This window comes from Jaculus jaculus, chromosome 4, assembly GCF_020740685.1.
Source record: "Jaculus jaculus isolate mJacJac1 chromosome 4, mJacJac1.mat.Y.cur, whole genome shotgun sequence".
Taxonomy (NCBI): domain Eukaryota; kingdom Metazoa; phylum Chordata; class Mammalia; order Rodentia; family Dipodidae; genus Jaculus; species Jaculus jaculus.
In genome coordinates, this window is record NC_059105.1 from 14,722,671 (window position 1) to 15,005,695 (window position 283,025).

General features: G+C 47.7%; 8 protein-coding genes and 1 pseudogene across 16 annotated transcripts; 3 read left to right on the forward strand and 6 right to left on the reverse strand.

The window, feature by feature from the left end:
* Positions 1-6,829: 6,829 nt before the first annotated feature.
* Positions 6,830-12,952, reverse strand: Ctdsp1 (CTD small phosphatase 1). 3 transcript variants are annotated; one of them, XM_004662935.2, is made up of 7 exons: positions 12,813-12,952; positions 11,361-11,509; positions 10,853-10,954; positions 10,684-10,740; positions 10,072-10,164; positions 9,776-9,961; positions 6,830-8,405 (listed from the first exon to the last, which is right to left on the reverse strand). In XM_004662935.2, the coding sequence occupies exons 1-7, from the start codon at positions 12,877-12,879 to the stop codon at positions 8,277-8,279; spliced, it is 783 nt and encodes a 260-aa protein (XP_004662992.1). In that variant the 5' UTR covers positions 12,880-12,952; the 3' UTR covers positions 6,830-8,276. The 3 variants fall into 3 exon arrangements, with proteins under 3 accessions (XP_004662992.1, XP_004662991.1, XP_045003344.1); XM_004662934.2 differs by having other exon boundaries at positions 10,853-10,957; XM_045147409.1 differs by lacking the exon at positions 12,813-12,952 and adding an exon at positions 11,785-11,908 and having other exon boundaries at positions 10,853-10,957.
* A 7,774-nt stretch (positions 12,953-20,726) lies between these two features.
* Slc11a1 (solute carrier family 11 member 1) lies at positions 20,727-31,370 on the reverse strand. The gene is made up of 14 exons (XM_045147397.1): positions 31,364-31,370; positions 30,542-30,678; positions 29,717-29,839; positions 29,361-29,480; positions 27,191-27,297; positions 26,745-26,815; positions 26,208-26,275; positions 25,914-26,069; positions 25,151-25,309; positions 23,582-23,671; positions 22,884-23,033; positions 21,828-21,901; positions 21,363-21,516; positions 20,727-21,229 (listed from the first exon to the last, which is right to left on the reverse strand). Exons 1-14 carry the CDS (start codon positions 31,368-31,370, stop codon positions 21,116-21,118), a joined length of 1,530 nt encoding a protein of 509 aa, XP_045003332.1. The 3' UTR covers positions 20,727-21,115.
* A 929-nt stretch (positions 31,371-32,299) lies between these two features.
* On the forward strand, positions 32,300-39,305 carry LOC123460108 (annotated as a pseudogene).
* A 17,550-nt stretch (positions 39,306-56,855) lies between these two features.
* Positions 56,856-67,522, reverse strand: LOC101610731 (ciliogenesis associated TTC17 interacting protein). Its single transcript, XM_045148504.1, has 10 exons — positions 67,497-67,522; positions 67,176-67,283; positions 66,528-66,728; positions 65,587-65,642; positions 63,449-63,535; positions 63,105-63,272; positions 60,794-60,918; positions 58,255-58,331; positions 57,866-57,954; positions 56,856-57,668 (listed from the first exon to the last, which is right to left on the reverse strand). Exons 1-10 carry the CDS (start codon positions 67,519-67,521, stop codon positions 57,012-57,014), a joined length of 1,593 nt encoding a protein of 530 aa, XP_045004439.1. The 5' UTR covers position 67,522; the 3' UTR covers positions 56,856-57,011.
* A 9,548-nt stretch (positions 67,523-77,070) lies between these two features.
* On the reverse strand, positions 77,071-169,598 carry Pnkd (PNKD metallo-beta-lactamase domain containing). 5 transcript variants are annotated; one of them, XM_004662936.2, is made up of 10 exons: positions 169,508-169,598; positions 168,568-168,736; positions 83,130-83,245; positions 82,889-83,001; positions 82,055-82,113; positions 81,238-81,330; positions 80,745-80,908; positions 80,051-80,137; positions 79,174-79,289; positions 77,071-78,978 (listed from the first exon to the last, which is right to left on the reverse strand). In XM_004662936.2, exons 1-10 carry the CDS (start codon positions 169,572-169,574, stop codon positions 78,808-78,810), a joined length of 1,155 nt encoding a protein of 384 aa, XP_004662993.1. In that variant the 5' UTR covers positions 169,575-169,598; the 3' UTR covers positions 77,071-78,807. The 5 variants fall into 5 exon arrangements, with proteins under 5 accessions (XP_004662993.1, XP_045002773.1, XP_045002775.1 ...); XM_045146838.1 differs by lacking the exons at positions 168,568-168,736; positions 169,508-169,598 and adding an exon at positions 102,169-102,329; XM_045146840.1 differs by lacking the exons at positions 168,568-168,736; positions 169,508-169,598 and adding an exon at positions 99,822-99,869.
* Positions 146,199-166,281, forward strand: Tmbim1 (transmembrane BAX inhibitor motif containing 1). The gene is made up of 12 exons (XM_045146842.1): positions 146,199-146,261; positions 157,918-158,135; positions 160,629-160,729; positions 161,389-161,453; positions 161,604-161,657; positions 162,073-162,123; positions 162,639-162,678; positions 162,999-163,036; positions 163,138-163,225; positions 163,548-163,643; positions 164,497-164,550; positions 164,927-166,281. Exons 2-12 carry the CDS (start codon positions 157,958-157,960, stop codon positions 165,071-165,073), a joined length of 912 nt encoding a protein of 303 aa, XP_045002777.1. The 5' UTR covers positions 146,199-146,261; positions 157,918-157,957; the 3' UTR covers positions 165,074-166,281.
* A 332-nt stretch (positions 169,599-169,930) lies between the features above and the next one.
* LOC101615084 (angio associated migratory cell protein) lies at positions 169,931-176,661 on the forward strand. 2 transcript variants are annotated; one of them, XM_004662940.3, is made up of 11 exons: positions 169,931-170,148; positions 170,582-170,740; positions 172,863-172,982; positions 173,931-174,070; positions 174,314-174,458; positions 174,689-174,772; positions 174,867-174,982; positions 175,083-175,186; positions 175,319-175,409; positions 175,596-175,750; positions 176,195-176,661. In XM_004662940.3, the coding sequence occupies exons 1-11, from the start codon at positions 170,028-170,030 to the stop codon at positions 176,268-176,270; spliced, it is 1,311 nt and encodes a 436-aa protein (XP_004662997.1). In that variant the 5' UTR covers positions 169,931-170,027; the 3' UTR covers positions 176,271-176,661. The 2 variants fall into 2 exon arrangements, with proteins under 2 accessions (XP_004662997.1, XP_004662998.1); XM_004662941.3 differs by having other exon boundaries at positions 170,585-170,740.
* Positions 176,662-176,879: 218 nt separating this feature from the next.
* On the reverse strand, positions 176,880-180,026 carry Gpbar1 (G protein-coupled bile acid receptor 1). The gene is made up of 2 exons (XM_004662942.2): positions 179,854-180,026; positions 176,880-178,032 (listed from the first exon to the last, which is right to left on the reverse strand). The coding sequence occupies exon 2, from the start codon at positions 177,985-177,987 to the stop codon at positions 176,995-176,997; it is 993 nt and encodes a 330-aa protein (XP_004662999.2). The 5' UTR covers positions 177,988-178,032; positions 179,854-180,026; the 3' UTR covers positions 176,880-176,994.
* Positions 180,027-189,009: 8,983 nt separating this feature from the next.
* On the reverse strand, positions 189,010-236,494 carry Arpc2 (actin related protein 2/3 complex subunit 2). 2 transcript variants are annotated; one of them, XM_004662943.2, is made up of 11 exons: positions 236,462-236,494; positions 236,165-236,246; positions 225,685-225,719; positions 221,972-222,084; positions 214,621-214,666; positions 208,027-208,213; positions 206,236-206,329; positions 196,138-196,264; positions 193,489-193,589; positions 192,853-192,953; positions 189,010-189,446 (listed from the first exon to the last, which is right to left on the reverse strand). In XM_004662943.2, the coding sequence occupies exons 2-11, from the start codon at positions 236,236-236,238 to the stop codon at positions 189,422-189,424; spliced, it is 903 nt and encodes a 300-aa protein (XP_004663000.1). In that variant the 5' UTR covers positions 236,239-236,246; positions 236,462-236,494; the 3' UTR covers positions 189,010-189,421. The 2 variants fall into 2 exon arrangements, with proteins under 2 accessions (XP_004663000.1, XP_045003345.1); XM_045147410.1 differs by lacking the exons at positions 236,165-236,246; positions 236,462-236,494 and adding an exon at positions 225,815-225,871 and having other exon boundaries at positions 225,685-225,739.
* Positions 236,495-283,025: the final 46,531 nt, after the last annotated feature.

The window sequence follows — 283,025 nt, forward strand, 5'->3', positions numbered from 1 at the left end:
CTATTTCATTTTATTATTTGAGAGAGAGAGATAATGGGTGTGCCTGGGCCTCCAGCCACTGCAAACAAACTTCAGACATATGCACCACCTTGTGTATCTGGTTTATGTGGGTACTAGGGAATCAAACCTGGATCCTTAGATTTTGCAGGCAAGTGCCTTAACCACTAAACCATCTCTCCAGCCCAGTGTTAGAAGTTTTGTGAGCCAAAACAAATTCACATTTCAATTATGACAGACATGCCTAGGCCTTAATAGTGCCATTTCCATTTTGAGCATTCTCTAACAATATGGAGCCCAGCCAAGTGGCTGGTGCTGGCTGATTAACAGCCTGGACAAAGGTGTGCCAATACGTAAATAAATAGTGATCTGAACTTTTCTCTTCATAACCAGCGTCTGGAAGCTGAGATAATACTTTGGGGCTGCAACACATCATACTCAGAGATGATACTTCTGGGATTACGTCTCCAGACTGTCATTCAAGACACCACTCAGTGACTCCACTCCAGCATTCACTCCCCTGGCATTAACTATAGAAAGCTCTGCCCAGAGAAAAGTCCTTACTTCACTGCTGGTGACTTGATGGCCTTCAAACTATTAGTGTCATTTGGGGAAGCATGGGCTCTCCGCCCACTCGGATGATTTCTCTTGGGCATGATCTGTCTTCTTTCCTTCTCTTTCTCTTTCTCTCTCTCCTTTGAAATATATATATAATTTTATTTATTTGTTTGAGAGAGAATGGACTCACCAGGACCTCTAGCCACAGCAAACGAACTCCAGATGCATGTGCCATCTTGTGTATCATGGGTACTGGGGATTTGAACTTGGGTCCATTAGCTTTTCAAGCAAGCACCTTAACCACTAAGCCATCTCTCCAGCCCTTTACTATATATTTTGCAGAAAGAGATAGAATGAAGACAGACAGAGAATGGCCACACCAGGGCCTCCAGCCACTGCAAATGGAATCCAGATGCATGTGCCACTTTGTGTATCAGGGTTTTACATGGGTACTGGGGAATCAAACTCAGGTCACTGGGCTTTGTAGGTAAGCTCCTTAATAGCTGAGCCATCTCTCCAGCCCTCTTTCCTTCTCTTAAGTGCTATCTGAAATACTAATAAAATCTCTCTGAACCTTATTCTCTAGTCTGTGGATTTCATTCATTGAATTTATATGATAAGAATCCATGGGGTTGGGGATTTTGTTCAGCAAATGCAAGGCCCTGGGTTCAGTCCTCAGAACTGAAAAAAAAAAAAAAAAAAAAAGAAGAAGAAGCTGGAGGCACCCAAATTGGTGCATTGGTGTATCATACTGGTGCATTGGCAAGGAGCCCCAGTTCCCATCCCATATTCACGTGAGTGTGGGTGTGCATGTGCGACGGCTCATGTAGAGGTCAGAGCACAATTGGGGGTGTTGGTTCTCACCTCCCACCTTGCTTGATTGTTTGAAGTAGGGGCTTTCATTGTTCATCACCGCATTCACCAGGAGCTGGCCTGCTGGTGATATTCCTCTCTCACCTTCCTTCTTGAGCTAGGCAGGCAGGGTTACAGATGCCAGAGCTATTAGTATCTGGCTTTTTATATGACTGCTCACGATCAGAACTTAGATGATTAAAGTTGTGTGGCAACCACTTTATCCACAGAGCCATTGATCTCCCCAGCACTCTATTTACAAGTAATTTTCTTTTCTTTTCTTTTTTGGAGGTAGGGTCTTACTCAAACCCAGTCTGACCTGGAATTAATAGTCTCAGGGTGGCTTCAAACTCATGGTGATCCTCCTACCTCTGCCTCCCAAGTGCTGGGATTAAAGGCGTGTGCCAAAATGCCCAGCTATTCTTTTCCTTCCTTTCTTTCTCCCTTTCTCTCTCTCTCTCTTTTTCCTTTTAATATATTTTATTTGTTTATTTGAGAGGGAGAAAGAGGCAGAGAGAGAGAGAGAGAGACAGAGAGAAAGGCTAAGAGAAAGGGCATGCCAGAGCCTCCAGCTACTGCAAACAAACTCCAAATGCATGCATCCCCTTGTGCATCTGGCTTACATGGGTCACGGAAAATAGAACTGGGATCCTTTGGCTTTGCAGGCAAACGCCTTAACAACTAAGCCATTTCTCCAGCCCTTCTTTCCTTCCTCCATCCATCTGTCTGTCCCTCCCTCCCTCGTTTCTTTCCTTCTCCTCCTCCTCCTTCTTCTTTCTTGAGTCAGGCTCTCTCATTCCATCCACTCTGTAGTCCCAGGCTGGTCTCAAATTCATTGTAATCCTTTTGTCTCTATTTCCTGATTGATGGAATTAAAGGCATGTGCTACTATGCCTGGTTTAATTGATTTTCTTTTATGTATTTGTGCTTATATTTTCATATATTTTAAAAATATTTTTTAAAAATTTATGTTTATTTATTCATAAATGACCAATTCTCTGGAGGAATATATATTTATTAAAATGTCCTCACCAGGCTTAATGGTACACCTCTGTAATCTTTAAAAAAATATTTTATTGTTATTTATTTGACACAGAAGGAGGGAGAGAGAGAGAGAGATAGAGAGAGAGAGAAAGAGAATGGGCACACCAGGGCACCAGCCACTGCAAATGAACTCCAGATATGTACACCCCCTGGTGCTTTTGGCTAACATGGGTCCTGGGGAATCAAACCTCAGTCCTTTGGCTTTGCAGGCAAATGCCTTAACCGCTAAGCCATCTCTCCTGTCCCTAACTTAAAAATGTTTGTTCTTTCTGCATTTGTAAATGTAGCAAGAAGCCAATTAATTCTGAAATTATCTTTGTCCCCCACCACCACCCTCTTTTTCATCTTGAAATGTGTGGTGGCTTGAATTAGATGTCTCTCATAAACTTATGTGTTCTGAATGCTTGGTTCTTCAGAGGGTGGCAATTTGGGAGGTGGAGCCTTGCTGTGTGAGGTGCGCTGTTGGGGACAGGCTAGGGATGTTACCGTCCAGCTCCCCCTTGTCAGTTTGGCTCGCTCTCCTGCTGCTGTCCTCCACCTGCTGGGGCGGAGGTGATGTCCAGCCTTGGCTTGTGCCATGCCTTCCCTTGCCATCATGGAGCTTCCCCTCGAGACTGTAAGCCAAAATAAAAATCTTTCCCTCCCTTCAGCTGCTTTGGTCATGAGTTTTATCCCAGTAACTCGAAAGTAACTACAACAATACAACAACATGTCTGTCATTTGACTAGGAGCTTGCCCTTTTTAGAATAATTATGACCTTGAAGTTAAATTCCACCAAGCATTAAGGAACTGTATCGCCCTTGTTGGTCTAACAAAACAAATTGGCACAGTAAGCAGAGGGCCTTTTAACTTTTTCTTTGTTTGAAACAGCTTTATATATTCCCTGCTGGTCTTGAATTCCATATGTAGCTGAGGGTGACCTTGAATTGCAGGTCCTCAAATCTGTGCCTCCACATCTGGTTTATGCAGGGCTAGGGACTGAACCCACAGCCCACTGAGCTACATCGTCAGCCTCACTTATATTATTGGGTTGCCTTTTTTTTTTTTTTCTTTCTTTCTTTCTTTTTTTTTTTGGTTTTTCGAGGAAGGGTCTCACTCTAGCCCAGGCTGACCTGGAATTCACTCGGTATTCTCAGGGTGGCCTTGGACTCACAGCAACCCTCCTACCTCTGCCTCCTGAGTGCTGGAATTAAAGGCGTGCACTACCATGCCAGTGGGGGGGGGGGGGGGGAAGAGGAGAGAGGCAGATAGAAAGAATGGGCATATTTGTAGACAAGTTCCTTAATCTCTGAGCCATCTCTCCAGCTCCCTGCCTCCACTTTTTGAGAGATGGGATCAAAAGTGTGCCAACACACATGAAGCCACCCATCTTTTTAATTTTTTTTTTTTTTTTTTTTTGAGGTAGGGTTTCACTCTAGCCCAGGCTGGCCTGGAATTCATTATGTAGTCTCAGGGTGGCCTCAAACTCATGCTGATCCTCTTACTTCTGCCTCCCGAGTGCTGGGATTAAACATATGTGCCACCATGCCCAGCTTCTTAAATTTTTTTATTAAAAATATACTTTGTGGGCTGGAGAGAAATGGCTTAGCAGTTAGGCACATGCCTGCAAAGCCTAAGGACCTAGATTCAATTCTCCAGGTCCCATGTAAGCCAGATACACATGGTGGAGCATGCATCTGGAGTTAGTTTTCAGTGGCTAGAGGCCCTGGCATGCCCATTCTCACTCCCTCTCCTTCTCTGTCTCTAATAAATAAATAAAAATAAAATCTTTTTAAAAAAAGAAAGAAAAAAAAAAGAATGGGCATAGCAGGGCGTTTAGCCATTGCAGACAAACTCCAGACACATGCATCACCTTGTGTACCTGGCTTACATGAGTTCTAGGGAATCGAACCTGTGTCCTTAGGCTTTATAGGCAAGCGCCTTAACCACTAAGCAATCTCTACAACCTCTTTTTGTTTGTTTTTTGAGGCACAGTCTTGCCATGTAGCCCAAGCTGACTTCCAATTCAACATCCTTCTGCCTCAGTGTGGTAGTTTGAATAGACAGCCCCCAATATATTCAGTGCTTTATTACTTTGTAGTTTGCATCTGCAGCCACCTGGCTGGAGGCAGTGTCACTGGGTGGATCTTAAGGTGTGGTGGTGGGTTTGAGATTTCAATCTAAAGATATGCAAAGTGTACCTAGCTGGAGTTCCTGAAGTGTGCTGTGCTGTGTGGCTTTTGGCTTGTGCCTCCGCCCCCCCCCCACCTGTGAAGGCAGGCCAGCTTCTTCTGGCGTTATGGAATGTTCCCTGCATCTGTAAGCTTCACTAAATCTCTTCCTCCATAACTGTGCCTGGTCTGGAAGTTCATCTCAGCAAACCTGAAGCTGTCTGCTACACTCAGCCTCCTGAATGCTATGGTTACAAGTGTAATCCTGATTTTCTTACATTTTATTAGGACTAAACAGAGCTCTATGTTCAACTATGAGAAAGTCTGAATTGGGCTGGGGAGACGGCTCAGTTGGTAAGAGTGCTTGCTTGTCCAAGAATAAGGACTTGAGTTAGGATCCTCAGGGCCTGTTAAAAAAAAACACACACACAACAAACCAATTGGGTGTGGCTGTGCTCCTGCCTTTAATCCCAGCGCTGTAGAGGGCAGAGACAGGAGGGCAGCGGGGCCTGCAGACCAGTCAGTCTAGTCCAAAAATGGCCAAGCTCCAAGTCAGTGAGAGAGACCGGGTCTCAAGGGAATGTCAAAGGGTAACACCTGACGTCCTCTTCTGGCCTCTGCACATGCATATGCACATACAGATGTGCACACTCAGACTCACCTCACACATATGTGCACACACCCCCTCCACACACATACGGAAGGTAGGAAAGAAGGAAAGAAAAGAAAGAGAAATAAAGCCTCTTCCAGCACTCGGAGAGCAGAAGCAGGAAGAGTTGAAGGCCAAACTGGACTATGTAGTTAGACCTTGTCCCCAAACAATGAAAACTAAAAGTCTCCAAGTTCCCCTCATATATCGGATATTGCCGAAGCAACCCGCAGCTCTTCCAGGATTTACGAAGCCTTGGCACTTATTCTCAGTAGGTACTGAAGTTTCAATACTCAGCACTGGGCTCACTCGTCTGCATAAAGCGTGTTTTCTCACTGCGGGGCTGGGGTTGATAAACATACACATTTGATCTCTGCATCCCTCTACATGTAATGGGCTACGTGCGCCGTGGGCCGAGTTCCTTGAGAGCAGAAGCACCCAGCCAGCTCCTGAGACCGTGCCTGGCACAGGAAGCACCCACACGCCGGCCTGGGTGGAACTCCGCGTGGGGGGCCGGGGCGTAAGGCGGACGGAGGGAGGGAGGCCGACTGGCGTCGCTGAGAGCTGGATGCTCCCGGTGTGCAGCTCCGGGATGCAAATCTGCGGACGACCACTGTTTGCATAAGAGCAGGAAACAAAGCAGGCCTCTGCTGAGGGCGGGCCGAGGCCCAGGGGTTGGGTCTGTGTCTTGCTAAAGGTTCTCCTGGTCCAGCCGCGGACCCCGAGCTCCCTTGGCAGGTGCGTGCTTCCTGGCTCTGCCCGTACCAGGTAAAAGGAGCCGGAGAGCGGGGAAGGCTAGGCTGGGGCCAGCGCGGGTGCTCCCGGGCAGGAGCGCAGGAGGCTCGGGGCGAGACTCTCCGGGGTGGTGCTGCGGAGTGGGGGGGCAGGACTGGACAAGCTGACCACATCTGGAACGAGTACGTCCTCCCCCCCGCACGATGCTGCGGAAGCTCCCCGGCCCCCCCCCCCCCCACTTTTGGAGGCAGTATGGGAAGGGTGAACGAGTTAAGACCCCATTTTCCCACCCCCCCATCCCCGGGGATCCGCAGCTGCAGGGCAAAGCCAGAGCCCCGCGGCCCGGGCCCCCCTCTAGCGGTGGGCGCGGGCATGACATGCCGGGCCCGGGCGGAAGTGGGGCGGGGCGCCCCGGCCCCACCCAGTGTCCCCCCCCCCTCACCCCGTCCCCGGAACTTTGGCTCGAGTCACAGCCTGGAAGGCCACCAGCCTCGCAGGCCGGCCCCACGTCAGCCGGCTCCGCCCCGCCCGCATTCCGGGACGGCGGAGATGGGGGGGGGGGCGCCTCGGAGTTTTGTTTTATTGCTGATCGTCTTGAGTCGTCAGCGTCCAGGCATTTAATCAAGTCTGCGGGGAGGGACTGTCTCCATTTTGCAGACGAAAGTCACTGAGGCTGATAGAGCAATAGTTCAATAGGCCGTCTGGGTGCACTGTCCCATCCAAAGCTGCCTCATTCCCACTGGACGTCCAGCCAGTCCCTCCCTGCCCCTCCACCCCCACTCACCACCCCAACCTCCCACCCCCCCCCCCCGTCGAAAACAAAGACGCAGAATGGGAGGGGGGCTCCAGCTTTCTCTTTAGTTATCACACTGTGAGGCTCTGGCACAGAGAAGGCACTTAAATGGGAAGATCAGGCCAACCAAATCCCGCCCCCCCCCCCAAACTCCCTTGGCACTGGTTTGTGGATCCACTTAGCCGGAACACCCTGGGAACAGCCCGAGGACTTGACCTCTAGACGCAGCATGTGTGGGGAAGGGCTTCAGAAACAAGTCAGAGTTGAAAGGTGGTGTCCCGGGAACCGTGCCCCCAGCCAGCAGGGGGCCAGGGAGGAGACTGCGGGGGTGGATTGGCACGGGGTGGGGGTGGGGGACAGCTTGGCCAGGCTTCCTGGAGACCCCTCAAACCCCACAAGAAGTTTCCACCTCCTGTAGACACTCTAAGGCACCAGTGAAGTCTGGGGTGGAGGGGGGTAAGGCACCAGTTACCGTGTGAAGACCCCTCCCCACAGCTGGGCACAAAAGGTGCTCAATAAATGCTTTTTGAATGAACAGAGCAAAAGGGTTAGGAGTGACTCCCAACTAGCTCCATTCAGAAAATAGTAGTTTAAAAAATGTAAAAATCCTTTCCCTCCTTCCCTCCCTCCCCCTCTAGTTTCTGGGCCCAGGGAAGGAGTGAGGGAGAAGTGTCTGTACTCTCCCCCTTCCCTCAAAAATCTATATACACATATACATATTTATACGGCACCACAGGGGGTCCTGCCTACTCCCCCGTACTCACAGCCCCAGGACCCAAGCCCCAGGGCCTTGGGGTGGTTAAGGCAGAAGTCAGGGGTCAGGGCTTAAGTGATGTGGGGAGCGGCCATCAGCCTTGGACAAGCTGGACTGTGGTGTCCCAAAGGAAGGTCGCCTGCTCCCTCCAGAACTGGTAACAGACTTTCTCTTCCCTCCAACCTTCCCAAGTAGAAACTGGTTGAGACCCAGTCAGTCCCGGGAGAAAGGTGGGGGAAAGAAAAGACTGTTTCCTCCCAGGCCAGCCTGGACCTGGGAAAGCTGACCAGGGAAGCGTTGAGTGTATGTAAGGCACTTTGTGTCCACTGTTCCCATGCTAGGGGTGGGGGCGGAGAGGGGTCCAAGGCATGGGGTGAAGAGAGAGGCCATGCCCCTGACTTGGGCGGCAGCGGAGCCAGGGCTCAGGGACCCGATGTGGCAGCAGAGGAACACGGTGGCAGAGAGAGGAGGAGACAGGAAGGGAGAGCAGCCGGCAAGGCCCCTCGGGTCCCCTGAGAAAGGGAGAGGAGGTTTGAAGGCACTGACACCAGGGGCCCAGGGGCTCGCTGTTCTTGGAGCAGCCAGGCGGGGCTGGTAGAGGAGACACCTGCTTCTGCAGGGCTGTGGATGCAGGGCAGCCCCGGGCTTCGCTAACAGAGTGCAGGGAGCCACCTACAGTCTTCAGCGAGGAGGCGTGGGCCTCAGTTGGGGGGGGGGGGCATGTCCTGGCCCCGGGACGGCTCACTAGCTCCCCGGCCTCGGCTGCCTGAGCACCGAGTACACGTCATCCACACGGCTGAGTTGCTCAAAGAAGGGGAGAAGGTCGTGGAGTTCCGTGTCACTCATGTTGTCAAACCACGAGGCCACGGGCACCTGGGGAGAGGTGACAGAGGTGAAGAAGGGCAGTGGCCCAGTTGCTCAGTGTCCAGGCCAGTCCTAAGCACCCACTACTTGGGTCAGCCAGCTCCTAGAAACTCCCACCCAGACTGCATACTTTCTTCTTTGTTCTTATTGGTTTTTCAACGTAGGGTCTCACTCTAACCCAGGCTGACCTGGAATTCACTATGTATAGTCTTGGGGTGGCCTCGAACGCATGGTGGTCCACCTATCTCTGCCTCCTGAGTGCTGGGATTAAAGGTGTGTGCCAGCATGCCTGGCTTACTTCTTCTTTAAATCTTTGTGTGTACGTGTGTGTGTGTGTGTGTGTGTGTGTGTCAGAGGACAACCTCGGGTGTTACTCCACCTTGTTGGAGAATTTCCTCTTGTCCACCATGCACACTACTGCACCCGGCCTCATGAGGGTGGCCCTCACACTTGAAAAGCAAGCATGTTATCCACTGTGTCATTTCTCTGGCCTTGGACACTTTTTTTTTTCAAGGTAGGGTCTTACTCTAGTCCATGGTAGCCTTGAACTTATGGTGACCCTCCTACCTCTGCCTCCAGGGAGCTGAGATTATAAGCATGCACCACCACATCTGGCACATTTTTTTTGACAGCTGCTGACAGCATAGTGCATTTATAGATACAACAAAACCGAACATTCACACTTAATACTTACTGTGTACAAAGAACTCTGTTATTTGCTAGTGTTACATGTAATGAGAATCTAAATGGGTTGGGCGTGGTGGCGCACACCTTTAATCCTAGCACTCAGGAGGCAGAGGTAGGAGGATCGCCATGAGTTCAAGGCCACCTTGAGACTACATAGTGAATCCTAGGTCAGCCTGGGTTAGAGTGAGACCCTAACTCCAAAAAACAGGACTAGAGAGATGGCTTAGCTGTTAAGCGCTTGCCTGTGAAGCCTAAGGACCCCGGTTCGAGGCTCAATTCCCCAGGACCCCAGTTAGCCAGATGCACAAGGGGGCGCACACGTCTGGAATTCGTTTGCAGTGGCTGGAGGCCCTGGTATGTCCATTCTCTTTCTTTCTCTGACTCTTTCTCTCTCTGTCTGTGGCTCTCAAATAAATAAATAAAAATAAACAAAAAAAAAAATAAAAAAAAAAAGAAGGAAAGAAAGAAAGAAATCCTAAACAGGATTCACTTAATTTACACTGTTTCATTAATAGGTCATGAGTGGCTGCTTTAAAACTTCCAGGTGGGACCTCGCCCAGGTGGGATGGGAGAAGTATGAGCAGGCACAGGTAAGGAAGAACGCCGCCTCACGTGGCACTGGGCAGGCCATGGCGGCGGGAAGGGCTCTGACCCCCGCCCCAGCCCCTCTGGTTCGGCGGGCGCGTACTCACGGCGTTGTCTGGGTGGAAGACGTAGGAGGCTGGCGAGTTGTCCAGGATGAGAACCCGCCGGAGGTCCCGGCCCAGCCGGCTCAGGTCCTTCACATAGTTCCCCCGGTGGAAGACGCAGGACTCTCGAAACAGCCTGGCTCGGAAGGCGCCCCATTTATCCAGCAGGTCAGCTACGGGATCTGCGTACTGGGGTGGGGGGGGGTGGGAGATGGGTCACCTCAAAGCTGGTAATGGACCAGGGCTGCATGTTGGAAGTGGATGGGAAGTGGAGGTTACCCGCCCCCGTGGCAGCGCACCTTGGCAAGGCTGGCGGTGAACAGCACACACTCGAACAGCTCGCCCATTCGCTGCAGGAACTCATCCACGTGGGGCCGCTTCAGCACATAGACCTGGGGGATGAGTCAGTGAGCAGGGCTGGCGTGGGGAGCAAGGGCTGGACAGGAATGACAGAGGAGGCACGGGAACCCTAGAAGGCTGGTCTCCAAAGCCAGCGGCCCCAACCAACCATCCTTCCCAAAGAGGATCAAAATGAGCCCGCACCCCCACCCCCACCCCGCGCGGCTTTTCTGAGGCCCTTTAGCATCTTGGCCTCAGCCAAATGCAGGAGCCCAGGTCAGCCCCCTCGCCCCAAGGCTGCAGGGCACCGGCCCCCAAGCCAAGTAATGGAGAACAGGCTAGATGGCACACAACCTATCCTGAATTACTTGAACTGGGTCCCGGGCAGTGGGGGCAAGGGGGGTAGGCGAGACAGGATCCAGAGGACCCCACTCTGCAGACCTGGAGTCTGGCCCCCTCCCTAGGGTTCTAGGTGTCTTCGCTCCCCATCTATTAAAGTCCCATCTGGGCTTCCCCCCACTGTGTGCAGCACAGATGCCAAGCCCCCCCCCCACTTCCTCCCCTGCCTTTACCTGGTGGACCACCCCATCAATCTCCACGGGAATGATGAAGTCCGCATTGTTCACTGGCTGTGGGGAAAAGGGGCTGCTAGGGCTGGGTTCCAGCAGAGACCTCCCCTGGCCAGGGCAGGCCCCCCTCACAGGGTCAGAGCAGGACGGGAGGCCGTTGGGCAGGGCCCACCTTGAAGGAACTGTGCACCAGGGTCTCATCCAAGTCAATGACCACACAGATCTTGTCCGAGTCCTGAGCCTTGGCCTCCGGAAGCAGGTACTGGACTGAGGTCTGCTGTGGGGAGAGGCGGGGTGGGGTTGGGTAGGGGGTCCCTCCTTCACAGGAATTCCCTCCCCTAGCCCTCTACCTAACTATCCTAGGGGACAGGGGGACATTCTGTCCTCTTCCCAACGAATTCTGGGCCAGGGGCAGGCCACCTGGCTCTCTTCTCCATGGAGCGGGTTGGGGAGTGTGTGTGTGTGGTGGGGGGGGGGGTTTCTCCCAATGTATAAGGTGACATCCAGAGGTCTCGCCAGGGCATAACTGCTGTGGACAGTCAGGTGGGGGTCCGGTGTGGAGCTGAGGGCCCTGCCTTCTCTGATCATCCCAAGGTCTGCAGGTTGAAGCTCTGCCTGGAGTCCCGTTCCCCACATCCCCTCGCAGCTGAACCTAGGTGCCCCTCCAACCCTCCACAAACCTTGGGGATGGTGCCATTCTCCTCCACTAGCAGGGGAGCCCCACTGTGAGCAGGCAGGGCCTCCCCTTCATCTCGGCAGACACAGCAGAAGAGGGAGTGGAGGATGCCCCGGCTCCGGGGCTTCTGGGAAGCAGATGTTTTCTGGTCACCTGAAGCAAGGGGGCCCGGGGTTAAGGATAGGGGCTCGCTGGTCCGCAAAGGTGTGCAGGTCCCAAACCCTGAACAGGGGGAGCCTGGCCACTCCTCCTTCTTCGGGAGAGACGTGCCAGGTTGGCTGTGGCCCTCTGCCAGCGCCGCCCCGCCATGCCTGCCTGGCTGTGCTTGCCCGCAAAGAAGGTTGGGGGAGAAAGAAGGCACCTTGGGAGCAGGTGGCCTCGGTGAGGAGGCAGGTGTGTTTGGGTCCTTTCTCTTTTTATCAGCTTACCTGGGTAGCCCCTGCTCAGGAGGCCCAGGGCGCGAGGCCCCACCGTCCACTCCCACTCTCCCTCCATCCCGTCCACCCCGAGGGGTGGGTTCAAAGTCCTCCTTGGCTAGGCCCAGAGGCCGGTGTCTCCGGGCCCTCTGTCTGCTCCGCCCCCCTCTGCCCCACCCCGACCTCAAACCTGCATGGGGAGGGTGGAGGAAGAGGCCGTCTGATTGACAGAGGGAACCGACACCGGCCCCTCACTTCTGCTCCGAGACCCCACAGAGCTAGCCAGGGCGAAAGGTGGGCCAATCCAGGAGGGCTGGCAAAGGGAAGTCAGGGTCGCACAAGTAAGACCGCTGACTTACAAGGGCTTTCAAGAGCTGAAGTCCACGAGCGGGAGGTGGGGGGAGGTGGGACACCCCAGGTCGGTACGTGTGTGTGCACAGACCTGCTGCCCACGGGCCTGCAGCGAGGTCACCGCCTGCCCAGCTGGACACCAAGTTCTCCCCATGGGCGTGCACACGTCTCTTGCAAGCGCTGGCCTCTCTGTGTACCTCGGAGGGTGTGGGCACCCCCACGCGTGACGTGCAAGTTTGAGGGAACGTGGCTGTGTGTTGGCGGGAGATCCCTCTAAGCCACCCCAACCCGCTGTCACCTCGGCGCCCCTTCCCCAGCCGCAACCGGACCACAGCCTAGAGGGGGCGGAGTCTTGGCGGGTGGCCTGTGAAGGCGGCCTTCTACCCCCCCCCCACAACTTCCAGCCCCATTGGCGCCAATCCGGGGGGGAGGGGGCGACGCCCAGGCACTGCCAGCCCCAAAGCCCCTCTTTTTGCTCTTGCCTCAGTTTCCCCACTAAAAGCAGACGGAAGCGCCCCATTGGCGCCAGGCCCCGCCCAGCGTCCCTAAGACTCCAGTAGTTCAAACTCCTGGCTCCCCGGGGTTGAGAGCTCTGGCCTGTCCCGGGCGGGTGCCCCGGGCGTTGGCAGCCGCTGCTCCGCAGCCCGAGATCCCGGCCGGGCCTCCCGCTCCTCCCGCGGCCCCGGTACCTTTGCCCCGCAGCGGGCCCCGCGCCTCCTCCTTGCTGATCTGAGTAATGACGGCCGAGCTGTCCATGGGGCCGGGCGCGCTCCGCTCCGGCCGGACTCTGGCCCGGACGCCCGGCCTCCCCCCCGGCTCGGGCCGGAATCGGGGCGCGGGGGGGAGGGGAGGGGTGGGAGGGAGGGATCCCCGCGAGCTTCGGAGGGGAGGGGAGCCAGGTTCTGAAGGGGAGGGGGAGGGAGGGGGCGCGGAGGAAACTTTGTTACAACATGGAGTTTCCTCCCCGCGAGGCGGATGCAAACATGGAACCCGGGCGCCGTTTCAAGGCTCCCCCTTAAAAGGGCAACGGCTTCGGCGTGACCTGGACTCGGCCACGGCTTTCATCACTTCTGGGGACCGCGCGCGCGGGGAGGCGGGCCGGGCCGGGTTCCTGCCGCGATCCAGGGGGCGTCGCCTCCCTTCCTGAGGCGCGCCGGCGGGACGGAGCCTCTGCGGCTGCGTGGACAGGTCCCAAGCGGACACAAGGTTCCAGGCCGCGGGGCTCGGTGCCCATAAGGGCGGCGCGGTGGCGCTGAGCATCCCGTGGGTTCCGCGCCAGCCGCCTCTCAGTTTGTGCATCTGGGCAATGGGACAGCGCTGGTTTTCTGGAAAGATGGATCTTGTGTCTAATGTTGCAGGCAGGGGACGTCGTGAGCGAGCGAGCGAAGTTGTGCCAATCCAAGTGGTGTACGTGACCTGTCGGTAACCGCCGCCGTTTGGGGACGGTCGTGCGAATTCCCGCGGTCCCGGCCTCACCTGTCACCGCGCAGTCTGACTGCCGCCCTCGGGGTCACGCCCCCTAGCGTTCCCGCCTGGGAAGCACAGCCCTCGGGCTCCGGGCTCCCAACGTGTGGTTCCCTCCGCTTGGAATGTGCTTCCCGGTTCTTGGCAGAGCTAAATCCCACCGACCTTGCCCGAGGCCTTTTCCGCCCCCGTGGGCGCTTGTTGGGGACTCCGAGTCCGACCCGGGCGCCTCAGACCGCTACTATTGAGTGTTTAAAATAATTTTTAAAATATTCTATTTATTTTACAAATAGAGAGAGGGGGGAGAATGGGCGCGCCAGGGCTTCCAAACGCTGCAAACGGACTCCAGATGCATGCACCACCGTGTGCATCTGGCTTTTCGTGGCTACTGGAGAATCAATCCTGTGTGGTCAGGTTTTGCAGGCCAGCGCCTCACCCACTGAGCCATCCCTCCACCCCCTATTGAGTGTGGGCTTTTTGTTTGTTTTTCGAGGTAGGGTCTAGCTGTAGCCCAGGCTGACCTGGAAGTCACTATGTAGTCTCAGGCTGGCCTCGAACTCACAGCAATCCTCCTGGCCCTGCCTCCCCAGCGTTGGGATTAAAGGCGTGCGCCACTACGCCCGGCTTAGTGTTTTTTAAAAATGTCTTATTTATTTACTTATTTATTTGCAAGGAGGTAGAGAGAGAGAGACAGACAGAGAATGGTGCACCCAGGGCCTCCAGCCACTGCCATCAAACTCCAGATGCATGTGCCACCTCGTGCATCGGACTATATGTGGGTTCTGGGAAATCGAACCCGGGTCATTAGGCTTTGGCAGGCAAGCGCCTTAACCGCTGAGCAACCTTTCCAGCAGCCCCTATTGAGTGTTTTACAACATCCGTGTCACCGGTCTGTGGAACACAACTCGCCCACGCCGCGTCTGCTCAAAGGTTCTCCCCGCAGGCTGCTGGGCCACCGGCGTTGCTCCGCCCCAACTTTCCCCATCACCACCATTTATGAAGTTCCTTCTATTCCTCGTTAGTACTTTGTGTTTACAATTTTGAAAGTAAATAACTGGGGGAGAGGCTGGAGAGATGGCTCAGCAGTTAAAGTGCTTGTTTGCAAAGCCTGACAGTCGGAGTTCAATTCCCTAGTACCCACTAAAACCGCATGCACAAAGTGGTGTATGTGTTTGGAGTTTGTTTGCAGTGGCAGGAGGCCCTGGTGAGCCCACTCTCATTCTTCTTCCCTCCCTCCCCACCCCCCTTCCAAATAAATAACAGGGGCCGGAGGTGGCTCAGGCCGGGTTCAATTTCCCAGGAAAGTCGGTGGGCATTTATTTGCAGTGGCAAGAGACCCTGGCTTACTTTCGCACTCAAATAAATAAATAGTAACTCCAAGCCTTGGTAAACACACCTCGGCATTTCCTCCCTCTGCAGCCACCCCCTTGCCAGGAAGAGCTGGCGGGGCCGGTCCCGTCCAGCACAGTCCACCCGGCTCCAACAGAGAGCGAGAGCTGAGCCAGTGCTCGGCGGTGCTGGGGCAGAGGCGGAGAGTGGAGCCGCTGTGCGACCCCGGCCCCTCCGCCTGCTGTTAGAGCTCCGTCTTTACACTTCACAGTCTCCACCGCCCCGACATTGACGTTGGTAGCGTGGGTGGGAGGGGGTCGCGCCCTGGCTGCACCCCCAAGCCTCACGGCGGAGCCCCTCTCCTGGGCCTGGCTGTGGGTACAGCTCAGCGCATTCTCTGGATGCCTGGCGCGCCCTGACCCCAAAACCCAAGTGTGTGGCTAGGGATGAGAATGAGCCCCTGACTCGGGTGGGACCTCCGCCTTCCTCTTCTCCTCCCTTCGATTTTACCTGTGCGGAGGGATCTGGGTGACAGACATAGGACTGTACAGGGCTGCTGTCCTCCTTCCACCCCACCCCCCCGCCATTCACAAATTAGCCACCCTAAATCCACCCCAGCACACAGCTCCATTGTCCCCACCAGGCCTCCCCAGGGGAGACCACCCAGACGGTGTATCTTCTGCCTGGAGCCACTTAACTTTCTTTTCACCGTAGTGGGGCACTCTGGGTTGCAAGGCCAGGAGAGTGGAGAGGTTCTTTGAGATTCCTAAAGGGGGCTGCGGATGGCTATCCACATCTTGCTGCTGTCTGCACACACACCCCCAACATTTGGGAGAAGGTCTCTTTATCCACGCACTTTATTATTACTTAATTATTATTATTAAATATTTTACTTATTTGAGAGACAGAGTAAAAAGCAGACAGAGAATGAGTAAAGGGGCACCAAGGAACTCAACTGCAGTAGTAGGATCATCATGAGTTCGGGGCCACCCAGAGACTACATAGTGAATTCCAGGTCAGCCTGGACCACAGTGAGACCCTATCTCGAAAAACTTTAAAAAAAAAAAAAAGAGGGGGGAAGGGGTATGATGGACAGTGGAGTTGCAAAGGGGAAAGTGGGGTCAGGGAGGACATTACCATGGGATATTGTCTCAATCATGGAAGTTATTAATAAAAAAAATCCTTTTTAAAAGTATTTCCACCAACCAACACCTCAGCGTCCCCCTTGAGGGCTGGGTACGTGCAGAAGGGAGGGAAGGATGCTCTCAGAAGGCTCGTGGGAATCTAGGTGCTGGGCCACTCTAGGAGCTAAGGAGTACCCAGGAAAATACATTTTTTAAAATATTTTATTTATGAGAGAGAGAATGGGCATGCCAGGGCCTCTAGCCACTGCAAACAAACTCCAGATGCATGTGCCATCTTGTGCATCTGACTTTATGTGGGTGCTGGGGAATTGAACCCACGTCCTTAGGCTTTGCAGGCAAGCGCCTTAACCACTGAGCAATCTCTCCAGCCCCCCCCCCCCCCGCCTTTTTGTTAAATATTTATTTGAGAGACAGAATGAGTCTAGGTACACTAGGGCCTCTTACCAGTGCATGTGAACTACAGATGCATGTGTCACTTTTTGCATCTGGCTTTATGTGGGTACTGGAGAATTGAACCCAGGCAGTCAGGCTTTGCAAGCAAGTGCCTTTAACTACCCAGGAAAATTTTAAAAATATATTTAAATATTTTGGTGTGTTTTTAAAGTAGGGTTTTGCTCTAACTCAGGCTGACCTGGAATTCACTATGTGGTCTCAGGGTGGTCTCAAACTCATAGCAGTCTTCCTATGTCTGCCTTCCAAGTGCTGGGATTAAAGGAGTAAACCACTACATCTAGCTAATTTTATTTTACTTATTTATTTTTATTTATTTATTTTTTTTTTGAGGTAGGGTCTCACTCTAGGCCAGGCTGACCTGGAATTCACTATGTAGTCTCAGGGTGGCCTCAAACTTATAGTGATCCTCCTACCTCAGGCCCCCAAGTGCTGGGATTAAAGGCGTGCACCACCATGCCCGGCTAATTTAATTTTTAATGTATTTTATTTTTATTTATTTGATAGAGAGAAAGAGAGAGAGAATGGGTGCACCAGGGCCTCTAGCTGTTGCAGACACACACCAGACACATACACCACCTTGTGCATCTGGCTTACATGGATCCTGGGGAATCAAACCTGGGTCCTTGGGCTTTGCAAGCAAGTGCCTTAACTGCTTAAGCCATCCCTCCAGCCCATTTTGTTTTACAAAATATTTTATTTATTTATGAGAAGGGGGAGAGGTACTGCAAACAGACTCCAGGTGCATGCACCACCTTGTGCATCTGGCTTACATAGGTCTTGAAGAATCGAACCTGGGTCCTTTGGCTTTGCAGGTAAGTGCCTTATCTCTCCAGCCCTATATTATATGTTTTTTTTTTTTAATCCTATATTATATGTTTTGAGAGAAAGAGAAAGTATGCATGGGTTCTCCAGGATCTCTTGTCACTGCAAATGATCTCCAGACACATGTGCTCCCTTGTGCATCTGACTTTACATTGGTACTGAGGAATTGAACCTGGATCATTAGGCTTTGCAGACAAGCACCTTAACTGCTGAGCCATCTCGCCAGCCCCCTTAATATATTTTTATTCATTTATTTGCCATGAGAAAGAATATGAATGAATGAGAATAGTTTTGCCAGGGTATCTTACCACTGCATCAAACGCCAGACATATGTGCCACTTTGTACATCTGGCTTTATGTGGGTACTGGGGAATTGAATGCAGACTGACAGGGTTTTGCAAGTAAGCCCCTTTGTTTAACCACTGAGCTATCTCTCCAGCTCCAGAAAAAACGTTTAAAGTAGACAGGCCTTCTCCCTTAAGGTGAATCTGAGAGCCTGGGGGCTAGGGCACAAAGCCATGTGGTCTCTTTGGGCCAGTTAAGACTAACCTTGCCCCTAGCCTTATTTAGGACCCTGGGCACAGGCTCAGGATAGCCCAAAGCTGACCCTTCTTGTCTTCTCTGAGCTCAAGTTATAATAACCCTTAGGCTGTTTACATGACCATCCTGTCCATCCTCCTGGGTCCCCCAGTCCTGCTCCACACGCCAGACCTCTACTCCCGGCACATTCCCTCTTGCTTTCAAACAAACTTCTGTTCGCAGTCCCATTCTGTGGCCTAAGCCTCGCTGGGTCAGTTCCCTTCACTTCATCCTTCTGGGTGACGTGTCCATGTCATTAATGACCCCTTCCCCAAGGTGCGTGAGCACCTTGTCAGACAATTTTGTCTCCCCTCCCACCTCGAGAACAAAACAGGTATCCAATTAATGTCAAGTTAATTGGCCCGAAGGGTCGGCAGAAGGGTGGAGGGAACTTATGAGGAAGTCGAAGAGGGATCTGAGAGATGCTGGTCTTCACTACCCGCTCCTCCCTGTCCTCCTTGGTCAGCTCTCACAGGCCCTCTTCTCCAGAAACAAGCAACAATTAGACCGAAGGGTTGCCCAGGCACCCTGTGACAGCTGCCCTATTTGCGCCAGACCTGTCCCATAGCTTCTCCTTGAGGGCCCCACTATTCTCGTTGCCCTTTTAAGAAAGAGGAAATTCTTCTCATAAACAAGCGCCCCAACCCGAGCGCCAGCCTAACCTGCTGGGTCCCCAGAAATGGGGGACTACTTCGAGGCTCCAAGCCTGCCCCAGGATCAACTCTGGCAAAAGGCTCTAGGTTCGCGCCAGGGATGTTTTTGGCCGCTTCTAGGATGGGGTGTGAGGAACCCGAGGAGTCTGGAGGAGGGACTGAGGGGAGCCTAGAAACTGCCTAGGGAGCGTCTGTAAAGTGCCACCTCGGCACCAGGCGAAAGGGTGCCCGGTCGCTCGCCGCCGTGGAGGGGGGGTTCTCCTCGCCCACGCAGCAGTCGCCAGCCTTCACCGGGAGTGACCGCGCCTCCAGGGCGCGAGCCTGGAATACCCGCCCGCTTCGGGGGGCTTCCGCTGGCCCCTGAAGGGTGACTGACGGCTGAGGCGGGAGCGCCGGCGCTCGGGGCCGTCCCTGCCCCTAGGGGGAGCCGCGAGTCGGCGGAGGGAACGTTCACCGCGTGGCGTGGGAGTCGGCCGGCCAGGTCCCCTGGGGAGATGGCAAACGCGTTGGGCCCCGCGGGCTCGGACTTTCGGGTTCCTGGTGACCTGGCTCCTTAAAAGAAGAGGATCGCCTCTCGGTTTTACGGGCTGGAAAATGAGTTTCTGGCGGCGGGAGAAAGACAGAGTAGGAGCGAATCAGACTTGTGTATGTGAGGGTGCGGGGTGTTCAAAGAGTTCACGTTCCCAGCTCTTAGAAGACAGGGAACTAACATTTACGTAGTAGCCACAGAGTATTTCTATTTTTATTTATTTATTTGTTTTTTTTCGAGGTAGGGTCTCACTAGCTCAGGCTGACCTGGAATTCACTATGTCGTCTCAAGGTGGCCTCGAACTCATGGCGATCCTCTCACCTCTGCCTCCCAAGTGCTAGGATTAAAGGCGTGCGCTAACACACCCGGCTAATATTTTAAGAATATTTTTACTTATACGCAGAGAAAGGGAGGGAGAGAGCGAGCGAGCGCAAGAATATGAGAATGGGGCTGGAGAGATGGCTTAGCGTTTAAGCGCTTGCCTGTGACGCCTAAGGATCCCGGTTCGAGGCTCGGTTCCCCAGGTCCCACGTTAGCCAGATGCACAAGGGGGCGCACGCTTCTGGAGTTCGTTTGCAGAGGCTGGAAGCCCTGGCGCGCCCATTCTCCTCTCCCTCTATCTGTCTTTCTCTCTGTGTCTGTCGCTCTCAAATAAATAAATAAATAATTAAAAAAAAAAAAGAATATGAGAATGGGTGCACCCGGGCCTCCAGCCAGTGCAAATGAACTCCAGATGCATGTGCCACCTTGTGCATCTGGCTTTCTGTGGGTTCTGGGGAATGGAACCCTGGCCATTAGGCTGTGTAGGCAAGCGCTTTAACCACAAAGCCATCTCTCCAGCCCAATAATTTTTTTTTTAATTTTTATTTTTTGGTGGTTTTTCAAGGTAGGGTCTTACTCTAGCCCAGGCTGACCTGGAATTCATTATGGAGTCTCAAGGTGGCCTCGAACTCACGGTGATCCTCCTATCTCTGCCTCTCGAGTGCTGGGATTAAAGGCGTGCTCCACCACGCCCGGCAACTATTTTTTTTCAACTATTTATTTATTTATTTGAGAGCAACAGACACAGAGAGAAAGACAGATAGAGGAAGAGAGAGAGAATGTGCGCGCCAGGGCTTCCAGCCTCTGCAAACGAACTCCAGACGCGTGTGCCCCATTGTGCATCTGGCTAACATGGGACCTGGGGAACCGAGCCTCGAACCGGGGTCCTTGGGCTTCACAGGCAAGCGCTTAACCGCTAAGCTATCTCTCCAGCCCTATTTTTTTTTTAATTTACTTACTTATTTGAGAGAGAGAGAGAGAGAATGGGTGTGCCAGGGCCTCCAGCCATTGCAAAGGAGCTCCAGACGTGTGTGCCCCCTTGTGCATCTGGCTAATGTGGGTCCCAGGGAATCAAACTAAGGTCCTTTGGCTTTGCAGGCAAATGACTTAACCGCTACGCCATTCCTCCAGCCCCCCAGTAACTATTTTTAAATCTTCCTCGTCCCCTGTTCAGGGTCACTCATAAAGTCTCAAATAGTCCAAGCTGCCTTCAAATTCCTGATTTGAGGGAGGATGACCCTGACTCCCAGATCCTCCTGCTTTCCACCTCCCCAGTGCAGGGATGGATCACAGCCTGTGCTACTACATCAGCTTCATGGATTTTATTATTATTAGTAGTAGTATTTTATGAGCATTTTGCTAAGTAGGCATACGCTAGTCTGGAACTCAAGTCTTCCTTCTGGGATTACAAACATGAACCAAATAAATATTTTGGGGATGACTTTTGGGTCCCAAGCTCCAGACACTGTGTTGAAAGTGTTTTAAGTCCATGGTAAGATGGGTGTGAGCTCACGGATCCGGTAACTGAAACTTAACGGCCGAAGCCTTTGTCTCAACTGGAGTCCCAAGTCCACGAAGAAAGGCCCTGGTGGCGGGTCTGTGGGCGCCCCGCAGCGTCTTGCTGTCTGCAAGTCCATTCTACCCCTGGGACCAGTAGGCCCCCTCGTTCCACCTCCCAGCAAGACGCTGGGTGCAGGTCACCCGGAGGCCTCCCCATGCTCCCGATCCTCTGCGGGGAGCCCATACAGGAAGTGCTGGTGGGAGCTGTGGGTCAGAAAGGTGACTCCGTGGGCGATGCAACAGGTCCAGATCTGGGGGACGGTGAGCGTGAGCGGAATTAGATCGGAGCTCTGGGAAAACCCCAGCGTGTCTCCCCAATATGCCCTGACCCCAAACCTTCACCCCCTCTCCCGCACCTCCCCTCGCCCCCTGGCTCCCCAGTACCAGATAGGCGGTGAGCCCCACATAGGGAGCAGCCAGCACAGCTACGAGACCGAAGTAGGCAGGATGGGGGAGGCTGGGCACGTAGCTGACCACGAAGTAAAGGTTGATGGCGCAGACCAGTGTCATGATGAATGAGGTGACAGCCTTGCTCAGCCTGAGGGACAGGAGGAAACCTGAGCTGTATCGGTCTCTGGCCAGTCCCTCTGGTGCCCCTAGCCAGCTCAGAACTGAGGACGGGGATATAGGAGACCCTCTTTCCTTGCCTATGGGGTGAGCCCAGGCTGGCTGTTACAAAGAGCCCAGATCGCGTTCTGGTTCCCCTGTGTGGCGGCTGTGGGATGCCGGGCAAGTTCCAGAAGCGGACCAGGCCTGGCTTGCTTCATGGGGTTGATGAGGATAATGGGCCTGGCTCTGGAGGATGGAATGCCATGCCAGTCTGTCCCCCTCGGGGATGGGAGTACTCACAGGCCATTGGCGAACTCCTGCATGACCGCTGGCATGCTGGTGAAGGTCAGGATGGGCAGTACAGCGAAGGGCAGCTGGGGGGGGGGGGCAGTGTGGGAGGCCGAGGCTCAGGGACCCTCCTCCGGGAGAGCAGGGGGGCAATGTGGGATGGGAGGAGTTCTGCTTCTCCCTTCTGGCTAGGAGTCTTGGAACCATCCCACCTTCAACGCTTTTTTAAAAAATTTTTTATATTTAATTTTTTTTCTTAAATATTTTATTATTTATTTATTACGGAGAGAGACAGCCAGAGTGAGAGGGTAAGAATGGGCACGCTAGGGCCTCTAGCCACTGCAAATGAAATCTAGATGCATGCGCCACCTTGTACATCTGGCTTATCTGGGCTCTGGAGGATTGAACTTGGGTCCTTAGGCTTCACGGGCAAGTGCCTTAACAGCTAAGCCATCTCTCCAGCCCTTATTTTTATTTTTTATTATTTTATTTATTTGCGAGAGAGAGGAGAGAGAAATAGGCAGATAGAGAATGGGTGCTCAGGGCCTCTAGCTACCGCAAATGAACTTCAGACGCACGCGCCCTATTGTGCATCTGGCTTATGTGGGTCCTGGGGAGTCGAACCTGGGTCCTTTGACTTTGCAGGCAAACCCCTTAAAGGCCAAGCCATCTCTCCAGCCCACTCACTACCTTCAACCCTTAACAGAGCAGCAAAAAAGTGTGGGAGCAAGGGGGCGCACGCGTCTGGAGTTCGTTTGCAGAGGCTGGAAGCCCTGGCGCGTCCATTCTCTCTCTCTCTCTCCCTTTATCTGTCTTTCTCTCTGTGTCTGTCGCTCTCAAATAAATAAATAGTTTTAAAAAAAAAGTGTGGGAGGCTCTGACCCCAGGCTGCCTGAGTTTCAATCCCAGCTGTGCCTTCAATTACCTGTCTGTGAATGGGGACAGTGGGGGGCTCTTCCTGTGAGCGGTTGGGGCAGAGTTTGGCAGACCCCCCCCCCCGACCCCCGTGGGCTCCCTGGGAGGGGGATGCTCTGTCTCCACCCCCACCCCCGGAGCTGTTGGTCTCACCAGCAGGCTCTGCAGCACGTTGAGCAGATCGTTGAGGCCCGACAGGTCCCTCAGGTCGCGGAAGACAGCCACCAGCACGGTGGGCAGGATGGCGCAGGAGCGGGTGAGGAGCACGCGGGCGAAGCGGGACCACCGCAGCCTCAGGAAGCCCTGGGTGGCAGAGGGTACCCTGCTGGGGCGGGGCTGGCCGCTGGGGCCCCGGGACCACCGCCGCCCGCCTTCTGTACCACTCTGAAGTGGGGAGGGATCTGACCCTGGTTGGTGGGGAGCGGGCGAGGAGAAGGGGGACTCCCGTAATTGATTGCTTTCACTGTTTTGTTATTTTCCAGGTAGGGTGTCACTCCAGCCCAGATTGACCAGGGCTTCTGTGTGTTGCCTCGCCCATCCGAAGCTCAAGCTTTCTCATGTGTAGAGCGGGGGGGGCTTCAGCAAGGCCCTGTCTCCAAGCCCCTAAGCCATGTGCCTGCTGTCCTTGGCTCAGGGGCCTCCCTGCCCACCTCCATCACGAACTGTCCCGCGTACGTGCCCGTCATGGTGGAGCTCTGCCCCGCCGCCAGGAGACCCACCGCCCAGATGTAGAGGGCAGCCGGGCCAAAGAGGCAACCCAGCATCACGCCCTGCAAACAGGGGGTGTGGTCAGGCCGAGGCCCCGCCCCGCGCGGATCCCGCCCCCCCCCGGGGGGTTGGGGGGCGCTTACTCCTTGGTAAATGTCCACCGACACGGTGTCGTTGTCCCGGGGGAAGATTTTGGCGTAGTCGCGGAGGCTGCTGTTGGCGCAGGTGTTGAACTGCGGGCGGAGCCAGAACGGAGACAGCAAATCAGTCCCGCAGGCCTTGACTGGTGTCGGCCAGCGAGCCAAATCTGACCTGGCACACTTGGGCTAACTGTTGTATTTTTTTTCCCCCTTAATGAGAATTTGATGCCGGCATATAAAATGTGAAATAGCCCTGGACTAGAGTAAGTCTTCGGTCATTCTGGTCTAGAGACCCTAGGTAGAGTGAGGCCCTAGCTAGAAAAAAACAACAAAACATACTGCCGCGTGTGGTGGTAGACATCTTTAATCCCAGCAGAAGTAGGAGGGTTGTTGTGAGTTCGAGGCCAGCCTGGGACTACAGAATGAGTCCTAGGGTCAGTCTGGGCTAGAGTGAGACTCTACCTTGAAAAAAAAAAAAATACATCCATGCACTTTCTCTCCCTCTCTCTGTCTCAAATAAATAAAAATAAAGAAAACAAACAAACAAACAAAAAGCTGGAGGGATTGCTTAGCAGTTAAGGCACTTGCCTGCGAAGCCTAAGGACCCAGGTTCAATTTGCCACATAAACCAGATGCACAAGGTGGTGTGAGCATCTGGATTTCATTTGCAATGGCTAGAGGTCCTGGCTCATCCATTCTCTTTCTCTCCCTCTGTCTCGAATAAGTAAAGAAAACTAATAATAATAATTTAAAAAAAGGGCTAGAGAGATGGTTCAGTGGTTAAGGTGCTTGCCTGTAAAGCCTAAGGACCAAGGTTTAATTTCCCAGAATTTATGTAAGCCAGATGCACAAGGGGGCACATGCATCTGGTGTTCCTTTGCAGTGGCTGGAGGTCCTGGCACACCCATTCTCCTTCTATCTGCCCCCCCTCAAATAATAATAATAATAGTAATAATAATAAGTAAATACATAAATGTAGAATAATTCAAGTGGGGACACAGCCTTCTGGATTAGTAAGAGCTGGCTTTGCCATAGGCCTGCCTTCCTAGCCTCTTCCTCACATCCCCGAGGCCTCTTGGTCTTCCACAGTCCCTGATGAGTCCTCTCCTGTCGGGCAGTCCCTCTCAGATCACTGAACAGCCCTGGCTGTGATGGCCTCACGGTGGTCACTGGTCCAGATCCCGGAGAGCCAGAAGGAGCTGGCTGGTGCTCACGATGTGTGCTCCAAGAAGTCTGTCCTGACCTCAGCCCCTCCCACCACCTGTAGCTGCTTCCCTGCCGCTCTCTGAGCTTCCCCCCCCCCCCACTCCTTGCTTGGTGGGCTTTCTTCCGGTCTCCTCACACCTCCCCGTGCACACCGGCCCTGCCCCAGTGCTCACTAGCTATTTGCTGAGTGACTGACTGAGTGAATGAATGGCAAGTCTGTCTCTTCTGACAGTGGAGATCAGGAGAGAGGAGCCTGGAGCCTGGAGCTGTGTGTCTGAGACTCGGGAGGGTGCGGCTGAACGAGCGCCCCGCAGAGCTGGAGGGCAAGGTTGTGGGGCCACAGCTAGGGCATGGGAAGTGCCTCACCGCGTCCTGGTTGGTTTCCTGGTAGAAGGCCTGCCCGAAGACCGCCATGACAAAGAGGTTGATGATGAAGGAGACAGACAGGGCGATGATGGCCTCGATCAGGAAGTACATGTTGGCTTCTCGGATGTCCACTCGGCGGACCCTGTCCACCTCTCGAGACTATGAAGATCAGAGGAGGAGGGAAGGGCCAGAGTCCCTCAAGGGCACCCAATGTCCCCTACCTTCACACTTTTACTTAGGTTCTCTCCAAATCCCAGGTCCTTTGAAGCCCTCTAAGAGTCAGTCTTGCCTTCCTGCATAGCCACCCTTTCCAGCGGTCTGGCCCACCACGCCCAGCTTCGTGAGCGAAGGGCTCTCATTTGAGGTCTTTCCCTAACTCAACCTGGGCATGTTCCATCCTCAAAAGCGCCTGGTTCATTTCTCCCTCCTTGCAATGACATCTCTCCAATCTTCACTCTGCACCATGCTTCTATTGTGTTTCCTACAGACTTCCAATCCACAATTCCATTGTCTCTGTGGGAGATGGCTTAGCAGTTAAGGTGCTAGCCTGCAAAGCCAAAGGACCCAGGTTCGATTCCCCAGGACCCACATAAGCCAGCTGCACAAGGGGGTGCATGCCTCTGGAGTTCATTTGCAACGGCTGAAAGCCCTGGCCCACCTGTTATAATCTCTCTCTCTCAATTTTTTTTTTTTTTTTTAATTCTGAAGGAAGAGTCCAAGGGGCAAGGCCATCTTGGACCCATGCCTCCTTCCCTCAGCTCACCTTAACCAAGGCCGAGTGCAGGTAGATGTTGTGGGGCATAATGATGGCGCCAACGATGCCCACGGCCTGCAGCAGCTCGGGCTGACCGCAGCCTGCGCACGAAGGCAGGAACAGGCCCCGGAGAAGGGCTCCCTGAGCTGGGCGTGCCACCACGTACTGTGGGAGGAAACCGATCAGACCTCTAAGCCCACAGGCACCACTTCTCACCCACCACGGCATCCTGACATCTAGGGGGCGTTCCTCAGGCCACCCCGGGGGACAGGCGAGTAATGGCATGCAGCTCTGACTTCCCACCTCATAGCCGAAGGTCAAGGCCATAATGGTAATAAGGAATCCAAAAAAGGCTTCCAGCTTCCGCAGACCTAGGGGCATGGGCAAAGGGATGGCAAAACCAAACCAAAACCCTTTTGTCACATAAACATGTGTGGTGGCGAGTATTTTATTTATTTATTTATTTATATTTTTTTGGTTTTTCGAGGTAGGGTTTCACTCTAGCCTAGGCTGACCTGGAATTCACTATGGAGTCTCAGGGTGGCCTCGAACTCACAGCGATCCATCTATCTCTGCCTCCCGAGTGCTGGGATTAAAGGCGTGCGCCACCACGCCTGGCTGATGGTGCTGGTATTTTGGACCAAGAGGTTAACATCTATTCCCCACCGCCCGTGATGTCTGGGCTGTTCGTTCCCGTGTTGGGGAGCCTGAGCAGCACTGGGACTGGGCGGGGGCTGTCAGGTCTGCAAGGGAGTCAGGACCCCCCCCCTCCTAGAGCAGTTTTCCATGAAGGCAACGAAGCCCCCCACACACACCCTAGGAAAGGGGGTGCTCCCTCACCATAGTTATCCAGAAAGAGGAAGACGAAGGTGTCCACGATGGTGATCAGGACGCCACCCCAGAGAGGGATTCTGAAACCACAGTGGCCTGGTCAGCCCAGCCTGGCCCAGGTCTGGAGCTCCCACCCAGCTCCAGAGGAGAGTCCGGAATTGGCTTCTTGTGAACAGACTGCTCTGGTCAGGGGAATGGGGGTGTACGGAACATGACTGGGGTCCTCTAGGAAGGGCGAAGCCAGGTAAGGGACAAGGTGTGTCAGGGAGCCCTGGCCTGTGCTTTGTTGATTCATGCCAGGGTGACTTTATGTATGTCACCTTACGTTCCGGGAAATACAAATATGTCAGAGGAGCTAGAAGGATGAAGTGGACCCCAGGAGGTCCACAGTCTGGGAAGAATCAGTGACTCTCCCTAGCCTTGGACTAAACAGAGGGTGCCCACTGGGGTGATACCGTCCAGCCGAGAGCAGATTGAAGGCAATAGCTGTGCCGATGACCTCCTGCATGTCTGAGCCCACGATGGCTAGCTCGATGGTCAGCCAGAGAAGGGTGCGGGGTAGCTATGAGGAAGAGACAAGGCTTCCTGAAAACATGTCCAGGCCGTTCTCTCTGTCTGCCTCTCTTCTCTCTGTCTCTCTCTGCTTTGATGGTTAGGGGCTGGAGAGATGGCTCAGCAGGTTAACACACTTGCCAACAAAGCCTAAGGACCAGGGTTCAATTCCCCAGTACCCACACAAAGTCAGATGCACAAGGTGGAGTTCATTTGAAGTGGCTGGAGAATGGTGGAAAGAGAAAGATGGGGGCTGGAGAAGATGGCTTAGTGGTTAAGGCGCCTGCCTGCAAAGCCAAAGGACAGGGTGGCACATGCATCTGGAGTTCATTTGCAGTGTCTGAAGGCCCTGGCATGCCCATTTTCTCTCTTTCTCTCTCTCTCTCTCAAATAAATAAAATAAAAATTATTTTTTAAAAAGAGTAAACAGGGCTGGAGGATAGCTCAGTGGGTCAGTGCTTGTTTCACAGGCATGAGGACCTGAGTTTGGAGCCCAGCAGCCATGGGGAGATAGCTTGGTGGTTAAAGGTGTTTGCTTGCAAAGCTCACTGGCCAAAGTTCAGCTCCCCAGCCACCCACATAAAGCCAGATGAACATTTGTTTGCAGAGGCAAGAGACCATGTACACACACGCAAGTTAACTGGATTTTAAAAATTGGTCACATATGTGCAGTGTTTGCACCTCCCCGATAAACCTGCACACACACACACACACACACACACACACACACACAAAATAAATAAATAAATAAAATACACACAAATAAATAAAAAAGTTAAAAAGAGCCTGTCTAATACCTATTTAGTCCCAGCATTCTGGAGGCTGAGTTAGGAAGACTGACATGAATTCAAGGTCAGTCTGGGCTACAGAGTGTGTTCCAAGTTGGCATAAGGCTTATATCATGAGACCCTAGATTCAACTCCAATTCCACAAACAAACAAACAAACAAAAAGACAATCAAACACATAAAGCTGAGTACAAAAATAAATAAATAAATAAAGAGCTGAAGCCGGGCGTGGTGGCACACGCCTTTAATCCCAGCACTTGGGAGGCAGAGGTAGGAGGATTGCTGTGAGTTCGAGGCCAGCCTGAGACGAAGTGAATTCCAGGTCAGCCTGGAAAGCTGAGCAGAAACTGGAACCTGGAACCTCTAGAACTATGAGCTAGTTTATTTTTAAAATTATTTTATTTTTATTTATTTATTTGAGAGAGAGAGAGACAGAGAGGGAGAGATACAGAAATAGGCAGGTAGAGAGAGAAAGAGAATGGGTGTGCCAGGGCCTCCAGCCACTGAAAATGAACTCCAGATGTTTGCACCCCCTTATGCATCTGGCTTATGTGGATCCTAGGGATTCGAACCTGGGTCTTTTGGCTTTGCAGGCAAGCACCTCAACCTCTAAACCAACTCTCTAGCCCCCATTTTTTTTCTTTTTGTTTTGTTTTGTTTTTGCTGTGCTGGGGATTGAAGCCAGCCTTGCACTTGCTATGACAAGATCTTTACCACTGAGCTGCACTTGGTCATTTGCTGTAGCCACAATGCTTCTAGAAGCTCAGCAGCAAATGACGGCCTGTGGGCGGGTGCGGGAGGAGGCAGCAGCTTTCTGAGTTTGATGCCATTTCTGCCCTTGCTCCTCCAGTGCCTCTGACACCGGAAGTGGCTACGTCTCTGCATCGCATCCCTTTGAAACGAGCTGGGGATGTAGTCCAGTGGTAGAGTCCACGCTTAGCATGCAGGCGGCCTTGGGGTTAATCCCTCCTACTGCAAATAAGTGAATGCATTTCTTTGCAAGATCTCATGATGTATTTTCAGTGTTTCTCAGGGTCCCACCCCTGAGTAAAAGCCTTCCTTATTTCCACCTTGGGCAAGTCACCTTCCACCCCGCCATGTAGACTGATGCCCTTGTGTCCATGTGTCCGATGTTCCTCTCGGTCTGCGTGCCTAAGTTTGAGTCTTTTCATCTGTCCACTGGACTTGTGATGTCTGGTGGCCTGATGTAGTTATCTGCTCAGGTCTGAGATCTGTAGGTGCTTCCTACCCACGCACCCGTCCCTCATCCCTCACCTCTGGCTCACCTTGGGGTAGTAGAGATGGCAGACCTCGCCCAAGTCCTTGCCTGTCACCACACCTAGTCGGGCAGCCAGTCGCTGGCAGAGTAAGCCCAGCACAGTGGCCCACAGCAGCACCCAGAGCAGCTGGGAGGAAGCAAAGGAGCCCTCAGAGGAGAGGATGGGTGGGTGGAGGGAAAGCCCACCCCTCTGCAGCCTCCATTTTGGTGCAGGGGCTGTCCTAGGGGCCTTTTCCTGCCCTGTTTGAACTTGATGGCTGTCCCCATGACAAGCTGGGGTCTCCACCCTTTTACATGGGTCACCTCCCTCCCCACAAAGCCATCACTCAACAGTCGCCCCACCAACCCCTCCCGACTCAGCACTTTGAATCCAGCTACAGCGCCAGCCTGAAGGTCCGACTCGATGTTCCCAGGGTCCAGAAAAGCGATGCTCATGAGGAAGCCAGGCCCTGTGAATGCCCACAGCTTCCGAAGGCTGAATGTGCCCTGGAAGAGGGTGAGCAAAATGCGGGTATCCTGGGTACTGGGGTGGTTGTTGCTAGCCTTAGCTAGCCCCATCCCCCCCCCCAAAGAAAAGCTGAGCCTCAGAAGGCTCATAGCCCAGGCTGACCAGCCCTGCTCCCCCATCACCCACCCAGAGCTGCTTCAACCTTTGGGGCTCCTGGAAGCGCACTGGGGGGAGGAGCGAGAGGGATGTGCTGAGTCACTCTGGCTCTGCTTTCTGCGTGGGTCAGTCACAGTCACGTTTGGCAGCCTCAGCAGCTGGCCTGCACTTGACCCCCGCCGGCTCACAGACTTCCCTGATCTAACTCCTCCCTCCCCCAAACCCTTCTGGGGACCACAGGGCCTCGTCTCTGGAAACCACTGAGGGCATAGTACCTCCACCCCATCCCGGTCTTGGTCTGGCCATGTGACAATCTGCTAGGATTGGGACAATGCAAAGTGACAGCCTCCAGGAGCCCTTCTGCCCTTCCCCAGAGCCCTCCCGTGGGTGGTCTTCCCTCCAAGGCTAATCTCAAGGCGCCAGTCTAAATTCCTTCCAGGATCAGTCTACAGAACACCCCAGTTAAATGCAGGGGTCAGCAGGAGCCAAGGAGGTAAAGGGCGGGGGATTTGCCAAGTCAGGAGGTGCCCCTCCCCGGCCTGTGGGACCCTCCAGGATCCCCTGCAAGTGCCCAGTATTCCCACCGGTTCCGCGCAGCCTGGGATGGGAATCTTCTCGCTCAGGTAGGTCTTCTGAGGAGACCCTTCCTGAGGCGCTGAGCCAGGTGGGCTGGAGATGGAGCCATAGCTGGATCTGCTCTGCCCCAGGGTGCTCTTGTCACCTGCGAAGGTCCCCAGGAGGCAGGGTGAGAGCTCTGCTTCTTTCTAGAGCCCAGGGTTCAAGCTCCCTGCCTCTTCTCCTACCTTTGCCTGTCCGGATAGAGAAGGAAAGTTCCTCGGTTCCCATCTCAAACCCATCCCCTCCACCCTTTCACCAGATGAGTGAGCAGCTCAGGCTTCAGAGCCTGTTTCTTCCCTCGTGAGCACAAAGCCTTCCAAATCCTGTCTCAGAAGATATATGAGATAGGGGGCTCTGAAAAGGGCAAGGACAGGGGCCACCAGATCTGTCCCTCAGCTACACGTCCTGCCTCCTCTATCAGCTCCAGTCTAGAGAAGAGCCCAAATCCCAGGGTGTCTAAACCAGGGACCCCTTGCCTCCTAAAATCTCCCCCAGGCTTGGGAAAATGGCTGAGTGGTTAAGGCATTTGCCTGTGAAGCCTAAGGGCCCTGGTTTGATTCCCCAGGACCCACGTAATCCAGAGGCACAAGGGGACCCATGTGTCTGGAGTTCGTTTGCAGTGGCTGGAGGCCCTGGCTCACCCATTCTCTCTCTCGAACTGCCTCTTTCTCTCTCTCTCAATAGATAAAATATTTTTTAAAAAAGAAATAAGTAAGATCTCCCCCAGGCCTAGTTTCCATCCTCCTACCCCCTCGAATCATGCTCTGTCCCTGGACACCATTACTCACGCATCATGGTGACCCAGGTGTCAGTTAGTTTCTGTGTGTGATGTCCAGGCCGGGGAGCTCCTCAGCCTGTACCCCTCTGTGAGTGCTGGTGAGAATGAGTCAGGGAGCCCACACCCTTCTCATCCATGCCAGGCTTCTGTCTCCACATCACCGTGTGAACACTTATACATTCACATATTTGGTTGCAAAACCCTCTCCAAAGGCAGAAGTGGGCAGCTCTGGCGGAAGGGGCTGGTCACTCACAGCTTAGACCTTTGTTCCCCTCCCAGCTATCCTATGCACCACAATGACTCTGGCCTTATATCAAGCACACCATGTTCTTTGCTTCTCAAATTAGCTCTGATTTCAGACATTTCCTGCCATTTGAGTATTCGTGTCCACATGACCCCCTCACCCATGGCCACATGTGCGCACACGGCATTGTGCCTTTCTCTTCACTCTGGAGTCCAAGACCTAAGGGAGGGAAGGTATGAGTCTTCCTGGCTATAAGCTTGTGAGGGACTCAAAAGAAATCTTCGAGGCCTGGCCACTGGTCAGATATTAGAGATTTGGGCCAAGAAAGGGGCCCTGGGTTCTGGAACTGCCTGTGATTCACCCGAGATTGCCACCAGATCAAGTCCCTCTAAGAAGCCAGGCATGGTGGTACACTCCTATATTTCCAGCACACAGAAGGCAGAGGTAGGAGAATCGCCATGAGTTCAAGGCCACCCTGAGACTACATAGTGAATTCTAGGTCAGCCTGGGCTAGAGTGAGACCCTACCTCGAATAAAAAAAAATTCCCATAAGAACTCATTCTCTTTAAATTTTTTTTTTTATTGACAACATCCATAAATAAAGACAATATACTGGGCTGGAGAGATTGTTCAGTGGTTAAGGAGCTTGTCTGCAAAGCCTAAGGACCCAAGTTCAATTCCCTAGGGCCTATGTTTAGCCACATGCGCAAGGTGGCCCATACATCTGGAGTTCATTTGCGGTGGCTAGAGGCCCTGGCATGCCCATTCTCTATCTATCTATATGCCTCTTTCTCTCTCTTTCTCTCAAATAAATAAATAAACAAAACATATTAAAAATATTTTTAGAGCTGGGCATGATGGGGCCTGCCTTTAACCCCAGCACCAGGGAGGCAGAGGTATGAGGATCACCATGAGTTCAAGGCCACCCTGAGACTACATAGTTAATTCCAGGTCAGTCTGGGCCAGAGTGAGACTGTACCTGGAAAAACTAATATATATCTATCTATATCTATACATATATAATTATATGTAATATATAAGATATTAATATATACGATTAATATATTATGTATTCATATATATAATTAATAATAATTATATATAAATAAAGGCAATATGCCATGAATATAATTCTTTCCCACCATTTCCCCTCCAAATCCCTTCTCCACTTAATCCCTCTTTATAACATCTAACTCATCTGTCCTAGGGTGTCATCTTCCCCCCTTCCTATTATGCAGGTCTTATTAGGGAGTGTCAGCCACTATGAGATATCAAGCCACTTTGTGTCTGGGTGACAGCATTGTAAGCACTCCTCCCTTTCCTTCCTCTCTTATTCCCCCACCACCTCTTCCACAATGGTCCCTGAGCCCTGACGGAGACGTCTCCGTGCTGAACACTCCACTGTCACTTCTTAGCACGTTGGTAAGTTTTGATTCACCTTGGTGGTCACCGCCATCTAAAAAGAGAAGCTTCTCTAACCAAAAGTGAGAGTATGGGCTGGAGAGATGGCTCAGCGGTTAAGCGCTTGCCTGTGAAGCCTAAGGACCCGGGTTCGAGGCTCGGTTCCCCAGGTCCCACGTTAGCCAGATGCACAAGGGGGCGCACGCGTCTGGAGTTCGTTTGCAGAGGCTGGAAGCCCTGGCGCGCCCATTCTCTCTCTCTCTCCCTCTATCTGTCTTTCTCTCTGTGTCTGCCACTCTCAAATAAATACAAAATAATTTTTTTAAAAAAAGTGAGAGTAGCATTAATATATGGGCGTGAGTGTTTAGAGGGCAGTTTGGTGGATATTATATCTCTATTCTATTTATTCTATTCTATTCTATTCAATTCTATTCTATTCTAGTCTTTTCTATTCTATTCTATTCTATTCTATTCTATTCTATTCTATTCTATTCTATTCTATTCTATTCTATTCTATTCTATTCTATTCTATTCTATTCTATTCAATTCAATTCATACATATCATATCCATTCAGCCAGACAACAGTAGTTTCCCCCTTAGGGCTTATGATCTCCTCAGCCATAGGCATTCATTAGGTTTTCAGTACCAGACAAGAATTCCATCCAGTGGAGTGGACCTCCAGTCCAATCAGAGAGCAGTTGTTTTCCCCCTAAACAGACATGCCACCATTGCACCAGTTAGTGTATTTGGCCTAGCTGCCAGCCGTAAGGCTTGCAGGACCCACTGCTGGTTCAGACCATTGGTGACTTCTCTCTCCCAGCAGGCTGCATGCGGCAGAGCTCTTTCCCGCGTCCTCCCGGCTAGTTATAGGGAGGAGGCTGCCGCCCGGCTCCTACTTGAGTCCTCAGTGCCCTGCAGCCCAAGCACGGGAAGAGCTCAGGACTGGGTCTTACTATTGACTTGTAGCAGGCAACCAAAAGCCTTGGCAAGAGCTTGTAATGTTTCGGGGGCATCAGAGGGCATGGTGGCACACTCCTTTAATCTCCTTTTTTCTACATATTTAATTTATTTGCAAGCAGAGACAGAGAGAGGGAGAGAATGAATGTACCAGGGCCTCCAGATGCTGCAAATGAACTTCAGATGCATGCACTACTTTGTGCATCTGGCTTTATGTGAGTACTGGGGAACTGAACTTGGGTGATAGGCTTTGCAGGCAAGTACTTTAACTGCTGAGCCATCCCATCCCATCAGCCCTGACTTTTTTTTTTTTTTTTTTGAGGTAGGGTCTCTCTCTGGCCCAGGCTGACCTAAAATTCAATATGTAGTCTCAGTCTGGCCTCAAATTCATAGTGATGTGCCCACCTTTAATTCTAACACTAGGGAGACGGAGGTAGGAGGATCACTGTGAGTTCAAGGCTAGCCTGGGACTAGAGTGAGTTCCAGGTCAGCCTGGGCTACAGTAAGACCCTACCTTGAAAAACAAAACAAAATAACAAAAAATAATAATAATGAAACACCTGAGGACCTGCTGCATGGTGAAAGCCGGACTTGGGGCCCGGTGAGGGATTTGAATGAACAAATGAATGAAATGGGCATGTTAAGAGGCTGCCGCAGACCCGGAAGAAGCCGGTTCAAAGCTGCACTGAGCAGGGTGGGGGTGGTGTGGGGGTGGTGGTGGCTATGTTTTTAGTCTCAGCACTCCCAGACCCCTCCAGGATTAGATGGGGTCAACCTAGAGCGTGCCCATCATGCCAGCATGCAGCCAAGCCTACCAGCAGTACAACTAAAAAGTCCTAAACAGGGGCTGGGGAGATGGCTTAGTGGTTAAGCGCTTGCCTGTGAATCCTAAGGACCCCGGTTCAAGGCTCAATTCCCCAGGACCCACGTTAGCCAGATGCACAAGGGGGCGCACACATCTGGAGTTTGTTTGCAGTGGCTGGAGGTCCTGGCATGCCCATTCTCTCTCTCTCTGCCTTTTTCTCTCTGTCTGTCGCTCCCAAATAAATAATAAACAAAAAAATTTAAATAAAAAAGAAAAAAAATCCTGAACAGGCTCAAGACTCAGATCCTCGCTCTGCTGCCCTTGGCATTGCACGGACGCCCATGAAAGCTAGTGGTGTGGAGCCTGTTCTGCCCCAGGGAGCACCTGTATTTTCTGGAACTGGATTTGCCTTTGGGTGCTCAGTTATCTCTTGGGGACCCACTGCTACGCTGGAGCCAGACTGAGCTCCCTTCCAAAGCAGCGTTTTCTGAGGAAGCGAAACAGTCCACAGAAAGCTCCGTGGCCAGCCAGAGCCCAGAGTCCTTGAGAGACCCTGGACGCCTCAGTGTTCGGGTTCTCAGTGCCATAGACGGAAGGCAGGCGGCAGGGCACTAGGGAGATCCCCTCCCCCGTCCTGCATGGTGACAACCCCCTGGGACCCTGACACTAAGACACTAACTGAAAGTGCCAGGGAACTAACGAAAGGAGCCATTCTTGGACCCGGACCACGTCTGAGAACTGGAGGAAGAACACGGGAGCAAGGCCGGGACCATGACAAGGAAAATGAGCATTTGCTTTGGTGGAGGGCTGGGCCCGGCCTGGGACACTCAGGGCCACTGCTGCCCGGTGTCCTCTCGCCGCTGCCTCTTCCAGGGACTCTGAGGCAAGGCTTGTATCTTCTTGGATTCCTTCTGGGCTTCAAACTCTGGTTTTTGAATATCACTGAACTTTTTTGTGTGTGCAATTGGCTTTATGAGGTTGCTGGGGAATCAAACCTAGGTCCTTCGGCTTTGCAGGCAAGTGCCTTAACTTCTAAGCCATCTCTCCAGCCCCCAAAGTCAAATCTTTACTGAACATGTTCATATCTTTTTCTTGTCACTGTTCCTTAATACAAACAAATAACGAATTAGTGTAACATTTATGCTGCACTCGGTATTGGAAGTCACCTAGAGAAGTCAAAGGCACGGGAGATGTGCACAAATTGTACGCCGCGTTACAGAAGTCACTTGAACATCAACGCGTTTTAGTCTCCTTGGGCAAGGAGTCCTGGAATCATGACCTTTTGGATGCAGAGAAATGACTCACCGTTCAGGGGATAAAATCCTATGAAAGAAATGGTTGTGTCCTCACCAGGTCCTGGGACAATCTCCTCTGGGAGGTTAGGAGAAGCTTCTCTTTTGAGGTGACATTATAGATGAGACCTAAATGTTTTTTTTTTTTAATTTTTATTAGCATTTTCCATGATTATAAAAAAAATCCCATGGCAATTCCCTCCCTCCCCCACCATACTTTCCCCTTTGAAATTCCATTCTCCATCATATTACCTCCCCATGTCAATCACTATACCCTTCCTTTCTCTTCCCTTTCACTGAACTTTCTTTGTCTGTGTGTTTCTTGTTTATTAAAGGAGATTGATTAAATACACACACACACAGACACCTGAGTTTATGGGGTAACATTTAAATTACCACAGTAACTAAAGCCACAAATGAGTCATGAGAAACTCCACCTCGTAGCCAAGCTGGACTCTTCTGAGTGCAGAACCCAGGAGCCCCCTACTAGGAGCATTTGGCATCTGAAGTGAGGGGTAGACTTGGGGGGCAGAGCCCTTAAACCGTGGGCTTGTACTAATTCCGGGTGGCTATGGTCAGAATTGACTTGAGCTGTAAGGCACCCCCGTGTCATCCACAGAGGAGCGCAGATTGCTTGTTGTGGAAAGCCACACAAACGGTGTCAGAAGCGAGGGAGTAGAGAAACAAGATTTTCCTCTGAGGGAGGACTCAGGCCCAGAGTTGATCTAGGATGTGATTCATTGTGATATTGAGTTGATCTCAAGGACACATGGGAACCCAGAGACGAGGGGAGGTAGCTGATGGGGATGGCTGGAGGAACTGGAGGAGAAAGAGGAGAGAGAGATGGCTCCAGAGAAGGGACAGCAGCAAAAGTTTGTCACTGGCTCAGCCTGTTGATGGAGGTACTAGCACCATACCTGATTTCAGGTCTGTACGCGTATTCCAATCACCCCCGTGAACTTGTGTGGGAATGGCTGGGGCTGGGATGTCTTCCCACATGCCTACAGGTAGGCACTGCCTTGAAAAACAACAACAGCAACAACAACAACCAAATCAAAAAAAGGTTGGGAAGCCAGGTGTGGCGGCACATGCCTTGAATCCTAGCACTTGGGAGGCAGAGGTAGGAGGATCGCCGTGAGTTTGAGGCCTCTCTGACAGTACATAGTGAATTCCAGGTCGGCCTGGGCTAAAGTCCTTACCTCAAAAAATTAAAAAAAAACAAAACTTTTGCTTGGGCTGGAGAAATGGCTTGGTGGTTAAAGGTACTTGTTTACAAAGCCTGATGGCCCAGGTTCAATTCCCCAGTTCCCATGTAAAGGCAGATGCAAAAAGGGGGTTTGGCTATTTTTATTATTTTATTTATTTTTTTTATAGTTTGTCCTTTTTATTTTTTTATTTTTATTTTTAAATTTTTATTAGCATTTTCCATGATTATAAAAAAAAATCCCATGTTAATTCCCCCCCCACAATTTCTCCATTCTCCATCATATTACCTCCCCATCTCAATCATTGTACTTACATATATACAATATCAACCTATTAAGTACTTTGTTTACTTATTAAGCTCACAGCAGTTCTCCTACCTCAGTCTCCCAAGTGCTGTGACTGAAGGCATGTGCCACCATGCCTGGCTTTATGTTTTTACTTTTTTTTAAGCTAAGTTTTTTTTTTTTTAATTTTTTATTTATTTATTTGAGAGCGACAGACACAGAGAGAAAGACAGGTAGAGGGAGAGAGAGAGAATGGGCGCGCCAGGGCTTCCAGCCTCTGCAAACAAACTCCAGACGCGTGCGCCCCCTTGTGCATCTGGCTAACGTGGGACCTGGGGAACCGAGCCTCGAATCGGGGTCCTTAGGCTTCACAGGCAAGCGCTTAACCGCTAAGCCATCTCTCCAGCCCTGTTTTTACTTTTTTAAGAACATATTTTATTTATTTGGAAGAGGCAGAGAGAGAGAGAGAGAAAGGTGTGTCAGGGCCTCTGGCCACTGCAAACGAACTCCAGACTCATGTGCCACCTTGTACATCTGGCTTTACATGGGTACTGGGGAATAGAACTTAACTCCTTAGGCTTCAAAGGCAAGTACCTTAACCACTGAGCAAACTCTCCAGCCCTGTGTTTCTATTTTTTAAATTTATTAGAAAAACTGAGAGAAAGTTATGAGCGGGCCAGAGCCTCCAGCCACCACTGCAAATACACTCCAGGTGAGGTACTTCTCTGCACGTGGCTCTACATGGCTCCTGGAGAATCGAACCCAGGTGGCCGGGCCTGGCAGGCAAGTGCCTTAACTACAGAGCCCGACAGGGTCTCTCTTGTAGTTTGGCACGGCAAATGCTAGACTCGCTGGCTCATAAACCTTGGGATCCGGGATTACACACCAGGTTTGCGCTTGGGTGGCAAGCACTCAACCACTTAGCCATCTCCATAACCATACAGTTTTTGTTTTGTTTTGTTTTTGTTTTACAAAGTCAAGTCTCATTCTAGCCCCAGGGGTTGACCTGGAATTCACTACATAGCCTCCAGCAACTGCAAAGGAACTCCAGACACGTGTGCCCCCTTGTGCATCTGGCTAACGTGGGTCCTGAGGAACTGAGCCTCGAACCAGGGTCCTTAGGCTTCACAGGCAAGCGCTTAACCACTAAGCCATCTCTCCAGCCCTCTTTTTTTTTTTTTTTTTTTTTAAGACAAGTTCTCATTGTGTAGCCTCAGCCTGACCTGGAATTTAGCATGTAGCCCAAGTTAGCTCTGAATTCACTGCCATCCTCACGTCAGCCTCCCAAGTGCTGGGGTTACAGCCCTGAGCCGCCCTACCTGGCTGCAAATTTCTTAAAACAAACAAACAAACCCTAAAAATCTCAGTCTGCGTCTGTAACTCAGGGGTAGAGCTTAGCACACTCAGTCCCTAGGTTCCATCTCCAGTAAGACACAGAGATAGATAGATAGATAAATTACCATATAACCCAACAATTTCATCCCTGGGCATTTTCCCAAGAGAAATTATGACATGTCGGTTTACATAAAAATATGTATACAAATTTTTATAACAGCTTTGTTCATAATACCCTAAACTGGATACTTCCCAAATACCCTTCAGCAGGTGGCTGGCATATCTATACCACAGACTGTGCTCCTGGGCATTCAGCCCAGAGAAATTAAATTTATGTCCACAAAGAAACCTGTGCATGAAGTTTTAGAGCAGCCTCACTTGTAATGGCCCCAAGCTGGAATTATCCCCGCTGTTCATCTACAGGTGAGTGGCTAAACCAACCGCAGTGGACTGTTGCTCAGCAGTCAGGGAACACAGCAATAATACATCCAATAGTTTTGATGAATCTGAAGAACATTATGCTGAATGAAAAGTTCAAGGCCCAGCCGGCGTGGTGGCGCACACCTTTAATCCCAGCACTCAGGAGGCAGAGGTAGGAGGATCGCCGTGAGTTCAAGGCCACCCTGAGACTACAGAGTGAATTGCAGGTCAGCCTGGGCTGGAGTGAGACCCCACCTCAAACTCCTCCTACCTCTTTCCTGCCAAAAAAAACATTCAAGTCCTCAGCAACCTAGTGCAACTCTGTCTGGAAATAGTAAAAACAGGTCTGGAGATAGAGCTCAGCGGTAGAATGCTTGCCTAATATATGCCCAAAATAAAAAAAAAAAAAAAAAAAGGCTGGAGAGATGGCTCAGCGTTTAAGGTGTTTGTCCTGCAAAGCCTAACAACCTGGGTTCGATTCCCCAGTACCCATGCAAATCCATATGCACAGGGTGGCACATGCATCTGGAGTTCATTTATAGTGGCTGGAGGTCCTGATGCATCCATTCTCTCTCTCTCTGCTTACAAATAAACAAATAAATAATTTTTTTAAAAAGTAGTCAGGTGTGGTGGTGCATACATTTAATCCCAGCACTCGAGAAGCAGAGGTAGGAGGATCGCCGTGAGTTCGAGGCCACCCTGAGACGACATAGTGAATTTCAGGTCAGCCTGGGCTAGAGCAAGACCCTACCTTGAAAAACCAATAAATAAATAAATAAATAAAGTTATATATTAGTTTGTGCTAAGGCAGGTGTTTGAGTTCCGGGCCAACCTTGTACATGTGAGACAAGATCTATGCCACTGATCTGCAGTCTCAGTCCTTGACTTTTCAAGACAGGGTCTTGCTTTGTACACAGGCTAGCCTCAAACTCACAGCTCTTCTCCTTTGCATCCCAAGTGCTGAGATTACAGGTGAGTACCATCATATCTGGCTTGTTACACCACTTAAATCCCTTTTCCGCAATGACAACCTTTTAGAGATGACAATCAAGTTGTGGTTGTGAAGGGCTACAGATGGGTCAGGTAGGGAAGGGATGTGCCTGTAAGAGTGACTGGAGTGATCCTTGTGGTAGATATAGAAACCACATGAGGAACTCGTGCAAGGGCTAGGGAGATGCCTTAGCGGGTAAGGCACTTGCTTGCAAAGCTTGCCAGCCCCGGGTTTGATTTCCCAGTACCCTCATAGAGCCAGACCACAAAATGGCACATACCTCTGAAGTTCCTTTGCAGTGGCAAGAGGTCCTGGAGTGTTCACCCATCCTCTCTCAGAATATATAATATAGGGCTAGGTGTGGTGGCACACACCTCTAATCCCATCACTTAGGAGGCAGAGGTAGGAGGATCACAGTGATTTTGAGGCCACTCTGAGACTACATAATGAATTCCAGGTCAGCCTGGACTAGAGCGAGACCCTACCTCAAAAAGAAATAAAACAAAACAAACTGTGTGTGTGTGTGTGTGTGTGTGTGTGTGTGTGTGTGTGTGTATGGCTAGAGAGATGGCTTACTGGTTAAGGCACTTGCCTACAAAGCCAAAGGACCCAGGTTCAATTCTCCAGGACCCATGTAAAGTAGATGAACAAGGTGGCACATTGCATCTGGAGTTCGTTTATAGTGGCTGGAGGCCCTGATACGCCCATTCTTTTTATCTGCCTCTTTCTTTCTCCCCCTCTCTCTCCAATAAATAAATAAATAAAAATTAAAAAAATATAAATACAATTAAAATATTTTTCAAAAAGTAAACTTAGCTGGGCGTGGTGGCGCATGTTACTCTCAGCACTCAGGAAGCAGAGGTAGGACGATCACTGAGTTCGAGGCCACCCTGGGACTACATAGTGAATTCCAGGTTAGTCTGAGCTAGAGTGAGACCATACTTCCAACCCCCCCCCAAAAAAAGTTTAAAACTTGCACAGAGCTTAATATATGTATGTGTTCATGCACAATTACACACTAATGAAGTTAACAAAGGATACATCTGAAAATGATCAATGACATTTTGTCAATGTCAATCCTTATTGTAATGAAAGGATTGCAGACATTTGAATACCAATGTTCGTAGCAACCTTATTCACAGTAGCCAAAAGGTGGAAATTACCCAAGTATCCATCAACAGGTGTAGTATCACAGTGTTAACGCACAATGGAATGTTATACAAACTTTTAAAGGTAATGAAATTCTGGTGCATTCTACAATATAGATGAGTCTTAAAAAACATTATGCTAGGCTAGGCACAGTTGTATATACCTGTAATTCCAGGACCTACGGGGCTGAGGCAGAAGCCTGAGTTACTGAGTGAGTTCAGGAGAGAATGGGCATGTCAGAGCCCTAGCTGCTACAAACTCTACATGCATGAGCCACTTTGTGAATCTGGATTTACATGAGTACTGGGGAATCAAACTCAGGTTGTTAGGCTTTGCAGGCAAGCACCTTAACTGCTGAGCCAGCTCTCCAGTCCTTAAATATAACTATAAGTATATATATTGTTTTTGTGGGGTTTTTTTTTTTTTTGTTTTGTTTTTGGCTTTTCAAGATAGGGTTTCACTCTAGTCTAGGCTGACCTGGGATTCACTATGTAGTCTCAGGGTGGCCTCGAACTCACAGCAATCCTCCTACCTCTGCCTCCCGAGTGCTGGGATTAAAGGCGTGCACCACCACGCCTGGCTTTATATATTGGTTTTTTTTTTTAATTTTTTATTTTTATTTATTTATTTGAGAGTGACAGACACAGAGAGAAAGACAGATAGAGGGAGAGAGAGAGAGACAGAGAGAGAATGGGTGCGCCAGGGCTTCCAGCCTCTGCAAACGAACTCCAGACGCGTGCGCCCCTTTGTGCATCTGGCTAACGTGGGACCTGGGGAACCGAGCCTCGAACCGGGGTCCTTAGGCTTCACAGGCAAGCGCTTAACCGCTAAGCCATCTCTCCAGCCCATATATTGGTTTTTTAAGGTATGGTTTCACTCTATCCTGGGCTGACCTGGAAGTCACTGCGTGTCTTAGGGTGGCCTCAAACTCATGGTGATCTTTGTACTTTCGCCTCCCAAGTGCTGGGATTAAAGGCATGTTCCACCATGCCCAGCCCTAAAAATATATTTATTTATTTGCAAGCAGAGGGAGATAGAGAGAAGAGAGACAAGGAGAATGGGTGGGCCAGGGCCTCTAGCCACCACAAACGAACTCCAGATACATGTGCCTCTTGTGCATCTGCTTACATGGGTCCTGGGGAATTGAACCTGGGTCCTTAGGCTTTGCAGGCAAGTGTCTTAACCACTAAGATATCTCTCCAGCCCCCAAAAAATATTTTTAAAAGAACCCAAAACATGGGGGCTGGAGAGATTGCTCAGTGGTTAAAAGTGCTTTCTGTGCAACCCTGATGACTGGAGTTTGCATCCCTCTTGCTTACTCTCTCGCTCTGGCTTAGCAGTTAAGGCACTTGCCTGTGAAGCCTAAGGAACAATGTTCACCCCTCCAGGTCCCACGTTAGCCAGATGCACAAGGTGACACAAGGTGACACAAGCACGCCGCACACACACACGAGGTGACACATGCGTCTGAAGTTTGGAGGCCTTGACACACCACTCCACTCTCTGCCTCTTGCATTCTCAATCTCTCTCTCTCTTGCTGTCTCATGAAAAAGCAAACAAACAAGGCTGGGGTGGTGGCGCACGCCTTTAATCCTCGCACTCGGGAGGCAGAGGTAAGAGGATCGCCAAGAGTTCGAGGCCACCCTGAGACTCCATAATGACTTGCAGGTCAGCCTGGGCTAGAGCGAGACCCTACTTTGAAAAACCAAAATAAATAAATAAATAAATATTTAAATCAAAAAATTAAACTATCTATTTATTTATTTGGGAGAGAAAGAGAGAGAATGGGCATGGTGCTCCTGGCTGCAAATGAACTATAGATGCGTGTGCCACTTTGAGTATCTGGATTTACATCTGCATTTGAGGAAATCAAACCCCAGGCCATCAGACTCTGCAAGCAAGCGCCTTTAACTGCTGAGAGCTGTCTCCAGCCCCTGTATTGTGTTTTTTTTTAAGTTTATTTATTTTATTTATTTGCACATGTGCAAGAGAGAATGGGCACACTAAGGCCTTCAGCCTCTGTAAACAAACTCCAGACACATGTGCCACCTTGTGCATCTGGCTTACGTGGGTCCTGGGGAATTGAACTTAGGTCCTTTGGCGTCAGAGGCAACTGCCTTAACCCTAAGCCATCTCTCCAGCCCCTGTATTTTTTTTTTTTTAAATACAGCAGAGAGGCACGGCATAGTGGTGCATGCCTTTAATCCCAACACTCGGGAGGCAGAGATAGGAGGATCTCCATGAATTCAAGGCCAGCCTGAGACTACATAGTGAATTCCAGGTCAGTCTGGGCTAGAGTGAGACCCTACCTCGAAAATAAAAACAAACAAAACAAAGAATACAGCAGAAGTTGGGGAGATATCTCAGTGGTTAAAGGCACTTGCTTGCAAAGCCTGATAACCCTGGTTCAATTTCCCAGTACCCATGTAAAGCCAAATGCTTGAAGAGGCACATGCATCTAGAGCTTGTTTACAGTGGCAAGAGTCCCTGCCCTGCTCATACCTTTCTCTGTGTCTAATAAATAAATTTAAAAAATAAAAATACCCAGGTGTGGTGGTTCACACCTTTAATCCCAGCACTTAGGAGGCAGATGTAGGAGGATCACTGTGAGTTAAAGGCTAGCCTGAGACTACATAGTGAATTCCAGGACAGCCTGGGCTATAGAGAGACCCTACTTTGAAACAACAAAATAGATAAATAAACAAATGAACTAAGGCAGAGGGGCTGGTGATAAAGGCACTTACTTGCAAAGGCTGTTGACCTGAGTTTAATTCTCCAGCACCCACATAAAGCTAGATGCAATGTGGCACATGTGCCTGACATTCATTTGCAGTGACAGGAGACCCTTGCATGCCAAGCCCTCCATGTAAATAACTAAATATTTTTTCTTTTTAAGAAAAAGGAGTCAGAAGTGGCTTGAGCCTATAAACCCACTTGGGAGGCTGAGGTTAGAGGATTGCTGTGTGTTTGAGGTCAGCCTGGGCTAGAGAGACACCCTCTGTCCAAAAAAGAGAAAAAGCCAGGCATGGTGGCCTGAGATTACATAGTGAATTCTTTTTTTTTTTTTTAATTTTTATTAACATTTTCCATGATTATAAAATATATCCCATGGTAATTCCCTCCCTCCCCACCCCCACACTTTCCCATTAGAAATTCCATTCTCCATCATATTACCTCCCCATTACATTCATTGTAATTACATATGTACAATATCAACCTATTAAGTATCCTCCTCCCTTCCTTTCTCTACCCTTTATGTCTCCTTTTTAACTTACTGGCCTCTGCTACTAAGTATTTTCATTCTCACGCAGAAGCCCAATCATCTGTAGCTAGGATCCACATATGAGAGAGAACATGTGGCGCTTGGCTTTCTGGGCCTGGGTTACCTCACTTAGTATAATACTTATACTGGAGTTCGTTTGCAGTGGCTGGAAGCCCTGGCTCACCCATTCTCTCTCTCTCCCTCTATCTGTCTTTCTCTCTGTCTGTCACTCTCAAATAAATAAATTAAAAAAAAAAAGGGCTATGGAGCTAAATAGAGAGTTCTCAAAGGAAGAAATACGAATGGCATATAAGCATCTAAAAAAATGTTCTACGTCACTAGTCATCAGGGAAATGCAGATTAAAACTACATTGAGATCTGGGCCTGGGTTACCTCACTTAGTATAATACCAGGTCCATCCATTTTTCTGAAAATTTCATAACTTCATTTTTCTTTACCGCTGAGTAGAACTCCATTGTATAAATGTGCCACATCTTCATTATCCACTCATCAGTTGAGGGACATCTAGGCTGGTTCCATTTCACAGCTATTATAAATTGAGCAGCAATAAACATGGTTGAGCACTTACTTCTAAGGAAATGAGATGATTCCTTTGAATATATGCCTAGGAGTGCTATAGCTGGGTCATATGGTAGATCAATCTCTAGCTGTTTTAGGAACCTCCACACTGTTTTCCACAATGGCTGGACCAGATTGCATTCCCACCAGCAGTGCAGAAGGGTTCCTTTTTTTCCACATCCCCGCCAACATTTATGATCATTTGTTTTCATGATGGTGGCCAATCTGACAGGAGTGAGATGGAATCTCAATGTAGTTTTAATCTGCATTTCCCTTATGACTAGTGACGTAGAACATTTTTTTAGATGCTTATATGCCATTCGTATTTCTTCCTTTGAGAACTCTCTATTTAGCTCCATAGCCCTTTTTTTTTTAAATTTATTTATTTGAGAGTGACAGACAGAGAGAAAGACAGATAGAGGGAGAGAGAGAGAATGAGTGAGCCAGGGCTTCCAGCCACTGCAAACGAACTCCAGACGCGTGCGCCCCCTTGTGCATCTGCATAGCCCATTTTTTGATTGGCTTGTTTGATTCCTTATTATTTAACTTTTTGAGTTCTTTGTATATCCTAGATATTAATCCTCTATCAGATATACAGCTGGTAAAGATTTTTTCCCATTCTGTAGGTTGCCTCTTTGCTTTTTTCACTGTGTCCTTTGCGGTGCAAAATCTTTGTAATTACATTAGGTCCCAGTGGTTAATCTGTGGTTTTATTGCCTGAGCAATTGGGGTTGTATTCAGAAAGTCTTTGCCAAGACCAATATGTTGAAGGGTTTCCCCTACTTTTTCCTCTAGCAGTTTCAGAGTTTCCGGTCTGATGTTAAGGTCTTTAATCCATTTGGACTTAATTCTTGTGCATGGCGAGAGAGAAGAATCTATTTTCATCCTTCTGCAGATATATATCCAGTTTTCAAAACACCATTTGCTGAAGAGGCTGTCTCTTCTCCAATGAGTATTTTTGGCATTTTTATCAAATATCAGGTGGCTATAGCTACTTGGGCTTACATCTGGGTCCTCTATTCTGTTCCACTGATCTACATGTCTGTTTTTGTGCCAGTACCATGCTGTTTTTGTTACTATGGCTCTGTAGTATAGGTTAAAATCAGGTATGGTGATACCACCAGCCTCTTTTTTGTTGCTCAGTATTATTTTAGATATTCGAGGTTTTTTGTGATTCCAAATGAATTTTTGGATTGTTTTTTCTATTTTCATGAAGAAAGCCTTTGGAATTTTGATAGGGATTGCATTAAATGTGTAGATTGCTTTAGGTAAGATTGCCATTTTCACAATATTGATCCTTCCAATCCAGGAACAAGGGATGTTTCTCCACTTTCTAGTGTCTTCTGCAATTTCTCGCTTGAGTGTTTTAAAGTTCTCATTGTATAGATTCTTTACTTCCTTGGTTAGGTTTATTCCAAGGTACTTTATTTTTTTTTTGATGCAATTGTGAATGGGAGTGATTCTCTGATTTCATCCTCTGTGTGTTTGTTGTTAGCATATATGAAGGCTACTGATTTCTGTGTATTTATTTTGTATCCTGCTACATTGCTGTAGGTTTTGATCAGCTCTAACAGCTTGCTAGTAGAGTCTTTAGGGTCCTTTATGTATAGAATCATGTCATCTGCAAATAATGATAACTTGATCTCTTCCTTTCCAATTTGTATCCCTTTTATGTGTGTCTCTTGCCTTATTGCTATGGCTAAGACTTCCAAAACTATATTAAATAAAAGTGGGGACAGTGGACACCCTTGTCTTGTTCCTGATTTTAGTGGAAAAGCTTCCAGTTTTTCCCCATTTAGTAATATGTTGGCTGTAGGCTTGTCATAAATAGCCTTTATTATATTGAGATATGTTCCTGCTATTCCCAGTCTCTGTAGGACTTTATCATGAAGGGATGTTGGATTTTGTCAAATGCTTTCTCTGCGTCTAATGAGATGATCATGTGATTTTTGTCCTTCAACCTGTTTATGTAATGTATTACATTTATAGATTTGCGTATGTTGAACCATCCCTGCATCTCTGGGATAAAGACTACTTGGTCAGGGTGAATGATCTTTTTGATATACTCTTGTATTCTGTTTGCCAATATTTTGTTGAGATTTTTGCATCTATGTTCATGAGGGAGATTGGTCTGTAATTTTCTTTTTTGTTCTATCTTTGCCTGGTTTTGGTATCAGGGTGATGCTGGCCTCATAGAAGGAGTTTGGTAGAATTCCTTCTTTTTCTATTTCCTGGAAAAGCTTAAGAAGCAATGGTGTTAGCTCTTCCTTAAAAGTCTGGTAAAATTCAGCAGTGAATCCATCTGGGCCTGGGCTTTTTTTAGTTGGGAGATTATTGATAACTGTTCGGATCTCCATGTTTGTTATAGGTCTATTTAAGTGATTAATCTCATTTTGATTTAATTTAGGTAGGTCATATAGATCAAGGAAATCATCCATTTCTTTCAGATTTTCATACTTTGTGGAGTATATGCTTTTATAGTATGTTCCTATGATTTTTTGAATTTCTCTGGAATCTGTTGTGATGTTACCTTGTTCATCTCTGATTTTATTAATTTGTGTCTCTTCTCTCTTTCTTTTGGTCAGATTTGCTAAGGGTTTATCAATCTTGTTTATCCTTTCAAAGGACCAACTCTTTGTTTCATTAATTCTTTGGATTGTTCTTTTTGTTTCTATTTTATTAATTTCTGCCCTAATCTTTATTATTTCTTCCCGTCTACTGATTTTTGGTTTGCCTTGTTCTTCTTTTTCCAAGGCTTTAAGGCGAAGCATTAGGTCGTTTACTTGCGACCTTTCTAATTTCTTAATATAGGCACTTAAGGCTATAAATTTACCTCTTAGAACTGCCTTCATTGTGTCCCAGAGATTTTGGTATGTTGTGTTCTCATTATCATTTGACTCTATAAATTTTTTGATTTCCTTTTTGATTTCTTCATTGACCCATTCATCATTTAGTAGTGTATTGTTTAGTTTCCATGATTTTGTGTATGCTCTATAGCCTTTCTGGCTACTGATTTGTAGTTTAATTCCATTGTGGTCAGATAGAATGCAAGGAATTATTTCAATTTTCCTGAATTTGTTAAGATTTGCTTTGTGTCCTAATATATGGTCTATTTTAGAGAATGTTCCATGTGCTGCTGAAAAGAATGTATATTCTGCAGCCTTTGGACGAAATGTCCTGTATATATCTGTTAAGTCCATTCCTTCTATGACCTCATTTAGTCCAGATGCCTCTCTGTTTATTTTTTCCCGGGATGACCTGTCAATTGATGAGAGTGTTTGGTGTTGTCTGTGACCTTAGTTCTAATAGTGTTTGTTTGATGAATTTGGGAGCCTCCATGTTAGGTGCATATATGTTTAGGATTGTAATGTCCTCCTGTTGGAGTGTGCCCTTAATCAATATAAAGTGACCTTCCTTATCTTTCTTGACTAACGTCGGACTAAAGTCTACCCTGTCTGATATTAGGATAGCCACCCCTGCTTGTTTTCTAGGCCCATTTGCTTGAAACACTGTCTTCCAAACTTTCACCCTAAGATAATGTCTATCCTTTGTAGAAAGGTGAGTTTCTTGGAGACAACAAATTGTAGGATCCTGCTTTTTAACCGTCTGCAAATCTATGTCTTTTTGTTGGGGCATTGAGGCTGTTGATATTAAGAGATATTATTGAAAGGTGTGTATTTATGTTTGCCATTTTTTTTTGTGTGTGTGTTACTGGTTCTACCTGTACTCTCTTCTGTTAACTAGTATTTGAGTATTGCTTGTTTTTTCTAGGTTCCTTATATGTGTGCTTTTCCTTTTCTTCAGCATGGAGGATTCTATCAAGTATTTTCTGTAGAGCTGGTTTTGCCTTCAAATACTCCTTTAACCTGCTTTTGTCATGGAATGTCTTTATTTCTCCATCTATTTGAATGGATAACTTTGCAGGATAAAGTAACCTTGGTTGACAGTTGTTATCTTTCAGAACTTGGAATATATCACTCCAAGCCCTTCTGGCTTTAAAAGTTTGTGTTGAATAATCTGCTATAATCCTGATGGGCTTGCTTTTGTAGGTAACTTGATTTTTCTCTCTAACTGCTTTCAATATTTTTTCTTTGGTGTGCGTGTTTGGAAGTTTGATTATAATATGGCGAGGAGAGGTTCTTTCTGGGTTTTGTCTGGCTGGGGTTCTAAAGGCTTCCTGTATCTGTATTGGCACCTCTTTCCCAATTTGGGGGAAATTTTTTTCTATGATTTTGTTGAAGACGCCTACTATGCCTTTGGATTGGATTTCTTCCTCTTCTACTATGCCCTGAATTCTTATATTGGATCTTTTCATAGTGTCCCGAATATCTTGAAATTCCCACTCATACTTTTCTATAAGTTTGTCTTTCTCTTTGTTGAACTGTATTAAGTCTGCCACCTGGTCTTCTAGCTTAGATATTCTGTCCTCTCCCTCATCCATCCTACTGGTGAGATTTTCTACAGAGTTTTTAATTTCATTAACTGTGTTCTTCATTGCTAGTAATTCTGACTGGTTTTTCTTTATTATTTCTATTTCCTTATTTATGTCTTGTATTGCCTTCTTTATTTCATTAAATTGGTGTCCTGCCTCTTCTTTGATTCCTTTGATTTCCTCTTTGATTTCTTCTTTGATTGTTTTCATGTGTTCTTTGACCTCTTTGAACATATTTATAATCATTCTTTTGAACTCTTTCTCAGGCATTTCCTCTAACTCTTTCTCACTGGAGGACATTTCTGATGCATTAATACTTTTAGGTGGATTTATATCATCTTGCTTTTTAGTGTTTCTTGTGTTATAATGTATATATTTTTGCATCTTGGGTTAACTTAATGCTTGGATTTTCTAGCTAGCTGTGTATTCTTACCTGTATCAATTGATTTGATGTAATATATTTTCAGGGCAGGAACTTAAGGTGTTAGGTGTGGCTCTTAAGACTCTCAGAGTATCTACAAAGATGTTCTTAAGGGTTGAGTTTCCCTGCTATAGGAGTATTCAAGCAGGCTAAGTGGAGTAAAATACAGGTAGATTCTAAAATTTAACTAAACACTGTACACATTCAATCAAAAACAGCCCCGAGTATGTATGCAAGAGTAGTTATTATAATGACCAGATCCTCTATCAACAAAAAGGTTAAGATTTCTGGTCTGTTGAGGGATCCAAGTCAGCTTGCAACCAAGTGAGACCCTTCCCTGGTGCAATCCCAGTTACCTTGGATGATTTTGGTCTCAGTCAAGTTGCTGCCTGGGTCGTCGGGCTGCTGTTCTGATTTCTGGAGCTGGGCACTTGCTTTTCCTGCGGGGCCAACCGAGCCTGGCAAGTGTGGCCGTGCAGATCAGCTCCCCTGCTGCTGGAACTGCTGCTGCTCAAGCTGTCCCTGCTGGGCTGTAGCCACTGCTGCTGAAGGTGTTGCTGCTGGACCCACAGCTGCTGCTGCCTCTGCTGCTGCTGTTGCTGCCACTGCTGGAGTCAACACTGCTGCTGAAGCTGCTGCTGTTGTGTCCACTGCCGCTGCTCCCCCTTGAAGCTGCTGCTGCCGAGTCTGCTGCTGCCGCTCCTGGGTCCGCTGCTGCTGGGGCCGCTGTTACCGGTGCTGGAGCCGCTGATGTTGCTGCCGACCTCTGCTCCTGCTTGGGTCCCGTTGTCAGCCCAAGTTGGCGTGACCGGGTCCCAGGACGCTGCTGTGTTCACTGGAGCTGGGTTCAGGTGGTGGGGGAGGGGAGGGAGCCGCAGCTGCTCTGGTTCTCTCGCTGCGCCAAGCGTTCTTCTACCTCGCGGTCTGCTCCTCCGCTGCTCGCTGCCGCTCTCCCCTCACGTTTCCCGAGTTGCGGAGAGCGCGGTGTGAGGGGAAAATCCTGCACCTGGCTTTTCCTGTGGCTTGCGTTGAGTCTGGCGGCTTTCTGGTGCACTGCGACCGCGGTGGTTGGCGGAGCTGCCGGAGCCGCTTTTCCCGCCTGTGCAGGCTCTGGATGCTCTGGAACTCTTCTACTTCTCCGCTGCCACATCAATTTCCTATACACCTCACTTTTTAGTAAAAGTGTGTATTTTGCTAAGTTTTTGTTTGGTCTTTTTTCCCCCCTAGGCTGCTTTGGCGCGGTACCTACGCCGCCATCTTAACCGGAAGTCCTACATAGTGAATTCTAGGTCGGCCTGGGCTAGAGTGAGACCCTACTTTGAAAAATTAGAGAAATACAAAGAGAAAGAGAAAGGAGAGGGACAATCAAAGAAAAAAGAAACCTGCAAGGCTCTAGTGATATTTCTGAAGCCCTCTGTTGAGGTTCTTGGGTGGTAGACACCAGCCCCTCTAAGAACCCCAGTCTTGTTGCTGTGGCTTTATTGTCCATTAGCTTCTTTAAAAAAATTATTTTTGGGGCTGGAGAGATGGCTTAGCGGTTAAGCGCTTGCCTGTGAAGCCTAAGGACCCCGGTTCGAGGCTCGATTCCCCAGGACCCATGTTAGCCAGATGCACAAGGGGGCGCACGCATCTGGAATTCGTTGCAGCAGCTGGAAGCCCTGGCGTGCCCATACTCTCTCTCTCTCTCTCTGCCTCTTTCTCTGTCTGTTGCTATCAAATAAATAAATAAAAATAAACCAAAAAAAAATTAAAAAAAAATATTTTTGTTTGCTTATTTGAGAGTGATACAGAGAGAAAGAGGCAGAGAGAGAGAGAAAGAAAGAAAAAAAAAAGGGCACACCAGGGCCTCCAGCCACTGCAAACAAACTCTAGACGTGGGTCCTGGGTAGTGGAGCCTCGAACTGGGGCCCTTAGGCTTCACAGGCAAGTGCTTAACCGCTAAGCCATTTCTTCAGCCCTCCCCTCCCCCCATTTATTTTTATTTATTTATTTGAGAGAGAAAGAGGCAGATAGTGATAGAGGGAGAGAGAGAGAGGAGAGACAATGGGCACGCCAAGGCCTCTAGTCACTGCAAATCTGGCTTAGATGAGTACTGAGAAATTGAACCTGTGTCCTTGGGCTTCACAGGCAAGTGCCTTAATAACTAAGCCATCTCGTCAGCCCCCCGCTAACTTCTCCAGAGCAGTGCCCAGCTCACCAACAATGGCCAGTGGTAACATTACCCACCAATGGTCAGAACTGGCTAAGCAAGGAGCCTGAAGGGGTGATGATGGTCTGCCTGTTCATTCTTTTTTCTTCTCTGGGCTGGCTGGGGCCCCTCCCAGTGGGGAGGGCATTGTCTCCCGTGGATCTGTATAGCGGAATACCTGCCACACAGACTCACCGAGTTAAGACAGAGGGGTTCCACATCCCACTCCACCACTCTCCTGCATTTTGGGGTGGGGGAGAGACTACGGTTGTGAAATTTATTGCGGTTCATCCTTGATACTGTAGCAACCCAAATTGTGAGCTTTCAGGTTCAAGCCCAGCTTCACCAAGTGCCAACAACTCACGCAGCTGGCCTGGAATTCCTTGATCCTCCTGCTCCTGCCTCCCACAGGTACTGAGATTTTAGGCATTTGCCACCACACTTGGCTATATTCAGTGTTCCTTTTTTTTTTTAATTTTTTTTTCATATAAAACTTTTATTTAATTTGCTGTACACATGTAAATGTTAGGAAGTCATTAGGTAGATCCAATTTCCTCTGTGGGTTTAGTTTGATCTTCAGTTACCATTTTCCGAGATCTTTCCACTAGCTTATTCCATATTGTATAATGTGCTCATAAGTGGGTGGGTAAAGACAACCCCTGAAATCGTCTTAGAAAATTAGGTTGCTCAGATTGAAGGCTGTGGACCGCTGAAATTTCATACTGGAAACAAATGTTTGTCCTTGGAATGAGAGGGCCTTCACTCACATCAATGAAGTCACCAATACTGTGTAGCCTGACTATTCTCTCAGGGTTCTGAGATGCCTTCTCTTTTAAGAAGTCTGTTTTATACTTGTTGTGTTGAAATATTTCTAATGCCACTTTTACTTCAACTTCTAGAGTTTCAAATGGCAGATCTTTATAGATTAAGGTATGAACATTTTGTGAAGGAACGTAGGTTATCTTTTGTTGGCATCCATTCATCCAGTTTCTATTTTTTTTTTAATTTTTATTAGCATTTTCCATGATTATAAAACAAATCCCATGGTAATTCCCTCCCTCCCCCGTCCCACTTTCCCCTTTGAAATTCCATTCTCCATCATATTTCCTCCCCATCACAATCATTGTACTTACATATATACAATATCAACTTATTAAGTACCCTCCTCCCTTCCTTTCTCTTCCCTTTATGTCTCCTTTTTAACTTACTGGCCTCTGTTACTAAGTATTTTCATTCTCACGCAGAAGCCCAATCATCTGTAGCTAGCATCCACATATGAGAGAGAACATGTGGCGCTTGGCTTTCTGGGCCTGAGTTACCTCAGTATACTCCTTCCCAGGTCCAACCATTTTTCTGCAAATTTCATAACTTCGTTTTTCTTTACCGCTGAGTAGAACTCCATTGTATAAATGTGCCACATCTTCATTATCCACTCATCAGTTGAGGGACATCTAGGCTGGTTCCTCTTAGAACTGCCTTCATTGTGTCCCAGAGATTTTGATATGTTGTGTTCTCATTATCATTTGACTCTATAAGTTTTTTGATTTCCTTCTTGATTTCTTCATTCACCCATTCATCATTTAGTTGTGTATTGTTTAGTTTCCATGATTTTGTGTATGCTCTATAGCCTTTCTGGCTACTGATTTGTAGTTTAATTCCATTGTGGTCAGATAGAATGCAAGGAATTATTTCAATTTTCCTGAATTTGTTAAGATTTGCTTTGTGTCCTAATATATGGTCTATTTTAGAGAATGTTCCATGTGCTGCTGAAAAGAATGTATATTCTGCAGCCTTTTGATGAAATGTCCTGCATATATCTGTTAGGTCCATTCCTTCTATGAACTCATTTAGTCCAGATGCCTCTCTGTTTATTTTTTCCCGGGATGACCTGTCAATTGATGAGAGTGGGGTGTTAAAGTCACCCACTACCACTGTGTTTGGTGTTATCTGTGACCTTAGTTCTAATAGTGTTTGTTTGATGAATTTGGGAGCTCCCATGTTAGGTGCATATATGTTTAGGATTGTAATGTCCTCCTGTTGGAGTGTGCCCTTAATCAATATAAGTGACCTTCCTTATCTTTCTTGACTAATGTTGGACTAAAGTCTACCTTGTCAGATATTAGGATAGCCACCCCTGCTTGTTTTCTAGGCCCATTTGCTTGAAACACTGTCTTCTAACCTTTCACCCTAAGATAATGTCTATCCTTTGTAGAAAGGTGAGTACCCATTCAATCAAAACCAGCCCCAAGTATGTATGCCAGCGTAGTTATTATAACAACCAGATCCTCTGTCAACATAGAGGTTAAGATTTCTGGTCTGTTGATCCAAGTCAGCTTGCGACCAAGTGAGACCCTTCCCTGGTGCAATCCCAGTTACCTTGGATGATTTTGGTCTCAGTCAAGTTGCTGCCTGGGTCGTCGGGCTGCTGTTCTGATTTCTGGAGCTGGGCACTTGCTTTTCCTGCGGGGCAAACCGAGCCTGGCAAGTGTGGCCCTGCAGATCAGCACCCCTGCTGCTGGAACTGCTGCTGCTCAAGCTGCCCCTGCTGGGACTGTAGCCACTGCTACTAAAGGTGTTGCTGCTGGGCCCACCGCTGCTGCTGCCTCTGCTGCTGCTGTAGCTGCCACTGCTGGAGCCACTGCTGCTGCTGAAGCTGCTGCTGCTGTGTCCACTGCTGCTGCTGCCACTGAAGCTGCTGCTGCCGGGTCTGCCGCTGCTGCCACTCCTGGGTCTGCTGCTGCTGGGGCCGCTGTTACTGGTGCCGGAGCCGCTGATGTTGCTGCCGAACTCTGCTCCTGCTTGGGTCCCGCTGTCAGCCCAAGTGGTCCCGGGCTGCTGTTCTGTTCGCCGGAGGGAGCTGGGCTCAGGCGGTGGGGGCGGGGAGGGAGCCACAGCTGCTCCGGTTCTCTTGCTGCTCCACGTGTTCTTCTACCTCTCGGTCTGCTCGCTGCCGCTCTCCCTTCACGTGTCCTGAGTTGCAGAGAGCGCGGTGTGAGGGGAAGCTCCCACACCTGGCTTTTCCTGCAGCTCGAGCCAAGCCTGGCGTTTTTCTGGTGCGCCCCCGCCGCCGCAGTTGGCTGAGCTGCCGGGGCCGCTTTTCCCGTCTGTGCAGGCTCTGGATGCTCTGGATCTCTCCTACTTCTCCGCTGCCACTTCAATTTCCTATACACCTCACTTTTTAGTAAAAGTGTATTTTGCTGAGTTTTTTTGGTCTCTTTTCCTCCCAGGCTGCTTTGGCGTGGTACCTACGCTGCCGTCTTAACCGGAAGTCCTCTTTTTTTTTTTTTAATTGTTATATTCTTTTGTTATTTCAAGGTAGGGTTTCACTCTAGACCAGACTGATCCATAATTTACTCAGTAGTCTCATAGTGACCTTGAACTCACGGCAGTCCTACCTGTGCCTCCCAAGTGCTGGGTTAAAGGTGTGTGTCACCATGCCCGATTTTATTTATATTATTAGTATTACTATTGTTTGGATTTTCAAGGTAGGGTCTCACTCTAGCCCAGGCAGACCTAGAATTCACTATGCAGTTTCAGGGTAGCCTCAAACTCATGGCAATCCTCCTACCTCTGCCTTCTAAGTGCTGGGATTAAAGGTGTGCACCATCATACCCAGCCTTTTATTTATTTTGAGACAGGGTCTTACTGAGGCAGTGTAGGGGTAACAGGGTCCCAAAGTGAACAGTTTTCTCTTGGCTAAACATGGGAATTGTCCTTGGGCCTGTCGGGGAAAATCTAAGTCATTACACTTTGCTACAGGTCAGAAACGTCAAGACGGCCTGGCTTTCCCTCATCTCTGCCCCTTTAGGGAGTCTTTCCACTCCCTTCCAAAAAGGCCCTTCCTAGAGAATTAATATTTCTGCAGATTGCTCTTTTCCAGAAATCCTGATATCAAAACTAACTGGCTATACTAGCTAGCTGCCCATCCACAGGGCTCAAAAAAAAAAACAAAAAAACAAACAAACAAAAAAAAACCAACCTAGCTATGAGTGGTGGCGCACGCCTTTAATCCCAGCCCTCGGGAGGCAGAGGTACAAGGATTGCCATGAGTTTGAGGCCACCCTGAGACTACAGAGTGAATTCCAGGTCAGCCTGGGCCTGAGTCTTGAGGTGGGCTTTGCAAACCCCTCTTGCCTTCCTGGGCAACAGCTAAGTTTCCCTTCCCTTGATGCTCTCCCTCCTAAAGCTCTGAGCTATAATAAAATCTTTTTGAACCTTATCCTCTGGTATGTAGATTTCATTTGTCCAATTCATAAGACAAGGATCCCGGAACACCCATGCCAAAATTATAAGTGCGCTGGCATACTGTACTGGTGCATTGATGAGGATCCCCAAAATTCCTGTATCATTACTTTGTAGCCATCTGGCTTTCAACAGGCAGCAATCTTCCTTCCTCACTCGGCCTCTTGCGTGCTGGGGTTACACATGTGAGCCATCACTTTCAGCTACAAGGACTCTTATTTTATTTTCTGAAATGTGGATAATGGTTAAAAAAAAAAAAAGGCATCCAGGAAAAAAAGGCTGAAACTCTCGGGGTGAACGACGACCTGTTTCCATTTTGTAACGCTAGGCGCTGGTCAGGGTTAGTCTCAGCTGCCACCACAGGGCCGTGGGACCGTCCCTGCTTCCGCCCTCCAAGCCACAGCAGGGATGAGAGGCAAGGACCAGTGCCTGCCAGACCCCTCCGGGTCCTATCCCAAGGCCTTGTTGTTCTCTTTGTTGTCATGGTGATCATCGTTGTCATGGTGGTCGTCCTTGTCACGGTGATCGTCCTTGTCATCCTGGTCGTCCTTGTCATCCTGGTCGTCCTTGTCATCCTGGTCGTCCTTGTCACGGTGCTCGTCCTTGTCATCCTGGTCATTATCATTATCGTCAGCGTCGTCATCATCATCGTCGTCGTCGTCGTCATCGTCGTCATCGTCATCGTCGTCGTCATCGTCATCATCGTCATCGTCGTCGTCGTCGTCATAGTCATTGTCATCGTCGTCATCGTCGTCGTCATAGTCATCGTCGTCGTCGGGAACGTCGTCAGCATAGCCTGCGGCTTCGCGGTCGTCTTCGCTGCCGGCCGGGGTTTCCTCGGCGGTGACCTCCAGGCTCTCCTCCTCCTCCTCCTCCTCCTCCTCCTCCTCCTCCTCCTGCAGCGCGCGGAAGGGGCTGGGCGGGTGGGAGCTGCGCACGTAGGGCGTGGGCCGGCGCCGGGGCGAGTAGGCGCCGAAGTGCTCGGCCGCGTAGGTGAGCACGTCGCTGGGCTGGCGGATCAGCAGGAAGAGCAGGAAGTCCGAGACGGCCGCCAGCACCTCGGGGTGCTGCCGCAGGTACCTGGCGTGGCTGAGCCGCAGCTGCTCCTGGTGGGGCACGGGGGGGGGGGGGGGGGAGCTCATGTCCAATCCGGGGCCGAGGGCCCAGCACCGCCCCGGCCCACAGCCCCTGCCCCATCCCAGGGAGGAAAAAGCCTCCAGGGGTGTGCATTTCCATCAGACAGTCATGGAGTCGTCCCCCCCACCCCACACACACACCCAGGCTGGCTGCAGCCTTTGCTCACCTTCCGGTCGAGGAATCTCAGGTAGAGTTGTAAGTCCTCCTTCCATTCCAGGGGCTTCTTCTCAAATTGTGGCCGAGACTCAATTTCATCTGGTTAGGGGGGGTGGGCGGAATTCACATTAAAAAAATTCACATAACCCCAGACCCAGACCTTCTTCCTGTACACAGGTGAATCCCAGGAGCATCCACGCGTGGGGGCAGAGTTGCTGGAATGGGATGCTAGCGGAGGTTCACACTCGCTGCCTTACACCAGGGACTGGAGGACAGTCCCCACTGATTCTCAGGTTCCTGTCCCACCCGTGATATGCTGGGGATGGGCCCAAGCCCAGGCCGCTCCTCTCACCTCCCCATTACTCTTCCACCAGCTGCCCCAGGCCGGGGCTGACTTACCCTCCTCCCTCAAGATGGGCATCTTGGAGATGATGCAGCATCCTGGGGAACCCACCTGGACTCTCTTAGCCAGGTGCCTGCAGTGCAACAGAAACGTGGAAGCAAGTCTTCCTGGACCACCCACTGGGGACTGAACAGACTTAGTACAATGTTTTGTAGCATAAATACCCACTAGGATGATATTTGGAGACGGGGCCTTTATATGGTTCAGTGAGGGCACAAAGGAAGGTTTCTGATCAGAACTGGCATCCTCTATTCACTGGCACACTGAAGAGAGGACACGGCCAGAAGGGCTCATCTACAAGCCAGGAAGAGAGGTCTCAACAGAAACCAACCCTGCTGACACCCTAACTTAAGACTTACAGCCTCGACAGATTCAAGGGACACATTTCTGTTGTTTAAGCCACCCAGCCTGTGAGGTGTCTTTTTGCTTGTTTTATAGCTTTTTTCTTCTTCTTCAAGGTAGGGTGTTGCTCTAGCCCAGGCTGACCTGGAATTCACTATGTAGTCTCAGGGTGGCCTCGAACTCACAGTGATCCTCCTACCTCTGCCTCCCAAGTGTGAGGATTAAAGGCACCACACCCAGCAGATTTTTAATTTTTTTTTATTTTAGAGAGAGAGAGAGAAAGAGAGAGAGAGAGAATTGGAGCACCAGGGCCTCAGCCACTGCAATCAAACTCCAGACACTTGTTCCTGCCTTACCTTTCTGCATCTGGCTTACATGGGACCTGGAGAGTCAAAAATGTGTCCTTAGGCTTTGCAGACAAGACACCTTAACCACTAAGCAAACTCTCCAGTCCTTAGACTTCACAGGCAAGTGTCTTAACTGCTAAGCCATCTCTTCAGCCCCATATTTTTAAGTAGGGACTGCCACTTGCAAAGAGGGAGAAGCAACAGGTCCCAGGGCTGCTCTGGAGGGGGCAGTATTGGTATCTCCATGACCAAATGCCACAGGCTGAACCAGGGATGGTGGCTTATTCCTATAATCCCGGTACTTAGGACGCTTGCCCTAAGTGTGAGACCCCTTCTCAAAAAGTCTTAAGAGGGCTGGAGGGATGGCTTGGTGGTTAAGGCACTTGCTCACAAAGCCAAAGGACCCAAGTTTGATTCTCCAGGACCCACATAAGCCATTTGCACAAGACACTGCATATGTCTGGAGTTTGCTACACTGGCTGGCGGCCCTGGCATGCCCATTCTCTCTCTCTCTTTGATGCTCTCAAATAAATAAAAATAATTTTTAAAAGTCATGAGCTGGAGAGATAGCTCCACATTTAAAGGGGCTTTCCTACAAATCCTGACAGCCTGAATTCAACTCTCCAGTGCCTATAGAAAGCCAGATGCACAAAGTAGCACATGCATTTGGAATTCCTTTGCAGGGGCAAGTGACCCTGGTGTGCCAATTCTCATTCTCTCTTTCTCATTTTCTCTCTCTTTGATGAAGTGGTGACTGGAGAAATGGCTCAGTGGTTAAGGTATTTGTTTACAATGCCTAATAGCCTGGATTCTATTACCCAGCTGCCACGTAAAGCCAGATCTGCAAAGTGGCACATGTGTCTGGAGTGTGTTTGCAGGGGCTAATCCCCCATCTCTCCTTGCAAATAAATAAAATAAAAAGGGGGTCTGGCCAGGTGTGGTGGCACATACCTTTAATTCCAGAACTTGGGAGGCAGAGGTAGGAGGATCACTGTGAGTTTGAGACCAGCCTGAGATCTACAGAGTGAGTTACAGGTCAGCCTGGACTAGAGTGAGTTCTACCTTGAAAAAATAAAAACAAAACTAGTGAGGGCTGAATAGATAGCTCAGCAGTTAAAGGCATTTGCTTGCAAAGCCTGATGACTTGTGTTTGATTCCAGTACCCACATAAAGCCAGATGCACAAATAGCACATGTGTCTGGTGTTTGTTTATAGCAGCAAGAAGCCCTGGTGTGTCCTTTTCTCTGTCTTCCCCCTCGCTCACACACTCTCTCTCTTTCTCAAGTAAGTATCTTTACAAAACAATGAAGTTGGTCTGGAGAGATTGCTTAGTGGTTATGGCACTTGCCTGCAAGGCCAAAGGACCCAGGTTCAATTCCCCAAGACCCACGTAAGCCAGATGCACAAGGGGGCACATGCACCTGGAGTTTGTTTGCAGTGGCTGGAGGCCCTTTTGTGCCCATTCTCTGTCCCTGTCACTCTCTCTATTTCTCCCCCCCCCTCAAATAAGTTAAAAAATATAACAAAACCAAACAACAACAAAAATCAATGAAGTGGATGGGCGTGGTGGTGCACGCCTTTAATCTCAGCACTCAGGAGGCACAGATAGGAGGATCGATGTGAATTCGAGGCCACCCTGAAAATTCCAGTTCAGCCTGGACTAGAGCGAAACCCTACCTAAAAGGAGGAGGAGGAGGAGGAGAAAAGGCAGGAAGGAGGATACTCAATTCTCAGTGGCAAATCCTCCTGGCAGAATAATAGTCTGCCATTTAGCCACTCCATGCCTCGACTTTTCCTCAGCTGAGCAATGGTCACATTCCCCTGGGTTCTCCCATCAGCGGCTCACCCATCAGAGAGCAAGTAGAATTGGCAGGAGAAGGGGATGTTCTCATCCGAGTGCACAGTTTGCTCCACAATGAACATCTCGGCCTCTTGGTGGCCCACCTGGATCGTCTGGTAGCCCAGGGCTTGCTGCAGGGGCCAAAGTGGAGGGAGGATGGTGAGGTGGATGCCCACCATGGTCTCCCTATCCCCCCTTCATCTTTCTCAACTGTCCATTCCTGTTCAACAGAGACAAGCAATTTTGGCTGTCCAGTCCCTCAGGTGCCACAAAGTTAGAGTTGCATTCCCATGTCAAGCTGGGGACTCCTCAGAGCCAGCTCTAGCTGGACCCCTGTAGCCCCGCCCCCCACCCCATTCCTTTTCAGTGGAGACTTGCTTTTATTTATATATTTATGGTTTTTTGAGGTAGGGTCTCACTCTAGCCCAGAACCTGTGATTCACTATGTAGTCTCAGGGTGGCCTTGAACTCACGGCAATCCTCCAACCTCTGCCTTCCAAGTGCTGGGATTAAAGGTGTGTGCTACCACACCTGGCTTCTTCTTTTCTTTCTTCTTTTTTCTTTTGTCTGAGGTAGGGTCTTTCTGTAGCTCAGGCTGACCTGGAATTCACTATGTGGTCTCAAAGTGGCCTTGAACTCATGGAGACCCTCCTACCTCTGCCTTCCAAATGCTGAGATTAAAGGTGTGCACCACCATGCCCAGCACTTCTTCTTTTCTTGAAACAGGGTCTCATATAGCCCAGGCTGGCCTCACACTTGCAAGGTAGCTGAGGATGTCTGTTTAAAAGCAATCTAAGGGGCTAGGAACATGGCATACACAAAGCTATTATTTGGATCCTTAGCATCCCCAAAACTGGGTGTAGTCATGCAGGTTTAAGGTTAGTTTAGCCATATGAGACCCTGTCTCAAAAAAAGGGGAGACAGCTGGACATGGTGCATACCTTTGATCCCAGCATTCAGGAGGCAGAGGTAGGAGGATCACCATGAGTTTGAGGCCACCCTGAGATTACAATAGAGAATTCCAGGTCAGCCTGGGCTAGAGTGGGACCCTACCTTGAAAAACTGAAAAAAAAGGGGGGGTCTGGGAGACAGCTTAGTGCTTAAGGTGCTTGCCTGCAAAGCCAAAGAATCCCAGTTTGATTCTCCAGGATTGATTCTCCAGGACCCACATTAGCCAGATGCACAAGGGGGCACATGTGTCTGGAGTTCATTTGCAGTGGCTGGATGCCCTGGTGCACCCATTCTCTCTCTCTCTCTTTTTTTCTCTCAAATAAATAAATAAAATATATTATAAAAAGGGGGAGGAGCCAGGCGTGGTGGCACATGCCTTTAATTCCAGCACTCGGGAAGCAGTAGGAGGATCACTATGATTTTGAGGCCATCCTGATTCTACATAGTTAATTCCAGGTAAGCCTGAGCCAGAGTGAGACCTTACCTTGGAAAACCACCAAAAAAGTGGGGGTTGGAAAGATGGCTTAGTGGTTAAAGGCACTTGCTTGAAAAACCTAAAGACCTGGACTCAATTGCCCGGTACCCACATGAAGCCAGATGCACAAAGTAGCACATGCATCTGAGTTCTTTTGCAGTGGCTGGAAGAACCTGTGTACCCATTCTCTCTTTCTCCCTCTTCTTGCAAATAAATAAATAAAATATTTAAAAATAAATAAATAAAAATATTTTTAAAGGGCTGGAGAGATGGCTTAGTGGTTAAGGCATTTGCCTACAAAACCAAAGAATACTGGTTCGACTCTCCAGGACCCACATAAGCCAGATGCACAAGGGGGTGCATGTTTTCATTTGCAGTGACTGGAGGCCCTGGTGTGCCTATTCTCTCTCTCTCTCTCTGCCTCTTTCTCTCTCTCTCAAATAAAAAAAAAAAAAAATATATATATATATATATATATGTATATTGCCTGACACTACCTACACAAGACTATCATAAGAGGAGGAAAAGATGATATCAAAATAAAAGAGACTGATTGAGAGGGGGAGGGGATATGATGGACAGTGGAGTTTCAAAGGGGAAAGTGGGGGGTGGGAGGGAGGTTATTACCATGGGATATTTTTTTATAATCATGGAAGTTGTTAATACAAATTTGAAAATAAAAACAAAAAAAACTAAAAAAAAATTTTAAGTGGGTGGGGAACAAAGCAGTCAACCTATTTCTCATGAATTGACTCCTGAATAAGCAGAGTTGCTTCTCTTACCTGCCGGATTCCCTCTCCCACCCCACAGCTCGTTTCAACTTCCATGGACTGCATAACCCCTTTAGTCTGCCCCCTAGGCTATGTCCCCAAGCCAGGGAAGAGTCCTCACGTAGGTGCAGTGACAAAGCTTTCCCTCATTGTCCAAGGTCAGGAAGTAGGCATTGTTGGGCACCACCTGCCGCCAGGCCATCACCCTCAGCAGCACCAGATTCGCGGCGTTGGAGATGAAGCCCGCGAGTGAGTCCCAGGGGAAAGATGTGACGTTGGTCTTCACGTTCTGTTTAGGACACATCTGAGTCATGGCTCTGGAGCCAGGACAGGTCAGAGGGGCATGTGAGCGGGCTGGGGGGGGGGGGGTGACTCTCGTCTCAGCCTAGGCCCTTGGCCTCACAAGTTATCCTGCTCTGACTCTGAGGACTCAGGGAACGCTGCCCACTTTGCTCCTGCCCTTACCTCACCCTCCTTGACAATTCTAGTCACCACCAGCCGGTCATCCTGTCTGGTCAGACTCGTCTTCCGTTCCATGGGGAGGATGGGAAACTAGGGCCAGAGCACAGGGGAGGATCAGGGCTCGCTCTCTAGACCAAGAGATCACCTGTCCACCCTCTCCCTCTCTGTCTCTGAGATAGGGTCTCACTCACACTGTATCCCACAGTAGTCAAAGTCCTTCTCTCTCAGCCTTCCAAGATTACAGGTTTGAGTCCCTCATGGCTTCTGTTCTTTGTAAGTGAAAAAGTGATTTGGATTAAAAATCAAAACAGTCTCCCAGCACTTGGGAGGCAGAGGCAGAAGGATCACTATGAGTTCAAGGCCACCCTGAGATTACATAGTAAATTCCAGGTCAGCCTGAGCTACAGTGAGACCCTACTTCGAAAAACAAAAACAAAACAAAACAAAAAAATCAAAACAGCCAAGCCAGGCGTGGTGGCACACACCTTTAATCCCAGCACTTGGGAGGCAGAGGTAGGAGGATCACCATGAGTTCAAGGCCACCCTAAGATTACATAGTGAATTCCAGGTCAGCCTAGACTAGAGTGAACCCCTACCTCAAAAAACAAAAAAGAAAACAAAACAAAAAAATTAAAACAGCCAGGCGCTTGGAAGGCAGAGGTAGGAGGATTGCTATGAATTCAAGGCCAACCTGAGACTATATAGTTCCAGGTCAGCCTAAGATAGAGTGAGACCCTACCTCGAAAAACAAACAAAACAACAACAAAAATCAGGGCTGGAGAGATGCCTTCGAAGCCTAACTACCCAGGGTTTGATTCCCCAGTACCCATGTAAAGTTAGATGCACAAAGTGGGGCATGTGCCTGGAGTTTGCAGAGGCTAGAGGCCCTAGCATACTCTCTCTCTGTGTCTGCTTGCAAATAATTTCAAATATTTAAAAATTAATTTAAAAAATCAAAACAAGGCCAGGCATGGTGGCACATGCCTTTAATCCCAGTTCTTGGTAGGCAGAGGTAGGAGGATCACTGTGAGTTCGAGATTACACAGTGAATTCCAGGTCAGATTGGGCTAGAGTGAGACCCTGCCTCAAAAAAAAAAAAAAAAGAAAAAAAAAAAAAGAAATAAGAAATCAAAACAGCCAGCTGGACATGACGACATACATTTATGATCCCAGCACTTGGGTTGAGCCAGGTGGTCTGTGAATTGGAGTCCAGCCATAGCTACACAGAGTCCCTGTCTCAATAAAACCAAGACAGAAACCAAACAGGCAAACCAAAAACCTTCCAGCCAGGTGTGGTGGCTCAAGCATATATAATCCCAGCACTTGATTGGTGAAGGCAAGAGATCGGGAGTTCAAAGTCATCCTCAGCTACACAGCAAGTTTGAGGCCAGTCTGGCCAGGAGATGGCTGAAAAAGAGTAGCAGTCTGGACCAGAGTGAGACCCTACCTTGAAATTCCCCCCCCCCGCAAAAAAAAAAAAAAAAAAAAGAAAGAAAGAAAAGGAAAGGAAAGGAAAAAAAAATGGTGCTGGGATAATGGCTCAGCACTTGAAGCTGCTTGCTTGCAAAGCTTGCAGGGCCAGGTTTGATTCCCCAGCCAGTCCCATAAAGTTGGACTGACTTTGATTTGCAAAGGAAGAGACCCTGGTGTGTCACACACACATGCAAATAAATAAATTGAAATTATTTTTTAAAAGAAAAACAAACAAAAAAAGAAACAAAGATCACTATGGTATAATAGTAAAACTAAAATGTTGTGTACTTTGAAACACAGGTTTAAAGAGTGGTGATGAAGTCTGCAGGCAGGTTCTCGGGCATGTCCTTTGCAATGGTTAGGTTACAGGCCCGCAGCAGGAGCTCCTGTGCAGGGGCTGGAGGCGAGGGGCCTAGAGTAGTGTTTGGAGGCCAAGGGGCAACAAGACCCAGAGGCCGGACCGCGTGGCCAGGGAGCGGCTGGGCTTTCAGGCTGGAGGAGGACCAGGGCATGGGGAACACCCTCAGCAGGATCTGGGATAGGTGACTTCTCATGTTGTGTGTGGCAGGGGCACGGGGTGATGGGGACAGTCGCGTGAAACTGCAGGATCTTTATTTCTCACTCTGGACGGGGGACCGGATGGAGGAGGGGAGGAGGTTAGGAGGCACCTTGATGTACTCAAGACTGTGCTGTTCCATGGGCTCCAGTTTCTTGTCGAGGTAGCCTAAAGTGCAGAAAGGCAATTGCTAATGTCACAGGACACTTCGGTCTGGGATGGGCAGAAGGGAAGGTGCTCACCCAAGCTGGAGGACTAGGTGTAGTAATGTGGCCAAAGGAAAATTACAGAGTGAGGCTGGGGAGATGGTTCAGTCGTTAAAGGCACGTGCTTATGTAAAACCTGACAGCCTGGGTTCTTTCCCCCAGTACCTATGAAAGCCAGATGCATAAAGTGGTGTCTGCGTTTAGAGGTCATCTGCAGTGGCAAGAGGCCGTGCTGTGCTTCATCTCTCCCCTCATCAATCAATAAATATTATTCTAAATATTTACTTATTTGCTTGGGAGAGAGAGAATGGGCATGCCAAGGCCTCCAGCTACTACAAACGAACTCCAGGATGCATCTGGCTTATGTGGGTCCTGGAGCATCAAACCAGGATCCTTTGGCTTTGCAGGCAAACACCTTAGCCACTAAGCCATCGCTTCACAAGGTGCTGCCTGAGCTAGAGTGAGACCCTACCGCAAAACCTAAAAAAAGAAAGAAGGAAGGAAGGAAGGAAGAAAAGAAAGAGAGAGAGAGAGAGAAAGAAAGGAAAGAAGGAAGGAAGGAAGGAAGGAAGAAAAAAGAAAGAAAGAAGGAAAGAAAGAAAGAAAGAAAGAAAGAAAGAAAGAAAGAAAGAAAGAAAAGAAAGAAAGAAAGAAAGAAGGAAAGAAAGTTTTACATAGTTAGCTTTGCTCTTGTCCTGGGCCTGGGGCTGGGGCTGTGGTTGGGAATGACCTCCTGGGCCCCTCCCCATGCCTCACTCTGGTCTCAGGTAAGTGAAGGAGCAGGTCTTGAATGAGGATGAGGAGGGAGCGTAGAAGGAAGATATGGGGAAGGGCAGGAAAAATGTACCCAGGAGAGTGTTGCCACAAAGCACTCCATCCAGGTAGCCTCGGCTATGGGCGTGCACCAGGAGGCAGCGGGACATGATGCCCGTACTGTCCTTGTATTTCCCTCTCTTCACCTCGATGGTCAGCTCTCCTTGAGGCTCCCCGGTGTCAGAGACAATGGCCAGAGTCTCGGAGAAGAGCAGCAACTTCAGTTCCTCCTTTTCTGCAGTGGGCCAGAGAAACCTCGGCTCCAGCCCAGGTCTTCAAGCCCCTCCCCACCGAGCCCGCAGGGAACGGGACTCCCCTCTGGGCCACCAGTAGGAATTAAGTGGGTGAAGCCCCCTCCCCCACAGCCCTGGACCTGTCCTTCCACAATCATCAAAAGGCATGGGCCTCAGAAGAGATGGCTTAGCAGTTAAGGCGCTTGCCTGTGAAGCCAAAGGACCTCGGTTTGATTCCCCAGGACCCAGATGCGCAAGGTGGTGCGCGCATTTGGAGTTCGTTTGCAGTGGCCGGAAGCCCTTGGCGCGCCCATTCTCTCTTTCCCTCTCAAATAAATAAAAAATAAAATATTTGTTTAAATATCTAAAAAACAAACAAACAAACTCCACAAGCCCTGTCTGGATCTCAGGAGAACGAGACTGCATCCTCTACCCCTCTCGAGACTCACTTAAGGAGTTCAGGAAGTCGACGGCTTCCGCGTTGGCCCCCGGGAGCGCTGGCTGCTGCTGGCCCGGGGGCTCGTGGTGGTCATAGTCAGAGTCCGTGGCTCTGGAGCCTAGAGGACCGAGGACCGAGAGGTTAAGAGGGCAGAGCTTGGGAGAAGAGCTGGGGTGGGCAAAGAGGTACCCCAGTCCTGAGCTCTGACAACAAAGGCTGAAAGCTCGATTCACTAAGACTACCCCTGGGTGTGTTGTGAGGGAGAAAAATACGCGCGTGCACACACACACACACACACACGCTCCCTCCAGCCCAGCAGCCCCTTTCCCACCTGTAGAGTAAACTTTGGAAGACATGATGGCCTAGGCCTCTAAGTCTGTATCTGTCTCCAAGACAACCAGAAGACCAGAAGCTAGCTACTGCCTCTTAAAGGGCAATCAACCCATTTCACCACACTGAGGCTTAGCCAGCAGGGAGAGGATTTGCCTTTTCTTTTTTTTCTTCCTGAGGTAGCATCTATTTTTTTTTATTTTTATTTTTTATTTTTATTTATTTATTTGAGAGTGACATTCAGAGAGAGAAAGAGGCAGAGAGAGAGAGACAATGGGCGTGCCACGGCTTCCAGCCACTGCAAACAAACTCCAGATGCATGCGGCCCCTTGTGCATCTGGCTAAAGTGGGTCCTGGGGAATTGAGCCTCGAACCGGGGTCCTTAGGCTTCACAGACAAGCGCTTAACTGCTAAGCCATCTCTCCAGCCCATGAGATAGCATCTTACTCTATCCTAGACTGAACCTGAAATTTACTGTGTAGTCTCAGGTGGCCTCAAACTCACTGCGATCCTCCTACTTTTGCCTCCTGAGTGCTGGCATTAAAGGCGTGCACTACCATGCTGGACCATTAGTGAATTTAAGAAGATTTAGCATTCTGTGTAAAATTAAGAGAATCAGGGGCTGGAGAGATGGCTTAGCAGTTAAGGTGCTTGCCTGCAAAGCCTAAGGACCTAGGTTTGATTCCCCAGTATTCACATAAGCCAGATACGCAAGGTGACACGCGAGTCTGGAGTTTGCAGTGGCTAGAAGTGCTGGTGTGCCCATTCTCTTTCTCTGCCTCTTTCTCATAAATAAATAAATAAGAATCAGGGCTGGAGAGATGGCTTAGTGGTTAAGGCACTTGCTTTCAAAGCCAAAAGACCCAGGTTTGATTCCCTAGAACCCATGTAAGCCAGATGCATAAGGTGGCCATTCTTTCTCCTCTCTGTAGCATTTTTGAATGTGTGTTCCATTGTGCATGTTCAGTATTTCAAGTTTTTTTGTTGTTGTTGTTTGTTTTTAGAGGTAGGGTCTCACCCTTGTCCAGGCTGTCCTGGAATTCAGTATGTAATCTCAAACTGGCCTTGAACTCACAGTGATCCTCCTACCTCTGCCTCCCAAGTGCTGGGATTAAAGGTATGCACCATCATGCCCAGCTCGTTTTTTTGTTGGGGGGGGGGGCAGAATCTCATGTAGCTCAGCCCAGGTTAGCCTTGAACTCATTATGTAGCTGAGGAGGGCCCTGAATTTCTAATCTACCTACTTCTGACTCCTGAGTGCGGAAATTACTTATTTTTTAATTTTACATATTTGAGAGAGAAAGAGGCAGATAAAAAGGGAGGGGCTGGAGAGATGGCTCAGCAGATAAGATACTTGCCCATAAAGCCTAACAACTTGAATTCGGTTCCTAAGTACCTATGTAAAAGACAGATGTACAAAGTGGCACTTGTGATTGGAGTTCACTTGCAGCAGTGGCTGGAAGCCATTGCGTACCCATTCTCTCTCTCTGCCAGGTGGGGCGGCACATGACTTTAATCCCAGCAGTTTGGAGGTTGAGGTAGGAGGATTGCTGTGAGTTCAAGGCCAATTTGAGAATACATAGTGAATTCCAAGTCAGCCTGGGCTAGAGTAAGACCCTACTTTGAAAAACCACACAAAAAATTTAAAAAAAAAAGAACCTGGGCTAGGCATGGTGACACATGCCTGGAATATCAGCCCTTGTGAGGCTGAGGCAGATGGATCAAGAGTTCACATCGGGCTGGAGAGATGGCTCAGCAGTTAAAGTGCTTGCCTGCAAAGCCTAGATTCCCAAGTACTCACGGAAAGCCAGCTGCACAAAGTGGAGCTCATTTGCAGTGGCAGGAAGCTCTGGTGCAGCCATTTTTTTCCTTCTCTGTCTCTTTTCCCTCTCTCTCTCTCTCTCTCTCTGCTTGCAAATAAATAAATAAATAATAAAATAAAATACAAAAGAAAAAGAGTTTAAATCATGGACCCGGTCGATGAATCGGTGTCTAAAGCATTTGTCTTTCCAGTGTGAGGCCTGGCGCTCAGACTGCCAGCACTCATCACATGCTGTGGGAGTGTGGCACCAGGAGGCGGAGACAGAGATTTTTCTGGGGCAAACTGACTTTCTAGACTTGCCCAGTCAGCAAGCTCTGGGTTCAAGTGAGAGACTCTGCCTCAGTAAACAAAGTGGGGAGCCGTGAAGGAAGGTACCTGCCATCAAACTCTGGCTGTGCATGCATGCATATGTGTACACGCACATACACATGCTAAATAATACAATAAACACTCAGGCTGAAGAGATGGCTCAGTGGTTACTTCCTGCGCACGCACGAGGGCCTGAGGGAGCCTGCGGGACTGTAGAACTCCATCCCCAGAACCCACATAAGAAGCTGGGTGTGGCCACATGGGTCTGTAAATCCCAGCCCCATAATAACAGAGGCCAGCAAACTGCCAGACTTGCAAAACAAACAAACAAACAAACAAACAAACAAACAACCCAGCAAGCTCTGGGGTCAGTAAGAGACTCCTCCAGCTCAAGGCTGAACAGTGATGAGCAGAACAACTAATGTCCCTTACAGCCACCTCAGGGGGCGCACGGCACAGTAAGTGGTGGAGGTGTAGAGGTGGCAAAACATGGGTGTTCAGACACGCAGAACACACACACACACACACACACACACACACACACACTGCACTACACGTGTGCAAAAAAAACTTGTTAAAAAATGAGATGGGGCGGGGAGCTGGAGAGATGGCTTAGCGGTTAAGACGTTTGCCTGCAAAGCCCAAGGACCCAGGTTCAATACCTCAGGACCCATATAAGCCAGATGCACAAAGTGGTGCATACATCTGGAGTTTGTTTGCAGTGGCTGGAGGCCCTGGTGCACCCATTCTCACTCTCTTTTCCTCTCTCAAATAAATAAATAAAAATAAAATATGACATCAAGATAAAAGAGAGACTGAGAGGGAGAGGGGATATGATGGAGAGTGGAGTTTCAAAGGGCAAAGTGGGGGGAGGGAGGGAATTACGGGAATTACATGGGATATTGCTTATAATTATGGAAATTGTCAATAAAAAAAAACTTTGTTAAAAAAATAAGCTGGGGCTGGAAGGATGGCTTAGCGGTTAAGGCATTTGCCTGCAAAGCCAAAGGACCCCCAGGTTCGATTCCCCAGAATCCATGTTAACCAGATGCACAAGAGGGCACACATGTCTGGAGTTTGTTTGCAGTGGCTGGAGACCCTGGCATGCCCATTCTCTCTCTCTCTCCCTTTCTCTATCTAATAAATAAATAAAAATAAAATATATATTTTTTTAAATCTATTTATTTATTTATTTGAGAGCAACAGACACAGAGAGAAAGACAGATAGAGGAAGAGAGAGAGAATGGGCGCGCCAGGGCTTCCAGCCTCTGCAAACGAACTCCAGACGCGTGCGCCCCCTTGTGCATCTGGCTAACGTGGGACCTGGGGAACCAAGCCTCGAACCGGGGTCCTTAGGCTTCACAGGCAAGCGCTTAACCGCTAAGCCATCTCTCCAGCCCAAAATATTTTTAAAATAAGATGGGATGTGGTGCCTCATGCCTTTAATCCCAACAGAGGCAGAGGTAGGAGGATTGCTGGAGTTCAAGGCCACCCGGACACTGCATAGTGAATTCCAGGTCAGCCTAGGATAGTGAAACCTAACCTCGAAAAACCAAAACCAAAACCAAAAACAAACAAAAAAATCCCCACTGAATTATATAACAGAGTGTTTTGTGAATTATATTTTAGTAACACTGTCCAAAAAATACAAAATTAAGAAAGTAGAAAGCTGTCGGGCATGGTGGCAGACATAGGATCATCATGAGTTTGAAGCCACCCTGAGACTACATAGTGAAATCCAGGCCAGCCTGAGCTAGAGTGAGACCCTACCTCGAAAAACCAACCAACCAACCAAACAACAGCAACAACAAAAAAGTAGAAAGCTGCCAGCATGGTTGCCCATGTTTTTAATCCCAGCACTGGGGAGGCAGAGGCAGAATGCTCACTGGCAATGAATTCCAGGTTAACCTGACATAGAGTGAGACTCTACCTCAAAAAACAAAACAAAAACAAACAAACAAACAAACAAAAAAACTAGAAAGCTTAAGAAAGAGGAAGAAAGCAAACCTTATTGTGTTCATAATGTCAATTTATGCAAAGTTTGACAAAATAGTTTTTTGGTCTCACAAATGCTAGACTTATAGGTGTTTTACTACCGGGACAAAATTACAAGAAAAGGTAGCAGTTGGGAGGAAGAATGTGGCTGAGTATTAGGGTGCTTGTCTAGTATGTACAAGACCCTGGATTGATTCCAGCATGCATAACCAACAAAATTATATATATATGTATAATCTGTGATTCTAGTACTTTAGGGAGGATTGCCGTGAGAATGAAGCCAGCCTGCGCTCCAGACCAGCCTGTGCTACACAGAATCAAACAGAAGAGGAGGAGGGACTGGACACGATGGGCTGTATCTATAATTCCTGCTCTTGGGAGGCTAACATAGGAAGCTTATCACCATTTGGGCTACATAGCAAGACTGTCTCAAAAGAGAAAAGAGGGCTGGAGAGATGGCTTAGCGGTTAAGCGCTTGCCTGTGAAGCCTAAGGACCCCAGTTCGAGGCTCGGTTCCCCAGGTCCCACGTTAGCCAGATGCACAAGGGGGCACACGCGTCTGGAGTTTGTTTGCAGTGGCTGGCACGCCCATTCTCTCTCTCTCCCTCTATCTGTCTTTCTCTCTGTGTCTGTCGCTCTCAAATAAATAAATAAAAATTAAAAAAAAAAAAAAAGAGAAAAGAAAGTCACTGACTACTAATAGCTTCTCTGGCAATGGTGGGTCCTTATGAGCCCATTGCCTACCACCCCATTTGCCATCTTTGATCCTCCTGGGAGAGAGCTGTTGAGGTGCACAGTGGTGCTTTTTGGACCAGTGTGAACAGAACAGGCTAGCCGGGGGCACATGTGGAATATCAATGCTCTGGTCACTGAGGCAGGCATCTACTGAGCCACAGCCACCAACCCACCCTGGATGGGAGAAGGAAGACGTGCTGAGTTCCACACACATGAACACACCCAGTGCTCACAAGTGTCTCAGCTTGATACAATTATCACCCGTACTTGGTGGATGAAAAGGTTAAATAACTAACTTGCCCAAGGTCATCTGTCCATAAATGGTGCCTCCGAGCCTTTTTCTTTTTTTTTTTTTTTAATATTTTTTGTTTGTTTTTATTTATTTGAGAGTGACAGAGAGAGAAAGAGGCAGAGAGAGAGAGAGAACGGGCGCGCCAGGGCCTCCAGCCACTGCAAATGAACTCCAGATGCGTGCGCCCCCTTGTGCATCTGGCTAACGTGGGTCCTGGGGAATCGAGCCTCAAACCGGGGTCCTTAGGCTTCATAGGTAAGGGCTTAACCGCTAAACCATGTCTCCAGCCCGAGCCTTATTCTTTTTAAATATCATTTATTTATTTAAGAGAGAAAGAGGCAAATAGAGAATGGATATGGTAGGACCTCCAGCCACTGTAAATGAACTCCAGAAGCATGCACATCTGGCTTACATGGGTCTTGGGGAGTTGAACCTGGGTCCTTTGGCTCTGCAGGCAAGTGCCTTAACCAGTAAATCATCTGTCTATCCCCATGCCTGATTTTGAGTTTTGTATGTGTGTATGCACATGTGTACACATGTGAGGAGGCCAGAGGTTGATCCCTGGTGTCTTCCTCAATTATGCTCCACTTTATTGAGACAAGGTTTCTCACTGAACTCTATATTTTATTTTTATTTATTTATTTGAGAGAGAAAGAAGGAGAGAGGGAGAGAGAGAATGGGCATGCCAGGGCTCCCAGCTGCTGCAAAAATAAACTCCAGATGCATGAGCCACCTTGTGCATCTTAGTTTACATGGGTCCTGAGGAATTGAACCTGGGTTCTTTGGCTTTGCAGGTGAGCACCTTAACTGCTAAGCCATCTCTCCAGCCCCTCACTGAACTCTAAATTTTCAAATCAGCTGCGCTAGCTAGCCAACAAGATCCTCCTGTCTTCTTCTCCAATACTGGGATTACAGAAATGCTCCTCGATAGCCAGTTTTTACAAGGGTGCTGGGGATTTGAACTTACATCTTCATGCTGTGTTGCAAACATTACCCACTGAGCCATCTCCCTGGCCCCAGAGTCCTCAAACACTTTGTTCTACTGCCCACAATAGACGGTGGAGGCCTGTGTTTATTGAACAGCCTTCAGAGGAAGGAGCCGCTGCTCTCTGAGCATCGCTGAGCATCCAGTGGGGAGTCAGCTGACCCGTGCTGCACAGGGCCAGTCAGAGGCAGAACCTGTCTTTGTACCAGGATTGGCCCAACTTCAAGTCCCTTCTCTTGCATTTGCCCAAGCCTGGGTCATTTGAACAGCAGGATCAGATTCCCACCTACTTTCAATGGATTTAATATGTGAAAGGGCCCCTAGCTGACCAAAATGACCCCAAAAGGCTTGTGCGCACACACACAATTTCCAAATTTATCTTTAAAAATATATTTATTTATTTGCAAATAGAGTGACAGAGAAAGACACAGAGAGAGAGGCAGAGAGAGAGAGAGAGAGAGAGAGAGAGAGAGAAGGAGGAGAATGGGTACTCCAGGATGTCTAGCAAACAGACTCCAGATGCATGCACCATCTTGTGCATCTGGCTTCATGTGGGTCCTGGGGAATTGAACCTGGGTCCTTTGGCTTTGTAGGCAAGTTTCTTAACCACTAAGCCATTTCTACAGCCCTCTCCACATTTATTTCTGCAACATCCTCTGCTGTTCTTTCCCTGGAATGCCCTTTCTTTTTTCTATCTCCCAAGCAGCCTATAATCCAGAGGGGAAAAAGAACTTTTTTTTTTTTTTAATTTTTTATTTATTTGAGAGCGACAGACACAGAGAGAAAGACAGATAGAGGGAGAAAGAGAGAATGGGCGCGCCAGGGCTTCCAGCCTCTGCAAACGAACTCCAGATGCGTGCGCCCCCTTGTGCATCTGGCTAACGTGGGACCTGGGGAACCGAGCCTCGAACCGGGGTCCTTAGGCTTCACAGGCAAGCGCTTAACCGCTAAGCCATCTCTCCAGCCCAAAAGAACTTTTTTTAAAACACTATGTATTAATCAAATATCTTTTAAAAATATTTCATTTAAGCTGGGCGTGGTGGCGCACGCCTTTAATCCCAGCACTCAGGAGGCAGAGGTAGGAGGATCGCAGTGAGTTCAAGGCCACCTGAGACTCCACAGTGAATTCCAGGTTGCCTGAGCTAGATTGAGACCCTACCTTGAAAAACCAAAGGGGGGGGGAATATATATATATATATATTAAAGAGAGACAGGGGGAGAGAGAGAAAGAGAGAGGGAGAATGGGCACACCAGGTCCTCTAACTGCTGTAAACAAACTCCAGACGCATGTGCCACCTTGTGCATCTGGCTTATATGGGTCCTGGGGAATTGAACCTGGGTCCTTTGGCTTTGTAGGCAAGTGCCTTAACTGCTAAGCAATCTCTCCAGCCCCTATTCAAACATCTTTGAGACCAAGTATTCACCCCTATTTCCTTTCCATAATCATAGTTTCAGAAATACAGTGCAGCACTTTTCAAAGGCTCCAATACACCTTTTCCCATCAGACTACCCTACGCAGTGGAACTGTTGTGAAGGTTTATGATTTGGCAGTTCTTCATCACTTCTTGGGTAGGTACCCATGTGGCTTAGTTGGCACTGATAGAATCTATCTAGTTTTAGTGGTATGATCCGTCCTGACTAATCAGAATAGCCTATTTCTGTAAGTCCTGTGATTGGTATAAGATTGGGCATATGACCCAAGGTAGACCATTGCAAGCCTGAAATATTGGCAGCTCTGCTAAATTTGATGAGCTATTGACCCAGTGAGGCTAGAACTTCTAGAGGCCAACTTTCCACTGCAGGTAGAAAGTAAGTAAAGGCTGGGCATGGTGGTGCACACCTTTAATCCCAGCACTCAGGAAGCAGAGGTAGGAGGATCGCTGTGAGTTCAAGGCCACCCTGAGACTACATAGTGAATTCCAGGTCAGCCTGAGCTAGAGTGAGACCCTACCTCAGAAGACCAATAAAAAAATAAATAAAACAAAAATATTATTATTATTATTATTATTATTATTATTAGTTTTTCAAACTAGCCCAGTCTGACCTTGAGTTCACTATGTAGTCTCAGGATAGCCTTGAATTCACAGCAATCTTACCTCTGCTTCCTGAGTGCTGGGATTAAAGGTGTGCACCACCATGCGATTGGGAACTGAGGGTTTTTGTTTTTGTTTTTGTTTTCTGAGGTAGAGTCTCGCTCTAGCTCAGGTCGACCTAAAATTCACTATGCAGTCTCAGGGTGGCCTCAAACTCATAGCAATCCTCCTACCTCTGCCTCCTGAATACTAGGATTAAAGGTGTGTGCTACCATGCTGGAAAAGAGGTTGAATTTTTTTTAAAAAAATACTTTATTTATTTATTATTTGACAGAGAGAGAGAGAATGGGTGCACCAGGGCTTCTAGCCACTGCAAACAAAGTTCAGACACATGTGCCACTTTGTGCATCTGGCTAATGTGGGTACTGGGTAAATCGAATCTGGGTCCTTATGCTTTGCAGGCAAGAGCCTTAGCCAGCTAAGCCATCTCTCTAGTCCTGGGAAATGAGTTTTGCTCAAGGTCACTTGGATGTTCAATGACAGAGCTGGGACTAAAACCCAGGCACCAACAATACTACAAACAAAAGCATGTCTGGTTGTGACTGGGCAGGGCCAGCTCCAAGAGATGGACATGCTTGTCCAGCATTCAGAACAGATGGCCTAGGTCCTGGGCTCATCCACTAGATTGGAGGTTACCCAGAGACATCACAGAGCCACTGCTCTTCAGAAAGGTGGAACCTCCTGGTCTTTGGCCATTCAAGTCCCCCCTCGGGAATTTTGCCATGGTTAAGTTTTCCTATTCAATTAATTATAATTAAGTTTTCCTATTTCAATTAATATCTTTAATCACTGTTATGAACCAAAAATCAGTCTCACTTGTTGGGAACAAATATTGACACCAAAGATAAATACAATGAAATCAAACTGATGTTAAAGTTTACCTGGAGAGAGGTGCTCAACTAAAGGTACAGACCCTGAGTCTGGCTCTCTTTTTACAGAGGCAGTAAAGCCAGCCTAGAGCCAAGGTTGCGTCCCTGAAAGGGCTTCACCACTGTTGCCTAGGAACATCACACCCTTCCCGTGCCCAGTGGTACCTTACACATCTCTGTAGACCAGGCTGCTCTGGCACCTTGCACATCTCTGTAGAACCTTGGAAAACACCGAGGCAAGCACATTGCAAACCCTGAATTGATGCACAAGGAATATGTTTAGGACATTGTTTTGGGATTGTTCTAGTAGTATTGGGGATTGAACCTGGGGCCTTGCGCTTGTTAGGCTGATTAATGCTCTTCCAGTAGAAATCACCCCACCAGTTACGGGACATGGAACGGAGTCAGGAAACAGCGATTGGGTTTTCTGCTACTGTCACACAGCAGTATAGACAAGACACTGAATACTCAGACCTTGGTTAAATCATTCATTCAACATTTATTGAGCGCCTACTGTGTGCCAGGCACCGTGCTAGGCGCAGAAAGACAGAGATGCATAAGATACAGTCCATGCCCTTAAAGGTTCACAGTCTAGAAGGGGAGACAAAAATGTAAACAAGTAAAATACGGTGTGATAGGTGTGGGGGTGGGGGGGGAGAAGAGAAGCATTTACAAGGTGCAGAGGAAGCCTGGAGGGGAGGGGCAAAGGATGCCTTCCTGGGGGGAGCCTGGGAGAGGAGAGCAGGCAGGAGGAGCGGGAAGGCATTCCAGCTGCAGGAACGGCATGAGCAAAGGCACAGAGGCGTGAAACTGCATGTCTTGGGGGTTGGGGGTGGGGGTGGCTAACTAGTCTGGTTGTATTGCTAAAGTGGGTTCCCGAGGCTGGGGCTAGAGAGGGCGGCTGAGACCCGATGAGGAGGAAACTGAGAGCATATGAGGCTGGCCGGGGGCATGACCCAGTCTGAAAGAAGGCCCCGGCAGGGAGACACGGCTTCTGGCTGAGCCGAGGTGTGCGTGCTGTGCTTACAGACCCTTCCTCACTCTCACCCCAAAGGGCCCTGGACTGGAGGCCAGAGGAGAAGCAGAGCCGGAGGAGGGCTGAGCAGAGGGAGAACCGGGGCCTGGGCTCCCACAGGCTGCTACTGGCATGAGCTCCTTGTTCCCAGAGTTCTGATTTCTGCACATTGCTGCCCAGAGCGCCCCGCTTCCTGGTCAGGATGGGGCCTGGCATCTAGTGGGAAGTCACATGGGAACGAATGTTCTTGGAAAACTGCAATGGGTTAGGTGAGTGTCAGGATTAAAGGAAAAAAAAATCATCCTTTAGTAACTCAAAGAGGATAAAGCAACAGGGATTAAGTGAGACTGAGGAAGGCAAGCAGGAATTCCTAAGAACAAAGGCTAACAGGAGAAAGGCATTGCTGAGGCAAACCGCTGCTCTCTCCCCTGAGCAGGAGGGTCCTTGCGGCCCAGGGCAGGGGCAGAGGGCAGCAGCAGGCCCAGGCTAGATGGACAGGGAAGGTGTGTGGCTCTGCATCCCAGCATCTGCAACCAGGACCCGCCCCCTCTAGGTTTCCAGGGAGCCACTGGGGCAGGGATTGGCCACAGCCCTCCTTCCAGCCCTTGGGGGTTCTTAGGGAGGCTCTGCCTGGAATGTCAGGCAGGGTGATGGGTGGAGCTTAAGTCTCCGTCACCCAGAGTCTGGCTGCCCCATTGCTGACCACTCATCGAAGGCACCACACCTGAGGCCACTTTGGGGGTTAGTTTCTCTGACAACCCTGGCTGGGGGAGGGCAGATGACAGACTCACTCTGCTCATGGCTCTGCTGCCCTGGGTTCCAGGGCTACAGTGGGAGTGAGGCCTCCAAAAGGGGAGCCAAGACAACCTCGTGTCCTGGCTCTCGGCCTGGATGTGGGGATGGGAGGGAGACCCTCCTAGGTAGCAAAGTCTGAAGATGTCTTGGGGTCTTGGGTCCTCTCTTCCTCTCATCTTGATCCGGCTGCCCTCTGGGGTCTCTAAGCCTTCAGCTGCACCCTCCTGACAGTCTCATGGCCCTGGCCCTCCCCTCCCTGACCAGTGTGGGGGAATGGTGCCTGCTGTGGGCACTGGTGGTGGTGGTGGTGTGTTAGTGATAAGAGGATGGTGAGGTGCAGGTGGTGGCTGGGCTCCCCTCCATGGGGATGGCCTGGATGGGGGTGGCCGGCCGGGGGCGTCATCATTTGCTCTTGTGTGTGTCCTTCAGCCGGCGCAGCTCCTCCAGGAGTTGGGCCCGGGAGCAGCCATCATCCCCGTCCCCTGGCCCTGGCCCCAGAGCCTCCTGCAGGGCCAGGCAGTGGGTCCTCAGGAACGGGTTATAGGAACGCTCCTCTCCCAGGGTGGATGGGCACTGCAAGGCAAAAAGCACAGGGATGAGTGGACAGAGGCTGGAGAAGGGACCCAACACAGGAGAGCCTGCCACAGCCTCACCCTCCTAGGGCCTGACTTATTCGGGTCAGAACTCTGGGAGGTGCCACAGGCCCAGGCTGGGCAGTGATGGGCGCTGGCTAAACGAGTGTCTGTGTACCCCAGCCCCAGTGCTCACTGTGCCCTTGCGTTCCATCCGCTGCCTCTGCACCCACTGCATCTTCCTCTCCCGGGCCAGGTTCTCCGGCTCCACCACGCCCGCGAAGCCCAGGTTCTCTTCCGCATACTCATGTCCTAGCCACAGCCGCGAGGGCCAGGGGCGGGGTGGGGCAGAGACGGCTGGTGAGGTCAGAAGTCCTCCCCACCCCAAGGCCCGGGCCCACACCTACCCGGGAGCCAGGGGAGAGGGCAGCTACCTCAACTGAGAGCACAGTTGCCAGGGAGAAGCGAGAAAGGCGGTTCATGGAGAAAATCACTAGCCTTGGGGCTGAGAGGCCATTATGTTCCCCGGCTTGACCTCACACACAGCACCTCTCTGAGCCACAGTTTTCTCATTTGCCAAGTGGAGAAAACTATAATGTAGCTGGGCACAGATGCCCAGCGTTCCCAGTGCCTAGAACAGAGCCTGGTATGTATTAGGTACTGGGCCCGGGGATAACATGCTATCACGTGAATGAACGCACGCTCTGAGAGCTCACCAAATATAGGGCAATGGATACATGTGGAATGGATTTACTGTCTTCTTAGATAAGCAAAGGCTACTTTCCATGTGGGGAGCTGGCTATGAATAGCTTCCCAGGGTATTCCGGGTCCTCGTGGCTCACAAGAGGCCCAGAGCTAATTCGAGGGGACAGTGGCATGAGGGGCAGGGGCTCCTCTTGGCCAGGACTGCGCTCCAGGAGGAAGGGCAGCCAGAGATACTCTCAGCCCAGCAGCAACCATGTCACCTTCGGGCCAGGAACTGAGCCAGGCCAGTCTCTGGGGACGTGGAGGGCTAGGAGATTGCCTGCGCCAGGCAAAGCATGGGGCTGGGAAGAAAGGGAAGGGAATCTCACCAGGCCACAGCAGCGTGTCATCGCCCAGGCCCAGCACAGTGTCCAGCGAGCTCAGCATGGTCTCCGCAGTGCCTTCAAAGGTCCGTCCTGGGTAAGATTGAGGTGTGCAAGGAAGACACAGTGTGATAAAGGTATATGGAGAGGGGGGAGGACCAGCCTTTCAAGGTAGCTCTGCCTGGCCACCCAGAGGGATCTACTTCCCCCTTCCAACTGGAAGCTGGCTCAAAAATTACTTCTTCTGACAGAGCCCAGGCGAGGTTACACGCACACCACGGCAAGGCTGAGCTCCTACAGCTGAGGCTCAGAGGGTGGAACTGCTCTTTCCACTGACTGCCTGTTGGACCAGGCTGCCCTTCGACACTGTGAAGCCTAGGACACTTGGGGTCCTTGCTCACCCACCTGGTCTCCCTCTCACTTAGACATGCTCAGCTTTCCTTGGCCTCATTCTGCCAGCTGCTGTCTTGGAGAACCAGGCCCTACCCAGTGGACACAAATGGCCCGTGAGGTCTTTGTTTAAAGATCGTCCAGTTTGGTCCGTCCCCTGTGAAAAGCTTGAGGACGTTATAGGGTGACAAAGATGGAAGTGACAGTCAAGGTGCCATCTTCTGTTGGAAGCAAGTGCTTCCATAAGTGACACAGGACTGTGGCTGCCCCTCCCTCGTCATCCCACTTCCCCCTCTTTGGGGACACTCACCACAGCCGGAGAGAAAGAGCAGGTCCCCTGAGAAGAGGCAGGAGGGACCCTTGTAGGGCTCCCCATCCAGCAGGTAGACCAGATGGCCCTGTGTGTGGCCAGGGGTGGCCAAGGCCCGGATTTGAAGTCGTCCCACGCTGACTACATCTTGATGACACAGGGGGCTGGGGGGAGGGGCAAAGCAACAGGGGAGGGGGGGCCAGCTTGCACCATGCCTCTGCTTTAGACCCAAGGGCTAGGTGACTTGCAGGAAGGTATACTTCCATACCAGGGAGAAGCCACCAGTAACCAGGGTCCCAAATCACAACCTCTCCCTTCCTCTTCTGACCATAGTTGGGTCAGCTGGGGGCAAGTGGGGACAGTTTTTTTCTCACAGGCTTGAACCAGTTCTCTAGAAGAAGTGTCAGCAATGATTCAGCTGCTGATAGCCCGGAAGCCTGACCTGCCGTTTGGAGGGAGGAAGGGTGTTCCCATCTGTGGGTTGGGGACTTACTGGGTGAGGTAGGGGATGCCATCCTGAGGGCTCCCGTACACGCGACAGTCCCGGTGCCGCCGGCTAAGGTCGCGGTTCCCTCCGCTGTGGTCCCTGCAGGAGGACAGAGATGGGCATGGTGGGGCGGGAGGGGGGGTGCCTTCCCTCTTTCCTGAAGCATCTCTCAGCCTTTGTTCAAGCTATTTCCCTGCTCATAATGTCACCACTTAACTTGCTGTGCGCCCCCTGGTCAATGCCGACTGATCTTTCTGGACTCTAAGCTCCAGCTGTCTCAAATTCCTCCAAGTGGACCTGACCACACGTGCTTGGTGTTGACAACCCTGGTGCCCCCCTAGATGAACGGTGAGATCCCTTGATTCAGACCTGTCATTTCCCTGATGGAAGAGATGTGCCCAGCGCATCAACTACATGCCCCAGAACGGAAGCTACGTGACATTTCTGAGGCACCTAAGCTGCTAAGTGTGGTGGTGGGAAATGCACCCCTTTCCTCCATCTGTGCCCCAGTGACTTCATGAGAAAAGTGAGTCCTGCCCATTTTGTGTGTGTGTGTGTTTTCAAGGTAGCGTTTCGCTGTAGCTTGAGCTGACCTAGAATTCACTATGTAGTCTCAGGGTGGCCTCAAACTCATGATGATCCTCCTACCTCTGCCTCCCAAGTGCTGGGATTAAAGGTGTGTGCCACCATGCCCAGCCCAGTCCTGCCCATTTTGATGCTCCCCAGGTGGTCCTCTCTGGGCCTATGCCTGACAAGCCCAGCTGCCCAAGGGTGGGTCAGGGAAGGCTATCTGCACCCAGAGACCCTTCCTCCAGCCCCTTACCAGTGCTTGTGGGTGCAAAGAATGGCGACCAAGGAAACTCCCTCCTTTTCAATGGAAGCCTGGGGAAAGAGGGGTCAATGAGGGCAGGAGCAGGATGCAGGAGGTACGTTACAAGTCAGGCTGAGGGGGCTGGAGGGATGGCTTAGCAGTTAAGGCGTTTGCCTACAAAGCCAAAGAACCCAGGTTCAATTCCCCAGGACCCACGTTAGCCAGATGCACAAGGGGGCGCACGTGTCTGGAGTTCATTTGGAGTGGCTAGAGGCCCTGGAGCGCCCCTTCTCACACTCTCTCTCCCTCTTTCTCTGTCAAACAAATAAATAAATAATAAAAGTCAGGCCGAGGCCGGGTGGAGAGGACATGGGGGAAGATGAAGAATGATGTGGGCTAGAGAAAGAGAAACTAGGAAAGGAGGGGGAAGGAGGAAGAGCAGAGAGGAAGCATGGGTGCAGCAGCCGGTGGGGAGGTCTGAGGGGGCTGCAGGGCGGGAGGCTGACGTATGAACGCGTACACTGAGCAACAAAGTGTAAGAAAGCTGGGGGCAGCTCAGGGGTGCAGGGCTCATGTGCATAGAATGCTGGAGGCCCTGGCTTCCTCTCCCAGCACCACACATACATGCACACAAGAGGCAGAGAGAGCCAGGTGCTGACAGAGGCCTGAGAAGCGGGCCAGCACCCCACACCCTGGTTCTGCTCCCCTTTCTCCTGGCCGTTCTAGGACATTCGCCCCCTCACGCATGCTTTGTTGGGGCATGCCGTGCGTGTGCACGCAGGGTGGGCAGCGGGACGGGGAGTGCAGGCGCCCCCCCCCCCCCGCCGTTCTCCCGTCTCCCCTCACCTGCACAGCACGCGGGTCCGAGGGGTCCACAGCCACGGCCAGCCGGGCCTGGGTGTCGATGATGAGGTAGCTGTAGTTGTCCGAGAGCACGGGGATGGGAAGCACCTTCACTCCTGGGGCAAAGGCAGACGCAGAGGCTGGGGGCGGGCGGGCGGGGCGCGAAGCCCAGGTGAGGAGGGAAGTGGGGGGAGGCCGGCCAGCATGGGGTGCTGGCCCCGGGTGGCAGCCAGCCCGCACTCACCATTGAAGAGGCGGGGCTGGGTTTTCGAGTGGCCTTTGGGGTAGCGATTCCGAGCCCGGCGCAGCTGCTGTCGGTAGAAGAGATACCCAAGCCAGGTGCGGGTGTACAGGCTGTACCTGGAGGAAAGGTGGTCTGAGGTCAGCTCAGGAGGCCCAGAGGCCCTACATGTGCACTCTCTTGGCTACTCCATGTCACTTCCACTACCGCTTAATGCGCCTACTGTGTGCCTGCTCAGAGCTGCGAAGGACAGAGGAAATGGAAGTCACGGGAGGCTTGGAAAGGGAGGTCTTTAAACGGAGCCGAGCCTGCGGGAGGGACATGGAGGGTGACGGCAGAGAGGAGCCAGGAGGGCCGATGTCAGGTACAGCAAACTGCAAGAGAATGGTAGTCGGGGTCTCACATGAATCACAATCTTCCTGGAACCTGCTAAGGAGCAATCACTGCGCTGTCCCTACTTGGCAGGTATGGGCTGCGGCCTGGGATGAACCAGCCCTCTCCTCTGCTTTCTTCCTCTCAGTTGTCCTCCTTCCTTTCCTTTTTTTTTTTTTTTTTTTGGTCAGGGTCTCATGTATTCCAGGCTAACCCTGAACTTGCTATGTAGCCAAGGATAGCCTTGAACTTCTGATCCTCTTGCGTCTACCTCCTAAAGGCTTGGGATTACAGACGTGTGCCACCATTCCTGCAGGATACCATGTAGGTTAGACAAGCTATAGCCCCCAGCTGGACCTTGCATTTTTTCAATATTTTAATTTAATTTATTTATTAGTGACAGAATGGGTGTGCCAGGGCCTCCAGCCACTGCAAATGAACTCCAGATGCATGCACCACCATGTACATCTGGCTCATGCGGGTTCTGGGAAATTGAACCTGGGTCTTTAGGCTTCACAGGCAAGAACCTTAACTGCTAAGCCATCTCTCCAGCCCTGGAACTTGCATTTCTAACTCCTTTGGGTGGTTCTATTGCTGCTGCTGGTCTAGGGACCAACTTTGAGAGCCACTAGGGTAGAGGCAAGGGGCATCAGACAGCACAGCTTGTTTAGGGGAAGTAGAAAGCTCTGTCGAGCTGATTGGTAGAAAAAGACAGTGAAAGATGAAGCTGGGTGTACTGACCATCCACCCTCACCCCACTGGGATCCCAGGCTATCTCAGGCCATGTGGTGAAAAGACAGCCCAGGAAAAAGAGGGAACAAAGAAATTACAGGTTCCTGCAAGTTCAGGGTTAGCCTGGAATACATGAGACCCTGACCAAAAAAAAAGGAAAGGAGGGAGGACAACTGAGAGGAAGAAAGCAAATGCAAAAAGGGAGGAAACTGATTTTTAAAAATAAATGAGGGCTGGAGAGATGGCTTAGCGGTTAAGCACTTGCCTGTGAAGCCTAAGGACCCCAGTTCGAGGCTCGGTTCCCCAGGTCCCATGTTAGCCAGATGCACAAGGGGGCGCACGCATCTGGAGTTCGTTTGCAGAGGCTGGAAGCCCTGGCGCGCCCATTCTCTCTCTCTCCCTCTATCTGTCTTTCTCTCTGTGTCTGTTGCTCTCAAATAAATAAATAAATTTAAAAAAATAAATGAAAATATAAACATATAAGCTTAAAGACATACTGAAGTTGCAAAAATGTACCCAAAGTGTCCATTTGATCTTCGCAATGTTCTTGGAGAGGGCAGAGGGCAGCAGATGGGGGAGGGGCGGGCATGTATCAGACGAGGTGCTCCCACATCTAAGCGCATGGCTGCTTTTCTCCTCACTCATTGCCTCGGCAAGTATTTACTCGGGCTTGCTGGCATGTCGCTGCTGGCGCGTGCTGACTAAACAGACTTCACTCGTGGCACCCATTCTGCTGCACAGGGGCAAGCGAGCAGGCTATGAGTCGTCGTAAAGAAAGCTCCTCATCCACCCTTCCTTTCCTGCCCTGGTTAAGGGCTGATTTCAGATCGACGGTGGCAGCTGCCTGATGTCAAGCTGACAGTTCTGAGTTTGAGATGGTGCACAAACTGGAAAGGTGGGCAACCTGGGGGTCTGGAGCAGCGGTGGTGGAAAAGCACTGTAGCCGGGCCATCCCTACCCACATGCCTTCTCTTGGGCATGGGATGCTCTGTTGATCTAGATTTTGTCCTGAGTCCAAGCTCTTCTCCAAGAAGCCTTTCCTGAGCATCTGGCTTATGTGGGTCCTGGAGAATCGAACTGGGATCCTTTGGCTTTGCAGGCAAACGCCTTAACTGCTAAACCATCCCTCTAGTCCTAATTTTTTTTTTTTTTTTTTTGAGGTAGGGTCTCACTCTAGCCCAGGCTGACCTGGGATTCACTATGGAGTTTTCAGGTGGCCTCAAACTCTGGGCAATCCTCCTACCTCTGCCTCCCGAGTGCTGGGATTAAAGGCATACGCCACCACGCCCAGCTTCTAAATATTTCTTAGTAAAATAAAAATAAACAAAAGATAATCTGGGGCTGGGGGGTGTAGTAATTCAATGGTTCCAGGTTCTAGGTTCCAGCCCCAGTGCATAACAAGGGGAAAAATCATTAATCTCCACAGTAATAATGTATATAAATATCACACATATATGACACACATATATGACACACACCAAAGAGGGTGCAGCTTCACTTCTATGGGCTTCATGCCCAAGACACATAAATGTAAGTTGTTTGTGTAAAAACCTCAGACAAACCCAGATGCAGGAACTGCTACAAAGCCCTGGCCAGTGTGCCTGTTTCATTGCCATAGCGGGCCTACTGAAGAGCTGTCCCAGCCTGCGGAATCCACACAGAACCCTGGATCTCATTCTACTCCAGAAAAAGGTCATTGGCACGACAGCTGGTGAAATCTGAGTAAGAACCAAGAGTTGTCAATAGCCTTGTACTGATGCTAATTTGGTGGTTTTGAGAACTGTACTGTGATTATGAAAGATGTTAACAGTCATGGGAGCTGAGCCAGGTGGACAGGAGAATTCTTTGTTCCATTTGAGTAAGTTTAAAATTATTTTAAAATGAAAGTTAAACAATATGGGCTGAGGAGATGGCCCAGTGGCTAAAGGCACATGACTGCAAACCTGCTGACCAAGTTTAATTCTTCCCAGCACCCGTGTAAAGCCGGACACAAAGGAGCACTCGTGTTTGGAATTCCAAAGTGCACTATGGCTATGGAAGGTGAAGGCGGGAAAATCCGGAGGCTTACAGATAAGCTATCCTGGTAAACAATGCAGCAAAAACAACCTGAGAGACCCTGTCTCAAAAAACTGGAGTAGCCAGGTGTGGTGGCGCACGCCTTTAATCCCAGCACTCGGGAGGCAGAGGTAGGAGGATTGCCATGAGTTCAAGGCCACCCTGAGACTCCATAGTGAATTCCAGGTCAGCCTGGGCTAGAGTGAGACTCTACCTCGAAAAACAAACAAACAACAACAATAAAAAAAAAAAAATAGATGGAGTAAAGCCACGCATGGTGGCATACACCTTCAATCCCATTATTTAGGGGGCAGAAGTAGGAGGATCGCTGTGAGTTTGAGGCCACCCTGAGATTACATGGTGAATTCCAGGTCAGCCTGGGCTACAGTGAGACCCTACCTCTAAAAACCAAAAAAAAAAGAAAGAAAGAAAAAGAGAGAGAGAGAGAAAGAGTGAGAGAGAGAGAGAGAGGTAGAGGGCAAGCACCTTGAAGTTGTCCTCTAACCTACACACATGCACTACTGTGTGGCACGTTTGCACCCTCCCACACATAAAGTTAAGCCATATGAAATACAATCACCCTTCCTCTGTCCCCGGTCCTATCTGTGCCCAAGATCTGCTCTGTCCTTGATTCTTCCTCACGGGAAGAGCAGCTGCTATGGCTCTCATTACAGCCTGCCCCGAGCAAGCCATGGACTGCACAGATGGGGTTCCTTGACGTAACGGTGGAGCCCTGACTTGGGACATAAAGCAAGATAACCCAGGTCAAGTGCCTGCCAGATCCACGTGGCTGACAACTGTAGGGTCCTTTCTGGGTTCAGCCGGGCAGCTGCACAGCTAGCTGCAAGGACATGGCTGCCTGCATCTGGGAGGAAGTACGAATGTCCCTGCCCTCCGTGCAGGATGCGGACATGTGTGTTTGGATTCTGTGCCCTAACAAAGGACAAGCACTGTCTGGGAGAGAAAGAGGCTGCGGTGACCAAGGCCTGTCTCTTGGGCACATTTTATTTTATTTTAATTTTTTTAAATTTTAATTTATTTGAGAACAACAGACACAGAGAGAAAGACAGATAGAGGGAGAGAGAGAATGGGTGCGCCAGGGCTTCCAGCCTCTGCAAACGAACTCCAGATGCGTGCGCCCCCTTGTGCATCTGGCTAACGTGGGACCTGGAGAACAGAGCCTCGAACCGGGGTCCTTAGGCTTCACAGGCAAGCGCTTAACCACTAAGCCATCTCTCCAGCCCTCTTGGGCACATTTTATTTGGCAAATATTTACTTTACTTGTTGGGACAGAGTGGGAGCAGCAGAGAATAGACTAAAGAGTCCCTGCCTAGGGGAACTTGTGTTGTAGCAAAATTGGGAGTGAGGGGAACCCATACAATCATACCAGAAAGCAGGTAAATGGTAATCTACCAACTCACTCAAAGCTGGGATGGGCAGAAGGGAAGGAGCCAGGGAAGTCCTCTTCTCTCAGAGCAGGAAACCAAGAGATGGAGTGTGCCCTGTTCTGGATGGTACAGAACCAAGACCTGAGCAGGAGGGGGTGTGGCACATTCTAGGTGCTGCCAGGAGGCCTGGGGGGTGGGGAGAACTCTCAAAGAGTGCCACAGCAGGGGCCAGAGCTAGGTTGTAGGGAGTGAGGGGAGGAAGATGGGGGGGTCCAAGCAGAGAAGCCCTTGTCTGAAAGTTCACTGGTTACTGTGAGGAGGATGCTGTGAAAGTTGGCATGAATGCCCCCCATCGCAGGTGACAAGTGATTCTGGGAAAGGCAGGGCCTGGGCTAAGGCAGGTGCTGGAGGAGAAGCTTGATGTGGGGAGGACAAGGGTAGCCCTTGCTGGCCTACAGTCTGGATCCTGCGGGGGTGCTGAAGCGGGGAGGCGGGGCGGCAGGGCCTCTCTGACGACGACTTCCACATGCTGGCTGAGCTCAGTTGCTTCATGTGGCTGCACCATCAGCCCCGGCCATATCCCAGGTCCACAGTCAACTCCCTGTCTCCTGAGAAAGGTCTCCCTGACCCGTGAGCCCTCCCTCTCCCTCTCAGTTCTTCTGCCTTCCTGCCCTCGGGTGTGCTCATGACGGAGGAGCTCACTCCTGGGCCTTATGAGCTGAGCGTCCCCTTCATCCAGCTCTGCTTCCCGTTAAAACTGCAGACCACTGGCAAAAACCCAAGCTCACAGAGCACCCACGTGACAGAGTCCTGCTCCTTGTCCAAACCTGTCGTGGCTCCTGGAGTTCATGACAGAGTCCAACTCCTTATCTGACCCTCTGTAAACTCACATTGAAGCCAGTCTCTGCCTTTTCCCCTCCCATTAAGCTCAATGAAAGTCCAGTGCACCCCCAGAACTAAAGTGTGGAAACCCCCTCAGTGCCTATCAACAACAAAGGATATAAATAAGCCACATTCTGCTCAGACTGGAGAAAGCTTCTCAACCAGCAAAACAAATGATCGAGAACAAGGTTCAACATGCATAAAGCCAAAACACATATCATTAAACTGAAAACCACACTGCTGAGAAAACAACCTGCCATTTGTTAAAATGCCAATGCCTGCGGAAACTCTTCCATCTCCCAGCTCCAGACACAAGTGTGATAAAAGAACAGGGTCTGCTGAGAACAGCCAGCAGCAGCTCAGAAGCGGGGTGGGGTGGGGATGCATGCATTCTGAATTATCTCTAATATCTTATTTCCTTTAAAAATATTGTTGCAGCTGGGCATGCTGGTGCATGCCTTTAATCCCAGCACTTGGGAGACAGAGGTAGGAGGATTGTCATGAGTTCAAGGCCACCCTGAGACTACACAGTGAGTTCCAGATCAGACTGGGCTGGAGTTAAACCCTACTTCAAAAAACCAAAAATAAATAAATAAAAATATTTTGGAGGCTGGAGAGATGGCTTAGCAATTAAGGCACTTGCCTGCAAAGCCAAAGGACCTAGGTTCAATTCCCCAGGGACCCACATAAGCCAGATGCACAAGGTGGTTCATGTGCTTGGAGTTCATTTGCAATGGTTGGAGGCCCTGGCGCTCCCATTTCCAACCTCTCTTTCTCAAATAAATAAATAAAAATATTTTTAAAAATATTTTTTCTTAAACTGGGCGTGGTGGTGCATGCCTTTAATCCCAGCACTCAGGAGGCAGAGGTAGGAGGATTGCCGTGAGTTCTAGGCCAGCCTGAGACTCAATAGTGAATTCCAGGTTAGCCTGGGCTAGAGTGAGACCCTACCTCGAAAAATCAAAAAAAAAATTTTTTTTTTCTTGCAGGGCACGGTAGCACAAGTCTTTAATCCCAGCAGTCGGGAGGCAGAGGTAGGAGGATCACATGGGTTCAAGGCCACCCTGAGACTACATAGTGAATTCCAGGTCAGCCTGAGCTAGAGTGAGACCTTACCCCAAAAAACCAAAACATAAAAAATTATGTGTGTGTGTGTGTGTGTGTGTGTGTGTGTATGTGTTTTCTCAGCACTCAAGAGGCAGAGGTTGAAGGATTACTGAGAGTTTGAGGTCAGCCTGAGACTACATAGTGAATTCCAGGTTAGCCTGGGCTACAGCAAGACCCTATCTCAAAAAAAAAAAAAAAAGAAAAAAGGAGGGAAATACCATGGGATTATTTTTTTATAATCATGGAAAATGCTAATAAAAATTTTAAAAATTAAAAAATAAAATAAAATAAAAAATAAATTTAAAAAAAGAAAAAAAAGCATCATGGACTGGATAGACAGCTGTTAAAGGCACTTGCTACTGGGTATAGTGGCTCACGCCTTTAATTCCACCAGACGTAGGAGGATCACCATGAGTTTGAGGCCACCCTGAGACTACATAGTAAATTCTAGGTCAGCCTGGACTAGAGTGAAACCTTACCTTGAAAAATCCCCCCGCCCTAAAAAAGGCACTTGCTTGCAAAGTCTACCAGCTTGGGTTCAATTCCCCAGAACTCAAGTCAAGCTAGATATACAAGTGGGACATGCCTCTGGAGTTATCTGCAGTAGCAAGAGGCCATGGTGCGTCCATACTCTCTCCTTGAAATAAATAATATATGTATTTAGGGTTGAAGAGATGGCTTAGCTGTTAAATCGCTTGCCTAAAAGTCTAACGAACTGAGGTCGATTCCCCAGGATCTACAAAGTCACATGCACAAGGTGGTGCATGTGTCTGAACTTTGTTTGCAATGGCTGAAAGCCCTGGAGCACCCATTCTCTCTCTGCCTCTTTCTCTCTCTCATAAGTAAATAAATAAAACAAAAATAAATTAACATTGTTTCTTGGCCTTTTGACTAAGATCAAATGTAAAAAGCAACAGAAGCCAGGCATGGTGGCTTACACCTTTAATCCCAGCACTCGGGAAACAGAGGTAGGAGGACTGCTGTGAGTTCAAGGCTACCCTGAGACTAAATAGTGAATTCCAGATCAGCCTGGGCTACAAGGAAACCCTACCTCAAAACACCAAAACCAACCAAAAAAAAAAAAAAAAAAAAGAAAGAAAGAAAGAAAACAAAGAAAGAAAGGCCAGTTAGTGAATGATTAGGAAAAGCCAGAGAGAAGCCAGGCATGCAGGTGGCACAGTGCCCAGTCAAAAAGGGTTCTGAGGCAAAGACAGGGCTGATGGACCCAGGAAGCCCAACAGGGGTGGCTCACCCAATTTCAATGCTCTCCACCCCATTCTCTCCGTCCCTCCTCACCCACCTGCTTCCCATGCCCCTCCCCTCTATTTGCCCTCACAGATCTGGGCAGGCAGGGTGCTCTGCCAAGCAGGTCACCCAGATCCAAGGGCAATGGGTGGAGCTGTGTCACTGGGCCATGAATTCTCAACAGCGCCTGACCTGTGATCTGCAATCAGGTCTGCCAGCCAGGAACAGGGAGGAGGAAGAGACAGGAGTGTGAGGAGGGAGAAGGGGCGAAGGCTGGAGTCCACAGCCAGCCCCCCCCCCTCCGGCTTTGCTCAGCCCCAGGGGGGAGCTCATTGTATCATCTGTAGCAATTTCTTGGGTCACAGAGCTCTGAATCATGTGCCTCTCTCATGGATTATCTCAGATCATCCTCAAAACAAGGACAATGATAGAGACACACAGACATCATGAGTCTCGAAAATGGAGCTGATGACCTGATCAGAGAGGCAAGACTGAGCTCCGTCCCCCATGAGATGTAAACCAGGGTTTTAGGATGTTAATCCACTGTCCTCTCAGAATGTCTGCTGGCTTTCTAAGTTAAATATAGTTTTAAGATCAAAAACAATCAAACAGAAAACCCAACAAGGGTCTGGAGAGATGGTTTAGCAGTTAAGGTATTTGCCTGCAAAGCCAAAGGACCCTTGTTTGATTCCCCAGGACCCACATAAGCCAGATGCACAAGGGGGCACATGTGTCTGGAGTTCGTTTGCAGTGGCTGAAGGCCCTGGCATGCGCATTCTCCCTCTCTCCCTCTTTGCCTTTCTTTCTCTCTATGTGTCTCTCAAATAAATAAAAATAATTTTTTTTAAAAACCAACAAAATAACAAAACAAGCCCAAGGCTGGCACCATGTTCCACTTACAGATGAGCAAATGGAGGCCAGAGCGTGAAGGGCCTTGCACACAGCATCAATAGGGCAGTGGAATGGGAAAGGTATTCATCCCCCACAGCCTAACCTGGAGCCCACACAACCACTAAAATCCTTCCTCAACCCCAAACTGGAGGTTAGGTAAGTGGGTTTGAGCTATTTGGGGGCTATCCCAATTCATCTTAGGGCATTTGCTGAGGAGAAAGAAAAATGATATGTAAAGGTGGCTACAGACTCCAGCATGCCAACCAGGATCTGGCCTCTGAGACCCTGGAGTCTGGAAACCACCCTGTATCCTCGCCCTGGAGTCATGCATCTTGCAGACTATTGCAGAAGGGCAGAGAGCGCTGGCCCAGTGACTCTTGAAAGCTCCTCTCAAATCTAGGCACTTTGTTTGTTTGTTTTGAGGCAGCATCTCACTCTAGCCCAGGCTGACCTGGAACTCACTCTGTAGACCAGGCTGGCTTTGGACTCAGGGTAATCCTCCTGGCTGCCTCCTGAGTGCTGGTTTAGGCTCAGTGACTTTTGCTGTGGAGTACTGGTGGGTCTCCCATCAGGAGCCTGAGGGAGAAGAGAATTTAGAAAAGGGAGGGACCTGGAGGGGGAAATGTGAAGGCGAAGGAGGCTGTGTCTGATGGCTAGCCCCACTCCACCTGGCTGGGGTGCCCCTGCCCCATGTAGCTCACTTTCTCTCTCTTTCTCTCTCTCTCTCTTTTCCAGGTAGGGTCTCACTCTAGCTCAAGCTGACCTGGAATTCACTCTGTAGTTTCAGGGTGGCCTCGAACTCACAGTGATTCTCCTACCTCTGCCTCCCAAGTGCTGGGATTAAAGGTGTGCGCCACCACGCCCGCTATTAAGCTACGCCCCAGCTCTTGGTCCCTGGTTGGTTTCTGCACTAGTATCAAATACACAGCCTACTTTCTTCTGTTGCTAGGTGCAAGAGGCAGGAACTTAGTCCCACCTGTTTTCCTTTCTGTTCAAGCATTCTACAAATTCATCTGAGGACTGGAGAGACAGCAACGGGTAAAGAAGCTTGCTTTCAAACCCTGAAGGCCTGGGTTGGATTCCCCCACACCCATATAAAGCCAGATACATGAAGTGCTCCATGTGTCTGGAATTCGTTTGCAGTAGCAAGAGGCCTTAGAAACCCATTCTCTCTTTCTCTCCTTTCAAATAAGTGAATAAAACTATTTTTAAGGGCAGTGGGCATGGTGGCACATACCTTTAATCTCAGCATTCGGGAGGCTGAGGTAGGAGGATCATTATGAGTTCAAGGCCACCCTGAGACTACATACTGAATTCCAGATCAACCTGAGCTAGAGTGAGGCCCTGCCTCAAACCTCCCTAAGAGCTGGAGAGCTCAGGGTTCGGGAATGCTAGCTTGCAAAGTCTGTTGGCCTGGATTCAAGCCAGATGCACAATGCAGCACATACATTTGGTGTTCATTTGCAGTGGCAGGAGGCCCTGGTTGTGCCCAAACCCACTTTCTTTCTGTCTGCCTTTTTTTGTCTCCATCTTTCTCAATAAATAAATATATATTTTTTAAAAGTTCATCTGGGTTGGAGAGATAGCTTACCTGTTAAGGCACTTGCTTGCAAAGCCAAAGGACCCAGGTTGGATTCCCCAGGACCCACGTAAAACAGATGTACAGTGTGGCACTTGCATCTAGAGTTCATTTGCAGGGCTAGAGGCTCTGGTGTGCCCATTCTCCCCCTACCCTCCCCCTACCCTCCCATCTTCTCCCTCTCTCTCTCTCAAATAAATAAATAAATAAATATTTTTTTTTAAAAAGTTGGGGGCTGGAGAGATGGCTTAGTGGTTAAGCACTTGCCTGTGAAGCCTAAGGACCCCGGTTCGAGGCTCAATTCCCCAGGACGCATGTTAGTCAGATGCACAAGGGGGCGCAAGCGTCTGGAGTTCCTTTGCAGTGGCTGGAGGCCCTGGCACACCCATTCTCTTTCTTTCTCTGACTCTCTCTGTCTGTAGCTCTCAAATAAATAAATAAAATAAACAAAAAAAAATTTTTTAAAGTTGGGCTGGAGGATTGGCTTAGCAGTTAAGGCATTTGCCTGCAAAGCCAAAGGACCCAAGCTCGATTCCCCAGGAACCACGTTAGCCAGATTTACAAGGGGCCACACACATCTGGAGTTTGTTTGGAGTGGCTTCTCTCTCAATCTCTCTCTCTTCCTCTTTCTCTGTCAAATAAATAAAAAATAAAATATTTGTAAAAAAAAAAAAAAAAAAAGTTCATCTGAGCCAGGTGTGGTGGCACACGCCTTTAATCCCAGCACTTGGGAGGCAGAGGTAGGAGGATCATGAGTTCAAGGCCACCCTGAGACTACATAGTGGATTCTAGGTCAGCCTGGGCTAGAGTGAGATCCTACCTCAAAAAAAAAAAAAAAGTTCATCTGACTAAAGCAGGGGTGGAGGACACACGACCTGAAAGCAGATCTACACACACACAAAAGTTCATCTGACATTGACAGCTAAGGACCAGGTGTGGCATAGTTTCTCTGGTATCTGAGGCCCAGCCTACAGGCCACATGAGACCCCATGGGGACAGCAGAGCCCACCACCCTCCCAGGCCCTCTTCTGTCTTAGTGGAAAAAAGACAAAGCAGCTCTTCTGCCCCTTCCCCAGTCCCTCAGGTGGCCCTGGAAGGAGCTGGAGGGCTATCTAGTGTGCCTCAGGTTGCTCTCTGCCATGGCCCTCCAGACATGGTCAGCCAGCAGGGATCTGGGACAGAGCTTCTCAAAGCACTACATCAGACGGATCCATCTGGTGACGTGTGCAGTAACAAGAAGATTCTGAGGTCCTCCTGTGGCGCAAGAGATGAACCCGGTGCTCAGTGCATGCGGGGCAAGTGCTCTGCCGCTAAGCTATACCTCCAGTCCAGGATTTGGACTCAGCGGTTCTGGGACACCGAAGGAATTTACCTGCCCTCACCTCACCAGAAAGAAAATAGTGTTTCGTAATTGGTCCCCTGGGACCCAGGTGGGAAACAGAAAAAAAAAAAAAAAAAATCACTTTGCAACTTGGGGCTGGTGGAAACAGTGGCCTGGGCTGGGCTGTAGCTGTCCTAAGACACTCCCTGTGGGTCAGGGCTGTGGTCAAGAGCACCAGGCCCCCAGAATGGGCTCACAGGACACCTCCCACTGAGCCAGGGCATAGCTTCTCTGCTATCTGAGGCCCATCCTCCAGTCCCTATGGGCAGCCAAGGGGACAGCTGACCCACTCTCCTCCCAGGCCTCTTTGGACACAGCATGAAACATACAATGCAATCCTTCTTCTCCTTCCCCTCCTCCCTTCCGCAGCCCTGAAGGAAGCTGGAGAGCTATCAAGTGTCTGCCTCAGCTGGGCCCAGGGTCCTCCCTCAGGCCAGCCTTGAGGCACAGATTCAAAAAGGGGATTCTGGGCTGGAGAGATGCCTTAGTGGTTAGGGCACTTGCCTGCAAAGCCAAAGGACCCAGGTTCAATTTCCCAGGACCCCTGTAAGCCAGATGCAGTTTGTTTGTAGTGGCTAAATGCCCTGGCGTGCCCATTCTCTTTCCCTCTCCCCCCTTTGCCTGCTTCTCCCCCCCTCAAATAAATAAAAATATTTTTATGCTGTTTTTTTTTTAATTTTTATTTTTATTAACATTTTCCATGATTATAAAATATATCCCATGGTAATTCCCTCCCTCCCCACCCCCACACTTTCCCATTAGAAATTCCATTCTCCATCATATTACCTCCCCATTACATTCATTGTAATTACATATGTACAATATCAACCTATTAAGTATCCTCCTCCCTTCCTTTCTCTATCCTTTATGTCTGCTTTTTAACTTACTGGCCTCTGCTACTAAGTATTTTCATTCTCACGCAGAAGCCCAATCATCTGTAGCTAGGATCCACATATGAGAGAGAACATGTGGCACTTGGCTTTCTGGGCCTGGGTTACCTCACTTAGTATAATACTTTCCAGGTCCATCCATTTTTCTGCAAATTTCATAACTTCATTTTTCTTTACTGCTGAGTAGAACTCCATTGTATAGATGTACCACATCCTCATTATCCACTCATCTGTTGAGGGACATCTAGGCTGGTTCCATTTCCCAGCTATTATAAATTGAGCAGCAATAAACATGGTTGAGCACGTACTTCTAAGGAAATGAGATGAGTCCTTTGGATATATGCCTAGGAGTGCTATAGCTGGGTCATATGGTAGATCAATCTCTAGCTGTTTTAGGAACCTCCACACTGTTTTCCACAATGGCTGGACCAGATTGCATTCCCACCAGCAGTGCAGAAGGGTTCCTTTTTTTCCACATCCCCGCCAACATTTATGATCATGTGTTTTCATGATGGTGGCCAATCTGACAGGAGTGAGATGGAATCTCAATGTAGTTTTAATCTGCATTTCCCTGATGACTAGTGACGTAGAACATTTTTTTAGATGCTTATATGCCATTCGTATTTCTTCCTTTGAGAACTCTCTATTTAGCTCCATAGCCCATTTTTTGATTGGCTTGTTTGATTCCTTATTATTTAACTTTTTGAGTTCTTTGTATATCCTAGATATTAATCCTCTATCAGATATATAGCTGGCGAAGATTTTTTCCCATTCTGTAGGTTGCCTCTTTGCTTTTTTCACTGTGTCCTTTGCGGTGCAAAATCTTTGTAATTTCATTAGGTCCCAGTGCTTAATCTGTGGTTTTATTGCCTGAGCAACTAGGGTTGTATTCAGAAAGTCCTTGCCAAGACCAATATGTTGAAGGGTTTCCCCTACTTTTTCCTCTAGCAGTTTCAGAGTTTCCGGTCTGATGTTAACGTCTTTAATCCATTTGGACTTAATTCTTGTGCATGGCGAGAGAGAAGAATCTATTTTCATCTACAGATATATATCCAGTTTTCAAAACACCATTTGCTAAAGAGGCTGTCTCTTCTCCAATGAGTATTTTTGGCATTTTTATCGAATATCAGGTGGCTATAGCTACTTGGGCTTACATCTGGGTCCTCTATTCTGTTCCACTGATCTACATGTCTGTTTTTGTGCCAGTACCATGCTGTTTTTGTTACTATGGCTCTGTAGTATAGGTTAAAATCAGGTATGGTGATACCACCAGCCTCTTTTTTGTTGCTCAGTATTATTTTAGATAATCGAGGTTTTTTTGTGATTCCAAATGAATTTTTGGATTGTTTTTTCTATTTCCATGAAGAAAGCCTTTGGAATTTTGATAAGGAGATTCTGCTTCCAGAGAGTATAGGGACAGATCCTACAACCAGGGTCACCCTCCTTAACCTTCTCTCCACCTCAGGCTCTCACTCTCCTGTCGGTGCGGTGTGGGGTGTGCATAAGCGCCCCTGGAGCCCAGAGGAGAACGCTAGGTGTCCTTTCTCTAGTGCTCATCTGTGCATTTCCTTAACAAATACAGTCTCTCACGGGGATCTGTGGCTGGTTTTTGTGAGCCCCAGTGATTCTCTGGTCTCTGCTCCCCACAAGACTGGGGTTACCGAGGTTCTTGGCCAAGTCCCAGCTATACATGTGTCCTGCTCTCAGCCCTTGTACACAAGGCATCAAGAGGGCAGCACTTTCCCGTGTGCACTCTTTGCTTCATCCCTATTTCCCTTTTGACCTTTGGCCTTCTCAGTGGTACCTGAGAGGGTTTGGCAGAACAGGGCCCCAGGTGAGCTCTGGAAGTGATGCCCAGGCACGTTAGCAGCTCTAGGAAGCCCTCACCCACTATGGCCTTTTCAGCTGTCTTTTTTGTTTTTTCTTTCGAGGTAGGGTCTCTCTCCAGCCCAGGCTGACCTGAAATTCACTATGTAGTCTCAGGCTGGCCTTGAACTCACAGTAAATCTTCTACCTCTACCTCCAGAGCGCTGGGATTAAAGGTGTGAGTCACCGTGCCAAGTTTTTTTTTTTTTTTTTTTAATTTTCCCTGTTCAGCTGCCCTATTGGCTTATTTCCTCAGTTTTAAGAAAATACATAAGGGCTGGAGAGATGGCTTAGTGGTTAAGGTGCTTGCCTGCAAAGACAAAGGACCCAGGTTTGAATCCCCAGGACCCACATAAGCCAGATGCACATGGTGGCACATGCATCTGGAGTTCATTTGTGCACCCATTCTTTCTGTCTCTCTCTCTCTCTGCCTCTTTCTCTCTCTCTCAAATAAATAAAATAAAAAAATAATAATAAAGGTGTGAGCCGGGCATGGTGGTGCATGCCTTTAATCCCAGCACTCGGGAGGCAGAGGTAGGAGGATCACCATGAGTTTGAGGCCACCCTGAGACTACATAGTGAAGTCTAGGTCAGTCTGGGCTAGAGTGAGACCCTACCTCAAACAACAACAATAATAATAAAAATAAAGGTGTGAGCCACCACGCCCTATTAAATAAAAGATGTGCACTGTCATGCCTTGCTCTGGCCATCTTAAAAAGTAAATAAATATATGTAAGTACAATGATTGAGATGGGGAGGTAATATGATGGAGAATGGAATTTCAAAGGGAAAAGTGTGGGGAGGGGAAGGGAGGGAATTACTATGGGATATTTTTTTATAATCATGGGAAATGCTAATAAAAATTTTAAAAAAATCATCTTAAAAGATTAACTGTGACAATTTTCCATATATCATTTTCTCAAACATCATTTATATTTTTAGTCATAAAAATAATTTGGCCAAAACTCAAATCTCAAAGTAAACTAACTTCTGCACAAATGGTGACATCTCAGATGTGAGAAAATATCTTTCATGTATATTGAAATATGAAATAAAATATCAAATTGCAATTTAAAATTTAAAAAAAGTAAATAAATATGGGCTGGAGAGATGGCTTAGGGGTTAAGCACTTGCCTGTGAAGCATAAGGACCCTGGTTCGAGGCTCGATTCCCCAGGACCCACGTTAGCCAGATGCACAAGGGGGTGCACGCGTCTGAGTTCGTTTGCAGTGGCTGGAGGCCCTGGCATGCCCATTCTCTCTTTCTCTCTGTCTGTCGCTCTCAAATAAATAAGTAAATAAATAAAAAATGAAGGAGAAGAAAGTACCTAACAAGCAGCAGCTCTCTGTTGCTAAAGGCCTCATGTACTCCCTGTTCCCACAGATCCCTGTGACTTGATAGTCCTCCACCCCCCAGCAGCCATTCCAGGTTTGGCGTCACTAGGAGTGCCCTGTCACTGGCCAGAAGCCTCCCCTGACCTCACCACGCTGGGCTTGCCTGCGGGGAGGCAGTGGAGTCTGCAGTCCTACTGGGCTCAGAGGAACTACACAGAGAGAGCGCCTGAGGTGGGCTGGGAGATGGCTCAGCAGGTAACTGCTCTGGCCACAAACAGGAGGGCCTGAGACTTGCTATAACCTACCCACAGTTTGGGCTCTGGTTTATCTAGTCATGTGCTCTTGTCCCTTACCTCTTAAGAACACTGACCAACTCCTACCCAGGGCAGCTAGCTGTTATGAATGAATGAGAAATGTGGCCTGCCCCAGGGGTGGGTCACACAGCCTCAGAAGTTATTGGTAGGTGTTGGAAACTCCAGAAGGAGGCTGGCCAGACCAACCCCTTACCCAAGCCAGGTACCGGACAAGCAACTGGCAATACTTCCTGTGCACTTACGCGCACTTTCATTTGATCCTCACAGGAGCCCCATGAGGCAGGCGCTAACAACACTACCCCCATTTTCCAGATGCAAACAACCAGGCACAGAAGGGTTACGGGGCCAGTGTCACATGGCAATGAGACAACAAAGCCAGGGTTCAAAAGCAGACTGTCTAGGGGCCCTACTTACTATGCACTTAGGTACCATGCACTGTCTCCCCACATCAGCCCACCCTGATCCACCTTCAGTTGAGCCCACTTGTTCCCATCCCCAAGGAAGAGTGGTTATGCTTGAAGAAAGCCTTTCTAAACTTGCCAAGGGCAAGTTTTATAACACCACATTACTAATGATAACATGAACGCGTCCCCTCTCCCAGCCACTGCTTTGGATTTCCACCATTTGCTTTCCGGCCCCCAACAATATCCTCTATTTACCGTCCTTCCAGCCACATCCTTCAGCTTGCGGGGATGTCCTCCGCCCCCTCCATCCTTCCCACAGATCTGGAGGCATCCCACAGCATCAGCACTTGCGCATTCCCACACATTTCCTGCTGGTGTGCCTCCTAGCTCTGAGGCCAACAGTGTCTCCCCCAAGGGACTGTACTGATTGTTTCCCAGACCATGCAGCAGCAAGGTCTGGAATTCTGAGTGTAGGCACACCCTTTTGCACTGCAAATTTGGGAAGTGCATTCCAAGGCAACCTGGAAACCCAGACAAAGAAAAGCCCATAGAAACAATGAATTCTAAATTGAGACATGTGGGGCATGCCTGGGCTACAGAGCAAATGCCAGGCCAATCATAGGACACGGAAGACTTTATTCCAACCCCATCCATTGCCTCCCACCAACAAAAAAGAGGAAGCTCTTTGAGAAACCCAAGTTAGGGGATTTGGAACCCCTAGATCCCAAATTCTAGAAATAGCCAAACCGAGTGACTGTGGGCATCCTGACCTGAGGAATACCGATTTTAGATCCTCATGGAAACTCCTATTTTCCACTTCCTCGGGCAATTTGCATGTCTTCAAACTTAGCAATTTTGAGTGTGAGAAGTAGACTTAAAACTCCCTCCCAAAGCTGGGCGTGGTGGCGCATGCCTTTAATCCCAGCACGTGGGAGGCACAGGTAGGAGGGTTGGAGACCAACCTGGGATTACCTAGTGAATTCCAGGTCAGCCTGGGCTAGAGTGAGACCCCACTTTGAAAAACAAAAACAGAAAGAAAAAAAAAAAACTCCCTCCCCATGCACTGGAGGTAGATAAGCCAGCGATAAATAAGACTCCCTTCACAATTAGAGCTACAGAAATTTTGTGAGAAACAAAGACACCAAAACCCCCAAATCTAGGGACTGGCGTTCGAGCAGATGCCTAGCATGCAGCAGGCCCTGGGTTGAAGTGAATTCCCAAAAGGCATCCACCACCAAACCAAATCCCAAACTCCCCTAAAAAAAATGAATCCAAAATCATCACATGACTTAAAGTCTTAGCTATGTATGGGAAAATGCATGCTTGGAGTGCCAGCATTCAGGAGGCTGAGGCAGGAGGATCACAAGACTGCATAGTGAGACAATCTCATCAAACCAATCAGCTTGCCCAACAAGCAAAAAACAAAAACCCACCACCTCATTATTATTAGTTTTTTCCAGGTAGGGTCTCATTCTAGCCTAGCCTGTCCTGGAAACTCTCTCTGTAGTCCCAGGCTGGCTTCAAACTTAGTGATGCTCCTACCACGGCCTCCCAAGGGCTGGGAAGGTGTGTGCCACCATGCTTGGCCTGCCTCATTATTCTAATGCTTTTTACAAAGCAACTGCGCTTTGATTGGAACATTGTGCAGAATTTGCTCTTCAGCCCACTAAGCCTTTATATCTCCATTTCAGAGACTGTGAGTGAAGTCTTTGGCCTAAAGCTTTGGGGAGTATGTGGGATAGTCTGAGGAGGGAGCAGGGATGAACTACTGCACAATGTGTTCTCTGAAGCTCAGTAAATTCCCAGGCTTAGGCCCTTCCAACGACCTGGCCAGTGGCCCTGGCTGTCACAATTCCCTCTACTCAACATCACTGCCCCTGAAAGAAAGGGACAGAGGCCCTCAGAAGCCTGGTTCTTTTCCTGCTCGGCTATGGCAGAACAGTGTTTACCACTCAAGAGGAGGGGAACGGGGAGGTTAGAGTGCTGGGAAAAGTGCTGGGAAAAGAGTCAGGTAGGCAGATCAAATTTCACAACATCGGGCTCTCTCCTGTGCCAGGCCAGTGGGGTGGACAGAACGACTGGGCCAGATCAGCCAACGGGGTTGGAATTCCTGCTTGGGACAGAAAAGTCTACCAATAGTGGGGAGCTGTGTGATGGGGGAGGGACAGGGACCCATAAGGGGAGGGAGACTTCCATGCCAAGTGATCGAAGGCACGCCTTCTCTCTTGCACCTGCTGACGGGGTGGGCGACCTCGGTCGAGTCCAGGCAGATCTTCCCAGCTGGGGATCCCGCGCTACCCCGCACCCCCTTTCTCCAGCTCCCTAGCCCTCCCCACCCCCCCCGGGCCTCTTAATCCCACGCTCACCTCCCCTGACCTTTCTTCCCGAGCTCATCCCCATCTGCAGCACTCAAACTCCTTCCCTTCTTCACTCAGCAACAACTCTGGCTGGTCCAGCCCATCTCGCGATCCCTCTTCTAGGACCCGACACTCCTTGAGCCCAAGTCGTCCCCTCCATCCTCAGGGCTCCCCTCCGCGCGTCCCCTCCCGGCTCGCCCTCTCTACCCCGTCCGCAACGGCCGGAGCCCGCCGGGGGCGCTCACCCGATTCGGAAGAGCAGCCGCTGGCTGCGCGTCATGAGCAGGCTGCCGAGGCCCCGCCGCGCTCGGCAGCCGCGGGGGATCGCGAGCAGCACGACGGCCAGCAGCAGCAGCCCGCACGCGGGGACCCACAGCCACGGCGCGGGCCAGCGCTGCCAAGCCATGCCGGGGGCGGGGCGCGGCGCGGCGCGGCGGGGCGGGGCGTTGCTAGGCGACGGCCCGGCCCCCCCCCGCGCGGGGGAACCCGGCACGGGCGCGCAGGGCGTTGGGGCTCCGCCCACGGCCTTGCATTCGGACCCGGTGCGCGCCTCGGATGCCCCCCCCCAAGCCACCCCCTGCAGGAGACCTGGCTCCGCCCCCGCCCGGAGGGTCAGGAGGCGGCGCCCGAACCCGCAGTCGACCTTGCGCTAATCTGGGTCCTCGCTGGCCCGAGTCCCGCGAGCTGACCGCAGCCTCTGCGCGCCCACGCCCGGGGACCCGGGGAGAGGCGCTGACGTGGTTCCTCCTGGTGAGAAACCTTTAGGCTCATACACTTTTTCACCTGGAAGGAGGAACGGGTCCACTGCCAACTCATTCTTTTACTCATTCACTAAATTAAAGGCACTGGGCCAGGCTCTGAGATGATGGGTCGAAGATAGTCTCTGGGCTGAGGCAGTAATGGCAGGGCACTTGCCTAGCACGCGCCAGACTCTGGGTTCTATCCCCAGTACCGCAAAAAAAAAAAAAAAAAAAAAAAAAAAAGACAAAAGTTAGCCGGACATGGGGGTGCATGCCTTTAATCCCAGCACTTTAATCCAGCAGAAGTAGGAGGAACACCGTGAGTTCGAGGCCAGCCTGAGACTACATAGTGAATTCCAGGTCAGCCTGGGCTGAAGACCCTACCTCGAAAAAAACAAAAACAAAAAAAGTTCAGAAATTTCTGATCCTGTACCTTGAGCCTACAATCTACATCCAGCGGCTAGTACGCTCACACATATGCATACATGTGTGCTGAAAACCTGCGATGCTATAAAGGAAGCAGGGGTCAAAGGAGTCACCCACCGACTGATAGTATGGGGTACAGAAAGTCTCCTTGAACAGGTGACATTTATCCCATGTCCTGAAGGATAAGAGGCCACAGGCTGCACTGGCTCAAGGGGGAGGGACTTTGCCAGTGGGTGGCAAAGTCAGGTTTAGGAGCCAGGCACCTTCACTCAAGCACCCTCACTGCCATGCCCAGCCCGATTCCCACACCGCTGTTCCCCCACTCCCTTACTGCTGCCTTTCTCGTTGGTTCTAGAAGTTATTCAGGTCAGTGTGAGGGCAAATGTGGTGACATCTACAAATTCAGGCACACAGGAGCCAGGGCTGGGCTCTTGTGGATCTGGCCTTGCCCTGGGCGTTCAGGAAGGGAAGGAAATGCTGCAGAGTCAAGCTCGCCATGGCTCCTGCTGGGAGCTGGGTAGAGGGAAGCAGGTGAGGCAATGTCCTTGTTTTCCTCCCTGCTTCCTGTGTTCTGGTCTGAGAGGCCCAGATAACCAGACTCCACCTCACATTTTCCATCACCCTCTGTGTACAAGGGCTAAACGTGTGCCACAGTGAGATCAGCATGTATATACATTGGAGGCCTCGCCCTCCTCTGATCCCCGCCCCTCCCGTCCCATCTCAAAAAGCCAAGGGATGGGTAAAATTGTCCCCAAACTGAATTGCAGTTCATCTAATTCTAGGTTTAATCCAGAAACCCTGGATAGTCAGTGTTTCTTTTCTGTGGATACACCTTGGGGGACAGAGCCTATGTTCTGCTGTCTCCCTGTCCCTTGCCTAATCCTCAGCTTCTGGGAGTCCGGCAGGGGAAGGGTTGAGAGGAAGACAAGAAGTTGGTCCAGCACAGGGGAGTTTGGTCTCTATTTGTGTGTGCACACGCAAATAAAACAATTGAGGATCATTGTAAACACACCCTGCTGCGGGGAGGGCTGTAACACAGTTCTTGCCTACAAAGTCAAAGGACCCAGGTTCGATTCCGCAGTACCCACGTAAGCCTAAACCAGATGCATTAGGTGGTGCATGTGTCTGGAGTTCCTTTGCAGTGGCTGGAAGCTCTGGTGAGCCCATTCTCTCTCTTTCTCTATGTGCCTCACCCCCTCTGAAATAAATAAAATACACAGCTCCTGTAATTGCAAACAGAAAGCACGGGCACTGGTGTGAACCTGCAGACAACTTGAATCCTGCAGACATTTGAATTCTAAATCTCAAGCCACACGCACAAGCTTATAGATGATAAACCCAAGATGTAGTTTACTAAATCCACAGACTCAGGGCAGGGCTTGGGTTTGGGAGCAAAATGGGGTTGTCTTGGAGTTCTCACGCAGGCTTAGAAGCCACCCTCCCTTACTCTGGACTATTCTGAAAAACCATGCATGTTTGCTCCAAGTCCGCTTTAGTTTCCCCTCCTGTCCCACATGGCTTTGCTGTGCAGTAAGCCAGATGTCTCAGTTTTCACCCATTCCTGTACCTTGCACCCTATAATGCCTGACTACTCATAGTTGCCCGAACTTGCCATGTTGCTTCACATCTCTCATGCTTTGCACATGCTGTGCTTTCTGGTGGAGAAAGTGCCACTCATTCTTTGTTCCCCAAAGACTCAGACCTCTTGTGCTCGCATCAAGAAAGCTTTTAGGTGCTGGGCAGATAGCTCAGTGGTTAAGGCACTTGCCTGCAAAGTCTAACAACGCAGGTTCAATTCCCTAGCACCCACATAAAGCCAGATGCACAAAGTGGAGTTTGTTTGCAGTGCCTGGAGGCCCTTGCATGCCCAATCTATCTACCTCTCTCTTTCAAATAAATAAATATTTTAAAAAATATTTTATTTTTTATTTTATTTTTTTTAAAGCATTTTTTAAGTATTTTTATTTATTTATTTATTTGAGAGCGACAGACACAGAGAGAAAGACAGATAGAGGGAGAGAGAGAGAGAATGGGCGCGCCAGGGCTTCCAGCCTCTGCAAACGAACTCCAGACGCGTGCGCCCCCTTGTGCATCTGGCTAACGTGGGACCTGGGGAACCGAGCCTCGAACCGGGGTCCTTAGGCTTCACAGGCAAGCGCTTAACCACTAAGCCATCTCTCCAGCCCAATATTTTATTTTTATTTATTTGACAGAGAAAGAGGGAGAAAGAGAGAGAGAATGGGCTCACGAGGGCCTCCAGTCAGTGCAAACGAACTCCAGACACATGTGCCCCCTTGTGCATCTGGCTAATGTGGGTCCTGGGGAATCGAACCTGGGTCCTTTGGCTTTGCAGGCAAATGCCTTAACCACTAAGCCATCCCTCCAGCCCTAAATAAGTATTTTTAAAAAAATACTTTATCTACGAGAGAGAGAGAATGGGTGTGCCAGGGCCTCTTAGCCATTCCAAATGAACTCCAGAGGCATGTGCCACCTTGTACATCTGGCTTTATATGGGTACTGGGGAATTGAACCTGAGTCTTTGGCTTTGCTGGCAAGTGTCTTAAGTATTAATCCATCTCTCCAGCCCCCAAAATATTTTTAAGTAAAAAGAAAAGAAAGCTTTTCTTGAGCATTCCCACTCCAAGATGGGCTTTATTCAGCATGACCCCTTGTACATACAGTAACTTTCCGTGTAAAACCAATGCCACGCGTTCTCACTTGTGTGGCTATCTTGGAGTGTATTCTCAAAGACTTTACCGTCTTTCTTCAGAGTGGAGACTAGAATGTTTCATCTCCAACTTTCCACTGTCTCGCATGATGTCACATACATATTAAATACTCAGCCATGTCCTTTGAAATGTCAAAGTCCTATCCATTACCCACAAGGCTCTTCCTTGACAAGACCAAGCCTGCCTTTTCAGCCTCCTCAGATACCATTCTTCCTCTTGTCACCTTGGGTCAGCCACGTGGTTCCTCGAAAGTTCGTTTCCACCTCAGGTCCTTGGTGCATGCTCCTACCACTTGGAACCCAGCTTCCCAATTCTGCGATCAGCTCAAATGCTGACAGAAGAGGAACAATCTTGAACTGATAGGTGGTTACATGACATATGCCGGGGTTCTCAACTACAGCTGGCCAGAGAGGATGCTGTATGGTATTCCCAGGATAGAAGCCAGAGATGTTGCTAAAATCCTACAATGCCAGAACAGGCCCCAACAACCAAGAATTACCTGGTCCACAGCATGCAAATGTCAAACTCATCGAGGTGGACACTGGAGATTTGAACACCTTACCATATGGAAAGTAATCATCAAACTAAAGCAAACCATATCTGCTGAGAGGACTCTGCTGTCCTCCAGCCCCGTGCTTCTCTTATATCACTTACGTGACTCTCCTGCTTCCTTCACATCAAGGCTCTACTGACAATTGGACCTTATTTTATGAATCTTGCCTGTCACCCCTACTGGGATGTGAGCCCCAGGAAGTCATGGTGTGTACGCTGCCTGGCCCAGAGCTGCTGTTCAGCTAAGTGTTTGCTGCACGGATGAGAGAAGCAAAGAATGGCCAAGTGACAGTTTCTTGCTGCTGAGCACTGGAACAGTCAGAAACTAGAATCCCCTTGTTATGACCAGTGGGATCTGTCCCTACAGGACAGCTGAGTGATGGTCAATCCCAAGCAGGGGGGCGGACCGCAAACAACCCACACCAGGAAAGGAGCAGGGGAGCCACCTCCGAGGCACCCACACACTTAAAGGTCTCTGGTTACCATGTTTTTCCCTGGAACGGCTTAGGGGCATTGCCAAGGCTAAAGTTTGCCTCTGGTGACTCTCCAGAGAGTCTTTTTTTTAAAAAAAATTTTGTTCATTTTTATTTATTTGTGAGCGACAGAGAGAGAAAGGCAGAGAGAGAGAGAGAGAGAGAGAGAGAGAGAGAGAGAGAGAGAGAGAGAATGGGTGTGCCAGGGCCTCCAGCACTGCAAACGAACTCCAGATGCATGCGCTCCCTTGTGCATCTGGCTGACATGGGTCCTGGGGAATCAAGCCTCGAACCGGGGTCCTTAGGCTTCACAGGCAAGCGCTTAACTGCTAAGCCATCTCTCCAGCCCAGAGAGTCTTATTAATAACCTAAGGCACAGCTGGGCGTGGTGGTACATGCCTGTACGCCTAGCACTGGGAAGGCTGAAGCAGGGGGACCATGATGTTGAGGCCAGCTTAGGCTACATAGTGAGACCTTGTCTCAAAACAAAAAACAAAAAGCAAAAATCAGAAACTGTGGCTTAGCTGTTAAGATGCTTGCCTGCCAAGCCTAAGGACCCAGGTTCAATTTTCCAGGTCTCATGTAAGCCTGATGAACAAGGTGGTGTTTGCAGTGGCTCGAGGCCCTGGTACACCCATTCTCTCCCTCTCTCCCTCTCTCTCTCTCTCTTCTGCTCCCTCTCTCTGTCTCAAAAAAAAAAAAAAAAAAGAACAAAAGGGCAGCTGGGCATGGTAGTGTACACCTGTAATCCAAACACTCAGTAAGCTGAGGCAGGATGATTGTGAGTTCAAGCACAGCCTTGGATACATAGTACCAGGCCAGTCAGGACTACACAGCAAGACCCTATCTCAAAAAATTAAATAAATAGCCAGTAAGCTAGAAAAGAGATATAAAGGGAAGAGAAGTGAAGGGAGGCAGTACTTAATAGGATGGTATTGTATATGTATAAGTAGAAGAATAAATTAATGGGGATGAAAAGGCCCAAGTGAACTCAGGGGAAGAGATTGAGTAAAGGGAAGGTGGAGGGAGGGCTAATCAAAATCTAAGAGGATATAAACAAATCATATAGAAATCTACTTTTTTGGACAATGGAACACTCAGGAGCCATAGATTGTTAGTAGAAAATTTTCAGTGTCAGGGATGGGATACCGTCCAGTGAGTTGTTGGCCAGGGTGGTCCGATTCCCTGAAAACATTACAGGCCATTGCAGAGGCCCTTGGTTTCCCACCAGGAGTAAGACCCTATTGCTGAAGAATCCACATACTTGGGCTGCAAGGTCACTGAGAAATTCTGCTGGAACTGAGCTGATAACCTCCTCCATGTAGACCAGCTGACAAAAAGCTGGAAGAAGCCATTCTGCATGCAGTTCAATGGGAGAGAGGGAAATCACCAATGAAGATACTCAACAGTGGACACTGCAAGCCTTATATTTTGCCAGCCAGACCAAATGAGCCAACGAGTGCATTAGTGGTGCTTCTGTCACGGTGGAAACCAACTGCCGTCTAATTGGACTGGAAGCCCGCTCCATGGGAGGGAATACATCCTGATACTGAAAACTTACAACAAGGGTAGTCATGAGCCCTAGGGATGTAATGTAACGTCTGCTGCTGTCTGACTAAATGTATATACCATGCTCACCAAACTGCCCAGTAAGCACTTCTCTTAATGTTCATTCCCTTATATTAATGCTACTCTCACTTTTGGTAGAGAACCTTCTCTTTTCAGATAGCAGTGACCTTGAGATGACTCAGAAGGCACCATAGTGTTGAGAAGAAGTGACAGAGGAGTGCTCAGCACTGAAACATCTCTATCACACCTTTGAAAGCTCAGCACTCAAATAGCTCTATCTCATCTTCCAAAGCTCGGGGCCCATTGCGGAAGAGGTGGCAGAAAGAATGTAAGAGCCAAAGGAAGGGTAGGACTCCTTACAACGTGCTCCGGCCAGACACAAAATGGCCTGGATATCCATGATCTCACAGTGCCTGACACTACCTGCACAAGACCATCATAATAGGAGGAAAAGATGATATCAAAATAAAAGAGACTGATTGAGAGGGGGAGGGGATATGATGGAGGATGGAGTTTCAAAGGGGAAAGTCGGGGAAGGGAGGATATTACCATGGGATATATTTTTATAATCACGGAAGTTGTTAATAAAAATTTGAAAAGAGGGCTGGAGAGATGACTTAGTGGTTAAGCGCTTGCCTGTGAAGCCTAAGGACCCCAGTTCAAGGCTCAGTTCCCCAGGTCCCACGTTAGCCAGATGCACAAGGGGGCGCATGCGTCTGGAGTTCGTTTGCAGAGGCTGGAAACCCTGGCACGCCCATTCTCTCTCTCTCCCTCTATCTGACTTTCTCTCTGTGTCTGTCGCTCTCAAATAAATAAATAAAAAATTTAAAAAAAAATTGAAAAGAAAAGAGAGACTGATTGAGAGGGGGAGGGGATATGATGGAGAATGGAGTTTCGAAGGGGAAAGTGAGGGGAGGGAGGGCATTACCATGGAATATTGTTTACAATCATGGAAGTTGTAAATAAAAAAAAATATATTTAAGCAATTTGTATCAGAAAATAATAAAACAGTCTAAAATATCAACAAAATAAATAAAACAATAGTGGCTGAGGAGATGGCTCCATGGAGAAAGTGCTCCCCACTCGGGACTGAGTACCCAAATTCAGCGCCCATATCCCATGTATAATGCTGGAAGCCACTGGCTTCTGCAGTCCCAGCCTTCTGACAGCCAGATGGGAGGCAGATATAGGGGAATTTCAACTCAAGAGGAGTACAGAAAAGAACAGTGAGATCCAGAGAGAGAAATGATGCCTCAAATAAGGTGGAAAGGCGAGGACTGACTCAAAAGTTGTCCTTTGAATGATGACATCAAAATAAAAAAGAGACTAATTGAGATGGGGAAGGGATATGATGGGGAATGGAATTTCAAAGGGGAAAGTGGGGGGGGGTAGGGAGGATATTACCATGGGATACTTTTTATAATCATGGAAAATGTTAATAAAAATTGAGAAAAAAAATTAATTAAAAAAAATAAAATAATTAGCCCCCCAAAAAAGAAAAAGTTGTCCTTTGAACTCCACACACGACATGGCATGCATGAGTACACACACACACACACACACACACAAACAAAAAAATGTTAGAAGATTTAAAAACCAAATCAAACAAACAATAAACAACACAAACAAAACAAAGGGGGCAACTTTCTTCCCAGCCCCTGGGGTGGGGTGGTTGCCCCTGCCGTCTGCTGCTTATTCGAACCTGCCAGCCCAGCCTGTGCCCTTGGGAGGACAGCCTGGTGTCATCTTTGCATCATGGTCTAGGCTGGTGCCCCGTGCTTGGCTGGCATGCAGGAAATCACTGCTGCTGCTGCTGATGATGGCAGTGATGATAATGATGGTGGAGACAACACAGTCCTGGAGTGGCTGTAATGGGCGGAGCTGTTTGAGTGGTACTGAGCAGAGACATCGTGTTGGACCAGGGTGGCAAGGTCGGCTGGGTTTAGAAAAGTTAACCCAGTGCAGGAGTGCAGGCTGGGACCCTCTGGCTTGCTACATTTCCTTGAGTGCACCCCATGTTTGTGGCCACTAGGAGCTCACCATCCCCACAGTGCTCTTCCCTCTGAGCCAATGTACTCCCTCCTCTAGAACCCTGGTTAGCTTGGAAGCGCCCCCCCCCCCACCTCTCCTTTCTCACCTACCTGTCTTGATGGACTCTGGCCCTTGCCTTCCACATTTCCTTCCTGCCCTCCCTCTGTCTCGCCGCCTGCAGGAGAGCCTTGAGGTGGCTGCCTTGTCACAGCTCTGGGTTGAGCAGATGCAGTGGTGCATGGCTGTGCGGCTGTAACCCTAGCCTGGGGAAGTAGCAGGAGGATGGGAAGCTCAGGGTCATCCTTAGCCACATAGAAGCTGTGGACTTGTCTGCGCTACATGAGATCATGAGAAGCTGTGTCACACACACACACACACACACACACACACCAAAAAAAAAAAACCAAACAGGGCTGGGGCTGGGCATGGTGGCACATGCCTTTAATCCCAGCACTCGGGAGGCAGAGGTAGGAGGATCGCCATGAGTTCGAGGCCACCCTGAGATTACATAGTGAACTCCAGGTCAACCTTGGCTAGAGTGAGACCCTATCTCGAAAAACCAAAAAAAAAAAAAAACCAGGGCTGGAGAGATGGCTTAGCAGTTAAGACACTTGCCTGTGAAGGTTCAATTCCCCAGTACCCACATAAGCCAGATGCACGTGGTGGTACATGTGTCTGGAGTTTGTTTGCAGTGGTGGCTGGAGGCCCTGGAGTGCCCATTCTCTCCCTCCCTCTCTCTCTCTCTCTCTCAAATCAATAAATAAATATTAAAAATCAACACAGCTGGGCGTGGTGGCGCACGCCTTTAATCCCAGCACTCAAGAGGCAGACGTAGGATGATTGCCATGAGTTCAAGGACACCCTGAGACTCCATAGTGAATTCCAGGTCAGCCTGGGCCAGAGTGAAACCCTACCTCAAAAAAACAAAACAAAACAAAACAAAAAACCCTACAACAACAACAAAAAACCACAAAAGCTTCTACACCAGCCTCCTCTATTCAGCTGACTCAAGGGGCTAAATATCAGGGTGCTTATGTGTTTTGAGACAGGATTTTACCACATAGCCTAGGCTGGACTAGACTCTCTTCTGTATTCCAGGTTGGCCTTAAATCCGTGATTCTCTGGCTGAGCTGCCACAGTGTTGAGGTCCCATTTGCTTTCATTTTCCTGCTTGATTGCTGCTGTCAGGTATCAACAAGCCTGGCTTGGCTCATTCAGCATCTTAGCTGAGCAGTTCTCAAGGTGGAGGGGGCCTGTGACTCACTCAGAAAGCTTGTCAAGGAGCTGGAGAGATGGCTTAGCAGTTAAGGCACTTGCCTACAAAGCCTAAGGACTCAGATTCGATTCCCTAGTCCTCACATAAGCCAGATGCACAAGGTAGAGCATGTGTAGCTAGAGGCCTTGGTTCACCCATTCTATCTGCTTTTCTCTCTCTCTCAAATAAATAATAAAATTTAAAAAAAAAAAAAAAAAAAAGCTTGTCAAATACAGGCTCCTGGGCTGGAGAGAGAGCTAAACAGTTAATGGCACTTGCTTGCAAAGCCTGATGGCCTGGACTCAATTCTCCAGTACTCATGTAAAGCCAGGCGCAGCAAGGGACACATACGTCTGGAGCTCATTTGCAATGGTTAAGGGTCCTGGAGTACCCATTCCCTGTCTGCCTTTCCTTTTTTGTAATTTTTATTTATTTATTTTTGGTTTTTGGGGGGGCAGGGTCATCCTCTACTTCAGGCTGACCTGGAATTCACTATGTAGTTTCTGGGTGGCATCGAACACTTGGTGATCCTCCTACCTCTGCCTCCCAAGTGCTGGGATTAAAGGCATGCACCACCATTCCCAGCCTGCCTTTCTTTAAAAAAAAAAATTACACACACACTCAAACACACTCACACGCACACACACATATTTGAGAGAGAGAGAGGCAGTGAGTGAGAGATAGAATGCACCTACCAGGACCTTTAGCCACTGCAAACAAACTCCAGATTCATGTGCTACCTTGTACATCTGGCTTACGTGGATACTGGGGAATCGAACCTGAGTCCTTAGGCTTTGCAGGTAAGTGCCTTAACCACTAAGCAATCTCTCCAGCCCTCTGTCTGCCTTTCTCTCTCTCTCTCTCTCTCTCAAATAAGTAAAATATATGTTGAAAATACAGGCTTCTCCTGCTCCTGCCCACTGAGATTCACACTCAGTGGGTCTACGGAGCCCAACAGTCTGCATTTTGCATAGAAGTTTTGGAACTCCAACTTGGCCTCAGTTCCTGACCTCAATTCCAAGGCCTCTGATGAGTTTCAGCAGTGTCTTGCTCACAGGTCACACCCTGCATTCACCTGAAATTCCTCTGCTCCTGTAAACTAAACTCTGATCTCCCTCCCCTCCCTTCATCCCTCCCGCCCCCAACAAACTGTCCTCCAGCTCAAGCTTCACAAACTATTCCCTTTCTTCTAGCCTAGCCCCTCAGTCCAGATTTATTCCTTCCCAAGCTGGTGTTGTTTATTTGTTTAGCTTGTTTTGTTTTACCTGCTAGGCAAGAGCTCTACCAATGAGCCACACCCACAGTTCCTCCCTCTCCATGTGGACTTAGGCTCAGTTCCCTTGAACCACTCACCAGTGGGCATCTTCTTCACCCCTTGTCCCTTCAGCATTAGGTTACCAGCCTCCTGACCTTCCTAATAATGGAAACCTAAAAAGCCTCTTATCTGCTCCCACCTGGTCGATATGGCTAAAACAAACTGTCAAATAAGGATCACTATGATTTAGGCCTCACTGGAACCCCAACACCAGTGCTTAGCAGTACATTATCTTGCTAAGGTCCAATCTCAGTAGCCACATTTGTCATTATGAATTTCAATTCCTGTGGTGGTTTGATTCAGGTGCCCCCCATAAACTTATGTATTCTGAATACTAAGTCCCCAGATGGTGGCAATTTGGGAATGGAAGCTTCCTGGAGGCAGCCTCTTGTTGGGGGTGGGGTTATGGGTGTTAGAGTCAATGTTCCCTTGCCAGAATTTAGGAGAATCGAACCTGAGTCCTCTCCTGCTGCTGTTGTCTACCTAATGTTGGTTGGCCTGAAGGTGATGTCCACCCTCTGCTCATGCCATTTCCCCTTACCATCATGGAGCTTCCCCTCAAGCCGGTAAGTCAAAATAAATCCTTTCCTCCCACAAGCTGCTCTTGCTCGGTTGTTTTCTGCCAGCAATGCAAAGTTGACTGCAACAGTTAAATTGGTACCAGGAGTGGGGTCATTGTTGCTAGAAACCTGACTCTGGCTTTGGTCACTTGGAACTGATTTGAGGGAGGAATGTGAATGAATTTAAAACCTCAGTTTAGGAGACACCATGCAGTGCTGCTAAGTACAACTTGATGGGCTATTCTGGTCAGAATTGGAAGACGTAAATGCAGTAAGAACTATGTGCTATGAGGTTTGGCTTAGGAGAATGAGAAAGAACTTTGTTGGAACTGGTTTAGAAGTAGTGTGTGAGAGGCTTGCTGTGTTCTGCCTGCCTGTGTCCCGGAAACTTGTGCAGGGTTGCGTTATGTAGAAACGAACTAGTATAAGCAGAGGGATATGACACAGAAAAAAATAAATGAAATCTTTGGGCTCAAACTGCTGCCTGTTAAGCTGCGATTGAGAGATTGCAGCCATTGAGATTGAGCCAGCTGATGAGCACTGGGACAACAGGAAGGATGCAGCTCCTTTGAAGGGGCCTGAATGCTGAAGGAGTGTCATGTTCTTCAAAGTCTGTTTCCCCCCTGGATTAACAAGCTGGTAGCCCACCTGGTACTATGGAGTATAACAAATGCAGGAAAGACAGGATCATTGAATTTGCAACACGGTTTTGTTTTTTGGAAATGGCCATGGGCAGTGTGGAAGCAGGCTTGCTTACCTGCATGGAACTCTGATGAAGCCATGAGGATGAACCATGTTGCAGTAGAAACCCAATGGAGATGTCAAAGCTATGGGATGGCTGCCAAGGAGAGCTGCCAGTACTGGATGAAGTTGTCCAGGACTGTGAGTAGCCTAGCTGGAGGGGCAGAATTGGAACTCCAGAGACTTATAACTGGTTAGCATTATCAGACTTGGAGATTTGTCACTGGCTAGAGTTGTCAGACTTGGAGTTAGAGAGTTTGATTTTGCCCTATTTATTTTAAATCTTGTATTGGTTGACTATTTCTTTGCTATGTCCAATGCCATCTTTTTTCAGGGTGAACATTTATTCTGTGCCATTGTGGCTTAGTTGAAAGAACTTGGACTGGGATGGAGAGATTGCTTAATGGTTAGGGCACTTGCTTGGTAAGTCAAAAGACCCAGGTTTGAATCCCCAGTACCCACACAAGCCAGATGTACAAGGTGGTGTATGCAGCTGGAGTTTGTTTGCAGTGGCTGAAGGCCCTGGTGTGCCCATTCTCTCTCAACAAGTAATATACAAATAAAAAGTTAAAAAAAAAAACAAAAACAAAAAAACATCTGGGGTAGTGTGAGACACTACCTTGAAAAACAAACAAAAAAAACAACCTTGGACTATGGGATGTTTGAACATCATTGGGATTGATAAAAAATATGGGGACTTTTAAAGTTGGACTGAATGCATTCCATTTTACATCATGTATAGTTATGAGTTTATGGGGGTCAAGAGTAGAAATGTGGTGGTTTGATTCAGGTGTCTCTCATAAACTTGAATTCTGAATGCTAGGTCCCCAGCTGGTGGCAATTTAGGAATTGGAGCAAGACCCTACTTTGAAAACAACAACAACAAAAAAATTGTTAAACCACCTGGAAGTAGTGGCACACATTTGTAATCCCAGCACTAGGGTAACTGAGGCAGGAGGATCGCTAGGAATTCAAAGCATGTTTGGGCTACATAGTGAGTTACCAGGCTAGCCAGGGATATGTGTGTGGTAAGACCTTATCTCCAAAAAGTAAAAGAGGGCTGGGCGTGGTGGCACACGCTTTAATCCCAGCACTCCGGAGACAGGGGTAGGAGGATCCCTGTGAGTTCAAGGCCGTCCTGAGACTACATAGTGAATTTCAGGTCAGACTGGACTAGAGTGAGACCCTACCTCAAAAAAAAAAAGAAAAGAAAAGAAAAGAAAAGAAAAAGAAAGAGGGCTGAAGAGATAGCATAGTGGTTATGGCATTTGCCTGTGAAGCCTAGGGACCCAGACTCGATTCTTCAGGACTCACATAAAGCCAGATGCACAAGGCGGTGTATGGGTCTGAAGTTCGTTTGCAGTGGCTGGAGGCCCTGGAATGCCCATTGTCTCCTTTCTCTCTCTCATAAAGTAAAAAATAAATAAAAAACCTACCTTTTTGGACAATATAACACTCAGAAGCCATAGATTGTTACTAGCAAATTTCAGTGCCAGTGACGGGATACTTTCCAGTGAGTTGTTGGCCAGGGAGGTCACTGATATCCCCCCAAAATTACAGGCCATGGCCAAAGCCCTTGGTTTCCCACCAGGAATAGATGGTAAGACTCTATTGCTAAAGACTCCACATACTTGAGCTGCAAGGCCACTGAGAAATGCTGCTGGAACTGAGCTAAACACCTCCTCCATGTAGATCAGCTGACAAAGCTGTTCTGCATGCAGTTCAATGGTAAAGAGAGAAATCACCAGTGGAGATACTCAACAATGGACACTTAAATTTGGCCAGCCAGGCCAAATGAGTCAATGGGTGCAATAGTGGCATGTCTGTTATAGTGGAAACTAGCTGCTCTCTAACTGGACTGGAGGCTGGCTCCATGGGAAGGAATACATCCCTGATACTAAAAACCTAAAACAGGGGTAGTCATAAGATCTAGGGGTGTAATGTCTGCTTGTGTCTGGCTAAATATATATACTATATTCACCAAACTGCTCAGTAAGCACTTCTCTTAAAGTTCATACCCATATGTTAATGCTACTCTCACTTTTGGTTAGAGAAGCTTCTCTTTTCAGATGGCAGTGATCTTGGGATGACTCAGAAGGCACCATCGTGCTAAGAAATGACAGAGGAATGCTCAGCAGTGAAATATCTTTGTCACATCTTCCAAGGCTCAGGGTCCATTGTGGAAGAGGTGGCGGACAGAATGTAAGAACCAAGGGACGGACAGGACTCCTTACAACATGCTCCTCCAAACACAAAATGGCCCAAGAGACTGATTGAGGGGGGAGGGGATATGATGTAGAGTGGAGTTTCAAAGAGGAATGTGGGGGGAGGGAGGAATTACCATGGGTTATTGTCTACAATTATAGAGGTTGTCAATGAAAAAAATAAATTAGGGCTGGAGAGATGGCTTAGCGGTTAAGCGCTTGCCTGTGAAGCCTAAGGACCCCGGTTCGAGGCTCGGTTCCCCAGGTCCCACGTTAGCCAGATGCACAAGGGGGCGCACGTGTCTGGAGTTCATTTGCAGAGGCTGGAAGCCCTGGCACGCCCATTCTCTCTCCCTCTATCTGTCTTTCTCCCTGTGTCTGTTGCTCTCAAATAAATAAATAAAAAATGAACAAAAAAAATATTTAAAAATAAATAAATAAATAAATAAATTAGAAGCTGGCCATGGTGGCGCACGCCTTTAATCCCAGCACTCGGGAGGCAGAGGAGGAGGATCTCTGTGAGTTCGAGGCTACCCTGAGACTACATAGTGAATTCCAGGTCATCCTGAGCTAAAGTAAGACCCTACCTCGAAAAACAAAACAAAAATAATAATAATAATAATAATAATAATAATAAATTCAAAGATGACAAAATAAATATTTTTTTTAAAGAAAGAAAAAGAATGGCTGGAGAGATGGCTCAGTGGCTGAGGTGCTTGCCTGAAAAGCCTAACTACCCAAGTTTGATTCCTTAGTACCCAGGTAAAGTCAGATGCACAGTGCACAGTGGGACATGCATCTGGAGTTTGTTTGCAGTGGCTGGAGGCCCTGTCACAACCATTTTCTCTATCTCTCCGTCTCTCCTCTATCTCTGTCTGCTTGCAGATAAATAAATATTTTTTTAAAGAAAAAAGTGAAAGAGCAAGGAGTGTTGGTGCATGCCTTTAATCCCAGCACTCAGGAGGTAGAAGTATGAGGATCAAGAATTTGAGGCCAGCCTCGGACTACAGAGTGAGTACCAGATCAGATAAGCTCGGGCTAGAGTGGAACCCAATCACCAAAAAAAAAAAAAAAAAAAGTGGGGAGTTAGAGAGATGGCTTACCAGTTAAGATGCTTGTCTGCAAATTCTAAGGACCCAGGTTTGATTCCCTAGTACCCACATAAGGCAGATGCACATGGTGGTAAATGCATCTGGAGTTCATTTGCAGTGGCTGGAGGCCCTGGCATGCTCACATTCTCTCTCCCTCGCTCTCTCTCTCTAATAAAATAAATAAAAATTAAGAATTAAATAAATTAAACAAAAAATGGAAAATAAGTCAAACAGCTAACTTACTTAACACATAAAGATCTAAACTAAACCGGATGTGGTGGCGCACGCCTTTAATCCCAGCACTCGGGAGGCAGAGGTAGGAGGATCCCTGTGAGTTCAAGGCCACCCTGAGAATACATAGTAAATTCCAGGTCAGCCTGGACTAGAGAGAGACCCTACCTCAAAAAACAAAACAAAAAAAAAAAAAAAAAAAAAAAAGATCTAAACTAAGTTAGAAAACACAAGGACTTTAATAAGGGGATTAAAATAACTAATAAATATGAAAAGATGTTATAACTAAAAAGAATTTTTTTAACATCAGGCTAGAGCTGGAGAGATGACTCAGTGGGTTAAAAGACATTTGCTTACAAAGCTTGTTTTTCTGGTTTGATTCCCCAGTACGTACAGAAAGTGAGATACACAAGCTGCACAAAGTGGCACATGCGTCTGCATTTGTAGCAGCTACAGGCTCTGGCTTGCCCATATATTTTTGAAGGAGAAATAAGAGAAAGCTAGCTTCTTTCAGGCCCAAATACTTCCCACCCCCTCGCCCAGGCAGGGTCTCGCCCCAGCCCAGGCTGACCTAGAATTCACTGGTAGTCTCAGGCTGACTTCCAACTGAAGGCAATCCTTCTACCTCTGCCTCCCAAGTGCTGGAAGTGTGTAGCGCCACCTAGCCCGGTCAGGTCCGTACACTTTTGAAGGAGAAACAAGAGAAAGCTAGCTTCTTTCAGGCAGTTAGTTAAGGACAGAAGCTCAAAGAGAAAACCAGAAGATGCCACCCTGCCTTGGCAGGAATGGAGCAAGTGTCTGATCCAGGTTCATCCACAATGGCTACAGCGCCCCCTTCTGTCTCCACAGTCTCGCACGGCTACCTAGGTGGACTGGCCTTTGGTGTTAGCCCTTAAAACAAAGGGAGGAGGGCAGCTGGAGAGATGGCTTAGCGGTTAAGCACTGTGAAGTCTAAGGACTCGGGTTCAAGGCTCAATTCCCCAGTACCCCACATACGCATCTGGAATTCGTTTGCAGTGGCTGGAAGTCTGGTCGCACTGGGGAATCAATCCTATAATATAATTAACAACTTCCATGACTGTAACCAATACCCAAACAGTAATGCCCTCCCTCCACCCACTTTCCCTATTGAAACTCCATTCTCCATCATATCCCCTCCTCCTCTCAGTCAGTCTTTTATTAATTTATTTTATTTTTATTTTAATTAATTAATTAATTTATTTTGGTTTTTTGAGGTAGGGTCTCACTCCAGCCCAGGCTGACCTGGAATTCACTATGGAGTCTCAGGGTGGCCTCGAACTCATGACAATCCTCCTACCTCTGCCTCCCAAATGCTGGGATTAAAGGCATGCGCCACCACACCCGGCTAGTCTGTTATTTTGATGTCATCATCTTTTCCTCCTGTTACGATGGTCTTGTGTAAGTATTGTCAGGCACTGTAAGGTCATGAATATCCAGGCCATTTTGTGTCTGGAGGAGAATGTGGTAAGGAGTCCTACCCTTCCTTTGGCTCTTACATTCTTTCTGCCACTTCTTCCTCAATGGACCCTGACTGAGCCTTGGAAGGTGTGAAAGGGATATTTCAGTGTTGAGCACTCCTCTGTCCCTTCTTCTCAGCACTGTGATGCCTTCTGAGTCACCTCCTCCCCCCACCTTTTCTTCTTTTCTTTCTTGGTTTTTCGAGGTAGGGTCTCACTCTAGTCCAGGCTGACCTGGAATTTACTATGTAGTCTCAGGGTGGCCTCCAACTCACAATGATCCTGCCAAGTGCTGGGATTAAAGGCATGTGTCACCAGGCCAACAAGAGCACTTTCTTAGCATGAGGCATGAGAAAGTTCTGAACTCAATCCCCAGCACAAGTGAGCAGGGAGAGGCTGGGAGATGAGAGGGAGCATGAGATGTTCTGATGGAAATGTGTGTGAAAGTTCAAGGCAGCAGGGGTTTAAGTTTACGGCCAGGGTTCCCCAGGGAGCCAAGACTCTCATCTGCTCCAAGGTCTGGAAGCAAAAGGCAGCCACTGGGAGGCCTCTGTAGAAAGCGGGAGCCCTGTGCAATGTGTGATCCGGGGTTAGACGATGAGCCACTGAAAGGACACTACCGGCTCACTTGTCAAATGGCAAAGCCTACAGATGGGTATAAGCGCCTGGGTTTCATGCTAATTCTAGAGTTAAGATATGGACATCTGGAAAAGCTGGGTGGCAGGAAAATCGCCTCAAAATAAAAAGTTAAAAAAATAAAATAAAACACAGCCGGATGTGGTGGTGCATGCATTTAGTCCCAGCACTTGGGAGTCATAAGTTTGAGGGCAGCCTGAGACTACACAGTGAATTCCAGGTTAACCTGGTCTAGATTGAGACCCTACCTTGAAAAAAAAATGCACAAATAGAGTTGTGTTCATGTGTTGAAAAAAGGTTTTTTGTCTTTTTAAAATTTTTTTTTAACCAACACGGAGGAGGCAGATTCTGTTGGCTGATTCTCTAATCCGCTCCCTCCACACACCTGCTTTTTCTTGTTAACTTCTGTTTTACCCACCCTCCTCTCAATAGCTGAAGCCTCTGAGTCCCTCCCCAGCCCTGGTGGATGGATCTTGATTGGTCCAAACCAGTTGGTACACTCATTACCCAACCAACTATTATTGGTTAGACTGGGGAAAGTGATGGAACTCCGGCCATCAGGTAATAATAGCAAATATTTATATAGCACACATCATGTGCCAGGCTCTACGTAGACAGCCCTCAGTCCTCACAGGACCCTACGGATCAAGGACTGAGAGATCCATTCAGCAGCTCCAGGTCACACAGCTGCTCAGAGGGTGACAGTGATGGAGATGGGCTGAAGGCTTTCTAGGGTCTTCCTTGTTCTTAAAAGGGGTCTAATCTTGCTGTGGTGCAGAGGCCTTGTGCAGAGTAAACAGGTGCTCTACCACGGAGCTGGACTTCCAGCCTACGTGCAGCTTTATTTATTATTTCTTCTATTTTGAGAAAAGGTCTCACATAGCCCAGACTGGCCTGGGATGATCTTGAACAACACACATCTCTACCTCCCAGGCATTACAGGAATGTGGCAGAAAATTGCTGAAGATGTGAACTCAGGAGGATCACGAGTTTGAGGTCAGTGTGGACTAGACATTTTAAGGGCCAGGCGTGGTAGCACCTGCCTTTAATCCCAGCATGGGGAGGACCTGGGTTTAATCCCCAGTACCACAGAAGAACCAGACAAAAACCTGTGTGCATTTTGTATGATTGATATGATGGTACTTCTGGTTTTTGTGGGGGGGGAGGGGGTGGTTCAACTTACTATGTAGTTTCAGGGTGGCCTTGAACTCACAGTGATCCTCCTACCTCGGCCTCCCAAGTGCTGGGATTAAAGGCGTCAGATATGGTGGTGCTTCTATCAACAAAAATACATGGAGGGCTGAACAGATGGCTTAGTGGTTAAGCGCTTGTCTGTGAAGCCTAAGGACCCTGGTTCGAGGCTTGATTCCGCAGGACCCACGTTAGCCAGATGCACAAGGGGGCTCACGCATCTGGAGTTCTTTTGCAATGGCTGGAGGCCCTGGCGTGCCCATTCTCTCTCCAACTGCCTCTTTCTCTCTCTGTCACTCTCAAATAAATAAATAAAAATAAACAAAACAAAATACATGGAGCTGGGTGTGGTGGTGCACTCCTTTAATCCCAGCATTCAGGAGGCTGAAGTAAGAGGATTGCTATGAAGCTAGAGTGAGACCCTGCCTCAAAAAAAAAAAAAAAAAAAAAAAAAAGAGGACTAAAGAGATGGCTCAATGGTTGAGGCACTTGTCTGCAAAGTCTAATGACCCATGTTTGATTTCCAGGACCCACATAAAGCCAGATGCACAAAGCAACACATGCATCTAGAGTTTATTTGCAGTGGCCAGAGGCCCTCCTATGCCACCATGCCTGGCCCTTATTTTCTTGTGTATGCTTTAAAAGATCTCACCACCTTTTACAGTATGAATATGTCACTGTAATTGTTTTCAAGGTAGGTTCTTGCTCTAGCCCAGGCTGACCTGGAATTCACTCTGTAGTCCCAGACTGATCTCGAACTCACGGTGATCCTCCTACCTCTGCTTCCCGAGTACTGGGATTAAAGATGTGCACCACCATGTCTGGCCTATATCACTATTTTATTTTATTTTTTTATTGTTTTGTTTTGTTTTTCCAGGTAGGGTTTCACTAGTTTAGGCTGACCTGGAATTCACTCTGTATTCTCAGGGTGGCCTCGAACTCACAGCGATCCTCCTACCTCTGCCTACCGAGTGCTGGGATTGAAGGCATGTGCCACCATGCCTGGCCTATATCACAGTTTTAAAAAGATACTCTGCGAAAGCAGAACTATTTCTCCTTTTCCCTTCCTATTCTCATGTCATCATTTGGGCATCTTTATCCACCTCTCCATCCTAATTAATTGTGTTCCCTTGGAGGTCAAACCCACTTGTCACTCACTGGTAATTCTTGTCCCTGAACAGTAAGTAGCAACCGTGACCGTGAAGCATGCTGCGTTTCCCTTTGTGTCCCAGCCTCTCACAGCCTCTTGTGGCTGTCCCTTCACGTGTGGCTGTGTTCAACCAGAGTCTGCTCCTTGGTTCCTTGAGCCTCTCCTCTTCCTTCTCTTCCTCCTCACTATGTAGCCCAGGCTGGCCAAGTACCTCAGGGTGGTGGTCTGATCCAGGTGTCCCCCATAAACTTAGGGGTTCTGAATGCTGGGTCCCCAGCTGGTGGCAATTTGGGAATTGGAGTCTCCTGGAGGGAGTGTATTGTTGGGGGTGGGCTTACAGATGTTAAAGCCAGCTTCCCCTTGCCAGTGTTGGGCACACTCTCCTGCTGCTGTTGGCCAGGGGGTGATGTCCACCCCCTTCTCATGCCTTCGTTTTCCCTTGCCATCACGGGGAGCTTCTCCGTGAGTCTATAAACCAAAATAAACTCTTTCTTTCCCCCGCAAGCTGCTCTTGTCTGGGAGCTTTGTGCCAGCAACTCGAAGCTGGCTGCAATGCTCAGCTTCCTGAGTCTGGTGACTTATGAGCATAAACTGCCCAGCCACCTCTTCTCTGTGTAGTCCTTGCTTGCCCAGACTTCAGCTACTGCCTGAATGCTTGCTGCTCCAGAGAGACCTGTGCATGACCTCCTCTGAGTGGCCACTGTCAAAGCTCGCTGCTGCAGTTACCTTCTCCTGGCTGCGGCCCAGCAGCACTGACCACAGGGAAGCAGCGTCCTTGTCCACTGCTGACCTACAACCGCTTCTCCCACCCCGTTCCTCAGCAAACCCCGAACTCGCCATGGATGAGCCCTGGCAACACGGGCCGTGCATAACTTCTCCAGGCCTCAGTTTCCTCGAGGAAACCAACGACGCAGAGCTATCGGAACAGTGCCTGACAGCATGCGGGAAGGATGTGAGGCCTGCGGCAACGGTTCTTCAGGGGACCATCTGCCTGTGCCCCCCGGCCCAAAGACAGACAGTGCCTGGCATACACAGTTCTAGACGCATGTTTGTCAAGTGGTAAATGAACCAACTGTTGGACCTGCACCTAAGGGAAGCCTCCTCTGCTGACTCTGGCCTAGGTGATGGTGTCCCGTTCATTACATGAATTCCTCTGTCACTGTCCTCAGCAGGCTAAGGACTGGTTCCAGGTGCCACTCAACAACACCTGGAGTTCCTTATGGGGAAGGCGGGTGCTGGGCTGATTGGCCGGACTACATTCTCACTCTGCCATTAGTGCTGCCTGGGAGGCAATGTTCTCAATCAACTTAAATCTCACTCTCTCCACTGAAGGAGCTGAAAACCTGCCTGAGCTGCTTTGAGGATTAACTGTGGTTATGCAAGTAAGGGAGGGCTGGAGAGAAGGCTCAGTCATTTAAGGTGCTTGCTTGAAAGCCCCACGGCCTGGGTTTGAGTCCCCAGTGCCCATGCAGGGCTAGCTGCACAAAGTGGCACGTGTGTCTGGAATTCATTTGGCAGTGGCAAGAGGCCCTGGTGTGCCCATTCTCTCCCCCCACCTGTCATAATTTTTTGTTTTGTTTTGTTTTTCTTTTCACGATTTTTATTAACATTTTCCATGATTATAAAAAGTATCCCATGGTAATACCCTCCCTCCTCCCCCACACTTTCCCCTTTGAAATTCCATTCTCCATCATATTACCTCCCCATCTCAATCATTGTACTTACATATATACAATACCAACCTATTAAGTACCCTCCTCCCTTCCTTTTTGTTTTTTAAATATTTTATTCTTTTCTATTGAGAGTGACAGAGAGAGAGAGAAAAAGAGGCCCATACAGAGAGCATGGGCACACCAGGGCCTCCAGCCACTGCAGATGAACTCCCAGACGCGTGCGCCCTCTTGTGCATCTGGCTAATGTGGGTTCTGGGGAGTCGAGCCTTGAACCGGGGTCCTTAGGCTTCACAGGCAAGTGCTTAACCGCTAAGCCATCTCTCCAGCCCCGTTTTGTTTTGTTTTCCAAGGTAAGGTCTCATTCTAGCCCTAGAATTTACTCTGTAATCCCAGGCTTCCCTCAAATTTACAGCAATCCTCACTCTGTAGCCTCAGGCTGGCCTGGAACTCACAGCGATCCTCCTACCTCTGCCTCCCAAGTGCTGGTATTAAAGGCATGTGCCACCTTGCCCGGCTAAATAAATATATCTTTTTAAAAATGCTTGCTAGTAGCCGGTCATGGTGGCGCACACCTTTAATCCTAGCACTCTGGAGGCAGACGTAGGCTCACCATGAGTTTGAGGCCATCCTGAAACAAAGTGAATTCTAGGGCCAGGTTCTTGTACACATTCATTGATGTTATTGCGTCTTATACCATTCTTGTAACATCAACCACTGGGTCCTCATGGGCGTTCAACCTATGAGGCACGAATATCAAGGATTCAAGGGTATGTCGTCCCTTCTCTTCCATTCTGCACTGCCATTATCCCAAGTCAGGTCCTGGGGTTCTCACATCAAGCCCAATGCAGACCAGCTCCCTCCAGACCCACCCGCCCAAAGTACCTCAGAGAGAACCTTTGGCAGCCCTGTTCGGAACCAGTGACCTCTGAAGCCAGGTGTCTACGCTGTCCAATGTGAACCACTCAGTTTAGCAACGGGGCCTCAACCCAGCTTCCTAGTTTTCCTCGCTCTCACCTGAAGTCCTCTTTGCAGCCTTACTGCCTGCTGTTCTGGGGTTTGCGCCCCACAGCCCCTGGAGAAATCTTTATTCATTTATTTATTTTTGAGACAGGATTTCATGTAGCTGAGGAAAATAACCTTGAACTCCTAATTCTCCTACCTCTGCCTCCCAAGGGGTGCTGAGAAGTCCTTGAGGGCAGATTTCTCTGGCTCAGTACACCCACAGGGACTAACTACATTCTTAGGACTAACTGTAACTCATTAGGGCCCCAGCTCACCATCTGGGGAATGCGCCAGCTCAGGGAGGGGGAGCCCCTCGGGGAAGCTAATATGCCTCTCCTTAAGTCCAGCTTCTTTACAGCTGCAAAATAAACTCACCTGGCTGGGGACACAGCTCCATAGCAGAATAGTGCCCTGCATAGAAAGATCCTGAGTCTGACCATTAACACTACAAAATAAGTAAATAAATAAATAACTGCAACATGCTTACAATTTTAGACAGGGTCTCATGGAGTTCAGGTTGATCTCAAACTCCCTGTGTAGCCAGGGATGAACGTGAATTTCTGATCCTCCAGCCTCCACCTCACAAGTGCTGGAGTTACAGGCGTGTGCCACTGCGCAGTGTTGGGGATTGAACCCGGGCCTTTGTGCGTGCTAGGCAAGCACTCTGCCAACTCACCTATATCCCCCTCTCTCTCAATTTCCTCTTTCAATACTTTTGTTTGTTTGTGTGGCGGTTTGATTCAGGTGTCCCCCATAAACTTAGGTGTTCTGAATGCTAGGTTCCCAGCTGATGGATATTTGTGAATTAACGCCTCCTGCGGGGAGTGTATTGTTGCGGGCGGGCTTATGGGCTTTATAGCCAGTTTCCCCATGCCAGTGTTTGGCACACCCTCCTGTTGCTGTGGTCCACCTTATGTTGGCCAGGGGGTGATGTCCACCCTCTGCTCATGCCATCGTTTTTCCCTGCCATTGTGGAGCTTCCCCTCGAGCCTCTAAGCCAAAATAAATCTCTTTTTCCCAGAAGCTGCTCTTGGTTGGGTGATTTCTAACAGCAATGCGAACCGGACTGCAACAGTTTGTTTTTTGGTTCTTTTGTTTCTCAAGACTCACCTGAAATTCACTATGCAGTCTCAGTGTGGTCTCAAACTCATGTTGATCCTCCTACTTCTGCCTCCAGCTCCTAAATATTTATTTTATTTTAATTTATTTGAGCGAGGGAGAGATACAGAAATAGGCAGGGAGAGAGAGAGAGAGAAAGAGAGAATGCGCATGCCAGGGCCTCCAGCCACTGCAAATGAACTCCAGATGCGTGCGCCCCCTTGTGCATCTGGCTTACGTGGGTCCTGGGGAGTCGAACCTGGGCCCTTTGACTTTGCAGGCAAGCGCCTTACCCGCTAAGCTATCTCTCCAGCCCCTAAATATTTATTTTAAAGTAATTGCTTTCTCACCTTGAGATATGGGGGAACAACTGTATCTCCTTACAAGCCTGCAACCTCCTTGTAGTCAGAAACTGTGCTTCCCGCGGCTTGCTCCTTGCCTGCCTCACGCATGTTCAGGCGTGGGAAAGGAAGGGCAAGCGTGCGGACTGTCCTGTCCGCTGAGCACAAGGCAGGTGCGGGGCACGTGTCATTGTCATCGTTCCTCAAACTCTGTAAGGAAGGGAGTGACCCGCCGTCTTTGGAGGTGAGCGAGCTGAAGTTTGGACAGGCTAAATGAGTGACCCCAGCACAGAGCTGCTGTGTGACGCAGTCCGGATGAAGTCTGGCTGAACTGCACCTGACGCCCATGCTGACCGTTGATGTCATGCTTCCAGCCTGGTGATGAAGCAGTCAGAGGGCGCGAAAGGACTAAGGGACTAAGGAAACCCCCTAATGCGATGTGTTCCTCACGCTCCTTCCTAGAGGAAGTGCGTCACCGGGGAGTGGACCTTGGGATTTTAGAGCCCAGCCCCACTTCCTGTTAGCTCCGCTTCCTGACTGTGGCTACAGTGCAATGAGCTGCCTTCCTGATCCTGGTGGTCCTGCCACCATGCCTGCTCCACCACACCCAACTGCTCTGTGGATTTTTTTTTTTTTTTTTTTTTTTTGGTTTTTCAAGGTAGGGTCTCACTGTAGCCCAGGCTGACCTGGAATTCATTATGGAGTCTCAGGGTGGCCTCGAACTCACGGCAATCCTCCTACCTCTGCCTCCCAAGTGCTGGGATGAAAGGCATGTGCCACCACGCCTGGCTGATTTTTTTTTCTTTTTTTTAAAGAATATAAAGCATCTAAAAACACGGAAGCAAAAGCTGATGGCACAGGTGTGTAATCCCAGTTATTGGGAATGTCGAGGGAGGAAGACTACAAATTCAAGGCCTACCTGGCTTGTGGAGTGAATTCAAGGCAAGTTTAGGCAACTGAGTGAGAATCTGTCTCAAAATAAAATAAAAAAATCAGGGCTGGAGAGATGTGTTAAAATGTTTGCTGGCAAAGTCAAAGGATTAGGTTTGATTCCCCAGAACCCACATAGCACATGTGTCTGGAGTTTGTTTGCAGTGGCTACAGGCCCTTTTGTACCCATTCTCTCTCTCTCTCTCGTTCTCTACCTGCCTCTTTCTCTCTCTCAAATAAATTTAAAAAAAAATAAAATATTAAAAAATGAAACAAAATAGCAAAAAAAAGTTCCAAACAAAGTCAAACCAGAGAGCAACCGGGCTAGCAAGCAACCCTGTCTGTCCTAGCCTCAGCGCTTCCTCCACAGATAAGAGGGATCAGAGATGGCTTAGCAGTTAAGGCATTTGCCTGCGAAGCCAAAGGACCCAGGTTTGATTCTTCAGGACCCACATAACCTAGATTTACAAGGGGCATATGCATCTTGAGTTTGTTTGCAGTGGCTAGAGCTCCTGGCATGCCCATTCTCTGTCTGTCTTCTCTCTATTTCTCTCTCTCTCTGCTTGCAAATAAATGAATCAAATTAAAAAAATTTTTTTAGCTGGGTGTGGTGGCACACGCCTTTAATCCCAGCACTTGGGAGGCAGAGGTAGGAGGATCACTGTGAGTTCGAGGCTACCCTGAGACTGCATAGTGAATTCCAGGTCAGCCTGAGCTAGAATGAAACCCTACCTCAAAAAAAAATTATTTTTTTTAAAAAGAGGGATCATAGTGATTTTCAGAACCTGCGGATATGGCTCAGTGGCTAAAGGTGTTTTCTTTTTTGTATTTTTAAAATTATTTATTTACTTGAGAGAGAGAGAGAAAGAGGCAGATAGACAGAAAGGGCATGCCAAGCTGGGCGTGGTGGTGCACACCTTTTATCCCAGCACTTGGCAGGCAGAGGTAGGAGGATCACTATGAGTTCGAGGCCACTCTGAGACGTCACAGTGAATTCCAGGTCAGCCTGGGCTAGAGTGAGACCCTACCTCAAAAAAACAAAAAAAAAAGGGGGGCATGCCAGGACCTTCAGCCACTGTCAATAAACTCCAGACACATGTACCACCTTGTGCATCTGGCTTACGTGGGTCCTGGGATAAAGGTGCTTTCTTGCAAAGCCTACTGGCCAAAGGTTCAGTTTCCCAGCCTGTCATGGAAAAAGCTCGACTAGGGTTTTCTTGCAATAATAACACACCCTGGCATGTCCATATACATACACACACATAAATAAATAAATAAACTTTATAAAAATTAATGATTTTTAAAACTTTTTGATTATGGATCCCAGCAAAGTACTTTTTAATTTTATTTTTTGGTTTTTCGAGATAGGGTCTCACTCTCATTCTAGGCCAGGTTGACCTGTGTGGTGGTTTGATTCAGGTGTCCCCCATAAATTTAGGTGTTGTGAATGCTAGCTCCCCAGCTGATGGTGATTTGGGAATTAATGCCTCCTGGAGGGAGTGTATTGTTGGGAGCGGGCTTAAGTGCTTTATAGCCAGTTTCCCTTGCCAGTGTTGGGCACACCCTTCTGTTGCTGTGTCCCACCTTATGTTGGCCAGGGGGTGATGTCCACCCTCTGCTCATGCCATCATTTTCCCCTGCCATCGTGGAGCTTCCCCTCGAGCCTGTAAGCCAAAATAAATCTCTTTTTCCCAGAAGCTACTCTTGATTGGGTGATTTCTACCAGCAATGCAAACCGGACTGCAACAACCTGGAACCCTGTAGCCTCAGGTTGGCCTTGAACTCACAGTGGTCCTCCTGCCTTAGGCTCCAGAGCGTGTATTAAAGGTGTGCCCCACCACCTTTGGCTGAAATACATAGTACATGGAAATTCATACACTAGATATACGCAATATAAATAAACTTTAAAAGGGACACTAGACAATACTCTCATCTACTCAGTTTATGGGGTTTGTTTTGAGGCAGAATCTCACACTGGCCCAGGCTAACCTGGAATTCACTCTGTAGCCCAGGCTAGCCTCAGCTTGCCCAGCGCTAGTGTAAGCCACTGTGATGGTTTGATTCAGGTGTCCCCATAAACTTAGGTGTTCTGAATGCTAGGACCCCAGCTGATGGCAATTTGGGAATTAGCGCCTCCTAGAGGCAGTGTATTGTTGGGAGTGGGTTTATGGGTGTTATAGCCAGTGTCCCCTTACCAGTCAGTGTCTGGCACACTCTCCTGTTTTGCTGTTGTCCACCTGATGTTGACCAGGGTGTGATATCCACCCCCTACACATGGCATCATTTTCCTCTGTCATCATGGAGCTTCCCTTGGAATCTATAAACCAAAATAAACCCTTTTTTTCTCACAAGCTGTTCTTGTTCGGATGTTTTCTGCCAGCAATGCGAACCTGACTGCAACAGCCACCATCCCTGCCTTTTCTCTTTTTTAATGCTGGCTATGATCCTCTAATTGATTTCAGCCATGGTTTGGAAAACGCTGAGGGAACTGCTCCTCCTCCAGAGGGCAAAGTCCTTCCGGCGCTCTCTTGCGGACCAGTGACAGCCAGCTCCTGCCCTCTAGTGGTCATGTATCGGAACTGACTGTGAATTTCTCACCCAGCTCTTCCTAGATGGATGTCAATTCGCTGAGCCCTTGAAGGAAGTAAACTGAACTCAGTTGAATGTCTAAGTGCAGATTTGGGTCATGGGTGTGCACACTTGTAATCCCAGAACTTGAGCGGTTAAAAGCAAGAAGCTCAGGGGTTCAAGGCCAGCCTAGGCTACGTGTAATCCTGTAACAAAAAGTACTAATGCAAACACCTGGGGATGAGGTCCAAAAAGAATTGCCACCTTCAGCCTCCACAGTGGCTGCCCAGCTGCTGTGTGCCACCAGCCACTTGTGGCCACTGAGAGCTGGAATGGCAGTGCGCTGGCTGTGGTGGTGCATGGCTCTAATCCAGCCATTGGGAGGCTGAGGTAAGGAGGGTTGTGATGAGTTTGAGGCCAGCCTGGGCTACAGAGTGAATCTAAGGTCAGCCTGGATTAGAGTGAGGCCCTGCTTTAAAAAAAAAAAAAAAAAAATGATGCCCGGCATGGTGGCACAAGCTTTTTTTTCTCAATTTTTATTAACATTTTCCAAGATTATAAAAAGTATCCCATGGTAATACCCTCCCCTCACTTTCCCCTTTGAAATTCCATTCTCCATCATATCCCTTCCCCATCTCCCTAAGTCTCTCTTTTATTTTGATGTCATGATCTTTCCCTCCTCTTATGATGGTCTTGTGTAGGTAGTGTCAGGCACTATGAGGTCATGGATATCCAGGCCATTTTGTGTCTGAAGGGAGCACGTTGTAAGGAGTCCTTCCCTTCCTTTGGCTCTAACATTCTTTTTTTTTTTTAAATATTTCTTTTGTTCATTTTTTATTTATTTATTTGAGAGCGACAGACACAGAGAGAAAGACAGATAGAGGGAGAGGGAGAGAATGGGCGCGCCAGGACTTAACAGCCACTGCAAACGAACTCCAGACACTTGCGCCCCCTTGTGCATCTGGCTAATGTGGGACCTGGGGAACTGAGCCTCAAACCGGGGTCCTTAGGCTTCACAGGCAAGCGCTTAACCGCTAAGCCATCTCTCCAGCCCTGGCTCTAATATTCTTTACGCCACCTCTTCCGCATTAGACCCTGAGCCTTGGAAGGGCACACCTTTAATCCCAGCACTTGGGAGATAAAGGTAGGAGGATCACTGTGAGTTCAAGGCCACCCTGAGACAAACTTTTTTTTTTATATTTGACCTAAATATAGATCTGTAAATGTAAAATAGACACCAGATTTCAAAGATATGGTATGATGACACACACCTGTAATCTCAGTGCTCAGGAGGTGAAGGCTGGGGTAGAAGGGTTACAATGAGTTTGAGGCCAGCCTGGACAAAGTGAGTCCCAGGCTAGCCTGCACTAGAGCAAGACCCTGCCTCAGTGAAACAAAATAAAGCCAGCTGTGGTGGCATACTCCTGTAACTCCGGAGCTGGGAAGGTAGTAGAGACGGAGGATTCCTCAGGCTCAATGGCCAGCCAGTCTAGCATCATTGATGAGTTCTAAGCTAATGAGACCTTGTCTTAGAGGAAGTAGTCAGTGTTTCTGAGGAGGATACCTGAGGTTGTTCTCTGGCCTCCACCTGCATGCATACACATGCACATGTGCACACCCCACACACAAACATGCACACATACATACACACATGCATTCAAAAAAAATCATGGAAGCTGGCTATGGTGGCACATGCCTTTAATCCTAGCACTCGGGAGGCAGAGGTAGGAAGACTGCTTATGAATTCAAGGCCACCTTGACACTACATAGTGAATTCTAGGTCAGCCTGGGCTAGAGTGAGACCCTACCTCAAAAAACAAAAGACAATGCAAAAAGAAAATCATGGAGCCAGGTGTGGTGGTGCACGCCTTTAATCCCAGCACTTGGCAGCAGAGGTAGGAGGATCACTGTGAGTTCGTGGCCACCCTGAGACTACATAGTGAATTCCAGATCAGCTTGGGCTACAGTGAGATGCTACCTCAAATCCCCCTCCTAAAATATATAGGAGGTCACAAGCCCTAGGGGTGTAATTCCTGTTGTTGTCTGGATAAATGCACATATTATGCTCACCAAACTTCCTGGTAAGCACTTCTCTTAATGTTCTTACCCATGTATTAATGCTACTCTCACTTTTGATTAGAGAAGCTTCTCTTTTCAGATGGTAGTGACCTCTGGGATGACTCAGAAGGCACCATGATAAAGGGAAGAGAAAGGAAGGGAGGAGGGTACTTAATAGGTTGGTATTGTATATATCTAAATAGAATGATTGAGATGGGGAGGAGATATGATGGAGAGTGGAATTTCAAAGGGGAAAGTGGCGGGGGAGAGGGTATTACCATGGGATAGTTTTTATAATCATGGAAAATGTTAATAAAAATTGAGAAAAAAAGAAAAGAAAAAGGTTCTGAGAAGAAGTGACAGAGGAGTGCTCAGCACTGAAACATCTCTATCACCCCTCCAAGGCTCAAGGTCTATTGCAGAAGAGGTGGTGGAAAGAAAGTAAGAGCTAAAGGAAGGGTAGGACTGCTTACAATGCACTCTTCCAGACACAATTTGGCCTCGATATCCATGATCATGCAGTGCATGGTACTACCTACACAAGACCCTTATGATAGGAGGAAAAGATGACGATATCAAAATCAAAGAGAGGGCTGGAGAGATGGCTTAGCAGTTAAGGTGTTTGCCTGTAAAGCCAAAGAACCCAGGACCCATGTAAGCCACAAGATGGCGCACACATCTGAAGTTCATTTGCAGTGGCCAAAGGCCCTAGTGTGCTCATTCCCTTTGTCTCTTTCTCTCCCTCAAATCAATAAACATTAAAAGAGAGAGAGAGAGAAAAAAAAACTAATTGAGAGGGGGAGGGGATATGATGGAGAGTGGATTTGTGAAGGGGAAAGTGGGGAAGGGGAGAGAATTATCATGGTTTATTGTCTTTAATTATGGCATTTGTCAGCAAATAAATAAATAAATAAATAAGTTTAAAAAGGGATAGAGAGATTGCTTAGTGGGTAAGACACTTGCCTACAAAGCCAAAAGACCCAGGTTCAATTCCCCAGGACCCACAGAAGCCAGATGCACAAGGTAGCACATGCATCTGGAGTCCATTTGCAGTGGCTAGAGGCCCTAGCACACCCATTCTCTCCCTCCCTCTCTATCTCTCTCTCTACCTCTCTCTATGTATATGTCTCTCTCATATAAATAAATAAATTTTCTTTTTTTTTTTCTTTGGATTTTTGAGGTAGGGTCTCACTCTAGCCCAAGCTGACCTGGAATTCGCTATGGAGTCTCAGGGTGGCCTCGAACTCACAGCAATCCTCCTACCTCTGCCTCCCTAGTGTTGGGATTAAAGACATGAGCCACCACGCCTGTCTATAAATTTTCTTTTAAAAGAGTTTAGAAAGAAAAATAATATCATGGGGTTGGAGAGATGGCTTAGCGGTTTAGGCACTTGCCTGCAAAACCTAACAATCTGGGTTTGATTCCTCAGTACCCATGTAAAGCCAGATGCACAAAGTGGCACATACATCTGGAGTTCATTTGCAGTGGCTAGAAGCCCTGGTGTGTCGATTTTCTTTCTTTCTCTCTGTCTCTTTCTTCACAAATAAACTAATAAAAACCTTTTGGGGGCTAGAGAGATGGCTTAGCAGTTAAGGTGTTTGTCTGCAAAGCTAAAGAACCCAGGTTTCATTCCCCAGATCCCATATAAGCTAAATACATAAGGTGGCACATGAGTCTGGAGTTCATTTACAGTGGCTAAAGGCCCTGACCCATTCTTGTTCTTTCTGTCTCTCTATTGTCCTCTCTCTCACACACACACACACACTCTCTCTCTCAAAATAACTAAATTAAAAAATATATTATGTTTTGGGGCTGGAGAGATGGCTAAGCGGTTAAGGCACTTGCCTGCAAAGCCAAAGGACCCAGGTTTGATTCGCCAATAACCACGTAAGCCGGGTGCACATGGTAGCACATTGCCATGGCTGAAAACCCTGATATACTCATTTTCACTATCTTCCTCTTTCTCTTTCTCAATAAAATAAACAAACTTGAAAAGAAATTTTAAAAATACATTTTGGAGCTGGGGATGTAGTACAGTCAGTAGAACTCTTGCACATTTTGATCCCTGTTATCATCAAAAATAAAAATAGGGCTGGAGAGATGGCTTAGCGGTTAAGCGCTTGCCTGTGAAGCCTAAGAACCCCGGTTCGAGGCTCGGTTCCCCAGGTCCCACGTTAGCCAGATGCACAAGGGGGCGCATGCGTCTGGAGTTCGTTTGCAGAGGCTGGAAGCCCTGGCGCGCCCATTCTCTCTCTCCCTCTATCTGTCTTTCTCTCTATGTCTGTCGCTCTCAAATAAATAAATAAATAATGAACAAAAAAAAATTAAAAAATAAAATAAAATAAAAATAAAAAAAAGAGCCGGGTGTGGTGGTGCACGCCTTTAATCCCAGCACTCAGGAAGAAGAGGTAGGAGAATCACTGTGAGAGGTGGAGAAGGAGTTCAAGATTAGCCTGGGCTACATAAGACCCTGTCTCAACAAACAAACACTCTCTAGTACCTTCTTGCACCTTGCCTCCCAGCCTTGACCTTGCTTCCCCATGTCACCAGGCAAAGCAAAGAACCACCACCTCGATCTGCAGTGGGCTATCGAATGAGCAACTGCTCCTTGAACTTCAACGTGCAAATGAATCTCTTGGAAATCTTATTTCATATACATATTTTGGGGACTGGGAAGATGGCTCAGTAGTTAAAGGTGCTTGCTCCCTAAAGCCTACCAAGCAGAGTTTGGATCCCAGCCCCCATATACACTGTGGTAGTTTGAATAGATGGGCCCCCAACATATTCAATGTTTCATTAGTTTGTAGTTTGCATCTGTAGCCATCTGGCTGGAGGTGGCGTCACTGGGCGGATCTTAAGGTGTGGTGGTGGAGTTGAGGTTTCAATCAAAAGCTATGCAAAGTGTGCCTACACAATAAACTGTAGTAATCCCCCCCTCTGCCACTTTCCCCTTTTGCAACTCTATTCTCCATCATAAACCCTCCCCGAAGACAGGATCTCTTGCCATTGCAAAGAAGTCTGCCCTGGAGCTTCGGGTTCTCCTGGCTCTCTCTGCCTCCCGTGGTTGTAGGCTTGCTAGGGTCACAGACACATGCACCACTGTGCATCCCTCTCACTTTCTGTGGGTGCTGGGAAATTAAAACGAGGCCACTTCCCCAGGTTGACCTGGAAATGACTCTGTGGCCCAGGCTGGCCTTGAACTCACATTGATCCTACTACCTCAGCCTCCTGAGAACTAGTATTCTAGGTCTGTCTCTCCTGGCTTCACAGCTGCTATTTTAATATTTTATTTATTTATTTGACAGAGAAAGAGGGAGAGAGAGAAAGAATGGGCACACCAAGGCCTTCAGCCGCTGCAAACAAACTCCACACACGTGCACCCCCTTGTGCATCTGGCTAATGTGGGTCCTGGGGAATCAAACCTGGGTCCTGTGGCTTTGCAGGCAAACACCTTAACTGCTAAGCCATCCCTCCAACCCCATAGCTCTATTTTAATTTTTACAATGGCATTATAATTATTACCTCCCTTTGAACAGATGACACCAAGACTCAAAGCAGCTAAGGACTATCCCTAAGGTCCCACAGCCATCAGTGATTTGAACTTGGAGTTGGCCGATGATTCACTTGGGGCCTTCACTTAGGCCTCCCTGAAGATGTTGAGCCCCAGGTGTGGGGGTAGGGGAGGAGAGGTATCCCCCTGGGAATCTGCATGTTTTCACAAACACTCCCGGTAATTTTAATGGTGGGGAGACTGCTCTGGCCCTGGCCCCTTTGACAGTTGTCAGGCTGGTTCTGTAGCCCAGGCTTCCTCATTCTAATCCTCTCCAGACTGAGCTGGGTCTGAGTCACACAGTATTTCCACATCATTTGGGATGCCTTTTGTGAGGATGAGGTCACTGAAGGCTTCAAGACACTCAAGCAGTATGGTAGGTGAAGAGATGAGCCCACGTCTCACAACCCTGCAGTGCCAAAGCTGAGGCAAACCCCTCCATTCTGGGACACCCAAACAACTCACCACTATTTTTAAAATTTATTTATCTATTTTATTTATTTATTTGAGATAGAGAGTGGGGGAGAGAGTGAGAATGGGTGCACCAGGGCCTCCAGCCAACTCCATATGCATGTGCCACCTTGTGCATCTGGCTTACGTGGGACCTGGAGAATCGAACCTGGGTCCTTAGGCTTAGCAGGCATACACCTTGGCCACTAAGCCATCTCTCTAGCCTGTTTTTGGTTTTTCAAGGTAGGGTCTCACTCCAGCCCAGGCTGATCTGAAATTTACTATGCAGTCTCAGGGTGGCTTTGAACTCCCATCAGTCCTCCTCCTTCTGCCTTCCAAGTGCTGGGACTAAAGATGTGCGCCACCATGCCTGGCTGTACCACTGTTTCTCTCAGCCAGCCTTCCTTTTCTTCCTCCCTCCCTCCCTCCCTCCCTTCCTCCCTCCCTTCCCTCTCTCCTTCCTCTCCTTCATTCACTCTGCTGTTCAGCCTGGCTTGAAACTCCCCTGCCTCCCCCCCCCCCCCAGGTACAGTATCAGTGAGTACCATCACTGCAGGCTATGATCAGTTCTTTCCTTCCTTTTTCTTCTTAGCTTGTCACGTGTGATGTGTGGGCACATGTGTCGATGTTGGGTGCCTTCCTGGATGGCTCTCCTTTTTAAAGCCAGCTTGGGCCCGGGGTTCCCTGTCTCTGTGTCATGCTTGCTGGGCTCACACAAGGTTGCCGCCCAGCATTCCCGTGTGAGCTGGGGATCTGAAATGCTAACATCACGGTCAATAAGGCTAATTTGTAGGGAGAAGCGCCTCCAGGCCCTACATTCCCTTCTTCACGTCTGCCAGCCTCCTGCCTGACCTGAGAGCAGCCACGGTCCCTCAGTTCTACAATGAAGCATCAGAGGTGGCCCCGGGGAGGCCTCGGGGTGAATGTGACTTTGTCTCATCACCGGGGAGAGAGTGGCATTTTCACTCAGTTCAGTAAATACAAAGTCCTCTGGTGGGGCGGGGAGGGAAGGCACTGTCTTGAGAAAGCAGAGATAAACACAACACTCTCGCTGGGGTGGAGAACCCAGGGTAGGTAGCCTGGCAGCAATGAGAGGAATTTATGCAGCCCCAGGGCTGGCCCAGAGGGGCACGGCCACAGGTAAATTCTGCTGAGGAGGCAGCCTCCCATTTCCTATCCTGGCCCACCCTACTGGCCCTTCCCTACTGACCAGTCTCTCAGCTTTGGTTCAAGCTCAAGCATTTCTGAGCCAAACTTCAGCCTTCCACCCCCACCCTTCCTGCTGCCGCCCACTTGCTGGGACTTGACTTTCCTCCTGGCTAGGCCTGCCAGAAGAATCTCAGACACCCAGTGGATTTGAATTTCACATAAACAGTGAGCACTTTTGTTAGTTTAAGTACTCCCAAAGGTTGCTGGAGAAAATGGGGATTGTTTATGAAAATAATTATTTATTGTTCTTTGTAAGTTTACTTAGTTATTTAGGTTTTTCTTTCTTTTCTATTCTTCTTCTTTTTTTTAGTTTGTTGAGGTAGGGGCTCACTTGAGCCCAGGCTGACCTGGAATTCACTATGTTGTCTCAGGGTGATCCTCCTACCTTTGTGTCCTGAATGCTGGGATTAAAGGAGAGTGTCACCACACCTGACCTCCCCCACTTTATTTATTTATATAAGAGAGAAAGATAGATTGAGAGACAGAGAGACAGAGAGAGAGAGAGAATGGGTGTGCCAAGGCCTTCAGCCATTGCAAATGAACTCTAGATGCATGTGCCACCTTGTGCATCTAGCTTACATGGAGCGTGGGGAATTGAACCTGGGTCTTTTGGCTTTGCAGGCAAGTGCCTTAACCACTAAGCCATCTCTCCAGCCCTCCCCCCACTTAAATGGTTTTTTTTAAATTTTTTTTCTTTGAGGAAGGGTCTCATTCTAGCTCAGACTGACCTGGAATTCACTATGTAGTGTCAGGGTGGCCTCGAACTCACAGTGATCCTCCTACCTCTGCCTTCCGAGTGCTGGGATTAAAGACATGCACCACCACGCCCAGCAAATTTTTTAATTTTAAAAAAATTATTTATTTATTTATTTGCAAGCAGAGAGAGAGAGAGAGAGAGAGAGAGAGAGAGAGAGAGAGAGAGAGAGAGAGATACAAAGAAGAGAGGTAGAATGTGAGCGCCAGGGCCTCTAGCTACTGCAAATAAACTCCAGAAGCATGTGCCACTTTGTGCATCTGCCTTACATGAGTCCTGGGGAATCGAATCTGAGTCCTTAGGATTCACAGGCAAGTGCCTTAACTGCTAAGCCATCTCTCCAGCCCCCCCCCCCACTTTTTGAGACAGGTTCTCATTCTTTCTCAGGAGAATTTAAGGTAATCCTCCTATCTCTGCTGGGATTATATATTTTTTAATTTTTAATTTTATTTATGAGAGAGAGAGAGAATGGGTACACCAGGGCATTCAGCTGCTGCTAATGAACTCCAGACACATGTGCCACCTTGTGCGTCTGGCTTATGTGGGTCCTGGGGAGTTGAACCTAGGTCCTTTGGCTTTGCAGGCAAGTGCCTTACCTGCTAAGCCATCCCTCCAGCCCTTGCTTTTTTGTTTGTTTTTTCCAGGTAAGGACCCAGGTTTGATTCTCCAGGACCACTCTGGAGATCATGTGCAGTGGCTACCGGCCTGGTGTGCCCATTCTCTCCCTCCCTCTCTCTCCCTCTTTCTATCTCTTGCTCTAAAAAAAAAAAAAAAAGAGGTCTGCTAGAACTCCATTTTTCCACAGAGACCACAAGTGAGCAGCAGAAGCATTAGCGAGCAGGCTTTGAGCCACTGAGGATGGATCAGTTTTGGACCCCAGCTTCCCTTTCCCTGGTGAAAAGGGGATTGAAAGTATCAGAGTTTTGCCTTCAATCTCAGCACTTGGAAGGCTGAGATGGGAGTATGGCTATGAGTTTGAGGCCAGCCTGAGACTACAATAGTGAATTCCAGGTCAGTGTGGGCTAGAGCAAGACCCTACCTCAAAAAACAAAACAAGGGCGGGAGAGATGGCTCAGTGATCAAGTACTTGCCTGTGAAGCCTAAGGACCCTGATTTGAGGTTTGATCCCCCAGGACCCATGAGAGCCAGATGCACAAGGGGGCGCATGGCAGTAGCTGGAGGCCCTGGCATGCACATTCTCTCTCTTCTCTCTATCTGCCTCTGTCTCTCTCTGTCTGTTGCTCTCAAATAAATAAAAATAAACAGAACAAAATTAAAACAAAACAAAAAACTGTCCATCATCCAGTCCAGAGACTGTGTCCAGCACCCAGTCAAGGTATCCTTCACCTAAAGACATGCTAAGGAAGTAGGAAGAGCATTTATCCCCATAAAGAGGTCATGAACTCAAACCCACAGAAGCCCCTTCCTCATGTTGCTGCTTGTAGATTTTCACTGCTAAGCCTTCCTGCTTTTCTGAGTTCAATCTCTCCTTTGGATCCTGGCCAAAATCCTAAACATGTTTGCTCAGACACTCTGGGTTTCTTACCGTTTCTCTGAAATTCCTTGCCCCCTCCACTTCATGTCACTGCTTGCTAATCTCCATTACCAAACCTACCTGCTTTCTGGACCCTAACTCAAAAGTTATGGCTTCTTGGGCATGGTGGCACATGCCTTTAATCCTAGCACTCAGAGGCAGAGGTAGGAGTATCACCATGACTTTAAGGCCACCCTGAGATGACAGTGAATTCCATCCAGGTCAGCCTGGACGAAAGCAAGATCCTACCTCAATAAAAGTACGGCTTTAGGCGGCTGGGGAGATGGTCCAGTGGTTAAGTGCACTTGCTTGCAATGCCTGCCAGCCTGGAGTTTAATTCCCCAGTACTCATGTGAATCCAGATGTGCAATGTGGCATGTGTGTCTGAGGTTCATTTGCAGAGGTAAGAGGTCCTGGTACATCTATACTTACTTTCTCCCTCACTCCCTCACAGAAAAATAATTAATTTTTTTAATTTGAGATTTGTTAATTTGATTTTTGGTGTTTCTTGTGTTATAATGTATATATTTTTGCATCTTGGATTAAGGTAATGCTTGGATTTTCAAGTTAGCTGGGTATTCTTAGCTGTATCAGTTGATCTGATGTTATGTATCTTCAGGGTAGGAGAGTAAGGTGTCAGGTGTGGCGAAGAGCAGGTCTCCCTTTAACAGTGGGAACTGAAAGCACACTGAAGGGCTCTCTGGTGGTTGGGGAGGTAGGCCAGTTCTATGTAACTCCCACATAGACCGTGTCTAACAGCCAGGCACAGTGGTGCACATCTTTAAACACAGCATTCCAGGAGCTGAGGTAAGAGGACTGCTGTGAGTTTGAGGTCAGCATGGACTACAGAGTCAGTTCCAGGTCAGCCTGGGTTAGATGAGTGAAACCCAGCTACAACAACATCTTCGATTGCTGTGAGACATGTAATCTAAGTGATAATTTTGCTTACTAGCAAGCACACAGCTTTCCCTTGCATTTACTAAACACATGAGTTCCAGGAGTCCTTCCTGAGCCTCCCCCTTCCTATATCTTGCTTTGTGAAAGGGCTGGGAAGCCAGCAGGAGTCGCTTAAGAGAGGGAGTCAGGTCGCTTTGTTAGGAAGTTTAGGGTGACTGGGTCCTCAATGTAAAATCAATCTCCATTTTATTCGAGATCGGAGAAGGATCTCTACTCTCCTTATCTCTTGGCTAAAGGAGTTACCTAGATTTATTTTTCCATAAAAAAATCTGAGCCCCTCCCTAGGGAGGGGAGATCACCTCTCCAAGAATTTAAATCTGATCTTGATATTGTGATTGGTTAAGCTCAGCCTCAAAACTTGGCTTCATGGGGGGGGGGGGTGGCTCTTTTTGATCCAGTCCCTAGCCCAGACCAACCAGCCCTCACTCTGCCTCACCTGAGCCTGAGGGTGAAGCCACCACTGTGAGTTAGAGGATGATGCTTACGGGGTGGCGGGGGGGGGGGGGGGGGGGGGGGGCGCTGGCCTCTGGTGAGCCTCCCCTGTTCCCCCACGGACTCCCTGCCTCTCCAGCCTCCCACAGGGCAGGAACTCGCCACACTTTCTTCTCTCTTTTTTCTCTAAATCCCTTTCATGCTCCAAGGCTCATGCTTGTTCTCTCACGTGGGCTCACAGATGACGTGGGTGGACCCATTTTCCCATCCTTGGTTCGCTGACCCTCTCTCTCCCTTGTACATTCCCCAATTAAAAATGTGGTGTTTTATAAAACATCCTCTCAATCTTGTTTTACCCAATTCTTTGGTTAAAAGCAGACATAACTCAGGGTTTGCAGTTCAAGGACTATCCCTGAACTCCCAGCCCCCATGACAAGTAGACAGACGTGCTATCGGGGGAGCTGAGGTGAACGGGTGAACTCAGCATTGAGCAGCCTCACTTTCTGGCTGTGGCTTGGTCACATCACTTCCTACTGGAGACAGCTGCAGTTGAGGGTAACAGGGCTGCAAAAGCAAAATTGAGGCTGGGCAGGTGTGGTGGCAGACGCCTTTAATCCTAGCACTCGGGAGACAGAGGTAGGAGGATCACTGTGAGTTCAAGGCCACCTCCTGAGCCACAGTGAGACCCTACCTCAAAACCCAAACAACAAAACAAAATAGAAGTGAAATTGTTTTCTTGACTAACAGTTGGGAATGGGCTGGAGAGATGGCTTAGTGAGTGGTTAAGGTGCTTGCCTGCAGAGCCAAAGGAACAGGTTCAATTTCCCAGGATCCACATATGCCAGATGCACAAGGTGGTGCATGTGTGTGGATGTCTGCAGTGGCTAGAAGCCATGGCACACCCATCCTGTCTCTCTCTAATAAATAAAAATAAAATATTACACCGGGCGTGGTGGCGCACGCCTTTAATTCCAGCACTAGGGTGGCAGAGGTAGGAGGATTACCACAGTATGAGGCCACTCTAACACTACATAGTGAATTCCAGGTCAGCCTGGGCTAGAGTGAGACCCTACCTTAAAAAACAAAACCAATAAATAAATAAACAAAATAAAATTGTGGTGGTTTGATTCAGGTGTCCCCCATAAACTTAGGTGTTCTGAATGCTAGGTTCCCAGCTGATGGAGATTTGGGAAGTAATGCCTCCTGGAGGGAGTGTATTGTTGGGGCGGGCTTATGGGCTTTATAGCCAGTTTCCCCATGCCAGTGTTTGGCACACCCTCCTGTTGCTGTGGTCCACCTTCTGTTGGCCAGGTGGTGATGTCCACCCTCTGCTCATGCCATTGTTTTTCCCTGCCATCGTGGAGCTTCCCCTCGAGCCTGTAAGCCAAAATAAACCTCTTTTTCCCAGAAGCTGCTCTTGGTTGGGTGATTTCTACCAGCAATGCGAACCGGATTGCAACAAAAATATTAAAAAAAATAAAAGTGGGGAATGTCCTTGAGCCTGTGAGAAGGGGATCTATTTCTTATCTCGTTTTTCCTAAAGGAGTCACTGACAACCTTGGCCTTGAGAGAGGCCAGAAATGCTAGGAGTCTGGTCTTTCCTTAATCTCTTTTTCCCTGAAAAGTTCCCATTCTTTAGGAACTCATATATTTATTTTTCAAGGTAGGGTTTCACTCTAGCCCAGGCTGACCTGGAATTCACTATGTAGTCTCAGGGTGGCCTTGAACTCACAGCAATCCTCCTATCTGCTAAATGCTGGGATTAAAGGTGTGCACCACCACACCCAGCACTTTAATCTCAGCATTTACGAGGCTGTGGCAAGAGGGTCACTAGAAATTTGTGGCCAACCTGGGACTACAGAGTGAGTTCCAGGTCAGCCTGGGCTAGAATGAGACCCTACCTTGAAAAAATAAAGAATCTAGGGGTACCCCAAAATTCTCACATATGGTGTACTGACAGAGGAACCCCCCAATTCCTGTGGCATATTATACGAAAAGATGGCTTGGTGGCCTACTCCTGTAATCCCAGAACTCAGCACTTGGAAGCTGGAGGACTGTGAGCCTCTGAAGTCAGCCTGGGTTACATAATGGGAGCCTGTCTAAAATAAAATAAAAAGGAAACGTTCACAGGCTTGAGAGATGCTTAGTGCTCCTGGTGCTGGTCTGCAGCTATTAGCACAAGATAAGTACTTTAAACATAGCTGTTCCCAGCAGCCTTTGCTATTAAAAAGAAAAAGTGGACTTTGGAACCCCACAAATCCAGCCAAGTTCCAGAGAGTCCTGCTAGGCTAGGCAAGGTGGTAACCATGTTTCTATGGACCGCTCCCCAATTACCTACCAGAAAAAGACCTATATTGCTCCTCCTAACTTGTATCAATTTTACTTTTGTGTGTACAGTGAAATTGTTACTATACTCTCCTTTTTCTTTTTCTCTCCCTTTCTTTGAAACATGTTTACACTATGTAGCTCAGGCTGGCCTGAAACTCATCCCTGACAGCCTTCTGAGTTCAGGGATCACAGGTGTGTGACATCGCACCTGGCTTTGGCTGCTTTCTTTTATTTAACTTTTCTTTTCAAGATAGGGTCTCTAGCCCAGGCTGACATGGACCTCACTCTACAGCCCTGGGCTAGCCTTGAACATAAGGGTGATCCTCCTGCCTCAGCCTCTTGGGTAATGGGATTAAAGGTGTGTGCCACCACACCTGGTGTGCCTGCATATTTGAATATGCGAGTTAGAAAACAACCTCAGGTGTTATTCACAGAAATGCTGTCCACTTCTTTAGTTTTTATTATTTACTTACTTATTTATTTATTTGAGAGAGGGAGAGAGTGAGGAAGAGGCACAGAGAGAATGGGCATACCAGGGCCTCTAGCCACTGCAAACAGAACTCCAGATACATGTGCCACCTTGTGACTCTGGTTTATGTAAGTGCCTTAACTGCTAAGCCATCTCTCCAGCCTTCCCCCTTTTGTTTTGTAAAAGGACCTGCAAAGCCTGGTTCCTCACAAGGTTTTTTTTTCTTTTCTTTTTTTCTGGGTTTTCAAGGTAGAGTCTCACTCTAGCCAGGGCTGACTTGGAATTCACTGTGGTCACAGGGTGGCCTCAAACTCACAACAATCCTACCTTTGCTTCCTGAGTGCTGAGATTAAAGGTGTGTGCCACCACACCCAGTTTAAGAGGCTTTTTAAGCTTTTAAAAATTATTTGTTTACTTATTTAATTTTCTTTATTTTTCCCAAGGTAGAGACTTGTTCTAGTCCAGGCTGATCTGGAATTCACTCGGTATTCTCAGGGTGGCCTCGAGCTCAGGGTGATCCTCCTACCCCTGCCTCCCGAGTGCTGGGATTAAAGGTGTGCGCCACTATGCCCAGCTAGGAAGCTTTTAAAACAAACAAATATATATAGATATTTTAGAGTGAGAGGCAGACAGAAGGAGAGAGAATAGGCTTTTCAGGGCCTTTAGCTGCTCCAAAGAACTCCATACAGATGTGTCACCCTGTGTTTCTGGCTCACATGGATTCTGGGGAATTGAACCTGGGTTCTTCGGCTTTGCAGGCAAGCTCCTTAACCACTAAACCATTGCTCCAGCCCATATCTACTTCCTTTAAGAACAAGTCTCTCATTGACCTGGATCTCACCAATGAGGCTAAACTGAGCCTCAGGAATTCTACTGTCTCTACCAATCTCCCACAAGTCCTGTGATTACAGGTGCATGGTGCCATGCCCAGCATTTTATGCAGGTCCTGGGGATCAAACTTAGGTACTCGTGTTTAACTGAGCCAGTGCCATGCCCTAAGATTTTCTTTTTTTTAATTTTTAACTTATTTATTTGAGAGAGAGAAAGAGGAAGAGGCTGATGGAGAGCAAATGGGCATGTCAGGACCTTCAGCCAATGTAAATGAACTCCAGATGCATGTGTCACCTTGAGCATCTGGCTTACATGGGTCCTGGGGAATAGAATCTTGGTCCTTTGGTTTTGCAGGCAAACACCTTAAATGCTAAGTCATCTCTCACCCCCTTAAGATTTGGTTTGTTTTTCAAGGTAGGGTTTTGCTCTAGCCTAGGAATTTACTCTGTAGTCTCAGGTGGCCTGGAACTCACCATGTTCCTCCTTTTCTTCTTCCTTGGCCTCCCAAGTACTAGGATTAAAAGGTTGTGCCACGTGCCTGGCAAGACTTTTTACTTATTTTATTATTTGAGAGACAGAGAAAGAAGCAGAAAGAGAAGGAGAAAGAACATGCACATCAGGACCTCTAGCCACTGTAAATGATCTCCAGATGCATGTGCCACCTTGTGCATCTGGCTTACATGGGTCCTGGGGAATTGAACCTGGGTCACACATGTGCCATTCTGTGGATTTGGCTTATGTAGATCCTGCGGAATTGAACCTAGGTCCTTCAGCTTTGCAGGCAAGCACCTTAACCTCTAAGCCATCTCTCCAGCCCTTTAAAAATTTAATTAACTTTTTTGGAAAAGACAGAGAATGGGTGTGCCAGGGTCTCTTGGCACTTTATACGTGGGTCCTGGGGAATTGAATCTGGGCTGATAAGCTTTACAAGCAAGCACCTTTAACGTCGGAACCATCTCCCCAGCCTCCATAAGATTATTTTTATCAGAACTGTAATAATCTTAGTTGGTGTAATTACACTATGATGCTTGCACAACGTCGAAATCCCCTAACCTACTGTGCCCCCACTGTTAAGCAACCCATGACGAATTCCAAGCAGAGACTCTAAATCCCACATCTATGTTTACATATTTGACATTCTAAACGTGAAGACTGCATTTAGCTTTAAGCATAGAATTGTTGATATTCATCACAGATTAATATACTAACGTAAAAAGGGGAAACAAATGTTTTCCAGGATGAAACTGATTTAAAAGCCAGCACAGCTGGGCATGGTGGCGCACGCCTTTAATCCGAGCACCAGGGAGGAGAGGTAGGAGGATCGCTGTGAGTTTGAGGCCAGCCTGGGACGACAATATGATGTTGAAGTGTTTCCATAAGCCTTGATTAAAATTTCACCGCAACTTGTGCTAAGATTAATGAAACTTGAAAAAGTTAATAAATGGCATGAAAAAAACTTTTCAGAGTATATGACCCAGTGGAGAAACTGCTCTCAGCTGGGAGTCTGGAGGAGTGGAAGGAAGGGAATTTTCTTCCGCGCGTGTGTGGTTCGTCAACTCGCATCGACACCAACACGCATTACTTCCTTCCAACCTGAGCCACCCACCGACTGCTTAGTCGGGGTGCGGGCCGACCCCAGCGCCCCCTGGCGGCGCCCCGAGGCCCCGCCCATGCGACGGGGCGGGGCGCGGAGCCCCCGCTCAGCCCGGCCCGGCCCCGCCCCGCTCAGTCCCCGCCGGACTCGGAGGTCGTAGGCGCGGCGCGCGGCCGGGAGCGGCACAGGCAAGCCGGAGGGACTGCGGGCGGTTCGACCCGGGCCGGGGCCGGGGCCGGGGCACCGCCGAGTCCCGGCGCCCAAACTTTTGTGGCGCGCGCGGCGGGCGGCTGCCGGAGTTAGCTGGAGGCTTGGGCCCGGGGAGCCCGCCGGGGTGAGCGCGGCCCCGGCGCCCGGGCTGGGGGACTTTCGCTTTCCGCGGGCGGGCGCGGGGCCCGGCAGCGTCCGCAGGGTGTGCGGGGCTCTCCTCCCGCCGGCCGAGGAGGGGCTGGTCGGTGGCAGGGCGTGTCCACCAAGCCAGCCCCCGAGAGGCCAGCTGTGAGTAGCCAGGGGGCTGCCGTGCCCCGCAGCTGACACCCAGGGCCTGGCACCCACCCCTGCCTGCCTCGGCATGTCCCAGCGCCTGCAGCCCGGGTGTAGACAGACGAACGAGCGGCGGGAGGAGGGAGTCCCAGCTACAGGATGGGGTGGGAGCCACTGCCTAGCCCAAGACGCTCGCCTAGGGAAGAAGAGCTCCTCCCTCCAAGTCTCCCCTCCACCTGTCCTGCTTCCAGCCTTTGCCCCCAGGGATGAGTTCCAGACCTTACCAGGAAGTCCTTTTCTTGGCTTTTTGAGATACCGTTTCCGTTTACCCCGGGCTGGTCAGTAACTCACAGTGGAACTCAGACTAGCCTTGAACTTGTGGCAGTAGTTATGCCACAGTCTCCCAAGTGCTGAGAGTACAGGGGTGAGCGATCGCGTCTGGCCTTTGGTTTTATTTATTTAGTTAGTTAGTTAGTTAGTTAGTTTTTCCAGATAGGCTCTCACTCCAGCCCAGGCCGACCTGGAATTCACTATGTGGTCTCAGGCTGTCCTTGAACTCACAGCGATCCTCCTACCTCGGCTTGTGCCTCCACACCTGGCTGTCATTTATTTTTTCTGTCAGAGCAAAAACAAAATGGGGAAATAAAAGGGAAAGCTCCGAGAGGACTGGGGAAAAGAATCAGCAGGAAGGCAGGCAGGCTTGTGGGAGGCTGGGCCTAAACTTTTTTTTGTAATTCCCCCACCCCCCCCCCCCCCGCCCCCTGAGGTAGGGTCTCTAGCTTAGGCTGACCTGAAACTCACTCTGTAGTCCCAAACTGGCCTCTTATTTATGGTGATTCACCTCAGCTTCCTTAGTGCTGGGATTCAAGGTGTGCCCCGCCACACCCAGTCTTGACTTTCTTCACCATGTCTAGTCCTTTGAGACTCCATGGCTGGCCACTCCATTGTGTCCTGTGGATGGTATGCACGAGGCTGCGGCTCCCTTGGCAGCCTGGGCATGGCATAAGTGGGGAGAGATGGGAGTCTGGGTAGACCAAGATGTCACAGAAGGACTGTCAGGTGTCCGGTTCTCTGGGGCCCTGAAATATTCATCTCACAGGTAAGCTTTGGTTTCAAAGCTGGTGCCATTGGCCTGGTCAGTGGTGGCAGGGGAAGCCAGATGTTATTGTCATAATTATTTTCTGGGGGGTCGCTTTGTCTGAAGCAAAGGAGGTGCACAGGTCCTCACCTGCCTGCTCTCCCTGCCTTTCCAGCCATGAGGGCCCAGTCTCACTGGAAAGGGAAATGGTGAGACCACTGCTTCTGGGACCCTGACTTTCTGGTCTCTTGAGTCCTGACCTCAGGGTGTCTCTTGTGAGAGAGACAGACATGTCAGAAAGGTAATGATAGGTTAGACCATAAGCATGGGGGAAGCTCATGTCAGGAGTTGGAATAATAGCCACCTTGGTCCAGTCTCCTTTCTGGGGATGGGGACCTCAGATAGAAGCTCTCTACCTCAGAGCTTGAGCCCTTCGGAGGAGAAGCACCTGGAGTTGGTGGGACATGCCTTCATTCCAGCGCTCAAAAGGCTGAGGTGGAATGTTGAGTTCCAGGCCAGCCTGGACCACATAGTGAGTTCATGGTTAGCCTGGCCTATAAGAACCCCCTCTCACAAAACAAAACAACAATAGCAGCTGGCCATGGTGCCTCCCTCCTGTAATACCAGTACTTAGAAGGCTGAGGTAGAAGGATAGCTGAGATTGGATCAAGGCCAGCCTGAGCTCCAGAGTGAAACCTTGTCTCAACAGCGAAAAGAACAAAGAGCCACAGTGAAGGGACTCTGTACTTGTGTATCTTCATGGATGAGGGTGGCAGCTCATGTACATCTCTGGCAGAAGTTCTGCTACCTGTGATATGGGCCTTCGGGTTCTCTTGGGAATGCTGATGAAGTACTGACCTTGGCAGAATCTTCCAACCCTAAGATTCTTAGATTCTAGTTCAGAAGCTGGGTCTTGTTTTGAAGGAGGAATGAACTGCAGAAGTGCACAGGCTACGGTGGCTGTTACCTGACAGGGAGGAAGGTGAGGAGTCTTCACTCTTAGAATGATCTGTAGCCTTCCTGTGACGTAGGGGCCGTGTTCAGGGCTGCTGCTTTCTTGACTGTGCTGGCTGGAACTTTCCTCCGTGCCCAGCAGTGAATCCCACTGAGAAGGAAGGGTACAGGAGCAGCTGCAGCTGGGGTTGGGGAGGAGTCTCTACAGAGGGTCCAGGTGCCGAGCTGACTCCCTGGGAGCAGGGTGCTTTATTTTTTAAATATTCTTATTTATTTGAGAAAGAGACATAAGATAAAGAATGGGTGCTCTAGGGCCTCTAGCCATTGCAAACAAACTCCAGATGCATGCACTACCTTGTGCATCTGGCTTACATGGATACTGGGGAATCAAACCTGGGTCCTTTGGCTTTACAGGCAAGTGCCTTAATTGCTAAGCCATCTCTCTGGCCCTAGCTTTTATTTTGAGGGCTTGCTATGTGCCTCATTTTAAACTTGTGATGCTGCCCCCACCCCCCAAGTGCTGGGATTGCAGGTCTGGTTCTCGGTATAAATGCTTTGAGGGGCAGACTGGTGGGAACTTTCCACAGGGTTTTAAGAGGTGAGTAGGGATGTGGGTTTTTCTAAGGGTTGAGTCAGAAGTGCACAGGCTGTGAGTAAGGTGTGCCCGAATAAAAGACTTCCAGTCTCCAGGAAGTGTGACAGAACTCTAGTTAACCAAAGCTGAGCAGGGCTGCTTCGTGTGGGCTTTACTGGCTTAATTTGTCCTTGTACCTCATGAATTCTGAGAAGGGGACATGGACTGTTTGTTTCCTCACTGCTCCACACCTGGCCCAGTGATTCTTCCTCCTCTGGTTCTGATAAACTGTGGGCTGGTTGGTTTAGGGGTACAGGAGGCCAGGGAGGCCATCTGCGCTGGATTTCCACAGTGAGCTCATGAGTTAGGTCTCTGGTTCCCGTCCTGGACTAACTTTTCTAGTGCTAAGCAGTCCACAGGCTCTTTAGGGAGTGAGGACATTATGGGAATAGTCTGGGAGGAGAGGAAGTTAATGGGCACCACCTTGCCCAGAACATGCCATGTGCCTCTGCCTCTGTAGATACTCTTTGGACTAGTGGCCCCAGTATGTCGAATAGGGGTATGCCATTCTGCCTGAAGCCTTCTGTTCTGCGAGCCTGTTTGAATGGAGCCAGAAACTGGCAGTGCTGGAGTGGACCTGGATGTTTGGGTCTAGAATACTCATCTTACCGATGTAAAAACTGAGTCAGGAAACAGGGCATGGCATACTCCAACTCATGCACTGGAATCAGTACCAAAGCCAGGGCACTGCCGGGTCCTTGCTGCTATACAGGGTGGTGGGAAGAGCCCTCAGTATCTACGGTGAACTTTCTTGGCTCCCTCCTGTCTTTACCACCTCACCGTCACCGTGCCTACCTGCTGCCAGGTGAGGATACAGGGGTGTCTGGGCGTCTGCTGGGGTGTGAACTTCAAATCAGACTTCAGCTCTGGCTTCAAACCCATCTCTGTTATGTGCCTGCTTTTAGATTTGTTTTTCCTCTGATTTTCAGCCAGTTTTGGAGTCAGGATCTCTTAGCATGGGCTGGCTTTGAACTTGCTGTGTAGCTAAGGATGACCTTGAATTTCTGATCATCCTTCCTGTACTTCCTGAGCACTGGGACTACATATTTGTAAATTCCAGTGAGTCTGGTGGCAGAGGCCTATGATCCCAGGTACTTAGGAGGCTGGAGGAGGAAGATAGAGAGTCCAAAGCCAGCCTGGACAATTTAGATTTCTGTCTCACAATTTAAAAAAAGTAAAAACAAGAGTCGGGCATGGTGGTGCAAGCCTTTAATCCCAGCACTCGGGAGGCAGAGGTAGGAGGATCACCATGAGCTCAAGGCTACCCTGAGACTACATAGTAAATTCTAGGTCAGCCTGAGCTAGAGTGAAACCTTAACTCGAAAAACCAAAATAAATAAAAAAGTAAAAACAAAGCTGAGGACAGTGATGGGTGGAGTGCTTGCCTAGCATGCACAGAAAATCCTAGGCTCCTGGCACACAGTAGGTACACTTGATAAATAAGTCCAGTCACATTTTAATTGAATGTGTACTGTGTATAATGTGCATTATATTAAGGAAAGCTTAGTGAAGAGAGGCATAAAAACTACACCCAGTTTCTGTACTGCTGGGGATCAAACTCAGGACTGTGCATTGCTAGGCACTCTACCTATTGTACCCACTGAGCCACATCCCCAGTCCTGTGGGGTTTTTGAGATAGGATATTTACTATGTAGCCCTGGCTGCCCTTGAATTCCTGCGTTACAGGTGTGGGTGGGGTTGTCACCATGCCTGGCTGTGAATGTCAGCTTTCTTATTGGCAGAGTGGATCTACTGTGAGCATCAGAGGTGCCTTAGTTGTTCCTGTAAGTACTGATGGGATGGATTACTCCCCCCACCCCCCGCTTTAATATTTTGAGGTAGGGTTTCGTTCTAGCCCAGGCTGACCTGGAATTCACTATGCAGTCTCAAACTGGCCTTCAACTCACAGGGATCTTCCTACCTCTGCCTCCCTAGTACTGGGACTAAAGGTATGTGCCAACTACCAGGCTTGGCGGGACTACTCTTTTTTTTTGGATTTTTGAGGTAGGGTCTACACTCCTGCTCAGGCTGACCTGGAATTCACTATGGAGTCTCAGGGTGGCCTCGAACTCATGGCAATCCTCCCACCTCTGCCTCCTGAGTGCTGGGATTAAAGGTGTGTGCCACCATGCCCGGAGGGACTACTCTTTTTATTGTTTGGTTTTTCAAGGTAAGGTCTCTAGCTCCCAAGCTGGCCTCAAAGTCACAGTGATACTCCTACCCCGGCCTCCTGAGTGCTGGGAATAAAGGCATGCGCTACCACACACAGCAAAGTTATCATTTTGGGATAGGGTCTCATATAGCCTAGGCTGGCCTTGAATTTGACATGTTGGCCAGGCTGGCCTGGAACTTCTGACTGTCTTGTCTCCACCTCCTAAGTATTTACTGTTCTCAAGTGGTTCTCTCCCATCCTGCCCACTTAGGGTTCTCCACTGTGGGTTGTTAGTTATTTGTCACCTTTCTTTTTTTTGGCTTTTCGAGGTAGGGTCTTGCTGTAGCCCAGACTGACCTGGAATTTGCTATGTAATCTCAGGGTGGCCTCAAACTCAAGGCTATCCTCCTACTTCTGCCTCCCAAGTGCTGGGATTAAAGGCTTGTGCCACCATGCCTGGCCTGTCCCATTTCTTTTTAAAAATATTTTTATTTATTTATTTGTGGGGGGGAGAGAATGGATGTACCCGGGCCTCTAGCCACTTTAAACAAACTCCAGATGCATGTGCCCCCTTGTGCATCTGGCTTTACATGGGTACTGGAGAATCAAACTTTGGTCCTTAGGCTTTGCAGGCAAGTATTTAACCACTGAGATATCTTCCCAGCCATCCTTTTTTTTTTTCCCCTAAGGTAGGGTCTCACTTTAGCCCAGGCTGACCTGGAATTCACTATGTAGTCTCAGGATGGCCTTGAATTTACATAGATCCTTCCTCCCTCTGCTTTCTGATTGCTGGGATTAAAGGCATGCACCACTATGCCTGGATTTTTATATTATTATTATTACTTATAATTTATCTGAGAGAGGCAGAGATGACAGAGAGAATGAGTATGGTCGCATCAGGGCTTCCTGCAAATGAACTCCAGACGCATGTGCCACTTAGTGTATTTAGCTTTCCTTTGGCACTGGGGAAATCAAACCCTGGGCTATCAGGCCTGGCCAGCAAGCACCTTTAACCCCTGAGCCATCTCTCCAGCCCATTTGTCCCATTTCTCAGTCCCTTTGCTGCTAACCTGAAGTTCCACAAAATTAAACAAAGAGGAGGTAGGTAGGGACTGTGTCAGGCTGTTGTTAATGGCTTCCTCCTTCCTTATCTGCGCTCCCAGGCCATCCGGACTGAGATTACAGCATGACACACTTCTGCCCCCAGAGACTAGGGTGATGAGGGTGCTGCTATACTGGGTCCTCTCATGCTGTCCATGGTGGCTAGTCCTCCTTTGAGATTGGTGCCAGTCAGGGGCGGGGATGGGGGCTGGAGCCCAGGAGGGAAGTAATGGGTTGGCCATCTGATTGGGGAAATCAGGAATGGGTGGCTTGTTGGCTCCTCCCCAGGGGTTGGGCGCTTGCTGTCTTACTGAGTTCTCAGGCAGTGGGCAGTGCCGGGAAGGGAAGTCACAAATCCATGACCAAGAGGGCCTGTCCAGGGCTGGAGCAGGAACTTTGTTGGCTCTGTGGTTTCCTGGGGTGTCAAGTGACCAGACGCTCTCTAAAGTTCAGTGTTTGGACATCCTCCATTTCATCTTAATCCCAGAGGCCAGGCCACCCCAAGCGTGTGAAGTCGATTCCTGACCTCCTTGGTTCAGGCTCAGGCCTGGTGGTTGGCCCGGACGCTTCTGTCGTTTGCTCCTCTGCCAGTGGCCGTGTACCGGGGTGGGAGGATGGTGCTCAGACAAAGCAGAATGGAGGGACGTGCTGGGCACGGAGGCGAGGCATGGTGGCCGGTGGGCGACATGCTGCTGTGCTGGGTGGGGCTTCCTGAGACGAACACTCTGAGCTATTCTTTCCATTCAGCTCTGGGCATCCGTTCCTGGCAGGCAGGAGGGCAGGCTGCCTGGGCCAGTCAGCTGCTCTTTTCTGCCCCTCCTTCCAGTGCGCACCCTCTTGCAGAAACCCCAGTCAGCCGCTCAGCCTTCTCTCTGCTGATTCCAGTGTGTTAACCCTTCTTTTGCCCCAGGAGAGCTAGAGTCTGATCTCAGCAGGCTGGGCACAGGGAATGCTCCCTGAGATAGGCCAGGGGCTCATGGGGAGCAGCTTCCCCAACTGTGCATGTGAACACCTTGGCCACCACCCAGCCCTGCTTTTTAGGCCCAACACCCCAGTCACTTCTGCTCTACTATCACTGGGACAAGGAGTGGCTCTGGCGCCTTCTGGGGGAGGAGGGAGGGCTAGAGCGAGGGAAGCACACACTGAGGCACGTTCCTGCCAGGATGGAGCAGAGGCAGTTGCCTTGATCACAGGCTCATGTTTGCTCGTGTAGAAACTAAGTGCCTCCTGAATTTTAGGAAAATTCAGGCTTCCAGTGGAAGCCTCCCAGGTTCTTTTAGCCCTGGAGACTGTGAGGCCCTCAGTGAACAGCAGAACCCAGAAGACCTGACTTTTAGTTTTTTTAAAAGTTATTTTAATTTGTATTTATTTGTGAGTGACAGACACGGCGGGGGCGGGGGGGGGGGAGGAAGGGAGGGACAGAATGGGCGCGCCAGGGCCTCCAGCTGCTACAAACGAACTCCAGACGTATGGGCCCCCTTGTGCACCTGGCTAACATGGGTCCTGGGGAAATGGAGCCTCAAACCAGGGTCCTTAGGCTTCACAGGCAAGTGCTTAACCACTAAGCCATCTCTCTAGCCCCTGACTTTTAATTTTTCCAGGTAGTGTCTCACTCTAGCCCAGGCTGACCTGGAATTCACTATGTAGTCTCAGGCTGGCCTTGAACTCACAGTGATCTCTTACCTCTTCCTCCGGAGTTCTAGGATCAAAGGTATACGCCACCACGCCCAGCAAGACCTGACTTCTAGGTGTAGGGCCTCATCCTCACTGTTTCCCCTTTTCTGTCCTTCCTTCTACCCTTTGCTCTTCTCCAGTTTCCATGCCTCATCATGGCTAGGAAAGTGGCTGGCCACTTATGCCATCTGCCATAGGCAATGCCAGCCTAAGAACTTAGCCCTAGTGAAGGCCTTAGTGGTACGAAGTGGCAGGGCCCTACGGTAGACCAGTGGTGGATGGGGCCTCACCGAAATTGCCAAGTCCAGTGGTCCTGGGCCTCAGAGGCTCTTGTGGGTTAGACAGTGTTGTCCTTGGCAAGGCTTACAGGTGAGTGTGGCTGAAGATGGCAATACCATGGCTGGCACTAACACAAGGGGTTTACCCTCCTGCACGCTAGGGCCAGCCAGTCAGCCAGGACTGCACTGGGCCAGCTCTTTGACAGTGACATTTTAGTACCTCCCCCTCTGTGGCTGTCTGGTGGGAAAAGAGAGGGGTGCTTATCTTATATGGGTCCTCTTGGCTCCTATCTTGTGAGTCCCTGCCTGGACTAGCCCCTCTTGGATGGATGGATGAGGCTGGAGCCCACTGGACGGGCTGACTGGTTGGGTTTCCACTTCCTATGTAAGCCTGCTGAGACTGGAAGCTATAGTAGGAGGGATGGGAGGTTTGGATAGACAGACTGTGCAAATGAGGGACTCCCAAGTCTTGACTTCATCAGGCCTTAGTGAGGTATCTCTGGCCAATTTTCCCATTCTTGAGACCTACAACTCAGTATCCTCATTTGTAACAGCTGTTCACACATTGGGCTACTGTAAGGAAAAGTTAAGTACTAACTGAAAATGGCCGAAACTTATCCGTGCTTAACAGCTCTTTTAGGTAAGATTTTAAGCACTTTGTGTAGCCATGGTTTTTTGTTTTTGTTTTTGGAGGTAAGGTCTTGCTCTAACCCGCTGATCTGGAACTCACTATGTGGCTTCAGGCTGGCCTTGAACTCATAATGATCATCCTACCTCTGCTCCCAGGGCGTCTTTTTTTTAAAAAAAATTATTTATTTTATTTACTTATTTGAGAGAGAGAAGTAGAGAGAGAGAATGGGAGAAAATGGGCATGCCAGGGCCTCCAGCCACTGCAAATGAATTCCAGTTACATGTGACACCTTGTGCATCTGGATTATGTGGGTACTGGGAAACTGAGGCTGGGTCCTTAGGCTTCCCAGGCAAATGCTTTAACTGCTAAGCCATCTCTCCAGGTCCCTACTTTTTTTGAGGGAGGGTCTCACTCAGCTCAGGCTGATCTGGAACATACTTTGCAGCCCCAGGCCTAGTACGCATGGTGATCCTCTTACCTCAGCCTCCCTAGTGCTGGGATTAATGGCCTGCGTTATCACCCCTGGCTGTCTTCTGTTTTAGCTCTTTAGGTCTCTGTGGGGTACTAGTAACAGTACCAGTAAAGGTGCTGAACCCACTTCCAGGTCAAGACACTGAGGTATATATAGCGAAGTCTCTGGTGTGGATGGTGTGGCTGAGGCCAGGGAGAAGTGGACTAGGACCTGCTGCCTTCCAGCATGCAGGTCGACTGGAGAATTCCTCTGACACCAGAAGCATGACAGGGCAGGGCCAGGGAGTGCAGGAGGAGGCCTGTGAGTCAGCAGTCCACTGAGCGAGACAAGACCGTGGAATCGCATCTGAAGCTGACTCTCTGTGAGTCACACTACCCTTGGCCATCAAACCCCTACCATCTGAGAAGAGGGAGTGGCTGCTGTCTGCCAGACAAGAGGTAGGCCCTGTGTAGCCAGGCTCCCAAGGTCATAGTTTGCCCTTAGAGTTGTCACTGAACCCCAAGATCACTAGTCTCCCCCATTTCACAGAGGTAGATTCTATGATGGTGAAGGGTCAGGTAATAATGACATCATGACTTGGTGAAGCAGCTGGGCTTCTGACCACAGGGCGTCTTAGGGCTGTTCAGGCCGCCACTCCCTTGCCCCTGAGGTGCAGCAGTTGGGCCTGAGGAACTGAGATGAGGGGTATGAATACAGGCACACCTGCCAGAGGTGGCCAGCCCCATGTTCCTTCTTCTAGGATGCCATCCCCTTAGTGGAGCAGAAACGGTGTCTGGGAAGAGGCAGAGGTGGGCTTTAAGAGGATGACCCCTTTTGTTCCATGGCATGGGATGGGAGAGGCCCTGTTCTGTCTCCTCTCCTATTCAGGGATTTGCGTATCACAACTACTTGTGATTATTCTGCCCTTCCGTGGCCTCAGGTATCTCCAGACCAATCCCGAGTGCTGGGCTTGCCCGCACCCCCTCTCCGGGTGCCCGTTACCCCATGCCTTCTGGGGCTTTGCTCTGCCCACTGCCCTGCCTCCACGTTCTCCTGCGGCCCTGGGCCACCTGTCCCTGGGAGGGCTTTCTTCTCTTGGGCCTGACACATTCTGGTCTAGTTCTGTCTCATCGGACTCTGGGGACATGAAGAACAGCTTTCCTCAGTATAACCAGCCCAGAGACTTGGCCTGCACCGGCCCCTGGCTGCTTTCCCTGTGAATTACTGCTGTTGTCTAAGACAGAAGACTGCCCTTTATCTGATCTCTGAACCACGCGCTGCCCTGGAGAAAAGCTGGAGCTGTCCTCCCAGCGGGTCTGAGGGTGGCTGCTGACCTGGATTTGTGTGTCCCTGTGTGGTCCTCAAGTTTTTCCTGGGGGTGACGCTGGCAGGCCGCCTCAGCTCTTCCCAGGCTGGCTGTGATGCCTCAAGAGAGGAATTGCAATCTGAGGGTCATGAACTTAGCAGGAGAGGCCTCAGAAGCACAGTGTCATGGGAAGGACATGTACCCAGGACCCTGATGGTCTTCATTCTGGGTGTGTCACTAACTTGCTAGCTCTGGGCCTGTGAGGGTCACTTCACTGTTCTGGCCCTTGATTCTTACCTGAAATGAGCACTGGGGTATATCACCCGGACATCCCCTTTGCCTGTGACTCTGGGACTCCCAGCAGGCAGCCGCTGTCCCTGGGAAGATTCCTTAGACCCCTTTCCCAGAGGGCTTTGGGAGCACTGTGCTCACTGTCTGCACACTCACAAAGCCCGTGAAGAGACGGGTGCACAGGATACCACATGCCTGTGACAGGAACCAGAAAGTCCTGTCTCAGGCCTGCCCTTCTATGGGGCCTCGGCTCAGCCTGCCCATGGCACCAGCCCCTCCCCCAGGGGCCTCGCAGCTCTGACACTGGAGCCAGCTTGTTTTTCTCCTCCTCCCTGTCTCAGCTGGCTCCACCCCAGCTCTGGCCTTCAAGCCTGGTGCTCTGGCCAGCTGCTGTGGGGGCTGGGCTGACCCCTCCAGAGGGTCCCAGCTGGCCTTGTGACTCATCAGAAGGCTCTGCCAGGGGCAACTGGGCTTCGTCCCTGGTTCTGCTGTCAAGCCACCAACACTGGGTGGTTTTCTGAAAGGAGAACAGGAGTTCCCAGGCTGCCCTGTTGCTTGCCTGTCCCTGTGCTGATCCCCAGCAGTGATTCTGGGTCTGTCAAATTCCTACCCCTGCTTTCCCATGGTGTGGGCCCAGGGCAGAAAGCTGGTGTGCGAGATGGAGAGCCAGGGAGTGCCTGAGTGGGGAGATGGTCTGTGGGCAGCAAGTGACACGCATGATTGCGAGACACACATGGAGAAAGCTTGGAAGGGATGAGTGGAGGAGTGAGCCGCCAGGCACTCTTGACAGCTGCTGCTTCTCCCACTGCAGGTCCCAGCAGCTGGGGTTTCCCCGCAGCCTTTGAGTGGCCATGTCCAACCCCACCGCACCTCCTCCGTATGAGGACCGCAACCCTCTATACCCTGGCCCTCCACCTCCTGGGGGCTACGGGTACCCTGCCTACCCTGCTTACCCCCAGCCTGGTTACGGTCACCCTGCTGGCTACCCACAGCCGATGCCCCCCATCCACCCGATGCCCATGAACTACGGTAAGCCATAGAAGATGGCGGGGGTGGGTTGGGCGGTACGGTGCTTGGGGCCCATGAGGCCGCCTCCTTTCATTTCCTCTCTCACTGTCTCCTCCACTTCCTGTCCTCCCTTCCCTCCGCTTTTCCTCTCAATTCCCACTCCCTCCCAGCCATTGGCTGTCCCCTGTAATCAGCAAGAAGACTAAGGCCACAGGATACATACTGGCCCTTGCCCCCAGAGAAGGGAGCCAGGTGAAGTCGTGGCTTCCAAGTGGTTACCCGAGAAACCGTTTCTGTTTCCCAACCACTGCCACCCTGCCTGGGCGCCACGGAGTCCTTAGAAACTCCCTCTGTAACCTTAAGCACTTTATTGATTTCTTTAATGTCATTATATATATATACATATACATATATATATGTACATATATATATATGTATATGTATGTGTATATGTGTGTGTGTGTGTGTGTATGTATGTGTGTGTGTGTATATATATATATATATATATATATATATATATATATATATTTGTTTTGTTTTGTTTTGTTTTCCAAGGTAGGGTCTCACTCTAGCCCAGGCTGACCTAGGATTCACTCTAGTCTCATGGTGGCCTCTGCCTCCCAAGTGCTGGACTTAAAGGTGTGTGCTACCATGCCCAGCAGTGTTGTATATTTTTGACAGTTTCATACATGTATATATTTTGATTACATTCACCTCTCTTACCCTATTTTTTTTTTTTTTTTTTTTTTGGTTTTTCGAGGTAGGGTGTCACTCTAGCTCAGGCTGACCTGGAATTCACTATGTAGTCTCAGGGTGGCTTCAAACTCACGACGATCCTCCTACCTCTGCCTCCCGAATGCTGGGATTAAAGGCGTGCGCCACCACGCCCGGCTCTATTACCCTCTTTTATGCTCCTCCCCCTGCACCCCTTCTTCTCGACTAGTCTCCCATCCTACCCTTATGTCTTTTTTTCCCCTTTCCTTTTTTGTGACTGTGTTTAATCAGGGTTGCTTGCATGAGCATGGATGAGGGGTTTTACTGTGCCACTAAAGAGAGTGACTCTTTCACCAGGCGTGGTGGTACACACCTTTAATCCCAGACTGCTGAGGTAGGAGGCTCACTGTTCTTCCTATTGCGGTTATGTCGTGGGTCAGAATAGGTGTGGGTAGAAAGCAGGGAGCCTCTTGTTCTCGGGGGTGAGGGATGGGGGTCGAGTAATAGCTCTTATCTTTTGGTGCTAGAGATTGAATCCAAGGTTGTTCATGTGTTCTGCCATTCTGCCTCTGAGCTGTATCCCAGCCCCTCCTGTTGTTTTTTTTTTTCCTTTGTTTTTTTGAGGTAGGGTCTCACTCTAGTCCAGGCTGACCTAGAATTCACTATTGTAGTCTTAGGGTGGCCTCGAACTCATGAGGAATACTGCTGGTATTAAAGGCATGCACCACCACACTCAGCTCCTGTTTTTTTTTTTTTTTTTTTTTTTTTAATATTTATTTACTTATTTATTTGCAAGGAGAGAGAGAGAAAATGGGCAAGCCAGGGTCCCCAGCTGCAGCAAACGAATTCCAGATGCATGCACCATTGTGTATCTGGCTTTACATAAGTACTAGAGAATTAAGCCTGCATCTCTAGGCTTTGTAGGCAAGTGCCTTAACTGCTGAGCCATCTCTCCAGCCCCCTGGGTGGATTTTGAAAGCAGTTTCTAAACAGGCATCTGTGAAATGTTCGTGGTCTACACAGCTCACTCCAACATCCTGGATCCAGTGAATGGTCAACTCCCACCTGGATGTGTGTGTTCTAGTTACGCTCATTTTTTTTTTTTTTTGAGATAGGGTCTCACTCTAGTCCAGGCTGACCTGTGTAGTCTCAGGGTGGCCTTGAACTCACGGTGATCCTCCTACCTCTGCCTCCCGAGTGCTGGGATTAAAGGCGTGTGCCACCATGCCCGGCTCAATGCTCTTTTTTGTTTGTTTTTGAAACAGGGTCTGTCTCTAGTCCCAGGCTGGCCTTGAACTCACAGCAGTCTTCCTGTCTCTGCCTCCTGAGTGTGCTGGGATTAAAGGTGTGTGCCACCACACCAGGCTTCTAGTTAGAATCTTAACCCATCACTTAGGGTGGTGGCCACGTGCACCCTGTGCGGTCTGGTGTAGACCACAGCCCTCGCCCCACCACACACGCCATCTGCAGTGGGCCTGTACCCCCGAGACCATGACTACGGCCATCTCTGTTTCTACCACGCTGCCTCTGTAGATGGTGCTGTTGCCAACCCACCTCGCATGGTGTGGGACGGATGCCTTCTAATGGGACAGCTTTCTCTCACTTAAGCCCCTGGTGCCAGACCATTTGGGGTCACTCTGAGGGTGCTGGACAACCCCAGCTAGGGAGAGGAGTCTGTGGGCATAATAACATTTGCCTTTTGGCCAAAGGTATCTTAGCCTTCGAGACAGGATCAGAGATGCTTGGGGTGGAGGCTACCTGTCCCAGATCCCCAGGTGATTTGACATGATCTGCCTTTAGGTCCAGGCCACAGTTACGATGGGGAGGAGAGAGCAGTGAGTGACAGCTTCGGGCCTGGAGAGTGGGATGACCGGAAAGTCCGACACACCTTCATCCGAAAGGTGAGATTCAGGCTAGGGGATGGGAGGGCCAGCTGTGTCAGGCCAGGCAGAGCACCAGTTCCTGTGTAAGTGTGCAGGCCGCCCACCCCCGTAGCTCTGCACCCTCCTCAGACGGAAGCCCCTTCCTTTTGGTCCTCTTTTCCTTGATCTTGTTTGGTAAGGGGGCAGGGGAGACAGAATCCACTGAGAAAGTTGTCCTGGGCTGTCATCCCCACGCAGTTCTGTTAAGACAGTGAGCGCCTAGGAGCTCTAAGTGACCACATGTGCCCCTGGCCCCTTTCCCTACACTCCTGTTCCCATCTCCTGCATGCACAGTGCCCGCTTGGGGAGGATAGATGCACAACCCGTGTTCCCCAGAACTGCTGGAGGAGCAGGGGTAGTCAAGCATTTAGCTGAGGCTGAATGCTGGACAGGAGGGAGGTGCCAAGGGGACAGGTCACCTCTAGTTCAGGCTACAGCTGAGGAGGAATCTTTGAGGGCTCAAACTAAGAGTAGAACTTTCAAAAGTAAAAAGGAGACCCTTTCTACCACTGAAAGGACAGGGAGGGGCTGGGCTCCGAGGGCCTTTGTGCTCCTTGGTTTTGGGCTGGCTGCCCACCCTCCAAGGAGAAGGCAGTGTGTGCAGTGTGGACTGTGTCCCTGGCTGTCTGTTCGTCCAGGTCTACAGCATCATCTCTGTCCAGCTGCTCATCACAGTGGCCATCATTGCTATCTTCACCTTTGTGTGAGTCTTTGCACCTCGCTGTCCCCTTTTCCCAGGTGTGCGGGAGGGGGTGTCTCTGGGCCACTTGCTGGGTTGCCAGGGCAGGGGCGGAGTGCAGCAGGAAGCAGACAAGCCATGGTGACTCCTCTCTTGGCATCCCCTGCTCCACAGGGAACCAGTCAGCGCCTTTGTGAGGAGGAACGTTGCTGTGTACTACGTGTCTTAGTGAGTGTGGGGTCGCTGCTGGAGCATGGGGGGCAGGGCTAAGTTCCTAGTTGTGGGGTTCTTTTCAGTAGCTGGTGCCAGTCTCCAGGCTGGGGAGTGTGGAAATGGGGGTACACGTGGATGAAGATAACAGGTCACAGAATGCTGGGACAGGACAGAGAGACGGGGGGGTGACATGCAGGTTGTGTGGCACTGCTCGGCTCTCTTCCGTCTAGTCTCTACTCGGCCCTACTCACCGTTCGTTCCTGGCTCAGGCATGCTCAAGTACTGGGCGGACCTTGTCCTTGCTTTCTGCCTAGCAGCTTGCCAGGCAGATACGGGGCACCTGGCTCAGGCTTGTGAGCGCTACCAAGCTGGGTGAGGAAGGGGTCCATGGCATCTCTGAGCCTGGAGCCACTTCCTCCCTCTTTTTCAGTGCTGTCTTCATTGTCACCTACTTGACTCTTGCCTGCTGCCAAGGACCCAGGTGAGTTCGGGAGGCTCAGACAGTGAGGAGGGCAGGAGGTGGGATGGGGCTTGTGGAAGGAAAGGAGTCCTTAGAGTGGCTGAATGGAGACTTACAAGAAATTCTTGTGAGGAGGAGGAGGGGGATGGCAGTGTCAGTTACTGATCAGGTGCATACAAAGTGTGTGTGAGACATCTACCTGGTTTTCCTTCTTACAGCAGCCCTACAAAATGCACAGCATTTTAACCATTTAACAAATAAGGAAAGAAAACAAAACAGGGGCTGGGGGAGGGTACACAAAGAAACAAACAAACAGCCAGGAAGAATTCGAGGTCAGGGAGGCCGAGAATGTACTCACAGTCACACAGTTAGTAAGAGCTGCACACAAGTCTAGGTCTTTCTGGCTCCACAGGGCAGGTCTGTTCCTTTTGTAAACCCCTGAGCAGGTACCAAAAGCCACAGTGTCCCCATCACAAGGAAAAAGTTATTCCTCAGCCATAGGAGCAGGCATGTAACCAGGGTCTTTCTCTCCTCAGACGCCGGTTCCCATGGAACATCATACTGCTTACGCTCTTTGTAAGTCTCGGATGGGGGAAGGGCTGTCCCAGGGAAGGGCTGGGGATGCCACTGTGGAAAGATGTCCCTAGCTGTCTTCTCACCTAGCCTGGTGCCTGCTCCTGGTCTCCTCTGTGGCCGCCACTTCCAACTCAGTTACATCTACCTCCACTCTGGGAGGGCCTTTTGTTTGTTTTGTTTTGGTGCAGGGTGTGTTTATGTGTGGTAATGCTGGGGGATGGAACTCAGATGCTGGCACATGCTGGGCAAGTGGCCCACCACTGAGCCATACTCCAGCTCCTGCTGTTCTTAAATGCCTCTTGTTTCTCTCCTTCCCTCAGACTTTTGCCATGGGCTTCATGACAGGCACCATTTCCAGGTATGTTCAGAGATCATTCGGCCCACTCTGGGTGACTCCTGCATGTGGAGTCAGAAGTTCTGATCCCATAACTTAGGCCTCTCTTCACTCCTCGTCCCCAGCATGTACCAAACCAAGGCTGTCATCATTGCCATGATCATCACTGCAGTGGTGTCCATTTCTGTCACCATCTTCTGCTTTCAGACCAAGGTGAGGGCACAGAGGATCCTTCCCAGGCCACCCTCCTCTCTTTCTTGAACACCCTGGCCCTTTGGGTTTGGTACTTGGGCAGACCTGGGAGAACCCAGATCCCTGTAGACCAGGTGTTTCCCTAGACCTAACCCCTTTCCAGTGTTTGCATTTGTCAGACTGCTTCCTGTGTGTGTCCTTAGCATGTCCTGATCACTGCCATGTTCTTCCCTCCCCCCCACAGGAGCGGCACTGGGACTCCCTGGCAGGGGGCAGGGCCAGTCCTCTGGGCTGCTGGGGGTGGCAGTCATCTGACAGGGGCCTCTGTATTCCTTCCTGGCAGGTGGACTTCACCTCGTGTACAGGCCTTTTCTGTGTCCTGGGAATTGTGCTGATGGTGACTGGGATTGTCACTAGCATTGTGCTGTACTTCAAATATGTGAGTGTCCCGCAAGGGCAGTCAGTGAGCCCAGGGCTCATCGCAGACGTCCTGTGTTGCAGGGATGGGTCCTGACACCTACAACTCTACGCTGGCTGGCAAAGGGACCAACAAACAGCGCCATCCTTTTGGGCTAGGGTTTAACCCACCTGTCCCCCAGATGACAGGCCTTGGTGGCCCTGGGTGGTGTCTCTGAGTTCCTTTGGGAAGACAGCGGATTAGCTTTGTGTCAGCTGAGACCAGGTCATGGGAGGGAGAGGAACCCAGAGGGCTAAGAAGATGGGTCTGCGTGGGGAGGTCCCTGGTTCGGATGTGCAGAGCACAGGTCATGGGGAGCAGGTGTGAGGGGAAGGACGAGGACCAAGGCTGCTGTCCGTCCTACTGTGGCTGGCCCTGTGCTTCTGTGTTCGGGCCCCTCAGCCAGGTGGGGCTGCAAGTCTGACGCTCAGTGTGACAGAAGGGCTTCCTTGAGCCCTTCTTCAGTTGTCCCTAAGGCGGGATGTAGGAGCCATGGGTTACTGAGTGCGCTCCACAGTTGGGATCTGGCAGATCACCCCACCACCGCATGCCAGGCCTGCCCGTCCCTCCAGAGGCAGACTCAGCTGCCTTGCCCCTCTGCACCTTCACTAACTCTGGAGTTTGGTTTGGCTGGAAGACGCTGAGGTTGGTTTTATACGGCCTGTGCTTTCTCTGCCATATATATTACATTGTCAGTTTCTCCCAGAATTTGGGAGGCAGGACCCTGGGGAGCTAGCTTCTGAATTCTCCCCTGTGCCACCAAGTGCTGGGGTCAGCTGCCTGCACCACACGGTGCTCAGCTTCCTGACATCATTACCCTGTGCTGCTTCCCTAGATTTACTGGCTCCACATGGTCTATGCTGCTCTGGGGGCCATCTGTTTTACCCTGGTAAGTCCTGCCAGCCTTGGGATGAGGTGCTGAGGGGATAAAGATGGAAGTCGGGCAGCTTGGGAGGAAGAAGGGGCCACAGATGGTCGTTCCTCTCCCATACTTAAGAGGTTCCAGAGGATTCTGGGCACCCCTGTTGTGTCTCATTCCCTGCTTGCTGTTAGGCTGCATTAGAGACAACCAACCGGGTGTCAGTCTCCCTTGCTCTAGCTAGTGAACTGCTCCAAAGTGACACCATGTGTCACACTGCTCATTAGTGAGTCCCTAAGCATGCCTCATGGCACACAAGCTGCCAGGACATTCTGCTGGCCAGAAATGAGCTCTGGACACTGAGCCCCTATGCAGTTGCTCCAATCTGGTTTTCCTGTTGCTGCAGTTCCTGGCCTATGACACGCAGCTGGTCCTGGGGAATCGGAAGCACACGATCAGCCCGGAGGACTATATCACAGGCGCCCTGCAGATCTACACAGACATTGTCTACATCTTTACCTTTGTGCTGCAGCTGGTGGGAGATCGCAACTGAGCAGCACCCAGCTCCACCCACTCTGAGCTACCCCTTCCCTAGAGGGCTGCACCCTGGGCCTCAGGCCCCCTTCTCCCCTAAGTCATCTGTCCAGTTTCCTCTCTGCCCAGAGGATGAGGGGCCTCTGGCTGTGTTGTGTGAGGGCGGGGAGGCTGGAGGAGCTCAGAACTCTTGCCCTTGGTGGGCTTAGCAGGGACTAGGCTGAAGGTACGTCTCCTCCTCTCTACCCACAGAGTGTACACCCAGCTCAGCCACGGTGTGGGGTACATGTGAGGAACCTATGAACACCAGAGGGGCTTCAAGGTGACGAGGTTCCCCTCCCAGCTCTGCCACAGACTAGGCAGCTGGAGCTGTTCCCTTCTTAATACCCAAATAAAGCCACATGCTTTGCCCCTAACACTGCACTCGTAGGCCACTGCCCTGTCCAGTACTCCTTAGCCTGGGCACCTTTCAGCTGGGGAAGCTAGAACAAACCTGTTGCCCTAGTGGCAAGGAGTTACTGAACTCCTTGCTTCAGTAACATGTATTTATCTGGTAAGGGCTAGGGAAAGAAGGAAGTGAGGCCAACACACAGCGAATCTACCCTGGGCTTTGGAAGGTGGTAGGGAGTGGGCCACTGGCCTGGTCTGGGTTCCATTCTCTGAAGCTGCTTGGAGTTTCCTGGGCCTTTAATCGGGTCTCTGGTTGGAGGGACCGCTTACTTTCCCTGCTCAGGCGGGTGCTCAGGAGAAAGAGTGAAGAAGGTCAGTGGGTGGGGTGGTCTGCCGGATCCTGACTGTGGCTGGGAAGCAGCCTTGATGAGACTGGTGGGAGGAGGGAAAATGCCTTGGAGTCCCCCACCTTGGTCTGAGTAGCCTTGAAGCCAGTGTGGTGCCCAGGAAGACTTCTGTGGCCCTCCCTTCTCTGGCAGAGGGAGGTCCCAGAGGGAAGGGTTACTTTTTGCTCCGTCTGTTTGGAATTCCTGCTGGGCTGGGGGATATTAGAGTGGGGCCCCTCTCTCCAGCCAGCCACTGCTTTCTGTATAATACAAGTGCCTCCAGCTGGAAATAAGGGAGGGGCCAGGGCCAGGGCCAGTTCATCGGGTCTAGTGGAAGCTCTGTCAGCCCAAGGACATAATTAGAACTTTTCTGTTGAGTACTTGATCCTAAATATATCACACAAAGGGACACAACCAGAAAGGTAATAAAGTTTTATGTTTAGGAGTGAAACCCTGAATGTGTGTGACTCTCTTCATGGGCCGGAGCATCCACTTCCTCTGCCCCTTGGCTCCCTCTCAGAGCATTCTATGGTGGCCAAACACACTTTCTTGAAGCACTTGATGGTGATAGTGGGACGGGGGGGGGGGGGGGCGGGGGGTTGGGGCTTCCACAGCTGGAGAAAGAAGCTCAAACCTGCAGTACTCGATCTAGAAGGGACCACTTTGTGTTTTTTTTTTTTTTTGAGGTAGGGTCTCACTCTAGTCCAGGCTGACATAGAATTCACTATGTAGTCTCAGGGTGGCCTTGAACTCACGACAATCCGCCTACCTCTGCCTCCTGAGTGCTGGGATTAAAGACCTGCTTGCCACCATGCTGGGCTCACTCACTGACTTTTTCTTTTGGGGGGGGGGTGTTTCAAGATAGGGTCTCACTTTAGCTCAAGCTGACCTGGAATTCACTATGTAGTCTCAGGGTGGCCTTGAACTCATAGTGGTTCTCCTACCTCTGCCTCCCGAGTGCTGGGATTAAGTGTGCGTCACTATGCCTGGCTCATTGACTCTTTTTACAAAAACTTAACAAGAGCTACTCACAACTTTCCTCATAAATCTGTGTATACATGTAATTTGGCAGGGGGTTCAGAAATTTTCTTGGGATCTTTGGTCTCTTCCAAATGAGGAAACAGACCCGGAGAAGTTGAATCATTTGGACCCTTTTTTCCTGCCACACCCATTGAATGTAGCCTTTGATTTTTTTAATTTGGTTTTATGGCAGCGTGGGACCCCACCCTCCTGGTCAGTAGCTTCTTGTCCCCAGCACCCAGCCAGGAACATAGCTCTTCTGTGAGGATGCACACAAAAACAGCCACACCACGCCTCACAAACTGGGTCCTGCTTCCTTCCCACTCAGTGAACTAACTTTATTTGCCTTTGGCTGACTGTTTCCTCCGGCTGGGGTGGGGGTGGGAGGGGCAGGAGCTGACAGCAGGACGGACATCATGCGCCCTCTGGTGGACATCAGAGGCAAGGACCAGAATCGGGACAGGCATCGAAGTAAATCTAGTTCAGGGCTGGGCTCAAGTCCGCACCCCAGTCCCAGCATCAGGCGACAGGGCATGTTGGGGGGAGGCCCTGAACCTTTGGCTCTCATACTCGCCCGTGTTGGACACCCGCATGTTCTGCCGAGCCTTCATCTGCTTCAAACGGTCCTTTTCCACTTCCCGCTTGGTGAGGATGAAGAGGAGAATACCACAGGGGAAGCCGATGGCCCTAGGGATGGGGAAATGTGCACGGGATTTGGGCGGGGGCCCAGCCGGAGCCAGAGGAGCCCTGGGATCATACCAGCTTCAACCGCATGAATGCTGCAATACCGCTTCTGTCTACTCGCTCACTGGGCTGGCTACGAGAGGAATCCCACAAATCAGATCTTGATGTTGCCCTGCTTACACATGTCCATCATTTCCTGACCAAGTCCAAACTCCTAGGCATGTCACAGAAAGCCCAGTGCTAAGCATATCTGCCTATATCTTTATTTCTTTCCCCATGCCCCGATAGTCATGAGCCTGTGTGCTCCTGCCAGACACTTGCGCATCATAGTCCAGATTGCCCAGTTTCTTCCGTGCTGTGCCTCGCTCTCTCTCTCGGTGCTAGGTGTTGAACTCAAGGCTCCAAACATGTTAAGCAGGTGCTTAAATGCTAAGCTATACCGAATACTCCTCCCCTTCCTAATCTGAACAATTACTATGATGGGGTGTTGGTGTGACAAAGAGCAGAGAATCCCAACTCTGAGCTTCAGTTGATGAAATGGGGGTGCAATATCTATCTCAGAAAGCTTGGCAAACATTACTTGGCAAAGTAGTTTCACACCTCAGATGCTTGCTGAAAAAAAATGATAACCTCTCTTTTCCTTTAATGATCAATACACTGTATTAAAGTCAGAATCAAAGCCAAATAACAATTTACAGAACCACTCTGCACTACTGGATAACTACCTATGCCTTCTCACATAATTTCAGTTAACTCATTATTGCACTTGGGTTTTACTCCAAGCTACCGAAAGAAAGGAAGAGAACAGTGACTCAAATTCTAATCCAATCAGCTCAACTTGCTCCACAGAAAATGCTGTTATTCCCCCCGCTCCCCCAATTCCAAATATCTTCCCACCTCCCCTGCATCACTCCCGACAATTTTGTTCTCACAACTTTTGGATTCAGCTCATCATCTGACAGTTAAGTCTCAGGGTCCTGCCCTCCTCTGGATGTACTCCCCGTTGGTGGGCAAAGGGGTAGTTAAGACTCACCAGGCTAGTCCCACAGCTTTCATGGGGTTCTTGGCTCTCTTTCTGGGAATGTATTCCAGCTCAGGGGACAGGGATTCAGGCTCCTCCTTGCACTCAGGGGAGCTATGGCTCTGCAGTGCTCTGCTCCTGTTCTGGGAAACCTTGTTAGCTGCGGCTCCAGAGAGGATCCCTGTGGATGACGGTAAGGAAGGTCAGTATGAAGAGCGACGGGGAGTCAGGAATAAGGTTGGGGAGGAACCACTAAGATCTGAGGACCGGGAGTGACAGCAGTTTGCCGTAACAAGTGCTGAGGAGAATACACAGAGATGGGAAAATCGCCATCGAGGTGACACTTTTGGGAACCACTTCGACGTCACCGCAGGCTCATCACCCTGGTGCCAGGAGAGCCAGCTCCGCTGTTCTTCCTTTCAGACGACAGGATGGGAAGGACTGCAGAGGGACTCACACGGGACGTGTACGAAAGAAAGCCGGGGAAAGGTTTTGAAACTGCAAGATGTTAGCATTGGAGGGGAGCTAAGCCTTACTGCATCATCTCATTCTATGGAAGACGAACTGAAGCCCCGCAAGACGAAGGAACTGCTTCGCCCAAGGTCAAACTGCTAACTATCCAGGGCTAGAACCCAAGCCTTCAGAAGCCCAGGGCTCTTTCCTCTGCACTGCGGTGAGTGAGAAACACCTGGAGCGCGGGAGTCCAAGGGCTTCCTTGGGGCTCCCTGTCGCAGCAAGACCCCAGAGGCGTCGTGTAACCCCCAAAAGCAGGGGATGGACTGGGTGACCTCTAGAGAGCATCTTTTCACATCCCCCCCCACCCCAGACTTTAAGATTCTTCAGAAAAGTGTGAAGAAGGATTGACACCCCTGCATTCGTGCTGTCACTGGGAGGGATGTGAAATAGAAGGAGTCTCCTACAGTGCTGCCCTCCCCGGGGTCCCTCTTCTTACCCCGGAGGACGCGGGCATTTCTCGCCCCCCGGCCCTTCAACGCCGTAGCAGCTACCACCGCCGCCATGTTCAGATCCCGCCCCCCCTTCACCGCGCTCCCCGCCGGGAATTGTAGTTTGCGTAAGGAGCCTCCCCCGCTGCTTCCGTCCTGCCTACGGAACAGAAACTACATTTCCCAGAAGCCCGTGGAGTGGCCCCAGGAGAACTACTCTTCCCAGGAGACCCGAGAAGCGCGCACGCTCGCTTGTTTCCCTCCTGTTGGGGCGGGGGGCGGAGTCAGATTGGGCGGAGCTTGGACTCTCTTGCCACGCCCCTGCATGGTCTCCCAGCTCTGCCTGTGATTGGTGGCTCATGCAGTCCACTCTCATCGCTATTGGCCGGGAGGCTGTCTTTCTTTCTGCCCCGGAGTCGCCTACACCTATTTCCTCCCGGGAGGAGGGGCTCGAGGTCCGCGTAGTCGCGCAGAGCTGACTCTGGGAGGCGTTTGGGCCCAGGGAAGTGGATCGGCTACCTGCGCCGCATGGAGTCCGAATCGGAAAGCGGGGCTGCCGCTGACACCCCCCCGCTGGAGACTCTAAGCTTCCATGGTGATGAAGAGATTATTGAGGTGGTAGAACTGGATCCAGGCCCGCCGGACCCGGGTGAGAGCTGCCGCTGCTGAGGCCATGGGTCAGGAGGCGCTCACCCCTGGCCTCTGACCCCTCCTTCAGTAACCCTCCCTTCCACTTCATACTGGTCATTCCTACCCGCGTCCCCTCTCCCTGCCTGTCTCCCCTACCCCCACACTTAGTTCCGAGGCCTGGCGGGGTGGAGGGGGGGTTCCCTGACGCCTCCCCCTGGCCCTTCCCCTCACACACCCCCTTCCCGTCATGCCCTCTGTCCTCGCTTCCTACACAGTCCCTGCTGACACCAGGTCTTCGCCCCCGCTCCCCCATCTCGGCCCCCCTACATCCCTTATGCCCGACGCCACCTTACCCTCTGACCACATGACCCACTCTAGCTTCGGCCTCCTCACTCTTCTCCCCATCCTTCTTCCAACTCTGAGCCCAATCTTTTAACGCTCTCTCCCTAAAGCAGATGATCTGGCCCAGGAGATGGAAGATGTGGACTTTGAGGAAGAAGAGGAGGAGGAAGAGGGCAACGAGGAGGGCTGGGTCCTGGAACCCCAGGAAGGGGTGGTTGGCAGCATGGAGGGCCCGGATGATAGCGAGGTCACCTTTGCATTACACTCAGGTAGGCCTCTGACCGATCCAGCATGGTACCTTGGCCTTGCATAGAATGTTGTGAGAGACAGGTGGGAAAGCTGCTGACCTTGACCTCCAGGAGCTCAGAGGAAGGGAGCGGTGTGACTCAATGGATGAGGCTTGGCCTTGGAGTCAAGGGAGACATCCGGATTCAAATCCTTCCTTGGATGTGGACCCACCTTCGTTATTCGTTAGCCTTCTCGGTGCTTCGTTTTCTCTAGAAAGGTTATCTTGGGTGGAAGTTATTGAAAGCAGTCTGAGTGGAAATTAAAGTTAATTTACACCCCAAAAGTGTACACTGTGTGTGCGTGTAGTGTATACACAGAAGTGTGCAGATGCATACATCCTGTAGCTCTCATGGAGGACAGAGAACATAGGGTGTCCTCTGAAACTCTTGAGACAGTCTCTCACTGAACTTGGAGCTGCTGTTTTTCAGCCAGACTGGCTAAACAGTGAGCCCCAGCCATTTTCTTGTCTCCACCCCCTCAGCACTGGGGTTACAGGCATGCACTTTTTCTGTGGGTGCTACTGATCAAAATCAGGCCCTCATGCTTGTGCAGCGAACATTCTTACCTGCTGAGCCATCTTTCCAGCCCCCGATTGTACCTTTTTTTTTTGTTTGTTTGAGAAATTGGGTGGGCACATTTGTAGCATCTTTTTTCCAGCTTTTTTTTTTTTTTTCCTTATCTTTTCCTCAGAGTCTCATTATAGCCCAAGCTGACATAAGAACTCACTTTGTAACTCCAGGCTGGCCTCAAGCTCACAGCCATCCTCCCACCTGAGCTGTCAGAGTACTGGGATTAAAGGCGTGTGCCATCACACCCTGCTCTTTCCCCAGCTTTAAATTTTTAAAAAAATATTTATTTATTCATTTATTTGAGAGGGAAAGAGAAGTAGTGTGTGAATGTGTGTGGGCATACTAGGGCCTCTTGCTTCTGGAAACTAGATGCATATGCCACTTTGTGTATCTGGCTTTATGCGGGTACTGGGGTGTCAAACCCAGGCCCACAGGCATTACAAGCAAGCACCTTTAACCACTGAGCCATTACTCCAGCCTGTAATTTTTTTTTTTTAAATTTGTGTGTGTTGGGGGTGGGGAGGATGTGTATGTGGGTACACACATCCCACAGTGTGTGGCGAAGTCAGAGGACAATCTCAAGGTGTCTGTCCTCTCGTCTTCTGTTGAGATAGGGGCTTTTTCTTTTCTTTTTTTTTTTTTTGCCACTGCATGTGCCAGAGTAGCTGGCCTGCAAACTTCCGGATTCTCCTGGTTCCACCTCCCATTGCCTTGGGATCATAGATAAGTGTGCCCGTTTGTGTCCACCTTTGTGAGAGGATCAAACTCGAGTCTGCAGGCTTGCAGGCCAGCTCCTTTAACCATTCCACTGATCCATCTCCCAAACCCCATAGCATGTTTTTATTTAGTTGTCCCCCCCTATCCCCCCGAGGTAGGGTCTCATTCTAGCCCAGGCTGACCTGGAATGTTTTGTGTATTCTGTAGTCCCTGGCTGGCCTCAAACTCATAGTGATCCTCATACCTCCTTAGTGCTGGGTAAGTATTTGGACTTATTTGCACACCCATGAGAGTATGTGTGTGTGTATGGGTTGGGGTGCCAGGGATTCTTGCCACTGCAAATGAATGCTAGACATATGTACGCTACTTTTCAAGTCTGCCTTTATGTGAGTACTGAAGAATTGAACCTGTGCTGTCAGGCTTTGCAAGCAAGTGCCTTCAACCACTGAGCCATCACCCCAGCCCTTGAGCATAGTCTCATATATACTAGCTGTCAGTAAGCCAATCTCGTGAAAAGACCCAGGGCTGAGAGTTACCAGCCTGCACATGTTACACTTCTTGGCCATGGCCTGAGGATAGAGCATTGAGGACAGTGGTGGAGTGTGCTCTGGAGGAAGGCTTGGAGTTCGGTGGGCTTGATGAAAGAGTTCTCAAACAATCTGGTGCTTGCAACGAGAAAAACTGGATGTACCCTTCTTTCCAGGAGGGAAGATGTGGCTTTGGGTGAAAGGGGATGGGCTTCCTAAAGGTTGAACTGTAGGTGGAAGCCTCATCCCCTTACCGTGGACTATTGTGTTTTGTTTTTGGTGGGGGACAGCATCTGTGTTTTGTGTGAGCCTGGACCCCAAGACCAACACCTTGGCTGTGACAGGGGGTGAAGATGACAAAGCCTTTGTGTGGAGGCTCAGCGATGGGGAGCTGCTCTTCGAGTGTGCAGGTGAGGAACAACTGCAAGCTGACCTGTTTGGTGCCAGATCTGGGCTTGGCCCCATGAACCCAAGGAAGAATATTATCAGTCTGTTGTTGGCACTGGGGCAGGAGGTACTAATCAGCCTAGGGAGTCTAGGATGGGCCTGAGGGGGGATGGTGCTGACATAGGAGTAAGCGGGCAGAGAGAAGGATGTGGGATTACAAGCACAGAGAAGACTGAAGGCGGGCAGCACTTTTGTCCTGTGGAGAGCTGGGGGTGTTGGTCCCCTGAGGCTGTAGTGAGTTTGGTGACTGGAACCCTCCTACCTTTTTTCCTAGTTAAGTCTCTTCAAAAGAAAAGGTCTGGCCAGGCATAGTGGTGCACACCTTTAATCCCAGCACTTGGGAGACAGAGGTGGGAGAATTGTGAGTTCAAGGCCACCCTGAGATTACATAGTGAATTCCAGGTTAGTCTGGGCTAGAGTGAAACCTTACCTGGAAAAACCAAAAAAAAAAAAAAAAAAAAAAAAAAAAATCTGAAGCAGGACATGGTGGCACGCATCTGTAGTCCCAGCACTTGGAAGGCTGAAGTAGGCGGATCAGTTTGAGGCCAGTCTGGGAATGCACAGTGAGTTCCAGATCAGCCTGAGCTAGAGTAAGACCCTACCTTGAAAAAAAGAAATTATTTGGGAGAGAATGACAGTGCGGGGAGAGAATGGGAACGGGTGCACCAGGGTCTCTTGCCACTGCAAAAGAACTCTATATACATGCATCTGTCTCTTCTTGGGTATTGGGGAATCTAACCTGGGCAGGAAAGCTTTGCAAGCAAGTGCCTTTAACCTCTGAGCCATCTCCTCAATGCTCTTGTTTTTTGTGTAGCTCAGGCTGGCCTTCAACTCACTATATAGCCCAGGCTAACTTTAACTTGCTATATAGCCGGTACTGGTTTTGAACTTAAGATCTGTCCACTTTGCAGGCCATAAAGATTCTGTGACCTGTGCTGGCTTTAGCCATGATTCCACTCTAGTAGCCACAGGAGACATGAGTGGTCTCTTGAAAGTGTGGCAGGTGGACACCAAGGAGGAGGTCTGGTCTTTTGAAGCAGGAGACCTGGAGGTGAGCTTTTCAGTGGTATTTCATTCTGTGGATCATAAGGCACGGGTGGGAGCTTCAGTGGGCCAGGCCTACCTCTGCCAAAGAAGTCCACTGAGCCACTGCGCCCCTTGGTGCCGCAAGCATGTCTGTGCATGTTAACCTGTAAGGTTTCTGCCGACCCCAGAAGCAGGAACACATTGAAGGGGCTGGTAGGGTCCTAATTGGTGTAGATGGTGAGCCTCTCTGCTGACCCTTTCTGCCCAGTGGATGGAGTGGCACCCTCGGGCACCTGTCCTGCTGGCAGGCACAGCTGATGGCAACACCTGGATGTGGAAGGTCCCAAATGGTGACTGCAAGACCTTCCAGGGTCCCAACTGTCCAGCCACCTGTGGCCGTGTCCTTCCTGACGGTGAGAGCAGCAGCCCCAAGTGTCCCTTCCCAGGTGCCAAGATGGATCCAGGGTTCTCACCTCCCCTGAACCACACCCAGCAGGCTCAGGCTGCCTGCTGCCCTGTGCTGGGTCTTACCTATGATTCCAGAGGGGAGTTTAGAGGGTTCCCAACCTTACTCTCCCATTCCCTGCTTGGTGTGTCTGAGTGCACCCTCTCTCCTCTGGTCATCTGTGCCCCTGACCCTTAGGAAAGAGAGCTGTGGTGGGCTATGAAGATGGCACCATCAGGATTTGGGACCTGAAGCAGGGGAACCCCATCTATGTACTGAAAGGTATCAGAGTGGGGGAACTGTTCATGTGGGCTTGGGGGAAGAGGCTGCAGCCTTAGCAGGACTCGGAGCCTGACCTGTCTTCCTGCTATCTTAGGGACTGAGGGTCACCAGGGGCCTCTGACTTGTGTTGCTACAAACCAGGATGGCAGCCTGATCCTCACTGGATCTGTAGACTGCCAGGCCAAGCTAGTCAGTGCCACCACCGGCAAGGTGAGTGGACCCAACACCTTCACTTGCCCAAGCCTTCTGCCCTTTCTTGCCAGGGGACCAGGAGCCCAGGCCTCATGTGATACACTCCTCTGACCTATAGGTGGTGGGTGTGTTCAGACCTGAGACTGTGGCCTCCCAGCCCAGCCTGGGAGAGGGAGAGGAGAGTGAGTCCAACTCAGTGGAGTCCTTGGGCTTCTGCAGCGTGTGAGTGTGAGCAGGGCCTTGCCCTGGAGATCTGAGGGACTGAAAGGGGGGCGGCTTTAGGGAGGGGCTAAAAACGGGGGCCAGGAAGGAGGGAAGTGTAGCAGTTCGCGACCTTAAAAGCCTGTTCCCCAGGATGCCTCTGGCTGCCGTCGGCTATCTGGATGGCACCTTGGCCATCTATGATCTGTCCACGCAGACGCTCAGGCACCAGTGTCAGCACCAGGTAGGTGGGCAGGGCTGCGTTCCCAGTGGATGTCCTCATGGCTGAGGAGCAGCCTGGGCCTCTGGGAGCACGAGCCCCACACCTGGCTCCCGTCTGTCCTCCATGCTCCTTCTTCCCTGCGGGTTGAGAGCTGGGGCTTTTCTCCTCCCTGACCTCCGCACTGTCTCTTGTCACATCTCCCGGCAGTCGGGCATTGTGCAGCTGCTGTGGGAGGCTGGCACTGCCGTGGCTTACACCTGTAGTTTGGATGGCATTGTGCGCCTCTGGGATGCACGGACCGGCCGCCTACTTACTGACTACCGGGGCCACACGGCCGAGATCCTGGACTTCGCCCTCAGCAAGTAAGCAAAGTGGGTGAGGGCTGGCATCTCTGTATGGAAAGTGGGCCCGACGTGGGGTGACGTGGGACCTTTGGGGCATGAGGGGGTTCCTAAGGAAAGCAGTGATCCTAGGCCTGGTTGGAGCCTGTGAAAAAGGAATGCTGGGCTGCCTGCTCAGTCACAGCCCTGGGACCCAGCCCTATGTCACGGGTTGACGGTGACCTGCCATCATGTGATAAGAGCCCGGCCCCCATCCCATTTGCTGTGTGTTGCACCTACATTGGGGTTTTCAGCCAGGGTTCCCCTTCCGGAGCCAAGTCACGTGGCTTTAGGGAGGGGTCCCCCAACCAAGTGCAGGACTCAACACCTGGAGTCCTTGGTATGAGTGGCGTCACCCTAGGTCTGCTGGTGAGTGGGTGTGGGTCTGGGCTCCGGGATTTTTAGTCTTCTGCTTTCTTTCCACAGAGATGCCTCCCTGGTGGTGACCACGTCAGGAGACCACAAAGCGAAAGTGTTTTGTGTCCAGAGACCTGACCGTTAACCGCCGTGGTCTCTGGCATGGTCCATGTCTGGTGTTGAGGGGATGGGGGGAGATCCTTGCCCCTCCAGCAGAAGTGCAGGATACAGAGGGAAGAGGAGGGGACGGGATCAGATCGGAACCCCTTCACCTGACCTGCCTCTTCTGTCCTTTTCTCCCCCGGAGACTGGCCCTCCCTGCCCCTCTTTTCCCGCCCTGCCTGGGGCCCTTTAGAGGGAGGCTGATCTTTCACTTCCATTTGCTGGTGTGAGCCATGGGGTGCGTCTTTGTATGTGAAGGGTGTTGGTCTTTTGAGGTTCCCGTTCTTTCCCTTCCCAAGTCTTTGGGGGGTGGAAAGGAGGAAGAGAGACTAGTTAAAGATTTTAAAAATGTAAATAAAATATACTTCCCAGAGGCAGAGTCTGCCCATTTTGTGGTGGGAACTGGTGAAGGCCGTTGCTTGGTGAAGTTCTTCAAGTTGCTGGACGTGAGCCCACTCCCCATGGTGGTTTATGCTCTGGCCTGCTGCGCTGTCTACCATGGGCTGTCTTTTGTGCTCCTCTTGTCTCTAGATGCTTTCCAGGACATTCTACTTGCCTCCCTTTCAGAGAGAGGGACCAAAATAACTGCAAGTGGTGGCCAGAGGAACTTTTATTTGGTCAGGGTGGGGTTGTGGCTCAAACCAGAGGGGGCAGGCCTGTGCAGAGAGACCTGGCAGCTGAGATGGGAGGCAGCAGTAGCCCTTCCCCTAGTTCAAGTCCAGGTCAATGCTGCTTTGGCTGCTGGTGTGGTAGGCAGTGCTGGGACCAGGACTGTCCCTGGAGGTTCTTCCTCGAAGCACCTGCAGCCACCTTTGGATGGCTGCCCTCCAGGGGGCTGTGTAGCGCTGATCTCCCAGACCCATGGCCACAGGCACAGCTGCTGCACTGGCACTGCCCAGTGAGACAAGGGACAGCAGAGTTCCAGGCCCCAGGGGCGGGCGCCTCTCATAGGCCAAGACGGACAGGAGCAGCGTGGCCACGTAGGGCCCCCAGCATAGTACGAAGAGCAGGGTGGCTCCGCCCTGCGCCCTGGCTTGCCTCCAGGTGAGGGCCCGGGCCAAGGCTGAGGGAGTGTCACGGCATACTGCCCGCTCCAGCCGGCGGATGTCCTGCAGCTGACGGCGGGCAGTGGCCAACACGCGGACAGAGAGAAGGGCGGCAGCTCCCACAGCAGGCAGCAGGAGCCCATAGACTTCGAGGTAGAGGTAGGGGGCTGGGAAGACAGCTTGGGAGCTGCAGTTGGTACCAGGGCTCCAATGGTTCCAGCCCAGTGCAGGCAGGCTGGCAAAGAACAGAGGGCCAGCCCAGGTGAGGAGCAGGGCCAGCCGCATGCTCCCATGGGGGCGGAGGGGCCACAGCACTGCCACGTAGCGCTCCCCATGCACCAGTAGCAGATTGGCGAGCAGGGAGAGGAAGGAGAAGTTGGGAGCCAAGTAGAGGAGGAGGCAGGACCAGTAGCCCCGGTGGCTTCGGCTCCACAGCCCAGGTAGCATGGGCAGCGCCAGCCCTGTGAGCAGCCCGGCCAGCAGCAGGCTCAGGAAGAAGCTGCCGGCAGGTGGGCTGCGCAGGTGGCGGTCCCAGGCAATGCCCAGGGCCAGGAGCAGGTTGGCAGTGACAATGAGGCTTGCCAGGGCCAGGGAGAGCCCTAGGACCCCCACGGGAATGGAACTGGACATCTCTCCGGTGCTGTTGGGTGTCATCTTGGGTCTTGGTATGGGGTAGGCCAGGAGCTGCAGTTGGCATGCCTGGACGAGGAAAGGGAGTGGCCAGAGTTAGGTAGGCGCTCCAGGGCACTGCCCCGGTAGGGACTGCACATTATTAGTCCAGAGATTGCAGACCAGTGAACGGTGGGCCATGATCTGTGGGCTGATACAGTTTTACTAAGTTGCCAACTTCAAAAATGATTTATAAAAGTCATTCTTGGGGGCTGGAGAGATGGCTTGGCGATTAAGCACTTTCCTATGAAACCTAAGGACCCCAGTTCAAAGCTCGATTCCCCAGGACCCACATTAGCCAGATGCACAAGGGGGCACGTGCGTCTGGAGTTCGTTTGCAGTGGCTGGAGGCCCTGGTGTGCCTATCCTCTCTCTCTCCCTCTGCCTCTCTGTCTGTCACTCTCAAATAAATAAAGAAAATAAAAATTTTTTAAAGTCATTCTTGGGCCAGGCATGGTAGTGCACACCTTTAATCTGAGTACACCTGAGTTCAAGGCCACCCTGAAAATACATAGTGAATTCCAGGTCAGCTTGGGCTAGAGCGAGACACTACCTTAAAAAACCAAGTAAATAAATGAAAGTCATCCTGTAGGTTTGTCTCAGAAAATCAGTTCTGGCAACGCAGAAGTCTGTGGTAGCTGAGAAGAGATGGCCCTTCAGGCAGAGTACCACAGTAGCCAGCAGACGGTTTCAATTGTCCTGGCCACCTCTCCTGACCGCTATACAGCTGTGCTTGTTCCTCTGTTTAGAGACTAAAAAGCAAGCTGGGCATGGTGGTACACTTTTAATCCCTTCACTTGGGAGGCAGAGGTAGGAGGATTGCAGTGAGTTCAAGGCCAGCCTGGGACTACATGGTGAATTCCAGATCAACCTGGACCAGAGACCCTACCTGGAAAAAAACAAACATAAAGATGGAAAAGAAGACCCACTCAAAGCATTTTGTCCACACCTCTGCCTGCCCAGAGCCCACTGGTGGGGAAGTCTCCCAGCCAGTCACGAGGTGAGAGGCTCCTGCAGGTCAGGTCTGGGAAGTAGTAGGGTGCCTGGTCCCTGCACCCCTGCCCCCTCCACACTCAGAGCGTGTTCCAGCTCAGTGAGCAGCCTCCGGGTAGGACTTCCAGCCCATAAACTTGACTCATCCGCTCCGTACTAGCAACAGGCCCTTCCTGGGAACTAGAGGGAAGCGGAGGATGCTTGGCAGGGAACAGGGTGGGCCGGTAAGAGGAGGACCCCACGCCTGTAAATGCTCAGGCTGGGCTCAGAGGACAAGGAGGAGGAGCCAGTGGGCAGGCCCTGCCTCTGATCTGTCCCTGTCACTAGCCTTATCTTCACTTGGCTTCCTGGCCTTAGCCCCAGGCCACATGCTAAGGCCAGGGGGAGGGGTCCAGGGGAGCACCTGGCTCCGTCAACAGGAAGGCAACTGCTGTTGCTAAGATCAAAGTCAATGCAGAAGGGACTCCACTTCTCCCCAGGGTCAGCAGTGGCCATCCTGAGCTGATTGAGATGAGGTGCTCTTTCAGAAGGACCTGAGCACTTGCAGCCCCGCCCTTTTCCCTTCAGCGGGTTTTTCCTTAGCCCCCCACACCTCTCAGGACCCACCACCAAAGGGTCCTGAGGTTTGTTTCCCTTCTTCCCTGCACCATTGGCTTCATGAACCCCCTGGAGACCTGGCCTGCGCTGCAGCTCCCAGCATCTCTCCCAGCATGGCAAAAAAGGCCGAGATCAAGCCCCATGTGTGATGTCCTCAAGGGTGCAGGCTGTGCCACCCACACACCCCGCAGGTCTGAGCCAGGGAGAGAGCTCCAGGATCCGAGAAGGGAAGGGAAGAGAGGAAGGTGAGTGGCTACTCACATGGTTGTAGGGGACAGGTGGTGCTTGCTAGGTAGGTGGGCTTTCCTGTGAGGGTCAGGGAGTCACAGCAGCCAGTCTTGCAGGGCTTCGGACCATGTCTGGTGTCCCGGCCAGCGAGTACACAGTGCTCCCACTAGGGACAGCAGGAGCCCAGCTTGCCTGCCCAGGCTCTGCCCTGGCCTGGGTTCCTGGAAGGATGGAGGAGCCCGGGCTGGCTGGGCTCAGCCCGAATCCCGCCTCTAGGGGTGGAGCTTGGCACATCCTGAGCTGGAGCTACAGAGAGGCCTCCCCTCCTGTACTAGGGACCCCCCCCACCCCCGGCTGTCAAGTCTCACTGTGCCACTAGGCAGTGGTTCCTTACCTCTGGTAGTCCTCGCCTGCCACTGCCCAGCTCATTTGAGAAATAGATTCGTTAATGAATAATGATGTTTGAGCCTACCTTCCTCCCACTAACACAGTTATGTTTTAGGAACCTTAAACCCTGAGTGGCCTAAACCACCTCATATTCCTGCAGGTAACCCAAACAGGGTGTGTGTGTGGTGCGTTCAGTTCCATTTTTTAAAACATTCAATTAATTAATTAATTAATTAATTAATTAATTAATTAATTTACTTATTAGAGACAGAGAGAGAGAATGGGCACGTCAGGGCCTCTAGCCATTGCAAACGAACTCCAGATGCATGTGCCACCATGTGCATCTGGCTTACGTGGGACCTGGGGAATCGAACTAGTGTCCTTCAGCTTTGCAGGCATGCACCTTAACTGCTAAGCCATCTCTTCAGCCCACCATTAAAATTTTTTTTTTTGTTTATTTCATTTTATGTTTTGGTTTTTCAAGGTAGGGTCTCACTCTAAGCCCAGTGTTTGTTTATTTTTATTTATTTAGTTGAGAGCAACAGAGAAAGAGGCAGATAGAGAATGGGCGCGCCAGGGCCTCCAGCCACTGCAAATGAACTCTAGACTTCACAGGAAAGTGCTTAACCACTAAGCCATCTCTCCATTTTTTTTTTTTTTTAAATGTGGTACTATCGGATTGAAGCAAGGGCTTTGTGCATGCTAGACAAACACTTTACCACTTGAGCTCTCTCTCATTCTGTGTGTGTATAAAACATGATGGTGGGCTGGAGAGATGGCTTAGCGGTTAAGCGCTTGCCTGTGAAGCCTAAGGACCCCGGTTCGAGGCTCGGTTCCCCAGGCCCCACGTTAGCCAAATGCACAAGGGGGCGCACGCATCTGGAGTTCGTTTGCAGAGGCTGGAAGCCCTGGCGCGCCCATTCTCTCTCTCTCCCTCTATCTGTCTTTCTCTCTGTCTGTTGCTCTCAAATAAATAAAAAATTAAAATAAATAAATAAAAAAATAAAACATGATGGTGATGGTTGAGGTCTTAGGATCTTTGCTGGTCTCTATCCATCACCGATGGCTCTTTCAGCTTTAGGGTGTGCTTTGCCTTCCTGAATCTGGGTTATTTCCACCTTTCTCAACTGTTGCTTTGTTTTTGTGAGACAGGCTGGCCTCCAATATTTAGTGATATCTTTTTCAAAAAATTTACTTAAGCCGGGCATGATGACGCATGCCTTTAATATTCCAGCACTTGGGAGGCAAGGTAGGAGGATCACTGTGAGTTCAAGGCCACCCTGAGACTACATAGTGAATTCCAGGTCAGCCTGGACTGAGTGAAACCCTACCTCAAAAAAAAATTTTTTTTTTAAGCCAGGCGTGGTGGTGCACACCTTTAATATCCCAGTACTTGGGAGGCAAGGTAGGAGGCTCACTGTGAGTTTGAGGCCATCCTGAGTCCACATAGTGAATTCCAGGTCAGCCTGGACTGAGTGAAACACTACCCCAAACACACACACACACACATATACACACACATTATTTGCGAGAGAAAATGTACATGCTAGGGCCTCTAGCCACTGCAAATGAACTCCAGACACATGTGCCCAGTGATATCTTTTTTTTTCTCTTTTAAATTTTTATTAGCATTTTCCATGATTATAAAAAAATATCCCACGGTAATTCCCCCCCGACTTTCCCCTTTGAAATTCCATTCTCCTTCATATTACCTCCCCATCACAATCATTGTACTTATGTATAATATCTTTTTAAAAATAGTTTATTTGGGCCGGAGGGATGGCTTAGCAGTTAAGGCATTTGCCTGCAAAGCCAAAGGACCCTGGTTTGATTCTCCATGACCCATGTTAGCCAGCTGGAGAAGGGGGCGCACACGTCTGGAGTTCATTTGCAGTGGCTGGACGCCCTGGTTCACCTATTCTCTCTCCCCCTCCCTCCCTCTTTCTCTGTCAAATAAATACAAATAAAATATTTTAAAATAGCTTGTGTAAGATAGAGAACATGGGCATGCCAGGGCTGCAAATGAACTCCAGGATGCATGCACCACTTTGTCCATCTGGCTTTATGTGGGTTCGATTCCCCAGTACAGCAGGATTTGCAAGTGGTTTAATCACTGAGCCATCTCTCCAGTTCTATAGTGATTTTTTTTCCCTCTGAGGTAGAGTTTCACTCTAATCCAGGCTGACCTGGAATTTATCTGTAGCCCCAGGCTGGCCATGAACTCACAGCAATATTCCTAGCTCTGCCTCCAGATAATTTATTTGCAAGTACGTGGGGGGGGGGGGGTTGGAGAGGGAATGAGAATAGGCATATCAGGGCATCTTGCCACTGAAATAAACTCCAAACTCATGTGCCACCTTGTGCATCTGGCTTTACATGGGTACTGGGGTTAGGGGTTTGCAAGCAAGCAAGTGCCTTTAACCTCTGAGCCATCTCCCTAGCCTCTGATTTTTTTTTTTTCAAGGCAGGGACTCACTCTAGCCCAGGCTGACCTGGAATTCACTATGTAGTCTGCTGGGATTAAAGGTGTGTACCACCACACTTGGCTCCCCGATACTTTTTTATATTTTATTTATATTCGAAAAAGAGGGAGAGAGAGAGAGAGGGCACGCGCGAGCGCGAGCATAGGCGTTCTAGGGTCTTCAGCCACTGCAAATGAACTCTAGAAGCATGTGCCATCTTGTGCATCTGGCTTCTGTGGGTACTGGGGAGTCAAACCTGGGTCCTTTAGCTTTGTAGGCTAGTGCCTTAACTACTAAGCCATTCTTCCAGACCCCTGACTTTTTTTTTCCAATGAGGTACTAATGGATCAACTCCAGGGCTTGCTAGACAAACACTGTTTATCAATTGAGTCCCCAGTCCTCAACTGTTTTCTGAGTCCAATTTTGGGACACACCCACATATATAATTACAAATGGAGCTGGGATGGTGGTTTGAGCCTGTAATCCCAGCACCAAGGAGGCTGAGGCAGAACATTGAGCTTGAGGCCAGCCTGTGTTAAAGTCTGACTTTGTCTCAACTCTATCCCCCATCTCATCAAGAGAAAGACTATCTTTTGGGATTGTGGTGGTGAGGAATGTCATGGGATAACGGGCAACTGGACAGTGTACTGCTGGATGGTAATGAGGAAGGTCAATTCAATAAGTGACTCATTCTTCCTCCTCCATGGGGCTTAGAGGAATAAGCCAGTGTTGGCATGAGAGCTGGCTGCAATCCCGTTGCTTTGGCTGTGTGAACTTGAGAAAACTGATTTGTTCATTCACAAAACGGAGCTCGGTTGTTCTCACCTAAACTTGGTACCGAAGCTGACATTTGTAAGCGCAGCACTCAGAAGGCTGACATAGTATTGTGAGTTGAGACCGGCCTGGTCTAGATAGTCAGTTCTAGGCTAGCTATGGAAACTGAGAACTTGTCTCAGAATAAAGGAAAAGGAAGCAAAGGAAAAAAGTAGAAAGGGAGGGAGAAACTGCAAAGCACTCATCTTTTGTGCAGAAGAGATAACATGGATCAGATCAGTGCTTCACTCCTGATCAGACAGATATTTGTGTGTTTACATGTTGTGTGGGTACACATGTGCACATGTGTGTGGAGGCCAGAGGCAGACACTGGGTGTCTTCATTTACTCTCCTTGAGACAAAATCTCTTGCTGAACCTACAGCTCACTGATTCAACTAGACCACACAGCCAGCAAGCTGCCAAGACCCTCCTGTCTCCACCTCCTCAGTGCCGGGCGGGACTGCAGATGCATGCCTCCACAGCTGGCTTGTACGTGCTGCTGCTGATCTGAACTCAGGTCCTTATGAGGCAAGGGTTTTAACCACTGAGCCATCTTACATAGTGGATTCCAGGTTAGCCTGGACCCCAGTAAGACCCTACCTCGAAAAACCAAACCAACCAACCAACCAACCAACCAAAAACCACCACTCTAGTGAGAGAGATATGTTCATTTTTAAAAAAATATTTTATTTATTTGCGTGTGTGTGAGAGAAAGAAACAGAGAGAGAGACAAATAGAGAAGAGAATGGGTGCACCCCACTGCAAATGAATTTCAGACATATGCGCCACCATGTGCATCTGGCTTATGTAGATTCTGGGGAATTGAACCAGGATCCTTAGGATAGGGAGATAGCCCGAGATAGGGAATTTATGAAAAGCAAAGAAATAGCACTTATTTTACTTATTTGCAAGCAGAGAAAGAATGAGAAAGAGAATGGGCATGCCAAGTCCTCTTGTCACTGCAAATGAACTCCATACGCATGAGCCACTTTGAGCACGTGGATTTATGTGGGTACTGGGGAATTGAACCTAGGCTGCCATGTTTTACAAGCAAGAGCTTTTAACGGATGAGCCATCTCTCCAGCCCAGGAATAGCATTCTTTGCTCCACAGGAAGTGAGGAAACCAGGTAGTGAGGGAAGTTCATGCTATGGAAGCCAGGAAGGTGGGTGTTCCTATTTCCACCTAGTGCTTGTATCACGTGCTGCTTTCAGGTGAGTAGAGAAGAGCCTAGTCATATTCCCTAAGGCCTGAAACAGGAGGAATACACTGAGCTGCAGCAGGAAAGCCTGAAGAGTGATGTGAGGACCAATTTCCTCATCGGACACAAGGAGACCTAGTCCCAAACGCTGGAGTCCTGAAGATTCTAATATTCATTATAGGATGCAGGATCCTGGAGATAGGGGTCTTCTGCGGGGAGGTTAGGTGTGGAGAGCAGTCAGCCGCAAACCCGTCTTCCAGTAAGACAGCACTGCCCTCAGACCCTCACTGTCCTGAGGCAGGACAGTGGTCAGAGGCTCTGGGAGAGTTCAGCTTAGGTCTGGACATAAGTGGTGCAAAGCTCCTCAGATATGAGACTGCCAGGAATAAACAGCTCGCCTTCTGCTCCTGGCCTGGCCTCTTTCCTCAGAGATCCAGGATGTCTGTGTTTCTTCTTTGCTGCTCTGTCTAAACAATGTGTGTGGCATGACAGGACAACCGGAGCAATGGGAGCTGGGGAGGTCTGGGCTCTGTCCTGGGCTCAGCTCCATTTCTCCAGTACCAACCAGCATTTCTGCTTCCTCCACACGACTGTCAGGCCCTGGGGCTGACTCATGTTCTGGCTTTGTCCTTCCACTTACAGAAGGCTCTGGTGCAGGCTTTCAGATGCTCCACTGCTGGCTGTGCCCCTGACCTGCTATCTTCCTGATGGAAAGCATGTGCTGGGGTGACTGACCGAGACTGGCCCAGAAGCCTGCTAGGCCTCCTTTGCCTACTTCCATATTTTACTGTCTTGCTGACATTTGGGCCTGGGTGGGCGTGGTGTATGTGCCCTGAGCATAGTAACTCCATCTGGACTGAAAGGCAGGAAGTAAAGCTTCCTAGATCTTAGATGGCCTTCCAGCTATTGCTCAACTTTCCTTTTTGGGATTTCAAGATAGGGTCTTGCTCTAGCTCAGAATGATCTGGAATTCACTATGTAGTCTTCAGGGTGGCCTTGAACTCAAGGCAACCCTCCTACCTCTGCCTCCCAAGTGCTGGGATTTTAGATGTATGCCACCACGCCCAGCTTTAAAAAAAATATTTATTTTTTTGAGACAGGGTCTTGGTACATAGCCCAGGCTGGCCTTGAACTTCTGATCCTACTGCCTCAGTCTACAGACATGCTGAGAGTAGAGTTAACTGGCTGGCCAACACTTCCTACAAGGCAGAAGCGGATGCACTCTACAGATCCTTTAAAAGACTGGCCAGGATGCTGGCTTCAGGCTTCATGAAGTCCTGTTCAGCTGTTTAGGCATAAGAAATGCTGTCGTCGTTTAAATCTAAATGGCTAGATTGGGTTGGGATGCAACTGTGTGAGGCACTTGGTCTGAATTCTAAAACAGCATACACCACAAAAGAACATGAAGACGCCACCATCTTCCCTAGGTCTAAGAAAGCTGAATAGGTCACCTAGTAGGCACAGAAATTGCTTGATCACCCATTTCCTAGCACAGTCCAAAGGCTCCTAGTTTAGGCATCATAGCTTTTGGGAGAATAGTGCTGCCAGTGTGGGCAGCAGCTGTGGCTATTTCCTTCCCTGATCTCAAGGCACACCACTTCCTGTTGTAATCTCATTTCCTTTCCTGTCCTTGTTCTTAGCTTGCCAGGGTCCCTGCTCGTTCAAATCACGAGACTCCCACCCTTCTCGAGCACTCCTCCCATCAGGGCCACCCAGGCAGGGGAAAGTACACTGTTTGGGGAAAGGTCTGGAAAACTCAAGTGCAAAGCTTGTATTAGACATTGCTTCTTAAGAAATTCTGTCACTTTGAGGAGTGCTCAGCACTGAAGTGGATCACACCTTCCAAGGCTCATTCACTGCAGAAGAGGTGGCAGAAAGAATGTAAGAGCCAAAGGAAGTATAGGACTCTATGGTGGTTTGATTCAGGTGTCCCCCATAAAACTTAGGTGTTCTGAATGCTAGATCCCAAGCTGATGGACATTTGAAATTAACACCTCCTGGCAGGAGTGTATTGTTGGGGGCAGGCTTATGGGTGTGATAGCCAGTTTACCCTTGCCAGTGTTTGGCAGTCTCCTGGGGTCCACCTTATGTTGGCCAGGAGGTGATGGCCACCCTCTGCTCGTGTCATCGTTTTCCCCTGCCATTGTGGAGCTTTCCCTCGAGCCTGTAAGCCAAAATACATCTCTTTTTCCCACAAGCTGCTCTTGGTTGGGTGATTTCTACCAGCAATGTGAACCTGACTGCAGACTCCTTACAATGTGCTCCTCCAGACACAAAATGGCTTGAGAGACTGAGAGGGGTAGGGAATATGATGGAGGGTAGTTTTCAAAGGGGAACATGGGGGAATTACCATATGGGATATTGTTTACAATAAACAACAACAAAAAAAACCCACAAAGAATTTTGAAAAAATAGTTTGTCACTTCCGATCCCCTTGAGTGTATCAAGGGAAATAAAATTTATTTGCTGGCACAAGTTCCTTACAGGGTAGGGGTGTGGAGCACTTGCTAGCAAGCATGAGGCCCTGGGTTCCATCCTACAATGGGAAAGAAAATGTGTAGGGATTGTCCATTCCCATGTTGTGACAGGTAGGTATCTGATCTCCTCCCCACCTTTTTAGAGATGAGGTCTTCCCCTGTAGCCCAGGCTGGCCTGGACACACAACAATCCTGCCTTAGCCTCTCAAGTGCTGGAATTATAAGGCATGAGCTATCATGCCTAGCTCCATATGGATTTGGGTACGTACACACATACATGGCTGTACACATTTGTGGCAGGGTCTCTCACTGGCCTGAACTAGTAGCTTTGATTGGCTCACTAATGAGCCCCAGGGATCCACCTCTACCTGCCTTCTCAGCACTGCCATTGAAGCCCAAGCCACGATGCCTTCCTTTTAAGTGGATTTTGGGGATCAAACACAAGTTTTTTTTAATGCTTGCAAGACAAGCACTTGACTGAGCAAGCTATTACCCTGCCCCCAGCATGGATTTGTGGGGGAGCGGTTTGGAATTAAATGGATGTAGTTTAGCCCTCAACTATAGTAGGATTTTTAAAAGAGTGCACACAAGGTTCCAGAATTCTTGCCTTGAAGTCAGCACAAAGCTAGCCAGTCTTGGTGGTTCAAAGCAAGAAGGACTGCTGGTAGTTTGAGGTCCACCTAGGGTATAGTAAGACTAAGAAACAACAATACAAAATTGCTGGGCATGGTGGTATGTGCCTATAATCCAAGCATTTAGGAGACAGAGGCCAATCTCAGTTGCATACCAAGATGACCCAGTACCCTAGGCTGGCCTCAAACTCAAAATCCTAATTCAGCATTCAAGGGCTAGGATTACAGGCATGCACCACCTGGTTAACATTTTTTTTTTTAATTGGTTTATTTTTTGAGACAGGCCAGTCTGACTTTCAACTAACTTCTGATCCTCTTGCCTCTGGCTATATCACCAGCCCTAGAAAACCCACTCAGCATTAGCAGGCTAGTCTGCAACCAAACTTTACAGGAAGTATGTTCAAATTACTGCTCACAAGTAGAGTATGATGGGTTCACCTTTCAGGCCAACCTGAGCTATACAGTAATTGACCCTGAGTCAAACAACACACACGAACAAACCAAAACGGGTCACCAGCCAGCCGTGGCGGTGCACGCCTTTTAATCCCAGCACTTGGGAGATTGAAATAGAGGATCACTGTGAGTTCAAGGACTACATAGTGAATTCCAGGTCAGCCTGGCCTACAGCGAGATACTACTTCAAAAAGGCAAAAGAAGCTGGGTGTGATGGTGCACACCTCTAATCCCAGCATTCAGGAGGCAGAGGTAGGAGGATTGCCATGAGTTTGACACCACCGTGAGAATAAATTTCAGGACAGCCTGGGCTAGAGTGAGACCCTACCTTGAAAAACCAAGGGGTAGGAAAAAAAAAAAGCCAAAAAAAGATAAACAAAAATGGGTCACCCATGTCTGTAATCCCATCACTCAAGAAACAGGATGACTGCCAAGAGTTCAAGGGCAGCCTGGGCTACAGCCCTTCTATGTCTAGGGAAGTAGGGAAGATCCCAAATCTTGGGTTCTTGAATCTGACTTTTTTTTTTTCAAGGTGGGATCTAGCTCCAGCCCAAACTGACCTTGAATTCACTAGTCAAATTTAGCAATCCTCCTACTCAGCCCCTGAGTGCTGGGATTAAAAGGCACGTGCCACCATGCTCAGCTGAATGCGATGTTTTTTTTTTTTTTTAGCTCTGGTTTGCAGGCTGAAGGGCAGTGCAAGCCCATCTTTCTAACATCCTCTCTCTTAGGTTCACAGTCCAAAAACTCAGCAAATTCTCACGTAAGATAGAAAGATTTTCCTTTATTAATGACCCCAACCGTATTTCTTTAGATACAGGAGTTTTGAACTCAAATACTTCAAGAAGAAAACAAGTTAAGATTGCATTACCTGCAACTCATTACCAGTAACATATTGCAAAGCGAAACAGCTTGGAAAAAGAATGTGGGAAGGGGAAGAGGGAAGATAAAAGAAAAGAAATTAAGTTGATCAAGTGGATTTTTTCTTAATCTTGGAAACTATAAAGTCCTTGCAAGCACAGCTCGTTTCTGCAGATTATTTTCCAAACGTGTACAAAATGGAACCCGAATAGAGAATCCCTTAAGAACCTGGAGAGGTGCAACATGAAGGGCTACGATGATCCAGTAGCAAGCGCTCCCGCCTTCTGTGCACGGTGCTTCCTCAGTTCCCAAGAGTTAGCGGGACGAAAACGTCTTCCCCCTTCAAAGATAGAGACTGAGAGTGAAGAAGGCCTGTTTCCAGATATCCTTTCCTTCTACCCCACACTCTGGGATGGGAAGTGGGATGCCAAGGGACACCAAACATGGAGGGTAGGGAGATCCCTAAGGCAAAGGTAACTAGAACTGGTCAAAACCTGAATGGCTTCACTCCCTTTCTTCCTATTCAATAGTTTGGGGTAAACCGGGCGTGGTGGGGCATGCCTTTAATCCCAGCACTCGGGAGGCAGAGGTAGGAGGGTCACCGTGAGTTCGAGGCTACCCTGAGACTACCCAGTTAACTCCAGGTCAGCCTGGACCAGTGTGAGACCCCACCTTGAAAAACAAAAACAAAACACAACAAAAATGGTTTGGGGTAGTAAATACTACCTGTGGTAAGCCCAGATGTACCTGAATTATAGATACTAGTTTTTCCTCTTCCTAGAACCTAGTTGAATTTGAATGGTCAAATTGCAGTTCCTTAAACTGGGTCAGGAAGTTCAAAACCGCCTCCAAGACAGGCATGGTAGCGCACACCTTTAAAGCCAGCACTCTGGAGGCAGAGGTGGGAGGATTGCCATGAGTTCCAGGCTAACCTGGAACTACAGACTGAGTTTAGGCCAGCCTGGGCTAGAGAAGAGACAACACCTCAAAAAAAAAAAAAAAAAAATCCAAACTTCCAAGATTGAAGGAGTATTTCTGTTGTTGGGCCATGTGTGATGGCATATGCCTTTTGTGGTGGTTTGAATAGATGGCCCCCAATATATTCAGTGTTTTATTACTTTCTAGTTTGCACCTGCACCACCTGGAGGTGGTGTCACTGGGTGGATCTTAAGGTGTGGTGGTGGGTTTCAGATTTCAGTTGAAAGATATGCAAAGTGCACCTAGCTGGAGTTCCTGAAGTGTGCTGTGGTGGCTTTTGGCTTGTGCTTCTCTCTCTGCTTATACCTGTGAAGCAGGCCAGCTACTTCTGCCATTATGGAACTTTCCCTGGATCTGTAAGCTTCAATAAATATCCCTTCCTCCATAACTGTTCCTGGTCTGGAAGTTCATCTCAGTGAACCTGAATCTGTCTGCTACACCTTTAATCCCAGCAGAGGTAGGAAGATTGTCTTGAGTTCGAGGCCATCCTGAGACTATATGGTGAATTCCTGGGCTAGAGTGCGACCCTACCTTGAAAAACCAAAGATATTTCTGTTACCATGTGGTTACTACAGCCTGGCTCATGTAACCCTTGCCTGGTCCCAGACTCCTGAGCTGTAGTGTCCTGCTCCACTAAGTATATCCCCAGAAGAGCTAACTGGCATCCAAGGGTATTTGGCAAAGCAGCCTGAAAGGGGAGTTAAAAGGAGGCCTCTCAAAGTTTCCTTCCTATCCCCAAATGAAGCCATTTGATGGCCCTCAGATGATAAGCAGAGCAATAATGGGCACCGATTGATTCTCATAGCAAATTTTTGGCTCCAGATGGCCCCCTTATTGAACCCACACTTTTGCATACTCCTCCTGTTCTTGGGAGGGGGGAGATGCAGAGGCTCTGGCTTTTCCTGCCAACTAACTCCTACCCATCATTATTAGTAGCATGGCCTGCTCTGCAGGGTGAATGTAGTTGTTTGCCTCCCTGTTCTCCTTCCTGGGGTCCACTGTGCCAGAGAGAGGTCAATGAACACAAGGCAAAGCTGCTGTTTCGGAGTCCAAGGATGCTCATTTCAAGAACTCACCCCTTAGTTCTCCCACCACAACAGGGAGATCTTTTGGTTCCACCTGCTGGTCAGAGGAGAGTGGTCTCTGGACAAGCAGTTATCAGGGTGAAGCGGATGCAGATAGCCCCAGGGCTATTTTAACACTCTGCCTTTGCTATTTTTATTTATTTATTTGAGAGCGACAGAGAAAGGGAGGTAGAGAGAGAGAATGGGCACGTTGAGGGCCTCCAGCCGCTGGGAACAAACTCCAGACGCATGCGCCCCCTTTGTGCATCTGGCTAATATGGGTAGTTAGGCTTCACAGGCAAGCGCTTAATAGCTAAGCCATCTCTCCAGCCCTTATTTTTATTTTGGGCAACAGGGTCTCATGTAGAACAGGCTAGCCTCAGACTCACTATGTAGCCTAACATGACCTTACAGTTCTGATCCTCCTGCCTCTACCTCCTGAAGTGCTGGGATTATAGGCAGGCACCCTTAGTGTGGCATGTGTTTATTTTGAGACAGGGTCTTAGTAATGTTGCCCAGCCTGTCCTCAAACTCCCAGGCTCAACTGATTTTCCTGCCTCGCAGCTGGGGTACACACAGGCTAGTGTCACAATGTGGCTTGTCTGGTTTGGACACACTGCCCTGAACAAGCTGCTCCTCGCTGCCGGTTCTCCTTGGGCCATAACCTCACTGCCTGTCTCACTCCTAGGCTTTCAGCACTGGCTACTTTACACTCAGGGCCACCCGGTAGCTGGTAGAAAAGCCTGTGAAGGGCAAACAAAGAAAGGAATGTGCAGGCACCAAGATGGAAACATGGCTCTGGAGGGGCAGCAAGACCACATGTCCCCTGGGCACACCCTCACATGCCCACTTTGTTCACAGCTTCTCCATTTTAGGGTGCCCCATATGGGTGTCACCTAATGGACTGGAGTGTGGCACCATCTCACTAAGCAGAGGTCTAGCTACAGGCTGAGCACTAACCCACAGGCTCCAGGTGGCAGTCTGACACAGAAAGGCACTGGCTACCACTACTGTGTGTAGTGCTCATGATCCCGTGACTGGAGATCCTCACAGGCTGCTCAGCATTCAGAGACCTCGCATCTTTTCAATGGCCATGGACCAAACTGGCAGAACCTTACATCTCAGGAGGAGAAGAATGAAGTTCTCTGTGCATTCCACACCTGCCACAGACCGACTCTCTACGACTTGCACCACGCTGGCCTCTCGGTCACAAAGGTTTCAGCACTGCTTGTCACCTCTCTCCCTGACAAAGAGGGCCTCTGCCCAGTGTGTACACTTTCTGCTGAGAGCAGACCAGGAGAAAGAATATTGACAGGGTGGCTCCAGGTCTCTTCATACAACTAAATGACGAGTGACTGACTATACTTGTGTAGAAATACTATCCGGACAAGACTGACCTTTCAGTTTTAAGCCCAGAGAAGTTTTTTCAAGCCCAAAGAGCAGATTCTTAGTATAAACAAAACAAAGCAAAAAAAAAAAAAAAAAAAAAGCTGTTTTTCTTAGCTGCCACCTTTGTAGCTCACAAAAAAAGTAAGAGTAGGTAATTCCCCCTGATCCCTTCAGAAGTGAAGCCCTCTGAATTTCATCTTCACTTTGGTAGCTATAGAACTGTCCTGTCAGCCTAGTACTAGTCAGTCAGCTGGGGAAAACACTCGGGGACCCGCCACTGAGCTGAAGAGAGGAAGGTGGTTCTGCCCTACTTACGTGATTGTTTTCATTTCTTTTTTCTCAGCATCTGGGCGTGCACGGTTGAGCACCTTGAGGAAGTCCGAGGTCTTTGCCCGCATACGTGTGTGAATATAGGCCTGGGAGCAAACACAGAAGGGTACTGAAGCTCAGCCATGGTTTGCAAAGATGGAAGTTTGGGAACAGAGATCCTGAAGCGAAGAAGGAAGGGAGCCAAGTACAGAGATACTTGCTCATCCCTCTACTGTGGGCAGAGTGCTGAGAAAGGGAGATATATATTTTTAAATTTTAACAATATTTTATTTTATTTGACAGAGAATGAGGGAGAGAGTGGGCGCACCAGGGCCTTCAGCCACTGCAAACAAACTCCAGATCCGTGTACAACCCCTTGTGCATCTGGTTAATGTGGGTCTTGAGGAATCAAACCTGGGTCCTTTGGCTTTGCAAGCAAAACACCTTAGCTGCTAAGCCATGCCTCCAGCTTGAAAGAGATGGTTTCTTTGGTACTGGGCAATCAAGTCAGGGCTTTCAGCATGCTAGGCATGTGCTCTACCACAGAGCTATATTCCTGGTTCAGGGTATTTCCTGAAGCCTCTGGTGCCCTTTACCAAGAGCATATCAACTGCTTGGATGGAGATGCAGGTGCCCCCTTACCTTAGAGCACTTGATGTGGTAGTGCAGGTAGTCCCGGAATGTGTGGATCAGGTTGATGGTGTTGTCTCGGGCATTGGCATTGGTGTGGCGTGGAAACAGCACTGAGGGCGTGTAACAAACAAGGCATCAATGGATGGCATTAATACTACCATCAACTTTCTCCTTGTGAAAGACAATCCCCTTGCTTCAGTCCTCCTAGGCTTTGTCAAGCTTTTGCCCTTGTGATAAGGAGGGGACAGATAGCAGTCAGGGGTACTTCCTTTAGGATTCTGAGATCTGCACACTGAAATCCAGATTCTAGGTTAGCAAACAAAGCTGCCTGTCCTGAGTCTTGGATGCTAAAGTAGACAGAGTAAAAGACTTCAGCCAAAAAGATCCCAGAGACATCTCTTCATGTGTGAAATCAAACACGAGGGAACAAGGATGTGAACCCTCTTGACGGGGCTGGCTGCTCAAGCTGCTGTCTGGAGCTGGCCCAGCTTGAGTCCTCTTTATATGGACTTTTGTAACTTCTTTACCCACTACTTTCACTCTCACTTCCTTATTTTTTTTTATTAATATATGGGTCATGCATTGTGGAATTAGCCCACAGTTATGGGTAAGATAAATGTCTCTGCATATCATGACCCAACATGTGGCTCTGACATTCTTTCTGGCCCCTCTTCCGCAAATCACTTCCTTAAAAATTTTTAAAATATATTTTATTTATTATGTTTTATTTGAGAGAGAGGTAAATAGACAGAGGCAGAATGAGTGGGCCAAGGCCTCTAGCCACTGCAAGCCAACTCTAGACACATGCGCAACCTTGTGCATCTGGTTTACGTGGGTACAGGGGAACTGAACCCTAGTCTTTTAGCTTTGCGTGCAAGCACCATAACTAGTAAGCCATCTTTCCAGCCTACTTCCAGGAAATTTTGCTGAAGTGAAAAGAAGAGAGGATTACTGGTCTCTATTTACTTTGGATTGAAAAGAAATGAACATCAAGCTAGGAGAGAACTGTGCTTTAAACAATCGATGATGCCTGTACCATGAGTTACACATTAAGAAATGCTGTCAGGACTGGAAAGATGGCTTAGTGGCTAAGGTATTTATTTTTCTGAGAAGCCTAAGGACCCAGGTTCAATCCCCCAGTACCCACATAAGCCAGGTGCACAAGGCGGCACATGCGTCTAGAATTTGTATGCAGTGGCTAGAGGCCTTGGTGTGTCCATTCTCTCCTTCCCTCTCTCAAATAAATTTTTTTTTTTTTTTAAAAGAAAAGCTGTCAATCCGTGGCATGCCATCAACTGTTAGCTGTGCCTACACCTCCAGCTAAAGGGGTTTAAATAAAGCTTCATAAAGACAGACATTATTCCTGTGGCATTAGGTGCAGTGAGTGTGGGAATGAACTGTCAGCTACAGTGATCACCAGCTCACAAGGCTGATATAAGAGTTCAGTTCTCTGTAGAAAAGGAGAATCAGCTAACCATGGTTGAGCTCAGGCAAAAGAAGCAAAAAACCAAGCACCGATGCCATATGACAATGATCTCCTTCCAGCTGCCAAGCAATGTGGATGTGGTCTACCCCTCCCCCAATCCTGACACCAGAAGCTACTCTTTCCAATTATGACTTATGGTAACTTTGCCAAAATAGCACCTGGCCCGCTATGTAATTAGTGTCCTGGAACACCCCTTCCATAGCGGTAGCAATGGCAACAAGAACACATTGGTATGTCTGCATTTGCCTGCTAAAAATATTAACTAATGCTGTCCATATTTAGGCACTCTGCTGTGTGAACAAGTAGCAACTGTACCCTATTAACTGAAGGCTTTGCTTGTGCAAGTGATGTGCATGTGCGTGCGCCCAGTGCCTGTACACTCACAGTGCCGTGTGCTCGCCTGAGGTGTCTGGGACAGAACATCAGCTGTCCTTCCTGCTCTTCTGCACATTCTTGAGTACAAGTCTCTTGCTAATCTGAGCTTTCCATATTCTTTTCTTTTCCGATTTTATTTATTTATTTAATTTTGGTTTTGCAAGGGAGGGTCTCATGCTAGCTCAGGTTGACCTGCAATTCACTATGTATTCTCAGGGTGGCCTCGAATTCTCGGTGATCCTCCTACCTCTGCCTCCCAAGTGCTGGGATTAAAGGCGTGCATCACCACGCCCAGTTTCAATTTTTATTTATTTATTTATTTGATGGGGAAAGAGGGCGAATGGGCACGCCAGGGCCTCCAGCCATTGCAAACAAACTGTAGATGCGTGCACGCCCTTGTGCATCTGGCTAATGTGGGTCTTGGGGAATCAAACCTGGGTCTTTCAGCTTTGCAGGCAAACGCCTTAACCGCTAAGCCATCTCTCCAGCCCTGAACTTGTCTTTTTTTTTTTTTTTTTTTTTAAAAAACAAGCTCCAGTGATTCTTGGGTCTCTACTCTCCTATGGGACAGGGGTTACAGATGTGTGTGGCCATGTCCAGCTGCTTATGTGGGTCCTTGGTCTTCAACCTTGAGTGGTCTCTTGGGCCTCTCCTCAGGCCCTCGTGCTTGTACAGGAGGTGCTCTTAACAGTGGAGCCATGCCTCCATCCCCAAAGGTTTTTGTTGTGGTGAGTGAACTGAGAGCTGTGTGCATGCTAGGCAAGTGCTTGACTACTGAGCTACACTCCCAGCCTCACCGAAGGTGATGTAGCCAATGTTGTCACCCACGGCGGCATCCGTGTCTTTCAGCTCTAGGGGAGGTTCCCTGTGGCTAAAAAGGACCTGGGGGGCTGTGTGGCTGGCTCTTCGTCCTTCTTTGAACTCCTGTGGAAACAAAGCAACAGAAGCTGTTGTAAGATGAGTGGGAACACATCCTGTACACTGTGACCTTTGTGCCCTTTGGACAAGCACATGACTAAAAATAATTACATCAGAACGCAACTAAGGGAAATGCTAGCTGCTATCAGTATACTTCAGATTTGAAAGGGAGAGATTGCAGAGTCCAAAGGGCAAAGCATTGCTGATCCTTGCCTCTTTCTCCTATTTTGGACTAATAATAGTACTAATAAAATTACATCTAGGGCTGGAGAGCTGGCTCAGTGGTTAAGGTGCTTGTCAGTGAAGCTTAAGGATCCAGGTTTGATTCTCCAGATCCCATATAAGCCTGATGCACATGGTGGCACATGCATCTAGAGTTCGTTTGCAGTGTCTAGAGACCCTAGAGTGCCCATTCTCTCTCTCTCTCCCTCTGTCTCACTAATAAATAAATATTAAAAAAAAATTAGATCTAAAACTAAATAAATCAGCTGAACTTGGCAATGCAAAACTGAAATTCCAGCACTTGGGAGGCTGAGGCAGGACTGCCATGAGTTCAAAACAAGCTTAGGAAAGGTATATACTAGGTCAGTCAGGGATACACAGCAAGATCATTTCTCAAAATAGGTAAAACAGGGCTGGAGAGAGATGGCTTAGTGGTTAAGACACTTGTGAAGCCTAAGGGACCCATATTCAACTCTCCAGATACCCGTAAGCCAGACGCACAAAGGTGAGGCAAGCACAAGGTTGCACATGCCCACTAGGAGGCGCAAGCATTGGAGTTTAATTGCTATGATTGACGCCCTGGCTTGACAATTCTCTCTCTCCCTCTTAAAAAAAAAGAAAAAAAAAAAAAAAGCTGGGTGTGGTGCACCATGCCTTTAACCCCAGCACTCAGGAGGTAGAGGTAGGAGAATTGTCTATGAATTCAAGGCCACCCAGAGACTGCACAGTGAATTCCAGGTCAGCCAGGGCTATAGCAATACCCTACCTTGAAAAACCAGAGAGAGAAGAGAGAGACAGAGACAAGCAGACACCAGGGAGGTGTTAGAAAGATGGCTTAGTGGTTAGGGCACTTGACTTTAAAGCCTAATGGCCTAGGGTCAATTCCCCAGTATCCACGTAAAGCCAAATGCACAAAGTGGGCAAGCATCTGGCGTTCATGTGCAGTGGCTTGAGACTGGGACACACTCCTGTCTCTCTACTTGCAAACAACCGAGAATGAAGCTGGGCATGCTAGTGCACACCTTTAACCTCGCACTTGGGAGGCTGAGGTAGGAGATTGCTGTGAGTTTGAGGGCACGCTGCGACACATCATGAATTCCAGGCTGAGACCCTACCTTGCAAAACCAATAGTGTGGGTTTGGGCAGAAGTACTCTGCAAGGGCAGATAACTCTGCTCCCAGAAGACACAAGTTGTTATGAAAGTGCCAAGGATAGCTCTCAGTGAACTGTTGTTGATCAGGGACATTCCAAACATCCCTCCTCCCCACCAAGGAAATATGGGCTCTTATTGCCAATATTCTTGGTTGACCACTAGAATTGGATGCTAAGATTCTATGCTGTAGACACCACATGCTTTGTTTACAGACCAAAGGGGGAAAAAAAAAAAAAAAAACTCAAGTTGGAGTTGGGCTAGAAGCTTCCTCCCTATTGGCTAGATGTCATAGTACTTGGAAAGAACTATGTAAGCTGCTAGGGGACAAGTCATCAACAGTGGTAACCAGAAGTGGACCCACACAACCAACCAGCCTGACAAGATGTGCTCAATGCTGTATTTGTATCTTGACTGTTAAGGGGGTAACCAATGCTCGCTGAGAGGATGTGAGGCTCACTCCATAGATGGGAATTCATGCATGGTACTGAAAACCCATCAAAAGCTTCCCCCCTCCTATTGTTTGCCTAAATGGGTATGTTGTGCCTATCCATCTAAATATTTATGTCCATAGATTAATGCTACTGTCACCTTTGGTCAAAAAGCTTTATTATTATTATTATTATTATTATTATTATTATTTATTTGACTGTGGTGGCCCTTGGGAGGCTGAGGCAGGATGATCAAATGTTTCAGGCCAACCTAGGCTCTACAGCGGAGATCATGTCTTCACAAAAATCAGTAAGGCAAGCACAGTGATACATGCTTATAAATCCTAAAACTTGGGAAGTGTAAACAGAAGCATCAGGAATTTAAGGCCATTTTCATCAGTTCAAGACCAGGCCCAAACTATATAAGACGTCATCTCAAAAAACTAAACCATACAATAAAACAGCTCAACTACTTTAATTTTTTTTTTTCATTTATTTGTCGGGGGTGGAGGGAGAGAATGGGCCCACCAGGGCCTCCGGTCTCTGTAAATGAACTCCAAAAACATGTGGCCCTGTGCATCTGGCTTATGAGGTGGTACTGGAGAATCAAGCCTGAGTTCTTAGGCTTTGCAGCCAAGTGCCTTAACCACTAAGTCATCTTGCCAGTCCAGACCTCAGGCTTTTAAGAGTCCACACATTCTTAGGTAAACACATAAGTGATATAAAGTATCTCTGCCTCCAACAAAGACCTCTTTAAAAACAAAAGTTTGCAGTAATGGCAGCAGAACATGCAAGGTCCTGGGTTCAATCCCCAGAACTCCAAGAAGTTTCAAATTTATCCAGTGGGCCTTCCAAGACATGGCAGAAGCATAGACCAAGGATATTTTCTTTTCTTTTTAAAAATATTTCTATTCTTATGTATTTATTTATTTGACAGAGAAAGAGGGAGAGAGAATGAGAGAATGGGGCACCCCAGGGCCTCCAGTCACTACAAGTGAACTCCAGAGGTGTGCACCTGCATGGACTATAGGCATGAACCATTGACTTTTTCCCATGTCTTAGGTTGAGGACACTCAAAGCAAGGTCAAACAGCCACTTGATCTGTACCATCCTCCTGGCAGGACAACTGGCTTCTCTTCTTGGGAGCAGTCATCTCTTTCCCACAAACATTTCTATAATGACACTTTCCATGCTAGGCTGCATCCCTCAAGCCAAAGCTCCAGCTATATTCCTGTTTCTCCTCCTATCTCTCAAAGAGGCTGTCTAGATAAGCCTGAGAGAATGAAAGCCCCTCCGCTTCTGCTGATGGGTACCATGGCACCGTAAAGGAGGGAGAGGGACTATGCTTCTACTTGCAGGCTGGAAGAACATGCTGATCACCAAGTCCTCCACCAAGGAAAGATAACGTGAGGTCCTGCCTGTGGTTGTGTGTGGGGAGTGGGGGTGGGGGGGGTGGGAGGTTTGAGGCAGGGTCTCACTACAGCTCAGGTTGACCTGGCATTCGCTATGCAGTCTCAGGGTGGCCTTGAACTCTCGGCAATCCTACCTCTGCCTCCCCAGTACTAGGATTAAAGGCGTGCACCACCACGCCTGGCCTTTGCCTGTTTTGTATACTTTTGTGCTAGCCCTGTCTGGCAGCTGATGGGCCATGGAGAAGAAAAAAGCATAAATTGGGTTAGGTCAGCTCCCTTCTAAACACATAGTTCCAGGGAAGTAATCAAGATCATCCAAATGGAAATTCTTGAGTAAAGTATCTGAAATTATCTCTCTTGGAAAAAAAAATTTTTTTGTCATTCTACAAAAACAAGGGATAGGGAGTTTTCTAATTTCTCCTGGTTCTACTCTTTAGCCATAGGGAAATCAACCAGTGTTTTTATCAGTGTCTTCAACAGGTCCATGGGATATTCATAACAAACAATAGCTGGTGGCTAGTGGTCTGGTACATGCCTTGAATCCCAGAGGCAGAGGAAGGAGGATCCCTTGAGTTCAAACCAGACTGGGAGTATGGAGTTAGTTCGAGGTCAGTCTGGGCTAGACTGAGACTGTAACTCAAAAAACACAAACAAAAGAGGACAACAATACACTAATTTATATATGATTTGATCATTGCATCCTTAGTTTGATGCCAGGTCTCAAAAAAAAATAATAAAAAAATAAACAAACAAACAAACAAAAAACCCAAAAAACCAGGGCTGGAGAGATGGCTTAGCAGTTAAGGCACTTGCCTACAAAGCCCAAGGACCTAGGTTCAATTCCCCAGTACCCACATAAGCCAGATACGCAAGTAAGTAGTGCATGTGTCTGGAGTTCGTTTGCAGTGGCTGGAGGCCCTGGTGCACCTATATTCATATTCGCTCTCTCAAACAGGTAAATAAATATTTTTTTAAAATCCAAGGACTCAGAAGGCATCGTGGTGCTGGAAAGAAGTGACAGCACTGCAATATCTCTATCACACCTTCCAAGGTTAAGTGAGGGTCTATTGTGGAAGAGGTGGTGGAAAGAATGTAAGAGCCAAACAAAGGACTCCTTACAACATGCTTCCCCCACACACAAAATGTCCTGAATATCCATGACCTCACAGTGCCTGACACTACCTACACAAGACCATCATAATAGGAGGAAAAGATCATGACATCAAAATAAAAGAGAAACTGAGAAGGGGAGGGGATATGATGGAGAATGGAGTTTCAAAGGGGAAATGGAGGAGGGAGGGCATTACCATGGGATATTGTTTACAATCATGGAAGTTGTTAATAAAAAAAAGTTGAAAAGAAAAAAAATCCAAAATAAAAAAAGTACAGGTGCAAATGCCTGTAATTCTTTTTTTTTTAAATTTTTTATTTATTTATTTATTTGAGAGCGACAGACACAGAGAGAAAGACAGATAGAGGGAGAGAGAGAGAATGGGCGCGCCAGGGCTTCCAGCCTCTGCAAACGAACTCCAGACGCGTGCACCCCCTTGTGCATCTGGCTAACGTGGGACCTGGGGAACCGAGCCTCAAACCGGGGTCCTTAGGCTTCACAGGCAAGCGCTTAACCGCTAAGCCATCTCTCCAGCCCCAAATGCCTGTAATTCTGACGCTAGAGGCAAGAAGATCACAAGTTCAGTTACCATTCTTAGTTATACAGTATTTGAGGGCAGCCAGGGCTACATTGATTGAGGCCTTTTTTCAAAAAGTGCTCTACTCCCAAAAGAACAGACTTGAGAAGTAATTTGCTCTGTCATGAAACTATCCTCTACATAACTTATGTTTCCGGATCTTGGTTCTCTCTTAAATTCCATTTAAGATACCAATGAACCTACGATCTCAAACATTCCCCATCTTCACTCATATCTGTTACATATAAGCCAATCATATTGCTTCCTTTTCCTCCCTCTGCTAGGATGTCTGCTTAATATCACAATAGCATTTCTTTCTCCCACTAAAGCATACTTTATCACAGGAAGTTCAGAACAAATCTAATTCGCATGTGTTCAGTGAACATGATAAAGGTAGTACTTACATCAGCATATGCATTTACATAACTGCCACTGGCATAATAGCTGGATAACTAGTCAGAAAAAAGGGCCTATCATTCATACCAAAGAGAGGAAAAAATTTATATGTGAACTATAAAACTATAAGAGTAGCCCAGCTTGGTGGAGCATGTCTTTAATCCCAGCACTCAGGAGGCTGAGATAGGAGGATCACCATGAGTTCAAAGCCAGCCTGGAGCTAAAGAATGAGTTCCAGGTCAGCCTGAGGTAGCGTTGAGATTCAGCCTTGAGAAATAAAAAACAAAACTAAATTGTTAACTGGGCATGGTGGCACAGGTCTTTAATCCCAGCACTTGGGAGGCAGAGGTAGGAGGACTGACTTGAGTTCAAAGCCACTCTGACACTACATAGTGAATGCCAGGTCAGCCTGGGCTAGAGTGAAACTCTATCTGGAAAAACCAGAACAGATAAACAAGCAAAATAAAATAAAAATAAAAACCTGTAAAAGTAGAATAAACAAATAAAACTTAGTTGAACAAAAAAAATTTTAAATATGGTTTTTTAAATTTTTATGTCTGTCGCTCTCAAATAAATAAATAAATAATGAACAAAAAAAATTTAAAATATGGTTTTTTAAATTTTTATTTATTTGAGAGCGAGACACACAGAGAGAAAGACAGATAGAGGCAGAGAGAGAGAATGGGCGCGCCAGGGCTTCCAGCCTCTGCAAACGAACTCCAGACGCGTGCGCCCCCTTGTGCATCTGGCTAACGTGGGACCTGGGGAACCCAGCCTCGAACCGGAGTCCTTAGGCTTCACAGGCAAGCACTTAATCGCTAAGCCATCTTCCAGCCCCAAAATATTATTATTTTTTATTTGTGAGAGAGAAAGAGGCTGAGAGGGAGAGAGAGAATAGGCACACCAGGGCCTCTAGCCACTGCAAATGATATTCCAGATGCATGTGCCACCTTGTGCGTCTGGCTTACATGGGTCCTGGGGAACTGAACGAAGGTCCTTTGGCTTTGCAGGCAAATGCCTTAACCGCTAAGCCATCTCTCCAGCCCGGGGAAGACTTTTTAACTCAAAGTCTGGAAGCCACAAAAGAAAAATGGACTGATTATAAAACAGTGTGATAAACTTGAAATAATTGCAATTTAATTTATTTTAGAAGTATTGTATTGTGCCTCTATCCACTGCAAATGAACTCCAGATGCATGATCCACCTTGTGCATTGGCTAGCATGCTCCTTTCCACCTTCCCTGCACTGGGATTACAGATAGGCACTGCCTAGCATTTCATGTAGGCACTGGAAACTGAATTCAGGTCCTCAAGTTTACTGATTGAGCATTCTACAGTCTGAATTTCAACTTTTTTTTTTTTTGGAGGTAGGGTCTCACTCTAGCCCAGGGTGACCTGGAACTACAGGGATCCTATCTCTGTCTCCCGAGTGATGAAATTAAAAGTATGAGCCAACAAACCCAGTGTGGAACCATCACTTTTACCCTTCAGAGCAGCAGAAATCCAAACCTAACTCATTCATTCCCCATTAGTGGGAGAGAAACTGTCCAATCTAGAGAGAAGAGCTTGGCACTATGTATCATGACTTTTTATCCTGACTCAGTGCTCTCAATGGAAACAGGCTATAGATTCAACCATACCTAAAAAGGTAAAAGGGGCCTTCAAAACATCATCTTCACAACTTCGTAAGAGGCAGACTGTCTTTGAACATAAAACCTGGTTGTTTCCACTTCATAGTTCTGTTACTTGCCTGACTTTAGTATCTCCCCCCCCCCCAAGTAGGGTCTTGCTCTAGCCCAGGCTGACCTGGAATCCGCTATGGAGTCTCAGGGTGGCCTCGAACTCATAGCCATTCTCCTACCTCTGCCTCCTAAGTGCTGGGATTAAAGGTGTGTGCCACTACACCCAGCTGACTTTATTATCTTTTAATATGAAAAGAACTGATTCATCATACTCCAATCTCCAGAAGTCTAACTGCTGCTGTTCCTATTGCTTTGCATGGGAATACGCCCTAAAATGACAAAGCCTACTAGACTTTTTCCAGCACTCAGGGGGTATGATGGCCTATGGACAATACATAACTGCCCAGCAGCAGCAGGACATCATAGGAAGTGAGGGAATGAACTCCTTGCCTCTTCACTAATGGCAGCAGGTATCCTTTAGGACCTGCTTTCCAAGTGATGTTCCTACCAGGCTGTGTATGCATGCTGGCTGGGGAATACCAACAATATCCCAAGCAGTGACCAGGAGGAATTCAAACTTCTTACACTATAACTTTGCTAGACAGTCATTTTTCTTCCTCTTAGAAATTTAAAATTCTAAGCCCAGTGTGGTGGCACATACCTATAATCTCAGTAACCAGGAGGTTATGGGAGGAGAATCTTGAGTGACCAGCCTACATAGTAAAACATTGAAAAAGAATGAAGAAAAGGAAGAAAAAAGGAAGGCAGGAAGGTAAATCAGGGTTTGCTTTGGCAGCCCATATATGAAAATTAGAAAATGTAGAGAAGAGTATTAGCACAGCCCTGACAAGGATGACAGCCAAATTCATGAAGCAAAGCATTCCATGTTGCTCCCCCTGGGCTCACTGCAGCATCTCATGTCTCAACATAAGTACTTTGCCAGATGTGGTGGCATGACACAGCCTGTAATGCCAGCAACTCTGGAGACAAGGGCAGGAGGATTGCTGTAAGTTCAAAGTCAGCCTGGTCCAGAGTGAATTCCAAGCAACTAAATTTCTAGGTTCAGGAAAAATCTTAATCTAATTCATTTTGCTTTCCATGGTCTGTACCAGCAACTGACTCCAGCCTGAGTCTGGAAAGGGCAGCAGCAGACAGCCATGAGTGGACATCACACAGGCTGAACAGCATGGAACAGTCACTAAGTGGAAGTGCTGGCCATGCAGGAAAAACACTAGAGGCTTTGTCTTTCCTCTGCCACATATCCTTTGAGCAAAGAGTCTAGATTTATATGCAAAAAAAAAATAAATAAATAAAATTCTTTTACAGAACAAACTGCCAGTCATTTCTCTAAGATCGGATCTATTTAAAGTATAAAAATAAGCCGGGATATTTCCTGGAATAAAATATATTCAGATTGGTGGAAAAAAAAAAAAAACACACCAAAAACCAACCAGTCAAATCTAAATTTATACTTCATGACTTTTAAAATTAGTTTGCCAGTCGGGATTTGGCCCAATTTCTGAGCTGCTGCATTTAATTCCTGTTATTTCTGCAGAAAAATACATGAAATGTCTGTCTACAGACTTTACTCTTAGGACTTATGCACATTATTTTTCATAAAGCCCAGTACTACTAAATGTCCAAGTATCAATATTCCAACTTTTCTGCACAGTGATTCCCAAACCAGAGTTCCTAATTAATTCCCAAACATAAACGACTAGAGATCACTGAGGATTCCTTTTTGAAGATCTTTCTTGCTACTTACTTAGACAATTCATTTTTTCTCTTACTATATTAAGCATAGCTGTCTTTCATCTATGCAAAAGATTAAGATTTTCAAGTCATTTTGTGTGTGTGCGCATATGTCCCATATGCATGCAGGCAGAGGCCGGAGGAAAATGCTCTTCTGTCTTTTCTTCCGAGACAGAGTCTCTCCTCTCAATAAACCCAGAGTTGCCCTTTTTGGGTCCTACTGGTTGACAAGGAAGCTCCAGCAATGCTGTCTCTGCTCACTCCTTCCCCGATGCTGGAGCTACTAACAAGTGCATGTGACGGTGCCCAGCTTGTTCTGAGACATGGTCTCTGTAGCCGAGGCTGGCCTCAACTGCAATACTGCTTTAGCTTTCAAGTGCTAGGATTATAGATAGGCATGGGGTATCACCCTACTTCAGAATTTAAAAAGCAAAAGCAAAACAACCACTCTGCCAAGGAGCAGAATAGATGTATTACAGTTCTTTTCTTTTTTTTTAATCAACCAACATACTACACTTTGAATGTTGATTTATCTCAGAAGAAAATGCCCTGGATACCATCTGACAGGCTCTCATGTCCTAGAGCCAGAAATCAGCAAGCAGATAAGATGACAGTGCCACAATGAGCTGAGTAAAATGCACCAGAATCCAATGACAAAATGTCCTATGAAATGCCATTGACTCTTCCCAGCAGCTCCACTTCTCCACATAGAGAAGCACTCCATGAAGACTCATTCAAACTAACGCCGTGGCTCCCTCCTGTCAAGCCCATAACTGCATCTACTAACAGGTTACCTCCTGCTTGAGAATTTGCCATCATCCATTCTGTTAGATACAGGGACTACACCAAGCCAAGAACAGATCCTGCTTACCAATGTGAATAAACACAAGAGGTTGGGAATTGAGTCCAAACTAGGAACAAAGACCCCATCATAGGAAGGATAGTCAATATCCAGTCGCAATATTATGTTTAATATCCAACCTCTTGTCTTGTTTTGCAAAAGGCCAGAACCACTGAGAAAGAACAGAACACTCAGTGAATCTGGTGGGGGCTGTTCATGAAATCTTCAACAAATTTCTCAACATCAACAGAACTGTTAGTTCTTGTTTCCATGCCATGGTCATTCTGTTCTGCACCCTGCGTAGGGACTGAGCATGTGAGTCAAGCACTCTACCATTAAGCTTTATCATGTGTTTTGGTGAAGATATAAACCACCATATGCCACAATGATGTCCTCTCCATACCTGCATGAACACCTTCCCAATGACCACATCGTCGTCATCTTTAAACACCGTGCTGAAGACTACTGTGACTCTGTCTTTTTTAGATTCAACATACCTGAAAGGAACAAAACCCAGTATTAGTACAGAACAGAATGTGGTTTATCAATAACTTCAGGTACAAGTGAAGTAAAAGGTTAAAGTCCTAAGTGTGAATCCATAAAACAAGGGTTTGTCAAGAGGTACAGGTATCTTCATCCAAGAAAAGCCAGCAAATGTATTTCCAAGAAGTAGGAAGTGGTACCTATTACAAGTAGATTTAAAGCTGGGCATGGTGGCGCATGCTTTTAATCCCAGCACTTGGGAGGCATAGGTAGGAGGATCGCCGTGAATTTTGAGGCCACGCTGAGAATACATAGTGAATTTCAGGTCAGCCTGAGCTAGAGTTAGACCTTACCTTGAAAAACCAAAAACCAACCAACCAAACAAACAAACAACAACAACAAAACCACATAGATTTAGGGCTAGAGAGATGGCTCAGCAGTTAAAGGTGTTTGCCTATAAAACCTTACCACCTGGTTTCTATTCCCCAATACCCATGTAAAGCCAGATGCATAAAATGATGCATGCATCTTGAGTTCATTTGCAGTGGCTGGAAGCCCCTGGCATGCTCATTCTCTCTTTCTGTTTGCAAATAAACAAGTACAATTAAAAGAAATAATTTGAGCTAGGTGTGGTAGCACACACCTTTAATCGCAGCACTCAAGAGGCGGAGGTAGGAGGACTGTCATGAGTTTGAGGCCAGCTGGAGACTATGCAGTGAGTTTCAGGTCAGTCTGGGCTACAGCGAGACCCTACTTTGAAACCAACTCCCAACCCCCCAAAAAGTTAACTTGGATAAAGGTATAGCATGTGTGGTGGTCTGAATGGCAATTATCCCTTGCAGTCCCATGTGCTTGTGATTAAACATCACACTTTGTCCCCAGGCTGGTGGAATTTTGCTGAAAGAAGTGTGTCACGGGGGACAAACCTTGAGATTTGTCCAGTCCACTGAGTGCTCAGGGAACTCACTCTGGTTGATTCTTTCCAGCTTATATGACAAGATGAGATGAGCCAGCTTCTTGCTTTGCCATGATGAAAAGTCCCCTCCAAACTGTAAATCTAATTAAACTCTTACCTTCCACTGGCTGCTTTTGGTCAGGTGTTTTGTCACAGCAACAATAAAGTAACTATGGCAGCATGGAATCTTTTTTACTTTTTGTTTTTTTCAAGGTAGGATCTCTCTCTAGCTCAGGCTGGCCTGGAATTCACTATGTGTTTCCAGGCTTGTCTTGTGCTAGGGTTAAAGGTGTGAGCCACCACACTTGGCTTTTTCTTTTTTCAACATTTTTATTTATTTATGTATGTGTATGCATGAGCCCAGATTCTTACTACAGCAAACAGATCCCAGACAGATGCACCACTTTTTGTATCTGGCTTTATGTAGATAATGGAGAACTGAATCTAGGCCAGCTGGCTTTGAAAACAAGCATCTTAAACCACTGAATAACCTCCCTAACCCAGCATGGAATCTTGAGTTAGTGATTTATACCATTTATAAAAAATGTATTTCTTTACTCACCATATGATTCACAATATAGAGGTAAGAGTCACAATAGGGGGTCTATTCTCAACCTTTGCTATCTGATTATCTCGTCTATTTTCTTAAAGAAAACTCAAAAGAAGAGGTAACTTCAAAGAAAGCATGGGATTTTGGCAACTCTGGACCATGACTGTCAGCCACATTCAAGTGTTAGGAGCAAAATCCATACTCACATGGTTTCATCATCCCTATAATGAATAACTGCTCTGTTCTCGCCTTCCTTGCCCTCTTCTTGGAATTGAAAATATTTCTCAAAGACAGAGGCAAAACAATTTCTCTTCAACATCCCAGCCTGATGCACAATAGAATCCTTGGATGCAGGCAGATTTTCAAGGTCATATAGCAAAGAAACATTGTACCCTGGAGGAGCAGAAAATACCCAGAAGTTACATTAGAAACAAAACCAAGCCCATCGCTCCCAAGTAAACAGATACTAGAAGCAATTACTTATCTTTGTCTATCTCATAGAGCAAAAAGTCTTTTTTTTTTTTTTTTTTTGGTGGCAGGGTCTCACTGTAGACCAGGCTGACCTGGAATTTGTTATGCAGTCTCAGGATGATTCTTCTATCTCTGCCTCCCAAATGCTGGGATTAAAGGTGTGAGCCACCATACCTGGCAAAAGTCAATTCTTTTTGTTTTATTCAAGGTAGGAGCTCGCTCTAACCCAGGCTGACCTAGAATTCACTTGTTGTCTCACTGTGGCCTCGAAATCACAGCAATCCTCCTACCTCTGCCTCCCAAGTGCTGGGATTAAAGGTATGTTCCTCCATGCCTGGCAAAAGTCAGTTCTTGATAAATTTCCTGTAAATATTTATAGCTAAGTAATAAACCCTGAGTACAATCAAGAACATTGATTACCCATGCATAATGGGAAGTCATAGCCTAGTAACTTTAATTAGAAATTCAGTACTTCACAGACAGGTACAAAAGGGGATTATATACACGACTGACATAAGCTATATGAGTCACATGGTTTTCTCTGATGATTTAACAGGCCAACATGCCTATGGCTAAAGCTTTTTGATGATGATGACAGTAATAATAAAATATGTGATCCCTTACATGCTACTGAAAAACCTTTGTGAGACTAGGCAGAATAGAAAACCTAAGTGTCTCTCACATACATACTTCCCAATAGCTTCTATTTGTACACATTATAAAAATCTTCGTTTTACTTCATTTGATCTCTATGCCTTTCTTTGAAGAAGTCTGGCCAGATAAGGTTATTGCATTTAGTGGGAAAGAGAAGTTCAAAGCAGCAGTCATTTGTTAAATGCAGTATGATACACACATATAGGCTACTCTATTTTGAGTTGAACACAACTGGGTCCTAATTTCAGTTTCACTGTGTGACCTTGGAAAATTGTCTAACCTTTACAATTCCCTCACCTGTTAAAGGGAACTGGGACACAGGAGTAGGGGTAGATAGGAAAGACTTCTGTGGACATTATCTTATAGTCTTGAAGCTAGGCATGGTGGGATGTGCCTGCAATCCCAGCACTCAAGAGACTAGACAGGAGGTATTTTGAGTTCCAAGCCAATCTGGGATACTTAAAAAAAAAAAAAAAAAACAGAATTCATGGAATAGTTATCAATAAATGGGCAGAACAGGGACTGAAATTTAAATCTGCTGACCACTAGACCATTCTGCTTCCTTATGACATGTTGCCTATGAATTCCAGGAAATAGGTCTGGGAGAGCACTTGATACCCTGATTAGTAGCGCTCAAAAGCCTACAGATGCTTTCCATGAGTATCTGAATAGCACCAAGGAACATTTTCCGTTATCAGGCAACTGATGGGAGTAATTCTACCAGCACTACATGGATTTTACGTTTCCATATATCTCAAACATTTATGGATTTATCTAGTTTCTCCCGAAGTGATCATTAAAGTCTACATAGTTTTTTATTTTTTATTTTTTTGCTTATCTACCTTCCCTAAAAGCACAGGCTATACCATACCCAGCTAAAACAGACTTTTTATTTTTTTTTGTAGACTTAAAAAAAAAATTAACATGACGAAGATGTGTTAAGCATTGCCTAGAGCAAAGATTTAGGCTGGGTGTGATGGTGCATGCCTTTAATCCCAGCACTTGAGATGGGAGGCACAGGTATGAGGATTGCCATGAGTTCAAGGCCACCCTGAGACCACATAGTGAATTCCAGGTCAGCCTGGGCTAGAATGAAATCCTACTTAGAAAAACAAAGTCAATCATTATTCAAGTTTTGGGTATCTAAAAATCAGACAGGCAAATATAAGACTGAACAAAATTAGATTAAAAAAAAAGAAAAAAAAAAGAGAAAAACATGAGTTGAGGTGTGCTGGATCTTAAAGGCCATATAAAAAGTAAAAGTAGGGCTGGAGAGATGGCTTAGTGGTTAAACCCTTGCCTGTGAAGCCTAAGGACACTGGTTCAAGGCTCGATTCCCTATTACCCATGCAAGCCAGATGCACAAGGTGAAGCATGCATCCTGAGTTCATTTGCAGTGGCTGGAGGCCCCGATGCGCCCTTTCTCTTGCTCTCTGTTTCTCTGTCACTCTCAAAAAAAAAAAAAAAAAAAAAAAAGTATAAGTATATTGGGGCTCGAGGGATAGCTTAGTGACTAAAGGCACTTGCCTGCAAAGTCAAAGGAGCCAAGTTCAATTCCTCGGGACCTACGTAAGACAGATGCACACAGAGATGCATGCTTCTGCAGTTCGTCTGCAGTAGATGAAGGTGTGCCCACTCTCCCTCTCTTTCTGCCTCTTTCTCAAATAAATTAAAAAAAAAAAAAAAGGATGGGCGTGGTGGTGCACACCTTTAATTCCAGAACTTGGGAGGCAGAGGTAGGATGACTGTCATGAGTTCGAGGCCACCATGAGACTACATAATGAATTCCAGGTCAGCCTGAAGCTAGAGTAAAACCCTTCCTTGAAATAGCAAAGGTAAGTATAGCTAATGTTTGATCTTATATAACACTTCTGGGGGCTGGAGAGGTTGCTCAGTGGTTAAGGCACTTGCCTACAAAGCCTAACGACCCAGGTTTGATTTCCCCAGTACCCACATAAAGCCAGATGTACAAGGTGGCATATGCATCTGAGTTTGTTTTGCAGTGACTAGAGGCCCTGGCGTGCCCATTCATTCCCTTTCTCCCCATTTGCAAATAAATAAAAATACTTAAAAGACTTCTGGTATAACCAATCTCCTATATGCTGGTTGTATTCCCAATTGCCTGAGTAAACTTGTAAAGAGAAGAGGTGCTACTTTCCTATGGTGACACTTCACACTTGTACAGTCTCATGGTCTGCAATCTGCCAATGCCTTCTCCAGCAGGAGGCGGAAGAAAGGAAGATCCAGAGACAGGAATTAAGGTTTTACATATTAGCATTCCAACTGTGACAAGCATAAGCAAGAATTACAACATCCCTTCTAGATCTGTGTTTCTTCTTGTACTATATTCTATTAAGCCCCTGTGATCTGTTTAGTAACCCACAGAAGTCCCTTTTGGGTGGGTCTGAGGTTGCTTCCAGGAAAGATTAACTGAAGGAGGAAGTCCTTACCCCAGAGCGGGCGGCCCTTCTCAGGGGGAACTTTATATAAGGAAGCTCGGGGTGAAAAGAGCCCCTTCCTTCTTCCCACTTGGCTGCTGGAGCTGCTTGCTGCCTTCCAGCGCACACTGAAGATCGCGTGGATCAAAACCTACCAGGCTCCTCAGGAACCCTCCAGGCCTTCTGGTGCCATCTGCAGTGCCAGGTCGGGACTGCTGAGGCATCTGTCCACGTGTACTGATCAGCTACCAGGTTCCTTGATTTTCGGGCCTGCAACTGCTACTGGACTACCATAAACTAACCCAATAAACTCCCTTTTAAAATAATTCATTCCAGCAGTTCTGTTCCTCTAGAGAGAACCCTGACTAATACACCCCGATTCCTCTTCTTGGTGTGTGGTTTATGTGATGCAAGTACATGTGTACAGATGCAGGAACACAAGCACACAACTGCAAGGAGGCCAGAGGACACGGCATTCTCCTCTAATTACTCATCTGCTTTAAATTCTCAAAGCAAGTCTTTTCACTGAGCCTAGAACTTACTACTTTTCAGTAAAAATGGGCTGACCAGTGAATCCTACTGATCCTTTTTCTGTCTCCCTTTAGGGCTGGGATTACAGGTTACCGGTATGCATAGCCACACCCAATTTCTACGTGGGTACCAGGAAATGAACTCCGGTCTCTAAGTTTATGTAGGAAGCACTCTTATCTACTGAGCCATCTGCCTGGGCCCACTTTTTTTTTTTATTTATTTGTAGAGAGAAGGGGAAAGGAGGAGAAAGAAATAGAGAATGGTAAGCCAGGGCCTCTAGCCACTGTAGACAGACAGTATGCGCCACTTTGTGTATCTGCTTTACATGGTGTACTGGGGAGTTTAACCAGGGTAGTTATGCTTTGCAATCAAGTGCCTTAACCTCAGTCATCTCTCCAATTTTTTTTTTTTTTTTTTTTGAGGTAGGGTCTTGTTCTAGCCCAAGCTACCGTGGAATTAGTCTCAGGCTGGCCTAGAGCTCACAGCCATCCTCCTTCCTCAGCCTCTCTATTCTAGCTCAGGATGACCTGAAAGCTCACTCTATAGCCCAGGCTGGCTTCCAACTCATGGCGACTCTCCTACCTCAGCTTCCCAAATTCTGGGCTTATACTGGCATGGGCCATTGCCCCTGGCTTATTTTGATATTCTTCACGAACTGCTGTGAAAGCTTCCATCAATAAATAACAAAGGCACCTTTCTTTATTAGAAAGCAGCAGAAATACAGGAGATGCCAAGAATTCTAGTGGTGTTGAGCCAGCACTATATTGTGAATATATTAAAAAATAAAGTGAGCCGGGCATGGTGGCACATGCCTCCCAAGGCAGCACACAGGAGGCAGAGAGGTAGGAGGATCACTATGAGTTCGAGGCCACCTGAGACAACATAGTGAATTCCAGGTCAGCTTGAGCTTGAATGAGACCCTACCTTGAAAAACAATAAATAAATAAAAAATACAAAAGGGACTGGAGAGATTAAGTTAACAAATAGTATGCTCACGTGATCCTCCTACTTGGTTCTCATTTTCGGACCCTGCTAAATGCCTCAGAAGCTAAGACACTGCACCATGGAAGCAACAAGGCACTTTTGCCTCTCTGGCAGCAGTAAACATAGCTGTGCTACTCAAAGATGGTGCACCGCTTGCTATCCAACTTTTCTGGCCATGAGTGGACAGATCATCTATTAAAAGAAATGATTAAGGGCTGGAGAAATGGCTCAGTGGTTAAGGTGCTTGCCTACAAAGCCAAAGGACCAAGGTTCAATTCCCTAGGACCCATGAAAGCCAGACACAGAAGGTAGCAGATGCATCTGGAGTCAGTTTGCATTGCCTGGAGGCCCTGGTGCCCCCATTCTATCTGCCTGCCTCTCTCTCTCTCACTCAAATAAATAAATAAAAGTAAAATATATATATAAATAAAAAGATCAAGTCAGGCATGGTGTCACATGCCTTTAATTCCAGCATTTAAGAGGATCACTGTGAATTTGAGGCTAGCCTGAGACTGCATAGTGAATACCAGGTCCGCCTGGGTTAGCACGAGCCCCTACCTAAACAAACCAAAAAAAAAAAAGGAAAAAAAGTTCTTCCGGCCAAGATGGCGACCGCCTAGCTGCACTCCAGATACCAGGGAAAGAAAGATAGATGCAGATCCTAAGGAAAGAGCTGCCCCAACATACCTCAAAAGGGGCCCAACTGAAACTAAGAACAATTGGCGAAACAAGCAAGGGTGATGTTTTCCTGTGAACCGGATACCAGCACAAAGGGGAAGGAGACCAACGCAGAGAAAAATCAACTCCTACCAAATCAGAGAGCCAGAGCCTCAGAGGCCCCCAACACCTCAGCACTGAAGCAGACCAAAAACGAACCCAACATGGCTCAGGGAAATTTTGCAGAAGAGGGGGCAGAAAGAATGTCAGAATCACACGTTGGGTCATGATTTGCAGAGACATTTATCAGACCAATAATTGGGGGCTAACTCCACAATGCACGACCCATTTACATCAACAAGGAGGGTCCAATGGGGGGGGGGGTAGATCATAGATGAGCCTAAACAATGGTACCAAACTGCCTGTATTTGCTGAAAAGAAAACTAATAAATTAAATTAAAAAAATAATTAAAAAATTAAAGAGGGTAAAAGAACAGTGTAGGAAATAATATATAAGATACAAAAAAGGGTATTACTGAAGGATTTGGGTGGGAACCTATGTTTGTTCCATCCTAACCACATTATTTGCAAGCAGAGATAAGAGAAGAGAGAGACAGGGAGAATGGGCACTTCCAGGGCCTCAAGCTATTACAAATAAATTCCAGATGCATGCACAACTTTGTGCATCTGGCTTTATGTGGGCACTGGGGAACTGAACTCAGGTTGTTAGACTTTGCAGGCAAGTGCCTGAACCATTAAGCCATCTCTCCAGCCCCTAACTGCATTTTAATCACTATGATTAGACAAAGATGGCCCCTCTGGCTAAAATACTAGGGAAGAGTCAGTTAGCCTTATGAAGGGAATATTAACAATGGCCTACACAGTACACCCCAATGAATAAAGCACAGCCCCTTTAAAGGCTAGATTTACAGAGTAACTGAGCTCCCGTAGAAGTATTTGTAATTTTATCAGTATTTAAAATAAAATCTTTGGCTCAAAAGGTCCAATACAAATAGATCATGTCTCTTTACATGTCAATCCATAGCAATGTACATTATTACATACCTGATTCTGGGTTTACCAAGAAACTCCCATATACTCTCTTTAGTAACTAGAAAATTAAAAAAAAAAAAGTTAATTCAAAGTCCATGACAAATTTCATTATTTTTAAAGCATATACCACTGTTAAGCTTTTTCTAAACCAGTACTCTTAGCTTTCATTTGATAGGTGGAAAGCCAGGGCAAGTGGATTTACCTAAGTCACAGATCCCTCATAGGAGTGGTGTCTATCTCTCAAAAACTTGACAAAACCCCTCAGGAATTTTCTGTTCTCCTTCACATCCTACAATGTATTCAATCATACTGTTTTCAGGAATAGAAGCATGACAGATCTGAGAGGTTATATTCATTATTAACTCAACACAGGCCAAGCCACTAAACCCAGGTGAATGAAGAGGCAAAAATAATTTGTGGGAATGATTTCTGTTAGTCTGTTACCTTGTATGATTTGTTTACTTATTTTTATTTATTTATTTATTTATTTTTGAGGTAAGGTCTCGCTTATTTTTTTGATCTTTCAAGGTAAGGTTTCACTGTAGCCCAGGCTGACCTGGAATTGAATATGCAGTCACAGGGTGGCTTTGAACTCATGGCAATCCTCATACCTGTGCCTCCCAAGTGCTAGGATAAAAGGCATGCATCATCACGCCCAGCTTATCTTGTATGACTTAAAAATAACTTAACTCCTAACTATGCAAAGGATAGTAAATCCTGGAATTTCAGTCACCTGTTAATAGCGGTGGGTACACACAATGGAGTCTCTATCTCGAGTTTCCCCAAACCAACACATTTAGTACTGGTAATGTTCTAGCCTCTATGACAAAACACAAGCCCCTTTTTACCTGCCTACTTTATTTTGTTTGCTTCACCTGGCCAACTAACATGGTTTAAAGATCCAGACTTTATTTTTGACGGATCAAGGCTGAAGTACTTAAGTGTTATAAGGGACAATTTAAGCAATGCTAAAGCAACTATTTGGAGATAAAAACAAAGTACATAGTAAAATCACTGACAATCTAATAAGCTTTTTAGTGCTTAAAACTTTGCATATTAAATTAGAACACAAACATGAGATCAAGGTTGGAAATCCCAGTATTCATGGGCTGGGGCAAAGGAGTCTCAAGTTTGAGGTACAAAACAGTAACAATAAGATGGACATGGTGACACACGCCTTTAATCCCAGCACTCGTGAGGTAGGAGGATGGCCATGAGTTCAAGGCCATCGGAGACTACATAGAGAATTCCAAGTCAGTCTAGGCTAAAGCAAGGCCCCACCTCGAAAAACCAATAAAAAAAAAAAAAAAAAAAAACAAAAAAAACCCCAGTAACAATAAAAAACACCTTTCCTCAAACATAAAGTCTCATAGACCTGGCTTGTTTATTAACCCCTTCTATTTTATAAAAAAAATTTTTGTTTATTTTTATTTATTTATTTGAGAGCAACAGACAGAGAGAAAGAGGCAAGCATAGAGAGAGAGAGGGAGGGAGGCAGAGAATGGTCACACTAGGGCCTCCAGCCACTGCAAACAAACTCCAGATGCATGCGCTCCCTTGTGCATCTGGCTAACGTGGGTCCTGGGGAAATCGAGCCTCGAACGGGGCGCATAGGCTTCAAAGGCAAGCACTTAACTGCTAAGCCCTCTCTCCAGCCCCATTAACCCCTTCTAAAAGACTGCACTGAGAAGTCAGGCCAAATGAGCTAACGGGTGCAGTAGTGGCACATCTGTCATGGTGGAAACCAACTGCCCTCAAATTGGACTGGAAGCCCACTCTAAGGGAGGGAATACATCCCTGATACTGAAAACTTAAAACAGGGGTAGTCATGAGCCCTAGGAGTGTAACATCTGCTGATGTCTGGATAAGTGTATATACTATGCTTATCAAACTGCCCAATAAGCACTTCTCTTAATATTTATACCCTGAGATTAATGCTTCTCTCATTTTGGGTAGAGAATCTTCTTTTTTCAGATGGCATTGACCTTGGGACAACTCAGAAGGTATCATGGTGCTGGAAAGAAGTGACTAGAGTACCGAGTAACATCTCGATCACACCTTCCAAGGCTCAGGGTCTAATGCGGAAAAGGTGGCGGAAAGAAGTTAAGTGCCAAAGGAAGGGTTGGACTCCTTACAATGTGCTCCCTCCAGACATAAAATGGCCTGGATATCCATGACCTCACAGTGCCTGACACTACCTACACAAGACCATCATTAAAAGGGAAAGGGGCTGGAGAGAGGGCTTAGCGGTTAAGCGCTTGCCTGTGAAGCCTAAGGACCCCAGTTCGAGGCTTGATTCCTCAGGACCCACGTTAGCCAGATGCACAAGGGGGCGCACAAGCCTGGAGTTCATTTGCAGTGGCTGGAGGCCATGGCGCGCCCATTCTCTCTCTCTCTGTCTGCCCTTTCTCTGTTGCTCTCAAATAAATAAATAAACAAAAAAAATTTAAGAGGAGGGAAAGATCATGACATCAAAATAAAAGAGAGACTTATTGAGATGGGGAGGGGCTATGATAGAGAATGGAATTTCAAAGGGGAAAAGTGGGGAAGGGAGGGTATTACCATAGGATTTTTTTTTTTTTAAAGTTATTTATTTATTTGAGAGCGACAGACACAGAGAGAAAGACAGAGGGAGAGAGAGAGAATGGGCGCGCCAGGGCTTCCAGCCTCTGCAAACGAACTCCAGACGCGTGCGCCCCCTTGTGCATCTGGCTAACGTGGGACCTGGGGAATTGAGCCTCGAACCGGGGTCCTTAGGCTTCACAGGCGAGCGCTTAACCGCTAAACCATCTCTCCAGCCCCATAGGGTATTTTTTATAATCATGGAAAATGTTTTAAAAAATTTAGAAAAAATAAGATTAAAAAATAAAAGATTGCACTGAGAAAGAAAAGGTGCCATCATTATTCCCTAGAAAATAAAGATGAGGTCAATACATTAAACCTCAGAAGTATATAACAGGGTACAGATTTCTTTTCTTTTCTTTTCTTTTCATCTTTTTTTTGAGGTAGGGTCTCACTCTAGCCCAGGCTGACCTGGAATTCACTATACACTCTCAGGATGGTCTTGAACTCACAGCAATCCTCCTACCTCTGCCTCCTGAGTGCTGGGATTAAAGGTGTGCACCACCATGCCCAGCTCTTTTCTTTTTGTGAGACAGGGTCTCATGTATCCCAGGCTATACTCAAACTTGCTACCTAAGCCAAGGACAACCTTCAACTCCTGCCTCTACCCCTAAAGTTCAGGGATAACAGGTATATGACCACCAGGATGCAGGCTTTATTTACAGGTATCCAATCAACATTTAGTCTGTGCATTATAAAATGTAAAAAACAAAACTGATGCTTCTGTTTTGATATTAAGAGTCAGTTATGCAAGCTTGTTTACAAGGATTTCATAGGCAAAGGAACAAGCAATGCTAGAGTCCAGTTCCACACAAGCAGACCCCACCACCACTTGACTGCTGTGTTCTCAGTGCCACAGCAACACCTGGACCAAACAGTAACTGCCCGAAGATAAAACAACCCCTTTCTTCTCCTTTTATTTTCAGGGGACACTCTAATAACATTCAAACAAACAAAATCAAATGGTGAGGTTTTTCCCCTTCCATTTTTTTGAGATAAGGTCTCAACTGTACCCCAGGCTGTCCTCTTATTTACACCTCTTGAGTTGTGGGACTAAAGGCATGCCACCACATCTGGCCCATTATTTTTTATTTTTTGGTGGTACTAGGAACCAATCCTAGGGATTTGTGCATGCTAAGTAGACATTCACCACTGAACCGCATCCTCTTTAAGCAGCTAATCTAAAGTATTATTTGGAAACATCTGAAGTAATGACCTGCAAATAATTTGTTAAATAATTTTTACCTTCCTAATAGTCCGCATACTTATTTAATAATTCTTCTATATCTTCAAGAAATTCCCAATGTTCAAAACTTAAATAATAGTGTAGACCTCAAAGTATGAATTTATGATCACACTTGTTTACATAGAGAAAAGGTAAGTAATCGCAGCACTTGGGAGGCTGAGGTAGGATTGCAGTGAGTTTGAGGTCAGCCTAGGGCCACAGAGTGAGTTCCAAGTCAAGGGCTAGAGCAAGAGCCTGCCTTGAAAAATATAAGACAAAACAGCAACAACAACAAAAAGGAAAAAAGAAAAAGAAAAATGAAAACCAGGCGTGGTGGCATATGTCTTTACTCCCAGCACTTGGGAAGCAGAGGTAGGAGGATCAAGGATTGCTGTGAGTTCGAGGCCACCCTGAGACTACATAGTGAATTCTACGTTGGTCTTGACTAGACCAACACACTACCTTGAACCCCTCCCCCACAAAAAAGGGAAAAGAAAAGTCCTAGTTGGTGATCATAGAGCCAATGTGAGGGAGCTTTTATAGAAGAGGAACTGAAAGGAAGGTCTGAAGGTCAGTCTGTTGGTGGATCTGACCTTCAAGTACATTTACCTCTTCTCTTTTGACAAACAAAAACGAACATGAATATCCAATATCAACAAGCATTTTAACTAGCATCCTACCTCTGAGCTGTAATTCTGTATTACTGGTACTTAGAGAAAGGAGAAATCCAATAGAATGAAACCACAGCCCCTTCAATTTAGTTTAATTCCAAGTTTACTAAGCTAATACTGAGACCTATGAGGTACTCAGAGCTAAGTTTATACCATGTTCAACTCCTCTGCTCCCTCTTCTTGCCATAACCAACCAAAATTTGCCCATTACCTCATTTGTGTATGTGCGTGTGTTTGCATGTGCTTAAGGGTCTATGGAGACCAGAGGTCAACGTCAAATGTCTTCCTCATCTACTCCCCACCTATTTTTTGAGACAGGGTCTCTCACTGAACCTGGAATTCCCAAGTTTGGACTATACTAACCAGCTAGCAAGCCCCAGGGATGCTTTCTCTCCCTCCCCCAGGCTGGGACTGCAGGGATGCGCCACTGCACCTGGCTTTTGTGTTGCTGTTGGGAATCCTAACTCAGGTCCTTATGCTTGCAGGCCAGCACTTTTTATTGACTGAACCATCTCCTCAGTCCTCTCTTGCCTATTTGTTTGTTTTTGAGAGTCTAGTCCTGAACTCATGATCCTTCTGCCCCTACCTTTCTAGTACTAGGGTCTCAAATGTGCACCACCATACCAGGATGTTCACATAATCATGATTCAATTTTAAATGTGTGCCCCACCCCCAATTTCCTGATGGCAGGAGATGGGTGGAGGTGTGACCTATCTACTCACAATGATTAAACCTGCCTTGTGTGTTTCTGCCTTTAAAAAGGGCCTGTGACAAAGCAACAAGCTTCCTGTAGTTATCAGGCCTAGTTATTGTTTAACCCAGGGAACCATTTATTGCACATTGCTCTAGCACTGAGAATCTTACCCCTCCCGCCTGAGTAGGTGGGTTAGCTCTGACTCCAATGGAAGTTGTAAGAATTGCCATGTGTTCTCAAGCTCCACTTGTAGCAAAACACAGAATGGAAAAAAGCCTTAAGAAATCCAATGCAGGTGTGGTTATAAATTGGATACCAGCCTAACATTTCCTTCTCCTTCCAATACAGATCCTAGAAACCTAGACTCCTCCTCACTCCAAGGTAGGGTCTCACTTTGGCCCAGGCTAGTCTGGAATTCACTATGAAGTCTCAGGCTGGCCTCGAACTTAGAGCGATCCTCCTACCTCTGCCTCCAGAGTGCTGGGATTAAAAGGTGTGCCACTATGCCCGGAAAAACCTAGACTTCAAAGGGGGGAACTATCTAGGGGGGGCTGTTTGTTCAAAGTGCTTCTTTCCAGGCAGTCACCCTAGAGTTGATGGAAAGCAGGGCTGCTTTCACAGCCCACATTTCCTTGTGCTTTTTATCTGGTCAAGACTTAGCCATTACCCTCATATAATAATTCTTCATGAGTCTTATACAAGGACTGGGTCTTTGGCTCCAAGCTTCTTTTTCTGATAAAGGCTTCCCAGGTTCCAATTTTCAGGGCTTTTTCTTTGACTTTATGGGGCAAATCAAATACATGTGCATAACTAGAGGAAGTACCTCTTTATGGTTCTTGGTATTGTTAAGTCTGATTTTAGATTTTATACCAAATAATTATACCAATAATTATGAAGCCTTACATTTCAAAAAAATCATATTGTTCAAAAGCTACTTTTCAGAGACAGAAAGAAATGACTGTATTTTCACTCAAAAGATTAAGGAACCCAGTTTGTTAAGCTGGACATGGTAGCTCACACCTTTAATCCCAGCACTCAAGAGGCAAAGGTAGGAGTATTGCCATGAGTTCAAGGCTACTCTGAGACTACATGGAGAATTCCAAGTCAGCCTGGGCTACAATGAGACCATACCTAAAAAAAAAAAAAAAAAAAAAAATTGAAAACTGATTCAGGAACTGAGTCACACTTCCTGCTTTGAGACCCAACCACAATGTGCACACACTGGTGTAACAGCATGTTCTTTCTTCCATAAATGGCTTTCCCCAGAGCAAGTGTAGTTCTGCAGGAACCAAACCTGCTCCTTTAGCTATCAAAAGAAGCCAGGGCACAAGGCATGGCCATTGTGAGTTTCTCAAGGGCTGAACATACCTTCTTACTTCCCCTAAGGTGATTAATTCTAAGAAAACACAGTTGGACAGGCTAGTTCTAAAGAATATTCATCTAAAAAAGTTACTTGTGCCTCAACTGCCAGGATGAAAATGGTAATTATAAAATTTAAATAAGCCATAAATTACATACCTGCCTTTGCAATGTTCTAAATATGGAACAGAACATGTCTTATTATTACTAGAGCAATTTCTGTAATAGCTACCAAACTATTCTCTGCTGTTTTTGGAGAACTGTCTGTTTTGTTTCATTGTTTTATAAAATCCTATGGCCTATATAATTTGAGAACATTATGAGTATAACATGGTGGTGCAAGCCTATAATCCTAGAACTTGGGAGGTACAGGCAGTAGGATAAGAGTTTGAGGCCAGCCTCAAACACAAAGGGAAGTCAAGGTCAGTCTAGACTATATGAGACCCTGTCTCAAAAAAACTAAATAAAAAAAAAGTAAAAAAAGTAAAAAAAAAAAAAAACAACCTAAATAAGTAAGGTTTGTTTAAGCCTTGGTTAGAGGAAAACATCATAATCTCTCCAAGATAAAACCAAGCAAATAAAGAGGCAAAATCTTTTCTGGAAAACATTTTTTTACATCATTGTGGGAAATGGAGACTTTCAAGAGGCCATAGTTAGGTGAGCTGAGCAAGCTATGCAGAGTGCTCCCTGCCTGTGGGGACAATTTGGTATCATGATCTTCTATGAGAGTAGCAACTGCCAACAAAACTAAGGATGAAACAAAAGTCCTAAGGAAACAGATGTGGTACTTACCTCATCAGCACCATGTGCCTGAAGTTCCTTGTAGAATTTCAAAGAAATACTGACCATCACTTTTGTTTTGTCTCCATTAGGATTTGAAATATGATAGAGGACCCCATCAAAATCTGTGAGGAAAGCAAGAAAGACTGCTTACCCTGAATTAGGAAATAATCTCCCTAAGCATCTACCTTAGACCAGAGGCTGTAAGGAAGACCTCTGATAAGACAGCACAGAAAGGAGTTGGGGAGATGGCTCAGAGGCTAAAGGTGTTTGCTTGTAAAGCCTGGTAGCCTATAGTTCAATTCTCCAGCACCCACGTAAAGCTAGATGCACAAAGTGGCACATGAGTCTGGAGTTAAGTTTGCAGTAGCAGTAGGCCCTGGTGTGCCCATACACACTCATTCTCTCACAAACTAACTAAAAAATAATAATAATTTTTTCCCTTTTGTTTTGGTTTTTTGAGGTGGGGTCTCACTGTAGCCCAGGCTGACCTGGAATTCACTACGGAGTCTCAGGATGGCCTCAAACTCACGGCGATCCTCCTACCTTTGCTTCTCAAGTGCTGGGATTAAAGGCGTGCGCCACCACACCTGGCTCAATAATTTTTTTTTTTTTTTCAAGGTAGGGTCTTGCTCTAGCTCAGGCTGACCTGAAATTCACTATGTAGTCTCAGGGTGGCCTCGAACTCACGGTGATCCTCCTACCTCTGCCTCCCACATGCTGGGATTAAAAGGCATGTGCCACCACGCCTGGCCAAAAAAAAGTATGTGTGTATTTTAAATAGTTTTATTTTTTAATACGTTTATTTTTATTTATTTGACAGAGAGAGGGGGAGAGAAAGAGGAGAGAGAGAGAGAGAGAGAGAGAGAGAGAGAGAGAGGGAGAAGAGAGAGGGAGAGAGAGAGAATGGCGCCAGGGCCTCTAGCCACTGCAAAAGAACTCCAGACATGTGTGCTACCTTGGGCATCTGGCTAATGTGGGTCCTGAGGAATTGAACCTGGGTCCTTTGGCTTTGCAGGCAAATGCCTTAACTGCTAAGCTATCCCTCCAGGCCCAATTTTTTTTTTCCAGCCCCAGTTAAAAAATTTTTTTATTAGTTTTTTTTTTTTAAGACAGCATATTTAAAAAAGACCAGTCTGTTGGGCTTGTGTTAAAAAAAAAAAGACAGCATATAAGTAAAATTATCTAAAGTTTACTTGGAGCTGGCTCAGTGGCTAATGGTGCTAGCTTGCAAAGCCCTTCAGCCTGGGTTCATTCCCCAGCATCCACATAAAGTCAGATATACAAAAGGGGCATGGGTCTGGAATTTATTTGCAGTAGTGGCAAGAGACTCTGGTGTGCCCATTCATTCTCTCCCTCTCAAATGCATAAAAAACACTGGGACTGGAGAGATGGGTCAGTAGTTAAAGGTGCTTGACTGCAAAGCTTGATGTCCCAAGTTCAATTCCCCAGAACCTATGTAAAGACAGATGCACAAAGTGGAACATGAATCTGGAGTTTATCGCTAATGGTGAGAGGCCCTAGTGTGACTGCATAAGCTTGCTCTCTGCTTGCAAATAATTAAATATTTAAAAATATATTGGGGGGGGGTTTGCAGAGATGCTTAGTAGTTAAGGCACTTGTCTGCAAAGCCAAAGGATCCAGGTTTGATTTCCCAGGACCCATGTAAGCCAGATGTACAAGGTGGCACATTAATCTGCCAGTTCATCTGCAGTGGTTGGATGCCCTGGTGTGCCTACTCTTTCTCTCTCCCTCTTTCTCTCTCAAATAAATAAATAAATAAAAATAAAATATTATATATATGTGTATATATATATATACACACACACATACATACACACATATGTATGTATATTTATTTATTTAGGGCTGGAGAGATGGCTTAACAGTTAAGGTGCTTGCCTGTGAAGCCTAAAGACCCACATTCAACTCCCAGATCCCACTTACGCCAGGTGCATAGCATACACAAGGTGTTACATGTGCACAAAGTGGCGTGCGCACCACGCACCTGGAGTTCAATTACAGTGGTACACCAATTCTCTTGCTCTCACTAAAAAAATAAAGACCAGTCTGTTGGGCTTGCATAAATTTTTCTTTTTAATAAGCCAGGTGTGGTGGCACATGCCTTTAATCCCAGAAGGCACTCAGAAGGCAGAGCCAGGAGGATCGCAGTGAATTTGAGGCCCACCCTGAGAGTACATAGTGAATTCCAGGTCGGCTTGGGCTAGAGAGAGACCCAACATTGAAAAACTAAAAATAAATACAATAAAATAAATGAAATTCATATGGGAAGGTAGCAAATGCACTGGAAAAGAACCTCTCTTTGGTCTTTGTTAATATTACAAAGCTATTTTTGTAACCTCTACCACAGTTTGGTGCTGAAAGAATTTAAAGAAAAGTTTTATTGCAATACATTTCCAACATTTCAAAGTAGGATGAGAGTAAGCAAACACCTATTCCCATGACACAACTTCAACAATGTGGCCATTCTTATTTCATTTATCCCTTTCCCCCCACAACTATTTTGAAGCAAATCCCAGACATCATGCCATTTGACTCATTTATACAACATACTGTATCTCTGGGAGATAAAGGTGATTTTTAACTAATTTGAGAGAGAGAGAGAGAGAGAGAGAGACAGAGACAGAGACAGAGAGAGAGACAGACAGACAGACAGAATGGGCTTGCCAGACCCTGCAGCCTCATGCGCCACCTTGTGTATCTGGATTAAGTGGGTCTTGGAGAATAGAACCCGGGTCATTTGGCTTTGCAAACAAGTGTTTTAACTGCTAAACCATCTCTTCAGCCAGATAAAGGTGATTTTCAACGAATATAACCACAATCGATGTGACATGTAATTCACTATATAGTCTGAGGGTGGCCTTGAACTCACAGTGATCCTCCTACCTCTGCCTCCCAAGTGCTGGGATTAAATGCTCAGCTTGAATTAGGATCTTTTAAGTCTCTTCTACTCTCTAGGTGTCTCTGTTTAGGTCCTCTATTCTTGCACTACAAAATAAATTGATCCAGTCTATGTTAATGGAGGTAGTTGCTGTGGGCCATTACACAAACTGGCTTGACAATCATGAGAACTAGTGATCAGGAGGGACAGGGATGGTGCCTGCCCTTGGAGATGCAGATGGCTACTGAAGTATTCCAAGATCATCCATTCAAAAGCTTCCATTTTCTAGCGTGTGTAAAATCCGAGTTCACAGAGATGTTAGGCTGTATCCACAGTCAATTGTTTACAGAAACAGAAAGCAGCCATTTCTTTGACTTGACAAACAGGTGTCAGCATGTTCCTGTTCCCACCTCTAGTGCTAGGCAAACTCAAGTGATGGCTAGTAGAGTATTAGGACTTGCAAAGTAAAGACTGTTTTTCTTTATATAACAACATGAAACCCAGACTTCTAAAACATGAGTAGCGTTTCCTTACTTCAAAGTCAGTTAGCAATGGATTAAATACATAAAATACCACTTAAGTCCTTTAAAAGACCTGAAAAACTAGTATTTCTCTTTTTTTGTTGTTTTTCAAGGTAGGGCCTCACTCTAGCCCAGGCTGACTTGGAATTCACTATGTAGTCTCAGGGTGGCCACAAACTCACAGCAATCCTTCTACCTCTGCCTCCCTAGTGCTGAGATTAAAGGCATGTGCCACCATGCCAGGCCCATTTTCCACTTTTAACATTATATCCTCTTTTAATAGGGCTGAGATAGACACTTACCTGCAAATGTTACTTCTACTGCTTCTGGTTTATTTCTGTAAAACAACAAGAAGGCCTTTAGTGAAGATAATTATACTGCTACCTTTTAGAAAAAAAATTTTTATGCAGTGTCTTATAGCAGTCCTCCTACCTCAGCATTCCAAGTACTGGGATTAAAGGTGTATGCCACCATACCCAGCTATGAACTGCTACTTGGCTCTACTTGGAAGGCCCCTAAACTTTACTGAAGGTTGGAACATTCTGGTTAACTGTTAGGCTTATTCATTCTCTTACAGGCTTGAACCTTTGGACTTGTTTAAGATGAAGATGAGACCAAGGACAGCTACAGCCTTTGTTTTTCCACTTGCTGCTCAATCTCCTGTCATGGCTGGTGCTCAGTTTCAATTCTGAATTCCCTGAGAACATGACAAGCACACATCTGTACATGTGAACCACAAAACACCACCTTCTGGTTAATGCCTCTCCCATAGGACAGTGCTGATGAGAGGAATATAAATGGCAGGAAAATGACTAAGTGTAATGTAGGATGGTTGTAACCGCTTAATGTGAAAGGATAATCTGGGGCCATAAAACAAAACACCAAGTTCTGTTTCATTCCAAAGACCATCTGCAAGTCCTCTGGTACATCTTCCCTTCTTCTTTACACTGTCAAAGCACCCACTGCTCTTCAAGCCCTCACTCGTTCTTAGTTTTGTTATTCCAGCTCTGCGTAAAGTTTGGCACAAAATAACATTGCAATCACTGAGGAGAACAGTGAAGACACTTGTTTTCCAACTTTATCTTCTTCATTAGTTTCTGTTTTGGGATAAAACCCATGCTTTTTAATTTTCTCACTTATAAAGTGGGAGAACACAAATGATCTCACAGAACTGCTATAACTGGGCAGGGGAGATGGTTCAGTGGTCAAAGGTACTTACTTGCAGAACTGCTGTAATAAAAACCACAAAACAAAATACCTTTCTAGAAGACAACAGTTACATGATATGATAGTCAATTGAGCTCCAAGAAAAAGTTGCTTCACATCTTTCCATCCTTTCCAAAGCCAAGCTTTAGCAGAGAACTAGCTACAACTCTAACGACTCTACTTTGGTTTATGTACTGAGCAAGATGTATCCATTTCCACATTTTAGTACACCTTGCTCAAGACCTATGAGTACTTTTCTTTAATGTACTCTCTCACCTGGAAAACAAAAACTGAGCTGTCCTCCAGGTTTCCTGAGAAATATTTAACATAGTTTATGACTGTTAAAAAGCTGATGAATGGTCTGGAGAGATGGTGTAGTGATTAAGGTATTTGCCTGCAAAGCCTAAGGACCCAGGTTTGATTGCCTGGTACCCATGTAAGCCACGATGCACTGGTGGTGCATGTGTCTGGAGTTCATTTGCAGTGGCTGGAGGCCCTGTGTGCCTATTCACTCTCTTTATCTGACCCCCCCCCCAATAAGTAAACAAATATTTAGAAAAAGAACTGACAAAGAGCAGGGCATGGTGGAACACAACTCTAATGACAACACTCAGGAGGCAGAGGTAGAAATACTGCTTAAGTTCAAGGCCAGACTGGGCCTACACAGTGAATCCCCAGGTAAGCTTGTGCTAGAGAGAGACCCTGCCTTGAGGAAAAAAAAAAAAAAAAGCTGATGAAGAAGCTAAACAATATTCTTTTTGTTTCAAAAGTTTTTTTTTATTAACAACTTCCATGATTATAAAAATATCTCATGAATTCGAAGATCTGAATTTCTCTAGGTATAAAGTACTCCAAACACCGATCAAAAATTTACTAAGGGGACCAGGCATGGTGCACACACAGAGGCTAAAGTCATCATTTCTTAATCTTATTTATTTAACTGGTTTGTTTTAGAGTCTCTTGTAGTCCAAAGTGGCTTTGAACTCCTGATCCTCCAAGCCTCTACCTCCTATTAAATTTAGATTAATACATATGCCGCCACACGCAATTATCGAATTATGGAATTCACTAGGCAGTTTCAGGCTGGCCTTGACGTCACAGTGATCCTCTTACCTCTGCCTCCCCAAGTGCTGGGGTTAAAGGTATGTTCCACCATGCCCAGCTAGACCCAGTTTTTTACTGTATTTTTATGGTTTAAAATTATGGCAACAGAGTTACAGTTAAGTAAGACTGTGACACTACCTGCTAAAATTTTGGGTGCAAGGGATGAGTTTAGAGAAAAATCAAGTTCTTCAGGGTTGAGCGAAATGGGGGAAAAAACATTATCTCACCAAACTGTCATGAAGCCTAATTGAGATTATCTATCTATCTATCTTAGTTTCCCAGTCAGTGTCCCATGACTAAATTACAGATATGATGAGGTAATGATCCCCAGAGCCCACTGAACAATGAGTGGCAGAATCTTACCCAAATGTGTAATACAATTATGACTGTCTTCTCTTTGTGCTATATGAAAAATGTCAAGAATCACAATGACAAAAGCCCAGTCTACTCTCTTTTTCTAGCCCAGGTAGGCCTAGAACTCACAGTGATCCTCTTCAGCCTCACTTCTGCTGAGATTATAGGTGTGAGCCACCATGCCTGATCCTTAGTACTAAGTAGTCTACAGATTCCCCATGCCCCTGTTTTTCAATTCCCAACACACTGAGTTTTCTCAACACTAAATGGACTCTACTATACCACATAGGCACATTGTGAAGTTAAATGAAGCTGTGTTCAAACACATAGAATAGCACAGAAAATGATCAATGAATTAGGTAGATGGCCTCAAAAACCATGGCAGTCCTCCTACCCCAGATTTCTTAGAGCTGTGATCATAAATGTAAACCATCATGCCTAGCCTAGGTTTTTCTTCTTGGTGGAGTTAAGAGATCAGATTTTGAAGAGAGCTTCTGGGACTATAGCAGTTCCCAGGACCAGGAATTATTCACTGGTAGTTTTAAGTAGAAACAGAATTCCTATTAGCATTGGACTGTTGCGATGACTGGAATCTGGGAACTAGTCAGCTGGATGGTCCCTTAGGATTACTGACTCAACAACCTAAGGCTCTAAAACATACTCAATTCAGTCAGGTGGGCTTCCAGAGTGGTTTTTGTTTTTGTTTTTGAGACAGGCTCTCATTTAGTAGCCCCGGCAAACCTCCAATGCACAGTGATCCTCTTGCCTCAGCTTTCCAAATGCTGGGATTACAGGATGAGTTTTCATGCTTGTTAAATAACTTTTTAAAATTTACTTATGTGAGAGAATGAGAATGGGCGCACCAGGGCCTCTAGCCACTGCAAACAAACTCCAGACACATGCACCACCTATGTGCATTTGGCTTACATGGGTCCTGGGGAATGGAGCCTGGGTCCTTAGGCTTTGCAGGCAAGTACCTTAACTGCTAAGCCATCTCTCCAGCCCAAGTGATATTCTTAAAATCCTTTAGAAAATATTTTCTTCTAGCCAGGTATGGTGACACATGCCTTTAATCCCAGCACTTGGGAGGCAAAGGTAAGAGGATCACCATGACTTCAAGGCTATCCATGAGACTACATAGTAAATTCCAGGTCAGCCTGGGCTAGAGCAAAACTCTACGTAGGAAAAAAACAACAACAACTATACTTTAAGAAAACTGGACCAACAACAGTCAATAAAGAACTTTTGACAACTTTATTATCTAATCCCCCTTTTTCATTAGAACTTTGGAGTTTTTTTTTACTATTTAAAAAAGTTGAGAGAGAGGCCGTAGAACAGGTATGCCAGGGCCTCTAGCCACTGAAAATGAACTCCAGGTGCATGCACCCCTTTGTGCATCTACCTTATGTGGTACTGGGGAATCGAACCTGGGCTCTTAAGCTTCACAGGCAAATGCCTTAGCCACTAAACCATCTCTCCAGGCCCAACTTTGGAGTTTTAACTTCTGAATGCATTCCAGGATCCAATTTTCCACTGGGGTAACTGTGTCCCTCTTCTGGTTTTCCTTCTATGTTCTGAATTAGAGAAAGTTTTGAGTTCTGATCAGTCTAAAGTTTAGTCTCTGACTATTCTCTAAACCTGTACAGGGTCCAATCATTTCTTCTGAGTAAACAAACCCTCAAAGCAGATCCTATTAGGTAAGAAGTGGTTTTTTTCTGCAAAGCCATTACCCAAAAGATGGAAAATAAAGAACTGTAAAAGCTGACTCACATGCTATCAGAAAAGTGACAAGGAGCTAGAGAGAATGCTCAGTGGCTACAACATTTGCATGCAAAAAAGGATGGCTTGGGTTCAATTCCTTAGTAGCCATGTAAAGCCACATGCACAAAGTGGTGTGTGAATCTGGAGTTTTGTTTGCAGAGGCAGGAAGCCCTGGTGTCCACACTTACTTTTTCTCAAATAATAAATAAAATATTTCTTAAAAAATTGACAAGTAACTAGACATTCATGAGGTTGAAGCAGGAGGATCACAGTGAGTACCAGGCCAACCTGGACTACAGTATGAACAAAACCCAAAAAGTAGTTCCAAAGAAAGAAAATATGAGCTGGGTGTGGTGGTGCACATCTTTAATCCCAGCACTTGGGGGGCAGAGGTAGGAGGACCGTTGAGAATTGTTCAACTCCAGCCTGAGACTACATAGTGAATTCCAGGTTAGCCCTGGGCTATAAAGAGACCCTACCATGGAAAACTGAAAAACCAAAAGAAATAAAGTATCAGTCTATCTGACTCCTTCAAGAAAATATTTACTGAGCTGACTACATATACATGAAAGATATCACAGAAACAAAAATGACTGAAATTACAGACTTAGCTCTCCAGGTATCCGTGTGGTCACGTGCACCCCTTGGGACTTCATGCCCAAAGCCATTGTAAAAAGAGGCCAGTGAACAGGCAGCAGTATGTAAGCTAGAATACCCTGTAAAAAGACCAACTAGATCTTCGCAGTCAGACACTACATTCCACTTCTATATGCTTAAATAATGTCCTAATTCGGAATCCCTTCAAACCAGTCTGTCTCCCTGAGGACATATGCAGTGTACTGGGGAATGAGAACAAGGTTTCAGCAAGATTTAATTTATTCCTTTCTCAAATTTCTCCTCCCACAGTCCTCGCCCACCCCAACCGGCGCTGCTTGCTTACTGAGCTCTTCTCCCCCTCAAAAACCACAGCTCCCTACAATATGCACAAGCTGTGGTAAGGTGCCAGCAGGCGCTTAAAATCAACAGCAATTCGCATGTGACAGCATTTTCTTGGTTCTGAACTGCTCACTCCAGCTAAGATGACAAGCCTTGCTTCTGGGCTGAAAAGGTTCTTGGTGTGTATATAGAAACAAAAGAATTCTTCCATTCATTTGCCAGAACCCTTCTGCTCTGTGGATCTGGGCAAAAGTTCCTAAATGGAAAGGCAATGCTGTTGCTAAGACCTATGCAGGACATCTTTTACAATGCTGAATGAGTCACAGTCTCTTAGTGTTTGAGGCTGTCAGGAAGACAGTTTACTAGTAAGTATCCCTTTGAGAGGATAGGTACACAAATAATTCCAATAAGCCACTTCCTGGGAGTGTGGTAGGACAAAGTGAGAAGCAATTTGTAATTTATCTTAAGCTTTGCTAGAACTGCCTTCAAATTAAAACGATACTGTATCCAAATGTATGCTTAAAACAGTTTAGATAACAGAACTGTTTTACCCAGATGGACATTTATACCTTTAGTAGGCTGTCATAGGCAAAATAAATAAATAAATAAATAAATAATCCAGAAAAGGGCTGGAGGGATGGCTTAGCAGTTAAGGCATTTGCCTGTAAAGCCAAAGGACCCATGTTAGCCAGATGCACAAGATGGTGCACATGCCTGGAGTTAGTCTGTTTGCAGTGGCTGGAGGCCCTGGTGCACCCATTAGCACCCTCTCTCTCTCCTCCTTTCTCTGTCCAATAAATAAATTAAAATAAAATATTTTTAAGCAGGGAGTGGTGGCGCACGCCTTTAATCCCAGCACTTGGGAGGCAGAGGTAGGAGGATCGTTGTGAGCTGAAGGCCACCCTGAGACTACATAGTTAATTCTAGGTCAGCCTGGGCCAGAGTGAGACCCTACTTCAAAAAAACAAACAAACAAAAACAAAATAAAATGATCCAAAGAATCATGAAAAAAAAAGTCAACCTTGGAGTTGGGAAGATAGTCAACTGCCTTACAAACATGAGGACCTGAGTTCAACCCCAAGTACAGGACAGGATATGGCAGCATAAACCTGCCCTGGGAAGGCATTCAAGTTAGGTGGATTCCTGGAGTTTGCTGGCTAATTGGTAAACTTCAGAACAATGAAAAACCCTATCTCAAAAAACAGGCGAATGGGAGCCAGGCATGGTGGTGCATGCCTTTAGTCCCAGCCAGCACTCAGGAGGCAGAGGTAAGAGGGTCATGATGAGTTCAAAGCTGAGCCTACACAGTGAATTCCAGGTCAGCCTGTGCTCGAGTGAAAACAAAACAAGAAAAATCCACAGGTGAATGGTGGTGCTGAGGAACAACACTCAAGGTTGTGCTCTGGCTTCTACATGTCCCAGTATATATTTGAACACACACACAACCATATGTTAAAAAAATTAAAGGGCTTAGCAGTTTAGGCACTTCCCAGTAAAGCCTAAGGACCCAAGTTCTATTCCCCAGTACGCACATAAGCCAGACGCACAAAGTGGCACATGTGTCTGGAGTTCGTTTGCAGTGGCTAGATTCCTTGGTACACTTATTCTCTATCTGTCTCTTTCTCCCTTAAATAAATATAAAAATATATAAAAATATATTTTAAAAAACTCTCAAAAGCAACTGAACAGAAGGACACATTTCAGAACCACCTTTCAGGACAGACCATGAGGAGGTGACATGCACCTATAGTCCCTGCACTGAGGAAGCTGAGGTAAGAGGACAGCCCGGAGCTAAGTGACTTCCAGGTCAGCCCGGACTAGAGCGAGACCCTGCCTAGAAAAGAAAGGGAGTATCTTGTGAGGAATGGGGATGGAACTCATTGGTAGAGTACTTTGGCTATCATGTGCAAAGCCCTGAGTTTGTTTTCTCTCTCTCTCTCTCTCTCTCTCTCTCTCTCTCACACACACACACACACACACACACACACACGGAAGGCAAATGCAGAAAATAAAACTACCTCTTGCTATCATTTTTAGTGCTGTCCAATAGAAGCTTCTGTAACAATGGACATATTCTACAAGTGTACTGTTCAAATACAGCAGCCACTATCCGCATGCAGCAACTGAGCTGAAATGGAGTTAGTGCAAATAAGGAGCTCAATTTTAATTTTACTTCAGTTTTTGAATTAAATGTAACCCAGCATATGTAGAGAGTGGCTATAGTACTGGAGTTACAAAACTGCAAGATGCACTCTGGAGAAGGCTAAAATGAACTGTGATTTGCCCAATTTATTCTGAGAAGCATAAAAAACAGGGTGGCGCTGACCTCTCCCAGCAGGTTGAGGCACTGACAAAGGCCTTTCAAACTTCCCCCATTTCTCCTCTAATCTATTCCATTTAAGTTCTTTCTCCATCTTCACAGAGCACAGCTTATCCTTTGGCTCCTCCCTAACTCTGCAAACAGGTGCTCTCAAAAGAGCCCTCTTTTTCATCACTGCTGCCTGGTACTGAGTGAGATAAAATCCCACACGTGCTTGTGATGAGCACATCCTTGCTGAAAGTTCTGGTGTAGGCATGTGCCTTGATAAACATTTAATTGCCTCACTGCTGCCTCACCTTACAGGTATGCCTAGAAACTCACACTTGCCTACAGCATCCTTTTTTTTTTTTTTGTCCTTTTTGAGACAGGGTCTAGCCCTGGCTGGCTTGAGCTTGCAACAATCTTTCTGCCTCTGACTCCTGAGTGCTGGGATGATAGGAATGTGTCACCACACCTGGCAGATGCAGGTTTTTACTGAGGTCTACATTTGCAATATCAGGAAAAGTCAAGCTACAAGGCATGATATCACATTCTCTTTTCAAAATAACTTTTGGCAGAATGTTTTAAGCCCGTTTTTTGAAAGACACATCTCAAAGGAGAAATGGGCTAGAATAAAGGACAAAGCTTACTAGAACCCAAATATTCAATTCTGTGACAATGTCCTGGTTAAAAACAGAACAAAACAAAACATCCTTGCCAGGCGTTGGTGGTGCACACCTTTAATCCCAGCATTTGGAAGACAGAGATAGGAGGATCACTGTTGAGTTCGAGGCCACTCCGAGATTACATAGTGAATTCCATGTCAGCCTGAGCTACAGTGAGACCCTAACTCAAAAAAACAAAAACAAACAAACAAAAAGTCCTGAAAATTCCAATTTATGCCATCCAGGTTTTAGAGCTACCTTAATCTGAATTTTTTTTGGAAGGGGGACAGTGACAAGGCTCCAGTAGCCCACTATGGCCTCAAAGCTATGTAGTCCAAGCTAGCGGTGAGCTCCTGAACCTCCTGCCTCCACATTCCAAGTGTTCTGATTATAGGCATGGGCCATCATACCTTGGTTTTCTTTGTAATTTTGGAAATGGGGACTCTCTAGGAAGCCCAGGCAGACTTGGAACTGGATCTTTGGGTCCTCATGCCTCAGCCTCCCAAGTGCTGGGATTACATTCGAATGTGCTTGGACTACAGGCATTTGCTACCAAGCCCAGCATTCTTTAAGAAGCGTTTTCTAGAAGAAAAAGGAACTAAATAAAGTTCTGAACCATGTGTCACATTTTGGACCCGTAAGTTATTAATACACAAGCGTGAAGGTACTCCTACATTAGAAGGCATGTCTCTACTTGCAAACTCACAGCCATTTATCTTGCAGATCAGTTACAACCCTACAGGACTTTGCTAGTTGGGACTTGAGAATGTATGTATTAAGATCAGTTGTGAAGATGGAGAAGTTACTGCCACTTCCTCCTTTGTGCTACGCTGCTCAGAAACACACCCATCACCTATGATAAGACCCTGGGATGAGTCACTTGAATACTTAAAATGCAAAGGAGGCTAGCAAGAAGCTGAAGACAAGAAGTAAGTTAGCTGCACATACAATCAACTGCAGCCTCTGGCAGGAAACAATACTGCTCCCTGCTTGCACTACTTCAAGAAAAGTACTGTTTTGATTTGCAGATATTATCTGTGACCTTACAAATGATTGAGGACACACAATATATTTAAGTGGTGGATTAGTACTTAAAAAAAACTTGGCGCACGTCTTTAATCCCAGCACTCGGGAGGCAGAGGTAGGAGGATTGCTGTGAGTTCGAGGCCACCCTGAGACTCCACAGTGAATTCCAGATCAGCCTGGGCTAGAGTGAGACCCTCCTTGAAAAACAAACAAACAAAAATTGTCTGCAAACCACAAGTTCATTACGAAGGTTTAGGATTTCCCTTCCAGCCAGCCTCTTCCTTCTCCGGATCTGCAAGCAGTTTTCAATTTCTAGTTCCCAACTCAGTAGAAAACGTTTGCACTAATGGGCTGGAGAGACGGCTCAGCGGTTAAGGCGCTTGCCTGAAAACGCATGCACTTATTTCCTAACTGTGAAGCCAAGAGGTGAAGTCCCATCTTGATTCACAGATGAGGAAATGAGGCAAAAAGAGTGACCACAGGCTGTCATAAATTAGAACCAAAAGTCCAATTCCTCCTGTTCATGTTTTAAATATATTAGAAAGGCAAAGTAGTCTTGGAGGAGGAGGTTGTCTTTGTGTGTCTGACAGAGAAGGCTGCCTTGGAATATAACCCAAGCCCACCTTTAAAAAGGTTATCTAGAACTTCACAGATGCTGGAGGCTGAAGCAGGTAACTAACCTGGCCAGCATGATCACAGACAGGGGTCTTAGACAAAAATTTAAGACATACCGCCAGATAAAATGCTAGTGGGTGGAGAGAGAGCACTACAACCTCAGGATAGAGAACGAGGGTGTAGATGGAGGGGCTGTTGGCTTTGCTTGAAATAAGTAAATTATATATACATATATTATAACATATATGTATATAAAGTGATCTCTTTTTTTCTTTCTCTTTTTCTCCTGGCTTCAAGACCGGGTCGGCTTTCAGTCTGGTCTGCTTCTTGACTGGTGGGGGTGGGGAACCTGAGGGCATACATCTCCTCACCTCGCCCTGGGAATTCCTGTAAACTGCAGGCAACCTAACCCCTCCCCAAAGGGTGGCAAACCACGACGGGGAACCGAGAGGGTAGTGGTACCCCTCTCACCCCGGGAGGGCAGGCAGCGTGCTTCTCGGGCGCGAGTCCCGCACGCCCCACAGGTCTGCTGCCCTTCGGCACGCCCGCCACCGTCCACTCTCCGCTTCCGCATCCCGGCTCTCCCCGCGCATCCCGGCCCCTCACCCCACCGCGCCCCGCCGCCTCCCACGTCCACCCAGCCGGGGAAGCCCCCAACCTCGGCCAGGCGCCACCGCCGCCCCGCCCCCGACCCCCAATCGCTCCGCTCCGGGGCGGAGGGACTGGACGACCACCGGGGACGATCGGCTGCGGTCAACTCTGGCCTTCCCCCCCCGCCCACGCCACCCACCCGCGGGGCCGGGGACGCGCGCTCACCCGGCGGCCGCGTTCTCGAACTTGAGCGCGAGCGTCTCCTCGATGATGCGGTTGTTCACCTCCAGCAGGATCATGGCGGCGGCTGCCCCGGGCAGGGGAAGGAGAAACAAGGGCGGGTGAGGGTGGGCAAGAGAGGGAAGGACGGAGGGAGCGGCCCCGCGGCCCCTTCGAGGAGGGGGGCTGGGTGGGGTAGGTTAGGGGAGAAGGGGAGAGGGAGCGGGGTGGGAAGAAGAGGCAGACGCGCGCGCGCCGCCCCAGCGCGCACGGGCTGTGCGCACGGCCACCCACCCGACAGACCTGGCCCCCGAACCCTGCACCCGCCTGCCGAGCCGCCGCCGCCGCCGCCGCCGCCGCCGCCTCACCGACAAGCCCCGGTCCCCGCCCAGCCCCCGGCTCTAGCCGGCCACTTCCGCTCTCACACCCACTTCCGCTCTCCAGCCCGCCCGGACGCGCGGCCCCGAGGCGCCATTTCCGCTTCGACCTCGCGTGCACGCGCACGCAAGCGCACGTTCTGGGAAGGGAGGGGGGGAGGGAGGAAACACGCTCTGCGCGTGCGCCATAGCCCCGCTCCGACTTTGTCGTAGATTTCCCCTTGCTCCGGCCTCCGCCCACCTGTCATTCCCTGAGGCTTGCCTCACTGTCCGGCTGCGTCTTCCCGCTGGTCCCACAGACCCGACTCCACCCTTCCGGTAGTGTCATGTCAGAGAACCCGTTGGAAGAAGCTCGTCCTTCCCGTCTCCTAGGGGAAGCCTTCGCTTCCAGCTCACTCGTTGTGTGTGTGTGTGTGTGTCTCTACCCAGCAACACCATCATGCATGCCTTCATTTTGTGCACAGATAACTTAGTGGACTCCTGCTCTATGCTGGGATTGCAATGCTGAATGAAATAGACCAGCGCCCGCCTTGAAGTGTGGTGAGGGAAACAATAAATACTCCGGTGACCCCACTCAGAGCAGTGAAGGAATGACTGGGAACCTCGACGAGCTTCCCTGGATACTGGATACCTGATAGTCTCTCATCTTCCGGTACCTCGGATGCTCATCTGCTTACAGAATCTGGATTTATTACTGTACTCTAGCTGAACCTTCTGCCCGTGTACCTTTTTTAAAAAAAGTTTCCCTCTTCCAGGGGCAGTATACTAAATTTAGTTAAGCAGGGCATGGTGGGACACGCCTTTAATCCCAGCACTGGGGAGGCTGAGGTTAGAAGGATCGCTATGAGTTCGAGGCCACCCTGAGACTAAATTTCAAGTCAGCCTGGGCTAGAGCAAGACCCTATCTTGAAAAACAGCAAAAAAATTTATAATGTTGTTTGATTTTTTTTTTTTTTTTGAGACAGGGTCTCACTGTGTAGCCCTGGCTGGCCCTAAATTTATGTTAATCCTTCTGTCACTGCCTCCCAAGTACTCAGTTTACAGGTATGCACCTCTATGCTTTTCTTACTTGCTTTTAAAAAATATTTTATTTTTTACTTAGAGAAAGAGGCAGATAAAGGGGGAGAGAGAATGGGCACAGCAGGGCCTCCAGCCACTGCAAACAAACTCCAGATGCATGCACCACCTTGTGCATCTCGTTTACATGGGTCCTGGGGAATCAAATCTGGATCCTTAGCCTTCACAGGCAAGCACCTTAACTACTAAGCCATCTCCCCATCCCTTCTTACTTGCTTTTAATTGACCTCAAAAACCACCCATTTCAGGGGCCTGGGGAGATGGTTCAATGGTTAAGCGTGCTTGATTGCAAAGTCTTCTGGCCTGAGTTTGCACCTACATAAAGCCAGATGCAGTACATGGATGTGGTGTGAATTTGCAACAAGAGACCTTGGCATGCCTGTACATACATACACATACATACACATACATACAAATGCAAATAAATAGGAAAACACTTTAAAGGTCTTTATACAAGTGAAGCAATAGTATTAGACATAGATAACTGTGGTGGTTTGATTGTGTGTCCCCACAGACTCAGGAGTTCTATTAAGTTTGTAACTTGGGCCTCCAGCTGTTTGGCTGGAGAAAGTGTCACTGGGGTCCAGTTCAAAAGTGTAGAAAGATAATGATTGCTTAAATTATTTTTTCAGGAGCTTTAGAGGCCATCTTTGTCTAGCTCTAAATGGTTGAAGTCACAAACCCCTTCACATAGGCTTCCACAAGTATCTGATGGGTAACTTGTCACCCCAGAGGGGCAAGAGTCCACTCTTAAAGGCTACTTACACTGCTATATTTATTTATTTATTTATTTATTTATTTATTTATTTATTTGAGAGTGACAGACAGAAAAAGAGGTAGATAGAGAATGGGTGTGTCAGGGCCTCCAACTACTGCAAACGAACTCCAGATGTATGCGCCACCTTGTGAATCTGGCTTCCATGGGTCCTGGGGAATCCCTCCAACCGGGGTCCTTAGGCTTCACAGGCAAGTGCTTAGCCGCTAAGCCATCTTTCCAGCCCTTTTAAACTTTTTTAAATTGACAGCTTCCATACTTACAGACTATAAACCAGGATAATTCCTTCCCCTCCCCCACTTTCCCCTTTACAAATCCATTCTCCATCATATCCCCTCCCTCTCTCCACTAGGCTCTTTTATTTGATGTCATCATCTTTTCCTCATATTATGAGGCTCTTGTGAAGGTAGTGCTAGGCACTGCGAGGTCATGGATATTGAGGCCAATTTCTGTCTGGACAATTGCATTGTAAGCAGTGCTGCCCTTCCTTTGGCTCTTACATTCTTTTTGCCACCTTTCCCACAATGGACCCTGAGCCTTGGAAGGTGTGGTAGAGATGTTTCAGCACTAAAAAGTGCTCCATCACTTCTTCTCAGCACAATGGTGCCTTTTGGTTCATCCCACTGGTTACCACCATCTGAAAAGGGAAGCTTCTCTAACAAATGTGAGAGTAGCATTATTATATGGGCATGGGCCGGGCGTGGTGGCGCACGACTTTAATCCCAGCACTCGGGAGGCAGAGGTAGGAGGATTGCCATGAGTTCAAGGCCGCCCTGAGACTACAGAGTGAATTCCAGGTCAGCCTGGGCCTGGGCTAGAGTGAAACCCTACCTTGAAAAACAAAAACAAATATATAATTATATATATATATATATATATATATATATATATATACACACACACATATATGTATATATGTATATATAATGTATACACACACACACACACATGTATGAACGCTAAATAAAATGCTTACAGGGCAGTTTGTTAAGCATAATATATACATTTAGCCAGACAAGAGAAGGCGTTACACTCCTAAGGCTCATGACCTCCCCTACCATAGGCTTTTGATTAGCTTTTCAGTACCAGGCATGTATTCCTTCCCACAGAGTGGGTCTCCAGTCCAGTAGAGAGCAGTTGGTTTTCCCCATAACAGACATGCCAGTATTGCACTCATTTGGTCATATGGCCTGGATGGCCAAACTTGAGGCTTCCAGTGTCCACTATTTTCACTGCTGGTGCTTCTGTCTCCCATAAAGCTACATGCAGTGATACTTTTTCCAGCTTTCTGTCAGCTGATCTATTGGGAGGAGGTTTTAGGGCAGCCCTAGTTTGAATTCTCTGTGATCTTGCAGCCCAGGCATGTGGAATCTTTAGCAATAGGGTCTTACCATCTATTCCTGGGGGGAAACCAAGAGCCTTGGCAGAAGCCTGTAGTGTTTTAGGGGCATCAGGAACCTCCCTGGCTAACTACCCACTGGAAGGTATCCCATCTCTGGCACTGAAATTTTTCTAGTAGCCGTCTATGGCTTCTGGGTGTGCCATTATCCAAAAAGTAGGTTATCAAATGGCTTATTCACAATTTAAATCCTGAATTTTGATTAACCCTCCCCCACCCTTCTTTTACTCAATATCTTTCCCTGACCTTGCTGAGGCAAGTCCAACCCCAGTAATCTGTTCATCTACTTAGAAATGTGTAATACCATCCCCTTAAGTCCACTCCTCTCCTCCCTCCCTTATAGGCCTTTTCTAGCTTACTGCCCTCTGCTACTGATTTTTGCTCCAACTCACACACAAGTCTGAACATTTGTAAGTAGAATCCACATATGAGAGAGACTATATGACATTTCTGCAGGCCCCCCTTTTTTTCTTTTTTGTTTAATTTTTAGGCCCCCCTTTTTAATATATTTTTATTTTAAAGAGAGAGAGAATGGGCATGTCAGGGCCTCAGCCGCTGCAATCATGCTCTAGACGCTTGAGCCACCTCGTGGGCATGTGCGAACTTGCACTTACCTCACCTTTGTGCATGTGGTTACATGGGATATGGAGAGTTAAACATGGGTCCTTAGGCTTCACAGGAAGTGCCTTAACTGCTAAGCCATCTCTCTAGCACAGCCCTGCTTTTCTTTTTTCTTTTCTTTTCTTTCTTTCTTTTTTTTTTTCTTAGGTAGGGTCTCACTCCAGCTCAGCCTGACCTAAAATTCACTGTGTAGTCTCAGGGTGGCCTTAAACTCATGGCAATCCTCCTACCTCTGCCTCCTGAGTGCTGGGATTAAAGGCATGGGCCACTGTGGTGGTTTGATTCAGGTGTCTCCCATAAACTTAGGTGTTCTGAATGCTAGGTTCCCAGCTGATGGAGATTTGGGAATTAATGTTTCCTGGAGGGAGTGTATTGTTGGGGGCCGGCTTATGGGTATTAAAGCGTTTCCCCTTGCCAGTGTTTGGCATACCCTCCTGTTGCTGTAGTCCACCTTATGTTGGCCAGGGGGTGATGTCCACCCTCTGCTCATGCCATCATTTTCCCCTGCCATCGTGGAGCTTCCCCTCAAGCCTGTAAGCCAAAGTAAATCTCTTTTTCCCAGAAGCTGCTCTTGGTTGGATGATTTCTACCAGCAATGCGAACCAAACTTCAACAGCCACCATGCCCAGATCTTGCTTTTTTTTTTTTTTTTAAATTGTGTTTAAAAATATTCAGGGCTGGAGAGATGGCTTATCAGTTAAGCGCTTGCCTGTGAAGCCTAAGGACCTCGGTTTGAGGCTTGATTCCCCAAGACCCACATAAGCTAGATGCACGGGGGGCAGCGGGGGGGCGGGGGTTGGAGTTCGTTTGTACTGGCTGGAGGCCCTGACGTGCCCATTCTCTCTCTCCCTATCTGCCTCTTTCTCTCTCTGTATGTAAAAACAAACAAACAAACAAACAAAAACATATTCAAAGGCAGGTGTGTGGCACACACCTTTAATCTCAGCACTTGGGAGGCAGAGTTAGGAGGATTGCTGTGAGCTTGAGGCCACCCTAAGACTACTTAGGAGAATCCTGACTCTTGTAAACCAGTCTAGCCTTCTCAGGGGCAAACAATAGGAGACCCTGCCTCAAATACTTTCTAGATTTTGGTCAAGTAGAAAGTTCTTGACACTTAAAATGTCAAAGCAGCTGGGGAGATGGCTTAGAGGTTAAAGGTGCTTACTTGCAAAGCCTGCCAGTCCAGGTTCAGTTCCTCAGGCACCCATGAAAAGCTGGATGGGCATTCATTTGCAGTGACAAGTACTCTGGTTTCCATGGGTGTGCACATATACACATGCAGATAAAATTTTTTAAAAATGCTAAAAAAATTGAAAAACGTAAAACAGATGATATAAAAACTGAAAACTAGGGCTGGAAAGATGACTCAGAAGTAAAGGCACTTGCCTGCAAAGCCTAGAGACCAGGGTTTAATTCCCCGTAAACAAGTAAAGCCAGATGCAAGGTAGCACATGTGCCTGGAGTTCATTTGCATTGTCTAGATGCTCTGATGTACCCATTCTCTTCTCTCTCACCTCTCTCCTTCTTTCAACTAAATAATATCTGAAAACTTTTTTTTCACTTTCTTGGCTCATAATATTTACTGCCAGGCGTGGTGGTACACGCCTTTAACCCTAACACTTGGGAGGCAGAGATAGGAGGATTGCCGTGAGTTTGAGGCCACCTGAGATTACATAGTGACTTTCAGGTCAGCCTGGCCTAGACCTGAGACCTTATCTCCAAAAAAAAAAAAAAAAAAAAAAAAAGCAAAGCTGGGCATCATGGCACGTGCCTTTAATCTCACCCCAAAAATAAATACATAGTGAATTCTAGGTCAGTCTGGGATAGAACAAAACTCTTCCTTGAATAACCAAAACTAACAATAATTATTATTATTGTACTATTATAATATATATTTTAAACTTTTTTGAAGTAGGGTCTCACTCTAGCCCAGGTTGACCTGGAATTCACTATATAGTCTCAGGGTGATCTCAAACTCGTGGTGATCCTCCTACCTCTGTCTCCCAAGTGCTGGGATTAAAGGTGCACCACCACGCCCACCTTTATTGTATATTATTATAGTAGCATCTGGTTTTGCTGGATTATTAGACATCATGCTATATAGTATTAAATCAGCATTCTCTGAAAAGCATTGAACGTCTCAAGCATTACCTCAATAGTGTCTTTCATTTCACGAAGAATCCCATGATGCTGCTCTTTGTGGCACATACCTGTAGTCCCAGAACTTGGGAGGTAGAGGTGAGAGAATCAGGAGTTCAAGGCCAGCCTCCACTATAGGGTTGGAGGCCAGCCCTGGTTATTTGAGGAAAATAAACCCTTTTTTAAAAGAGGAGGGGCCTAGGGACATGTTGACAGAGTGCTTACCTAGCATGCAGAACGCCCTGTGTTTGATCCACAGCAGGGTAAAAATTGGGTGTGAATTTCAAGGACAGCTTGGGATACAGGAGACTGTGTTAAATAAAATAAAATATAAAAAATAAAATAATAAAATGAAAAAAAATACAAATCCTGCCAAAAGAGCTGGGGAGATGGCTCAGTGGCATCAGATGGCATGCCTTTAATCCCAGCATCTGAGAGGCAGAGGCAGAGGTAGGAGGATTGCTGGGAGTTTGAGACCAGCCTGAGACTACATAGTGAATTCCAGGCCAGCTTGGGGTATATCAAGACTCTACCTCGAAAAACCAAAAGAAGAAGAAAAAAAAAAAAAAAAAAAAAAAGAGGTGATGGCATTAAAGAATCCCCAGCACTTATGTAAAGCCTGATGCATGTATCATGCATGCAATGCAATGTGGCAGCAAATGTTCCTGGTATACCCACACAAATAAAATTTTTTAAATCTTAAATACATTATTTATTTATTTATTTGAGAAAGAGAGAGAGAGAGAGAGAGAGAGAGAGAGTGGGTGCGCCAGAGCCTCCAACCACTGCCGACAAATTCCAGACGCATGTGCCACCTTATACATCTAGCTTACCTGGGTCCTGGGGAATTGAACTGAGGTCCTTTGGTTTTGCAGGCAGACGCCTCAACTGCTAAGCCATCTCCCCGGCCCCCAAATAAAATTTATAAAAATCCTGTGAATAGCAGCTCAATATATATATTGAGAAGCTCAGGATTAATGGGGTCTCTACACAGTGTCCAGATACTGCTTCCCATGTCACAGATGCGCAGTGGGAGTTCTCTCCAGAGAGCTATTTGAGGCTTAGAAACTTGACTGCTCGTGTTGCCAGGGAAAACGAAATAGGAAAGAATGCTCTGAGCGCCAGCTAACGTCCCTTTAATCCCACTAGCAGCCTTGTGCCTCCCATTGTTTTCTATCGGGCTGTGGTCTACAGAAAACTAATCTCCAGCTGGACATGGTAGCACATGCCTCTAGTCTCAAAGTTTGAGGCCACCCTGAGACTACATAGTGAATTCCAGGTCAGCCTGGGCCAGAGTGAAACCCTACCTCGTCGGGGGTTGGGGAGGGACCTAATCTCCAGGGATGAAGGAAGTGGGGGTAGAATGGGCTGGTAGGAAACGGCAGACTCACTCTTTGGGGGAGGTCTTAGAATTCTAAAGGCATTTTATACCTATTTTCAGCCAATATTCCCACTTTTTTTTTTTCTTACTTTAGGTCTATTGAGACTTATGACTAATAGAACAAATATCTTTGTACCTACCGCCAAGCTTTCTTGAAATTTAACACTTTATAAACTTGCTTCACATCTTTTTGTGGGCTTGTTTGAAGGTTCTAGCAGGGGACACAGCTACTCGTGTACCCTTGACCAAAGAACGGTCCTCCTCTATTCCAGGAAGCTCACCCTCTTTGACCGAAAGTGCAGGTTCAGGAGGGACACTCGTGGAGTGAGGAGGGAGGAAGGGGACACACCTCTAGACAGCCAGATCAGCCAAGTCAACTCTGGTGGGCAATAGGGTGACAAATGTCGCAGTCAGATTGCCCTCACATCTACGGCTTCTTTTCAACCTCTGCTTTAATAATCTACAAGGTTCAAAAGGCCCAGTTTTCTTTCATAGGTATTGTTTCCATATGCTCAGACATCCAGCATATATTGAAAGAAGAAAAATAGGGGAAAAAAAGAACTTTGCGTTTAATTAAAAGGAAATGAAATCCAGCCTCTGTCCGTCTTGCTATGTTTAATATGCTGGTTTTTATGGCAAGATTAGTAACATTTCACGACCACAGGACCTCGTGTGCTTGCCTTGTCTGAGCAGTCTTCTCAGTACCAGTGACGAAAGGTAATCACGGGGAGAAGGGGATCCCGTAGCAGTAATGGGGTCTCTCCTTACTGAAGGCCTCTCCTATGCTGCTACCACGTGTGCTGGACGGTGTGCCCAGCTTAACTCTCATGATGGCTGTTGAGGACTAGTATAACTCCACAATTTCCCAAATTTGGCACCAAAATGTAAACAGTTCTCAAAGGTTCATTTTTTTTTTTTTTTGGTCATTTATTTATTTGAGAGAACAAGTGAGAAAGAGAGAGGGAGAGAGAAAAGGCTTCCAGCCACTGCAAACACTCAGAAGCATGTGCTACCTTGTGCAACTGGCTAACATGGGTCCTGGGGAAATGAACCAAGGTCCTTTGGCTTTGCAGGTAAGCGCGTTAACCACTAAGCCATTCTCTCCAGCCCTTCCTTTCTTCCTTCCTTCCTTCCTTCCTTCCTTCCTTCCTTCCTTCCTTCCTTCCTTCCTTCCTTCCTTCCTTTCTTTCTTTTTTGCTCTTTCAAGGCAGGGTCTCACTCTAGCTGAGGCTGACCTAGAATTCACTATGTCTCAGGGTGGCCTCAAACTCAAGGCAATCCACCTACCTCTGCCTCCAGAGTGCTGGGATTAAAGTGTGCCACCACACCCAGCTTTTTTTTTTTTTTTTTTTAACGTAAAGTTTCACTCTAGTCCAGTTGGACTTGGAATTCACTATGTAGTCTTAGGGTGGCCTCAAACTCACAGCAGTCCTCCTACCTCTGCTTAATGAGTGCTGGGATGAAAGGCGTGCACCACCATGCCCAGCTACATTTCTTTTCTTTTATTAAGTTTTTTATTTTTATTTATTTATTGGAGAGAGAGAGAAAGAGGCAGAGTGAGGGAGAGAGAGAATGGACGTTCCAGAGCCTCCAGCCCTGCAAACGAACTCCAGACGCATATGCCCCCTTGTACATCTGGCTTATGTGGGACCTGGGGAATTAAACAGGGGTCCTTTGGCTTTGCAGGCAAATGCCTTAACCATTAAGCCCTCTCTCCAGCCCAAAGGTTTACATTTCTTTTTTTTAAAAATTTTTATTAGCATTTTCCATGTACGTTTCTATGACATTGTAGAGATAGCATAGGTATAGGAATCTGGAATAAATGAGCTTGTAAGAGTAGGGTAGAGGCTAGACAGATTGCTCAGTGGTTAAAGCACTCACCTGTGAAACTCAAGGACACAGGTTCAGTTCCCCAAAACCCATATAAGTCAGATGCATATGGTGGCACATGCATCTGGAGTTCATTTGTAGTGGCTAGAGCTCCTGGTGCACCCATTCTCTCTCCTTCATGCTCCCCGCTTTCAAATAAAAAAATAAAATGTTATTTCAAGGTAGTGTCTTGCTCTAGCCCAGGCTGACCTGGAATTTACTCTGTAGTCTCAGGGTGGCCTTGAACTCACAGCGACCCTCCTACCTCTGCCTCCCGAGTGCTGGGATCAGAGGCGTATGCCACCATCCCTGCTACTACTTCATTTTTAGGTGATGAAACTCAGATAGTAAGAGACTGACATGTGTCTAAAGCTAAGTCTGTGGTTGGTTGTTGAGCTGGGGCATAGGCTTCCCGGTGTCCTGCCCCGGGCCATTATGCAACACGATTAGCCACCATGGAGCTGAATAGTTCTGATCAGAATGTAAAGATCATACCTGTCATTATACTTAAAAAAGAATGTCAGGCTGGGGCTGGAGAGATGGCTTAGCGGTTATGGCACTTGCCTGTGAAGCCTAAGGGCCCAGGTTCGATTCTCCAGGTCCCACATAAACCAGATACAAATGATAGTGCATGCATGTGGAATTTGTTTGCAGTGGTTAGGGGCCCTAGAGCGCCTATTTTCACACTCTCTGTCTCTAATAAATAGATTAAAAAAATACAGAAAAAAAAGAATGACTGGGTGGAGAGATGGCTTAGTGTTTAAGGCATTTGGCTGTGAAGCCTAAGGATGAGAGTTCAATTCCCAGTACCCATGTAAAGCCAGATGCACAAAGTGGCACATGCATCTGTAGTTTGTTTGTAGTGGCTAGAGGACTTGGCATATCCATTCTGTCTATCTCTCTCCTTTCTATCTCTCCCTGCTTACAGATAAATAAATACAAATATTTAAAAAAAACAAATGTTGGAGCCAGGCATGGTGGTGCACACCTTTAATCCCAGCACTCGGGAGGCAGAGGTAGGTGGATCACTGTAAGTTCAAGGCTACCCTGAGACAACATAGTTAATTCCAGGTCAGTCTGGGCCAAAGTAAGACCCTACCTCGGAAAACCAAAATGAAAAAGAAAAACAAAAATGAATGTTGGGCTGGAGAGATGGTTTAGTGGTTAAGGCACTTGCCTATGAAGCTTAAGAATCCAGGTTTGATTCCCCAGGACCCATGTAAGCCAGATGCACAAGGTGGTGCATGCCTCTGGAGTTTGTTTGCGGTAGTTGGAGGCCTTGGCACTCCCATTCACTCATTCTCTCTCTCTCTGTCTGCCTCTTTCTCTCTCTCTGACTCACTCTCAAAAATAAAACAATAAGCCAGGTGTGGTGTTGCATGCCTTTAATCCCAGCACTCGAAAGGCAGAGATAGGAGCATTGCCATGAGTTTAAGGCCACCCTGAGACTACAGAATGATTTCCAGATCAGCCTGAGCTAGAGTGAGACCCTACCTCAAAAAAGCAAATAAATAAATAAATAAATAAATAAATAAATAAATAAATAAAATAAACAAGTAAATAAAATAAAACATTAAGGTCATATGGCTTATGTGGGTCCAGGGGAATTGAACGGGGGTCCTTTGGCTTTTCAGGGAAATGTCTTAATGGCCAAGCCATCTCTCCTGCCCAAAAGATTTTTATTTATTTATTTATTTATGTGTGTGTGTGTGTGTGTGTGTGTGTGTGTGTGTGTGTGTGTGAAAGAGAGAGAGAGAAAGAGAGAGAGAGAGAGAGAGAGAGAAAGAGAGAAAGAATAGGTGTGCCAGAGCCTCTAGCCACTGCAAATGAACTCCAGACGCATGTGCCACCTTGTACATCTGGCTTACGTGGGTACTGTGGAGTTGAACCTGGGTCGTTAGGCTTTGTAGGTAAGTACCTTCACCCCTAAGCCATCTCTCCAGCCCAACACTTTTTTTTTTTTAAGGTAACTGCTATGGCATGAAAACAAATCTCTGGGCATGTCTGTGAAGGTTTTTTAGATTAGGTTAGCTGAGGTGGGAAGCACTACTCTAAATATGGGTTATAGTATCCCATGGGCTGGAGTCCTGGACTGCATCAAAAGGAGCAAATTAGCCAGGCGTGGTGGCACGTGCCTTTAATATCAGCATTTGGGAAGCAGAGGCAGGAGAATGGTCATGAGTTCGAGGCCACTCTGAGACTACATAGTGAATTCCAGGTCAGCCTGGGCTAGAGTGAGACCCTACCTTGAAAAACCAAAAAAGAAAGAAAAGAAAAAAAGGGGGGGGACTGGTTGAGCCCCAGCACTCATCACTCTACTTCCCGACTGTGGACCGCCTGTGACCAGCTGCTTCATGCTGTGGTTGCCACACCTTCCCCGTGATAGACTGTGTCCCCTTGAACTATAAGGCAAAACGAATCCATCCTCCTTAAGTTGCTTTTGTCGGGTACTTATTACATCCATGAGAAAAACAACTAATAGAGGTGCCATTTGTTTTTCTTCTGCTGGGATTTGATCCTAGGGCTTCATGAATGTTAGATAAGTGTCCTACCACTGAGCCACACGCTTGCCTTAGCCAATACACAAAAAGCAATTCACAATGGGTCAATGAGCTAAATATAAATGCTGTAACACTATTAGACCAAAAACATAGGCAAATCTTCATGACCTCAGATCTGTCCCTAAAAGTAAAAGCATCAATAAAAGACAAATTGTTCTTCATTAAAATTAAAAACTTGTGGTAGGCATATACAAAGTGTTCCTCCAAACCCGAGATGACTCAGTGGAGTACAGCCATTTCGTAGAGTCAGCTGAAAGTGTACTGGAGCAATGCAATGAGTTTCATTTACTGGAAATGAGAGATTTATTTGTTGTTTAACCTTTAAGTGGCTTAATGTGGGTTCAAGAATCTATGTGTTTTGCAAAGTCACGTGTACTGAACTCGTTTTGGTTTAAAAAGAAAGGTACAACTGCTTTTTATTAGTAGACAATCAATTTCTCCTCATCTCTACTGAAAAGGAAAGAATGCCAAATTATTGGCTTGCCTGGGGTGTTTTGTGTCTTGGCCCACTTCTGCTAGAAGAGGCAGAAATAGATGAGTTATTCAGTTTGGGTAGGAGTTGATGTCAGCTTGCTCTGGGTGGAGTGGTGGATATGGAGAGGAGTGGGTATTTTTAAGAATTATTTCACTGAAGGGATCAAAAGCTTCTTGTGATGGATAGGATGGGTGCTGTGCTAGTTTTCTGTGCTGAGCAGGAAAATATCACAATTGGCACCCTTAAATAAATAACACTTTTACTATCTCCCCACATCTGTGGCTTAGGAGTCGAGACCTAGACTAGCCGGGTCCCCTGCTCAGGGTCTCACCAGGTGTTAATCCGACCATTGACTGCTCTCACTGAGGGCTCCACTCGGGGAAAATATCTATTTCCAGGGTTGGGGGAGTGACTCAATGGTTAAAGGCTCTTGCTTGCAAAGACAGCCCAGGTTCAATTCTCCAGTACCCATGTAAAGCCAGATGCACCAAATTGCACACCTGTCTGCAATTTGTTTGTGGTAGCAAGGGGCCCTGGAATGCCCAGGTCCAACTCAGTCTCTCTCTCTCTGTCCTTGAAAGCAATAAATAAAAAATATTTTTAAAAACAATCTCTTTGTCAGCCTTTTCAGATTGTTGCCACAATTCATCTTCCTGCAGTTAAATTCTGTGACGGTAATCAATCTCTCTCCTGACCACCAGAGGCCACCCACAGTTCCTGGACAAGCATAACAGCTTCTTCAAAGCCTACAAGGGTGCTGGGAAGGAAGTTTGGTAGAATATTTTGCCTGGGATACACGAAGGTAGGAGTTTGGTTCCCAGCACTGCAAGAAGGTCGGGAGTTCAAGGCCATCCTTGACTACATGAGCCCCTATTCAAACAACCAAAGAAAGCCTTCAAGGGTGTCTCGCTCTCTCTAGTCTGCATAAGAGTGACATCCTGTTACTTTTGACATGTAACTAACCTAGCAAGGGTCTGACAGTCAGCCATCACCTGACAGCTATTATACTGATTAGAAGCAAGTCACAGGTTTTGCCACAGGGATGAGGTTAGGGAAAAGCTTTCCTCATTGCCATTACAGAGGAATGTGTATGTGCTTGTTGTATCTGTGTGTGAGAGAAACTGTACAGTGTATCATCCATTGCCCACAGGTTGGATAATAGAAAGTGAAAGTTGCTGTAATGTTCAGCCTTCTTGCTTGACAACGTGAATGGAAATTGGACCGTGTGTGTGTGTGTGTGTGTGTGTGTGTGTGTGTGTGTGTGTGTTCATATGTTTGTGGTCATGTGGAGCCCAGAGGTCAAGATTGGTTATTTTCTTCCACACACAGCTTTTATGTGGGTGCTGGAGATCTGAACTCAGGGACTTACATGCTTGTGAGACAAGTGCCTTACCCACTGAGCCAACTCCCCAGCATGAAATTTTGCCTTGTATTGAGACAAAGATTATGGATTTATTTTGATTTGATTTTTTTGGGGGGGTTCCCAGTAGGGTTTCACTCTAGCCCAGGCTAGCCTGGAATTCACTATGGAGTCTCAGGGTGGCTTTGAATTTATGGTGATCTTCCTACCTCTGCCTCCTGAGTGCTGGGATTAAAGACATGCGCCACCATGCATGGCTGATTTTGGTTTCTGGTTGCTTACTTACCTATCATCCATTTATCTATCTATTCATCCATCCATCTATCATGTATGTATGTATGTATCTATTTATCTATCTGTCTGTCTATTATCTATCTATTATGTTTCAAATGTATGCATGTATGTGTGGATGTGCATGATGTGTATTGAAGAACTGAACTTGGGTTGTTAGGCTTTGCAAGCAAGTACCTTAACCACTGAGCCATCTCTCCAGCCCCAGCTGGTCTTGTTTGTGCTGCTTTACATGTGCCAGTCTAGCTGGTCCACGAGGTTTTGGACTCTCCTGGCTCTGCCTCCTATAGCTTTAGGCACATTGGGATTACAGGCATGCATGTCCCTTTGTGTCCAGCTTTATGTGGGTGTTGGGGAATTGAACTCAGGCTGGAAGGCTTCAAGCAAGCCCCTTAACTGCTGAGCTGTCTTTAGAGCCCTGGTTTTTATTCTTTTTTTTTTGGGGGGGGGGAGGTGGTTTAGAAGTAAGGTCTCGTTCTAGTCCAGGTTGACCTGGAATTTACTATGTAGTCTCAGGGTGGCCTCACATTCACAGCGATCCTGCTACCTCTGCCTCCCAAGTGCTGGGATTAAAGGTGTGTGCCACCATGCCTATTTTATTTTTTGAGACAGGATTTCATGTAACCTAGGCTGGCCTAGAATTTACTGTGTAGCCAAGGAAGACCTTGAATTTCTCTGGTCCTCCTGCCTTCTAAATTATAGAATTACAGGTCTTTGATACCATGCCTGGATTTATTTATTCATTCACTAATTTATAATTTATTTATTTTATATATTTGGAGACGGTGTCTCACAATTTTGCTCTGGCTGGCATAGAACTCACTCTGTAGCCCAGGCTGCCCTGGGACTCACAATCTCCTTCTGCCTCAGCTTCCAGACTGCTGTGATACAGGTGTGAGCCACTGTGTCCATGGAATGCTATGAGCTGCATTTTGAAAAACTTTTGTAGTTTTGTAGTCAAAATAAACAAGTATTTTTATTTTTTAAAGCTAAAAGCACAAAGATGATTGTCTTAAATCTCATGTAAAAGTGTATTTAGCAATTCAACATCTTTCAAAGGAGGGCCTCACTCTAGTCCAGACTAACCTGAAACTCACTCTGTAGTTCCAGGATGGCCTCAAACTCACAGTGACCCTCTTACCTCTGCCTCCCAAGTACTGGGGTGACAGGCGTGTGCCATTATGCCTGGCTCTGGTCACAGATATATTTTGGTAAAGAGAGGAGAGTCGAGGTAAGGTTTCACTGTATCTCAGGCTGATCTGTAACTCATGTGAGTTACATTTTTTAAATTGTTAAACATATTATTTATCTATTTTATTTATTTATTTGAGACAGAAAGAGGGAGAGGGAGAGAGAGATAGAAAGAGAGTGAGAATGGGCACACGAATGGGCACACCAGGGCCTCCAGCCACTGCAAACGAACTCCAGATGCATTTGCCACTTTGTGCATCTGGCTTTCGTGGGACCTGAAGAACTGAACCTGGGTCCTTATGCTTTGCAGGCATGTGCCTTAGCTACTAAGCCATCTCTCCAGCCCATGAGTTACATTTTTAATTTTAATATTACATGCTTGCTAGGCATGTTGACACACACCTATCATGCCAGGACTTGGAAGATAAAGGCAGGAGGATCAGAAGTTCAATGCTAGTTTTGACTACATAGCAAGCTCAAGTCCAGCCTGTTTAAAATAAGCAAGCAAACAAACAAATAGAATTAACATTAAGGGTTGAGGATGTAGCTCAGTGATAGAGTACTTGCCTAGCATGTGCAAGTTCCTGAGTTGGATCCCCAGCAACACATATACATTCTAAATAATGAATACCATCAAATGCTTTGTGTCAATTCATGAAGATCTATCTTTCATAGCACTTGCTTGGTTACAGCTTGATGGACTATTTTAATCAGAGTTGAAAGACCTGGATACAATGAGAACTATGGACTATAAGATTTGGCTTATGAGGATGAGAAAGAGCTTTGCCTGCACTGGGCTAGAAGCAGTTTTTGTGAGAGGCTTGCTGTTATGCCTGTGTCCTGAGGCCTTGTGAAAGATTGCACTGGGTAGAAATGGACTGGTGTGAGCAGAGGGATATGGCACAGAAAAAAAAAAAAAAAAAAAAAAAAAGAAAAAGAAATTTCTGGGTCAAAACTGGCTGGTCTGGAATTCATTACATAGTCTTAGTGTGGCTAGAACTCACAGCTATTCTCCTACCTCTGTTCCTTCTGACCCCAGGTGTAGCTAGAGAGAAAAGCTGTCAGTCTAGGTAGGACAGCAGCACCAGATAATATTTGATTTTATGACATTTTAAACTATCCTGTGCCTTTTCTCAGCCTTTGACAGTAGTAACTCTGAGTCACATCCACCCTGTAGCAAGGCCTTATCTCTAGCTAGAGGCTCTCCCCTAAAGGGTGTAAAAGTAAGGAATTTTGCCAGGTGTTGTAGTTCACGCCTTTAATCCCAGCACTCAGAAGGGAGAGCTAGGAGGATCGCCATGGGTTCGAGGCCACCCTGAGACTACATAGTGAATTCCAGGTCAGCCTGGCCTAGAGTGAGACCCTTCCTAGAAAAACCAAAAGAAAAAAAGTAAGGACTTTCCTTCATTCTAAGAACTTCTACCATTGACTATTTTGAGAATCTCCAGCTGCAGAGTGGCCCGTGTTCATAAAGAAATTTTGTCTCAAATCTATTTTAGCAATTCTCCACTGGAATTGGGTCAGAATCTTTTTTGTTGTTGTTGTTGTTGTTTTTGTTTTCTGAGGTAGGGTTTCACTCTAGCCCAGGCTGACCTGAAATTCACTATGTAGTCTCAGGGTGGCTTCGAACTCATGGCGATCCTCCTACCTCTGCCTCCCGAGTGCTGGGATTAAAGGTGTGTGCCACCATGCCCGGCTAGAATCTTTTTTTTTTTTTTTAAGGTGTGTGCCACCATGCCTGGTTAATATTTTATTTTTATTTATTTGACAGAGAAAGAAGGAGGGGGGGGGAGAGAATGAGAGAGAGAGGGAGAGAATGGGTGCGCCAGGGCCTTCATCCACTGAAAACGAACTCTAGATGTGTTCACCCCCTTGTGCATCTGGTTAACGTGGGTCCTGGGGAATCGAACCTGGGTCCTTTGGCTTTGTAGGCAAATGCCTTAACCGTTAAGCCATACCTCCAGCCCATGGGGTCAGAATCTTTAACACTGTTGCCCAGGCTGGCTTGAACTGAATAAGTCACCAAATATGACCTTGAAGTCCTTCCTGCTACCTCTCAAGTGCTGAGATTCCTGGCATGAGCTACCATGCCTGGCTGGTTAAATTGATTCATCTGAATTTGTGTGTGTGTGTGTGTGTGTGTGTCTGTATGTGTTAAGATGTAATTTTTTTTCCTTAACAATTCTCTAACTTCCTTTAAAAAAATAAAACACCTTTGGCTGCTCTCCTCCATTGTGTGAGGGGACAGACGCCAGCTGGCTTAATAAAGACTCTCCTTTTAAATTTTTTTTAAAAATATTTTATTTATTTATTTATTTATTTATTTTCTTTTTTGGTTTTTCAAGGGAGGGTCTCTCTCTGGCTCAGGGTGACCTCAAACTCAAAGTGATCCTCCTACCTCTGCCTCCCAAGGGCTGGGATTAAAGGTGTGCACCACCATGCCTGGAAAAGATTGATTTTTATTTATTTATTTATTAGAGACAGAGAGGGAGAGAGAGAGAGAAAGAGAGAGAATGGGCGCATCAGGGCCTCCAGCCACTGCAAACAACTCCAGATGCACATGCCACCATGTCCACCTGGCTTATTTGGGACCTGAAGAATCAAAACTGGGTCCTTAGGCTTCGCAGGCATGTGCTTTAACTGCTAAGCCATCTCTTTGGCCCTCCTTTTAAATTTTTTTTTTCCTCCTTTTAAATTTTTATTCGGGTGGTCTTCTGTTCATTTCTGGTTTGGGAGTCGCTACATTTGGAGGCCCCTGGGAGATACTATATTCTTCTCGCTAAACTGACCCCCGAATCTGGTCTCTCAGAATCTTGATTTCTTGGGACTGTACTTTGGCTGCGGGTGGGAGACCCCAGGGGGCAGCCGCTAAGACCCCTTCCTCAGCCCCAGAGACATTCTCTGGGCCCCGGTGGGAAGGAGTGGCAGTCAGAGGACATCAACACCGTGACCTGGGAGTCATGTGGTCCGAAAACCTCCGAGGAGGACTATCACTAAGGACAGATCTCAGACTCCCACCCTGACATGGAAAAGCAATCCAGAGTTCTAGCTGTTTGCGCTTGCTGATGTGGGTGGAGCTGGTTGTTCGAAGGTGCCCTTAAAATTTGTGACACAAGGAGACCCACATGCCCTCAGGGAATTGGGGCCATACCCATCAGCCCAGGGGTAGAGATTCATCACCCCAGAGTAAGAGGACACTGTCCTCAGCTGACTGTAGCAGCTAGCGGGTCACCAGGAACCAGAGGGTCCCTTTCAAGTCAAGCTCTGGAGGACCCCTGCCCCTGACAAGGAGACTGCAGCTCCGCTGTAGTCACTCCGGAAGCTGGCTGGTCGATGCGCAGCAGAAGCTTGAGGAAATCAACGTGAGATATCAAAAAAATTGTTTCAAATCGCCGGGCGTGGTGGCGCACGCCTTTAATCCCAGCACTTGGGAGGCAGGGGTAGGAGGATGACCATGAATTCGAGGCTGCCCTGAGACTACATAGTTAATTCCAGGTCAGCTTGGGCCAGAGTGAGACCCTACCTCAAAATAAATAAATAAATAAATAAATAAATAAATAAATAAATAAATAAATAAATAAACAAACAAACAAACAAACAAATAAATCATATAGACTGCACAAACTAACTGTCACATCCTGTTTCTGTAAACCAGTTGCCCATTTGCTGGTATGAAAATTTGTTTTCTTGGTCACCCTGGCTCACCACTCCAATTACTGTCATCTCCAGAGCCATAATTCTGTTACTTTTAGGGTTCATTGTAAGCCCCTACATTTTAAATGCTCTAATCAAGTTTTTCTAACAGAATTTCCTCAGTAAAATTAATGGTTCTCAGGACAGAGAATGAGGCTATAGTAACTGATGAGTCTAAGATTTGACTCAGGTACTAAAACCAGTGGGGAATGAAACAGAACAGACCTAAGGGAAGCCATCTTAGGCCACTCAGCCATCTTGACATTCTCCAGGAGCCATAAGAGATTGAAGATTAACACTGATCAGTAGCTACAAGCTTGAAAGCATGATTCCAGTAAAGACACCTGAGGTTAGTCCTGCCCTGAGGTCAAGGTGGCCTGTTACTGCAAATGAGCTTCACCAGGTGTTTGGTCTTGCCCTTATCAGGACCTCACTGCCCAAGTTCTGTTTACTCTTGCAAAAGATAATTGGGGTGAGGGGATAACTGAAGAGTAAGGGGTAGGTCATTGTAAAGGAATGTGATTTTTGCCTTTAAAAATTCACTGTTATGGGGCTGCTCTCTCCATGCTGTGAGGGGACAGTTGCTGGCTGGCTTAATAAAGACTCTCTTAAAAAAAAAAAAAATTAAGAGGCAGATAGAGAGAGAGAGAGAGAGAGAATGGGCATGCCAGGGCCTCCAGCCACTGAAAACAAACTCCAGATGCATGCACCCTCTTGTGCATCTGGCTTACGTGGGTCCTGGGGAATCGAGCCTCAAACCGAGGTCGTTGGGCTTCACAGGCAAGCGCTTAACTGCTAAGCCATCTCTCTAGCCCCAAGACTCTCCTTTTTAACTAAAAAAAAAAAAAAAAAAAAAAAAAAAAAAAAAAAAAAAAAAAAAAAACTTTAAAAATATTTTTATTTTATTTGCTTGAGAGAGAGAGAGAAAGAAAGAGAGAGAGAATGTATATAGAAAAAGAATGGGAATGCCAGGACCTTCAACCACTGCAACCAAACTCCAGATGCATACGCCACCTTGTGCAGCTGCCTTACTTGGGTACTGGGGGACTGAACCTGGGTCCTTTGGCTATATAGGCAAGCACCTTAACCACTAAGCAATCTCTCTAGCCCTCTCCAACTTTCTTTTATTTAATTATTTTCGGTTTTTCGAGGTAGGGTCTCACTCTAGTCCAGGCTGACCTGGAATTCACTATGGAGTCTCAGGGTGGCCTCAAACTCACAGCGATCCTCCTACCTCTGCCTCCCAAGTGCTGGGATTAAAGGCGTGTGCCACCACGCCGGGATATTTATTTATTTTTTAGAGAGAGACAGAATTGGCACCCAGGGCCACAGCCACTGCAATCAAACTCCAGATGCTTGTGCTACCTAGTGGGCATGTGTGACTTTGTGCTTGCCTCACCTTTGTGCATCTGGGTTATGTGGGATCTGGAGAGTTGAACATAGGTTCTTACGCTCCACAGGCAAGCACCTTAACTGCTAAGCCATCTCTTCAGCTCTCCAACTTTCTTAACATCATGTGTTTAACAACCTATTTTTTTTCTCCACTGGCCTGGTATTATTTTTCACAATCGAATACTCACCATTTATTTTTTAAAAAATGTTTTTATTTATTTATTTGCAAGGAGAGAGAGAAAGAGAATGGGCACACCAGGGCTTCTAGCCACTACAAACAAATTCTAGACACATGTACTACCATGTGCATCTGGCTTACCTGGGTCCTGGGGAATCAAACCTGGGTCCTTAGGCTTCATGCTCAAGTGCCTTAACTGCTAAGCCATCTCTCCAGCTCGAATACTCACCATTTCTACAATGCCGGGAGAAGAGAGCGGAATGTTCTGAAACACGGGGGGAACTTGATGTTTCTGCCGAGCCAATAGTAGAAGCTGGCCTGGGCTCTCCTACCAATCCCCCAGCCATGCAGCTTGCTCTGCATAAACACATAAGAAGACTGGCTGATATTCCTAACTTATCCCCACTTAGGCAGAGAGCTTAGTTCTGAGACAAGACCATTCACTTCCACCGCTACAGATCCTGTGTGAGTCTTGTGTGTAGGTAGCCTCTCATCATCTCTATCTGCCCACAGGAGGGTGCTGTGGGCTGCGGGATGAGAGAAAGCCCTTGAGCAACCACCTCCTGGTCTGAGAATTTGGAGCAGGGTTCCAGAGACAATGATAGAGCTGGATTTGCTCTTGTAAAATGTACTGCCATTAAAAAAAAAATAGTGATGTGAGCCGGGAGGCAAAGGTAGGAGGATCGCCATGAGTTCAAGGCCACCCTGAGACTACATAGTGAATTCCAGGTCAGCCTGGACTAGAGTGAAACCCTACCTTGAGGAACAAAACAACAACAGGGCTGGGAAGACGGCTTAGTGGTTAAGCGCTTGCCTGTGAAGCCTCAGGACCCCGGTTCGAGGCTCGTTTCCCCAGGACCCACGTTAGCCAGATGCACAAGGGGGCACATGCGTCTGGAGTTCGTTTACAGTGGCTAGAGGCCCTGGCATGCCCATTCTCTCTCAGTCTCTCTCTGCCTCTTTCTCTGTCTATCTCTTTCAAATAAATAAATAAATAAATAAATATAAAACAAAAATATTTAAAAAAAACAACAACAACAAAAAAGTGATGTTATGTGAAACATGCTAAATCTGCTGTAATTAATTAACTAATTTTTTTGTTTGTATTTGTTTGTTTGAGACAGTCTCATGTAGTCCAGACTTGCCTCAAACTTCTAAACAGTGGATAACTCCCTTGAACTCTTTTAAAAAATATATTTATTTATTAGACAGACAGAGAGAGAGAGAGAGAGAGAGAGAGAGAGAGGGAGAGAGAGAGAGAGAGAGAGAGGGAGTCTTAAGCTGACTTCAAACTCACTGCGATCCTCCTACCTCTGCCTCCCGAGTTCTGGGATTAAAGGTGTGTGCCACCATGCCCAGCTATTTTCTTAAAATTATTATTTAACTTGGGTGCTGGGGGTCTGAACTCAGGGCTTCATGTTTATGTGGTAAGCACTTGACTGACTGAACCATCTCCCCTGCCCCTGTTATTTGTTAATGTTGGGTCTCAGTGATGGACAAGACTCACTGATCTCTTGGTCCCATGTTGGCTGTAATAATTGCAACCAAAAGGAAGAAAGATGAAAAAGGTGGCACCAAGCAGTACTTTTCCTTTTTTCCTTCCTCCTTCCCTTCCTTCCTTCTTTCCTTCCTTCCTTTCTTTTTTAGAAAAAGAAGAACTTTCACAGAATGTTCAGCAGTCTTTTAATTGACTATTTTGCATGCATTTTTTTGGTGTGTGTTGGCACATGCCTATTATCCCATAATTTAGGAGGTCGAGGCAGGAGGAGCAGAAGTTCAAGGTCATTCTTTGCTATATGATGAGTTTGAAGCCAGCCTAGTGTACATGAGACCCTGTCTCAAAACAAGCAAACAAGCAAACAACAACAAAAAAAAACCCTTGTGTTTGGGCTGGAGAAATGGCTTAGTGGTTAAGGAGTTTGCCTACAAAGCCAAAGGACCCAGGTTCGATTCCCCAAGACCCATGTAAGCCAGATGCACAAAGGGGCTCATGCATTGGGAGTTTGTTTACAGTGGCTGGAGGCCCTGGGGCTCCCATTCTCTTTCTCTCTCACCCCCCCCACCCCGTCTATTCTTCTCTCTCAAACTAAATGAAACAAACAAAAAAACCTCCTTGTGTTGGTTTGAATGTAAAATGTCTTCCATAGCTTCAGGATTGTGATTAAGCCACCTACATGGTTTGATGTTGGCAACGTCTTGCTGGAGCAGGTGTGTCACTTGGGGGTGGGTCTTGAGGTTGATTAGTCCAGCCCTACTGGGTGCTGAGAGCTAGTGTACTCAGATGACTTCCTACTGCTCTGTGTAGAGATGTGATGCCCCAGGTGCCTGCTCTGCATGCTGAAATAAACCCTTTCTTCCCAGCTGTGTATTCTCTAATGTCTTGTCCCAGCAACGAGAAGGTAATTAGCCAAAAATGCTGAGAATAGAGCTGGAGAGATGGCTTAGTGGATAAGGCACTTGCCAGCAAAGCCAAAAGACCCAGGTTTGATTCCCCAGAACCCACATAAGCCAGATGCACAAGGGGGCGCATGTGTTTGGAGTTCATTAACAGCAGCTTGAGTCTCCTCCCTGGCATACCCATTCTCCCCTCCTCTCTTTTTGCCTATTTCTCTCTCTCTCACTCAAATAAATAAATAAATAAATTAAAAATGCTGTGAATAGGAGCTGGAGAGATGACTCAGCACTTAAGGAGCTTGCCTGCAAAGCCTAAGGACCCAGGTTTGATTCCCTTGTACCCGCATAAAGCCAGATGCACAAGATGGTGCATGCATCTGGGGTTCATTTGCAGTGGCTAGAGGCCATGGTGCACCCATTCTTTTTCTATCTGCCTCTTTCTTCCTCTTCCTCTCTCTCAAATTAATTAATTAGGGCTGGAGAGATGGCTTAGCTGTTAAGGCGCATGCCTGCGAAGCCAAAGGAGCCAGGTTTGATTCTCTAGGTCCCAATTAATCCAGATGCACATGGTGGCACATGTGTCTGGAGTTCATTTGCAGTGGCTAGAGGCCCTGGCGCACCCATTCTCACTCACTATCTCTCTCTCCCTCTCTTTGTCTCTAATAAATAAATAAATAAAAATAAATCTTTAAAAATAAAATATTTAAAAAAATTAATTAGCTAATCAAATAAACTAAACAAACGCTGAGAAGCCAGGTGTGGTGGTGCACACCTTTAATCCTAGCATTCAGGAGGCAGAGGCAGGAGGATTTCTATGAGATAGAGACTAACCTGAGACCACATAGTGAATTCCAGGTCAACCTGGGCTAGCAAGACCCTACCTCTAAAACCATCGCCCCCGCAACCAAATGCAGAGAATAAGTGATTATTGAATGCTCAGCCCTAAGTGGGACATCTATCTTACCCCCCACCAAAGATCAGGGAATGTCTCAGAAGAGAGGGGTGGAAAGAATGTAAGAACCAGAGGCTGGAGAGGAGTGCTGTGATGCACTGTCTTCTGGACATGACATGGCTGTTGCACACCTGAATTCTCAGCATGTGTGGTGACCTGTACAAGGGCTGGGAGATGAGTCAGCAGTTAAGGTGCTTGTCTGCAAAGTCTAACGACCTGGGCCACCAGGGTTCCCCAGTATCCACATACAGCCGGATGTACAAAGTGACACATGCAGCTGGAGTTCATTTGCAGCGACTAAAGGCCCTGGCATGCCCATTCTCTCCCTCTGTCTGTCTGTCTCTCTCCCTGCTTGAAAATAGATAAATAATTAAAAACAAAAGACCTATACAAAATTGTGCTCATCCACATTTGGTTGTGGATGCAGGAGGGGTTCATGAAGCCTCACCTGTCCTTGAGGAGCTATTGGCAACTAATGGTTGCTAGTAGAGGGCCAGAAAGTTTTCTCTCATGGTGTCCCACAGGTAAGTTGCTCACATTCCAGTAAATCACCTCCAACCCATGCTCATGCAAGCAAACTCCATGGGTCATGAAAAAAAAAAACAGATGTGAAAGTAGAAGGACTTTTTTTCAGGAAGAAAAAGGGGTTCAACAGGAATGGGAGGGGTAAGAGAAAGTAATAGGGGTGAATATGATCAATATATTATATACACGTATGATATTGTCAATATGTTGTGTGTGTATGTGTGTGTATTTGTTGGCACATGCCTGTGGCAGGAAGAGCAGATGGCTAAGGTCGTCCTCTGCTGTATTTTATTTTAGGGCTCGAGAGGTGGCTCAGCACTTGTGTGCGAAGGATATTGACCTGGGTTCAATGCCCCAGTTCCCACATAAAGCCAGATGCATAAGGGGGCACATGCATCTACAGCTCATTTCCAGTGGCTAGAGGCCCTTGTTCACCCATTCTCTCTCTTTTAAACTATTTGAAAATTTTTAAGAAACTAAAGCAACCAAACAACCAAATAAATAAGTGGAAAGCCAGCCATAGTGGCACACATCTTTTTAAATTTTTTTTTATTTATTTACTTTGCTTATTTGAGAGAGAGAGAGATAGAGGCAGATGGAGAGAGAAAGGGAGAGAGAGAAACAAAGAGATAGAGGCAGGGGCTGGAGAGGTGGCTTAGTGGTAAAGCGCTTGCCTGTGAAGCCTAAGGACCCCGGTTTAAGGCTCGATTCCCCAGGACCCACGTAATCCAGATGCACAAGGGGGTGCATGCATCTGGAGTTCGTTTGCAGTGGCTGGAGGCCCTGGCACACCCATTCTCTCTCTCACGTCTTTCTCCGTCTGTCACTCTCAAATAAATAAATAAAAATAAACAAAAAGATTTTTAAAAACTTTATAAAAAAAAGAGATAGAAGCAGATGGAGAAAGAGAGAGAGAGAGAGAGAGAGAGAGAGAGAGAGAGAATGACTGAGTACTCCAGGGATTTCAGCCTCTGCAAATGAACTCCAGACACATGTGTCACCTTGTGCTTCTGGCTTACATAGGTCCTAGGGAATCAAACCTGGGTCCTTTGGCTTTGCAGGCAAATGTCTTAACTGCTAAGTCATCTCTCCAGCCCTGGTGCACATCTTTACTCCCAGCACTCAGGAGGCAGAGGAGCCTGGGACTACAGCGTGAGTTCCAGGTTAACTTAGGCTAGAATGAGACCCTACCTCAAAAACAACAACAAATAATAATAATAATAATAATAAATGGAGGTTGGGAAAGTGGGCAATAGATTGCCATAATTGGCTTAATTTAGACTCTTCGTCAAACTGAGGTCCTGCTAGTGAGGAAGGAAGGGAAATGGGTAGTGGGTATACAACTCTCATGTGGGCATGTGTGGCTCTGCAGAAGCAAAGATGGGGACCATACAGCTCCAATCCTGTAGGGACAAGTTGTACTTCAAGGCCTGGTCTCAGGAGATGGTGAGATTCCTATTATAGCTTTTTAAAATTATTTTTTGCAAGAGCCAGGTGTGGTGATGCATGCCTTTAATCCTAGTCCTTGGGAGTCTGAGGTAAGAGGATCGCTGTGAGTTTGAGGCCATTCTGAAATTCCAGGTCAGCCTGGGCTAGAGTGAAATCCTACCTTGAAAACAAAAAACAAATACAAAAAATAGTTTTTTTGTTTTTTTTTTTTTGGCCAGGGAGGTCCCTGATGCCTCCTAAAACATTATAGGCCATTAACATGGCTCTTGGTTTCCCATCAGGAGTAGAGGGTAAGACCCTATTGCTGAAGATCACTGAGAAATCAACCTGGAGCTGAGCTGAAAACCTCCCTGCAGACCAGCTGACAGAAAGCTGGAAAAAGCTATAGTGCATGCAGCCCTATGGGAGAGAGATAAACAAAAATGGACACTGTAAGTTTGGCCAGCCAGGTCAAATGAGCCAATGGGTGCAATAGTGGCATGTCTGTTATGGAGGAAACCAACCACTCACTAATTGAAGTGGAGGTCCACTCCACAGGAGGTAACACATGCCTGGTATTGAAAACCTATGACAGGGGAGGTCATGAACCCTAGGGGTATAATATCTGCTGTTGCCTGGCTAAAGGCATATATTATACTCACCAAACTGCCCAGTAAGCAGTTCTTTTAACATTCATACCCATATATTAATGCTACTCTCACTTTTGGTTACAGCTTCTCTTTTTCAGATGGTGGTGACCTTTGGGATGACAAAAGGCACCATAGTGCCAAGAAGAAGTGACAGAGGAGTGCTCAGCACTGACACATCTCTATCACTCCCTCCAAGACTCAGGGTTCATTATGGAAGAGGTGAAGGGAAGAAAATAAGAGCCAAAGGAAGGGTAGGACTGCTTACAGTACAATCTTCTGGACACAAAATGGCCTGGATATCCATGACCTCATAATGGTTGGTACTACCTACACAGGACCCTTATAATAGGAGGAAAAGATGATGATATCAAAATAAAAGAAAGAGTAATTGAGAGGGCAAGGGGATGTGATAGAGAGTAGATTTATGGAGGGGAAAATGGGGGAGGGAATTATCATGGTTTATTGTCTATAATTATGGAAGTTGTCAATAAAAGAACATAGTTTGTTGTTTTTTTTTTCCCCCAAGGTAGGGTCTCATTCAAGCCCAGGCTGACAAGGAATTCACTACGTATTCTTAGGGTGGCCTTGAATTTACAATGATCCTTCTACCTCTGCCTCCTGAGTGCTGGGATTAAAGGCATGCATCACCATGTCCAGCTAAAAATATTTTTATTTATTTATTTGCAATCAGAGAGAGATACAGAGAAGAGGGACAGACAGAGAAGGGGTGTGCCAAGGTCTCCAGCTGCTGCCAACGAACTCCAGATGCCTACACCACTTTGTGCATCTGGCTTTATGTGGGTACTGGGAAATGGAACTCTGGTCGTTAGGCTTTGCAGACAAATGCCTTGACTGCTGAGCCATTTCTCCAGCCCCTGTTTGTTATATCTGTTCCATTGAGTTTGTGGGTGTGGATTTCTGTTCTTTACAGCCCTAGGCAGAGGTCTGGACACATCTTAAAAGTTGATTTTCAGGGGCGGGAGAGATGGGTCAGTGGATAAAGTGCTTGTCACTCAGGCCAGAGTAGCTGAGTTCAACCTTACAGGAAAAGCCAGAAGCCATGGTAGGCTTCTGTAATCCCAGAGGGCTGATGGCAAAATGGGTGCGTGCATCTACATGAACACACACATACTAAGTTGCTCTTCTCATTTGTTCTTGTCAGTATCCCTATTTTACAACGAGAAGAGAGAGGCTTGGAGAGGTGGAATAAATTGCCCAAGTTCATGTGACTGTGGCCCAAACCATATTTGGTTTTCTTTTCTCCTCTCTCCCTTCCTTCTTCCCTCCTTCTTTCTCCTTCCTTCCTTTTTTTTCTTCTTTTTCGAGGTAGGGTTTCACTCTAGCTCATGCTGTCTCTCGGTCTCTAAATGAAAAGAGTTTGCTCATTAATAGCAACAGCAAACAGAATATAGGAATGGCCGAGTTTCTCCTGGGCTCTGTTACTGTCCCCCACCACCTCTGTCCCTCGATTGTCGGGACACAGGAGGCAGCTTATTTCTGAAAGACATTTGCTTGGAGAAGACTTACAGGGTTAATTTTCTGCTTGTCTAGTTCCAAAGTTTACAGTGTAATTTATTGTCCTGAAGACACATGCACATGGTTGGAAGATGTAAGACGTTAGGGTCACAGATGTGTTTGAGAAGAGCAAGAAAAAAAAAATCATCGCATTCAGAGCCTGGGGTCCCTTCTCAACCCATAGTCGCCTCAGGCGACCCCAGCTACCTCTCGCACCACCAAGGTAGGTGCCGCCTGTCTCCACTGTGGAGTTGGGGTGACGACCTTTGCAAACCATGCCTGCTTCCTTCCCTTCACTTGCTTTTCTGCCACGCTCTGCTGCTGAGGGCGGCGGGCTTGGGGGACGTCTTCACTAGGGCATGCAAACCCCGCCTCGGGCCATGCAGATCTTCTTCCTGGAGCCCCACACCCCTTCCCCTACCTGCGCCCCTCGGCTCTGGCTTCCTGCGTCCTTTCAGGGGACTGGGCTGGGACCCCCAGAGCTCACTGCCGGCTGGTTGGAAAGTGCACGGGGACAGGTTCACCACAGGCCCTTCCCCCAGACTCCATTCCACAGGGCAGGAATCTGAGTGCATAACAGGTGCTCCAGGAACCTACGTGGCTCCCTCTTGAGCCCCAGCCCGCTCTTTTGTGGAAGTATCTTTCTAAAACATGGCCAAGGCTATTGGCCAGCAGCACAGAACCACAATTTTGTGGTGTGGGCAACGGATGTAATTGGGGGCCCTAGCTCCCTCTCCAGCCTCATCTGCTTTCTTTGGACTCCGACTGCACAAGTCTGTTGATCCTGCACGGGCTGTCATTGCTCAGGGCCTGGGAGGAGGCTGTTCTTTCTGTCGGCACAGCCCTCCTTCCCTGGCTCTGCCTAGAGAACCCCTGTCCATCCTGCAGCACCCAACTCAAGTGTTTCCTTTTCTTTTTCTTTTTTTCTTTCTTTTTGTTACTTTTTTTTTTTTATTTATTTGAGAGTGACAGAGAGAGAAAGAGGCAGATAGAGAGAGAAAGAGAGGAGAAAGAGAGGATGGGTGGGCCAGGGTCTCCAGCCACTGCAAAGGAACTCCAGACACGTGCGCCCCCTTGTGCATCTGGCTAACGTGGGTCCTGGAGAATCAAGCCTCGAACCGGGGTCCTTAGGCTTCACAGGCAAGTGCTTAACGGCTAAGCCATCTCTCCAGCCCCTCCTTTTCTTTTTCTTTTTTCTTTTTTTAAAGCATTTTATTTTGGGGGCTGGAGAGATGGCTTAGCCGTTAAGGCGCTTGCCTGCAAAGCTAACGGACCTCGGTTTGGTTCCCCAGGACTCACGTAAGCCAGATGCACAAGGTGGCGCATGTGTCTGGAGTTCATTTGCAGTGGCTGGAGGCCCTGGTGTGCCCATCCTCTCTTTCTCTCTTTCTCTCTGTCTGCCTCTTTCCCTCTCTCACTCTCTCAAATAAATGAAGAAAATTAAAATTTTTATTTATTTATTTGATAGAAAGAGAGAGAGAGAGAAAATGGGTACACCAGGGCCTCCAGCCCCACTGCAAATGAAACCCAGCACCACTTTGTGTATCCGGTTTACGGGGGTCCTGGGGAATCAAACCTGAGTCCTTTGGCTTTGCAGGCAAGCGCCTTAACTGTTAAGCCATCTCTCCAGCCCAAGGAAAGGAAGCTTTCCTTTTCACTCTTGTAACTTGAACACATGTCCCTTATTGTAAGTACCTTGGTGGCTCTTCTATGGGCACAGACCTGGGTGTGCATGGTGTTTGTCATTGTAGGTGCTCATTGAACAGGATGGCTACAGAGAGCTTTCCTGAGATTTAGGATGCAGCGCAGCTGGTGGAGTGTTCACCTAGCATGCACGGAGTAGAGACTGAAAGATCAGACTTTCAAGGTCATCCTCAGCTATACAGTGAATCAGAAAACAGCCTTGGCTCTGTGTGACCTTTGTTTCCGTCCTCGGCAACAGAGCAAGTTAGAAGCCAGCCTGACCCTGTCTAAAAAAAGAAAGTAGGGTTATGCTCAGGAAATAGAGTTCTTTCCCTTTCTTCTGTAGGTCTAAACTTCTGAGACGTGTGTGTGTGTGTGTGTGTGTGTGTGTGTGTGTGTGTGTGTGTTGGGGATTTAACCCAGAGCCTCACATAGCTCACACATACTAAGCACACTGTACCGTTGAGCTATGTGCCCAGTCCATTTAGAGTTTCTGACCATGAGAACCAATCATCTTAATATGTGTTTACATACATCCCATTACCATTTAAAGCTCACTGATAAAACTGTGTGAATCGCAACACTTAACTTACCATGTGCCAGGAATTGTTCTCACCATTTCCCTTCATCGTATAGTTGATGAAACAAAGGCTGAGGAGAATTCTTGATTTTGTTTTTGTTTGAGGCAGGGTGTCGCTCTAATACAGACTGACCTGGAACTCACTCCACAGCTCAGGCTGGCCTCAAACTCTCAGTGATCCTCCTACCTCAACCTCCCCAGTGCTGGGATTACAGGGATGCACCATCAGTCCTGGTTTAGAGGTGAATTCTTCATGCAAGTTTACAAAGATGCTGTAGAGTGGGATTGCTGCTCTGATGTTTTACATGCACGTGTGCGCACATGCACACACATGCGTGTGTGTGCATGGTTGTTTTTTTTTTTTTTTTTGAAGTAGGGTCTCACTGTAGCCTAGGCTGACCTAGAACTCACACTGTAGTCCCAGGCTAACCTCAACCCTGTTATCCTCCTACCTCAGGCTCCCAAGTGCTGAGATTAAAGGCATGAGCCACCATGCCTGGCTTCATAGGAAGCTTTCCTGTCACCCTTATAACTAGAACAGAAGTCTATGACTCCCCCAGGGCACTCAGAGAAATGCTAATCTCCCCCTGCCATTTTGATCTGCCCTGGTGATGTATTAGATGACATTCCAGCAAAGTCCTGCCCCTAGCCCTGCAGAGATGAATGCTGAACAGAGGGTTAGAGGCCAAGAATCTGAACCAGCGGGCCTTACTGGTGCCTCACTCAGTCTATTATCAATCAGGCCTGTGCAACGAGAGACTCCATCCACACCCTAAGGGCCAGGCCTCGGGGACTTTTGGAGAGGGGAACCCCAGCATCTTCCTGGAGGGTTCCTCTTCATTCTCTCCCACCCCGCTTCCTCCCTCCCCCCCATGCTAGGAATTGAACCTGGGGCTGCATGTTGGCTGGACAAGCATATAATCACTCAGCCCCCTTGCACATACCTTTATCTGTACCCTCTTAATCTCTCTCTTGCTCTTTCTTTTTCAAGATAGGATCTCACTTTAATTCAGGCTGACCTGGAATTCACCATGTAGTCTCAGGGGGGCCTGGAACTCGCATGATCCTCCTACCTGTGCCTCCCGAGTACTAAGATTAAAGTCATGTACTACCATGCCCGACTTAATATCTCTTTAAATATTTATTTGTACGTGTGTGTGTGTGTGTGTGTGCACAAGTGAACAACAGGTGCTTGTGCATCTGCCTTATGTGTGTGATTTAGGAAGTAAACTTAGAAGGGCAGGCTCTGTAAGAAAATGCCTTTAACCACTGAGCCAGTCCCCACTTAATAGCACTTATGTTGTATTCCAATGAATCCCGTGAGCTGCTCAAGCAAAGCAATCAGGTCCAAGGAGGGGATTGTGGGAACCGTGCTTTAGAAGTACAAATAAGAAGCCCAGGGCTCATGCTACCTGACACTGTTTCCAGGCAGCATCAGAGCCAAACTGATCAGGAATGTGCGTGCCCCCTAGAGTCCACTCCTTCCCAATTGCTTGCTTGTTTGCCTAACTTAGAAGTGACCGGCGTCAGGGCTGGGGATGTGGCTCAATGGAAGAGTGCTTGCTTAGCGTACGCAGGGCTCTGAGTTCAATCTGCAGCCCCAGTATTACAGAAAAAAAAAAAAAAAAAAAAGCAAAAGTCAGCATTTGGGCAGTGGAGGCTGGAGGAACAGGAGTTAAGGATCAAGAGTTAAAGGTCACCCTTGGCTATACAGCAAGCTTGAGGTCAGTGTAGGCTGTGTCAAAAAAAAAAAGTTCTGTAGCTTTCACTTTTTTTTTCTTACCGCCTCACGGGTACCATGTCATTCTACCCCTTCCAGAGACTTAGCAATAGCTAGCCCGCGTAGAGGGCATCCTGAGCAAACGCCTGTGTGCCAAGGAGCGAGCAGGAGACAAAGTAGCCTGGACAGGACCGGGAGGGGCAGGGAGAAGGGTGACCTGGATGGTGCGTGCCGTGGGAAGTCAGCTTCCGCAGGCCTGTGATCTCGGCACTCAGGAGGCAGAGACCAAAGGCTCTCCCGGTTCAAGAGCAGCCTGGCTCTTCAGTGGGATCCTGCCTCAACTTGGCCGTGTCAATTCGGCTGCCCCCTTCATTTTGTGGTGAAGCATTTCAAAGACAAAGCTAAGGTAAGTGAGTTTTACAACGGGCCCCTATGTGGGTATATCTACTACCTGGATTCAGCTGGATCATTTTGCTTGCTGAATCTCACATGTGTCCATCTTTGTATCTATTAGTCCTTTTACTGTCTGTTTTTGTTTTTGTCACTCTAACCTAGGCTGACCTGGAATTTACTATGTAGTCTCAGAGTGGTCTCAAATTCACGGTGATCCTCCTACCTCTGCCTCCCAAGTGCTGGGATTAAAGGTGTGCGTCAACACGCCCGCCCGGCGAGTCCTTTTACTTCCTGACTTTTTCTCTTTTTGAGGTAGGGTCTCCCTCTAGCCCAGGCTGACCTGGAACTCACTCTATAACCAAGGCTGGCCTTGAACTCAGGGTGTTCTTCCTACCTCAGCCTCCCTAGTTCTGGGATTAAGGGCACAAACCATCACTCCAGGCTCTTATTTTTGTTTGCTTGAAACAGGGTCTGATGTATCTCAGGCGAACTCACTATGTACCTGAGGATAACTTTGCACTTGATTCTCTTGCCTCTACCTCTCAAATTCTGGGACTGTTTGCGTGTGCCACCATGCCTGGCCTATTTGGAGCTTGGGCTTGAACCCAATATTTCACATGTTTATTGAAATGTTAAAAGTTGAAGCCAGATGGAGTGACACACACTTTTAGTCCAAGCATTCGGGAGCTGAGGTGGGAGGATTGCTGTGAATTTGAGGTCAGCCTGGGGCTACAAGTGAGACCCTGCCTCAGGGTTGAGGAGAGAAACTTAAAAAAAAAATTAAAAGTTATTAATGAGGGCTGAAGAGATGGTTCAGCGGTTAAGGCCCTTGCCTACAAAGCCAAAGGACCCAGGTTTGATTCCCCAGGCCCCATGTAAGCCAGATGCACAAGGTGGCACATGCATCCGGAGTTTGTTTGCAGTACCTGGAGACCCTGGTGTATCCATTTTCTACCCCCCCATCTTCCTCTCTCTTTCAAATAAATAAATAAAATAAAAATATATTTAAAAAGTTATTAATGAGTGAGGAACCAGGTCGGCTCTGGCTGCTGCTTGCCATGGTCCGGGGAGGAAGTTGACCGCTTGGGTCACGGTTTTGCTGCCTTCCGCACACAGGACAGAGCTCACGCAGTTCTGTGGAGAAGAGCTTGTTCACAATATAAACCTGTAACCAGCAATGAGGATATGCCCATACCAATGGAAAATCCTTACAAGGAGCCTCTGAAGAGATGCATCTTGTGTAGGAAACATGTAGATTATAAGAATGTACATCTTTTGTCCCTGTTTATTTCTCCATTTAATGGATGCATTTATGGAAGGCCTATAACAGGTCTTTGTGTGCAGAAACAAAAGGAAATAACAAAAGCCATTAAGAGAGCCCAAATAATGGGGTTCATGCCTGTTATGTACAAGGATCCAGCATACCTCAAAGACCCTAAAGTTTGTAACATCAGATACTGGGAATAAATGTTAGGTTATTGCTAATAAAAAAAAAGTTATTACTGAGCCAGGCGAAGTGGTCCATACCTATTATCCCAGACCTTGGGCAGGGTGATAGAAGGGGCTGGAGGCCAGAGACTTGGGAGTTCAAGGCCAACTGGGCTACAAAGTGAGACCCTGTCTCAAAACAAACAAATAAAAACCCCAAACCAAAAAGACTCCCCCAAACTACAATGAATTAACCAACAATCTTCTTCCGCATGTCTCCTGTCTGCCCAGTCCTCTGCTCCATCTCCCAGCAGTCATTTGTGCAGTTTATTTTTACTGCAACCAAGGATACCACTCTGGTAGTCAGTCTGTCAGACAGAATGTTCGTTCTGCTGGTTGGGCCACATGGGGTAGAGCTCAGTACCGTCAGCTGCCTTGAGAGAAAAGAAGCAATCCAGAGTCATTAGGATTTACTAGAAACTTACCTTATGAATACACCATAGTACTTCCAGATAAGGAGATGGTTCTAGTCCAGCTGACACGGTCCAGGTGTCTTCTCCAAACTACTTATGGATTGAAGCCCTAGATGCTGCAACCATCCCAATGTGATGGTGTTTGGAGGTGAGAGAAAGAAGCAGATATATATATAGAGAATGGGTGTTCAAGGGCCTCCATCCCTGCAAATGAACTCCAGATACATGTGTCACCTGTACATCTGACTTATGTAGGTCCTGGGGAATCAAACCTGGGTCTTTTAGTTTTGCAGGCAAGCACCTTAACCACTAAGCAATTTCTTGACACACACACACACACACACACTTTTTTTTTTTTTTTTGGTTTTCAAGGTAGGGTCTCACTCTAGCTCAGGCTGACCTGGAATTCACTATGTAGTCTCAGGGTGGACTCAAACTCATGGTGATCCTCCTACCTCTGCCTCTCGTGTGGTAGGATTCTTTAAAGACATACACCACCATGCCCGGCTTTTTGGCTAATATTTTTAAAAAGTATTTTTTTTTTTAGCCCAGTGTGGTGGTGCATGCCTTTAATCCCAGCACTCGGAAGGCAGAGGTAGGAGGATTGCTATGAGTTAGAGGCCACCCTGAGACTACATAGTGAATTCCAGGACAGCCTGGGCCAGAGTGAGACCTTACCTTGAACTCTCCCAAAAATATTTTTATTTATTTATTTGCAAGAAGAGAGAGAGAGAGAGAGGGAGAGAGAGAGAGAGGGAGAGAGAGAGAGAGCGAGAGAGCATGGGAGGGAGCACGCCAGGCCTCCTGCCACTATAAATGTACCACTCTGGGCATCTGGCTTTTCATGGGCATTGAGGAATCGAATACAGCCTCTAGGCTTTGCAAGCAAGAGTCTAAACCACTGTGCTATCTCTCTAGCTGGTTATGGTTAATCTTGATTGTCAACTTGATTAGAGTGAGAAGCTCAGAGGAACTCAGTAAGCAGCTCTGTGTCTGGCTGCCAAGATGTTTCCAGAGTGGCTGAACTGTGAGGTTAGCCCTGCGGCACCACCCACCAGGCTGGGGAACTGGAGGAAGAGAAGGAGGAAGCCAGCTTACCAGAGCCGACTTTCTCTCTCTACTTCCTGACTAACAGTTGTTTTTTTGAGGTAGGGTCTCACTCTAGCCCAGGCCAACCTGGAATTCACTATGTAGTCCCAGGGTGGCCTCGAACTCACAGTGATGCTCCTACCTCTGCCTCCTGAGTGCTGGGTTTAAAGGTGTGTGCCACCACGCACACATTTTCATTCCTTATTTCCTTCCTCAACCTTCCAAGTGCCGCTATTCAGGCATGAGCCACCATTATTGACTTATTTTCTACCTTTTTTTTTTTTTTTTTGTATTTTTTGCTTTTAAGCCCCTTACTCTGTAGCACTTTTTTTGTAACTAGAGGACCAAGAAGTGAGTTGTGGGAAGAGGGAAAAGATTTTCAGTTCTCTGAAGTTTGCTTTTTATGTATCTTTTTTCTTTTTGGTTCTTCGACATAGGGTCTCACTCTAGCCCAGGCTGACCTGGAATCACTATGTAGTCTCAGGGTGCCCTCGAACTCACAGTGATCCTCCTATCTCTACTGGAATTAAAGGCATGTGTCTCCACGTCGGGCTTTTTGTGTATCTTTTAATTGATCTGCTGAAGAAGGGACTTGGGGCAACACTAAAGGACTGGGAAACTTCTGGAGAGAAAAGGTCTGTGGGCTGCAAAAAAGATGACTAGTAAGTGACCCCTGTAGCAAACAGCTTTCAGTAACCATGAGCATGGATGGATGCTACATTTTAGCAATTGTTATGCTCTTATTTGGGACGACTTTAGGGGAGAACAGATGTACTTGAAAAGATTTCAACCTTAAATGGTGGTGTTAGGGTCCAGATGTGGGCTGCCTAACCCAATTTGCAATATACCTTGGGTCACCCTTGCTATTTGGTTTGCTCTGAAAACAATGCTGCCCTCTGTTGGGCTGGTGTTGCAAGCACAGCCATGTGCGCTGAACTTTCCCACCAGTGAGATTTTTCCAAGGTTGGAGGCAAGAGGCACAAGGGACAAACCAGTGGTGAGTCTTCCAATCTTACGTTTTGTTTTGAGACAAAGCCTCGTGTAGCCCACGCTGACCTCAAGCTTCCTGAACTGCTGATCTTTTTGTTTTCACCTCCCAAGTGCTGAACTCACAGGTATGGGCTATCATGGCTGGTTTATGTAGTGCTGGGGATCTGGTGCAGGGACTCACGAGCTACGCCAGCGTTCTACTAACTGAGCTACGTCCCTAAGTTCTCCCAGTCTTTAGGATCCAGACTGACTTGGAGCTCTGTAGTCCCAGACTAGCGCCCCCATGACCATCTTAGAGTCCATCTTTCTTTGGAATTTCATTCTGCAACAACTGAAACAAAAAAAAATTTTTTTGTTATTTATTTGCAAGCAGAAAGAGATAGAGAAGAGAGACAAAGAGAATGGGCACACCAGGGCCTCTAGCTGCTGTAAACAAACTCCAGATGCATGCGCCACTTTGTGCATCTGGCTTTACGTGGGTACTGGGCAATCGAACACTGGTCATTAGGATTTGCAGGCAAGCTCTCTAGCCACTAAATAATCTCTCCAGCCCCTGCAACAACTTTTTTAAAAAATATATTTTTTGGATTTTTTTTTCTGATTTTTTTCTTATTTATTTGTTAGAGACAGAATGGGTATGCCAGGGCCTGGAGCCACTGCAAACAAGCTCCAGATGCATGGGCCACCATGTACATCTGGCTTATGTGGGACCTGGAGATTTGAACCTGGGTACTTAGGCTTTGCAGGCAGGTGCCTTAATTGCTAAGCCATCTCTTCAGTCCAAAAATATTTTTTATATTTATTTGTTTATGAGAAAGAGAGAGAGAGAGAGAGAGAGAGAGAGAGAGAGAGAGAGAGAGAGAATGGGCTTGCCAGGGCCTCTAGTCTCTGCTAATGAACTCCAGATGCATGCGCCACTTTGTGCATCTGGCTCTATGTGGGTACTTGGGAATTAAACTCTGGTCATTAGGCTCTGCAGGCAAATTCCCTACTACTAAGCAATCTCCAGCCCCTGCAACAACTTTTTAAAAACATATTTTTTATATTTATTTATTTATTTATGAGAGAGAGAGAGAGAGAGAGAGAGAGAGAGAAAGAGGGCATGCCAGGGCCTCTAGCCGCTGCAAACAAACTCCAGATGCATGTGCCACCGTGTGTGTGTCTTACATGAGTTCTGGGGAGTCGAACCTGGGTCTTTAGGTTTTTCAGGCAAGTGTCCTAACCACTAAGCAATCTCTCCAGGCCCTGCAACGACTTTTTAATCTCACCATCCACTGGCCAACCTGTCTTTAAGGTACATGAGGTATAATGGTCAAAATAGGGTAAGGATGCCAGTCCTCCTGGTGTGTGGAATATCAAGAGAAAGTGGGACAAAGGACAGCAAGGAGGCCCGGGGAGTTGTGGCTATGAACTGATGGGTAGTGGGTCCTGGGGAACAGGTCAGGGGGTAGGTAACAAGCATCCCACACCTGAAGGAAGTGAGGGAAGTGCCTAAGGTCAATACAGGCTGAGATTCCTGAACAGAGAAAACACTTGAGTCAATGCCCAGAGGCATGAGCAGAGATATAAGGCAAAGGGTCTGGTTCCAGGATGTTGTGGTTGAATTGTATTCATTAGAGGGGCCCCAATCCAGTGAGGCTGATGTCCTTATCCAATGGGGAGATGTGGAGGCTGAGAAGATGGCACCATGGTTAAAGGCATTCGTTTGCAAAGCTTGCCTGCCCAGGTTCAATTTCCTAGCCACCCACATAAGCTGGATGCAAGAAGTGTTGCAGGCACCTGGTGTTTGTTTTGCAGTGGCATGGGTCCCTAGGGCATGTGACACACACACACACACACACACACACACACACACACACACACACACAAGCAAATAAATAAATTTTTTTTTTTTTTTTTTTTTTTTTTTTAATTTTTATTAACATTTTCCATGATTATAAAATATATCCCATGGTAATTCCCTCCCTCCCCACCCCCACACTTTCCCGTTTGAAATTCCATTCTCAATCATATTACCTCCCCATTACAATCATTGTAATTACATATATACAATATCAACCTATTAAGTATCCTCCTCCCTTCCTTTCTCCACCCTTTATGTCTCCTTTTCAACTTACTGGCCTCTGCTACTAAGTATTTTCATTCTCACACAGAAGCCCAGTCATCTGTAGCTAGGATCCCCATATGAGGGAGAACATGTGGCGCTTGGCTTTCTGGGCCTGGGTTACCTGACTTAGTATAATACTTTCCAGGTCCATCCATTTTTCTGCAAATTTCATAACTTCATTTTTCTTTACCGCTGAGTAGAACTCCATTGTATAAATGTACCACATCTTCATTATCCACTCATCTGTTGAGGGACATCTAGGCTGGTTCCATTTCCCAGCTATTATAAATTGAGCAGCAATAAACATGGTTGAGCATGTACTTCTAAGGAAATGAGATGAATCCTTTGGATATATGCCTAGGAGTGCTATAGCTGGGTCATATGGTAGATCAATCTCTAGCTGCTTTAGGAACCTCCACACTGTTTTCCACAATGGCTGGACCAGATTGCATTCCCACCAGCAGTGCAGAAGGGTTCCTTTTTTTCCACATCCCCGCCAACATTTATGATCATTTGTTTTCATGATGGTGGCCAATCTGACAGGAGTGAGATGGAATCTCAATGTAGTTTTAATCTGCATTTCCCTGATGACTAGTGACGTAGAACATTTTTTTAGGTGCTTATATGCCATTCGTATTTCTTCCTTTGAGAACTCTCTATTTAGCTCCTTAGCCCATTTTTTGATTGGCCTGTTTGATTCCTTATTAGATATCTTTTTGAGTTCTTTGTATATCCTAGATATTAATCCTTTATCAGATATATAGCTGGCGAAGATTTTTTCCCATTCTGTAGGTTGCCTCTTTGCTTTTTTCACTGTGTCCTTTGCGGTGCAAAATCTTTGTAATTTCATTAGGTCCCAGTGGTTAATCTGTGGTTTTATTGCCTGAGCAATTGGGGTTGTATTTAGAAAGTCTTTGCCAAGACCAATATGTTGGAGGGTTTCCCCAACTTTTTCCTCTAGCAGTTTCAAAGTTTCCGGTCTGATGTTAAGGTCTTTAATCCATTTGGACTTAATTCTTGTGCATGGCGAGAGAGAAGAATCTATTTTCATCCTTCTGCAGATATTTATCCAGTTTTCAAAACACCATTTGCTGAAGAGGCTGTCTCTTCTCCAATGAGTATTTTTGGCATTTTTATCGAATATCAGGTGGCTATAGCTACTTGGGCTTACATCTGGGTCCTCTATTCTGTTCCACTGATCTACATGTCTGTTTTTGTGCCAGTACCATGCTGTTTTTGTTACTATGGCTCTGTAGTATAGGTTAAAATCAGGTATGGTGATACCACCAGCCTCTTTTTTGTTGCTCAGTATTATTTTAGATATTCGAGGTTTTTTATGATTCCAAATGAATTTTTGGATTGTTTTTTCTATTGCAAATAAATAAATTTTTTAAAAAATATTTTACTGGGGGCTGGAGAGATGGCTTAGCGGTTAAGCGCTTGCCTGTGAAGCCTAAGGACCCCGGTTCGAGGCTCGGTTCCCCAGGTCCCACGTTAGCCAGATGCACAAGGGGGCGCACGCGTCTGGAGTTCGTTTGCAGAGGCTGGAAGCCCTGGCGCGCCCATTCTCTTTCTCTCCCTCTATCTGTCTTTCTCTCTCTGTCTGTCGCTCTCAAATAAATAAATAAAACATTTAAAAAAAAATATTTTACTGGGGATGGAGAGATGGCTTAGCAGTTAAAGCATTTGCCTGCAAAGCCAAAGGACCCTGTTCGAGTCCCCAGGACCCATGTAAGCCAGATGCATAAGGGGGCACATGCGTCTGGAGTTTGTTTGCAGCAGATGGAAGCCCTGGCATGCCTATTCTCTCTCTCTCTCTCACTCTCTCTTTCTCTCAAATAAATAAATAAAATATATTTTAAAATATTTTGTTTTTATTTATTTATTAGAGAGAGCGAATGTATCTGGAGTTCGTTTGCAGTGGCTGGAGGCCCTGGTGTGCCCATTCTCTCTCTCTCTCGCTATGTGAGTTCGAGGCCACCCTTAGACTACATAGTGAATTCCAGGTCAGCCTGAGCTATAGTGGGACCCTACCTCGAAAAACAAAACAAAATAAAAACAAAAACAAAGCAAGCAAGCAAGCAAACAAAAACCAGCAAGCATGAACTAAATTACAGCTTTTCTTTGGATCTGCCTACCTGTTTCCATAATCTCTCTTTCTGCTCCAGAATCCAATGCCGGCTCTCTCATTCCTTGTGGTTATCAGGTCTCCCAGTCTCCTGGGCCTGGTCTAGCTTCTCTCAGGCTCTTCTTGTTTTTCATGACCTTGACAGTCTTCAGAAACACTGGCCAGGTAAATGTTCCCAACCTGGATTTATTTGATATGACTCTCATGATTAAATTAGGGGTTACAAAGGTTTCTAGAGTGAGGAGCCTTTTAAAAACTTCTTATTTATTTATTATTTATTTGCATGAGCATGTGCATGTGCGTGTGTGTGTGTGTGTGTGTGTGTGTTGGGGCGGGGGGTACCAGAACCTCTTGCTGCCCCAAACAAATGTCCATCGGGCTTTACGTAGATAGCCAGAGACTTCAACCATGCCTGGAAGGCTTTGCAAGCAAGTGCCTTTAACCACTGAGCCTTTCTCCAGCCACTGAAGAGCTCTTCTTTTCACTTCATATCAGAGGTTCATGGAGTCTATATGCCAGCCCTAGTGAATTTAACCATCCTGTCACTGGTAAAGCCTTTCTTGACAGGCTTCTGTGCCATAAAGTTATTTAAAATGTACTTTAAAAATTAGTTCTGAGTGGGACAGATGGCTAAGCAGTTAAGGCACTTGCCTGCAAAACTAAAGGATGCAGGTTCAATTCTCCAGTACCCATGTAAAGCCAGATGCACAAGATGGTGCATGAATCTGGAGTTTGTTTGCAGTGGCTAGAGGCCCTGGCATGCCAATTCTTTCTCTCTCTATTTGCCTTTTTCTCTTTCTCCCAAATAAATAAAAATTTTATTTAAAAATAAGTTCTAATTAGAGCAATAGGGCAAGAGTAAAAATAAAGATCACTCAACTTGGGAAGGAGGAAGTCAAATTGCCACCCTTTGTGGTAGGCATAGTCTTTTACATAGAAAACTCCAAGCATCCCAAAAAACTATAGAACCAATAAATTTAGCCAAATTTCAGAAAAAAAAATCTGTAGTGTCAAACCAGGCATGATGGTGCACATCTGTAAATCCCAGCATTGAGAGGCTGAGGCAGGAGGATCATGAGTTTGAGGCCAGTAGGCATTGCATGTCTCAAAACTAAAACAAAGCCAGGCGTTGACTGTGGTGGCTCGTGCCTATAATCCCAGCACTTGGGAGGCTGAGTACGAGGTGAGCCTGGGCTACAGAATGAGTTCTAGGTCAGCCTGGGCTAGAGTAATACCCTGCTTCAAAACAAACAACAAAAAGCTCCCAGTGTTCCCCACAGACAAAACAAAACTGGGTGTGGTGGTACAAACTTGTAAGCCCAACACTCAGGAGGTAGAGGCAGGAGGAGCAAGGGTCCAAGGTCTTTCTTGCCTGTATAGCAAGTTGGAGGCCGTCCTTGAAAACATAAGACCTTGCCTCAACAAAACAAGGGCTGGGAGATGGCTCAGTCACATGAACACATGGAACTGAGTTTGATCCATAACACACACATAAAAATATGGCCATAGGGGCTGGAGAGATGGCTTAGTGGTTAAGGCATTCGCCTGCAAAGCCAAAGGACCTCAGTTTGATTCCCCAGGGCCCATGTAAGCCAGATGCACAAGGGGGTGCATGCATATGGAGTTCATTTGTACTGGCTGCAGGCCCTGGCACACCCATTCTCTCTCTCTCTCTCTCTCTCTCTCTCTCTCTCTCTCTCTCTCTCTCTCTTTCCCTCTCTTGCTCTCTCAAATTAAAAAAAAATGGCCATAAAGCCGGGCATGGGGGCACACACCTTTAATCTCAGCACTCGGGAGGCAGAGGTAGGAGGATCACAGAGAGTTCGAGGCCACCCTGAGACTACATAGTCAATTCTAAGTCAACCTGAGCCATAGTGAGACCCAACGGACATATATGTCTGGGACCCCAGTATTGAGAGAGAGATAGACAGGAGAATCACTGGGGCTCACTGGCCAGCCAGACTGCCCTTAATTAAAATGGTAGCTCTAAATTCAGTGAGAGACTATTCCAAGGAAACAATGTGGGAGAGCAAGAGGAAGGTACTGGACATTCTGGTCCGGCCTCCACACTTGTGAGCGCACAGGGCAGCGCAGCTGAACTCACTCCCTGCCCCTGCCCACTCACCAGAAACAAACTAGTAGCGTTTCCACACACCAAATTGTAGGTTAGTTGAAAAAGAAAATTTAAAAGCAACCTCAGGCTGGGCGTGGTGGTGAGCACCTTTAATCCCAACACCTGGGAGGCAGAGGTAGGAGGATCACTGTGAATTTGAGGACCACCTGGGACTACAGAGTGAGTTTCAGGTCAATCTGGTCTAAAGTGAGACCCTAGCTTAAAAAAAAAAAAAACAACAGAAAAAATTATTTATTTGCATGCGCTAGAGTCTCCTGCCACGGTAAAGGAGTGCCTGTTGGCTTGATGTGTAGTTGGGGGATTGATTGCACCCTGGGGCAGCAGCGTTTGCGAGTAAGTGTCTTTAACCACTGAGCAATCTTCCCAGTCCCTCATGTGTCTTTCTTTTTAAAAAAAATTTCATTTATTTACTTATTGAGAAAGGGGGGGAATGAGAATGGGTGCTCCAGGCCCCCAGCCATTGCAAATGAACTCCAGATGCATGTACCATCTTGTGCATCTAGTTTATGTGGGTACTGGGGAATCTAACCTGGGTCCTTAGGCTTTGCAGGCAAGTGCCTTGACCACTAAGCCATCTCTCCAGCCCTATTGTTATTTTTTTTTTAAATTTTATTTATTTATTTGAGAGCAACAGACACAGAGAGAAAGACAGATAAAGGGAGAGAGAGAGAATGGGCGCGCCAGGGCTTCCAGCCTCTGCAAACGAACTCCAGACGCGTGCGCCCCCTTGTGCATCTGGCTAACGTGGGACCTGGGGAACCGAGCCTTGAACCAGGGTCCTTAGGCTTCACAGGCAAGCGCTTAACCGCCAAGCCATCTCTCCAGCCCAGTTGTTATTATTTTTGTGACAAGTTCTCACGTAACCCAGGTTGGCCTAGAATTTGCTATGTGGCTGATCCTGGCCCTGAACTCCTATTTTCTGCCTCTACCTACTGAGTTCTAGGATTACAGATGTGCCATCATTCCCTGCTGCCAGTTAACTGATCTTCTGACAAGGTGCTAAGACCAGGCCCTGAAGAAAGAAAGTATGGTCTCTTTGACAAATGGAGCTGGGAAAATTGTATATTCATATGCAGAATGAAAATAGATCTTTTTGGGCTGGAGAGATGGCTTAGCGGTTAAGCGCTTGCCTGTGAAGCCTAAGGACCCTGGTTCAAGGCTCAGTTCCCCAGGTCCCATGTTAGCCAGATGCACAAGGGGGCGCACGCGTCTGGAGTTCGTTTGCAGAGGCTGGAAGCCCTGGCGCGCCCATTCTCTCTCTCCCTCTATCTGTCTTTCTCTCTGTGTCTGTCGCTCTCAAATAAATAAATTAAAAAAAAATTAAAAAAAATTAAAAAAAGAAAATAGATCTTTTTCTCTTGAGAGTTATAAAAATGAACTTTAAAAAATGGATTAAAGAATCAAATGTAAGACCTAAAACTGTGAAACTACTAGAAGAAAACAAGAGACTGGGCAAGGATTATTTTAGATAAAACCCCAAAACAGCAGATACAAAAGCAAAAATAGACAAATGGGTTATGTCAAGTAAAAAAGCTTCTGCATCTGGGCGTGGTGGCGCACGCCTTTAATCCCAGCACTCAGGAGGCAGAGGTAGGAGGATCACTGTGAGTTTGAGGCCACCCTGAAACTACAGAGTTAATTCCAAGTCAGCCTGGACTAGAGTAAAACCCTACCTTGAAAAACCAAAATAAATAAATAAATAAAAATTAGACAATAGTTCTAAATGGACATTTCTAAGTAGAAATGACTAAAATGCTCCATACCATGAGTCATAACAGAAATACAGATGAAAACCACACTGCTATTTCCTCACAGCTGCTAAACTGACTGTTAGCAAAAAGATAGCATGTGCTGACAAGCATGTGGAGGACAGGAAACCCTTCACACAGTGTTGAGTACATGTAAATTAGTATAATTATTACAGCAAACAGTATGAAGGTTCCTCAAAAAATTAAAAATAGAACTACCATGTGATTCAGTCGTCCCCTCACTGTCTATATCCAAAGGAAATGAAGTCAGCATTTTCATGTTCATGCAGCACTGTCTTGACAGCCAAGAGATGGAAATGTTCATCAGCTGAGTGGATGAGGATGAGGTATGTCTTTAATCCCAGCACTGGGGTGTTGGGCAGAGGTAGGAGGATCGCTCTGAGTTCAAGGCCACCCTGAGACTACATGGAGAACTCTGGGTCAGCCTGGGCTAGAGTGAGACCCTACCTCAGAAGAAAAACAAGAAAGGAGCCCGGCACGTGTGGTGGTGCACATCCTTAGTCCCAGCACTTGGGAGGCAGAGGCAGGAAGACTGCCATGAGTTTGAGGCTACCCTGAGACTACATAGTGAATTACAGGTCAGCCTGAGCTAGAGTGAGACAAAAAAAAAAAAAAAAAAAAAAGAGACGATAAAAAAAGAAAATATGGTATGCATATTCAGCCATAGAAAGAATGCAACCCTGTCATTTGTGATGACATGGATGAAACTGGGAAACATTGTGTTAAGTGAAGTTAGCCAGGCAATGAAGGACAAACACTCACATGGAATCTATAATAAACAAGAGTTGATCTCATAGAACTAAGAGGCAAGAAAACTAGTGGGGAAGAAGGAAGGGAAGATATTGGTCAATGGATGCTAAGTCTTGGCAAGATAGGAGAAAAAAGTTTTGATATTCCATTGCCCAGTAGAGTGATTATAGATAATAATCATATGCTGGATAGCTCTAGAAAAGCTGAAAGGATTTGAATGTTTTTTTTTCCCTCAATTTTTATTAACATTTTTCCATAATTATAAAAAAATCCCATGATAATTCCCTCCCCCCTTTCCCCTTTGAAATTCCATTCTCCATCATATCCCCTCCCCATCTCAATCAGTCTCTCTTTTATTTTGATGTCATGATCTTTTCCTCCTCTTATGAAGGTCTTGTGTAGGTAGTGTCAGGCACTATGAGGTCATGGATATCGAGGCCATTTTATGTCTGGAGGGAGCATGTTGTAAGGAGTCCTACCCTTCCTTTGGCTCCAACATTCTTTTTTTTTTTAATATTTCTTTTGTTCATTTATTTATTTGAGAGCAACAGACACAGAGAGAAAGACAGAGGGAGAGGGAGAGAATGGGCGCGCCAGGACTTAACAGCCACTGCAAACGAACTCCAGACACTTGCGCCCCCTTGTGCATCTGGCTAATGTGGGACCTGGGGAACTGAGCCTCAATCAACTAAGCCTTCAATCCCAGCAATCAGGAGGCAGAGGTAGGAGGATGTATGTGAGGCCAGCCTGAGACTACATAGTGAATCCCAGGCCAGCCTGAGCTAGAGTGAGACCCTACCTCAAAAAACAAACAAACAAACAAACAAACAAAAAATTGTGGAGCTGGAGAGATGGCTCAGTGGTGAAGGTGCTTGCCCACAGAGCCTAACGACCTGCGTTCAATTCCCCAGGACTCATGTAAAGTGGCGCATGTATCTAGTTTGTTTGCAGCGGCTAGAGAACTTAGCATGCCATACTCTCTCTCTGCTTGCAAATAAATAAATAAAAATCTTTAAAACAATTTGTTTGCTAGGAGAGATGGGATAGAGTGTATAGGCATACCAAAGCCTCCTGCCATTGCTGATGAACTCCAAACATATGTACCACTTTGTGCATCTGGTTTTATATGCATGCTGGGGACTCAAACTCAGAAAGTCAGGCTTTGCAAGCAAGCGCCTTTAACCACTGAGCCATCTCTTCAGCCCCATAATATATAATTTGATGTACTTATATAGGGCATAATAATCAGCTATGGGTAGTGGGACTGGGAGATGGCTCAGTGGTTAAAGGCACTTGCTCATAAAGCCTGCTGGCCTGGGTTCAATTCCCTTCAGAAAGCCTGATGCAAAAAGTGGCGCAAACTGGCATGGTGGCACATGC

Coding starts and splice junctions, on each gene's coding strand:
- LOC101615084 (XM_004662940.3), top strand. CDS start 170,028: ATGGAGTCCGAATCGGAAAGCGGGGCTGCCGCTGACACCCCCCCGCTG. Junction 170,149..170,581: donor TCCAGGCCCGCCGGACCCGG/GTGAGAGCTGCC, acceptor CTCTCCCTAAAG/CAGATGATCTGGCCCAGGAG. Junction 175,751..176,194: donor CTGGACTTCGCCCTCAGCAA/GTAAGCAAAGTG, acceptor TTCTTTCCACAG/AGATGCCTCCCTGGTGGTGA.
- Gpbar1 (XM_004662942.2), bottom strand. CDS start 177,987: ATGACACCCAACAGCACCGGAGAGATGTCCAGTTCCATTCCCGTGGGG.
- Pnkd (XM_004662936.2), bottom strand. CDS start 169,574: ATGGCGGCGGTGGTAGCTGCTACGGCGTTGAAGGGCCGGGGGGCGAGA. Junction 168,737..169,507: donor AAATGCCCGCGTCCTCCGGG/GTAAGAAGAGGG, acceptor CGTCATCCACAG/GGATCCTCTCTGGAGCCGCA. Junction 83,002..83,129: donor CCAGCCCCGCCTCTTCAATG/GTGAGTGCGGGC, acceptor CCTTTGCCCCAG/GAGTGAAGGTGCTTCCCATC.
- LOC101610731 (XM_045148504.1), bottom strand. CDS start 67,521: ATGTCTTCCAAAGTTTACTCTACAG. Junction 67,284..67,496: donor TTCCAAAGTTTACTCTACAG/GTGGGAAAGGGG, acceptor TCGGTCCTCTAG/GCTCCAGAGCCACGGACTCT. Junction 63,536..65,586: donor ACAGTCTTGAGTACATCAAG/GTGCCTCCTAAC, acceptor CTCTGGCCCTAG/TTTCCCATCCTCCCCATGGA.
- Arpc2 (XM_004662943.2), bottom strand. CDS start 236,238: ATGATCCTGCTGGAGGTGAACAACCGCATCATCGAGGAGACGCTCGCG. Junction 225,720..236,164: donor TTCGAGAACGCGGCCGCCGG/GTGAGCGCGCGT, acceptor GTTGTTTTACAG/AAATAAACCAGAAGCAGTAG. Junction 214,667..221,971: donor AGGCACATGGTGCTGATGAG/GTAAGTACCACA, acceptor TTAATTTTCTAG/TTACTAAAGAGAGTATATGG.
- Tmbim1 (XM_045146842.1), top strand. CDS start 157,958: ATGTCCAACCCCACCGCACCTCCTCCGTATGAGGACCGCAACCCTCTA. Junction 161,658..162,072: donor GCTGTGTACTACGTGTCTTA/GTGAGTGTGGGG, acceptor CCTCTTTTTCAG/TGCTGTCTTCATTGTCACCT. Junction 163,037..163,137: donor ATGACAGGCACCATTTCCAG/GTATGTTCAGAG, acceptor CCTCGTCCCCAG/CATGTACCAAACCAAGGCTG.
- Ctdsp1 (XM_004662934.2), bottom strand. CDS start 12,879: ATGGACAGCTCGGCCGTCATTACTCAGATCAGCAAGGAGGAGGCGCGG. Junction 11,510..12,812: donor GGGCCCGCTGCGGGGCAAAG/GTACCGGGGCCG, acceptor CCCTTGCTTCAG/GTGACCAGAAAACATCTGCT. Junction 10,741..10,852: donor TGGTGCACAGTTCCTTCAAG/GTGGGCCCTGCC, acceptor TTTTCCCCACAG/CCAGTGAACAATGCGGACTT.
- Slc11a1 (XM_045147397.1), bottom strand. Junction 26,070..26,207: donor CCTTGACCTTCGGCTATGAG/GTGGGAAGTCAG, acceptor TTCCTCCCACAG/TACGTGGTGGCACGCCCAGC. Junction 23,672..25,150: donor AGGAAACCAACCAGGACGCG/GTGAGGCACTTC, acceptor CTCCGCCCGCAG/TTCAACACCTGCGCCAACAG.